Raw genomic sequence first — 288,358 nt, 5'->3', positions numbered from 1 at the left:
TTCAAATGCGAAACAAGACTATATGAAATGAATGGAAGCCAAATGCCTGAAAAAATACTAAAAAAATGTTGCATGGTTCAAGATAAATTCTTAGCTCGCGTAGCGTCTGGGGTTTTTGATTTTTTTTAGTAACCTTGATTAGCAGGGAGTCACTAAAAATTCATTCTGCATTGAAACATCGGGACGGCATCACTGCCACGCCGCTCGAGCTTTTACCAGGCAAAGACACCAACGCGGAACCGAAAGCTCGAGTCACAAGCATCAATGAAACCAACACTATCGCACGGGAAACAAGTTTACGGTGGGTGAGTAGAGCAGCAACAATCCCTCGTGGTGTCTTTCTAGTTCAGTTAAAGCGCACCGACGACGATCACCGATGATGGTTTCAGTCTTCAAATCGCAATCGCCGGGTGCAAACTCAATATGGGAAAAGTGTTTTTCGGTCAGATAATTCATTCCAAGTCGCTGGACAACTTGGAACTGATTACGGATGGGTTCGTCGCAGTTCGAGATGGAAAAGTAACTGAAATTGTAGTTCTACTGATAAAGTTGATAATGCGATTATTGTTCTCTTCCGTTCAGATCGTAGCAATTGGTACGCGGTTGGAGTTTGAAGCTGTGCCGGAGAAAGAAACTTATGAAAAAATTAGCCTATCTGAGTCACAATTTTTGCTGCCTGGATTCATCGATTGCCACATCCATGCGCCTCAGGTGCCCAACATTGGGCTAGGTTTGGACAAGGATCTGCTGGGGTGGCTGAGTGCGTACACGTTCCCACTGGAGGCACAGTACAAGGATGTGGAATTTGCCGAACAGGTTTATCGCACGGTTGTGCGCGATACACTCGCTAGTGGAACGACCTGCGCATGTTATTTTGCCACTATCTACAACGGTAGCAATAAGGTGCTGACTGAGGAGATAATTCGCCAGGGGCAGCGAGCTTTCGTTGGGAAGGTTTCCTCCAACCGTTGTTGTCCGGATTTTTATGTGTAAATGAATGATTTTATTTTTTTTAGAATAAATGTTAAACTCTTTTTGATTTTTTCAGTGAATGTGGTACGGATGACTCAGTGAAGGATAATATTGATTTTATAGAGTATGTTTTGTCAAAAAACATCGACCGAGTTAGACCGATAATCACACCGCGTTTCGCAATTAGTTGCGATATGAAGTTGATGCAAAAATTAGCGGAGCTTGCGGAACGGTATAAGTTGAACATCCAGTCTCATGTTTCGGAGAACCTGGGAGAGCTGGATGCTGTTAGAGAATTTTTCCCCAAAAACAAACATTATTGCGATGTTTATGATGAGGCAAAACTGCTAACCAGTCGATGTGTTATGGCCCACGGAGTGCACCTGGAGGATGACGAGTTGCGTGTGTTGGCTAGCCGGGGGACATCCGTGGCGCACTGTCCGACATCGAACACCAGCCTCGGTTCGGGAATGTGTGACGTAAAACGGCTGCTGGCTGCCCGCGTGACAGTCGGACTTGGAACTGATGTGTCCGGAGGGAATAGAATCGCAATGAACGATGTTATCAGAGCAACACTGGACGTTTCGCATCATCTGAACATGATGAAGAAGCAGAACGTACAGGGAACTGGTAGTGTGGCACCGACTGAGGATAATGCTAAGTACGTGCCGTTAAACTATAAACAAGCGATTTATTTGGCAACGCTGGGAGGAGCAGAAGGTAAGGGTAATTTTTCTCGTCTGTAAACAGCGAATAGATAAGACCTGAGTTACGATGCGATTTTAGGCACTGTCTTTTATGATTGATTACAGGTTATAAGCTGTCTTTTTAGTCTATCAACAATAGCAATTTTTTTAATCAAATTATGATAGCTTATAAAAAATTACATTGAAATATAACCCCGCTTGTTTTTTACACAGCATTAGCCATCGCTGACAAGGTAGGAAACTTTCTCCCCGGAAAGGACTTCGATGCTCTACTGATCGACACTTCCGTGTACCCCATCAATCGCTATCAGCTGCCACCCGCACTAACCGAGAAGAAATCCGCCGAAGAAAAGCTGCTGGAGCTACTTCAAAAGTTTGTCTACGTGGGAGATGACCGCAACATAACCAGCGTATTTGTGGCCGGTCAAAAAGTCAAATAAAACGCCAAATATTATTGTTTTCAATACATTCCAGTTGAACACATAATGGAGATTTTTTTTTTCTTCATCATATCAAATACCTGTTTTTCCATTCCAACAAATCATCCTCTCACGCTATAAGTATTATCTCATCTCAAAGCGTGTAATCATCTTCGCTGTTTGCTTAGCGTTCTAAGCAGCTCTCAGGTCAGCGCGATTAGTGTGCTGTTGCTGTTAGTATCCACTGGCGCATCACTTGATCTAGTCGCAAACTCAAGGCGTTCCTCCCTGCCGCCGCCAATTTCCCAGTACAAGTCGATCTCTAGTCTTTTCCATCGCCCGTGCGTCATGTTACCATCCACAGCTCTGGTGCTCTTTGCCATTTACTTTCACTCCCCGGTGGGTAAGTATCCATCACAGTTTATCACATTAATTTACGGCCTAATTTACCTAGTTGAAACTTGCACTGTTACAGAGCCAGCGACGAAATGTTCCCACAGTGTTGTATTCCAAAAGATCCTTGGGTTACGCCCAACCCTGGAACGCAGAGTCAGCGATGAGAAATCCGTACTTCCGTTGTACGTTGCCAGCAAGTCTAGTGAAGAAGCCGTCAGTGTGAAGTGTGCGCGACTTTGCCGTGAAGATCCAATCTGCAATGGGTACCTGCTGGTATTTAGTCAGAATGTCTGCTACGGGTACACAACCAACCGGACCGCCCTCGGTGGTGGCTTGATTCGGACCCATTATGACTACATTGACGATTGCAACCACCAATTAGTGCCCGATGCTAATGTTGCCTATTTCGTGAAAAGCTGCTTGGACGGTTAGTACCTACTTATCTTAGAAGTGAAGATAATTTTCGCGACATCGTTTTCAAAAAACGGCTCGTGTTTAGTTGAGAGCACGACAACAGCTTGCTGCTCTCTGTTGTGCCGCATGGTTTGCTCAGTCTCAAGGTTAACTCAGTGCTGCTCTAGGGTAGGAGAATTCACATTGTGATAAAGAGCCTAATGAATAGAGCAACTGACGAAAGCTTGGATAAACTTCCGGATGGTGGATATTTTGTGTTTCGTTTATGTGACGCCATCAAGAAAAATTTCATCCAATCGATTACAACAATTCACCTGCCCTAAAGGACCCGCTTCCCATGTTCGAAGCAGTGGTGATATCAGACTGGAATATATTAGCTTCAACAACAATCATACTCACTAATTAGTGAGTGCATTTGTGTTATGCAATCCAGTGTTTCAAATGTCATCTCCTGACAAAAGAATTTCAACTTCAGTATTATTTTGTTGTTAAATAACTTGTTTCGACAGTGTCACTCTCTTAGCTACTACCTGAAGATTCGTCACTAAAACAGTTTTTTTTCACCGTTAAACATTCAATCAATATTCTAGCTTTATACGTTTGAATGTTTTTGTAACGATTACCCCTTTAATGTTTTTCTTAAAACATTGTCTGGGCTAAACCTGTTAAAGACTTTGCTAGTCTCATTCAGTGCTAGATAAGGTTGATGGATCACTTTTTTCTCTAACGTTTTTAATTGTTCTGTCCGCCAGATTTCACCTTAAATTTTATTGAGGAGAATTTTCTAATATAACTTGGTAACAAAGAACTAGACGAATTTAATTTTTTTTATATATAGATCCCGCTAATGGAAACTTTATGGACCGGTGTGATCTTCAGATATCAGACATGTTGTGGGCCCAACTTGAAATGAGAGGACCCAATCTGGAAAAAATTATTTTTTTTGCAGTTTTAGACATGATGTTTCGATAATTTATTTCGGGTCAGTTTCGCTTTCTCTACATATATTTTAAATCTACTTGTATATATATTCAACTCATTTCAAGGCCAAACGGTATTGAATCCAAAAATGACCGATTTCGAGGCACCACTTCGAATTTTTGAAGACACAAGGCTCGAAAACAGGTAATGCTCCACCTGTGAAATGCTATTTTTTATTTGCCGCGGTGAAGCCAACATTAAACAGCGTTTCAACAAAAAAAGGCATTATCTATTTCCGAATCTTGTGCTTCTAAAAATACGAATTGAGGGCTCGAAATTGGCTGTTTGTGGCTTCAATACCGTCTCACCTTAAAATGACTTTGAATCAATTTTTTGTTAAAATTATTTTAATTTGCCTTGATTCCTTTGTAAATAATTATGCTAATAATAGAAGTGCGGAATACAACAAACACAACAAAAGATCAATACTTCTAGTCGCAATGAGTGGTGCATACAGGAATATCTATTTGAATAGTTCGTTGCCTGATTAACTTTGAATTATTTTTACGTTTGAAATTCTCTAGATTTCATTCCTTTTATTGACTGCTTTTGAAAATTTCAACAACAAAATGTTAAAATATGTTTTTTTTCAATTTCCGTTTTCTGTTTATTTCCATCAATGAAAAATTTTTTGTTGAACTAGTTATAATTAATTATAGTAGTTCATTATATTCTGAATTTAAATGTTGAATCCTGAATTTTCCGGGACTGGTCATCTTTTCGATCTAATGCAAGGCCTACGATGCGATATTTTAAAATTTTCGTAGTCGTCATAATATTTTTACAATGAAGCATTTATTTCGAAGTTTCCATAATTAAACAGGCTTCCATTTTCTATTTTATTCTTTGCCCTAGTTTAGACATTATCCGGGAAACTATTCTACTTGAATCTGTGACGATCCTTGAAAGCATTTTTCTGCGATTTAGGGTTTTTTTTTCTAGTACATGTTTTTCTGTCAAAAAGCAGACCCCCGGGCGGTATAACAAAAGATCAATATTCCTGATCGCAGTGAGTGGTCCATACAGAAAAAATATATTTTAATAGTTTTTTGTCTGATTGACTTTGACTTAATATTCCGTTTTAAATCTCTTAGATTTTTTTCTTCACGTATTGGTTGCACTAAACTGTTTAAACAGAGTTTTTTTTTTTTTACTTACGTTTTCTCATACTTACTTTCCAGCTGAACCAACCCTCAGGATTCCACGAGCGTCACAATGCAAAGTGGTCCAAGGGCAGCCAAAACCTCAAAGGTCAAAGTGAACCAATCTGTCAAATCATATTTTTCTAGGCTTCCTTAATCCTTCTGGGACAAGAATCCAAAATTAGAGAGTGCACATATGTCCAAGGCATACTTTTATCGATTTTAGAAACTTCCAATTATCTAGAGATGTGTGTATTGTGCTCAATTGTTGTCTTATAAACATATTTCGGGTTAAAAATGCCTTGAAACTATAGTTGTCCATGATAGCCCAGTTTTATTGGAAAGGTAAATTCATAAGCTTCAAAATGGTGAAGGTTTGATTTAGCGAAAACTAGCGATAAATAGCTCTTTATCCAGTTTAGTTTCCAGGTTCAGACCAATAATTTTCCTTTATTTTACATCAAATCTCACCAATGTTATTTTAATTATGTAATACATCTTAAAATTTAGTAAATTAATATTATACTGTAGAATAAATAGATTTATAGCTTTTTTTTTGAAAATCGTTCAACGTTCAATGCTTGAGATATTTGATAAAAACCTGCTCGAATGCACACCTACAGAATTTCATTTTGAGTAACTGATTAGGTTTATGTTGGAGAACTAGCTCTCCAGGGGAATCCAGGATAAAGAAGGGTCGCATGACGGAATTCGGTTCAGTTAAAAAAACACCGAGGCGTATCTGGTGAGTAACTACCTAGACACATTATGTGGTTACAATTAACCTAACTTTATAAATCCGAATCATTTGAGTGGTCCTATGATGAGTTTTGACCATTTTTGGGTGGTTCTAGGTATGTTATGTAAATATTTTGGAACTGTTTTGGTCAAATTTTCCGGAATAATTAAGTCGGCGTCTTGTACTCACTGGATTCGAGTCGAACACCATTTATGCGGGATTGTTGTCCGGCATTATTTCAATAGGTTCCGTCCATTGTACTGCCCATAAACGTATAAGAGTCACACTGCCAAAAACGTACTGAGTAAAACGCAGTAGACGCAGGTAAACCATAGCATTTTTTCCTTCCTATGGATTCAATCAAAGAAACAAAAATTTAAAATAAGCATTCATCCGGGGTAAATATATTTGTGCAGAATACTTTTATATGCAATAAGGTTATTGTTGTTCCGATCAGTACACTTTATTTGGTCTTTTAATGAAAGTTACCATGATTTTCTGCTAATTGGTTTTAGCTCTGAGCCTGTTATGCGTTTATTCGTAACGTGAGACTGACCAAAATCAATATTTTTTTCATCATTTTATCAACAAACCTAACTTTTGTTGTAAATTTTCGAGAGCACACGTAATGTAAAGAAGTTTCTAAGGTTTATCTCAAAAGTGATGAAAACTCACATGGGACTGTTATGCATTTATGGGCAGTGTACCCTTCATGCTTTGTGTATGGTATGTTCCGGGAAACGGGACGCCAAACACTTTATGGGAAGCCCCAGGTGCCCAGCCGGTAAGCCGCTGCGCGGCGCTCTGTCCTCTCTTCTTCGTTTCGCGCACGCTGCATCCTCCGTCTTGCACGGAGGCACGCACTGCGAAGGTCGGCTATCGCGTCCGTCCACCAGTAAACCGGTGGCTTTCCATTCCTAGGTTGGCGAGTCCTAGGCATGGTGGCGTCGCACGCTCGCGATAGCATAGCAACTAGTTGGTCAGCAGTCGGGCGGAGCCAACTGCCCCCCTCGCGCTCCCTTCTCATTGCCTCTTCGAATACCTCGGCATCAAACTGCGATGTCTTCCACCCGCGAACGGTCGGAGTGTTGGCTCTACCCGTCGCTTGCCGCCTCTCGTTGTTGTCTACACTATAACAGACCGCCTGGTGGTCGCTATTAGTGTAGCCATCGTCTACCCTCCAGTTCTTGATCAGTCCTGGGCTGGAGAACGTCACGTCGATGATCGACTCCGCGCCATTCCTGCTAAATGTACTTTTGTTCCCAATGTTGGCCAGATCTAGGTTGAGCTTTGCCAAAGCCTCCAACAAGATCTGGCCCCTCTGGTTCGTGAAGCGACTTCCCCACTCAACAGCCCAAGCGTTGAAGTCGCCCGCCACCACCAACGGCGTTAGGCCCGTTAGCTCCATGGATAGGAGATCGACCATCAGGGTGAACCTTTCGGTAGACCAACGTGGCGGAGCATAGCAACTGCAGTAGAACACTCCGTTCACCTTAGCAACTACGTACCCTTCTTCTGAGGTTGAGACAACCTCCTGAACCGGGAACTTGCCCGTCGTCCATATGGCCGCCATACTGGACTTATCCGCAACCCAGTTACCGTTTCCGGGAGGGATGCGGTAGGGGTCCGATATGATGGCGATGTCCGACAACGACAACTTTAAAATTTATATCAAAATTCATATAGGAAAACTTACCTTCGTGTATTTTTCATTCTAGAGACCTCAGAATAGGTTTAACCATACGTTTTATAACTTTTGAAGGTGCTTAACAACTTTGCCGAAGGCTCTGAAGAGCTAGGGTGTCCCAAAAAAATGTTATGATTGTTCAAAGTTGAGTATGTCGAATTAAATGAAGAAAATTATTTTTCATGCCAACACTACCAGTGTACCGGCGTCAGTCAGAATAACATCAGAAGTTACCTCTGCAACATGATTCAGCTGAGTGTATGAACTCGATACGACAGGATACTTTGATGGCAATATATTTTAGGGGCATCCTAGCTCTTCAGTGTCTTCGGCAAAGTTGTTTAGCGTCTATATTACACTGCTTTAACGCAATGTAGAGCATTAGTAAAGCATCACTGAGCGCTCTAGAATTTAGGGGAATGCAAAAAAGTAGGTTTTCCCAAACAAATTTTCATACAAATTTGAAATGCATTGCGCCAAGCGCAGATTCTGGGATACTGTTTTTCTCGTCAACAACTCTCTTTTTGTATTTTTCGTTCGAAATTTTTAACTTTTTTTTTTGTAAATTGCGCTTATCTTTCGTCTGTCTAATTTATGTCTCAATTTTCTATTTTAATAGCTCTTTTTCTGAACTTTCTGTTTAAATTGCTTTGTATTTAATTGATTTTTACTATTTTTTGCATTAATATTGGAAGGAATTTTTTTTCAGTTCAAATTTTTTGTTGGTCATATCTAATCTTTTTATTTTAAGATTCTCTTGATGTTTGACAAATATAGCATAAAATTGTTTCAATTCTAATCTGTTTTGTTTCAATTACAGTTTCATTAAAATGCGCCAGCAATAAGCTTTTCCCGATCGTGACGATCACCGGTGCCAGTCTGGTCGGGCAGAACTTCATCCAGCTTCCGAAGCTGATATCGCGGGAAGAATGCATCAACGGGTGCCTTCGGGAGCAGCGTTTCGCATGTCGATCGGCACGATTTGTACACTCCACCCGGAACAATCGACAACGGCTGTCGAAGAAATCCAACCGAATACAGTTGGGGCAGTGTTTCCTCAGCAAGGCCGATAAATTCACCAATCCTGAATCGTTTGGCTACGGTTGGGAAGGTGAAGAGTACCTGGAAAATCAATGCCACGAAATGCGACGGCACGAGGCACGGTGCTCGTTCGAGCAGAATCGTGACAGTGCGTTTGTGTACGCTGATGATTCGATGATCGTTTCGGACGAACGAAGCTGCAGTGAACGATGCTTGCATGAGGATCGTTTCGCTTGCTTAGGCTATACGTATCACAACTCTACGAGAGGATCGCCAATCTGTTCCCTGCACTCGGATGATTTGACATCGCTGGGTCCAAGAGCAGTTAAAGTGATAAACGGCTCCGTCTACGCTAGGAGAGTTCAGTGTTTATCGATCGATGCTCAGTGTCAGAGTGTTTTGATAAAGGTGAACTTCGATCCTCCTCGGGGATTTTACGGAAAGATGTATCTCAATACGCCGCAAGTGGATTGCAGTCAGGACACCAGTAATAGGACAGCGAGAGTTTTGGAAATTGTTACCGGAAATGAAATCGCAGAATCGCGCTGCGGTATTCGAAGGGCATTCATCAAGGAAAACATGTTTAGGTTAGCTAACGTATTGACACTTGTGCTAGGCGTTGATCTAATTTATTCTTTTTATGATTTTTAGTTTCCTGATATTCGCTTACGTCTACATCCAACAAGATACAGCAGTTCGCACACAGTCGGATCGAATTCTCAAAATCGGTTGCATCCATCATTCCGGTTCGCAAAACACCACGACGCTGATGGCCAACATGCCGATGCAGCCGACGGTAGATTTTATCCCGCACAGGCAGTCTTTTAGCTTCGGTTCAACAGAGCTGAACAATGGTACGGCGAAAATCACGAAACACGTCACCGTCAAACTGATCGACGTCGCAACGCAAACCGAAGTGCTCGAGGCAACCGTCGGTCAGCTGATCGAAATGCAAATCATTTCCGTGAACCGCGATTATGATCTGATGCCGTACGATCTGATGGCTCACTCGGGTAGCGAAACCATTCGATTGTTGGATGAAAAGGGTTGCCCCCTGAATAGGCGAATTTTCAGCGGCTTTCGGAGGCAAAAATCGTCCACAGCAGCGGTCACGCTGCGGGCGCGGTTCCACGCGTTCCTGCTTCCCACCTCAACGACGGTAAACTTTCGACTTACGCTGAAATTTTGTTACGAAGCATGTCCCAAAGTGGTGTGTTTTTATCAATAAACATTTATTTATAAAGCTATTTTTGGTGATGAAAGCTTGCTACTGTTTGGTACTGCTTAGTTTGGTATTCTGTCCCTCAGATAGGCCATAATCGATTCGGTTCCTTTCTCCAGTATTTGATGACGCGGCTGTCGGAAACCGTTCCCTATTATATCCAATGTACTAAAAAGAAAACCAGAGACATTACAGCCATAGTCCAATCTTAATGTTCTATCAACTAACGTAATATTCTTCAACAAGCCAAGAATCGGTGGCACCTGTTTGATGTTGTTGTTGGCCAGATCCAGTGTGGACAATCGCGGCAGACCACCGAGACCCTGTCCGGTGGCATCGATTTCCTCAATTTTGTTATCACGAGCGAGCAGAATTTCCAGTCCCTTCAGCTCGTAAACACACGCCGGAATGTGCTTGAGCTGATTGTTGGCCACATTCAGCTCCCGTAGCGTAACCAACAGACCGACCACTTCCGGCAGGTCGGATATCAGATTGTTGGAAAGGTTCAAATAGCTAATACGATCGAACTGCGAGAAGAAGGACGGGACAGTTTTGAGTGCGTTGAAGCTAAGGTTTAATTCCGTCAGAAGGTTCGCGAGATTCGCCAATCTGTGAACGATCAAACAGTTACTAACATGCTTCCCGTAGGACACAATTTAATCCTACCCAGCCGGAACATCCGCTAGCTTATTTTTGCTAATATCGATATTATAGACCGAAGCTTCCATCGCATCGAGAAAAACCTGCTCTGGGATGTCGATCAGATTCTTGTTACTCACAATCATAGATCGGCCCTTCTTCATCTGATACACATCCGGGAAGGTGCTTTCCTCGAACGGTGTCTTCACCTGCTCCTGTCGCTGCTGCCCGGGACCGTCTCGATCCCTCAAGGTTTTCAAAATACGCTGTGTGCCACACTGAATGATGTCCCGGCGAATCGAACGGATCGGATTGCCGTCAACCTGCAAACTCACCAGATGGGCAAGCGTCGACAGGCAAGAAGGCAAACTGCTGATCGAGTTGTTCGACAAATCCAGCCGGGTCAGGCTGGCCAGCATCGATATTTCATCCGGCAGCTTTTCGATCTTGTTATCGCGAAGATCGAGTACCTTCAACTGTGGCAAATTTTCGCAAAAATCGGCCGGAATTGATTTGATGAAATTGTTCGAAATGTGCAATTCTTTCAGCGCATCGCAGCCCGTAAAATCGGGCAACTCTCCGATATCATTGTGCTGCACGTAGAGGCACTCCAACTTGCGCAGTTCGCCCATTACCGGGGGCAAGAGTTTGAGGTCGTTCTTCGTTAATTCCATTTTGTGGAGATCTAGACGGAAGAGAAGTTATCGTGACTTGATTTCGTGCGTACCATTACCCACTAAACTTACTTCTCAAATTGACAATATCGTTGGGTAATTCTACGAGACGATTGTTATTAAGGGTTAGCTGTTGTAAGCGGACTAGGAACCCGATTCCACCCGGTAGCGAGTTAAGACTGTTAAATGAAATGTCCTACCGAATAAAGTAGAAGTAATATTAGACTCAAAACTGACGTTTTAAGTAGATTTTTTACCAGCACTTCTAGCATGATCAGATCACTCACATTGCTGTGAATTTCCGCGAACTCATTATGCGAAAGGTTAAGTTGTTTTAGCTCTTTTAAATTGAAGAAACTTTCCGGGAGTTCCGTTAGCTTGTTACGACTCAGAGTGAGTTTAATTAATTTAGTAAGGCAACCGATTCCTTCCGGCAAAGCTGTTAGAGCATTATCTTGCAGCTGTAAATGATGAATGATTTTGGGACCAACACAAAACAGCACTTAACCCTACCTAACTTACATTCAACACAGTTAAATCCGCCAGATTTCTCACATTCTCACTAATGCTGGTGAGAGCATTCGAACTCAGATCCAAATTGGTTAACGTTTTCTGATTCCACCAGCTTTCCTCGTCGTTCGTTCGATCCAAGTCGTAGCGCACGTCCTTATCGCAATCGTCCGAACCGCTTAGGTTCCACAGTTTCTCCGGCACTACAACGATGCAAAACAAACCAGGAAACAGTTAGCATTCCAAAGCATTGTCCAGAAACTGACCCCGAATTTTCCGATAGCGACGCTTCGGATAGGGAATCCGGGTACGCGATCTCCTCATTGTGCTTGTTGGCTGATCCTCACTCGGACAGTACCACATTTCCGTCTGGTTTTACTCAGTAAGCCAATAAGAAGATCGAACAAGATTTAGAAAGGACACTGACTTTCCGTTCCGAACTTTTCGATTCAGTCGCGCACACAAGCCAATAATGATCCACTCTCGTGATCGGGTGAAGAACGATTGAGGGTTTGGAATCTAAAATTCGCACTAAACCGTGCATCTTGGAAGTTAATAGTACGTGAAATTGGATATTATACTCGGCAGTGTGTCATCGCGCTACACCCATTTACCACCAAAAACAGAATGTACTAAAAATCACCGAAGCGAAGCCGAATTCACCTAAATCAAATACTATCGAGTGCCGTAACATCTCGGATAGGCACTACACACAGTGTTATGAAACATACTGGAAGATATCATGTTTCGAACACTTACCCGTTGCCAGTCCTTGCCCGGATAGATTCAGGGTGCCTGTTTTTAGGGCTTGTTTGATCTTGACCTTGCTGAGCACCTTATCGTCCTCTTCCTTGTTTTGCCAGTGGAACACCGGATTCAATTGCTGCTGTCGAATTCGACTGCGAGCCACGTGGGGTTTCATTGTGAGCACTTTTTTCCCCCTGGCCGCAATTTTGATGCAAGCTGTTGGCCAGCAAACAAACACTGGAAGTTGAGCGAAATAGGTTTTGGCAAATAATCACTTTCCAACAGTCATGTTTTTTTTTTCTAAAACTGTTTTTGTTTTGGTTTTAAGCACTAATCTCTTTAAATGTTCACATTCGAATGCTTCTCTCGGTCAGCTAACTCTCTGTTTCGTCGATTCCTAAAGAATGCAGTGCTGTAGGCTCGTACCGTACGTAACAGCTGACGATGCCGAGTGAAACGCGCGGACCCCTCTGACTCTGCGGGTGAGCTGAGAGTACAAACTATTCCAACAACCATCGAACGGCATAGTGGAGAAAGATGGCAGCAAGAGGATAAACGCAGTGAAAGGTACGCTCAACGGATAGTAGGTAAATGTAAAAAAAAAAAACAGCCCTCCGCTGGAAAACTTGAATACAATGAATGTCTTTCATTCAACTATCTTCGCTTTAGAAAATAAAAGCATACGAGTTATCATTATATTAAATTTAAAGTTAGTACCAGATATTCATAAATATTCGCATAAATAATCATTAATCATTCATCTGTTGCGAGAAAAATGAAGGTAGTTTTTTTAGTATACCTAAAATATACTTCAACATTGATTTTTAAAATTAAAGTTAACGGTTACCCAGATTCCTTTGAATTGATGTTGTTTATGGTCAACTCTACCCGTGGAAGAATTATACAATTCAGAAATCATCGTAACATTTTGTACAATAAGAAAACAATTTCATCGTAAAAAATAATTTGAATAAAATGATTAAGTTGATTTTTCACAATAAATATAATAAATTCAAACTAGCAAATAAAAAAAAAAAAAAAAAGATAGGTTTTTAGCCATTCCTGTGAATTTTGGTGCCCCCAGCCACCAACATTTGTAAGTTTTTAAATGAGTTTTCTCGTGAACATAACGAACCCGGCGAGCAATTACCATGCGACACTCTCACGTAAGTTGACGCATTTCTACACTGGCTAGAGGCACCAAATCTCAGAGGAATGGTTCAAGAGCTATAATCTTTCTAGGGTGAACTTCAGGGCAGCATTTTTTCGGTTTTGTCGATCAATGTTATTGTCGATTATTTTCAAGACTGTAAGTTAACCATTTATCAACTCTCTTGAAATAAATATTGAATCTGTATCAATAAAATCCGTATCTGTATAAAATCAACAGATTCGAAGTTCAGGAATTCATTGCCTATCAACACACTTTCTTCAAAAACAAATATAAACGGACAGTTCATTAGTTCTACGAAAAAGCGACTCTCAGGAGAGATCACCTCTCACATGTTTCACGATCTCCAACAAAATGTTAAAGCCACGATCGCAAGGTTGACGGCAAACTACATAAGGGCCCCAAGAAAAGATTTCCAAATCTCCTCCCACCAACGACCAGTCTGACGAAACCAATTTTGATCTACCTAGGAGAAAATAATAAAAAATTTTAAATTCATTGTCCAGAAAAAAACAATTAATTGTTTCCTATAAAAATCTAATACGTTGATCGGAAATTGCTGTCAAGATGTAACTGTCTGTCGCACCACCCGCTAGTAAAACGGTTTGTTTAAACCAAAAGCAGACTCGGGAGGTTTTCTTTTCGTGTTGTTCAATGAGAACAGTTCGAATCCCAACGCCTAACCCAAACTAACCTAGATTTAATCCTAGCCGACACCGGGAGATTTTCTGAGGTGAAAAATAAAAAAAAATGAGAAACAATGTTATAAGAAACTTCACTTGTTTTACAAGCTGTTCCATTTTCCCAGTATCGCAAGACGCAAACAGATTTTATTCCGTGTTATACGATTGTACGAAAAAATCATCTCATCTCGTATTAGTAACCAGCGGAAACGGACTGATGAAGCTCTCATCCATGCAATAAAATAACACGTATTACGGTTCAGGAAGAAGACAATCAAATGCTTCTCGTGTCAGATGGAAGCAGATAGCAGGAGGTGCCGTACTCACGCGGTCGCGTGTTGCAAATTGCAACTATGCGGCTGGAGAAAAAAAAAACTTTGTTCGTGTTGACAATTAGTAGAATTATGAAAGTTCGAAATAACCGTCTTTGTTAGGGAGTTCCAACCTTTTGTATGAAGTGTTATGAATTTTCTAGAACGAATTCTCCATTTTCGAAAACAAAACACTCGGAAATTTCGATTTGAATTAGATTAGTTTTGTATATACCGTGGTTTATGCACAGTATTATAAAAGAACTGTATATCTGTAGTGGATTTTGACCACAGTTGCAATTCAATAAAAACATCTCACCATATATGGTTAAAAAAGTTATCGGTTGAAGATGTGGGGCATCAATTCCCGTATCACCAACACGCTAAGCGAGTGCTCTACCATCTGAGCTACATTCCTGAACATCACCAGCTCGCCTTCTCTTCTCGGTGTTTTTTTTATACACATGTTGTAAGAGACCCCACCTTTTTTCGAGTTGTCTTAACGAATGTTCATTTATTTGGCATTCCGTCATGACATAGCCTGATAAACAAAGTTTCTCAAATTCACTCGGTTATTGGCTGCTGCTCTCCAATACCTGGGGCACCGTGTATTCTCCGCCAGATCTCGTTCCACCTGGTCTACCCATCTTGCTCGATGCGCCCCTGGTCGTCTTCCTTCTGCCGGACTCGAGACTAACACCATCTTCGCAGGGTAGTTGTCCGGCATTCTTGCAACATGCCCTGCCCAGCGTATCCGTCCAGCTTTGGCCACCTTTTGAATACTGGGTTCACCATAGAGTGGTGCGAGCTCATGGTTCATCCTCCACTTCCATATTACGTTCTCCTGCACGCCGCCAAAGATCGTCCTTAGTACCCGTCGTTCGAAAACTCCGAGCACTCGCAGGTCCTCCTCGAGCATTGTTCACGTTTCATGCCCGTAGAGAACAATCGATCTTATAAGCGTTTTGTACAAGTAGCGCAATGTTGAATAGCAGGCAGGAGAGACTATCATCCTGTCTAGCCCCCCGAAATCCGCACACAGCACTGCGTCCCATCCTCCGTAGCCTTTATCAGTCTAATCAGCTTCCCCGGAAAGTGCGGCTTTGAAGTCGATGAATAGGTGGTGCGTAGGGGTTATGTATTCACGGCACTTCTGAGGGTTTGCCGTATGGTGAAGATTTGGTCCGTCGTAGACCGTTCTTCCACGCCGGCCTGATAACTTCTCACAAACCTGTTGGATAGCGATAAGAGTCGGCGGAAAATGATTTGGGAAAGCACTTTATAGGCGGCATTCAGGTGATCGCACGATAGTTCCCACAGTCCAATTTGTAGATGGGACAGATAACCCCATCCTTCTACTCCTCCGGTAGGTGTTCTGTATACCAAATTCTTGCAATCAGTCGGTGCAAACAACTGACCAGCTTTTTCGGACCCAGCTTTCTAAGCTCCGCTCCGAGGCCATCCTTCCCAGCCGGTTTATTGTTTTTTAGCTGCTTGATGGCATCCTTAACTTCGCCTATCGTTGGGGCTGGCACGTCTTCTACATTTGTCGCACCGGTGGGATCGCTTTCTCGGCCTTAATCTCATTTAATGTTGGTAACCATTGGACCGCTGGGATTTTTACACACGCAACAATGTAATCTGTATTGTGTTGCGGTTTGAAAAGAAGAGCGATTTCTTTTTTTCGTCTCGGCTAGATATAGTTAGTGGAAGAAGCAGCACTCTCAGCCACGCAACAATTTGTTATGCTGTTGCGTGTTGCAATCTGGTGTCTGTGCGACTAGAAGAGAAAATACTGTTCGTATCGGACGGAAGCAGAAAGCAGGGAATTCCACACTCTCAATCTCGCAGCGCTGTTGCGTGTTGTATATTGCTACTAGCTTAGTACCCGATCTTGCTAGGAGTTCACTTAATAGTTGTTGTTGTTGCGGTGGCTTAAAAGCTACTGAGAACTAATTGAACTAAAAAGATAATTGTACAGTGCAGTTATCAATATTCATTTTTTAATCACTACTCGCCAAATTAACGCTTGGTTTTCTCACGCTCTCTATTTCGATTTTATCACTCTCCTTTGAAAAAAATCGGAATCAAGAAAAATAGATTTCCAGTTGTAGAAAGTGCATTGGAAAAAATTTTTTTTATAGCTAGTCTAGTTTACACTAACACAACCAGTACTTGAAAGGAACCTGGAAAATGATATCCATCATTTTTCAAAAACATGATTTCCATACATTCTTTTTGTCAACGGCCAGGCTTACTGTGTAGCGCAATATAATACAATATAATCTAAGATCAGATTTCTCAGGCTATTCTTTACATGAGATTCGACATAATTTTTTTTTTAATGTGTAGTCCTAGCAGTTTTTGCTTATGGTTATACTCGTTCTCCAAAAGGAATATGAATTAGGGAATAAATTTGAGTTCACTACTGAGCATTTGTCTATATCCTAAATTTATTAAGCAAAATTTATGGCCCCCCTGTGACACTTCGCGTACACTAACATGAGTCAACCCGCACTTGTGAACGATTTCATGGAACGAACTCACCATCCAGGATTCCGTGCTTGTCGACGTTCACCCTTGACGGACCCAAACTGCCCTGAAATCGAAACCAAAAATGGTGACTATTCTTTTTGATTTCCAAATTTTTCACTGTTGTCACTGTCAATTTTCCTGTTGCGGCTTTTGTTCCAAAAGAACTCGACTCCGATCCAGAAACACTACCAAATGCTAGTGGGGCTAGTGGGATGTCTCTCCTGCTTTCTAATCCCTTTTTCTTTCTCTTAATTCCATTTTGATTTTTTTCTCTTTTTCCATTTCTCTTTTTTTTCTGAATCTCTTTCTTTCTTGTTCTCTCTCTCCTACTTGGTCGCTCACTTTTTAACTCATTAACTCCACCACCTTTCCTACTATTCTTTATCACACCCCTTTACTCCATCAATTCATTCATTCATTAAAACCAGTTCCAGCCATCAACTTGTGGGTTGTTAAGTCCTCCATTTCCATCAGATTACCCACTCTTCGTAACACTTTCTTACTCACCTGATACACGTATATAGACAGATTTCACCAGCACTTATCTTGTTCGATTGATATTCTTGATCAAATTTTTAACCGGCAATAGTTCAGTTTCAGTAATTTTTCCAAAGTATTTTTTATTTAGAACGCTAAATTGAAATCTCTGTTATCAAATTATGCAGAAAAAGTTTCATGAAACGTGTTCATAAGTCATGCCAGCTAGAAGAAAACGATCGAAAAAAAAGGGGAAAACTGGAAGTCATCATCTCAGACTTTAAAATGGTATCGAGCATTAATTTTCCAGTCTACACAGTTTTGCACAAAGCGAAAATCTCAAATTGAACTTAAAAAACAAGAATTCAATAACATGTCAGCTCTGGGTTGCCAGTTTCTAAGCATAATCCTGGTTCTGAAAATATTACGATTCGGGTGATTTATGAATGTTTTCCACAATTTTATTCCACTTCCCAGAAACTGAAAGTCGCCATCGTAGATTTGAAAATGACGTCGAACATCATGTTCCGGTCTCTGAAATTAAAATCTGGCCTCCAGATATGACCAACAGACCAAAAGTAATCGAAATCACTCAAGAACATACACGAAAAATCTTTATTTTTGATGTCTTTTGATATCTATGACCACCTCCTTTGTTAAAGGAACTTGTATGCAAATTTTGGTGAAAATCGGTTCAGGCGTTCAAGCGTTATACTATTACATACATACATACAAACATTTTCTATTATATAAATAGATTTGATATGATGTTTGTTTGAGCCAAAAGTAGAATGTGGAAAGCAACTCAGCTCTAATTGGTCAAAATGTGCGGTTCAACAAGGCTTGAAAATTTCTAATAGTACAATAGTTCCCATAATCAAATTACATTTTTCTGCATTTGGGCGTAGCTAGTTTTACAATTGATTGCTGCAAGGAGAAGGAAATCCATTTTAAATTCACCGAGTGATATACATTTGAAATCGAACATTTTTCTTCCCCTGTTCCGTTTTTAGATTTTTTAGGCCCCTGTAGTGGAACTTCTTTAAAATAAAAAAAATAATTTTCGTTTCCTTTTTTTTGCAGTTTCCTAGCTTACCTAAGACAATTACCTAACTGTTGGTGTAAGCCGGCTTCAAATCGATCGCAGAATTTAATACACTTTTGAAATTTACTTGACAAATCTTTTTAATTCTCGGTTCCATAAATAAAACTATAAAAACTTTTTTATTTCTTTTCGAGTCAAACACACACATTTGTGCGTAGCCCCAACAGCATTCTGTTGTTTTTCTGCTTTAAAACGATCTCAAATCAGGAAGTCGCTTTTCAAGAACAGACGAACGAGAAACGTCGTTAGTCGACCTGTTAAGAATAAAGCGAGATGTCCGAGTAACCGAATACTTGAAGACTTCGCGTTGATACCTTCCATGAGGTCGTATTTTTTAAAGATAGATTATCAACACGTTATAGATTTCTGTATAAAGAAAGTCACTTCACGAGTAAGTGGATGCAACTTTCATAGTTTTCGTAACATTGTGTAGTCGGCTGAGATAAATCAATGGGAAACAATGGGTGACAACTAAAAATCTGTATTCTTTTTATTACTGATGTCAAAAAAGGTGGACGAATTTGAAGAAAAACTGCTCATGAAGATACATTCATTATGAACTAACAAAAATATTGAACTTCGAGAAAGGTCCGTAACCGGTCTTTAAGTCCGCTTTTCGAATGCATCTCTTGATTCCACCAACCAACCCTTCGCATTTTGTTGATCTCCAGTTACTTTTGCACCAAGGGAACTCGAATCCCGAGAAAAATCTTCGATTGGACGACACTATTTGTTGGGATGTGTATTTGGGGTACAAATGGAGTTAATTAGTTGTTCAGAAACGTTTGTGCTTTTTCGGCGTAATGTGATATTAATTTATCTGGCCGAAACACATACATTTCATCAGTATGGTGTTTTAGAAGAAATGGAAACATAATGTTGTTCAAATATTCATTCTGGTATACATTTTGGTTGATAGCCAAACCACTAGGATTGATCCATGATTTAGACAAATCGGAAAAAGTTCTATCTGTCCACTATTCTGGCCGGTCTTCCACTACCTTTAAGGCGAATTATAGCTGAGGTTTTCAGGAAACCATACACAATAGAAAACGGAAGAGTTGTCAGTGATTCTGAGCATAATTTAGAATAATGTTTGCCCTCTATAGACTTTAAAGCAAAATTTATCTTAATTCACCTTAACTGACCTAACTTCACCCTATTATCACCCCAACTGCCGTAGACGCGGTTTACATAATTTCTAGACTACAATTGGCGAGTTTATTTGCTTATAAGGCTCCAAAACATTATTTCTAACAGATTTTAAATTTAATTTGCAACGTGTTTGTTTTTGAACTTAGAAAAAGTCATTGTCAGTTTTAATTTCTTCTTCGCTAATTGTTGGCATTTGAAAGCGTTTCATTTAAAATAGCTCAAAATCAGTTTATGGAATGCATCGTTTAAATTTTATATGGATCAATTGTTTGTTGTTTTGTACAACTACGTTAGACCTACTGTCCACAACAGAAATTTCAATTCTTACCTAGAATTCAAATTCGAATTCCTGCTGCAAATCGATTTCCATATCAGTTGTAATAATCAGGCGTTGATTCCGGCAATTGTATGTGTAATCTGGGATCATCAACTGATTTGTTATGCTTAGACGTTCTATTTTGTTTAATTTTGCAGGTGTACTTCAGTGTTGTCTGTGTATGGAATTTTTAACGGAATGAGGGATCATTTTCTATTTTGGCCTTTGGAAGCGCGTTTGAACCGAGTTGAGTTCACCTCGACATCATTTCTTTTTTCTTTCCAATTAGCAAATCCAAGCGAAATGTGGCAATTTCAATTTGTTTTTATCGTCATTTTTTATTTGACTGAACCTTGTAGGCTAAAGGCTAAAGGCTAAAGACATAATTTTGCGTTATTTTTTTAAATCACGACTAAATTTTAAAAAGGATTGTGTAAAAATGGCATAGATAATTTAAAATATTTTTAAACCCAGAACGGTTTATTTAGTCAGCACAGATTAATATTCGCACCTATCTTTTGGGTGCCCAAAGCAAACCATCGCGCTAATTTAATCCTACAGAACAATTTCCTGTATACCATGCAAAACAATTGAAACTAATATTCCCACCCTGTGTGCCACCCGGCCAGATTCAACAAGCTAAAGTGATTGATTTCACCAGTCTGGTCGCTCGGACGACAGTGAAACGTAACACCGGTCCCAGTCAGGTGGGGAAAGTGAACGCGATACGTTCCCGTCGCAGTCCCAGGAGGAGAACAGCCTAGTGTACCTACCAACGTGGCTATGGAACGGGACAGCGAGGTAAGATGTCGACCGAATTGTGCAACATTTGCCCGCAAGCACGTGAATCAGCCTTCGTGACACCGATTCGTGCTGCGTAATTTTTGCACCGCCCGAGCTGGGAATCCTCACGAGTGCAACGTGCCGAACCAACGATCTGGACCAATCGGCGGGAACGTCCTTTCATTTCCCTTGCGAGTGCACTCTAACAAGTGAGTAGGAAATATTTGACTCTTAAAAGCAGCGACAGTGGATGAACATTTTTCTGAGTGTCCTTTATTGCTCCAATGACACGGGTAATCTTATGAAAAGTATAAAAGCAAAGTTCTGATGAAACGGAGGCTTAGAATTAATTCGCTGTCAGTGGTTGTCGTTGGAATGGATGTATCAGTGGAACATGTAGATCAGCAGGACTCTGTGGAGTCCGGCTGTCCTAGTCCGGAGATAGTGAAAATTTTGAATATGGATTTTTTAACAATCAACGGTCGTTTCACGCCTAGATCCGGTAGATCGTCAGCATGTTCGACACGAAGTGCCAGCGTGTGTCCCTCGGAGGATATGAATGAGGATGATGGTGATGATGATACAGTTCACCCACTGAATGGACCGCAATTGGAGTTTAGTGATAGTCGGGCTACTCCTGTGTTTACCTGGAATCCGCTGCCTACTGCTAGCAGCATTGTGTACGCGAAGCGTAAAGATAGTGATGTGAAATTCTTACGGGTGAAGCGGAAGTTAAAAAAGTTTTTATTATCTACTTACGGTTGTTTTTTTTTTTTTAACTTTATTATAGTATGACGGTGATTCCTCCGATACCGGAAGTTCAGCGGTGAGTGATGCTGAAGAAGATGACACCAAGAAGAGCGAAGAATTGTACCCGAATTGCGATGTTAACGTTTGGTTGCGTTCCTGTGAGAAGGAAATTGTTGAGCCCATCGAGGGATTGGTAAAAGGTGCTATACCGGAGTGGTTGAACGGGAGTCTTTTGCGCAACGGTCCGGGAAGCTTGAAAGTTGGCGAAATGACGTTCAATCATCTGTTTGATAGTTCCGCATTGCTACACAGGTACGGAATTAGTTTGTTTTACATTTTTAACAATGAAAAAATTCAATCGTTTCAGATTCAACATTGATAATGGGCAAGTATCCTATCAATGTCGCTTCCTGAAATCTGACGCATACAAGCGAAATAAGGCGGCCCAACGCATTGTAGTTACCGAGTTCGGCACCAAAGCGGTGCCTGATCCGTGTCATACCATTTTTCATAGGTAAGTAAAAATTGTAATCATCTCTGAATAACTTTATCTTAACTATAATAATTTTAATTCAGAATCGCCTCACTTTTCCGCAAACCGGGTGAAAACAACTCGGACAACGCAATGATTTCCATCTATCCTTTCGGTGATGAGTACTTTGCCTTCACCGAGAGTCCCATTATTCACAAGATCAATCCGGAAACGCTGAATACCGAATCGAAGTTGAATGTGTCGGACTACGTAGGCATTGTGAACCACACCTCGCACCCGCATGTGATGTCGGACGGAACGGTCTACAATCTTGGCTGTTCGGTGACAAAAACGGGTCCCGCTTATACGATCCTGTGTTTTCCGAATGGGGAGCATATGTTCGAGAGTGCTCATATCGTGGCCTCTGTCCCAGCGCGTTGGAGATTTCATCCCGGTTATATGCATACCTTCGGCATAACGGAGCATTTCTTCATCATCGTCGAGCAGCCGCTCAGTGTTTCCGTTCCAGCCATGTTGATGAATCAGATGATTAACGAACCGATGGCAGCTTCACTGAAATGGTACGATAATGAGCAGACCTATATCTACTTATTGGATCGTGATACCGGAGAGTTGAAGCATACTTATCACGCAGAGCCGTTTTTCTACCTCCACATCATCAACCAGTACGAAAAGGATGATCACGTTGTGCTGGACATTTGCTGCTACAAAGATCCATCAATGCTGAACTGCATGTATATTGATACGATGAAAAATATGCAGCAAAACCCGGATTATGCCAAAATGTTTCGTGGCCGTCCTTTACGATTTGTGCTTCCGTTGAATTACCAGGACACTTTTAAGCAATCGTCATCAACGTTCTCCGTTCCACGATCACTGTCGTTGTTGTTCAAAAAAATAGCAGCTGCCAGCACTGAAAACAACGAAAAATCTGTCCTCGATGATAGCTTGGTACTGAAAAATCTGGTCCAACTAGACGGCACCAGTGCCACTGCTTATGTTATGCCCAACGGAACGGTATTCTGCAAACCGGAGCGTTTGTGTGATCTCGGCTGTGAAACACCCAGAATCTATTACGAGCAACATTTGGGCAGAGAATATCAATATTTTTACGCCATCAGCTCCGATGTGGACGCCAACAACCCGGGAACGCTAATCAAGGTAGATGTGATCAATAAATGCCAGCTGACTTGGTGTGAGGAGAATGTCTATCCCAGCGAGCCAATATTTGTACCCAGCCCGGACCCCCAAACGGAGGATGACGGTGTCGTGCTGGCCGCAATGGTTTGGGGCCGCGAGGAGGAAAACCGGGTCGGACTGCTGGTGTTGGACGCGAAATCGTTTACCGAAATTGCCAGAAGCGAATTTATGACACCGGGACCCGTCCCCAAATGTTTGCACGGCTGGTTCAGGCCAACGATGAAGCGAGAATAATTGAATGATTAGTAGCTTTGTGCCGGCGAAGTTCAATGTGAAAGTAGCCAGTAACGAATCAATCGATTGCTTCTGACAGTCAGTTTGATGTCTGTCAGCAGTAGCCTTAAATATGCATAAAGTGGAGAAAAACATTAGCACCTAGTCATGTGTTATGCTAATAATCAGAACAGTTTCTGACGTAGGCTTTCTCGGTTTCTAGCAATTGCAATACCTTTCACTGTAGTAGAAAAGAAAGCCCAATTTGAATAAATTGTATGAAATCACGGTCACATTGATTAGTTTCGTTTAGATTCTTGATCATAATGCTTCGTGAACTGTCCATTATATTACTGTACATGGTGATTGCCGAGTGCGCCACTATTGGTACGTTGTTCAAGTCTTAAAACTATTTTTTTTCACTCAGAACTAATCTTTCAGAATATAGCCTCAAGCGCCAAGCAATCTTGGAGGCGGAAAAGCGACACGCAACGGGTGGGAATGCGTTTCTCACCGCGAAAGAGGCACTAGCGGATGAGATACTGATCAATTTGAAGCAACAATTGTCCGTTGATGCAACTAACAATCCGGATACGTACGCCCCGGCGATGCACTTTTTCCGCGCCAAACCACTGATCGAAGCGAGTGCGGTGTTCAAAATTTTGAAAGCCATGCCCAAGGGTTCGGTATTGCATCTGCACAATGTGGCGGCCGTCAGCTCGGAGTGGATCGTCAAAAACCTAACGTACCGCCCGGAGGCGAAGCTTTGCGAAATGAACGGGAGCTACGTTTTTACAACCAGGTGAGAAATTGAAAACAAAATTAATAGAGTGCTATAAAAAATTGCGCCTAAGGTTTCAAAATAGAACTGTTTCTCACTGAATGCGGTCAAATTTCGATTATCAAACAAGTTTGAGTCGTGTAAACTAGAAATCATTGATCAGGCTATTCAGTGTCACAGATCGAGAATGTTTTGTAATTAAGTTAAAAGAAATGCTGCCAGAAATAACAAAGACATGAGAATCCTCTCGTATCATATGCAAATAGTAATTCGTAATCACCAGAATGTTGACAGACTTATCGGGTTAACGCCAATGGCACTTCTTAGTGCCCTGAAATCATTTATTTGAAGTTGTAAACAGCAGATAAGGAACTGAATTTTCCTTTGAAGAAGGATGTTGTTTTAGATATTACTCTTTTTTTTTCACTATCGGCAACGATTTGGGAATGGCAGAAAAATTATAACCACTTCAATTGAAATAATTTTGAGGCGCTAAAAAATGCCATTGGTATCTCACTATAGCAATACGCTATAAGTCAAAGCACAACTATAAGCAGTGCCCGAACGGCTGATAGCGAGCACCAGATTCAAATAGAATCACCAACATGTTCAGCAAAACATCTCATCAAGATGCCAGAACTAGTTCATGTTAATTCGTATACTCTACGGACTTCAACAGATTTTTTCCTTTTGATAAAATTTTGAATACAAAGCGCAACATAATTCTATTGCCACTAATAATCACATTTGGCAAAACCACCATAGCATACTAAAAAATCCGTAGATCTCCGGAGGTGTTTCGAAATATCCAGAGATTTTCGAACATATTTTGAAAAATCCTAGCGCCGTGGAAGGTTAACGCCAATCACCAGTTATCTCTGCTCTGCAATCGGATGAATCGGGTGTTGCAGCCAAAACCATACAAACATATTATATTTGGAATCGCCGCCTGCTGCGCTGCGACCTGCCGCAGCTCTGCTTAATTTATGCATGCTAGCTTCTACACGTGACTACTGAAAGTTATACGGTGGGCGTGCCACTGTGCACTCGAGCGAGCAAAACAACAACAAATCTTTTAGAAAGTCGAGTTATTTGTTTACTTTAGTGCCGGTTGTGCTGAAGAAGATAGATATGGTTCTAAATTTTGCAATAGTTCAATTTATAGTGTCATATAATCACGTTTTGCCCCACTTCGGTGGACCCACAGCTAATTGTCCAATCGATTACCGTTACACTCCCGATGTTTTCGGTATTTCAATTTGCGCCCAAACGTTTCCGTAAGACGTATTTCTACGTCAAAAAATATACACCGAATGAAAATTTTAACAAGAAAACATTAAAAATAAACATTAAATCAGGTTTATATAGGAAGGATTGAATAAAAACAATAAATAAAAAAAAGATGTCGATGAATGGATTCTAGGGTCAGAGCTTTCATTGAAAAATAGAGGGAATATTTAAATTGAGATCCTACACGGAAAAAAAACTTGTTTTCAAACAAAAGTGATTAAAAGAATTGGTAATTTTTTTAAAATGTGTTTTTTTTTGGAAATAGATAATTTAGTTACCGAAAATTCTCTCGAATAAGTAAAAGTGGGTACTCTTAAGAATAAAACAGGTTAATCAACAAAAAACTTTTTCATGCTCGACGCGGTCTCACGTTTATTGCCTTTGAGACTATAGCCTTGGTAATGGCAAGAGTTAGAGAAAAGTTGTCAAGGGATAAATTTTGATTGTCTGAATTGCCATTTAAAAAAATTGACATCCTACACTGAAAAAAAAAACAATCAAACAGAAAGTGGTATTGCAAAAATAGGTCGTCTCAGATTTCTTTTGAAATATTTTTTTTAGATACACAGTGGAACTCTTTTGATTAAACCACAGTGGGCACTTTTGAGAAAAAAAGAAAGATTTTCTAACTAAAACTTTTTCAAAAACGACTCCTTCAGGCTTCTGAAAGTGACTGTCTTTTCGTGGTAGTAATTTTCAAACTAATTCTGCCAAATGGGCTGTTATTTTTCAGCTCCTTATGACTGTTGGTTCTTCCAAGTTGTCGCTAATGTCCGCCTTTAGTCCCCGACATCCTTCGGCACGAATCCGAGCGGGATGTCAGGTGATTATGCTTCACGTAAGGCCGATACTATAATGAAAGCGAGACGGTGCGAAATACGTTCTTCCTCACGTGATGGAAACACGCATGAAACGGTTTGCTTCATATTCATTATGACATCGTCTTAATAAAAAGGATAGATGTAGGAGTGTGAGTCCAATATCATGGATGACAGCCGCAGCCGATCAAGTATCGAGATTCCAATTATTTTCCCTTTTCGTTCGCTTGGATCTATACAAAGTGTTTCAATTCATGTTTATTTTCTGAATTTTCGTAGTGGCTCACTAGAATCGTAATGACGTGAGACGATCACGACAGGGTTATCGTCCTGGGTATAGCTGACAAACACATTGCACATGACATTTTTTAGCACAAACGTCCGCTCGGAAACAGACACAGTTATATGCCGCCCAATATGGAAAAAAGACGATTATGGAAACCCCTCTCGGTGACCAAGACTCCGAGGAGGTTGATATAGGGACTTTTTCGCTGAAGCTGACTGGTTGCAGTGAAAACATGATTTCAAAAATGCATATGCTCCGCCAAATATTTACGTTTTAAAAAGTGTCGAACAAATGGGAACCTCTTCTCTAGGGCAAAACATTTTGACGTGGGACTACGTCTTTGATTTCTATACTGAGATGCATTCTGTAAAATAGAAAATGAAATTGGCAATTATTCCGTCAGATTTAAAACGATAAAAACAGCATAACCACATGATGGATAACAATAACCAATATATTGTTGGATAGAACGCGACCAATGAACCAATCATATGCAAGTATTCCTAGCAAAGACGACGTGAATGGACACCAACCATTCCGTGATATTTTCTGTATTAATATGAAAAATTGACAAAGTTTACCCGTCCCGATAGGTCAGTTTATGATTACTCCGATAAACTTGGACTAATTTGATGTCTCGAAGGTAAACCTTTTTCGAAAAGTCCCGCTTTGTCTTGAACAATTTCTAAACCTGCTGTTAGCGCGTAATAAAAATTGATGTCTTGAAAGAAAACATGCTGGTAAAAGCAACAATCTCTCGTCGTCTATGATTGCAGCGGTACACTTCTATTCGTACTGCAGCGGTACTTTTCGTATTCCAGCGGTAAACTTATATTCGTACATTTCTATTAATGTGCAATCGAGGAAAAACTGCAATGCAGCTGCTGATGGTGATTGAAAGTTTATCTAATAAATATGATTACCGTAAATTATTCAACAAGTATTGAATATTTTACGGTTTACGGTTATAAGTAATAAGTTATTTTTATTTCATTTTATCTTCGATATTCGCCAAATAATCGTGACCGGCCTAATATCGAAAGAGTAAATTCCTAAATATACAAATTTATAGAATAGTGAGAGCGAATGTTAGCGAATTTTTGGTCCATTTACTAAGATTTATTCAAAAACTTTTTTTACATTTAAACATTGCTAGATTTTTTTTTTTAATTTTACAAATAATTTACGTAGGGTAGAAGCACCAGTTTTGGCCATGATAGAATAGAATTGATAATTTTGAAAAAGTATCTTAGATTACTCCTAATTCGAAGTCTTCTATTGAACCTGCTGATACTATTCAACAAAACTATTACAAACTTAAGCAAATAAATATGCGTATTTTAGTTTTAATAAAGGAACTAACTATGCTTTCTCCAGTTCACTATACAGCATAACGTTTAGGTAGTTTGCAAGCTTTTTTTCATAGAGCATAACTTTGTTTAAATTTGTCCATTTCTATAACAACTCATGTTACCAGCATCAGGCGTAACTTTCTACAGCACGTGGATAAAAAAGTAGACATTTTGGTGTGATTTTTCGCTGCAATATCAAAATTACATACAGCTTCCAAAAACGTTAATTGATCCTTTCTTGGCCACATATTAATGCAATTCCATGATTCATAATCCTGATATTGGCCATATGTAAACAAAACCATGGTAACGTATTGATGTTTATGCAAAACATGAAATGTATGGAGTTTTTGAGCTGATATTTTAATCGCATGAGATATGTGAAACTACAAAACTGGTTTGGGATTAGAAAGTCTCCGTTTGTTCAGATTATTTACAAATCTGTAACTTCATTTGTATTTACTAAAACGAACGCTCCGGATTTTCAACCTTTACTTGACAATAATAAATGGCACTTGAGTTACCGGAGTTGATGTTAGGAAGGAAAGAGCGGAAGCTTTTTAATGTAGATCAATGACAGACGAAAATTAATATAGGTCAATGATGTGATGTCAGTGTTATCAAACATCCTATTAAGTTTAAACAAATTCTAACTTGGAGTACTTTGCCCTGCTAGCTATGTGTGAATATAATATCATTATTTAGTTTGAATATTATATATACTGGCCCTTTGGTTAATTCAAAAACGAGGATTTTCTGCTGTTAAAATATATCTATATGATAAAGTCAAAATACAAAATAAATTCGTGTGACTTCAACTTTTTCGCGAATTGGCCATAATAGTAGACCCAAGTGGCTAATTTAGAAATGCTATGGCCAAAACAGGAGCCTGGAGAAGCTTTGTGATTGGAAAATATGTAAACAATACAACATAATTTTATAATTTCAACTCATTATTAGTGCAGAATATAGGCGATTTCATCCGATTTCCCAGTTGAAATTATTCAATTACATATTTTTCGAAGGAAGAAGGACAAATATCTCTCATACATAACATACTATGGCCAAAACCGATGCCCTTACCCTATATGAGCTGTCTTCGTATACAGTGAATGTAATTGTTGGCACAAAAACTCTTGATGTTTCTTCAACATCAACGATACGCTTGTGCCTTATCAAATAAATGTTTGTACAAAAAAAACACTACAGGCACAATATCGCCAAGTGTAAACGATATTCTTTCGAATGTTGTAAATGTACAGTCAAACCTGTTTTTGTGCAAGGGATAGGGACTGCACAAAATCGCATAAAAAAATCGTTTTAAACTTCACGTGCAGCTATAAAACAATGTTTCCACAACATTATTGAACATCGTATAAAAAAAATTCTTTCAATTGCGTTTCAATTCAGTTTCACTTGAAACTTAGTCCAGTTTGGTTATAGCTTAATTTCGCTTCATGTTTCAGTTTCAGCTCAAGTTCAGTTTCAGTTCAGTTGTAGTTTGAGTTTCAGTTCAATTTTGGGTCAGATTGAGTTCAGCTCCAATTCAGTTTCAGGTTGACTTTAATTTCAGTTAAGTTCCAGTATCGTTTCAGTTCATTTTTAGCTCAACTTCGGCTCAGTTTCGGTTTGGTTTCTGTTTAGTTTTAATTTCAGTTCAATTTAAGCTTAGTTTCTGTTCAGTTCCAGTAAGGTTTTAGTTTGAATTTCAGTTCAATTTTGGTTCATTTTCAGTTAAGTTGCAAATTAGTTTCAATTCAGTGTCAGTTCAGTTTTAGTCCAGTTTCAGTTCAAATTTATCGCCATTTCAGTAAAATTTTGATTCAGTTTAAATTCATTTTCATGCCAGTCATAATTTAATTTCAGTTCAGTGGCTGTCCAAATTTAGTTCAGTTTCAATTCAGTTTAAATTTTGTTCTAGTTTGGAATCTAGAATCCAAACTAGAATCTAGATTTTCAATTCAGTTTCAGTTTGTTTTCTGTTAAATTTTAGTACAGTTTTATTTTAGTTTCAGCTTAACTTCAGTTCAGTTTCAGTCTAATTTCTGTTCAATTTCAGTTCAGTTTTAGTTTGAGTTTCAGTTTCCATTTTATTTCAATCCGGTTTTAGTTTCAGCACCAGTTCAGATAAGTTTCAATTTCAGTTTAGTGTCAATTTGAGTTTCTGTTCAGTGGCTGTCCAGGTTTAGTTCAGTGTCAATTCAATTTTAATTTTATTTCAGTTAAGATTTAGCCTAGGTGGGTTTTATTTTATTATTTTATTTTTAATTAAGTTCAAGCTTATTTCCAGTTCAATTTTAGTTCAGTTTTATTTTAGATTTAGATCAAATTCAGTTCAGTTTCAGTTCAGCTATAATTCAGTTTCAATTTCCATTTAGTTTCAATTCGGTTTAGTTCAGCTCCTACTACAGTTCAGTTAAGTTTTATTTTGAGTTTAGTGTCAATTTAGTTTCAGCTCAGTTTAGGACCAATTTTAGCTAAGTTTCAGCAAAGTTTCAGTTGAGTTTCAATTTCAGTTCAGTGCTAAATTATTTTTTTCCAATTAGGTTTTAGTTTGAATTTCAGTTCAGTTTTAGTCCAGTTTTTTTTATTCCACCTCAACTTTAGTTCTGTTTCGATTGAAGTTTCTGTTTAATTTCAGTACAGTTTTAATTCAGTTTTGGATCAGATTCAGTTTAGCTATAATTCAGTTTTATTTTGAATTTAGTTTCAGTTAAATTTCAGTTTAGTTCAGTTTCAGTTCAGTTTTAATCTGATCTTCAGTTCAGTTTCAGCTAAATTCTAGCTCAATTTCAGTTAAGTATAAGTTTAGTTTCAATTTTAGTTATGTTTTAGTTTAGTTTCATTTCAGTTTCTGATAGGTTTCAGTTAAATTTTAGTTTAAATTTCAATTAAGTTTCAAATCAGTTTCGGCTCAGTTTCAGTTTAGTTTCATTCTCAATTCAGTTTTAGCTTAGTTACTGTTCAGTTCCAGGGAAGTTTTAGTTTGAACTTTATTTCAATTTTGGTTGTTCAGTTCAATTTCACTTTATTTCCAATTTAGTTCAATAGCAAATTAGTTTCAATCCAGTGTCAGTTCAGTTAGATTTTATGGCCTTCTAGGTAAAATTTTGGTTCAGTTTCAATTCAGTTTCAGGCTAGTTATAATTAGTTTCAGTTTTCGTTTAGTTTCAATTCAGTTTTAGTTCAGTTCCAACTCCAGTTCAGTTTAGTTTCAATTTCAGTTCAATTTCAATTTAGTTTCTGCTTAGTTTCAGCAGAATTTCAGTTTAGTTTAAGTTTAGTTACTGTTCCAATTAAGTTTTAATTTGAATTTCAATTCTGTTTTTTTCTAGTTCAAGCTTAACTTTAATTCATTTTAGTTCAGTTATAGTCAGTTAAGTTGTTTCTACCTAATTTCAGGTGTGTTTGAATTTTGCTTTAGATCGGTTTCAGGTCAGTTTCAGTTTAATTTTTAGTCAGTTTCAGCTAAGTTTCAGTTAGGTTCCACTTAAGTTGAACTTTAGTTCCTGTTAAGTTTCAGATAGGTTTCAGTTTTAGTTGAGTTTCGATTTAGTTTCAGTTCAGTCTAGTTCAGTTTTAGTCAAATGTTAGTTTAGTTTCCGTTCAGTTGCTTCAGTTCAGTTCTGGTTTATTTTAGTTCAATTTCAATTTAGTTCTGATTTCAATTATCAATTCAGTTTCAACTTATTTTCAGTTCTGTTTCAGTTATAATTCAATAACAGTTCAGTGGCAGTTAAGTTTTAAATGGGTTTCAATTCAGTTTAAGTCTAGTCTTGTATTCAATTCCAGCGACGTTTCAAATAAATTTTGGTTTAGTTTTAATACAGTTTCAGTTCAGTTTTAGCATAGTTTTTGTTTAGTTTCAGATGAATTTCATTTCATTTTCTGTTCCGATCGACAGCGTTGTAGTTCAGTTACCTTGAGTTGCAGGGAGACGTGTGTGAGAACAAATGGTTGGGGCTCAACATAATCACGAACAACAATGATCCTAACGGTTTTCTTGAGGTACCTTTTTTGCTGTTTTTTTATGTCTAAAATAAGATTTTCGACCACGTCAAAAATTAAATATTGAAACTACGATTTTTATACATCCAAATTCAGCATTTCAAAGCTCTGTCCGGAAAGTGCGATTCGTGACATCCAGAAAATGCGAGCCCAAAATGGCACAACGGAACAGTTCGATTTGTGGCTGGAATCGATGATAAACCTCAGACTGCGCGGACCAGAGCTGATGACGGCGGATCTGAACCAAATCTGGAACGAGTTCGAGCGAATGTTCACCATGGTAAGGGATTTGATTTCGTACAAACCGATTTTCGAAGCGTTCCATACGCGGCTGCTGGAAGAGTTCTACGAGGATAATGTGTTCTATATCGAGCTGCGAATGTCGCTGTCGAAAATTTATGACGCCAGCAATCGGGTCTACGGTGAGATGGAGGTTGCTAAAATTGTACAGCAGCTGGTGGATACGTTTTGCTCGGCCAATCCGGATTTTATTGGTGTGAAGGTAATATTTTCGAAGCATCGAGGAATAGACACAGGCACAGCACAGGATCTACTGAATTCGTTTGTTAAATTGAAGTAAGTAAGCTAGGTAATGTCAAGTGTTCGATGATTTAATTTGCTGACCGATACTTCACAGCGCGGAGTTGCCAAACCTGGTTATTGGTTTCGATCTGGTGGGACAGGAAGACATTAATCAGCCCTTGACCATTTTTCTGGATGAATTGCGCAAGTTTGAAGCCACCACTCCGTATTTCTTCCATGCTGGAGAAACCAGTTCCGTTATTTTTGGTAGTTTATTTTGAACACAATTTACTACACACGTTGTTACAATTCCAGATGGATACGGAAGCAATGCTGATCTTAACTTGATCGACGCGGTTCTGCTCAACAGCCGTCGCATCGGACATGGTTATTCGTTGTATAAACATCCAGTCCTATGGAAGGCAGTTAAAAGTAAAGGAATCGCTTTGGAAGTGTGCCCACTTTCGAATCAAGTACTACGATTGGTGACCGATCTACGCAACCATCCTGCAGTGTTCTTCGTGTCGGAAAGCATTCCCATCGTCATTGCATCCGACGATCCCGGGTTTTGGGACAGCAAAGCTGTTTCATTTGATTATTATTATGCCTTCATGGCGATGGCTCCTACTTCAGCGGGAATCGGATTTCTTAAACAGATTGTATGGGACTCAGTGAGGTAACTATGAAATTCAAAAACTTTTATGTTTACAATAGCAACTAACTTTTTCGTAGGTATAGTTCTCTAACAGCAAAAGAACGGCAACGATTTTCGGAAATACTGCAAACTAGATGGGATCTTTTTGTGGACGATTTATCTTCCGGAAGACTCACAGTTCCCAACTGTATGTCGTTTAAGCACTCGGCCGCTTCTGCTGAATGAAAATTTTACAGCATATCGCAATCTGAGTGTAGCACCTTCTAAAACCGTGCACTCCACGTTCCTAGTATGAATTAATAAAGTAGTTGAAAAAGCACCAAATAATGTTTGAAACAAATCACTCACGAAATACGGATCGAAAATAATCTTATCCAGCTCCTTCATTCTGTAATTCCCCAGCAACTCGATGCGAGCTCGGCTTTGAGCAGGCGCCAGCTCTTTCAAATCACGCACATTACCCTCATCCATTCCGAATATGTAATCAAACTGGTCGAAATCCTCCGTTCGAATCTGTCTCCCAACGTGACACGAATCCAATCCATTCTCTCGTAACACCGCTAAGCAGCGATCCTCCGGGGAATAACCAACATTCCAATCTGCAATCGCCGCACTATCGACAACCCAGTCGAGACCTTCTCTGGCTACCATATCCTTCAGAACGGCTTCTGCCATCGGCGAACGGCACGAGTTTCCTACAGTGAGATACCATATTAAAGATATCGATTCTGTAGCAGCTGGCAGCCGACATCTGCGCGAGTGTTCGATTACCAATGCACACAAAAAGGACCTTCATTTCGGAGGTGGCGGCACCGCACGAGTACAGACAGCTGTTCGCTGTCGCTGTGAGTGGAAACTGTGGCAATCGGTACAAACGAAAAATTGTTTTGCAGCCCGTGTTTGCTTTTGCGATGTGAGTAATGCTAGCCAGTGGTAGGTACTACCTTATTGACATGCAAGCGATAAGTGGATTACAATTGGAATTGGATGATAAGTTTTTTTTTCGAGGAAATCGATAAAAAATATGATTCATGAATGAGGCTGACGATTCCAATAACAAACAAAGTCTTCGACATATCTTGTTCTACAATTTTATCAAAACCTCTCATTCAAACCCGGTGTGGGGCGGCATTTTGTTCATCGTTTGATGAAATTAACTTTGCATCTTTTTCACTACTTTGCTGTCGTGTTAAAAGCAGTAAATTAAATAAGTGTCGGAATTTTATTGATTTTAATACGCTTTAAATACTTCCTCAAATTGCTTTGATGTAACAGCAAAATACATCTAACGAATTCATTTCGTTTTTTGAAGAATTTATTATTTGAAGTACATGAACATCAGATCATCTTTTAATAAAAAATTTCATGACTTAGTTTATGATTGAGAGAAACGTAAATAAATGTGAGAAAACTTTGACTCAGCTTGAAATAAATTATGATTTAATAACAAAAATGTCCAAATTTATAAATATGTGGATCACTTCTCCGCCCCAATAATAACACAATCAATGAATTCTCATTAGCCTCTCCCACCCCTCTAATTGTATGTAAATTTTTTTTATGTTTATTTTTTGAAACAAAATCATTTTTTTATTCACCAAATTCGTGAAAAATGAAAAACAGAACAAGTCAACTAGTTTAGTTTAAATCCTGATGAGGTAAATAAAAATAATAATCATTCAGCTGAGGTGAATCCGCCACTTGCCCACGATTCAACAGGCAATTAGCTCATGTGGAAAGCGGAGAACCCCATTTGTGACAACAGGGACTAAAATAAATTTTTGATAAAATTAAGTTTCCAGTAAAAATTGTTGCTCACTTCGTATCCATAATTGTTTTGAATATTTTATAAATTTAATAAATAGTAATAAAACGAAAAAGACGCAATGTTCGAAATTTAAGTAGGTAATTATTAATGGTTAACAGAAAGAAATAGCGATTTGACGATTAACAAACCCGTGTGATTGTCTTTATTAATTACGGAGAGGACTACCGCAAAAACCATGCGACGTGGCGTAGGTGGTGGAACGAAGGAGTGTGAAAAAAGGGCGGACTGCGTTACATTTTGTTTGTAGGTATACAGACAAACATTGTGCGTGAAAGTACATTAGTTTTTCGTCAACCAGCATATCGTTGAGATAAAGTAAACATTACCAAAGGTGATAAGAAAAGAAGCCTCATCGCAAGGAGAGCGATGCTAGTGAAGTTCAGATTTCCATGTGTTTACTGTTGCCTGGAGCGCTGGCCAAGCACAGCTGTTACGAAACACACTAGATCCAAGTAAATTGCTTCATTCTTCCTGAAAATTCAAATTATAATCGGCCCTTCTCAGGGCCACAAACAAGTTCTTGATGCAAAGCTGAATTTTCCTTCCTCGTAAATTATGAAATGAGCAGTTCTAATCTAATCGATTAAAAAGTGGCCCTGAAAATCTTTAGAAATGAATATTTCGATTATCTAACTAGTTTGAAAAGCTTAAATTAAAATTTATTTGATGTTGAGTCAGAAAGTAAAATGATCCCAAATTAAGCCCAGATTCGCCGAAAACCCCTTCTTAAGCTCTTAAGCTCAGAATCTCCGAAAACGCCTTCTAAAGGCCAGAAAAGGCCAAAAAAGGAAATGATCCCAAATTATGCTCAGAATCGCCAAAAACGCCTTCTAAAGGCTAGAAAAGGCCAAAAAAGAAAATGATCCCAAATTATGCTTAAAATCGCCAAAAACGCCATAAGAGAAAATGATCCCAAATTGAGCTCAGAATCGCAAAAAACGCCTTCTAAAGGCCAGAAAAGGCCAAAAAGAGAATGATCCCAAACTGAGCTTAGAATCGCCGAGAACGCCCTCTGAAGACCAGAAAAAGCCCAACAAGGAAAATGATCCTAAATTAAGCTCAGAATCTCCGAAAATGCCTTCTAAAGGCCAGAAAAGGCCAAAAAAGGAAATGATCCCAAATTATGCGCAGAATGGCCATAAACGCCAGAAAAGCCCAAAAAGAAAATGATCCCAAATTGAGCTCAGAATCGCAAAAACGCCCTCTAAAAACCAGAAAAGGCCAAAATAGAAAATGATCCCAAATTATGCTTAAAATCGCCAAAAAAAATATGATCCCAAATTAAGCTCAGAATGACCAAAAACGATTTCTAAAGGCCAGAAAAGGCCAAATAAGAGAATGATCCCAAAATAAGCTCAGAATGGCAAAAAACGCCTTCTAAAGGCCAGAAAAGGCCAAAATAGAAAATGATCCAAAATTATGCTCAGAATCGCCAAAAACGCCTTTTAAAGGCCAAAATGAAAATGATCCCAAATTGAGCTCAGAATCGCCGAGAACGCCTTCTGAAGGCCAGAAAAAGCCCAACAAGGAAAATGATCCCAAATTAAGCTCAGAATCTCCGAAAACGCCTTCTAAAGGCCAGAAAAGGCCAAAAAAGAAAATGATCCCAAATTGAGCACAGAATCGCCAAAAACGCCCTCTAAAGGCCAAAATAGAAAATGATCCCAAATTATGCTTGAAATCGCCAAAAACGCCAGAAAAGGCCAAAAAAGAAAATGATCCTAAATTAAGCTCAGAATGGCCAAAAACGCCTTCTAAAGGCCTGAAAAGGCCAAAATAGAAAATGATCCCAAATTATGCTCAGAATCGCCAAAAACGCCTTCTAAAGGTCAGAAAGGCCAAAATAGAAAATGATCCAAAATTATGCTTAAAATCGCCAAAAACGCCAGAAAAGGCCAAACAAGAAAATGATCCCAAATTAAGCTCAGAATGGCCTAAAACGCCTTCTAAAGGCCAGAAAAGGCCAAAAAAGAAAATGATCCCAAAATAAGCTCAGAATGGCCAAAAACGCCTTCTTAAGGCCAGGAAAGGCCAAAAAAGAAAATGATCCCAAATTATGCTCAGAATCGCCAAAAACGCCTCCTTAAGGCCAGAAAAGACCAAATAAGAAAATGATCCCAAATTGAGCTCAGAATCGCAAAAAACGCCTTCTAAAGGCCAAAAAAGGAAATGATCCCAAATTAAGCTCAGAATGGCCAAAAACGCCTTCTTAAGGCCAGGAAAGGCCAAAAAAGAAAATGATCCCAAATTATGCTCAGAATCGCCAAAAACGCCTTCTTAAAGCCAGAAAAGGCCAAAAAAGAGAATGATCCCAAATTGAGCTCAGAAACGCCGAGAACGCCTTCTGAAGGCCAGAAAAAGCCCAACAAGGAAAATGATCCCAAATTAAGCTCAGAATCTCCGAAAACGCCTTCTAAAGGCCAGAAAAGGCCAAAAAAGAAAATGATCCCAAATTATGCTCAGAATCGCCAAATTGCCTTCTAAAGGCCAGAAAAGGCCAAACAAGAAAATGATCCCAAATTATGCTCAGAATCGCCAAAAACGCCTTCTAAAGGTCAGAAAAGGCCAAAATAGAAAATGATCCAAAATTATGCTTAAAATCGCCAAAAACGCCAGAAAAGGCCAAACAAGAAAATGATCCCAAATTAAGCTCAGAATGGCCTAAAACGCCTTCTAAAGGCAAGAAAAGGCCAAAAAAGAAAATGATCCCAAATTAAGCTCAGAATCGCCTAAAACGCCCTCTAAAGGCCAGAAAAGGCCAAAATAGAAAATGATTCAAAATTATGCTTAAAATCGCCAAAAACGCCAGAGAAGGCCAAACAAGAAAATGATCCCCAATTAAGCTCAGAATGAACTAAAACGCCTTCTAAAGGCCAGAAAAGGCCAAAAAAGAGAATGATCCCAAAATAAGCTCAGAATGGCAAAAAACGCCTTCTAAAGGCCAGAAAAGGTCAAAAAAGAAAATGATCCCAAATTATGCTCAGAATCGCCAAAAACGCCTTTTAAAGGCCAAAATGAAAATGATCCCAAATTGAGCTCAGAATCGCCGAGAACGCCTTCTGAAGGCCAGAAAAAGCCCAACAAGGAAAATGATCCCAAATTAAGCTCAGAATCTCCGAAAACGCCTTCTTAAAGCCAGAAAAGGCCAAAAAAGAGAATGATCCCAAATTGAGCTCAGAAACGCCGAGAACGCCTTCTGAAGGCCAGAAAAAGCCCAACAAGGAAAATGATCCCAAATTAAGCTCAGAATCTCCGAAAACGCCTTCTAAAGGCCAGAAAAGGCCAAAAAAGAAAATGATCCCAAATTGAGCTCAGAATCGCCAAAAACGCCCTCTAAAGGCCAAAATTGAAAATGATCCCAAATTATGCTTGAAATCGCCAAAAACGCCAGAAAAGGCCAAAAAAGAAAATGATCCTAAATTAAGCTCAGAATGGCCAAAAACGCCCTCTAAAGGCCAGAAAAGGCCAAAATAGAAAATGATTCAAAATTATGCTTAAAATCGCCAAAAACGCCAGAAAAGGCCAAACAAGAAAATGACCCCAAATTAAGCTCAGAATGAACTGAAACGCCTTCTAAAGGCCAGAAAAGGCCAAAAAAGAAAATGATCCCAAAATAAGCTCAGAATGGCCAAAAACGCCTTCTAAAGGCCAGAAAAGGCCAGAAAAGGCCAAAAAAGAAAATGATCCCAAATTATGCTCAGAATCGCCAAATTGCCTTCTAAAGGCCAGAAAAGGCTAAAAAAGAAAATGATCCCAAATTAAGCTCAGAATCGCCAAAAACGCCCTCTAAAGGCCAGAAAAGGCCAAAATAGAAAATGATCCAAAATTATGCTTAAAATCGCCAAAAACGCAAGAAAAGGCCAAACAAGAAAATGATCCCAAATTAAGCTCAGAATGAACTAAAACGCCTTCTAAAGGCCAGAAAAGGCCAAAAAAGAGAATGATCCCAAAATAAGCTCAGAATGGCAAAAAACGCCTTCTAAAGGCCAGAAAAGGCCAAAAAAGAAAATGATCCCAAATTATGTTCAGAATCGCCAAAAACGCCTTTTAAAGGCCAAAATGAAAATGATCCCAAATTGAGCTCAGAATCGCCGAGAACGCCTTCTGGAGGCCAGAAAAAGCCCAACAAGGAAAATGATCCCAAATTAAGCTCAGAATCTCCGAAAACGCCTTCTAAAGGCCAGAAAAGGCCAAAAAAGAAAATGATCCCAAATTGAGCTCAGAATCGCCAAAAACGCCCTCTAAAGGCCAAAATAAAAAATGATCCCAAATTATGCTTGAAATCGCCAAAAACGCCAGAAAAGGCCAAAAAAGAAAATGATCCCAAAATAAGCTCAGAATCTCCGAAAACGCCTTCTAAAGGCCAGAAAAGGCCAAAAAAGAAAATGATCCCAAATTATGCTCAGAATCGCCAAAAACGCCTTCTTAAAGCCAGAAAAGGCCAAAAAAGAGAATGATCCCAAATTGAGCTCAGAAACGCCGAGAACGCCTTCTGAAGGCCAGAAAAAGCCCAACAAGGAAAATGATCCCAAATTAAGCTCAGAATCTCCGAAAACGCCTTCTAAAGGCCAGAAAAGGCCAAAAAAGAAAATGATCCCAAATTATGCTCAGAATCGCCAAATTGCCTTCTAAAGGCCAGAAAAGGCTAAAAAAAGAAAATGATCCCAAATTGAGCTCAGAATCGCCTAAAACGCCCTCTAAAGGCCAGAAAAGGCCAAAATAGAAAATGATCCAAAATTATGCTTAAAATCGCCAAAAACGCCAGAAAAGGCCAAACAAGAAAATGATCCCAAATTAAGCTCAGAATGAACTAAAACGCCTTCTAAAGGCCAGAAAAGGCCAAAAAAGAAAATGATCCCAAAATAAGCTCAGAATGGCCAAAAACGCCTTCTAAAGGCCAGAAAAGGCCAAAAAAGAAAATGATCCCAAATTAAGCTCAGAATCGCCAAAAACGCCCTCTAAAGGCCAGAAAAGGCCAAAATAGAAAATGATCCAAAATTATGCTTAAAATCGCCAAAAACGCCAGAAAAGGCCAAACAAGAAAATGATCCCAAATTAAGCTCAGAATGAACTAAAACGCCTTCTAAAGGCCAGAAAAGGCCAAAAAAGAAAATGATCCCAAAATAAGCTCAGAATGGCCAAAAACGCCTTCTAAAGGCCAGAAAAGGCTAAAAAAGAAAATGATCCCAAATTAAGCTCAGATTCGCCAAAAACGCCCTCTAAAGGCCAGAAAAGGCCAAAATAGAAAATGATCCAAAATTATGCTAAAATCGCCAAAAACGCAAGAAAAGGCCAAACAAGAAAATGATCCCAAATTAAGCTCAGAATGAACTAAAACGCCTTCTAAAGGCCAGAAAAGGCCAAAAAAGAGAATGATCCCAAAATAAGCTCAGAATGGCAAAAAACGCCTTCTAAAGGCCAGAAAAGGCCAAAAAGAAAATGATCCCAAAATAAGCCCAGAATGACCAAAAACGCCTTCTAAAGGCCATAAAAGGCCAAAATAGAAAATGATCCCAAATTATGCTCAGAATCGCCAAAAACGCCTTCTAAAGGTCAGAAAAGGCAAAATAGAAAATGATCCAAAATTATGCTTAAAATCGCCAAAAACGCCAGAAAAAGCCCAACAAGAAAATGATCCCAAATTAAGCTCAGAATGGCCTAAAATGCCTTCTAAAGGCCAGAAAAGGCCAAAAAAGAAAATGATCCCAAAATAAGCTCAGAATGGCCAAAAACGCCTTCTTAAGGCCAGGAAAGGCCAAAAAAGAAAATGATCCCAAATTATGCTCAGAATCGCCAAAAACGCCTTCTTAAGGCCAGAAAAGACCAAATAAGAAAATGATCCCAAATTGAGCTCAGAATCGCAAAAAACGCCTTCTAAAGGCCAGAAAAGGCCAAAAAAGGAAATGATCCCAAAATAAGCTCAGAATGGCCAAAAACTCCTTCTTAAGGCCAGGAGAGGCCAAAAAAGAAAATGATCCCAAATTATGCTCAGAATCGCCAAAAAACGCCTTCTTAAAGCCAGAAAAGGCCAAAAAAGAGAATGATCCCAAATTATGCTCAGAATCGCCAAAAACGCCCTCTTAAGGCCAGAAAAGGCCAAAATAGAAAATGATCCCAAATTATGCTTAAAATCACCAAAAACGCCAAAAAAGAAAATGATCCCAAATTAAGCTCAGAATGACCAAAAACGCCTTCAGAAAAGGCCAAAAATAGAATTATCCCAAATTGAGCTCAGAGTCGCAAAAAACGCCTTCTAAAGGCCAGAAAAGGCCAAAAAAGAGAATGATCGCAAATTGAGCTCAGAATCGCCGAGAACGCCTTCTGAAGTCCAGAAAAAGCCCAACAAGGAAAATGATCCCAAATTAAGCTCAGAGTCTTAGAAAACGCCTTCTAAAGGCCAAAAAAGAAAATGATCCCAAATAATGCTCAGAATCGCCAAAAACGCCTTCTAAAGGCCAGAAAAGGCCAAAAAAGAAAATGATCCCAAATTGAGCTCAGAATCGCAAAAACGCCTTTTAAAGGCCAGAAAAGGCCAAAAAAGAGAATGATCCCAAATTGAGCTCAGAATCGCCGAGAACGCCTTCTGAAGGCCAGAAAAAGCCCAACAAGGAAAATGATCCCGAATTAAGCTCAGAATCTCCGAAAACGCCTTCTAAAGGCCAGAAAAGGCCAAAAAAGAAAATGATCCCAAATTAAGCTCAGAATAGCCAAAAACGCCTTCTAAAGGCCAGAAAAGGCTAAAAAAGAAAATGATCCAAAATAATGCTCAGAATAGCCAAAAACGCCTTCTTAAGGCCAGGAAAGGCTAAAAAAGAAAATGATCCCAAATTATGCTCAGAATTGCCAAAAACGCCTTCTAAAGGCCAGAAAAGGCCAAAAAAGAAAATGATCCCAAATTATGCTTAGAATCGCCAAAAACGCCTTCTAAAGGCCAGAAAAGGCCAAAAAAGAAAATGATCCCAAATTATGCTTAGAATGGCCGAAAACCCCTTTTAAAGTCAAGAAGAGGCCAAAAAAGCTTAGAGTCGTCAAATACCCTTACTGTAGGTTGAAGAAGAAAATGATTCCAAATTAATATCAGAAAATGACTTCTAAATGCCAAAAAAGAAAATGACCTCAAACTTATCACAGAATGGCCGAAAACCCCTTCTAAAGCCCCGAAAAGGACAAAATATTTCCAGCAATTTTCCAAATTATAAAAAGAAATATTGGCAATCCTACTCACAGCAGATTACAAGCTTTTCAGAAATCCTTTACCTTCTAGACATCAAAATAGTCTAGGCTCATGGAAACAAACATTAGTTAACCTAATGGGATGGAAAGTTTCTGTGTAAATAGTTTTTAGTGGTAATTATAGAGAATATCACAGCAGATGGTTGATGTCAACTCATGGGGCCCGTGCTAGGCACACACGTGACTGATGCATTGTGCACGGAAATTCGACCTTGGAAATTTTCAGCAAATTTCACTGCTGTGCAACGAAGTAATCATGATAACTGACAGATCACAAAATTGTTTATCATTTTATCTTTCCAACGACGTATTGAATATTGCGATGCATCTTGTGGTTAAACAGCTCAACAACGATCAAAATGAAATAGAAAACAAGCAAGTAAAAATAAATCACACACAAAGAAAAGAAGTTGTTTTCAAAACAATTTAGGGCTTAACCAAATATAACAAAAGAAATAGAAAAAATCAACAGTTCTAGAAAATTTCATGATTCGTGCATAAATTACAAATGTTTTTCTAACCGTTCCACAATTAAATTGTGTTCACGATCATATTTCTTCAACAACATACGAAAATGGAAAACAATAAATCTTGAAAATTATGACGGCCTGACGCCGGCCCTGCTCGAATTCTTCCGCCGAGGAACGCGGCTCTTCAGTCACCAGTCAACGCGAACTGAACTTATTTTACAACCCAAGAATGACATCAGACTAAAAATTTGCAACCAGAACCCCGGACTTGATATGTATGGGTGCTAGGTAAACACAGGCCAGGTTGAAAAGAACGTTCATCAAAGGTGTTGCGCTCACCACAGACATAAACGCCCCGCTGCCTGCTGCTGCTGCTGCTAAGCTAAGGGTAGTGTGTGAAAGGTGATCTATTTTTGGTTGATGCTAAAAATACGAACCGGGCTGTGGTGCAATGTCGAGGTTTGTTTATTGTTTTGAGATTTGCCGAGGGTCAATACATCGAATTGCGCTCAGTGAGTGAGTTCACTAGCCTGCTCGGTCGGTAGCGCGGCATTCACGACCGTTTTTGTGCAACGGATAAAAGCCATCAAGCTCCGGCGTGAGATCGCCTTGATCAGAAGGGAACACAGAAAAAGGTGTGCGATCGGTTCGCGTGTGTGTATGCATGCTTCATTCCATCCAACAGGTGGGGAAAACCTGTACGCGAATCATGCTTCTTCGAGCAAAGTCGGTGAATCAGTGGTGAGCAGGCAGATAGCTCTAGAGTGGTGACAGTGACCTACGGGTGGGTCACGTACTTGCGCATTAAGTTGGAAAAATCTGGCGAAAAATAACCCGAGAGTGTTTGAAACACAACACAGAAGGTGAAGTGAAACCGGTGGTGTCGAATTTGGGTGAGTTTAGTGGGGGGAATTAGTGGAAATTATCGATTTGAAAATTTGTCATAGTCACAGTTATGAGATTAACGCCATTTCACCAATTACCAACACAAGTTTGTGAAGTTGACTCGGTGGCCAAGCAGAAGTGAAAGAGATGTGGTGGACGGCAGAAACGGACGCAAGGCACGGCTGAGATCTCACTTAAGTAATGCGATTAAGCTCAACTCTCCACCGCCAACCGCGCGCACACACAGAGTAAACACACAGGCGATCGGAATGACTGACTGACTGTTGTTAAGCCACCAAAACCGGAGTAGGAAAGAAGTAAGGGTCGGTTGATGACTGAGCCGAGTTTCGCTGTGCCTGCTGATCGTTGAGAGTTGAGCTTCTCAGAAGGAGAAGGAAACTCGTTTGGGAACCGACCGAAGCATAGATAGTTTAGTTTGCGCGCTCGGCTGTATCAGATGTGAAAACGTGTTGAGCTCCGTTCGTTCGGTCGTGTCCAGCTTTATGAGCCTGCTGCTGCCTGAGGCTCCGGGAGTGCCTGTTAATGTAGGGGAGTGTTATGCTGCCATATATGAAACGAAAGAAGAAGAAGAAGGTAGAAATAAAGCCCACAAGAAGAAATAAAAATATACAGGCGAGGGTTCGAATGCCGGCATAGTGAGGAGATGAATCAACGCCAACAAGCGACTGCTGACGGGATTCGGTGCGTATACGGTTACTCTACGGTTTCTTTTCACCCCTCTTGTGCACTGTTTGCTGCTGCTGCTGCTTCTGCTACCTTCCCAAGCCCAATCATCCAAAGCTATAACGACGGCGACGACGACGACGACGACGACAACCGACTTGAACTGTGTGTGATGTGGTATGGTATTACCTGTTAGCTAGTGGCAAGTGACACGTTTTAAAAAATTTTCCTATTAGCGTATTAGATTTAAATCACAGAAACGGATACAAATCGATTGGATTTACGAAGTGCAGTGTAGAAGTGCCATTACTGCACAAAGCAGAGCTTCCATCGAGGGCCGATATTTGCGCAAAAGCCCAAAACTGTGCTATTCAAATTAAATTTACCACAGTCGAATGTGAAAGCCAAACCCGTAACGCGCTCAAAATGAGACAAAGGATACTAAGCAGGTTGCAACTCTTGGTGCCTTTTTAGGGAGCTTTTCACGGGAAATGTTTGAAAAATTGAAACTACGGTGCATGGCTTGAGCCTGCGAAGAAGAAGCAGAAGCAGAAGAAAAAGTTAACGTGAAAGATATTAAATAGGCCAGTGACTTTGTTAAACACTAACGTAACATGTACAGTCACATCGATACCAGTTTGAAAGGAATACTTCAGCCTTACACAGAGTGAAGAAAAAAGGTACGTTTTAGTATTCATATGTGTTCACAACAGCCACCAGAAGAGTCAAGAGAGTGAAATAATTATATTCGGTGTGTATATCTTATAAGGGGAAAAAAAGAAAACCAACACCACAACACGCGATGTGGTGGCCAAGATGAGAGTTGTTATTTTTCCGTCTTTTTCACTCGCGAGGCTTTGACTAGCGAGGCAGCAGAACGTAGCCGATCCTAACCTGGCAAAACGAAAAAAAATGAACGGGCTTTACTACGCGAGAGATCCATGACCCCGGCCCGTAGAGTTAAACGATAGCAAAAACCTTCTTACCCTCTACGACAAGGTCGCGGAATTAATCAGCGCTTATCAAAGCGTGAAGTGCGAAGCCATCCACACAATCTGGTTCATCACTGATTTTTCACGGTCACGATCGGTTGCTATTGTTGTTACTTGGGGGTGGAATGGTTTTTTTCAGGCGTCATCGCCTTCGTTACTTGGAGACACGTATATGTATAACCAGAAAAAAATTGTTGACCGGCTAATAAATGAGCCACCATCATTTCGTATATTCAACTTCAAACGTAACCGTCATCTAAAATACAATAAACGAAATTGAATAAGAGGGAAATGGACTGCAGTAGCACAGCGCACATCAAACAAAAATGTGTTACTGTTGCTCTTTTTTCACTCTCTTTCGGCGCGGTCCGATTATTGTTATTGTTATTATGTATCATGTTTGTATCTCCCCATGCACAAATCCACGCACGCGGGCTTGCGCGGTGTGCAATTAGGTGATTATTTTTGGAAAATTAGCTAAAATCGCCGCAAACATCATCGGTTTTGGCCGAGGAGGGGGGAGGGGTGGTTCCTAATTAAGTGAGTTTGATTTGAGGCAATAAACAGCCGAAGGCGCGGTGTGGTGTTAATTTTACACTTTACGCCCAATTGTGTTTAGTTGGTAGTGTCGTTCCGGGAGTAGAGAGCGACTCTTGTGCAGCACTTGCAGGGATTGATCGATCGATTGGAGGATAATGTGGTTAATTGGAGGATTTGATTTGAAGATCAATCCGGCCGATTAGTTATTGGCAAATGCGATAATGGTAATTTGATTGTTGCACGATAATTGTCAAGTGCCAGCGTGCTGCTTGTTCGTCGGTCGATGCTCTGCTGTTGGATAAGTGTGCGTTTAAAGTTGCCAAGTTTCCCCAGGAAGGTTCATTTCCGATAGTTTCGTTGTTTAGCGAATCCATGAAAAATTGTAAATTCGTTTAGAGTGTAAATAAATTCGGTAATGATAATCAGAATTCTAACAAAAACACAGCTTTTGTGAGTTACCACAAACATTTGTTCTTAACGGTAACGAAAATAATACACGTTTACAGTGTCCACTGGGATTAAACTTCAATAGAATCATAGACTATTCAATGCCAAGTGCCTTACGCATGGGTTTGTTCTCAGGCTCGATTCACGCCCTGATGAGGCAAGCTATTATAAGCATGGGTGCGGGTTTGAGTTATGCGCCCAGGTATATTTTAACATGGTGTAGCACTGCAAAGCACTGATTTTCGGTCACATGCATTTTACGGTCTGCAAAGGCTAATTAAAAATGATTTAAATTGTGTGTATTCGAATCAGAAACTGATTCAAAATAACCTAAAAAGTAATTCTGCGTTTGAAAAAGACAGAAAAGTCGTCTGAAATGCATTTCAATGCTAGAAAAAATCAGAAAAAAAATCTAAAACGCTTCAAAACTATGAAAGCATTTCATAGGGATCTAATTATATTCACAGATTTTCAGAGGAAAAAAGCTAAACTCTAAAAAAATAGAGCTGAGCATTTTGAAACATGCGGAAAATTCAAACAAATATTTAAAATTAGAAAATCCTCCTAAATTTATCATCAAAATCAGGATATTTCAAGAGCATTTACAAGCATTGAATCATTTTTAATCAATGCCCTACAGTTAATTGCACCGTAGTTTATTACAAATGTTGTATTCATACGTTGTTCTGCTAACGATTCTCTAAGGGACCATACTTAAATGACGTAGCATTTATGGGGGGAGGGGGGATATCATCATTTTGTGACAAGCTGTGACAAGGGGGGAGGGGGAGTTGTAGTAAATTCGACGTAGCATTTTTTTTAGAGACTGATTTGTTGCAGAAAAAAAAATGTATTCTAAAAATACATTAAAACATTGCTCGCAGTATTGCAGCGAGATCTGTCGAGATGTTTTTATCTGTGGCAGTCTGAAATCTTCTAAAAGCTCTGCTACATAAACAATCACTTGGATTCCCAAACACACAATCTGTTTTGAATACAAAAATCGTTGCTTTTTTGTGGCTTTTAATAGTGAGAATTACAAGATACTCGTTCCATTTCCGGAATAGTTTCTGTGTTTTCTGCAGACATGGATCATACTAACACCTTTACTCTTTGTACCAAAACACAAGCCCTTCGAAGCAGAAGATGCAGTCACGAGTCTATAAGTTGTAAATAAATTGAATTAGACACGGTTTTTTTTCAAGTATTTTTTGTATGTATGTTACTACAGTCAGGTTTTTATTACGTACCTCGTAAAAAAACCGCGTTTTTCGAAAATCCACGTGAAAAAACGCGCTAATTCAAAAATCCGCGTGAAAAACCGCGTTATTCAAAAATCCGTGTGAAGTGAACCAGCAAGAAGGGCTTAGAAAAAAAACCCGAGACGCTCTAGAACAGCGTTTCTCAACCTGGGGTACGCGTACCCCTAGAGAGCTTTCAAAGGGTACGCGAAAGGAAAATCAGTAATGGCAACCAAAGCAATTTTTTCAAATTACTTTATTTGTTGTTCTAACTTGCTCTTAAAACATGCCTGTAGCAATCAAACAAATCACAGTTCAATTCGAAACCTGAACTAGACTACCACTACTCTCTCCCACTCTGCGAGAACATTCCAAGCCCGGGGGGTACAATTGATTTGGAAAATATCGCCAAGGGGTACACGAACAAAAAAAGGTTGAGAATCGCTGCTCTAGAACCAGTATTTAAAATTGTCCTCTTTGACGGTCATTCCGGATCTTTCGGGGGGCGGTGGGTATTTTTTGGGCTAAGTCTTCTACTAGATAAACACTTAAACGTTTCTGGTTCCAAACCCACGTTAATTCGAAAATTCGCGAAGTTTTTGAATTAGCGCGGTATCGCGTAAAAAACCGCGTTAATTCAAAAATCCGCGTAAAAAACCGCCGTAAAAATCAGAAAAGTCCTAACAGTGATTACAGATTGAGCTTAAAATCACCAAAAAAGCGTTCCAAGATTAAATAAAGAAAAAAATCACCGAAAGTAAATCGCCTGAAAACGCTTCTCAATACCAGAAGAGACCAGTAAAACTGTTTGTTACGTGGACAGAAAAATCATCATTTTAGATCTTCTCCGTTCCCCTTCTTCTTTCTGTTAACGTGGACATTTTTTACAAAAAAAAAAAAAATGAAAAAGTTTGGTTCTGTGATTTTTTAGTGATTAAGTATGAAAAATTTCAGCAAAAAATAACAATAATTATTTCAGATTCACTCCAAAACCACCTAGCCCAGAAAAGCCCTGAATTAAAAGAATCCCATCAAAACTCCTTAAGCCTTAAAGGGTTAAGGAAGGGTTAAGAAGAAATAATAACGCAGCAATAGAATTTACCTATCATTCACAAATGGAAGCCGATAGACATTTTCAAAATTTTCATGCATATTATTAGAAGCATCCCAAAGTTCACCTTTAGAAACCAGAATAACTCCAGATTACGCTGGAGCATTCACCAAAAATGTTTGGGCATGATCTCAAGTTTTACTGAAAATGACTAAAGGCGTCCAATCGAACAAAAGAACAGAACAATTTTAATTGAACCAAAGCGCTACTAAAAGCTGGAAAACCTAGGAGTAATGTATCCTCAATTGACTGGAAGCACTTTGAAAGCTTACAAAAAAAACAGCTTAAAGGCCACAACAGATATTAGGTCCTAATTGAAGAAAAAAAAACAAAAACAAAAAACATTCGAAGCAGCAGAGAAACACTCTCAAACAAAAAAAATATCATTTTGAAAATTGATCTCAAATTAGTATTTAATAACTTAAAAAAGCAACTAAGCAACCGAAAAAATACCAAACTCAAGAAAATACTATATCAGATTTAATCCAAAATGAATAAAAATGAATAAAAAGCCTAAAGCATTTGTACTCCGAAAGACAGTCAAAATATAATATGATCAAAACTTAGACAAAAAGGGCCGACTCATTCAGGTACCTACAAAAGAAACAGAAGAAATTAAAAATTTGTCTTGAAATATAAAAAAATTCTCTGAAAAAACGTATGAAGCAAACAAGGTATTCCGAAGTAATTAAAAACCTAAGAATGCTCCTGAAATCGAATCAAAATATAAAGAAAATGATCTCAAATTTGGTTCAAGTTATTTAATCAATTCTAACGAGAGGAAGAAGCCAAAAAGAAAATAAATCAAATTCAGCCAAAAGAGCAAAGCAAAATTTATTCCAAATTTGCCAGAAGTGGAATGGAAATTTAGCTCACAGCCTCGTTGAAAGTGCACTTAAAGAGTTACAACAAAGTTAATGATAAATGATTTCAAATCAATCTGAAAAACCTAACAGTACCTCTTCTAACAAGAGAAAACAAAAGAAAAAGGAATATGCTCTATTTTACCTGAAATTCTTAAGACCTTTTAAAAATGTCTGAAGAATTTTTCCAAAAAAAACGAAGAGGTCACGAATGAAATAATTCCAAGTTTATTTAGAATACAGCTGACAACGACTCTAAAATCAGAATATCTGTAAAATTTTTATGAGTCAATGTTTTTTTTTTTTTGACAGACTTCCATCTAAAACTGAATTGATCATTTTTCCTCATAAGGTTGGAACTTCTTCTCTCCAACCACACAGGGAGGACTTTGAGCACTCTACTTCTTCTTTGAATTTATGATAAAAAGCACTCGTAGAGCTTGGGATTTTTCGTTCTCTACTGATTGTTATTAAGTAAGTTAATTGTGGTATTATCTCCCTTTTCTTGGCAAGTATGTCCAAATTCCAAATATATATCTCCATCTCCACAGGAAGCTCTTTTTGAAATTGACCACACAAAATAACGAATTGATTGCGTTGCACTATAGTCCAGAAACCAAATGTATGGGGAAGTTCGGAATAACAGTTCGAGAGTAATATTTTAGAAACATTCCTTTACAACTTATTTTCATGTTATCGATAATTGGAATGTCCACAATTTTCGAAGAAATTAGAAGTCTAACTTTTTTCATCTTTGTAGATAGAGACAAAAAAATGTCCTGCAAAGTTATAGCCCCATCATGTTTTTAGATCGATGTTTTTTCTATCTTCGAAAATACCATTTTCATTTATATTGGAAAACACCTTTTTACTTCATTTCCATTTCACATTGAAAATAGGGCAACTTCTAGAGCTTTTGACGACAAACAATATGCATTGCTATAATCGATTATATCTCAATCGTGTTTAAAGTTATAAATATTCATAAAAAAGTTATAAATATTCATAAAAAAATTTCATAAAAAATACTCTCTTTTCATGTATGTGTCGTTTTTTTTGGGGTGAACATAAAAAATATCTCTTGGCTTTATTTTGAAGAGCATATTTGACTCTTTATATGAAAAAAAATTGAAATAAAATTTATTTTGCATATGACACATTCTCTGCGAAGGTACACCAACAAACCAATTTTTGAGATGCATATTTCAGCAATGTATATATTTTTTCTAGATTCTATAGTGTTTGAACCTTCCAAAAACGTAAATGTCAAATTTATAGTAACTGTGTCCAAAGAAACTGTAGAAAACTAAATGCAAAGTTCAGGTAAAATTAACAAAAAACAAGCGTTTTCGGTTACATATTTTTTAAATGGTTACAAATGATCAGGAGTATGTATTTATAATACATTTTTTATGTTATATGACTGTGAAATAAGTGCTTTATTCGATGCCTAAATGGTTTTGAAGTGAAATTTCAATGGGAATGGAAACTCCTTACATTTAATCAAAGTAATATTTTGTTTTCTCTTTATACTCAAAAATACCTTTAATTTGATACTAAAAGATCGCAGCTAGGTTGAATACAACTTGAGTTACAACCGGGTTTAGTTTGCGTTGTAACGTCACGAAATTTTTTTTCTCCCATTATATAATATTCGTCTATTTTTAAAAACATACTTGATGCGTCTAAATTAGTTCACGTTACATCTGTCATGTAACAGAGAGTGAATTTTGTAAAATGGATTAATGTTTTTAATTATTAAACTGTGGGTCATCCATGAGTAACGTTAAATTCTAAAAAACTCTAATATAATTCTATTATATTATATTACAATGCATTGCGTGAGGGGGGATTGAAAATTGTCAACTTCCGCGTTACGTAACATGTAAATGTTCCCTAAGAAAAAAACTATTGAAGCAAGGTAACCGTATTAATGAAATGAATACTTCGTCCGCATCGCTCAAGCCAATCTTCCGAATGTGATGGTTATCGCAATTACGGGACGTGACATCACCACATTTAACGATGAGAAGAACATTTTTAAACGACCAACGACATATCGTGGAATAAGTCAGCTATTTATTTTTGGGGCAAGTCTAGATGAAAAAACCTTCAGAAGCAAAAATGCACTCGAATTTTCTCGAATAAGTAGTGTGAGTTGTAAAAAATCAAGGAAATATTACGGGAGCGAAAAAAGCTAAAAAGCGGCATTTTTGTGTTATTACTATAATTTTTGAAAGGTTTCTTGTATTTATTGGAACTAAGGACACATTTATAAACTTGTTTTTGATATAAATGCTGAATAAACTGCTAACGTACTCAGACATTGTGAAAAAACTACATTAAAAATAAATTTAATATGTTTTACACATAATGTCATATAAGACACTTTTGAGAATATTTATGATATATATGTCACTTATGAAAAGAATTGATATGATCATAACTCACATTCCTTCACTGAAAAAATCTCCAAGTTTAAGTTAGGTTCTGCATTCCCAATTAAACGACAAAGTAAATTTGTTACGTAGTTTATGGATAACCCCACAAACCAAGTGCATAAAGTAGAAGTAGAAATAAATAAAATCAGATATTGAACTATTTCATATTAAAATGTCTAAGAAATATGTGATAAATAATGATTATCGACTGATTCATATTTTCGTGACGTCACAACGGAGGGAGAATACCCCTTGCTAAAAAATGAGCGTTGTAACGTCACGAAATATAAAAGCTTCTCAAACATAGATGTTACCAGTTAAAGGCACTCTAAACATGGCAAAATGTTCGATTATTATTTGTTATCAAATCGTGGAAGAAGAAATTGTTATAAAAGGCCAAAGAATCAAATATGCGTATTTTTCAAGGTAAAAATGATTATAATACTTTCGAAACAAATCATAGAAATCCTATACTGAATCCTGAGTACGCCTTCATTGAACTTAGTCTTGAGCTGTTTTTCTCGAGTCGGTTCTTACACCCGCTGCTCGGGCTCCATTTTATTGTTTGCCACCGAGCATTGATCGCAGGATTCTACACTCAAAGACCCCTAGCACTCGTCGATCTGCTTCCTTTAATGCCCACGATTAATGTTCGTAGATCCCCATCGAAAGGATCAGCATCCAGTAGAGCACAAATTTCGTGCGTATTTGTAGGCTGCGAGACCTAAGTTAGCTACACAAGCCGTAATAAGTACTGTTCGTTACCGCAAACCGTCTCTTCCCCTCGCGGTTTGTTTCGTTATCCCACGTTACGAGATCATAGACAAATTCATTAACCACGCCGTGTTCTTTCTGAGTGCCGTAAAGGCCTCCTTCACATGGAGTCGTTAAATTCGTTGCGAAGCCTAGAAACATGTGAGACTTCTTGATGATGGTGACGCTTTTCTGCAGGTGATCTTTGTGTAGCATCTTCATCACCACCACGACGTTTTTAATTTCCTTAAACGTATTGAGATATTTTTCTTGAAATAAGAATTACGCACGTTGTGTGCGGAGATCTTGGAAATTGCTTATATCATTGATCTTGTAATAATATTTCTCAACCGAAAGAGGATTAGGTAGACAAAAATAAAACAAAATAAAATCATAAAGCGAATGACAATGTGCATCTCTTCGATGCGTGAATGTCAATTGATCATCTGTTTTTTGTACGAGAGCCGACGGTCGTTCTTCATTTACGAGCGAAAGCCTACTGCGACACACACTAACGTGCTTGAGGAGAGCAGTGGAGCTTCTGAGAGATAGTAAATTGAAGTGAGCTTTCTCACACACAATGAGTGTCTCGAGCATATATCAAGATAGGGGAACATTTGGGTAGGGAAGTAGATTGCGTTTGCTTTGGATCTCGAAACTGAAAAAACCTGGCGCTACTCCGCATTACATTCTTCTACGAGAAAACTCAAGTTGTCTCTGTGGTATTATCTCAGCAGTGCGCACTGCGGTGTGTATTCTCACTAGAGTGATTAACCACTCTAGTTTCTTCGCTCGGCTGTGGTGTAAGCAACAAGTGAGTTAATTTTTTCTGCAAGCGACAGAAGAACAGAACAGAGCGGAAGAAAAAATGTGTGGTGAAAAAAAATGCTACATGCAGCTCGCATACCGGAGTGTGCGGTGAATTTTACTTCCGCTATTTTCTTATACTGAGAAGAATATCAAGCCTGCACGTTACAAGAGTACCAATATAGACAAATTCAGCAGTTGCGTACTCCAGAATACTACGCACTAAGAAGCAATATGGGGTTTTGAGAGCTTAAATATCAGTAAAATTGGAGAGATGGCGGCGGAAAAATCCCAACACAGAAAATGCTTTTGCAGTGATGATTCCAATATGTTCATTGAATTCCATCTTTGGAATCAATGGTAATTCCCAAGTTGCATTGCTTGTTTAGTAGTTAACACGCATGTCGTTATTGCACCAAATCGTCAAAATATTCATATCTTTTTGCAACGTCTCACAGTCTGCCAAGGATTTTAAATTATCAGCGAGGGATAATTTGCTCGACGAGATCAGTGCCTACAGATCATTAACGAATTTGTTGAATATTAGGGGTCCAAGCACACTGCCTTGGGCTCTTGTGAGCTCGTTCCTGTTAAACCTGTCAGTAAATGTGTTCAACAGCACTTGCAGACGGTGGTACTCAGTAGAATAGTGATGTCGTTGAAGTACAAGGCAATCAGCAAAAGGCCCAGACTTCTGCCTTGAGGGACTCCGAAATTGTTGCTAAATGCACGTAAAACTTCCAAATCCAGCTTCATACGCAAAGTGCGGCCGGAGAGATACGAACTATGCTATGAAATAAGTGTCACAGACCCACCGAGTATAATGAGCTTATGCAAGAGCATTCTATGATCTACTGTGTCAAAAGTCTTCGTCTTTGTGCAGAGAAATGAAAAAAAATCTATCTACTTGCAAAGGTGGAAAAATTCAATTGATCGTTTTTCTTCATAAACCTAGAGCTTTCTCTCTCAAGTCAACCAGTTATTTCATAATCATTTGAAAACTCATATTTATTTCAACAAAAGGTAACAAAACGCTTTCAAAGCCAGAAAAGGTCAAAATAAAAAAACGCAATGAATTCAATAGCCCACTGTTCAAAATCGATGAAAACGCAATATGAAAGCTGAAAAATACACAAGTCTCATCTAGACCTGAGGAATGTGATTTAAGATAAAGAAAGATAGAAATATTGTCAAAACGTTCGCAATATCAGGAGAACTCAACAGAAAAATGATTCCTCTTTGAACTTAGAAGATCTGAAAATTGTTTCAAAACACTTTAAGCAGCCAAACAATGAAATATTAGGAAACTGAATTTCTATAAAACGCATAAACGTTTTGAAATTAAGTTTAGAAAGATCTAAAGCGCTTCATTGTTAAATAATGAGTAACAATTGATCTCAGACGACATTTTTAAATTTAGAATTTCACAAAAAATAATTAATGATAACATCCAGGGCAATACATTGTAAATACATAGTTCTGCTAAATAAAAATCAATTCTGCCCAACCATTTTTTTCTGATTAGGTATAAAATGCTGCAAAGGCTTCAGCTCATGATGGACAATTTCGTATTTTGTCGCATAATGTCAATAACGTGCCGAAACGAGTCTGCACTAAACTCAATTGCAGTTCCGTGTATGTTTATTCAACTAGAATAATATATTCGAAGCTTGTTCAAATATTGTATTTTCAAAGCGTGATGGAATAATTCTCGCTCATCACATGCAAAAATATTTGACAACCAACGAAAGAAACCTTTTCTCTTTGGGTAGTGAACTTTGAAGCGCTCGAGCTTCCCTGATCTATTTTTTTTTTCGTTTTGCCTATTGATACGAACACTGCGTGGACTTTGTACCTTCACTACGTGCGGAACAAAACAAAAATTGACCGCTTTGTATGCTTCGGACAACTTCCACGCTGATTGAGCAATTGTTTCGGGCAAAATTAGCGCACAATATGATCAGAATCGGTGGCACTGTTTTGTCATCAAAGTGTAAAATCAATTTCACAGCTTAGAGCTATTGGAATCTTTCGACTGACATTACCTTGCAACCGTAGAGTAAAGGCTATTTTTTCCCATTCGTAACGGTGCTTCGATCGCCATTAATGACCAAGTAGAAAAGCTGGTTTCATGCATAAATAAATCTTTTATTTAGCTCACCGCAGCAGCAACAGGGGCCAGCACCGGTTTCGTGGCGCGCGGGGCCGTCGCCCAGCAAAGAAAAACAAATCGACCTATCTGAAACTCGGTCTGCCAACGGCAGCATTAAGTCGTACCACCCTCAATATCGTCATACATACGAGCCGTAAACTTATGCGCAAAATGAAAACATTCTATGCTGACTCTCCCCTTTTCCGCTCGACTCGACTCGACGGGTACAAAAATTCCGGCTGCTTCTGGCCGCCACCACCATGAGCCACCCCCCCCCCCTCACTCGTCGTTGCATTTCCAGCATCAAACAGGTTCCCTTCCACCCATGCATTGAGTAAAAAAACAGCGAGAGATGTGTGTAGTTTTGTACGTACAAAATGTTTGTAGTACTTCTCGACGCTTGCAATCAAGCGACATATTAACTCTCCGCGCCCCTTCCGGTTCATTTATTTACGCGCTACACTGAGCAGCATAGGGGAGGGACGCATTTTCGAACATGTGCTGTATAACTAGCGGCTAGTGGTGCTCAAAACCGGATGGGCAGATCTGTGTGTTTAGTCTTTTTCCGACTGCAATTTAGATCGCGTTGCTGGTTAATGGAATTAGTTTTTTTCTTCCTTCTACGCGAACTGGTTATGTTGTAATTTTAACTTTTTGCCGTGTCGTGTCGCTCGTTTTTTTTTCTTCTCGCTCGCATACTCAAGCGGTGTATAGTGTGTCGTAAGTTGCGCGTGGATATAATTTTTGTTATGACAGACATCAACTTTCTTCGGTATTTAATGAGTAATTCGAGTGTTTTGATGGGAGTACGGTGAAATCTCGTTAACCCATTCCCACAGGTGAAATCATTGAACAATTGAAATTTGACCACACTTTTGAAGTAAATTAGTACTTGCACAAACATTGAATCATCTGAATTTCAAATCCAGTAATATAAAATTTTTGAACTCTAGGATTCTTACCTATCCCTAAGATTCATAAAGTTCAGATCAACTGTCTCAAATTTAAAAGCCGTTGAAAGGTCGAAAATCCCAAAATTCTTCATCCAAATTTAATGCGGCTCGGTTTAATATATCAATTTCCAATGTTTTTCGTTATAAAAATCCTTAAATATATTCTATTTTGTCTAAAATTTAACATTTCTCGGATTTAAAAATTCAAAACCCATATTGCTACATTTCAGATTCAATGTAGCTTAGATCAGATTGTCTGAAATCAGGGTGGCGAAAACCTTGAAAAACCTGGAAAATTGAGGAATGCCAGGTAATTCATTTTTCGTTCAGGGAATGTCAGGGAAAATAAAAAAAAACAATCAGGAAAAACTGTGCGAGACGATTTTTCCAGCATTAAGAACCAATGCGGGACTTCTTCTGTTTGATTTCATATCCAATCGTTTTTTTTTATTCAGCGAGATTTCAGAGTTGCGTTTACTTACATTGCACAATTTCGACAGTTTTGAGTTTCTGAGTCATTGAAAGGCTCAAAATCTGTTTTTGGAAATATTGAATGGTACTTCAATCCACATCCAGCTTACTCCAATCCAAAAAAAAAAATCAACTAAAAATGCTTGAATCCTGATCATTCAAAATTTATTTCCAAATTCAATTGCCAGAAAAAAATTTTTAAATTCGTGAATCAATGATTCGAAACTTTTTTAAACGTAAATTTTCAAATGACTGAATCTCGAAATTTTTGCATGCCCATAATTTAGATATACTTGAATATTTATTTTCCCACAGAACTCTCGAAATTTCGAAAATTAAACATTCAGGAATTCCTAGATTCCTGAAATCCTGAAATTATTGAATCTCACAATCCTTAAATCTTAATGTCAAAAATAGGTGAAATCTTAATCTTCTGAAATCCTGAAGTCAGCATTATTTTTTTGTTTAGTTAAAAAAATCGGTAATCAATAAAGATTGAAAAATCTCAGCCCGGAAATCCTGAAATATGAATCTCTTAAAACCGTGAAATTTATTATCGAAATCTTACAGTATTCAAATGCAAACCTGAAACTCAATGTGGACTTATGGAAATCTAGAATCTGAAGTTAAAATAAGAAGATTGAAAAATCTCAAGTTCCGAATTGGAAAAATTAACAACCTTTAAATTTGGAATTTCCAAATAGCAAAAACTCTAAAAATCCGAAATCTCAAAATTGTTTAATTCTATAAACTAAGCAATTTTTCTCGTAATTTTCTAGTATTTTCTGCATTTTGCAATCGATTTGTTACATTTCAAAGGTTTCAAATTTCTGACAATGTGCGACTACTAAAACTTTGAAATTTTGATGCAGAATTACGTCTTACGGCAACATTATAGGGGTGAAAATTGACAAAACGGAAAACCTCTCGATGGTTTCATAAAAATTGTCCGTTTTCAAATGGTCAAAACTCAGTGCGGAAATATTTGAACTTATGTTTTTACCAGTCAGAGCTGCAAACAAGGCCAAAAAATAGACGCAACTCACAGGTTAAGTATAAATAAAGTTAAATCAAGTTAAACACGCAGCCGAGGCTTAAATATATAAACGATTTGACTACTCGTAAACGTATTTGTCATAAAACATCTCCTCCATTGGGAGTTTCCTTCTAAAGACTAGAAAAAAAGGTAGCAAACAAAAATTCCACATACATTACGAAAATTAAACACTATTTGACTATTTGACACACCAATGGTACTTTTAAGCGCCCCAAAATCATTCAACTGAAGGAGTTTTCATTTCTCTGCCACTCGTCAAAACGTGATGTGAACGAAATGTGTGAACTTACATACAGGACTTCAGCTAATCTAGCTTAATTTGAATTTGCTTAGTGAAAAATAATTCCAGAATATATTCGCCGTTTTCTTTGAAAGGGAAATATGTTAAACGCACTGTTAATCATGCAACCTGAAATCTTTGATGGAATATTTGGTTACTGTAAACTCAATTTGGTTCAAAATATGGCGTCGAAAGCATTGCGCAAGGACATTGTACAGTTCTATGTACTGCACGAAAACCCGGGCTCAAAGTTCACGGTAAATCATTTTGATAGTGAAAATGTTCCGGCTTCAACTACGTAGATTCCCGGGTCGATTATTGACTCAAATGAATACCAAAGTGCATCTGCTTTAAGCACTGGGATGCTTGTAACCAGGACAGAAATTCACTAATAATAATAGGACTAGGGATGATGCAGATACCTTGGTCAAACAAATTTTCACTGAAAATAAAGTTAAATCGACTCCTTTGAACCCTTGCTAACTTGAAAGCTGGTAGGGACGGAATTTATCCTGTAGGGTAAAGCAGTGCTAATACACATTCTAACACAACTCTTTTATTCAAGTTTAACTCTGAGTTATATTCCGGAAGCGTGGCGCCAAGTACGGGTTATCTTTATTCCTAAGGCCGATAAGAGGAACATGTACCTGTATGTTTTAAAGTCCTGTAATCAAAACTCGCGGAAATGGAGTCGAAAGAACAGCTCGTGCGTGATAAAATCTTGCGCATTTATCACGAGAACAAGGATCTCTCGCATCGTTCCATCGCTAAAACGTTGGGAATCGCGAATTCCACGGTGTCGCGAGTGATTAAGCGGTTCGTGGAACGATTGGCCACCGATCGGAAGCCCAGAAGTGAAGGAAAAAGTATTCCGTACAACACCAAAACTCACAACCGCGTAGTTGGGGCCTTCAACCGAAACCCGAACGCCTCCGTTCGGAATGTGGCTAAGAAGCTTGGGCTTCGAACGTCCAAGGTACAAAAGGCCCCTAATCGCGACGAGAAGCAGAACAAGTCCGCCAAAACTCGTTTTGTACCTCAACATGCTGACGAAAGTTGAATGCTGCATCATGGACGACGAAACATATGTGAAGGCTGACTTCAAACAGATCCCCGGCAACCTGTTTTTCACGGCCAAGGATAAGTTCAGCGTTCCGGAGCATGTCTGCACTCAGAAGATGTCCAAATTTGCGAAGAAATTCCTGGTTTAGCAAGCCATCTGCACATGCGGGAAGCGGGTGCACCTTTCGTGACCCAGGACACGATGAACGGACAGGTATACACGAAAGAGTGCCTCCAGAAGCGGCTGCTTCCTCTCCTGAAGGCCGACACCGTCCCAACAATCTTCTGGCCGGATTTGGCCTCATGCCACTACTCCAAGGACGTGCTGAAGTGGTATACGGATAATAAGGTCAATTTCGTGCCGAAAATGTTCAACCCTCTCAACACTCCGGAACTCCGCCCCATCGAAAAGTACTGGGCGATTATGAAGTAGCACCTTTTTGAACAACCTAAGGTAGTGAAGACAGTCGAGGAACTGAAGAAAGTATGGGTTTACATGCAAAAAACGGTTGATTCACAGGTTGAGCACAATCTTATGGCCTGATTAATTGATACAAATAGAAGCAGGAAAGAGTGTTTTACGGATCATCTTCATGTCATGCTAAATATCGATGCCCTAGTCATTGTTGACTACCAAGCTGAAGTACAATACAAAGAGAAGTGGTCCTAGATTACTCCCTTGGGGAACATCGAAGGTGCTTGTAAACCTTCAGAATCTGTAGGGTCCAACTTTCATGCTCAGAATTCTGTCACAAAGGTATGATTGGAGCCGTGTATCCAAACGGTCAGAGACAACCATTTTCAAGAGTTTTTTTTTATTCTCGCTTGTTTTCCGTCGGTCTAGTTCCGCCACTGTTGTTGTACCAATCACCGACGCCCAAGGAGGCGACTCCACCCAGGACCCTAACTCACGACCCGTTGATTAACGCACCGGCGCCCACGGCTTTACTTCCTCATGCGATGGAAGGCGTGATCCCCGAGATTTTTCGCCTCAGAAAATCTCCCGGTATCGGCTAGGATTGAATCTAGAACAGTTTGGTTGGTTGTGGGTGAATCACACCACCTCACATCCATCGACACCTATGTCGGCGGTGGGATTCGAACCCAGGCGTCGAGTGTGGTTGGCGGAGATGTTACCAACCACGCTAGGCCCCCGCATTTGCAAGAGTTTGCCTAGTAGAGTTCTTCGGTCAATTTTTTCGAATGCAGCTTATAAATTCATATATACAGCATCAACCTGTTTTCCATTTTCGATGTCAGAGACAAACCTGAGGATCGATTCAACCAATTTAAACATGATAGCTGGTAACATCTTGTCTATTTCCTTTTTTTATATCGAAGCAATATGCGAGCTTTTTCAAAGTAAATTGATGGGAACTAGCATAATTGTTATAAGGATAGGTTAAATGTTTTTGCTAGTAGTTTTGCGAGCTCATTTATGCATTTTTGAAGAAGATAGCAGGTATACCATCAGGGCCAGGAGCATTAGATCGCAGTGGTCCAAATCTTACAAAAAAGATCTAAATTTCCGACAACGGATGACAACTAAAATTTTGGAATTTTTTTGATGGTCTCATACTCAACAACAAACATGCTCAGAGAAAAATGGGAGTAGGTTTATTTTCTTTATGACAGTATTTTTTGTTATATTTTCGCATGCTCAGTTCTGTTCAAAATGGTGTCGAAACAAGAAGCATTGTGCAAAAGTTTACATTAACCATTCTGAATTTGAAAGTTTTCCCGTTGATCATCACTTGCGTACCTAATCCCTCCTGAGCCAATAAAATTAAAATTATTTTACCTGCCATTTCACAAGAGCTCAACCGATCCAACCTTTTTCAAAAGATCACAAATTTATCAAAGTTTTCAGGACAGTACGGTATCATGACTAACCATGACCGCAGAAACGCCAGTGTTATGCTGCAAATCTCAACAATAATTCGCAAAGAAAGTAGTAAAATGCTACTGGAGTAATGGATGAAAAAGGATTTCGTTCTCTTTATCATAACTTCAAGAGCAAGGATTCGATAAGACAACGGGCTGCAGAAATGTTCAGGACTACGCAGTTGAAACCAAAACGTTTTGAAATGATTTACCGTGAACTTTTAGCCGATATTTTTGTACAGTACATAGAACTGTACAACGTGCTTTTGTGAGTTTTCTATGGAATGTTCCTTAAAATCAGGTTGATCAGGTTGGAACTGTTCAGTGCACTTGAGGTCACGACACTGAAAACAAAGCTGGTCTTCCACTTTCTTCTTTGAGAATTGTTGGTGAGGTTCACAGAATCATATAAGCAGTCTGATCTTTTGGTCGAGATTTTTGTGCACTGCATAGAAATGTACAAAGTCATTGCGCAATACTTCTTGTTTCGACGCCATTATGAACCGAACTAAGCTTACGAAAAATACTGCTATAAACAGGAAGATACGTTTTCTAATTTCTCTCTGAGCGTTTGTTATTGAGTATGAGATCATCGAAAAAAATTCCAAAATTACATGACATTCGTTATCAGAAATTTGAGACAGAGCCTTAAATTGTGAAGTTATAACGACAAGATGTAAAGATTTCAGTCCGGATATGATTTTAAGTTTTAATTAAAGTATAGTTCAATACTAAGAAAAAGGCGCAATTCGAAAATTTTAAAATTGTTGTTCACTTTTCTAGTGATAATAAAACAACCATGGCCACTATTGAAGAAGCTGTACTCACCGCTTACTAAGCGGCAAACCGGAAGAAGATATCTGATGCTTCTGGGCCTGATCTTCAGAAGATGCATGAATGGCCCGTAAAAGCACTGGCAAAAATATTTAACTTGTCTTCATAGCAATGCGAATCCCCCGGTTTTTCAAAAAAACTAGCATATTTCCCTGGAATTTAAAAAGATAATAAACAAGATGTTATGAACTATCGCGCCTTTTCGAAATTGTTTAAATCGATCCTGTTGTTTCACACAAAAAAATCAACATGGTTTTTTTCCTGGTTGTTCTGTGACAACTATCTTGCTTTGCTTCGTCTCAGATTGTGTCGCTCATATCGAAAATGGAAATAAATGCTGTGTATACGAAGTTGAAAGTTGCCTTCGACAAAATTGACCAACGAAATTCACTCGGCAAACTCTCACGAATGGGTATCTTCAGGAGCCTGGTTAGATGATTGTACCTTTGTGACAAAAGTCTGAGTGTAAAACTGGCATCTTACCCAATCCGGTGGATTACAAGCACACCCGGTATTCCCCAGGGAAGTAACTTTGGACCACCTTTTTTGTATTGTATTTTATTGAAGTCGAAGCTCGTCTTGGAATTGGTTGAACATTGGTTGAAAGCTATTTTATGTTGTTAAAGTTCCTGTGGTAGTTTTTCGACTGTCAAAGAATTGTTAAATATATTCGAAAGTTGGTGTCAAAAAACTCCAATGATCATCAGCATCCATAAATGTGCCGTTATTTCGTGTCATCGTGGTGGCTACTTACACAATAGGTCAATTGGGATTTCTAATGAAAGTATCGAAAAATTTCACTGATGTGCATTGTTTAATATCATTGTACTTTGCATTAGTAAGACCCATTGTTGAGTCATCAGCTGTAGTGTGGGTACCATATAAAAATACTTGGATTGAAGACTGAGGAAGCGTTCTGTTCGATTCGCTTCCCAACTTCCTTGGGCAGACAGGCTGAGTCTGTGAAAAATTGCTTCCATTGAAAAAAAAAAAAAACAGAAGGATTCAACAGGCAATGGTTGCACCTAAAGTGATTCTTAAAGAAATTGACTGTCCGACTTTTTTGAGCAAATTTTTATTGAATGGTCCTGGAAGAGTTCAACGCAGATCACTGGACGAAATGTTTCAGTTACTGGAATTATCCGCACCTTCAACATAACTGGGCAATTGTTTGAAGTACATCTCCTTTATACAAGCGGGGATATTGCTCGTAGCTAGACTGTTTTTATTAATTTACATCTGTTAGGTTGAGACAGTTTTTAAATTCCATTTATAGGGACGGTAATTATCGGATCCAACTTGGTTTGTCCGCAAGCTTTAAAACATGTTATTTATTGTTAATAAATAAACAAATAAATTAAAAAAAAATCACGTTTACCGTGTGTTTTAAAGCTTGAGGACAATCCGAGCTGGATTTAATTAGGAATATAGAACCTTGGGATTTGCATAATTTTCCAGAATGATGGATAAATTTCTACATAACAGAATATGAGGATATAAACATTTCAAGATTCTATAATATTATTTTTTTTTGTATAGTACGTACATTGTTACAATTTTCAATGAGAAAACAAAATATGGATTATAGGATTTTTTTATGACATTTTTCATGAAAAAATTTCCGTGAAATCGTAAAAAAAAATGTTAAAAAAAATTAACACCATTTTATTTGCAACAAATTTTGTTGATCAGAATTATGTACGAATTAAGATAGCAAGTTTAAAAAATACATGTTAGATAAATTCCTTTTTTTCAGCTTTCTTGAAGAAATAGAAATTTTGTTAAAATTCCGCACGTAGAAGACATGTCATCGTTGTAGAATCAGTTCCACTCTGCGATGGAGTTGAAAATTTTAGAAAAAATTGATGAAGAACAACTGTGAAAAAGAAAAAAATAATTATTCTGAAATTTCAATTGCAAAACATGAATCAATAAATAATAATTTGTGAACCTGTTTTTAAAGTCAGATAAATGTTGTCACGAATAAGACCTGTCTCTGACAAGAACTTTTAGTCATCCCTACCCCAAGGGGAAGCATTTCGAAACAGTAAAAAAACGAGAATATTGTCACTCAGTGTATTCTCAGTGTAATCACGAGAGAGCGTGTTGTGCGAGAGTCGCACAGCGACACATTTGCGCGAGAGCGCGAGGGAGAACGATTTACAACGTACATATCACACGCAATAATGCCTCCTCTGGCTCTGTAGCAGAGCATCACGTTTCAGTCAGCAGATCGCAAATCACCGTCGCGACCGCTAGGCAGAAGTCGAGCGAAAAAATGTGTACACAGAAGCGCGTAGTTTAGTTTAGTCCGTAGCTTAAGCAAAAATCCAATCGAGCTGTGAGATATATCTTTCATCAAAGGCCATCACACATCAGCCAAAACCGGGTCCCCTCGAAATAGTTGATATTTTTGGCACTTCACTGGCAGTGGTTCGGGAATGTTATAGTTCAGCTTGAAAAACCGAAGGAATTGCGAAAACTGCTGGTGCGAGCCGTCTTAGGCATTTTCCTGGTCGGGCATCCTACCTACGTACATTCGGGCGCTGTTTGCCTTCGCCAACACAATATCGATTTATGCTCTGTTGGAAAATTTCTACTCAAGTGATGCTCTATGCGTAGTAAGGGCCAGAGCGCACCAACATGGACCGAACTTTAAGTGCTAGGGGTTAGGATGTTACTGCGAAAAAGATGAAAAAATGCAGATTTTAGTTGCGGCATTAAACAGATTACTAGCTGTTATGGAACGGCCGTCGGATAGTGGAAATTAGTGAGCATGAATTGGGTCACCGGACGGGCGTTGACTCATAATTGGATAGAAGTTGGAAATTAATATTTGAAGTTGTTCGATTGCAGTAAATTATGCATTGGAAAATGCGAATAAAAGTGGGCAATGTGTCGTTTTCTTTTCCTTTTTTTGTGGTGAATGATTTCGAAAAAATTACACATTCCAGTGCTCTGACGCAAATGTTTTTTTTTTAAAGGGAAGGATGTGATGGAATTTCAATAAGACATTTTCACCAGCACCATTCGTGGTCAATTTCAGTTAGTGTAGGATGAATATTAATGTTTGATTAGTAACCGTTTTGAAAAGTGTCGTGCTCAAAAAAGCCATAAAATGTTTAGGTGTCTTTGGACGTTTTGGGGATGGTAAGCCAGTGCGAACAGTAGCATACTCAATCCGTTTGTTTGGTGTTGAATACTAATTAGGTAACTTTCCCTTGTGTACGATTTTTTTCAGCAGGTTCGATCCACCCGCGTTTACCACAATGGAGAGCAAAAAGCTTCAACAGATGCAGCAGGCCAACTCTCATCTGGCACCACAAACGAAACCTCCAACTTTTCAGCAGCAGCAGCAGGGTACCGATTTCCGGTCGAATCAGTCCCCAGTATTCCAAAACCAACCGCAGTATCAAAGTTTCGCGTCGAACTTCGCCCAAATCAACTATTCACACCAAATACGACCTCAACAACCGCAGCAGCTGCAGTCACAACAGCAACAACAGCACCAACAGCATCATCAGCAACAGCAGCAACATCTCAGCGCTCATAGTAGCCCCAAATCGAATAGCAACAGTTTGTACCTTAGCGAATACTCTAGTTCGAGTCATGTCGGACAGCCCCAGCATCATCACACGATCGGTAGTCACTATCATTTCGACCAAATTTATCAAACCAGTTCGCCATCCAGTGGCAGTGGCGAACGGGACCGTTTGTATCAGACCGCTCCGAGACCAACCCAGCATACTCATGCAAGTCCACAGCCTCAACTCTCGAAGCTGGAACTTCAATTCCAGCAACTGCAGCGGGAAAAAATCCAAGCACAGATCAAAACCGCAACCGAGGCCCTAGCGCATCAGCAACAAACGTTCGCATTACGGCAGCAACTGAATCCGCCGGTTCCCAATTACCATCTGAAGCAGAATTTGCTCCAAAACCTTTCCCAGCAGCATCACCAGCAAATTCAGCATCAACAGCAGCAACTGCAGATGCACCAAAATCGCAACGCACCGCCTTCCAGCCTTAACCTAACTAGCCACTTTCAGCCGGCCCAAGGTCCAATGAAGATGATGAACCAGAACATGCACGATTACGGTGCCACAGCCACCAATCAGCATCCGATAAATGAAACGCTCTATCAGGCCGCAGCCCAGCAAAAGCAACATTTTCATCCAAAAACTCCAAACAATCTGCAATCCCCGGCTCCCAACCAAATCATCATCCAGCAGAACATCCCCGGCCATGTAGTGAATCAAGCTTGCCAGACGCAGATAAGCGGAGTAAAGAATCAATCGCAGAACCAAAAGTCACCCAACTCGGATTCACTTTCTTCACCCTCGCACGATGGATTGGAGAGGCGAAAAAGTGGCCCCATTCATACGTTGAAATCCCCCGTTACGAAACGACCCGTTAATGCACCGATTTCCATGTCCGGATGGTTGTACAAACAGGGCTCCGATGGGTTGAAGGTTTGGCGAAGACGGTGGTTTGTCCTGTCGGAATACATCCTGTACTATTACAAAAGTCAAGAAGAGGAAAAACTTCTGGGAACGGTGCTGCTGCCGTCCTACAAAATATCCGCATGTTTCCCCGAAGATAAGGTGTACCGGAAGTTTGCGTTCAAATGCGAGCACACCAACATGCGAACGTTTGTTTTCGCGGCCGAAACGGCCGAATCAATGACCGCCTGGGTAAGGTCACTAACGTTGGCAACGATGATGCAGGGTAGCAGCGAATCCGAAACTAGCTCTCCCTCGAATAACGCCCGTAGTGGAGACAATAGTGATTCCGGAATACAAACCTACCAGTCACAACTGGCCGGTAAAAGTGGAGTTGTGCAAGCCCCGGTGACACCCGTATCCGACAATGGTGGCGGAGGATCACAACCACTGTATGCAAATGCTCCACCAAAACCTAGGAGAGCCAACGACGGAGGATATTCTTCGCCTAGTCCAGAACACATACCAGACGCAAGGTATGACCAAGAACTGCAACCCATCTACGGAAGTCGTGACATGAATCAACCCAAACCTTCCGACGCGATGAACAATTCCAACCTCCTGCAAACACAATCACCGCTAATCAAACGAGGTTTCAACGACCAAATGGCGTACGATCCGAATTACAACGATGCAATTTATGGCAATGCAAAGCGAATCGAACGAGATATGTACATCCAGAAGTTAATACAGCAACAGCAGCAACAACAACAGCAACTCCATCAGCTGCAACAGCAGCAACAGCAGAAGCAACAACAGCAGCAACTGGCAATGCAACAAGTTTCACCGCAGCAGCAACAACAACAACAACAACAACAGCAACTACAACGACAATACACCAACCCTTTCATGCATCCGAACGCGGACAGGCGAACACCGGACACGTACGGACCTCCGCGTGCCGCGATGGACAAACACATGTCCGATTACGAAGACATCTACAATCTAACGGTGCTCTCGAAGTCCTTGCCACCCCCCAACATGGCCGATGAGACAACGGCTGCCAGCGGCGGCTACCGGAGGCCGATGAGTCCGCTTCGATACGAAGCACAGAATGCGGCAATGCCCCAGCGGTATACTCCCAACTATTTAGAGGTAAGAATTACAGTTAAACATCGCTTTTAATTACGATCAAAATCATTTCAAATCGCCTGGAAATACGCGAAAATTCAATCGACCATTTTTGATTTGAATGAAACTTTGTGTTCCTAAGATTATAAAACTCGAAAACAAATATTTGATTCTTATATATATTTATATCACTTAGAACATTTAACTCTTTTCTTGAGAACCGTTCGCCCAATCGTTTTGTTGTCAAAAAATGAATTGTATATTTTTGATGAAGCATTCCAATGAACGTATGGTTTTTGCTGGAGAACTGGACAAATTAAGAGAAACGTGTATTTTCCTAAATAATTATGATTTTTCGAGCTTAAATTAGAAATAACTCGAAAACCAATGCTTTTAGAATGATTACTACCAAAAGCTTTTTGATTCAAAATGACTCTCTGCATCTTTTAAGATCATCAGAATACAAATATTTTGAAAAATGTTTAAATTAGAATTTTTATAAGAAAATTAATCTACCATAAAATAACTATTTTTCATTTCTCCATCCTGGACATTTTTTTAAAAGTTGCGTATTAACTTCCAGTTTCTTTAAAAAAAAAAATTAACTCTTTTTTTTTTAAATTGAAATTTAATGTTTATTTATATTTTTTTGATCAAAAAAAAATTTTTTTGTACAGTGTATATTTTTTTTATGGTGCATTTTTAATTCTCACAACTCATTCTCAGACAGTTTTTCTATACAACCAACGGTTTCTGGGCTACAATGCTTCGAATAAAACCTATGCCAAAAGGCATACGCCCTTTTAGAATGTAACTCATGGGTGTGATAAATCTCTCCACCTGTGAAAAATGCTCAGTTTGCTAAGCCAAATACGTGTGCAAAGTTTCATTCAAATCAGAAATGGTCGATATTCGACCATCGGTGATTTGGCGCGATCTTGCTCTTACGTGTTTTTGTCCATTCGAATGAAATGTAACCCCTTTTTTCATAAGATTGATTAGAGCAGGGTTATTCTAGCTGAAACCAAACCACTAGTGGCACAAGGACTTTTGGTGGAGCCAAATTGGATCGCCAAAGAATCAACTATTATTCCTTAAGTTAAAATTTGAGCCCCTCAACTCAAAATTTTGCTCTTAATTCCTTCAAAAACTGCACATTGATATGCAGGATATGCAGGAAACAGCATTCATAGGCATTCATAAAACTGTTCAAAATTTTGGCCGCCACCTTGAAAGTAATCATTAAAACGGGTTTTTACACAAGTTGGTATCCACCGATTTTAATTTTGAAACCGGCATTCGAAAGCCGAGAAAAAATCCCACAACAGACCACTTCCTTTAGTGGTTTCCCTATCAGATTAACTCAATGCGAAAACTCGAGGGGTTTTTAGAAAACTTCTATTGGAAAACATCTGATCCGGCCAGGGTAAATAAACTGGAAGTGGACCACCCGCCTGATCAACTCAAGATATGTGAAAACTCGAGGAATTCACAGAAAACTTACGTCGGGAAACATCTTATTCGGCCAATCTGCATCAGAATCACGAGAAACATTTATGAATCCCGATTTATGTTAAGAGAAATTAAGTGATTCCGACGAGTGGTCCACTAATGGAAAGTGGTCCACTAAAGATTATTTACTCTAATCTGCATCAGAATTACGAAAAACATTTACAAAAATATGATCGAAATCGAAAAAATTAATAAATTCGCGTCAGAATGGTCCCTTGAAGGAAGTGGTCCATCCAAGGTAGATCTACTCTAATTTCCGAATGATATCAAGAGAAAATTGAGTTGATTCGACGGGTGAGCCGCTAAAGGAATTTATCCAGTTGTTCATGTTCTGAACATTGAATGGACCAATCCCTCTAGTGGACCATCCGTTAGATTAACTCACAATTTATGCCAGAATCAGGAAGATTTTCAGAAAACTTCCATCGGAAAACATCTTATCCAACTAATCTGCATCAGAATCACGAGAAACATTTGTAAATTCCAATTTCATAAAGAGAATAAAATTTTTTTCGTCAGGGTGGATTTTTAGGCCCGATAAACCTGCAATCACGGCACAGAAGATTTCTTATTGAAAACTTGGCATCAGCTGGATCAACGCTCCTGAAATACGGTTGAACTGCCTTGGATGGAACACTTCGGTGCTCGATATAAGATTCGGAAGAGCCAACATCGATCGACTAGGGTAAAACTGTTTGAATGGACGATTTCCTTTAGTAAACCACCAAATCAAAATAACCGCAAATTATTTTAATTTTCTCTTTATAAAGGTAAATCGGTATTTTGAAATGTTTCTCGCGATTCGATACAGAATAATTGGATGGGATGTTTCCTGATGAAAGTTTTTGGAAATATCTCGAACCCCTTCTAAAGGCCAGAAAAAGCCAAAAAAGCAAATGATCCCAAATTTAGTTAGAATAACCAAAACCACTTCTAAAGGCTAGTAAAGCTAAAAAAATCCCAAATTAAGCTAAGAATCAACAAGAAACCCTTCTAAAAGCCCGAAAAATGCCAAAAAAGAAAATCATCCAAAATTAACTCAGAATCACAAAAAACCCCTTCTAAAGGCCAAAAATTAAAATGATCCCAAATTAAGCTCAGAATCGCAGAATCGCAGAAGAACCCCTTCTAAGGGCCAGAAAAGGCCAAAAAAGAAAATAGTCCTAAATTAAGCTCAGAATCGCCAAAAAACCCTTCTAAAGGCCAACAAAGAAAATGATCCCAAATTAAACCCAGAATCGCCAAAAACCCCTTCTAAAAGCAGAAAAGGTCAAAAAGGAAAATGATCCCAAATTAAGCTCAGAAAAACCCCTTCTAAGGCCAGAAAAGGCCAAAAAAGAAAATAGCCCCAAATTAAGCTCAGAATCGCAAAAAAACTCTTTTTAAAAGCCAGAAAATTTCACAAACTTATTATTAAGAATGGGTAACGGGCTTTCAGCCTATATTCAAATTCAAATACAAATACAAATACAAAGAAAATGATCCCAAATTTAGCTTAGAATCTTGAAAAAATCTTTCTAAAGGCCAGAAAAGGTCAAAAAAGAAAATGATTCCAAATTAAGCTTAGAAAAGGCCAAATAAGAAAATGATCCTAAATTAAACTCAGAATCGCCAAAAACTCCTTCTAAAGGCCAAAATGGAAAATGTTCCTAAATTAAGCTCAGAATCGCCAAAAAACCTCATCCAAAGGCAGAAAAGGACAAAAAATAATCCCAAATTAAGCTCAGAATCGCCGAAAACTCCTTCTAAAGGCAGAAAAGGTCAAAAAAGAAAATGATCCAAAATTTAGCTCAGAATCACCAGAAAAAAACCCTTCTAAAGGCCAAAAAAGAAAATGATCCTAAATTAAACTCAGAATCACCAAAAACCTCTTTTAAAGGCAAAAAAGGTAAAATAAGAAAATGATCCCAAATTAAGCTCAGAATCGCCAAAAAACCCTATCCAAAGACAGAAAAGAACAAAAAATGATCCCAAATTAAGCTCAGAAGCGCCAAAAATCCCTTCTAAAGGCAGAAAAGGTAGAAAAAGAAAATGATCCCAAATTAAGCTCAGAATCGCCAAAAAACCCTTCTAAAGCCAACAAAGAAAATGATCCCAAATTAAACTCAGAATCACCAAAAACCCCTTCTAAAGGCAGAAAAGGCCAAAAAAGAAAATGATCCCAAATTGGGCTCAGAATCGCCAAAAACCCCTTTTAAAGGCCAGAAAAGGCTCACAAAGAAAATGATCCCAAATTTAGCTCAGAATCGCCAAAACCCCCTTCTAAAGGCAGAAAATGTCTAAAAAGAAAATGATCCCAAATTAAGCTCAGAATCGCCAAAAAACCTTATCCAAAGACAGAAACGGACAAAAAATGATCCCAATCTAAGCTCAGAAGCGCCAAAAACCCCTTCTAAAGGCAGAAAAGGTAAAAAAAATGATCCCAAATTTAGCTCAGAATCACCAAAAAAAAACTTTCTAAAGGCCAACAAAGAAAATGTTCCCAAATTAAACTCAGAATCGCCAAAAACCTCTTCTAAATGCAGAAAAGGTAAAAAAAAGAAAATGATCCCAAATTTAGCTCAGAATCGCCAAAAAACCCTTCTAAAACCAACGAAGAAAATGATCCCAAATTAAACTCAGAATCACCAAAAACCCCTTCTAAAGGCAGAAAAGGCCGAAAAAAATTATCCCAAATTTAGCTTAGAATCGTCAAAAACCGCTTCTAAAGGCCATCGCATAACTTGAGTTATTCTTAGGGGCGGTCCACTAAAGAAAGTGGTCCATCAAATTTCTACCCCAAATCGGAGTTAATGAATGTTTCTCGTGATTCTGATATAGATTTATATCAGATATATATCAGTATGGTTTGATAGACCTTGCCTTCAGTGGACCACTCTGTCGAAAAACTGTTTATTTTCTTGATGTAAATTGGAATTACCCTTTCCTATGGTGGATAACCAGCCGGATTGACTCAATTCATGCGAAAACTTTAGGGATGTTAGTTTATGTTAAGAGAAATTGAGTTAATTCGAATAGTGGTCCACTATAGGCAAGTGGTCCACTACAGGTGAATTTAACCTGCAAATGTTTTTCGTGATTCTGATGTAAATTACCAGGATAAGATGTCTTCTGATGGATTTTTTTCTAAAAATTCCTCGTGTATTCGCATAAACTGAGTTAATCTGATTGGTGTTCCACTAAAGGGAAATGGTCCGTGTAGACAGTTCTACCCTACATATTTGAACAGGTATTTACGAACAACTTGTTTGAACAGGGTAGATTTTCCTTCAATGAACCATGCTTCAACTCTAGTGGACCACTCGTCAGATTAACTCAATTTATGCGAAAATTCGAGGGATTTCCAAGAAACATCCATTGAGAAACATCTTATCCAACTAATTGGCATCACAAACAATTATAAATTCCAATTTATGTTGAGAGAAGTTGAGTTAATCTGACGGTGTGTCCACTAAAGAAAAAGGTCCATCCAACACCGATCTGTTCTAAATCAAAATCAATAAATGTTTCTCATGATTCTGATGTAGATTATGGTCCACTAAAGGAAATCGTCCAGCTTGGATTGACCTTTTTCTTCAGTCACCTTGTCACCCTTTTCACCCTGTCGAAAAACTGGTCTTTGTAATTTATAGTGAACCCCTTTCCTATAGTGGATCACTCGCCAGATTAACTCAATGTATGCGATAATTCAAGGGATTTACTGAAAACTTCCATTGAGAAGCATTTTATCCAACCAATCTGCACCAAAATCACGAGAAACATTTGTAAATTCCAATTTATCTCAAGAGAATAAACAACTTTTCTTCAGGGTGGTCCACTGAAGGAAGTGGTTCATCTAATGGTCTGGATTCCAAGGCCCGACAAACCTGCAATCACGGTATAGAAGATTTCTTATTGATAGTTTGGCATGAGCTGGGTGGTGTTTCTTTCAAAACTTCGATCGACGATGCTGCTTTAAATGAGGTTGAACTGCTTTGGATGGTTCACTACCTTTAGTGGGCCACCCTTCAAATTAACTCAATTTTCTTTTGACTAAGGTAAATCGAAATTTAAAACGTTTCTCGTGAATCTTTCCTGATGATGGTTTTTTTTTTGAAAATTCCTCAAATTTTCGTATAAATTGAGTTATTCTGACGGGTGGTCCACTAAAGGAAGTGGTCCATCCAAGGCAGTTCAGCCTATTCAAAGCAGCACTAAAGAAAGTGGCTCATCCAAGGCAATTCAACCCTAAATCGGAATTAATAAATGTTTCTCATGATTCTAATGCAGATTTAGTAGGAGAAATTAACTTATAGTATTTGTTTTTTTTTTACCTATAGTGGATTACCCGTCAGTATGACTCAATTTCTCCTAAAGTAAATCGGAATTTATTCAGATTGTGATGCGGATTGGATTTGGCGACCGGCTTGATTACTTCACCGTCGCGGTTTTCCCATATCATTTGAAGATCCTTTTTTGTTCGTAACACAACAAATTTGCACTCAGTCTTTTAAACTTCCATCCAAAATAAACGTCAAAATCAGTGTAAAGTAAGTTTTTTTTTACGCGGAGGGTACATACCTCGTCAAAAAAACCGCGTTGATTGGGAAAAACAAAACGCGTTAGTGTAAATTAACTGGATTACTTTTCTAAAATGGACCGCCAGGTTAACTCAATTAATATAAGGGGCCATCCACATTCCACGTGGACAGATTTTTGACGATTTTGGCCCCCCATTCCCCTCCGTGGACAACTGCCCAAATAAATTATAAAAATTTTGTAGGGACCGTGGACATTATACAACCCCTCTTCCCCCCCCCCATCCAGAGCTGTCCACGTGAAATGTGGGTGGCCCCTAAGAAATTCAAGAGATATTCAGAAAACTGCCATCGGAAAACATTTTACCCAGCCAATCTGCATTACAAACATTTATAAAATCCGAAGATCCGGTTTGCTATAGGTTGATAAAGCAAAGGGGTCCACTATAGGTTGATTTGTTCTAATTCGAAAATCCGTGTAAAAAACCTGAGCAAAAAATCTACGTAAAGTAAACCACCAAGAAAGGGTTTAGTAGAACCCGAGATGCTTTACGACTAGTATTTAAAATTGTTCTCTTTGACGGTCATTCCGGATCTTTTGGAGGGCGGAAGGGTTTTTTTTTCTGACTTAGACTTTTACTCAATGAACACTTAGACGTTTTTTAATTTGTACCTAACCTAGTGCTGTAAGAAAACATCCACTCAAAGCTCTCACACACATATCAGCTACATAGCCAAGGGGTACACTAACTGGAACTAATTGTAGTGCAATTATTATTTTTACTGTGCCCAATCAAACTCCCACAAACAAATCAATTTCCTAAGACCTCGTCTTACTTGTGGCCTGTGATATAACCGAGAATTACCCAACACAATTTATAACCAATCAATTAAGGTTTGAAAAAAAAAACGTGTAATTATAAAACAAATGCTTGAATATCAAAATTGATTATAAATTATCTGAAAATACGCAAAAATTAAACGACCGTTTTTTATTTGAATGGAGCTTTGGCCATTTGGCTTAGCAAACTGAGTATTTTGCACGGGTGGATAATTTTTTACAGACTCAAGACTATTCTCTAAAAGGGCGCTAGCTTTTCGGCAGAGGAAAAATTCAAAGCATTGTAGCTCAAAAACCTTTGGTTGTAGGTACAGAAAAACTCTCTGAGAATGAATTGTCCGAAATCAATAATCTTTTAAAATCATCAGAATACAAATATTTTAAAAAACGTGGGAATTGATTTTTTTTTTGGAAAATTAACTTTCACTAAAAAATTTATCCTTCATTTCTCCATCCTCAACTTTTCACCAAAACTGTTGTTATAACTTTGATTTTGTTTCGGCTAAAAACAGTTTTGATCTCTATAAGGTCATCGCCAACGTTTCGATCCGGTTGATTAGGAACTTCATCAGGGTCTATTTTAAAATTTATTTCGTTACATGAAAACATAGAAAATCGATATAAATTACATTTAGCTAACAAGAAAACAGAAACTCGCTCGACACTAATCAGCTTGTACAGCTACAGATAAAATCCCATTTGTGAAAGTCAGGTTGAAAATGGGAAAATTGTGCTGCGTCTGATACACTAGAAGAACATTAAATATTGAAAAAACGGTTATGTTTACTGTGTTTCTCTACTGCAAAATTTCCAACTCTATTCTTACTCTTCATTTAATTTTTCGATTTTTCTAACTAGCGGCTACTATTTGGGTTCAACTGTTTTCCCGAAAATGATTGTGTACGATGTGGGGTTTGGGTTTGTGTTGTGGGGATGATATTTGGAGTTGTGTGTTCGGTCATACTGTTTATTGACGAATCATTTCTAGAGTATGATCAAACTTACAACAGAGTTACAGAGTCCGCTTCGATAAGCGGGTGGTCGTGGGTTCGAATCTTAGTAGACTCTGGTCATTCAGTTATCAAGGGACCTTCCTTCAAGCTGAATTCTACTGACTTTTATCCTAACAAAAATAGCGTCTGAGTAACGTATAATATTTCTCTTCAGGGAATTGTAATTATGGCGCGGTCTTGGCTGGAGGACCGAGTTTTCGATAAAACTCCTTCCTCTTGACGAAATGCAAGTCCTACTTATAATAAAACTGACCAGAAGTAAAGCATTGAGTGCCTCTTCAGGTAATTGTGTTTCTGACGTGGTGTTGGTAGGAGGAACGAGGTTTCGATAAGACTCCTTTCTGTTGACATAAAAAGTCTCTCTTAGAATTAGCCAGAGAGGAACGTAGGTACAGTCTTACTCCAGGGAGTTGCAATTTGGCATTATTAGTAGGATAGAAAGAGGTTCGATATAGTAAAGAAGAACGAAATGGTAAAGCACGTATAAAAATGAATTTACCTCAATAGTACAGAAAACACCTGGCCAATATCACAAAAGATCAAAATGTTTCTGGTCGCAGTGATGAGTCCACACAGAGAAAAAAAAATGTAATTTATGTCGATTTTCTATGTTTCTATGTAACGAAATAAATTTTAAAATAGGCCTTGATGAAGGTCCCAACCGGATCGAAACGTTGGCGATGACCCCATAAAGATCAGTGCTGTTTTTATCGAGACTGCTGAGCCGAAACAAGATCAACTTTAGTGTCACAGTCGGATCCCCGTATTTTGTTATAACTTCAGGTAGTTAAAAGATATCAACTCTTTGTTTGTAAATAAATATTTATTCATAATTTATTTATTGTGTAATTTTATTTTATTGTTTTCTTGTTACTATTCATTTCCTACAATTCATTCCCAGAGAGTTCTACTGTACAACCAAAGGTTTTTGAGCTACAGAACTCTCAATAAAACCAATGCCGAAATGTCGTATTTTAAGAAAATTACTCTCGTGTCTGAAAAATTTGTCCACCCGTGATCCACCCAAATACTCAGTTTGCTAAGCCAAATACGTGTGCAAAGTTTCATTTAAATAAAAAATGGTCGATTTTTGACGATAGGTCATCTAAAATTTGTACTATTCATTCGGTAACGTTTCATTCGAGTCGAAACCAGTCGCGTTAAACTGTTTCGCTACTAGGCTTGAAAGTTGCTCGCTAACGCACTGCTCATACATCCGACTAACAAAACGCATTCATCCCATCACTTACCAGAACTCGCCCGCACAGCAGCAACATATCCAGATGCGCGCCCGCCCAGTGCAGTCCACCATCCCGCGGCCACATTCGGCGGATTTCCTCGACTACGAGGCACGCAATCCGGTCAAGGCTAAGCTCAAGGAGGAACCGGCTCGGGCCCCTCGGCCCAAATCTAGTCTCGACATCAACCGAACGCCCGATAATTACTACTATTCGGAGGCAAGCTACGCGGAGAAGATGCGCATGCAAAGCGTTTCCTACCTGCAGCGAACCAACCTGACCGGACTGTCCAGTAAGTTACGAAGTGACGAACCACACGGTAATAACGGAGGGATGAAACAATTTCAACAATAATTGGATCTTTTGTTTCCTCATCTAGGTGTCAACAATGCTGGAACAGTCCCGCGTGACGGATACTATGCCATACGGTCCGAGTACGGTGACGAACTTCAACAGGGTTCGGCTAGCGTTCCTCGGACCCAGCGAATGACAATGAATAATCTGAAAAAGTATCCTTCGCAGCAGGAACAGTTCCTACGATCGGCCAGCGCTCGGCTGCCACGCAAGGAAGAGGACCCTAGCGCACGAGATGGCGAACGAAAGCGCGAAGAATCGATGAAGCGTCTGCTGGAGTGGAAGCAGCGCATGCTGCAGTCACCTCTAACGAGAAAGATTTCCCAACAACAACAGCATCAACTATCCGGATCACCCAGCTCGACCGGGAATCCTTTCCTGACGAAACCGGTGAATGTCACTCTGGATGCGGAAGCCTACCTAGGTCAGAATCAATCCCCCCAACAGGCAGGATTGGACAACAAGACCAACCTAGAGTACAATAGTTACTCATCCGATGACGAAGGTAAGTCGATCAGCTCAATCTTCCTGTCTGTTGTAGTAGAACCCCTTCTAAGTCAACCATTAACCGAAGCATAGCTGAATCTTTCATTCTAGTGTAAAGTTTTATTAACCAATTTTAATCCATTTGAGTTTACAGTTTAAAAAAAAAGCTCCCTGGACAACAAACAAACAAAAACTTGATTTGAAAGCTTCGAATTAGTTTTCTCACTGAGTAACACCACTGCCCTATTGCAGCTTTTCTTTTCCGTAGCTAATAAACCTACCTGGACAATTCTGGATTTGCTTTGAAAAGCTGGTTGTTCGTAAATTTGTTCGCTACCTTAGTTTGTTCCTTATTCACTTAGCTCTGTTGTCAATTTCTAGTACCTGTACCGAAATGGACTGGCGAATGGATTAACAAACAAAAATGACCTTCCTGCCGCGTACAAAACCAAAGTTGTTTCAGCATGTCACAAAACAGACGTAAAACACCGATGCATCACATCACGATAATGGTACACGGAAGCACACTTAACATATGAGACAATAGCTCCAAAAAGCAAATCCTGAATCCCTGAATTCTCTAATCCAACCGAATGAGCCTCTTCAAAATTTTATCTAATTTCGGCTGTCTTATAACCGTAGATCTGAATTTTGTTGGTTTTGGGGGTATATCTGTATCTGTCTATAAAGCAACAACCAAAAAAAATAATAACGTTGAAAGCAAACAAACACACAAACCAAAACACACACGTATGTAGTCGCCAAACAAACTTCCAGTTTCTTCCAGCAAGATCAAAACCTTTTCTCAACACCACCAATCTTCGCACAACCAATATCTTATACCTTTGTATTATCTGTATTATATTACCAACCCTAGATGGAACAGAAAATACGCCGGCAGGAAGGTCATCGCCAAATGTTTCCGCTTCCGCAAGTGCAGTGCTAGAGACTAGCGAAATTGTACCGGAAGCTGAAGTGCCTGTCCAAAACCCTAAAGAACTCCTTGGCGGCGATATGGTTGACAATTCGCAGACCTTTTCCCCCTCCCTGGTTGACGATGGGTCCAATATTTACGAAAACAATTCGATTGCGGCGGCCTCCGGTACGACCAAGCCAAGCAAGCTCGTGGCAAGTGCTAGTTTCAAAGAGCGTTTACTGCCGTTGGAGCCGGAATCGAAATATGTACCGGTTTATGACCATAGTGCAATTATAAAATCTCCGATTGTGCAAAGTCTCAAAAACACTGATGAAGCATCGACGGACAAGACAGACACGACGACAGCTTCGGACATCCCTGCCATGCTGGACGATGAGACTGACGAACAATCTTTCGAATACACCGACCAAGATTTAGAGGAAGCGCTCCAGGCAGAAATCGGCGAAGACCCACCCAACAACGACGACAACAGTGATGACTTACATCTGGTGGATATCAGCAGTGAGAATCAATCTTTCTACATGCCGATGGCACCGAAAAAAACCGTACTAAATGTTAACACATCGGAACTAAAACTGAGCGCTATGGACATCCTGAACTCGATACAAAAATGCACCAACGACAAAAACATCCAAGATGAAAACACCTACATCGAGATGACCAACGGGATGGGTGGCAAGTGTGTGTTTGGGGATGACCTCAAATCAACCTACGAGATGATTGTAGTCCAGAACAGTGGTTCTTCGAAGGCGGACCAGGAGCCACTGTATATGGAACTGTCGCAGTTGAGCAGCAACAGTCTGGAGAAGAGAAACAAAGCGGAAAAACTGGCAACAGAATCGGCATCCAGCACCCTGAAGAAGAAACAATCCGACCGTGGAACTCTCACTCGCAAGCACAGTAAATCCAAACGAAACGACCTGCCGGACATCCTCAAATCGAACAACAGTTACTTGAAAAGCGATGACAGTTCGGATGCTGACGACGAATCACCCTCGAAGGATTCGTCGGAACAAAGCCGAATAAAGGCGGCTCGTTCTAGATTTAGCCTCTCGGATACATTTCGTCCTGCGTCTTACTATTTGGGTGCAAGCACCAGTACGCCACTCGGGGAATGCGTCGATAGCTCGGACAGTGAAATCGTTTCTCCTCCACCGATTCCAACGGCGGCTCTACCACTTGATGAGCACAACAGTGACGAGATTTTCCTGTCGGAGAATTTCGACACCGTCAAGCGACGCGATAAAGATTCTAAGTCGAATTCACGTAGCTCTCTGCTGAACACATCCGACCATCGACAGCCCAGCCAAACGAGTCTGTCTGGTTCGATCGATAGTAAGTCACTTTCGGGGAAGCACCCTTACGGCTCGAATAGGTCCAGCTTGCAGAGTAATCTGTACCTGGGTTCATGCTATAATGCGGAGCGATTCGATAATGGTTCGAATACGTCATCCGAGTATGATCTCTATCGGAGATTGAAACCAGATCCTGGGAATGACGCGAGTCGAAGAACGTCCACTTCATTGTCGGAAACTGAATCTGTTGAACTAAGACGAAGCAGCTCGAAAATGGATGTTCACACTCGTAACAAACGAAGACCCATTTCGGAGGATTCCCTCAATGAAATCCAGATGCTTGGAAGTTACGGCATCGATGAGACTTCGCTATCGAATGCGAACTTTGATCAGTACTTGGGTAATTTGGAGAATGTTTATGTTAACTCCGAAGAAAGTACACCACACAGGATGGTTTGGATGGACAGCAGTCTAACGAACCTTTCCATCGGGGAATCGTACAAAAATGGACACGACAATAGCATTTACTACGAGAACGTGGAGATCCAACCGCGTACCACACCGAACACCAGTAACCGGACGGATGACGATGCGAAAGCCTTTTACGACTCCCTGGAGGACGTAGCGCTACACGAAAAAGTCACACTATCTCCTCTGAAGGAGAAAAATCTCTCAATTCATGACGCCCGATGCGAATCCGAAGATTTGATGGCTGCGGGACGCAGCAACCTCAACATCGAGATAGTGGATTCCGTCACAACCATGTCCTCAATGGACTTGGATCAGCGAAGCTCCTGTACGGTGTTCGACCTAACGCAAACGACCACTCCAGCGCACAGCCGAGGCAACAGTAACCTTTCCGATTCAGCTCCTTATTACTATTCCGATCTGCAGAGTAGAGATTCGTCAGTTTCCGACATCACCAAGCTGTCCGACTTAAGTCGAATAAAATTCCCACCCAAATTGAACAATCAGCGGGACATTGGGGTCAAGAAAACGGGCATCTCCCACATCCAAAACCCGATAAATCACGTCAAGGCGGCTAACATTCTCACTGTTGCCGAAAAGGATCACGAAATCGACCAACGAAACATTTACGAGTCGGATCGAATGGTCGATAAAAATGTGAACAAGGTTATCGAAGTGTCCCTGTCGAGCAGCAGCAAAAATTATTACAGTAACAAAATGATGAATAATAAGCCCGTCCAGTTGGAAGATCAGCGACTGAGTGGCGAAATGATGCCTTCCACCTCGATGCTAGCATCGATTTTGAAATCTAGTAACAGTGCAAGTAGTAGCCAGGTTTTAGCGGCCATCAGCAATCAAAACGTCTCTTCAAAAAGTAGTCTGAATATTTCAACCGATATGTCCGCGAGTGGCGATCAACTGTGGGAGGAGGACAGTTTGTGGCGAGATAATCTTCGTAGGGCATCACATATGCATGCCAAGTCGATGGAAAGCCTTGACCACTTGGGTGCAGCTTCGGCAGTACAATCCAAACTGTCGACATTGAATCGAAAACATGCACGACAAGCTGGTAAAGCTATAACGCGTGACGTAACGTACGTCAACGATGACCTGTTGACCAAAACTCAGCTGCTCAAGAAGCAGCACAAATCACAAAGTTCCAGTGACGACAATGACGTTTACGTTCAGCTAGCCAACAACATGAACCGGACAGATTCTGCCTCCTCCGATACCCCGTCGGATGTGTACGAGGTGCTTCGGGATGAATCGACAAAGTACGACATTGACAGGGAAAATATTCGACAGTGGGATTTGATGTCCAGTGGACTAGTTAATAGTACTAACAAAACGCTAGAAGCAGACGATAGGGAATCGCACCGTGCCAACAAGGAGAAAAGTAGTAGCCGGGAAAGCACCTTGAAGCGACAGAAGGGGAGTTCTTTAGGGTTGGATGGGTCACTTCAGAAAGGTGCGAAAGGTACACCTAAGACAGGCACCGGTAGTAGTCTGGACCCGGCCGGTCCTGCTGCCACGGTCGATAGCAATGACTATACGCCAAGTCCTGGGTCCAGCCATGTCTTTGCAACGTCGTCGGATGCACATGTTCACAAAAAGCACAGTAACACCACAACACACTAACGCAAAAATAAACGGAAAAACGCACAGTTTTATTACTTCTACTTCTTCCGAGCAAATAGATTTCTAAGCCAAGCGTGTTAAAGCATTCCATTAATCCGGTAAGGTAACGAAAATTAAGATGTAACTATAGACATATAAATATTGTAAATTTTTTTTCACTGGATGGCCAAAATAGCAGGAGGAAAAAAAAAACAATGAGCAGTACGAAAATAATAAACATGTTTTTGTATGGATAAAGTTAAGCCGAGGTTCAATGAACAATAAATATCGATAGTAACGAGTGGATTTGTTATGTACATTTCTTTTTTCTGTTTGTAAATACAACAATATATACAACAGATACGGAACATCTTGTTCGTGTTGCCGAATCAGGACACTGACCAAACACTTCACCAAACGCATTCGACGACAGCCCCCCCTGTTTTTAAAGTTAGACTCTTTTTAATACTTTCAGCTTCCATTTCAGTGCGCAACGTGAAAAACAACATCAACAAGATGCAACAACTCACGGTAAAACCCGATCCATCCGACTACCACCGGGTGGACCCGAAGATGCACGGATATTACGATCCTTCGCAGACCGAGTACTATTACCAGGAGCAGGAACGCTACATCCGTCCGGACATCAGCTTCGAATCGACGCACGATCTGTACACTCAGGCACAGCTGCAGCGAGCTCAGGAGATGAATCTACAGCAGCACTACCAACTGCAGGACATCGATCGGAGCCTAGCGGCAATGAGCCATGATTCTCCGGAAGAAAAATGGCCAGCAACGAATCAGCATCTATTTGGCGGTCGGATGCCACAAACTCCCAACCAGGACAAGCAGGAACTGCGAGTAAGTAGCCTTAGCGCTCATTGCCTATTTAACAGAGCACAATAGTCGAACGTCCACACGTGAATGATACCGATTTTTTTTCTAAACACACTGAAACATGTTTTCCGCAGACCTTGGAAATGTCCGCCGGAGATTTACTGAATCGTACTCACGAAGAGCTAGTGTTGCTGTTGATACAATTACGACGCCAGAACAGCAACACGGCACGCTCAATCGAGCAGTGTTGCACAAATGTACACGATATTCAGGTTAATTCGAAGTTTTGTTTTACTCTCGAGCAAGCTTTGTGCGGTTACAGGCTTTTTTGTTTGGTGGGACTTTAACAGTAGATAAGCAATTTTGTACACAGTCAAAATTCTACTAACCCTTCACACTTGTACAAAGAACAGTTTGGTGCAGGCGATAACCCGTTATATTTTTCGGCCATAAAAACTCATAAGCAAAATATGCAAGCAAGAAAGGTACAGCGAAGTCAGGGTTTTAAGTAAAAGTTTGTACTAATATTTGCAGAACTCGATACGTATGTCTGACGGACCCACGAGGGCGGAGAATCTTGCCCGGCTGGAGGCACTCAAGAAGCAATTGACGGAACTGGAGAAGCAATACGAGAAGGAGAAACCTTTGATCAATCTGGTGGATAATATGGTGAAGTTGGGAACACTGTACCGTGGTGCCCCTGGGAAGAAGAAGGCACATGCGTCGGAATCGGCTACCCTAGATCGGCTAGAGTTCAACCAGCGGGTCCAGGAGAGGCGGCTGCTGCAGGAGGAACAGCGACAGTGGGATCGGCTTAGTCCGAATCACGTTGAACTACAGGTAGGGTAAATTTTTGTTCTTTTTTTAAGTTGAAGTGAAATTCGTATGTTTCGTGGACAAGATATATTGATCTATCCACGAATGATAAAACTTCAAAAATCTTAAAAATATCAGGATTATAACAAATCTTGATATTGTGTCACAAACTTTTTGTATCAACTTGTGTTCTAAGCTTGGTCTTGTTAATAGTTAAAATATCAAAATTTTTATCAAAATTATTTACTGATTATTACGAATTATAGCTAGTTTTGTAAGGTTTATGGCAGAAAACGATCAGAATTAGTTAGAATGTTATAAATTTTGTTATAAGAACAAAGCAAAGCCTTGGTGCTACATTCCGATTCGGAACTTGACCTTCTGTTTACTATACACAGACTTCGCAGCCAACCGTTAAGTGTACAGGACAATTGCGGGGCTAGCGCTACGATCCTACTGACACTAACAGTCTCTCCCGAGTCAAGACTCGAGCCTACGATGACTGGCTTGTTAGGCCAGCATCGTACCTCGAGACCAGCTGGGGAGGCTCAAATTTTGTTATAAACATGCTTAAAAAACACACTTTTAAATATTCAAGTATATGATAACAGAATTTTATATAATTCTATACTATTTATCATTCTGGCATATCAAGAATATTACAGGCTTTGTTATTTCTATCAAGTTCAGATATATATGTGTTACCCGTTTGTTATAATCATTTAATCGGGTACCAGTGTAAAAATCTCAGTCGCAAAGTTTCTTGTAATAACGTCGCGTACGTCTACGAACCCGCTCATCAATGAGCAACGTTGAACAACGTGCAGGATAGTACATCTCCTTGTTTCAACCCTCTGCGTGCATCTAAGGGATTCAAGAGTGTAGCACCACATCACTCGGTCCAGGGTAGCTTTGATAAATCGCGTCAGTGTATCCGGAAAACCGTAATCATGCATTATTTACCATAGCTGGTCGCGGTCGACTGTCTCATACGCTGTCTTGAAGTCCACGAAGGATCTGCCGAAGAGTGAAAATTTGACCCGCAGTAGTGTGTGCTTGCGTGAAGCCCGCTTAGTACTGCCCTACGTAGGGTCTTGTGGTTAGTTACCGGGATTATCGGACAAAACCAGAAATTCTAACATTTTGTATGTTCAAAGTTTAAAATTGCCGTGCCCATGCACCCACGATGGCAAGCGAGCAACAGTTTCCAACGTTAGACCTTACATTTCTTTCACATGCAGTATTAAATAAAACATTTGTTATTAGTCGCTCACTTTCATCAGTTCACTTTCAGCTCTTATAAAATGTGTTGGGATTCCATTGAAAGAAACAAGAAAAAGGTTCATTAAAACAACGTAGAGTATCGCATAAGACTGCTGCAGGAAACCTGTTGAAGACGTTCGATACTTTATTTAGAGTTTATTTATTCTAATTTAAACATTATCAATACAGAAAAGTTCATAAATTTAATAATAATTCCAATTACAAAATTTTGTTCAAGTAATTGCGAACCCCCGCGCGATCGGTTCTTCGGTTTACGATCTTCCAAAAATTCTTGGGTTGGCGTACACGATAAAGTGCGTCTCTCCCGAATATATTGAGTTAGTTTCAAGTTAGGTTTTTAGACAGAAAATTTAGCTGCCTAGAACTCTCCTGAATATTTAAAAATGTGCAGGAAAAATAGTTTTTCTAACTTAAATCTCTTCCGTGACATTTTCAGCGTGTTGGCCACAAAAAAGTTTCTTCTAACAAAAATATTTTTCCTACCCATTTTGAATTGTTTAGAATAGTTCAAGGCAGCTAAATTTGCTTTCTAAAAATTAAGGATTTTGAAATGACGATTTATTTTCAGATCACTTTTTATGTTTAAAACTTTTAAAGGTAACATTTCCTAATAAAAATTGAAAACTAACACCTAAAAAATAGAATTCCGAATAATCGTGTCTAAAACTCCGGATAATCGAGTCCGACCTATACTATACATCGCATGCTGAGATGCCAGACTTTTTCGAGAGAAAATCCCTAGACCTGGCGATCTGGCATCTCTGATCGCGAGTGAGGCATGTACATTCAGGGTTGATATTTGTTGACACTCTTGAGTGAAAGTGAAAAAAAGCATTCATAAACGTTATTTTTTTACAATCCTTTCAGAGTTCTCCCTTCCCGCTTTTTGCATGGAAGTGAACTGTCAAAACACCTCATTATATTTCATGCGATGAAAGCAAGACAACAAAATCAGTTTATCAGTTAACAAAGATTGTCAAGGCATCGGTCAGTGTCAGTGAAAAAGTGTTTCGGTAAGGTTAATTTCGGTTAAGTGGACTGTTTGTTTTTCTTTTTCGCTTTGAAGTGAAGATCATTTGGTTGGATTTGTCGTCAAATTTTATTCCGTAACCGTGAACGATGAGCGCGATCTATTTCATCTGAGTATAATAGCACGTTACTAGGACGAAAATCTAGTGTATCTGAAAGAGTGCTGCGATCATTGGAAGTGAAAATTGAAAATGATTGGCTGTAATTTTCGAAGAATTTTGCTTGGGAAAATGACTTTTATCAGCAATGTGTACATTAGAGTGCCAATGAGATGTATGAAAAAAATTTACCTTCGAATATCATTTAGCGGTAGGGCTCAAAAGTTTCGTCTTCTCGAAAAAAAGTCCCCATGCAAAATTTCAGCTCGATCGAACATCGGGAACACGTGCCTCAAAGCGGTCAAAGTTTCAACTTTCTGACCGATGAAAATAATGCACAGCGTTAAGCAGCGTTTTACTTCTTCTATCCCCCTTTATCCACTCAGGGTAAATGTGACGCCAGTCCTAGTCCTACGAATCCTTTTGCTAAGGGAGATAGACGACGGAGTAGATTCTGGGAGGGAACATTGTAGCAGATCGCCCTTAGTTATAGATGGGGCATACAACTCCGGTAGTCTCTCTTCCTCCCAAATCCAGAAAATTACTCAAAGGAGTGCCGTTTCTAGTCCGCTTTACGTTGTCATCCAATCTCTTATTGTTTTAACATCGGAGTGTAGTGTGAATTTCTTAAGGATTATTAAATACAGGGTAGCATGAGGGGCTTCCAAAGCAGCTGATGGTGCACTTTTCATTGTCCCAGTTATTGATATACAGGCAAGCCTCTGCAATCATAGTTCCCGTGTTTCTCCCACGGCTTTACTACACACCCATAGGGCATTAGCAGAGCCGAATTCAAGGAGCTGTTATGCTTCCGAGTGGTTATTGCATGCCTGGCATTGCATGGCCTTCTCAACATCACTCGATTGGTTATCGTGTCACCAAACATCCCTATCTTATAGCCTAGCTCTGCTAACCTTTTAAGGAGTTCGTCTACAACTAAAGTCCACAGTAAGCGCGAAAGTACTCCTGCTTAAGGGGATCCCTTTATCGATCTCATATTTCATTCATTTAATAATACAGCTATCCGAGCTCCTTGTCTGCATTGCGGAACGCATTATCGAGTGCTCCTTCAGTATCAAGAAAGACAACCAGAGCTATTTCTTTGACTTGAAACGTTTTCTCAATTTTACTGACTAGCTCGCAGCTGTTGAAGCGTTATTGGTCTCTTCACGAACCCGTCTCTAGTCCTGTCTTTAGGCATGTCTTCATTTTCCGTTATATCCAGTTATTTTTTTTATATTGGTCCCAATCTGAAGTGACTATTACTCTATTTAGTTATTGTCTAGATTTTAGCTCCAATTCTGCCAGTTTCTCCTTCCACCAGGAAATACCTCTGCTGGATGATCTATGTTGAACAGGCAATTAGCTTGATATGATGAACTTATTTTATAAATGTTATTTCAGCCTATTTCTATCTACTTCGTTCTATTTATGTTGGGAAATATAATTGCAAGATCAATGATATAAATAATTTCCGGAATTTCCGTACCCAACGTGCATAATTTTCAATTCTAGAAAAAATGTCAAAACACGTTCGAAGAAAAAAACGTCGTGGTGGCGGTGCTCGTTTGACAGATTCGTTCAAGAATGTAGTGAGTCCTGGAAGCGTCGGAGGAAGAAGAAGTGACCATTTCGAAGCCTGAATGTATTTCAAATTTTATTGTCGTTCTTCAGAGAGAAACGACACTGATCTCTATTTTGCTTCCTTAGTTTTCTGTAATTTTCTGTGATAAATGATTCGGTTTTATAATTAAACCTGATGAGCAGGTGATGATTCTTCATCAGACACGTACTAGATCACAATCTTTCGTTACAAAACGTCACTGCAGATCGAGAGATCAAAGACCTCTTTTTGAGGGGTTTTCGACCATCCTGAGTTTGATTTGGGATCATTTAGAAGGAAGTTTTGGCGATTCGTAACTCAATTTGGGATTATTTTTTTTTTTGACTTTTCTGACCCCCATGTGAAGGGTTTTTGGTGATTCCGAGCTTAGTTTGGGATAAGCCATTCTGAGCTTAATTTAGGATCTTTTTCTTTTTTGGCCTTTTCTGGCCTTTAGAAGGGAGTTTCAGCGATTTTAGGCTTAATTTGGGATCATTTTCTTTTTTAGCTTTTTCTGGGCTTTAGAAGGGGTTTACGATCATTCTGAGGCAAATTTGAGATTATTTTCTTTTTTGGTCTTTTCTGGCCTTTAGAAAGAGTTTTCGGCGAGCTTAATTTGGGATAATTTTCCGGCCTTCAGAAAATCATTTTCTGTTCTGGCTTTTCCTGGACTTTGAAGGTTTTTTGGTTATTGTGAGCTTAATTTGCATTTTCCTCTTTGGCAGCCCAAAAATGTTTAATTATTAACTCAGGGCTTTTGAATTAATAAATTTAACAACACTCATATTAAGTTTTGTTTTGTTTACTCATTAATTCTATTTTACTAATGTTAACGCTTCATTTGAACAACTCTCAATCTTTTTGGGCAACTTTCATCAAGAGGGATTATTGAGCTAACTATTTAAGCCGATTCGTTGACATTTCAATTTCAAGATATTTTTGGGCAAAATCTCTACCCCTTCCCTAATAGCAATGTCACTGTATGTGGATACTGGGAAGGTTTCACGTCCTAGGCTGTTGTGATTGTGATAACTGTTTGAATAACTTGACGGGTTTACAGTCAGCATAAGAATGAAATCTCTATTTAATGAGGTGAGAACCTTCGATAGAAAGAGACGAGAAGAACCTGGAAACGCTCAAGGTTAAACTTTTACGACGGTCGGCAACCCGTCGTAAACCGTCTTGTAAACTGAATTCTGGTAATTTGTGAACTGTCGTGTCCGTGCCTGGGAAGTCGCATCGTTAAGGCGGTTCAAACATCGGCAGGGTTATTGCCTACGTAACGAGGCTTAGACGAAGCAGTTTCATAGTTGCTGTTTTCAATTACCAGCACTTGGACTTCACGCACCACATCTCCCCTTTTTAAGAAAAAATGATGATCGTAGAGAAATTATTCTGGAAAATCATTGCTTGTGTTCCCAAGCACCTCTGATACTGATCTTAATTAAAGTTATAGTTATTATTGTGCACTATTTTCTGTTCAAGTGTGATACAAATTTGTATAATTACTTTCAGGTGGTTAATTGAAATGTTTTCGTATGGTCCATTGTAAACCATATCCAGTTTTATGTTAACTTTTGATTTAAGTAATATTCTATCTGCTAATAAGATGTCTATGGGGTTTACACATTTGAACGGGGAGGATGCACAGGGTTGTGAGATCCACTGACACTCCGAATATCTATTGCTTTCGAGTTGTTAACAGTCACACATCATTTTGGAGACTGGCTTTCCTTCGCTATTTATAGAACGGTCGTAACCAGCATTTCTCTACCTCATTAAGGTACTGACTAAAGAAAGTTTAGCCTGCTCTTCAAGACGAAACGGCTTTGCTAAACCAACATCCATCGCATCTTCTGATTGATCAGTTTAGGCTGTTTTTCAGAACCCGGGAGTCGCCATTTTAGATTTCAAATTGTTTTCAAGGCATCTGGAGTCGATTTTCGGTCTCTCGACATCATTTCCAGAAAAATTCATGTTCAATTATATTTGGTCATTTGGTCAACTTTAATTTAGGTTTCTGAGCATCTTCTCGGTGCCGGAAAACTCAAAAAAAAAGTAAAGCAGCTAACAGCACTACATAGGGAATTAAACGAAGCAAATATTTGCTTAAAATGGGTCGTGGCCGTGATTTCACAAATCATCTTTGCAGGTTCATTACGTAAGCATTCAAATGCTATGAAACTGGTTGATTTCGAGTCGTATTGAACTGATTACTTAGCATCGTTCCTTCCGGTTTGTCTTGTTTTTTTCACAGAAGCCCACTGGCCAAAGGTTTCAGTTGATCAATCAACATTTTTAAACGAAACCCTACTCCCTGATCAATTGTGATATTTTTCTGCCAATGGAAACTAGATTTATTACGCAGTTTATTTTTTGAAAACAGTTCGCATCGAGTAATGGCATAGTTAATATATTTGATAAGGGAAGAGGCTTTGCAGAATTTTGAGCAAATATTTGCCATAGTGTAATAGTATAGCATATATATTAGCCCGAAGAAATATTTTGGCCAAAAAGTGCGTACCATACAGCGAATATTTAACTCGTCTAATACCTGCCAAACACTCAGCTTTCTCTTCAACAAACTTACAGTATTGGACACTCCAGTTTCTAATGAAATGGAGCTAGTGATTTGAAAGTATTCTAGAAATCATACACCAGCGGTGATTCAGCGTACTTGAGTAAAGTTTTACAGATGGAAAATTATTTGAGCTTAACGGAAAACTGCCAGCCGATCTGAAGCGATTGTTTAACGACATTAAAACACTGAAACCTCCTTTTCTACAAATATCTGCAAAAAAAATCGATCGCGAATTTTTTATTTGAACTTGAAAATGTTTTGCTTTGTTTTTTAATTCCTTTTTATGCGCACTGATAATTAAACGATTTTTTGTTATTTTCTATTAACAAACTTTAATTGAAATCTTATTTAGCCAAGAACTTGTTCCATTCCCGGGAAATGAGATTTTTCATTCCCGTTTCCCGGGAATATTGCAAACCCTAGTATTTCGCCGTTCTACTGTCAAATGCACCTCAGTAGCTTTTTCAATAAATTAACGGGATATAAGAACAAAAAAAAAATGCAACTCTGCAAGCAGCGATTATACACCGATTTGTTCAAGATTCCACTAAAATCACAGTCTCCGTGCATCTGACTCAGTTGAATATTTTATTTATTCATTATTTATTTTAGACCCTTTAACAATTGTCATTCGGGTCTTGGTTGAATATTTGACCAGTGTCTTTTTTTTTATTTTACTAACACGACAAAAACCAATCCCGATAAAAAATTTTAAAAATGTGCGACCATAAATGAAAAGGCCTATTGTACTAAAGCTGCTGTTAAGATTTTCTGTGTTGAGTAACGAAAGTCACCGAAGGCCACAAGCTCTTCTATTCTTCAGATAAACATTGTACCATTATTTTTTTACACGATTTGGGATGGGATTTGCGATTTGAGAAAATGCTTTGGGAAAATGCTTTCACCGAAAGCACTATAGATTAGCTTCCTATCATGGAATCATCGAGCCAAAATTGGAAGTTCACAGGAGATTACAAATGCATGAAATACACTGATTATGTTACTCTCAAAATACATCCAATAAAACAAAAAAACTTTAAAATATTCTGTTGAAATAGCAGCTCATCTAATCACAAATCCGATCTTTCAGTCTAAGGTACAACAACTGTACCAGATCGACCGTTTGCTCCAGGAAGAATCCGGAACACTGCAGAACCTGCAGCGAGACAAGGAAGATCTGGAGCGTGCACTGGGAGGCCTGAAGGCACGAATAATGAGCGCGGATGCTCCTGCAGTGGCAGTGGAAGCCGCCAGACAGCAGCAGCATACTTTGGAGCGAGAACTTTCCCGAGTGCACTCCATGCTGGCGGAGAACTCGAAGGTTGTCTCGAGCTAGAGATCTGCTTAATTCTTACTAATTTAGCTTTTGTTTCAGAAATTGGAGAAGACCGTTGCTGATAATGCCCGACTCGAGCAGGAACTGCTCGTACTGCGCCAAAAGCTGCAAGCATCCCGTGACACCCGAGGATCGCAGGGTACACTGACAACCGGGCAGGATGGGCAATACGTTGGAACCGCAACTGCGGTTCTGGAATCCGAGCTGCGCCGCGTTCAACTATTGGTCGGCGATATGCAACGTCAGCGACAGGAGTTAAGTCAGGCGGTTCGTCAGCTAACGGATAATTCCGACAGCTTGTACAGTCAGATCAACAAGAATGGTGACAACCGATCGCACATAAAGAAACGGTCACACAGCACTTCGTGGGTTGAAACTGATTTGGACTCATTGGTGAGCAAAGACCAAAGCAGAAATGAGAGCAACTCGTCGTTGAATCTGTCGGATAAACCTAGCATGATTGGTGGTAATAGAAATCAGCACGAGCACTGGGAAAGTTTTGAACCGTACAGTGTGGACAGTGACGATCTGTTGGATGACTCGGTTGGTGGTCCGTTCGGGTTTCAGGATAAGCAGGAAATAAAGACCGTTAGAATTGTGAAGCGGGAGTCGGAGCGTAGACATCGGGATCGAGAGAAGGATCGGGGTAACGTTTCAACGCACAGTCTAGATCAAGTGCTCGAGGAGGAAGCTCAGATATTCGAAGATTATACCAACTACCATCGATCGAAATCTTTGCCCAGAGGATACGAAACGCATGAAGCGTTCGTCCAGAATCAGGATGTTCAAACGTATGCTAACGATTTGAAAGATTATTACAGCATGACCGCAAACAGCAACAACAGTTACCCAGTGTCGATGATCGACCGTAAAGCTGACCTGTATTCCGGGTGTGATCGTCAGGTGAAATCATCCGCGATCAAAGCCGTGAACTTCCCAAGTAGTAACTCAGTAGAACAGAATCAGCCGATGCCCGGTTTGCGGAACAAAACGGAATCCGTTCAAAGTTTGAACATTTCAGAGCAGAGTCCGGTTTTCCAGAGCGAAGCAGCGAAACAGATCATACACGAAATGGGTGGTAATGGAACAGAAAAATCAACGCAGTCCAATGGTGAAAGACCGAAGCAAAAGGCGGAACATTTAGCCCAGCAGAACAAACATCGCCGCTCAGTGCCGAAGGAGAAACGTCGCCATCACACGGCACCGCACCATGTGACGGCGAAGCAGATCGAGATTATGCAGAGTGAGAATGATATGAACAAGAATGTGAGTCAGTCTCTTTCGAAGTAGGTAGAAAAAAGGGTAAACTTTGCAATCATTACAGAACATCAACTGGCGCGCACGAGATGACGTAGATCTGGAGGTGACTTTACGGCCAAGGTCCAATGCACCGGATGTGGTACGATCGGCTATCGGTCCGAGGGAAAAAATTTCCGAGCACACCATCGATAAGCTGCTGGCGGCACCTAGTAAAATCCTAATCCCGGAGCGGTACGTTCCCGAGCAGGCACCGGAACTGTCCCCGGAGGAGAAACGCCGTCGCCAGGAGAAGGTGGAAGCGATCAAGAAGATGCTCTCCGAAACACCGATTGCGGGAAATGTTATTATTTGCGCACAATGCTTCGAAATTGATGGTATTGCTTTGACGTAACTTTTTTTTTGTGCTTTTAGGATACTTCACCAAATCAACCAGCGAACGCAGAGAAAAGACAACGAGAACACTTGCTGCAGCTGAATCAAATTCTAGCTCAACAGGTTATGCAGATGAGCAAAATTGTGGCCGGTAAGTGCATCGATCCGTGAAGGTTTCGACCCTTATAGTTTAGCTTAGTGTTTTTTTATTATGTCGCATACAATTATATTTCGTTGTTTTGTTGTTTTTGATGATGATGATTTTGTATTGTTATCATTTCCGTCTTTTTGTTTCGTTTTTCATCCATTAGGTAACCCGTACCATGCCACTAATATACAAAAGTAGTGCCCTCATGTACCAGCCGCACTGTTGATTTTTTTATTGTTATCATTTCTCGAATGCGTCTGTTTTAAGTTCGCGAGCTGCTTCTAGTTTTTTCTGTGTGTGTATGAGGAATGCCAAAATATGTGTTGATTTACTGTTCCATACCATACCTATATACTATTGCCATCTAAATGTGTATCACTCATAACAATCAAACAAATCAAATATTTTCAACGCTTGCCAATTCAACACTGAAACTTTGTACCAACCACCAAACAACATCAGACGATACCTCTACGGATCAGAACACAGGTTTGTATTGTCAGCAAGAAAAAAAAACTTAACTGAGATCATGGATTCCAAATTTGTTTGCTCTAACAGAGGTACACTCCAACAGAATTCGTCACTCGAATCTCATACATGCAATTTATTTGAATCGTAAATTACATTTTATTTGCATGTTGTTTTTACGTTCGAAACTTTTGCATTTAAAAAAAAACCACAACAGAATAGTTTCCAGTACTAACTGTTTTTTTCTACCAACACGTTCCTCGTGTAGAAAATTCCATGGCAGTGCTGCCATCCAGCATCAGTAAGCTGAAGAAAGCTCGTGGATTCCTGAGGGGTGGCAATCGCAGAAACGGTGACGATGCAAACGAACACGAAGACGAGGAGGCAAATTATCGCAGCGAATTGGAGGATGACGATGACACCGAATCACCGCCAGAACCGCTACCTCTGTACCAGCAGCGCGAGAACTATTTCACCTAAAGAAAAAAATAAGGATTTCAACACTTTCCGATACGTACAAGTAATCTCATCATTTTAAAACGCAGAGTTATATAGTTCTTGTTAAGCATGCTTTCTGAAACATATAGCTCACGGCAAAAAAGAGCGGAACAGTTGAATTGATTTATCCGTCCATCATCGGTTGGTAATACACTGCGAATACTCGAATTATCCAAACAAAACGAAAAAAGCGGCAACTGCCAGAATTAGTGAACAAAAAAAAAAACTCCAGGGAAGCATTTGATTACCGGTAATACAAACCCATACTCACGCATATCAGTCGAAACCAAGAGAAATACAGTAGAACAGATGTTTAGTTGCCTTACACATTAGGATTCTCGTAACACTCGAATGTTGTTTTTATTTTTTTTTAACTTTGTTCGCTAGACAGCAATGTAGAGCAGTACTTTGCGAGAAGTACAAGCTGTATTTATTTTAAGTTAACCAAGAACCAGTGCAAAATCGAAACCTATACTTTAAACTAACAGAAAAGGAAACAATTAGAGCGCGGTAGTTGACAATAAGAGAGCGTCAATTATTGCACTCGTCAGAAATGAAATAAACCAATACGAAACATATTAGAATGAAATTACGTACTAAGCATAGCTAATCTGTCACGAACATATACAGTAGAGAGAGGGAGAGAGGGTAACGATATGTTACGACAATGATACCAGTAAATGATATAATCAATTACTACAGTTAGTGGATTTATCATTACGTATTAAGAAGTTAGGCGTGCGATAAGCTTTAAATAAGAAACTACCAACGTCATCCGCCAACACCTGTATTTGGAAACGCACGTCAAGCCAGAAAATTTTTTGTCAATTTGAAGCAATTAAAATCGCTAAAATGTACAATTTGCTCAATTACCTACACACAGTATAAACAAAAATAATTAATAACCTAACCGCATTTATCAATGAGAACAGACAAAAAAAACAAAATTGTTCGAGTACCCAGACAGTATTGAGTTTGACATCCTTACCAATCCCAGCGTGTGATTAGCTTTATACATAGAAGATTGAAAACATCTGTTCCAAAACATCACCGCTCACGGTTGTAGGATTTAGCGTAAAGTATTGTCTTAATGTTAGATAATGATAAAAGAAGAAAAAAAAACTAAAACAGGGCCTAAACTGTGTCGCATCCGAGCGCAATTTGCTTTTTCTAACGATTCGGTGGTATCACGAGTTCGCATTTACAGGGTTCTATGTTTTTCTTTTTCTAAGAACTTTTGATAACCAACTATATATTAGTAGGAGATCATTATCATCACCAGAAACAGAGACTAACTGGCTTCAAACGCTGCTACAGACACGTTTTATCAAGACAATGATTGAAATCCATGCATATCATACAATCGCAAAATTATCTTCCCGCAGGATCGATTAGAATGATTCGCTTTAGGTCCACCAACTGGAAAGCTTTTTGATTTGTTACTTCATTTCAGTAAAAGCCATACGCGCGGCGTGAAAAACGACAAACGCCGATTTTTTTTCCGGGAAAGGTAGACACGTCCTAGACACACCATTTCCGTGGGAACGGCTGGAAAAGTAGTACAACAGGGAACGTTTATCGTGACCGCGTAATTTTTCTTCTCCGAAATTTGGAAGAAAAACAGAGAAAACGATTTGCCATACTACATACTATGATCTACTGTAACAAAAATCAGTTGTACGAGAGAACACTATTTTTAGCTATTGTTTTAGGTGCTATAATTTCTTATTTTTTTATTCGTTTTTTAATTATAACCAGTCGAGATGCACAAGACGAAACAGAGAAAATAAATCTAAAAAAAAATCATTCCCAGATTCGTTATGCGGAAGTTGTCGTTGAATAATATTAATGAAACCTATAAACTTAGTATTAACCCTAAAATATATTGTTAAAGGAAAGTAAGCATTATCCAAATAAATTGTTGCATAAATTACAAGCGAGCAGCAGCAGAGGAAATCGGAAACCTCGTTTTAGTTTAAATTATACCTTCAACCAAATAAGCAAAAAAAATAATGATCAGCTTACGATGTTCTAATTAATGGGCTTAATCACGAAACATGAGAAAGGAAAGATTAGACACAAAGGAAACACAAAACAGCAAAAGCACAAAACGCATTTAAAGCGGAGCATTTTGAAAGAGCATAAACCAAGTTCATATGCATACATACATTTACATACATACAACCTTAATAGTAAAAGCTGACTGGCCGCGTGCGTGCGCGTGTGTCTCCAAGCACGAACAGTTTCAATGCGTACAATCTTTCATGATAATAAACAACACATAATTGAAGAAATAAACTATTACTTCTGGCATCGTTCTCAACGGTGTTTTGGCTTGGTGGTGCCGCAACAACCGCGTCGCGGTGAGAAAAATTCCCTCGGTGTAAGTTATTTGACTTTATGCTTCGTTCGATTTTCTGTTTCACCCTTCTTCGAAAGAAGTGTGTTTTCGTGAGAAAATTTGGTAATAAAAGTGGGGGAAACATGGTAAAAATCTAAAACATTAAAGAATTTCAGGAACCTCATTTGATCGCAGGAAATCTGGGAAAATTTAACAAACAATTATGGGAAAAAATTCCGCGCTAAAACGGATTTATTTAAGCATAAGAAGCTACTACAAGGAATCTACTATTGGGTTTCATATCCGAACAAATACTCTTCTAACATTATTTTTAATAATTATTTACATTATTTTTATAATTTCAAATTTTCACCTTTTTGGACATTTTCGATACTTTTTTAAAGCAAAAAAGGTAAGTAAAAACCGATTCATTTCGAATTCTAATATAAGTAATAAAGGCTTTCAAACAAATTTAATATAATCTTGAAACTGAATCAAATGGAATTCGATTAATTTTTAATAGTAAAATATCTATATCTACAAATGTGAATGCCCGCCTGTCTGTTACCTATAGACTCCAAAACAACTGAAACAATCACCGCGAAAATTTGTACACAGGAATTTTTGAGTACAGGGAGTGTCAAGAATATATTAATTTTGCTCCATCTCATCAGCGTGGGGCTCAATTTGTTCTTTTTTTGTGATGTTACGTGTCATTCAAGACATCTTCGTGGAGTTGCAATGATGAGAGAAGGCGGGATGAATATTCCTGTAATATTGATTTCACTGTATATCAGTAGCGCAATCGAATTTCTGTAACACCTTTGTCAAAATGCACACCTTTTGCCCTATAACGTTCGTCAGACCCATATAGCCGTCTTAGGATTTTGTCAGATAATGGAATGCCGTGCACGCTGACTTTCTAGTATAGTTTGGTGGTAAATATATTTCAGGTTTCATACATCACCAAGAACATTTCAGTAACACCTTTGTCAAAATGCACACCTTATGCCCTATAACTTCCGTCAGACCTATAAACCCACCTTAGGATTTTGTCAGATAGTGGAATGCCATGCACGTTGACTTTCTAGTATAGTTTGGTGATCAATATATTTCATGTTCCATATATCACCAAGAACATTTTCGTAACACCTTTGTCAAAATGCACACCTTTTGCCCTATAACTTCCGTCGAACCCATATAGCCGCCTTAGGATTTTGTCAGATAGAGGAATGCCATGCACGCTGACTCTCTAGTATGGTTTGGTGATCAATATATTTCAGGTTTCATACATCACCAAGAACATTTCCGTAACACCTTTGTCAAAATGCACACCTTTTGCCCTATAACGTTCGTCAGACCCATATAGCCACCTTAGGATTTTGTCAGATAGTGGAATGCCTACACGCTGACTTTCTAGTATAGTTTGATGATCAATATGTTTCATGTTTCATACATCACCAAGAACATTTCCGTAACACCTTTGTCAAAATTCACACCTTTTGCCCTATAACGTTCGTCAGACTCATATAGCCACCTTAGGATTTTGTCATATAGTGGAATGCCATGCACGCTGACATTCTAGTATAGTTTGATGATCAATATATTTCATGTTTCATACATCACCAAGAACACTTCCGTAACACCTTTGTCAAAATGAACACCTTTTGCCCTATAACTTCCGTCAGACCTATAAACCCACCTTAGAACTTTGTCAGATAGCGGAATGCCATGCACGCTGACATTCTAGTATAGTTTGGTGATAAATATATTTCATGTTTCATACATTACCAAGAACATTTCCGTAACACCTTTGTTAAAATGCACACCTTTTGCCCTATAACTTCCGTCAGAACCATATAGTCACCTTAGGATTTTGACAGATAGTGGAATACCATGCACGCTGACTTCCTAGTATAGTTTGGTGATAAATATATTTCATGTTTCATACATTACCAAGAACATTTCCGTAACAGCTTTGTCAAAATGCACACCTTGTGCCCTATAACTTCCGTCAGACCCATATAGTCACGTTAGGATTTTGTCAGATAGTGGAATGCCAAGCACACTGACTTTCTAGTATAGTTTGGTGATCAATATATCTCATGTTTCATACATCACCAAGAACATTTCCGTAACACCTTTGTCAAAATGCACACCTTTTACCCTATAACTTCCGTCAGACCCATTTAGCTACCTTAGGATTTTGTCAGATAGTGGAATGCCATGCACGCTGACTTTCTAGTATAGCTTGGTGATAAACATATTTCATGTTTCATACTTCACCAAGAACACTTCCGTAATACCTTGGTCAAAATGCACACCTTTTGCCCTATAACTTCCGTCAGACCCAAATAGTCACCTCAGGATTTTGTCAGATAGTGGAATGCCATGCACGTTGACTTTCTAGTATAGTTTGGTGGTAAACACATTTCATGTTTCATACATCACCAAGAACATTTCCGTAACACCTGTGTCAAAATGCACACCTTTTGCCCTATAACTTCCGTCAGACCCAAATAGTCACCTCAGGATTTTGTCAGATAGTGGAATGCCATGCACGTTGACTTTCTAGTATAGTTTGGTGGTAAACACATTTCATGTTTCATACATCACCAAGAACATTTCCGTAACACCTGTGTCAAAATGCACACCTTTTGCCCTATAACTTCCGTCAGACCCATATAGTCACGTTAGGATTTTGTCAGATAGTGAAAAAGTGACTTTCTAGTTGACAAACCGAAAAAAAGTGTACTCCAAAATTCAAACCGGAAAAAAGAAATATTATAGCTATTAAACCATTCTTGTGAGTTTTGGTGTCCAAAGTTGCTCAAAGACCGGAAATCAAATCCAGACAATATTATGAAATCCAAAATAACGACTTCTGATTTCCGAAAATCAGCCTAAAATGTGAAAACAGCTTTGCGCTGTGTTATCAGAAGGGTGCCTTATTCTCACTGTTGGGTAAATCACAGAGATGCAATTAGCGTCATTTCCGATACTAATTAAAACAAAAACGTGTACTTTTAGGACAAATTTAATACTCAATTGAAGAGTTAAGCGTTTCTCGACCATTCATTACACTTCGTTTAGAATGTTAGAACGCTTTAACAAAGATGGTTGTAAATTCGACTTCATCTCCATGTCTCAGCACGAACTAAAATTTCTTTTCCTTCAGCAGTATACAACACACAACAGTAGCGTAATAAAATGTTGCGTAACTGAGTGCGGTATTTTCTGTTATCTGCTCTTATACGACAATAAAACGCACAATCAAGCCTTAACTATGCAAATACTGTAGTCTTTTTGAAACGCAGATTTCGATTGATCTGATCGGTCGATTAATGCTATTATACTTGGTTAAGCGGTAAAGTACTCTTTGGATTATATAAAAACCTGCTTCTGCTCAAACCAATCAGTTTACTAATGGATGGCCAGTGTGGACCGTCCACACTAAGTAGCAGCGGGTAGCAGCAGTAGCAGCAGCGGATGGCAGGGCTTCAGTAGGCGGCGATTTCGAATATCTCGCTGCCTTCCATAGCGGACGTACCAACAAAGTAAACAGCAAACGTTTGAACGTTTGTACGCCTTTCTTAGCACTCTGTCGTGGTTGCACTCCATGTCAAACTACTCGTGATATACGCTGCCAAATAACGCAAGATAATTACCAGCGGAAATTCATATTTAATAAACTTTTCGGTGGAGTCTGGTGCAATATTTTTGGTTATGAATGGGTCAATGATAGAACTTTTCTATCGAACACTTGCTTTAGGTCTATCGAAACCACAATCGTGTGAGAATACTTCTCAACACGAATATTTGGTCAGCTGCGCTTCCTGGCAGCTTCAAAACATCAATCAAATATTCTACATTCCATATATATTATAAAATATTAAAATATTCTATTCTTAGTTATTAAAGTGTCTCATTGCTGGAACTCAGTCTTACTCCACTTAATAGCGGAGGAGAGATTGACTGCATCTTTTGCTTGGTAAAGGATATAATCACTGTTTTAGTGGGGTTAATGCTCAGCCTTCCTTCTAGGCACCACTGGGAGATGGTATTACGAGCCGTTTGCACGCGGCTAGATAGAGATCCAATTATAGAGCATCGCATTTTCTAAAAAAATATGAGATCGTTTATCACTAGTGACCATAACAGTGGAGAGAGAACTCCTCCCTGAGGACACCCTTTCACTGCCTGTACTGTAACAGATGTATCTCCCAATGCGCTGCTCGAAAGCATGGCTTGGATCCGGCTCATTTTAGTATTATAGACTTCTTTATTTTGTAGAGCCGTGTGAATTGACGCAAAGGACGTGTTATCGAAAGCTCCCTCAATATCAAGAAAAGCGCAGACCACTGTCTCTTTATATTTCAGTGACTTCTCGATCTTTGTCACTGGGCAATGCAAAGCGGTGTCAGTAGATTTCTGTTGATAAGCATGTTTATGCTTATGCAAGGGTAAGTCTTTCAGGAACTCGCAGTGGATGTTGTTATCCGTAATTTTCTCCGTCAACTTGGGAAGAGAAGACGTCGTCATATATAGATCTAAAAGCTTTAGGTTTTTTCTTTGCCCGGCTGATGAGTTCGGACATGATGACTCCGTCCGATTTTTGCAAAAGGATTAGTAGAATGCCATCCGATCCTACTGACTTCATAGGCTCAAAAGAGTTTAGTGCCCAGTTGATAGAAGTCTCCGTGAACAATAGACGAGCGAGCACTACGGAGTTGCGTGCCTTCATGCATTACGATCCGAGGCTCTGTGGCTTTTCAACGTTCGACCCAAAGCCGGCGGTCAAGCCAGGAAAGTGAATGTTCATAAGAACATCAAGTGTTTCATTGGTAGTGACAGTCATCTTCCTTTTTCAATAACCCAAAACCATTTGTATGATATTTGAACATCGCTTTTCGCAATCGTGTTGCCCCAGGCAGAGTCTGAATGTCCTCACAGAATCGACCTCTGGATCTCCTTTTGGCTTTGCGTTTTGTGAGGTGAGAGATGCTCTTCAACTGGCCCCGATGAGTTTTTTGACCGATTTCTTTTTTTGCCGTTTATCCTGGAAATGGCCACTCTGCAGCAAGTTGGTTTTGTAATTACCGATCAGACCTGCTGCGTTTTTCTCGTTTTCCTTATCAATGTTCGCCCTTTTCGGCGGAAACAGCAGCAATATTTTATGCGTCCACCATACCAGCTGACAATTCCGCTAGTGCCCTACTTTTAAACTACTATCAATAGAAATATTTAATAAAAAAAATTGATACTTTGATAGTTTGATTGTTTTGTCCTATTATACGAAGTTGAGTGTAAATGACTAATTAATTTTGAACTTTAAGATTATATTTTAAAACTTCCGAAGAAATATTACACAATTTCAAAACTAATTCGAATGGAAATCATAAAATTTGCGATAGCAAAGAATATTCTCAAAATGACATACAGCAGTAAGTAAAATTCATGATAAAAATCAGACCCCAAGAACATGCTTCTAATTTGTTTCATTGGAATCTAACCACACATGCCCAACTAGATTGCTAAACTTCAAATCTAGAGCAGAAAAAAACCTAACTGATCGTGGGAAGTTGTGACACCTTAACCTTTATGCGCTTTCTTGCTGCGTGAGATCTTTCGATCCATTGTCTGACGAGTGGCGTTAAACAACAGCAACAGCTAATGAGAAAGAACTTATTTTTATTTCTTTCATTTCCACATCGCCAGGCCCTTCCACTGGTCCACGCAATAACGATTGCAGCTCAAAATGCCACCGTACCGGACGGAAATGGTTTAGTTTTCCGTAGACCTTTGCCCTGTGCTAACCCGGAAGTAGTGAAAAAAAAAAATGAATTTCACGCGATTAGTGTTCTGTTTGATGTTTCTACTGTTGCTGTCCAGTGGGCTCCAGGGGGCACCATTCGGGCGCAAGATTCGACGTCAAACGATTGTGAGGCTCATCTTTTTGTGGTAGCGTTAAAACTCACTAATCAGATTTTTATTTTGGTTTCAGAAATTCGGCCGAATTTTCAGTAAGACTTTCAGCAACGCTCTGTCGGTCTTTTTCGGGAGGTGATTCTCTGATTGATGGCACTACCTAAATATACTTTGATTAAAACGAATTTATTTGATAAATGTTTCAGTGATATTTGAATAATAAAAACATAATGTTAAAATTCAAACATAAATCTGCTCCTGTGTTGGATGTTGAGTGTACTTCTCAGATGTCCGAAATGGATTCAACACTTTTGTTTTTGCTGTTTTATGGGCTATTCATGCTCTAATTATTCACTTGCAGTGGAAATGCATTGTATTTTTTTTTTGTTAATTTGTTTAATTAAATCGTCCACCAAAAAGGTTTACCTAATCGCTGTCAATGCAGTCGATCTTTGTGTTATTGCCAATCTTGATTTCATGTTTTACTAGCCCTTCAGCGGTCGCGTCAACTTTAACCGTTACGTGGGTAGGTGTATCATTGGCTGTTACGGATGAGAGCAGCTGTCTGGTACTGGAACTGGAGGAATAGCTATCACCGGAGCTACGTGTTGACGTGTGTGAGTTACCACTGATGGGACTATCGGGAAGAGAGCCTTGCGAGGCTTCCTTCAGTACGGTAAGTGGCGTGGAAAGTTTCTTCGATCCGTCAACTTTCTCTTCATCCTTCAAAGGGCTAAGAATTGTGGTGTGAGGATCCTCGGGGGTGTAGTAGTCCGAGTCCTCGGCGGAAGCTAGGGTTACGAACGACTTTTGGTTTCGAGAATTTTCTACTTCCTCCATCCGTAAGATGCTTGGCATTTTCTCGTATGTATCACAGTTCTGCTCGACACAATCGTTCTCGACCTCCTTCTGCAGCAGTGGGGATAATTTTTCCGCCTCGCTATCATCGTCCATCTCGATTACATTGGGCAGTTGAGATTTTTCATTGACAAGCAGAACCGTCTCCCGGTCCAGCGTGGGGTTATCTTTGACGGTTAGCTGGCTTGTAGTGTTCCGTAGGCTTCCCTTCTCGCGGGGATTTTTATCTTTGCTGACCGGAGCGCGCTGCATCAGCGGCGAGTGCTTAGTTAGCAGTTCCTTCGTAACGCAGGCAACCGATCCGTCCTCTTTGGACAGCAGAAGTGACATACGGAAGTCCACGGCGTTTTGATTTAGTTTTTCACGCGATCCAGTGGTATCGGCTTCTTTTGCTGTGGCTTTTTCCGAGTCCGGTTTTCCCAATGTCTTGTGGGGCAGAAAAATTAGAACAGAAAATGAAATGATTATAGCTCAACCAGATCTAGCGAACAAATTTTACCTGATTAGTTGGGGTACTTTCGGTGTTACCATCGGTCGTGTTGTTTCCATTTTCGGTAGTTATCTGCGATTTAGAACAACTGATTGGTCCATTAAGCGCTTCTATCAAGGACACTGGGATATAACCAGATGGAATGTTATCCGTACTCTGCAAAAGTTGTCAATGATCAATCGTTTTTGTCGAATACCTCCAACCATACTTACATCCTGAGGACTTTGAGCGGTGACCACATTCGATAGCGTGGCGCTTTTCTGGACAGCACGAATCTGCAGCAGTGCACGGAATGGCGCACGGCAAATGGGACAATTATTTGCCTGATATCGCAGCGAATCAGCACACGAATTGCACAAACACAAATGCCTACACGGAAGAATCAGGGTGTCTCTAGTGTCACACATACAGATTACACACTCACTCCCGTTGTCGTCGGTATCTTCATCACCGATAGATTTATTAACAAGCTTATTCTCGATTCCGTAAATCTCCTGCAGTAAGTAACAAAGGCCATCGACAAAAATCTTCTGTTTCAGGGCTCGCAAAGCATAGGTTCCGTCCGTGTGATGATCTACAACACAGATAGTCGTGTGGCTTTGACGGCAATCTTCGTTGCCTTCTTCCACGGCACAGTGTATGACAACCGGGAATGTGTCCTTCTCGGAGTTGTACGAAAGATCATCCTCGGAAAATAAAGCAGGATTGAAGACATGTGACGGGGCTGTAAAAACCTGGTTCACTCCCCGCTTGAAGTGGAATGTTTCCGACGACAGTGACGAATCACGTGGAATATAGTTCACGCCAGCGCTTCCGATATCTTCGATGCAAAAATAGTAAACCGTAATAGCGCATCTCGCGTCCGCATCAAACACAAATTCAATATTGTACGCACTAGTTTTAGTACCGTCTCCGTGGATTTTCGCAGCGCAATCGGATGCCTTCACAAACCGCACCGATTCCTTGCGTATGTTGATAAGACTTTTCAACGTTTTGGTTGGCTCTGTTGCTTGCGGTGGTGGATAAGGAAACTAAAATGAAGATGCTCAATTGGCCATCACTCGTCAAACGGATTACATTACTGCTCAAACTTACCGGAGTTGGTTTGCAACCGAGGAAGTTTAGATCTGCATTCTCACCGAACAGATAAGCTTCTGGCTGAGGAGTGTCAAACCGTTCGCCACCCATTATGAAGTGTGTACCGAAATAGTTACCTGCAGTTGAGAAAACATATGGATGGACGGGGACAATCTTCCGAGAAGGAATCCCATCATAGACGTACCTGACCGAGGAGGATACTTGTACTGATGGTTCGCACTCATTTCAGCCTCTTCCACGGCTGCATTCTGTCTGCTGGCTAGTGCACCCATATTTACTCCGCTGCCACTGCACTCGAATTTCCGTACCCTTGAACAAGCCTTTTCCAGTGTATTTTCAACCCAACTAGCAGCGAAGAAAGTGGTTTCGCGATTACTACAATCCTGAAATCTTTGTTTCTACCCTTTTCTACTGCACTCTAGGCTTGAACGAAAATTTTTCACTCCGACATTATGAATAGGAAAAAGTTTCCCATTTGACACAATTAGAGAAAGAAAATATCACACACTGGTTCACCCATAAACCTCTACCTGCTTCTCCGCATTGCCTCTCTGCTGCTGACAGCTTATTCCTTGCGTACTAGTCAGCCTATACACCAGAGAGACGCCAAGATACTCACCGTTAAGGCAACTGTCAACATCAAAACGGATAACGGCAATGCAAAATTATACAACTCGCCCGTTTTGATGTTGACAGTTGCCTTAACGGTGAGTGTCACGGCGTCTCTCTGGTGTATAGGCTGACTATTGCGTACGGACAAGCGTTTCAAGTCAAGAGGTAAGCATTCATCGATTGGTTCGTGGTAGTGGTGCACTTTGTTTCGCTTTTTGGTAGAGTTTTGATCAACTAATAAAGCACTTTGGTGTTTAAAAGCTATGGTGAACTGAACAAAAGCCGATTGGCAAAAGCTGAGTCTACATTTGATGACTACAGCAAGAAAAAAATAGTGCGGTCAGTAAAGGCAATGTCATACCTTGGTAGACGTTAAGACATTGAAACTTCATACACACAATATGCCATTTGGTTGAGATTCTGGGGTGGTATGCGCACGATCGAGGTTGATATGCAGCCCAAAAAGGTGGGACGACTGAGCGATGGTTTGGAACTTTACTCTTGATAGGAGATATTGGGCTAACGTGTGTTTTATTCAGTAAAGTTGAATCGTAGTTTCAATCATTTTCAACAGAATAGAAATCGTTTAAAATATTGTTGAGAGTCAAATTATGCAAGTCATTACCATTCGATTTCCACTGCAGTGCTTGACTTGGACTAAAGAAGGCTTCAAGTGGCAGCCAGAACACCTAGCACCGTTTATAGTTGCAGAAAGTGACAAAATTAAATATGAAGTAATAAGGAGTTTAAATTGAGTAGAGAAGTAGATTTTTCACGTTGATCGTGCATCGATAACAATCAGTATGCTTGTCACTTCTTTTAAATATCCCCGGAAAAAACTACGATGCCCAGAAACAAAATGTAAAAAATCAATAAATATATTATCGATGATGAATGACTGTAAATCTAAAATTGTTATGAAAGTAATGATTATTTTAATTAAAGTACGGTTGGTAAAGCTAAACTAAGAACCACAGAAATCGCAAACACAGTAATGAATGCAGAGTATATGAAAATCATATGTAAACAAAAGTGAAACATTAAAAGAGGTTGACAAATCTTGAAATTTTAAATATTAGGTAACATTTGAAATTGTACTAAATAAAATTGATATCAGTCCGACAACAGATGTACAATGAAAGCATCATTGAACAAAGCTGCTATTAAATTGTTTATTCAAATTACCAAATAACCAAATTTCAACATTGGAATTAAAGTTAATAGTAGGATTGAATGAAATTAATATTTTCTTCTAGATTAAAAAACCATAAAAATGTCGAGAATAACAAACAGTTAACAGTGTCAAAACTGTTCAATATACAGAAAATACCCAAATTTCAACATTGGAATTAAAGTTAATAGTAGGATTGAATGAAATTAATATTTTCTTCTAGATTAAAAAACCATAAAAATGTCGAAAATAACAAACAGTTAACAGTGTCAAAACTGTTCAATATACAGAAAATGTAAAATATGTTAGAAATTTTTCTCACTTTTATCTCTTTTTTTCATTTCTCACACTTTTGTCGTGTTTTTCAATTCTATCATTTATGTCATGTTTGTCATTTTTATCATATTTGAGATTTTATCATTTTTGTTACTTCTGTCAATTTTGTCATGTAGTTTTTACTAAGAATTATCTTTTTTCGTAATTCATGTCATTTTCGTAATTTTGGTCATTTTTTTTATTTTGTGTCATTTTTTTAAAACTATTATCATTTTTCAACATTAATGTCATTTTCTGTCCCTTTGGACCTTTAAAACATGTTTTTGTCATTTTTATAAATTTTATTAACTTCTTGTCGTTTTCGATAATAACTTTAGAGAACAACAAAAAACCAAAAAGAAACCGAAAAGAGACCACTACAAAAATTTATAGGGAAGAAATTAAGAACAGGAAGCGAGAAAAATAATTGATTTGTAAAGCTTGCGGGTCAATTTAGCGACGCAATTTTGAATAGGTAGCGCAAAAAATTAGTGATTTGTAAAAAAAGCTTGCGACTTTTGAGTGTAAAAGAAACTTTTTAGAGATTAGTTTTAAAATAAAGACTAAATCTCTAAAAAGAGACTTGCTACTAGCCCGGTAACTTCTGCAATTTTTGTCATGTTCTTCATTTATGTCATTTTTTTATTTCTGCAATTTTATGTAATTATTGTTATTTTGATCACTTCAGTCATTTTTCATTTTTGTTTTTCGTTTAGTTTTGTCATTTTTATAATTTTTGACTGTTTATCATTTGTGCCATATTTGTCACTTGTGTCTTTTTTGTCACTTTTTTTGTTTTTTTTTTCATTGTTGGCTTTTTCCTTCATATTGTTGTCATTTTCTTTTTTTTTGTGTCCTCTATTTTAACGTTTTTCATTTTTGTCATTTCTGTCATTTTTCGGAAAGCTGCGTTATTTTTGAGAATTGATAGTGCAGTTCCATGAAAAACGGGCAACCATTTTATTTGACTGAAACTTTTCTCGGATTTTTTCATGAGCGAAAAATGTCATTTTGTGTTTTTGTTTATTCTTTTTCAATTACAACTCAGTATTGTAGATATAGGGGGTAGATAAAACGATTGAGACCGGCAAGATTTGGTCAATTTTTAAATGGCCAGAACTTCACGAAAAATGAATTAATTTTGACGAAACAGGTTTTATTCTACTGGAAAACTGGAAAACTATCATAGTTTTTTAGTATTACTTGAGAATTTGACGTGACCAACGGACACCGGAAATATTCCGGATTTTAGAAGTGCGAGACAAAACGTACATTTTTGCAACGCGTAGAACTATGTCGGATTTTATTTGGGGGTTATATGTTGCCAATAAATTAGAATTCATTTCGAGTCTATTGGTACCCATCGAGATATGAATAAATTAAGTATGAGTGTTGTAGTTTTCCCTCGTATAACACTGGAGGGATCAAAATCGTGCGTGCGGATAGCTGGCGAGACATCAGCCGCGTTCGTAACGTTGGATGGACTGAAGCAGGCCGTGGAGGAGGCCTTCGTACCTTTTAAGAGAGAAGCAGCGAGATTGGGATTAACTCTGCCAAAACGAAGTACATGGTATCTGGCAGAGAGCGTGGGAGTCCCCGTGGTGTTGGTGCTGAGGTGGAGATAGATGGGGAACGATTTGAAGTGGTTGACGAATTCGTTTATCTTGGTACGCTTGTGACATGTGACAACGATATGAGCGGTGAAGTGAAACGACGAGTTGCAGCTGCGAACAGGGCTTTCTACGGTCTGCGTAACCAGCTAAGGTCCCGTAGTTTGCAAACTCGCACAAAACTAGCGCTGCTATACAGCTGACGCTGATACTCCCGGTGGCCCTTTACGGACATGAAGCATGGACGCTGAAGGAAGCTGATCGACGAGTGCTCGGAGTTTTTGAGCGTAAATTTCTGCGATCGAAACTTGGCGATAAATTGGAAGGTGGAGTGTGGCGCAGACGCATGAATCACGAGTTGTACCAGGTATACAAACATGCTGATATAGTGAAGGTAATACAGCGGGGTAGGCTCCAGTGGGCTGGACACGTAGCCAGGATGCCTGACGAGAGAGCCGCCAAAACTATCTTCAGTAGAGAACCAGGAAGAGGCCGTCGACTCCGTGGTAGGCCTCGCACGCGGTGGATGTGCGCGGTGGAAGAAGATGCACGATCTGCTGGTGTACGGGGAGACTGGAGAACGGCTGCCCAAGACAGAAGAAGCTGGACATCTCTAATTCGTTCGGCCCTAAACCGGTGAACGGTCCGTTAGCCAACAAAGTAAAGTAAAGTAAAGTAAGTAAGTTGTAGTTTTGGTCTTTTTATATTTTTGTGTTGTTTTTGTCTTTTTTTTTAAATTTGGATAATTTTTCAATATTCACGTCATGTTTGTCATTTTGTATTCCTTTAGTCATTCTTACTGTTTGTCATTTTTGTTGTGTTTTTTAGACATTTTATACATGTTATTGTTGCATTGTTGTCATTTTTGTAAGTTTTATTATTCTTGTCGTTTCTGACATTTTTTTGTAATTTCAGAGCTGGTAGCGACTGAGTGAGTTGGAAATAACAACTTTAGAGACCAAATACCTGAAAAAGGAACCGAAAAGAGACCACGAAGAAAATTCATAGAGAAGAAACTTAGATTTAGGAACGAAAAAAAATTATTGATTCATAAAAATGCCAATTTCAGCATATTTAAAGATTTTACTAAACATAAAATAAAAAGGCAAAAAAACAACACCAAAGAATTGTCACTTTATACACCGATAACAATCTACTACTAAGCTCAAAACAAAAATTTGAACAAAAAATAGAAAAAACGACTTTTGGACGAAAAGAAAGCATTTTAGAGACTAGCTTTCTGTAATTTATGTAATTTCTTCTTGTATAATCTTCTTGTAATTTCTGTAATTTTTGACATGCTTTACATGTTTGCCATTTCTATCATTTTTGTCATTTATATAACTTTCGCAATTCTAAGTAATCCTTGTTATTTTGATCACTTTCATACATTTTTCAATTTTGTCATTAAGGCCATTTTTCCTTTTTTTTTTCATTTTAGTCATTTTTGTTATTTTTGTCGCTTGTCGCATTTCCGTTATTTTTGTGTTTGAGATTACATTGTTTTGTTGTTTTGTAATTTTTGATCGATGGGACGTCAGTCCATAATTTTTGGTCGGTGTGACGTCTCCGGTGAGGTTGTAGATAGTAATTTTACGTTTGTGAAACAATATACACTATGGTCGCTTTTTACGCGCTTTTTTTTACGCGGATTGCGGAAATTACGAGGCTTTTTTATACACGGATTCCAGAGTTTACGCGGTTTTTGTACGTGGATTCAAGAACTCAAGCGGTTTCCTTTTACGCGACACGTATCCCCCACGTAAAAAGCGACTCTAGTGTACACCGGAAAAAAATACATTTTCAAGAAAAAATGTAAAAATAAAAAATAAAAATAATTATCTAGAATGCTCATTTTTCAAAAATCTCTGAAAACTGCAAAAGGTTAACTGAACATTGATGGTTGTCTAATCATGGAGAAATTGAAAAGAAATAAAAATTGCGAGGCCACAACGGTTTGTTTGAATGGTATGATGTCTTCGGCAAAGTTACAGACAGTAGTTTTTATTCCTTCCAGAAAAAATATACACCGTAAGGCAAAAAAAACGATTTTAAAACTTAATTCAACAACTTTCCCACATTTAACGTTTAGTTTGGGAAGCTGTTCATAGGAAATTACTATGTAACAATTCCAACTTTAGCGCCGATCGCACCACCTTTTTTTTCAAATCATTTTCTTTTTTGGCCTTTTCTGGCCTTTAGAAGACGATTTCGGACATTCTGAGCTCGATTTGGGATCATTTTCTTTTTTGGCCTTTTCTGGCCTCTAGAAGGCGATTTCGACCATTCTGAGCTTGATTTGGGATCATTTTCTTTTTTGGCCTTTAGAAGGCGATTTCGGCCATTCTGAGCTCGATTTGGGATCATTTTCTTTTTTGGCCTTTTCTGGCCTTAAGAAGGCGATTTCGGCCATTCTGAGCTTTATTTGGGATCATCTTCTTTTTTGATCTTTTCTGGCCTTCAGAAGACGATTTCGGCCGTTCTGAGCTCGATTTGGGATCATTTTCTTTTTTTGCCTTTTCTGGCCTTTAGAAGACGATATCGGCCATTCTGAGCTCAATTTGGGATCATTTTCTTTTTTGGCCTTTTCTTGCTATGAATACATAATGTTTAGATAAAAACTGAAACATTATTTCTAAAGCTTTGATTTCAAAATTAATAATTTTATAGTGTTTCTGAGAAAATGTCACATAAAAAACGCTTACCACTCCGAGGTATTATGAGCAAAACTCTAGTTAAAGTTTTTTTAAAGGCAAATTGTCTTTACTATCTTCTTATATCTCCGGATATTTCGTATTAATGGCTGTGAGCAGCAAAGATGATGAATCATGAATAATTGTGATAATCAGCAACTTCTCTCAGAGGTATTATGAACAAAACTCAAGTTACCGCATTTTCAAGAAATAAAGTCAAATTTACTATGTTTTACTTACAATTTCTATTCCTATTTTGTCTATATTTCTGGAATTGTTCTGATTATGGACACTATGGATGATGCAATTTGACGGAAATTAGGCAAAGGATAATATATAAATTTTGACTGGAAATTCCGCTAATTGCTAGTTGATATTCGTGAAAAAACTTATTTTTCCATTAATTTGGTATTTTAAGTTCTAACCTGATCATCACGAAAAAAAAATTTTATATTTTTTTCCAAACTTCAATTTTCTACTACACTGTACGATAACAAAAATTGCCTGAAATCTCAAACTTAAAAAAAATTTAAATTAATAGCTGTTTCCTGTAAACTTAGGTGCGCCTAGCAAAGATATAAGTTAAAAAATGACTTCGTTTTTTTTAAAAATACTGTAAAAACTAAGCAATGCATCCACGAAAATGCGGGAAATTGTGATTATGTGACGCTAACAATTGTTCTATTGAAATATATATAACGCTTTATTAAACGCATATTTCGACCAAACAGAGTTGAAAACAGAGTCAAATATCAGGCAAAACTCTCAGTGTCATTATAATTTTAGCCAGTTCGCGAAGACCGCAGCTAGGTCTTGTTTCTCCGATCGGACTGAAACTTCCAGGGTTTGTTTATCTATATAATAGAACAATGTTTTGCATAATGTCAGATTTTTTCAAAAGGTAAGTGTAAGTGGGGTAAAAAAGCACGTCAAAAATTGATGTCCAAAAATTGCTAAAAACTTAAAATTGATATAACTTTGTGAAAACTGAATCGATTTTCATGAAAATTGACATGTTTATTCTACTTTTTAAAGGGAACAAAATGAAAGTCATTGGAAGTTGCTATCGAGAATACATGATGAGATATTCGCATTTTTCTAAAAAAATAAGGTGATTTTCACAGCAGTTTTTCTCTTGCCAACAGATCTAGGATTGAAATCCAAATAATATGTTTTGTAGTGCAACTCAAGAGCTTCCATTAGATATATTCGAAAAATACGCCGTTATAAAGATGCCTGAGAAAATCCAATTTTTCTATAACATGTCATTGACCATCATTTCTAACCCATTGTGCGAGAAGCAAAATTCTGTTTTGCGTCATTGTTCTTCCATTGAGCTATAGTTTTCAGGTTATGTTTGTTTATGGACTAATGCAATAGTTTGAAGAATTTGAGGTTTTTGGAAAAGGGGTTAGTGGGGTAAACAGGCTCTTCAAAATCTTATATTCAGAAACTGCTCAAATCGTAAATAATTATTAGGGTGGGGAATCGTTATATGAAGAAAAACGAAACTTGATAGCAGAATGCCAGAACCAAGTTTTTTTGTTCTATTTGGGGCCCCTAACAATCTTGAATTTTTTGGAAGTCGATTGGTTTTGTCTCCGTTTGGCGCATTGCATTTTAAATTTATATGGAGATTTGTATGGAAAAACCAACTTATTTGCATTTTCCATTCTAAAGAGCAGAAAATGGCTCAAACCCTAGGTTTTTTGATTTCGAATGGTAGGTTTTTTGATGTCTAACAACTTTTCCGAAGACACTAAAGAGCTAGGGTGTGTCAAAAAAATACTAGAGCTGTTCAAAGTTGAGTATGTCGAAATTTATGTTGCAAATCATTTTTTCTGCCAACACTGCTAACAACATTACCAATTTTTTTTTATTCTCGCTTATTTCCGTCGGTCTAGTTCCGCCACTGTTGTGGCCAATCACCGACGTCCAGGGAGGCGACTCCACCCAGGACCCTAACTCACGACCCGTTGATTAGCGGACCGGCGCCAACGGCTTTACTTCCTCATGCGATGGAAGGCGTGATCCCAGAGATTTTTCGCCTCAGAAAATCTCCCGGTGTCGGCTAGGATTGAATCTAGACCAGTTGGGTTGGTTGTGAGTGGATCACGCCACCTCACAACCATCGACACCTATGTCGGCGGTGGGATTCGAACCCAGGCGTCGAGCGTGGTTGGCGGAGACGTTACCAACCACACTAGGCCCCCGCTCGAACATTACCAATGTACAGGCGTCAGTCAGATTTCCATCAGAAGTAACCTCTGAAACACGTTGTAGATTCTACCTACGTCTAGAATATCGACCTAAATTTGTTTGCTTGATCCAGCTGAGTGTATAAACTCGTTACGACAAGTTATTTCTGATGGGAATCCACTGACGCCGGTACATTGGTAATGTTGTCAGGAAACAAGATTTTCTGCATTTAAATCGACATACTCAACTTTGAACAGCTATAGCTCTTCTTAGGGACATTCTAGCTCTTCAGTGTCTTCTGCAAAGTTGTTAGGCATCTAAAATACTATACTTTAACATAGTGTAGTGCATTATTCGAGCATTATTGAGCTCTCTAGAAAGGTAAATGCAAAAAAGTAGGTTTTCCCATATGAATTTTCATACAAATTTGAAATGCAATGCGCCAAGCGGAGACCAAACCAATCGACTTCCAGTAAGTTCAGGGTTGTTTGGGACCCCAAAAGAAACCAAAAAAACTTGGTTCTGGAAAATCGATCATTTTTCCCCACCCTAATAATTACGCACTAATGCAATAGTTTGCGGAAATTGAGGTTTTTGGAAAAGGGGTTAGTGGGGTAAACAGGCTCTTCAAAATCTTGTTCTGAATACACTGCTCAATCCGCAAAATCGGCTTATTCCTGAAGTTACACGATGAAATGAGAGGTTAGCTCTAATTATTTGTTCTAGCGATAAATACATTTCCGGTTTGAATTGCCTTATTCCTGCAGAAGGGTGTACTTTTGACCTCATTCCTTTATGAGCATCTTCCGGTGAAGCTTTTTTCCTTATGGTATCGCGTGGCTTTGTTGACATTCGTTCATTCTCTTGTTGGCTTCAAAATAACCTCTCATCCCATCGTGTAACTTCAAATATAAGCCGAGAGTAATTATTTTACGATTTGAGCAGTTTCTGAATATAAGATTTTGAAGAGCTCGTTTACCCCACTAACCCCCTTTCCAAAAACCTCAAATTCTTCAAACTATTGCATTAGTCCATAAACAAACATAACCTGAAAACTATAGCTCAATGGAAGAACAATGACGTAAAACGGAATTTCGCTTCTCGCACAATGGGTTAGAAATGATGGTCAATGACATGTTATAGAAAAATTGGATTTTCTCAGGCATCTTTATAATGGCGCATTTTTCGAATATACCAAATGAAAGCTCTTGAGTTGCACTACAAAACGTATTATTTGGATTTTAATCCTAGATCTGTTGGCAAGAGAAAAACTGCTGTGAAAATCACCTTATTTTTTTAAGAAAAATACGAATATCTCATCATGTATTCTCGATAGCAACTTCCAATGACTTTCATTTTGTTCCCTTTAAAAAGTAGAATAAACATGTCAATTTTCATGAAAATCGATTCAGTTTTCACAAAGTTATATCAATTTCAAGTTTTTAGCAATTTTTGGACATCAATTTTTGACGTGCTTTTTTACCCCACTTACCCCTTTTGAAAAAATCTGACATTATGCAAAACATTGTTCTATTATATGCATAAACAAACCCTGAAAGTTTCAGTCCGATCGGAGAACCTCGATACAACCTCCCTTGTAAAGGGGGTTGCGGTTCTCGCGAACTGCCTCTTAAATTCAACAACCAATCACTGCACAACTTCACAAGCACGGCGCACACCTAACTATACAAACGATTTGACTTGATATCGTTTATGTTATTGTTGTCTTGCTCGCTCGAGTGCACAAAGGCGCGCCCACCGGAAGTATAACTCTCAGTAGTCATTATAGAAACTAGCATGCAGAAATTTAGTGTTCACTGTATAGGCGATCACTACAGCAAGAGGATGATTTACTGAAAACTGGATCGACTAGCGATTTCAAATTTTTCGCAGCCTTCCATAAAACCGCGCACTGGTGATTGTAGATCGCCTTCCACAGCGCTATATTTTGGATCTCCCGTCTGTATGGGAAGCACCGTCATACAGACATGTCCTTTGTGAAAACTATAACCAACTGTTCTTTTGAGAACGACCGCAAATTCTCAACTCAAGTAGTGAAATTAATTTTCCACATATGATTACAATAGTAATCATGAAATCGTGAGTTTACTGTCAAGAAACGGATGCTTTTTACTGCTAGGAACCGTTAGCGTCATAGTGAAAAAAAATACAGCCCCCGTGATTGGTTTGCAGTAACTTTACAAAACGAATAACGAACAAACTGTCACAGAATTAGCATATCGTCGTTTTAGTTCAAAACTTGCACAATTCTTAATTGATAGTTTCGAGAAAACGGGTTTGGGAATTTGAAACTCCCAATATCGTTGAACTCATTGGGGTTAAGACATGTAAAATCATGAATTGTGCAACAAGTAGATTCGAATCAAATTTTAATACATGCGAGGAAATTCTCGTTCTGTTGTTATCTCGGCAGCACTTATTCAAAACTTGAATAGCTACTTAGTATTCCATAATAGCTAGTAGAACAATATTTGTTGCACTGCATACGATGAACTCGGCCACCTGGGAATCCGAGCCCGGCACGAGAGCAACGTGATTTTGCTTCTCCCTTCTTTGCCGCGATCAGACCTTACTGTTCGTATTGCGCTGTCTTAGGAATAGAAATGATGTTAAAATTTCTCTTTGCTCCTGTACCACGCTGTAGAGAGAAACACTTGGAGAAGGAGAGGCTACGTAAACGACAGAATGAGAAACATAGAATGAACGATTGAAAATTATGAAATATGAAATATGAAAATTATGTAGCAGAAAACTACTAACTACTACACAATCAAATGATTTGGGAGCGCTTAGAAGCTCCATTGATTGTCGCAATTTTTAATCAGTCGTTTTCTATCGAAACTGCGTTTTTACCGCGACCCTTCACCAGTAAGCAAAAAGCAAAATTTTGAAGCCAACTAATGAAATATTAGTGCTTTTACTCACAGAAATCAATATTTTTCAATACGCGATAGGGTAAAATTCAGATAACTTTATAAGCAATGCTGACACCTATTTTTTTCCACCACTGTGAGTTCAAACGTATTATAGCTAGGCTAAGTAGTATCAGTCTAATACTTTAGTATTAGTAGTATTGTATTATGAAAAGACTTAATTCATAATTTGTAAATTTTTAATCAAATAGCGAAGAATACCTCAAATGGAATTTTGGGAATTTTGCTTTATACTTGTAATTTTTGCCATTTAAGTTATTTTGGTCATTTTTGTCATTTTTTATCATTTTTGTTGGTGTTTATCATGTTTATCACTTTTGATATTTTTTTACATTTTGGCATTCCGGTCTTTCATATTATTGTTTCATTTTCTACATTTTTATCATGTGTATAATTTGTACTATTTTTGTCATTCATCATTCACATCTTTTTTTTAGATATTTGTCATTTGTTATCATAATAACAAACAACCATGACCAACCATTACCATGACAAACTTAAAAATTGACAAGAATGTCATTTTCAAAGTTTGTCATGGTAATCATTTTAGTAATTTTTTTTGCATAATTTTCCATCTTGGTATTTTGGTCTTTTTTATTATGATTTCATTTTCCACAAATCTTTTTTTTAGTTATGTTTTTTTGGCATTAGTGGCATTTCAGTCATTCTTGTAATGTTTAATACTTTATCTTTTTGGCACTGTTGTCATTTTCGTATTTTTGTTATTATTATTTCATTTCCATTAGCATTTTGTCATTTCTGTTAGTTTTGTAATTCTCATAATTTAGTTTTTTTTTGCATTTTCGCTTTTTCTGTTATTTACGTGCTTTTGTTATTTCTGAGATTTGATAGTTCTGATCTTTTTTTCAATTCTGTTTGATGCGGTGCATTCTAAAATTTCCAAGTTTCAGAACGCATCAAAATTTAACGAATGGTTTTAAACTTTATATCGAAAAAGCGCTCCAGTAACGAATCGTACATTCCATCTGTCTAAATATAAAATTACATTCCGAAGGTGGAATTGATAACGGAATTGAACTTGAACTTGTTTCGCGAAAAAACGGCTTGTTACATTGCCAGCCCACGATTATTGCTACTTTATGACTTTCCCCGGATAATTGCGGCGTAAATATCAACCACTTCGTCAGAAATGACAATCTTGTCGACAACCCAACTAAAATCTAATACCTTTGATAACCTCCGCAGTTTTTTCAGTCGCTATAGGTACCGCTGGACCCACACCGAAAAGCAATTAAAACTTTCCTTCATTGGAATCCTCCAGACAACGAGTGACACGTTCGCAAATGTAAATGCGCCAAAGCATAAGCACCGTATCAATCATAAAGTATCAGATCTCCCCGTCACAATCGAAGCCCTAAGCGACCGCCACGCTTTCTTCAAATTTAAGAAGCATTTGTTGTGGTCCCACACTCGCACGCACCCCCTCCAATCGACAAACCGCCTCCTGTATGGGGACTAGCTTCCCGCGCTCAACCGCGAAACAGCATGACATGCTCTCTCCCAGATATTTTCGCACACAAGCGCGGGTTTCAACGCACAACACACGCACATGCTCTCCAAACTGTGGGAGGACAACATTGAACTTGTTCCGCTCCCGCATGTGGCTTCTTGGTATTGGTTGGCAAGACTGTCAACGCACGCTATGCTTTCCCCCACGGGCAGTGACTGTGGGTGTGTGCGTTGGCCACACGCTTCTCGTTATCGCTAGGGGGTGGCGAAAGTGGGTGGTTAGGGACGAAGTAGAATGGAAATACTTCAAACCGGGAAACACCGCGTCCTGCTCCACACAGAGACAGACTGAGGTAGCTTTGGCATTAAATATTCAACTGGTTACTACCGACCGAGATAGCAGCCCAATTGTTGCTCCAAGCTCTCCCGCTTGTCTTATTATTATTGTCCACGAGTCCTTTGAGCCTTGTTGCTGTGTGTATAGGAGTACGAGAGCGAATGACGTTCGGGTTCCGGACGGAGTGGCAGCAGCATAGTAAAAACTTCGTACCAAGATCTGATCTTATTCAGTGCCTGGATATCCTCCGAGTCGTTTGAAGGCGTTTTTCTTTGCGTAACGAACGCCATGTGTTAATTGTTCTGTTCAAGTTATCAAAAACTTTGTGCAAGACAATTTGATTTTCTTCTGTGTATCCGGTTTGGTTTTTGGTACGCGTTTTTCACTTTGAAGAATCAGTTACTTGCTTTCAACGGGAAATTATCCAGCGAAATAGAGAACAGATTGTTTTTTTTTGAGGAAAATATAATCGCTTCGTGCAGTTTAGGGTGTTTTACAATACACAAAAGTGAATAAAGAAACCCTACGGTTTAACGTGATACGAATTTTCCTGGAAAAGAAAAAACCGAACTTTTGTTTCGTGGAAAAATAAAATGTTACTAGAAGCTTGGGGGGAGAAAAAGTGAAGCTATAAAAATTACTACGTAGAGAAAGTGTTAGAGAGATCCAATTCTTCGCACATATCTTAGAGTACGCATAAGCAACAAGTAGGAAAAGTTATAATTAATTGTTGAATTAGCTTGGTGTCTCCGTGGGAAAGCTGTGAGTAGAAAATAAACGCGGTTTCAGACAGTATTAATTTTGTGCAAAAAAAAGTGGCACGGATCGAAATGATTTAGATCGCGTGTTTAGAAGTTATGCTGCTTGTACCCAATAAGGATATGGCTGACGAAGAAAACGAAAATCTGTGCGTGAGAGTGTAAAGGCAAAGGTATTACCCATCACAAGAAATTGTAAAACATATACGTACAGCTTATCGTCTCTCTGCGGGGAGGCCCGAGTACTGGGGGAGCGGCATAAGCCACCAATTGAGTTGTTAGGTGGCCGAGAGTGAGGAGTGAGGTTTAGTTCAAAATACCTTTCGAAAATAGAAGCAAAAGAAACGACTGCGATTTGACCGTCACCAACAAAACCGCTCATAATTGCTTTGTGGTGCTGAAAATCTGAACCGTGCCTGCGGATTCCGAACGAGGGCAGGAGCGAAGGTGATGTATATTTATCGATTAAAATATCATTAATCGGTAGATGAGCCTGCGAAACAGTAGTAAAAAGTTTCACTAGAGACTAGCGCAGAGCAGACGAGAGAAATTACACACATTTATACTAATGGCCAGCGCAAGTCTCAGACTAAATCCATACACAGTAGCTGTTACTTCATCATCGCTGATGCTGTGCATACGCTTCACAAAGCCTTCGGAACAGCCCTAAAATAGCCAAAGGTTAAGGTTAGCAAAGTTAGAAATTAAATTGGGGCCCTCCTAGGCAATGCGACTGACTAGCCCACGGTTGTCAGCGTGTGAGTGGAGCAGCAAAGTTCTAATCAAGAGGGGCTTGTTAGTGAAGATAGACTTAATTTTACGGTAGAAATCCAATAATAGACTATTTTTAGCCAGACTCTGGCTCTGCAGCTCTTATCGAAAGCTCGTTACAGGCGGAACGCAGGTGTATGGGTAACGCACCTGTTATGGATTGATGTTCCGACGGCTGCTCCCGGTTTGCATCGTGTGTGGAAATTTTTATCTAGCACAATGTAGATTTTACGAACAGACATACGAGGACAAAAGCCGGTAAAATAACGAAAACAGATTTTCCGCTTAGTATGAAATATTTTCGACTTGGATACAATCTTTTTTTTGTGCTTAGAATACTGACTAGCTGGGATTTTTGTCAACAGATTCTGTTTGTTTAGGCACGGTCGACTGGTAAATTTATTTGAATCAGTAACTGAGACTTTTCTCTTCAACAATATCAGCTAATGATTGCTGGGTAAATTTTATTTTTAAGTTATGTTATGAATGCCACTGTAATGTAAGTTTCATTTGGATATGCTACCCCGGATAAATTTCATTTTCGGATTTCATTCGTAATCTTTTTCACTTAAAACTAGCCTTGCGTTTCAGACTTTTTTGCCTTGCCAAAAAGCGTGATGTTTTCGTCACAAAGCCCTTTTTTCCTCCCGTTCTTCTCTAGCTTTTTCATTTTTGACTTTGTCCCTATCACCTATAGTTTTTTGTGGTTGCCCAATAATTTCGTTGCCATACGGCCGTCGTTGTTTTTCTAATGGGAAACAAGGTGTCTAGTAGCAGCACTCTATTCCAGCGAGTAAATGTTGGGAATATATACTTTTTTAAACTGTGCAACAGAAAGTTGCATCGAATGTCTGACTGTCGTCTATGGGTATGGAATTTTGTGTCTATACCTGGTTTTGGGAAAGAGTCTGTGAGAACTGGAATTTTGCATAGGGACTTTTTTCGAGGAGACGAAACGTTTGCGACCTACCGTCGTAGCCACGAGGTTACAAAATCTGCTTTGATAAGCTATGTTATGTTATGGTCGTGGTTCAGTTGTCGAAAAAACTTAACATTTATTGTAAGGCTCCTCATTATATACCCTGCTTTCACACCGAATTGTACAGTACCCTCGACGCTTTTTCTTCTGAACAAAAAATTCATTGTATCTTTTATCTATAAAACTAACAAAAAAAGGTACAATATATCTCTCCAAGGAATTGTAATTGGCGATATTAGCGGAAAGAACGAGGTTTCCACATGACCTTTTTCCTCTTGACAAAATAACTCCCTCCGGGTACTACTCTCATAAAACTAGTATCCGTGTGGAACTGTACGATTATTATGATTTATCACTCCGGAGATGATAGAGAGGCCAGAGAGTTGAGCTTCAATACCGGCCATCACCAACAGAATATCTACAGGTGCGGAAGAAGTGGAATAACGCGTGGCTTTGGATTGTGACGTAGATCTCCATAAACAAGCGAATACTATTTGATACCTGCAATCTGCATGTCTTTCGAATTTATCGCAAGGCAGTATTTTGGGACTACTGCTCTTTGTGTTGGACAATTGCCGTATGCTTTTTGCGGACGACGTTAGCCCATTCAAAATACGAAATATTACAGACTGTGCTGAACTCCAGCGACTAGTCTACATTTTCCACGAGTGTTGTTCTAACAACTTAATGACAATTAGTATCCAGAAATGTGGTATAATTTCATTCAATAGATACTGTACATCTACAGCATGTTTGGTCAAATATTGATCAGAAACATGTCAAAACTTGCAGAAAAAAAATCTTGAAAAAACCTGAGGAATGTTATTAATTTACCATGCTGCTGCAGCATTGTTTTCGAAGTTCTACGACATCAATGTCTACAAACAAAGCGATTTCAATCATCTCCGTATCTGTATAGAGCCAATTGGACCACCATCGCCAAAGCTGGTATCAATGGTATAAGCGTAATTAAATTTTGAGTGTAAATGCGTCTCTTCCACCGCCAGGTGTCATTACTCAAAATAAAGATAAATGGTTCCGTTTTTGATAACATATATGCTACTCTCAATAGTGATATTGCAAATAATATGAAGCGCAGAGTGCAGCAAACACCTGAGTCTTTGTGGTCGCAGTGAAGAGTCTATATAGGAAAAAAAAGTCTTTTCCTTTATTTCTTCATCTATCTTCTGTTTTCATTTCTCTCTCAAAACTCTCTTTTTCTGTACTAAGTTATTCATATCATGTCTTAGTTCAAGGCCGATTCCAATCCCACGCCCCCTGTTACCTCCCACCAGGATTGTCGTTTCTCCTCGGAGAATCACTAGCGTGTAGAAGAATAGCTTTCAGTGTGAAACCAACTGCTCTCACACTGGTGGGCAAAACGACGCACTTACTTGAAAAGAGCAGCGAATAGTGTGTGTCTGAGAAGCATGCAAAAAACATCGCCATGGAATCTGAAATATCTCTGCTGAGAGATAGTAACTTGAGATGAGCTTTCTCACATGAAAGAGCGTTACGCTCAATAACTACACAACAAAGTTCACTGCAGTGCTTTTACTATGTGTCTCTTAAGCATATAACAAATTAGTAGAGCATCTAAGCAGGGAAGAAAATTGCGTTGTTTTCTTGCATCCAGCTTCGAGATGAAAAAAAAAATCCAGCCACCCCATTTTGCATGTTTGCTCTTCGAATGCTATAGAATTTATCTCAGCACTGCCCGCTACATGAAAAAAGTTGCTACACACAACACTCATACTGAGCAAGAAATGAGATATGGGAATTAATGAGAATTTTGCCGCATTCAAATATCCCTGTGTGTGAATTTTCACAGCAATCGTTTTAGAAGTTTTTAAGTCTATGGATACTCCTATACAGGCTTTGTTTTGCTCATCTTCATAATCAAGAAAAAAACTTTTCTTTCCTCTTAACAACTGTGAGCTTACATTTAATGTGCATCACACCATCTGCTGTAGAGAGAGCGCAGAGTAATAGTTTTTCTGACGAAAAAACGCTCCTAATTTGACGGAGCAAAAACCCAGTGAAACTCTTGTAAATTGCTCATCCGCGCACGCAAGAAAAGTGAAATAAATTTCTCGGCGAACAACTGAGCATTGCGTTACCGTTCTCACCGCGTTACCGTTCGCTCTGGGCCGCGGCAAAAACAGTATAAAATCGAACTTTCTACAGAATACGCACCCATGGTGAGTTGTGAACCTTTCTACAATATTAAATTCGAAGACGGTTAGGATGTAACTTCAATGTGAACCTAAATGTTTTGACATTTGGCCAACTTCTCTTCTAGTACAGGAGAAGCTAACGAAAACTACTCCCTCTTAAACTGAGAGAGCAAATATATGTTTACTCCTAACACGCGATGATTAAGAATGAAAAGAAACTCTGCGACTGAAATACTCTACGCCTAAATGTGGATGATTACTCACTCTGTGTGAGAGGAAGTTTAGTTCTCCAAAGGGTTTGGCAGGTAGAGAAGGAAATTCGAGCAAAAATCAAGAGAACGGAAGAAGCCTGCTTCTCTACAGAGAGACAGACATTCACTAATCGGAGCTCGTGTGGTAACTGTGAATTGATTTACATGTGTTTCGGTCGTTTTGTGTACTTGCTTTGAAAGGTACCCTACATATAAGCAATTCTCGCTGAAACCGTCCCACTGGTGACATGAGGTCTTTAAAAAAGGATATTTTTGTGTCTAAATGGTTGAATGCAGGGAAAAAATGAGAAAACCAATTAGGTTAGTTAATATTAATGGATCCCTCGAGCATAAATCAGTTAAACGGTTTTCACAAAAATTGATTTTTGAGCAATTTTTGAACTTTTTATTGACCTATTTCTCTTGCATTTGTCATTGTAACCCCATGTCATTGTAACCCCCTGTGACCAACACATCGTTTCAAAGAGGAATGATAAAGCTTTCATTTGAAGTAGAAAAATGTCGGCCGACGTCTTAGATCTCGCCGCCATCTTGGATTTCATCAGAAAAGTGTTTTTGAGCAAGTTTGCAACCACCGATTTTAAATTAGACATCACCATTGGAAAGCTGAGAAACTACTTGTAATGAAAGCTCTAGCATTCCCCTTTGATCTAGTCTCCGTGGTCGCAGTGATGAGTCCATACAAAGAAAAATAAAGGAATTTCCTCTATTTCTTTCTCTATCTTCCTATATTCTTTTGTCTGTCTCCATTCCTCTTCCTCTCAGTTTTTCTCAACACCACTTTCTTTGTTTCTCTCTCTCCTTGTTTCTATCTCTCTCTCTTTTTCTCAATCTCTCTCTTTGTTTCTATCTCTCTCTCCCTCTCTCTCTCTCTCTTTCTCTCTCTCTCCCTCTCTCTCTCTCTCTCTTTCTCTCTCTCTCTCCCTCTCTCTCTCTCTTTCTCTCTCTCTCTTTTATCTTTCTCTTTAATCTCTTGCTTTTATCTCCCTCTCTCTCTCTCTTTTTCTCTCTCTATTTTTCTCTCTTTCTCTATCTTCCTCTCTTTGTCTCTCTTTCTCTATCTTTCTCTCTTTGTCTCTCTTTTTCTATCTTTCTCTCTTTGTCTCTCTTTCTCTTTTTGTCTCTCTTCCTCTCTCTCTCTTTGTCTCTCTTTCTTTCTCTTTTTCTCTCTCTTTCTCTTTCTCTTTCTCTCTTTCCCTCTCTTTCTTTCTCTTTCTATCTCTTTTTCTCTCTTCCTCTCGTTCTTCACCAATTCTAGTCTTAGTTCTAGGTCAATTTCAAGTCCACTCAATTAACAACCTGAGCCAATCCTTACCCTATAATCTTAATTTATTGAAAATCAAATTCACAGCTGAATAAAAATTCTAGTCTTATCTAGAACCTCGATAAATTAATTTGCTTGGCTATTGGGTTGAAGGGTTGCACGGTGATATAAGTGGTGTTGAAGAGTTAAAACAAATTTGCTGTTGCTGCGACCTCCCCCCCCCCCCCTCACCATCAGTGCTAATGAGATCGATAATATCCACTACTATACTGCCCCTGTTTACATAGTTGACGTAAGAGCCAAAATGACCAAAGTGCACTCTTTCGTTGATTCGCCTTCCTTTCCCCGAGATACATACATTACAAACAAAAAGAAAACTATTTTGTTTTGAAACTTTTGAGAAATATTGGAAAAACATTTTGGCACACAACAACATTTGGTTGCAAAACTGGCGTCACTCCATACAAGGTGCAATTGTCTATATTAAGTCGTTTTATTTGACTGTCTAACTACTGTCTGTTTGTCTGAGTTAAGTCAGTTAATTCGACAAATATTCCATGGAAAGGGGAAAGGGGGATTGAATTCTTGTATTGCATATTAATATTTTTGCAAACACTCAGCCTCAGGAAGGTCTTAAGTCGCCTACCCTTTCCTCCTACTAGTGGATATTTGCATCAGATGAAAAAATTAAAACGTGTTAATTACGGTGGGTAAACTTAATCGATTTGCCAGAACGTTTTTATGGTTCTATTTGGGACCCCAAACAATCCTGAGACTACACTATCGATCAATCGATAGCTTTCTAGGAAGAAACTTGTGAAAATGTTTTCCTATATTATTTTCGTACAAATTTATGTACACGCGTATGTAATGCACCAATCAGAGGCACGAGTAATCCATATTCGGCAGGTTTAGCATTGTCTGGGGGCCTAAATTGAACAAAAAAAAAGTTTGTCCTGGCTCTGTGCTGTCAAGTTTGCATTGAACCACGTAACGATTACCCACCTTAGCGTGAATGTAAGTCTTTGTGCATATGTTTGTGTGTATGTGTGTTTGTATGTTTGTATGTGTGTTTGTGCGTGTTTGTCTAATTGAACTTGCCGATGGACAATAACTCATGTTCGACCGAAACACGATTGATAAAACTGATTCAACTGCGAGGCAGAGTAGGAAGTAGTCGAGTTTTACGCCAAGCTATGCGAACAATCTGCGAGAAAAATGCATGTTTATTCGCATAAACTGGCGTAGCGGTTTCTTCTGGATCAATTACCACGGGCAAACTAGTATAATCCTAGGGGCCTCTATGCAAACATCAATCTTCATAAAATTGACAGACTATTTTGTTGAAATTGTATCTCAATATAACGATTTGAGTTAAAATAACAATAACGCGTTTTTCTCGCAATGATGGTGTTGGTTGTTACGTCAACTATGTAAACAGGGGCAGTATAGTACCTCCACGCACCGAATTAAACGGTAATCGGTTAGGCGGTTTTCAAATAATTAAAGATTGACATAACTCATCGGGAGGTGGATTACTACGTCCCTGAGATATAACGAAGCCTCAGATGATACAGTAACATTTCTAACACCGTTCTATACTTTTGTAAATAAATCCTCACGGCTATCGTGGAAGGCGTTTTTGTACCTTTTATCCTCGCTCCTTGCCCACGCTTATGTGATAAATCATGATGGATCCAAAACCCTCGCAGATAAATCTACATGATTATCGAAAATGAAGATTACACAATAGAGGAAATCCGGCCCTCCCATCCCCCTGACCAACGCTAACAAAATCAAGCCACCTTGATATTTTAGAAACATGTCCGATACTAGAAAACGCCTATATATAAATTTTTATGATGAACTTGTCTATAGTTTACAAATGGTGAAGTCTGATATAAGTCCCTCCTGACTACGCTTATATAATACAAACATACTTGAAAACCCACGTACACAACTTGGCATTTCTTGGGTATTTAAATTAGATGTTTAGGAGTATAACAAATTGAGATACAAGAAAGTCTCTAATGAGACAGTAACATCACAAAACTTCGCCTCACACTAGAAAACCTCTATATTTATAGCTGTACTGTTATCGTGGAAGACGTTTTGGAATTTACAGAGTACAAATTGACTCCCCTTGAAGATGAAAAAAAACCTCAAAATGTAATTGACAAGCTAATCCTACTGAGAATTTCGCATTATTCCGCAGCGCTAGTCACGATTTAAGTTCATTTTTATAACAGGATCATTGGAATTAGAAATAATACAACCCTACAAAATGAGATTAAATTAGTGTTAGTTTTTGATCCTGAACATAATGATAACACTACTAGAAGTGGTTGAAAGTGGAAATAGTTAGCGACGTGGTTATGGCATCTGTATTTTTGAATGCAATTCTTTTTAGGGATTTTTTTAAAAAAAATGACCAACTGTGAAAGTATTTTGGGGATCAAATCAGTTCCTTAGTCTAACTATAGCTTTAAAGATTTAAATCTCCCACAAAGAGGGTGCAAAGAACGAAGAGCGTAGAAATGAACGTGTGGTGGTCGAAATTTCGTCGACCAATAAAGTTTATAGAAGTAACAGGTTAAGAAATAAACCAAGCAAACAGAATATATTCTCGATATTTCACTAGCAGCTGGTAACCAATTAACATCACTAAAAATAAAATACTTCCTTCCACGTCTACGTAAGGTTCAACCTGTCCATCATCAGTAGACAATCATTAATTGCTGGACACATAATGATAATTTTTTCATCAAATAAGTTCCGAACTTTTTTTGCATGATAAAAAAAAAGATTCACTAATTGTTATAAATAATAGTTTCATGTACAACTCTCTAGTGCTCGCTATTTCAACTGTTTGAAATTTTCCCGCTATCTACGGATGGTTTGTGGTTACCCTGTGTCTCGCCAGCACTCGGCACCACGAGGAGAAAACAGTCAGCTAAATAGCAACCACTCAAGTCCAGTCATCTCAGGTCGGATGCTTGACTCAACCTTGGAGATAATCGTTCACTCGAGGTTCTATTGCTTATTAACGATGCATAATACGGCAAGAGTTAATAGGAATGTTTTTACAGTGATGGCATTATTTCTATGATTGAAATTCAGTTTTGTTGCTGTCGATTCTTGTTTGAAACTACGCTAAAAATTGCCACATACCTTAACTATCGCCCTTCCTGCATATCGCATTGCAAATGGATCTCCATGAATAACTTTTCGGAACTATTTTTTTGTTTCACCAATCGAGTAATTAAGTATCACTCCACTGCAAACTCAATTAACTCTGTGGAAAAGTTTTTTTTTCTCTAGTACTTTCTGTTCCTTTCCTGCCGGGGCTGTCCGATACAATTAGAGTGGAATTCGCTGCTGGAAGCAAAGAAAAAATGCATTAATCAATAAGCGTAGTGCGCTACACAACGGTTCGGACGAAAAAGGACATGGTTAGACACTCGGACACTATCAGCGTGCAAACCATCATTTCCTTTACAAGTCAGGGCCGGTGATGGGGGATGAAGATCAAAAGAAGCAGAAGGCAACCCCCCTTACATTAAGATGGAGTCACTCAACTGGCTCGGTATTGTTTGAGAAAAGTGCTAGGGAAATTGCTGATTTCCGTGTTTGCGGAAAAGTGTACGTCTTCATCTCGTTCTTGATTGATACAACCTTAGCTTCACATCCTTCACTCTTCGATTAATAATTGTATTTATTTCTTTCCAGGTATTTCCAGCTGTCGAACGATATGGCAAGCGGTCGAGCACGCCTGCCTCCGACTCCACAAGCCAACAATAGCGGTAATGGTAGTGCAAGTAGCTCTCGACAGCTAGCTGAAATGCATACAAACAACAATACCTATGCACTCGGTGACGAAAGGTCCGTGCAGGACGTGGACCCTTCGCAGATGCTGGAAAATCTAACCGATCACGAACGTCAGATTATTCTGAACGTTCTCAATCGGGACGAAAACGTACGCCAAGCAGACGCGGCACGGATCATGTAAGATGTTTGCATGCTTGCAATTGTTCTGATGGGTGTTTTAGAATGGTAGAGATTCATACACCGTTACAGTGTTCAACAAGAGAGTTCGCTCGTGCTGTACTGCTAATCTAAATTGTTGACCAGAAACAAAAAAAAAAATAAAATTAAACAATGACCAATTTTTATCAAAAACGTTGCTCAAGTCGGGCCCCTAATGTTAATACTTGCGTAGGAGTTGAAAAACATTTCGAGAATCATAAATGCGTAATTATATTACTGATATTACACATTACCACCGAGTAAATTAACGTAGAAAAAAATCCTTGTGCCATCCATTAGCGAACGTCAGACCGTTTCTTCTCGTTAATCCTGGAGCCAAATGCTGACGCGTCCGCCCACCTCTTGGCGGCGAAAAAAAAACTGTGGAGATAAACAACAAAATGAACGGGAAAATCTGGCTGCTGGTTCAAATAAATCTTCTTATTTTCGTTTCGAGTGCTTAAAAAAATACATCCCAAACAGGAAAGTTAAAAATAGATTGATAAACATAGATCTTGATAGCAGAGCGGGGCGCAGACGGATTCGAAGTAAACAAATCATCAAAAGATTTCCTGCGTTTATTCCGCCTGCAGGTTCCCAGGATCTAGTTTAGCCGGTATTACAAAACACCCCCCTTCGCAAAGGTTTGGAGGTGTTTTGAAGGATATCTGTCATATTATTCATAAATTTGTAAGTCAGAAAGGGTTGTGATTGGCACTTTTGTTTTGATATGTGAAAGCCAAAACTGATAGGAACGGGAGATTGATCTGTGAATATCTGAGTGACATTGAATAAAAAAAATTCCAACAAGATGTTTTTCAATGATTTCAATGAAATTTAAACATTTAATTTTGTGACAAATTTTATCTAATAGGATCCATTTTTTTATAGTTGTAGAAGTTTACAATAGAAGTAAACAGATTTTTTTCAAGGTTGTTTTCTTAAGTCCAGAAAATATTCTACAACGCGTTTCAATTAAATCGTAAAGACGAGCTCTAACGTTTTGTCATTCTGCTGTTTCCTGTGAAACTGCACAATGTCTGTTATTGTCTGATATTTTTTGGTTGTTCATGAAAAAAAAAACACATAAAGAGGAGCAAAATTACGTTGAGCAGTGGCGTAAGCCAAGGAAAGTTCAGCTGCAGGACTTAAAAATTTCGTCTTTTTGGAAAAAAATTCTCATACAAAATTTCCGCTCGATACGAAACTACGGAATGTGAAGCCTCAAAGAAGTCGAAATTATACTTTTCAACCGACAAAAAATGCATAGAAAGTAGTTCATGGAAGTGTCGAAATCGAATTTTGTTTAGAGACAACCCCAGATCTTGAAGATTTATGCCCTTCTAAAACAAATGGTTTGAAACTATATAAAATGCTATCCTCCATCTTCCAAAATAGTGAAACTTTAGCTGCTTGGAGGGACGACTGGCGGATGTCCAATTGCAGAGGTTAAGTTAAACTTTTAGACCTTTACCAGGGACTTGTAATACTTAAGACCCCGTACGTACGGAGATAATAAAGACCGGCTGTAATCATTCTATTGCTAGATTAATTTCTTCAAACAAATCCTACTTAAATCTAACTTAGTGAAACCCCGGAGAGAAACAGTTCTCTTTTCCGATTTTTCTCACAGTTCTTTTTTTTAATTCTGTTTCCGTCACCTAAAGTTACCAACAAAGGAAAACATTATCGCAACTTTTTTTGTTGCCTACTTATTTCGCTGCTATGCGGTCGTTGATGTTACTATCACAGGAAACAAGGTGTCTTGATAAGCACTTTATTCCGGCGAAGGAATATCGGGAAAATACACTATTTCAACCTTTGCTACGGGAGGAATGGAAATGAAATACCTATACCTGGTTCTGGGAAAGAGGCAGCCCTTTTTTGATTGAGTGGAAATTTGCATTGGGTCTTTTTTCGAAAAGACGAAATTTTTGAGATTTGTTTGAAAATTCGATTTCCATTGCCAGGGTGCGGCTTGACTGTATATATCATGCGAGAAACAACAAGTTTTCGAATTGACCATTAACTGAACTACGCAACGGTTTATTCAAACAGCACGTGCGTTGCACGGTAAGTGATATCACGCTAATGGTAGCAGGAAAACAATTCATCTTTTACGTTGTAATTTCCTATTTTCTTTTGCAATTTCTTCCATTCGATGCGATCCGTATTGAGGGTAAGTGACGTGAGCGAGCCAAATTACAGTTTTTCTAATCCCGTTTTCTTAAATTCTTCAAAATTCCTAAAAAAATATATTTTTTATCAAAAGTTCGATCTTAGTTAGAGTTTCAATAAATTTAGACCAACGAACGATAAAAACAAGAAATGAACAGAATAAAACTGAACTGGATTCTGAACTATGACTCTTTCTTCAAAATTCCTAAAAAATTATATTTTTTATCAAAAGTTCGATCTTAGTTAGATCTTAGTTAGAGTTTCAATAAATTTAGACCAACAAACGATAAAAACAAGAAATGAACAGAATAAAACTGAACTGGATTCTGAACTATGACTTTAGTCAGTAATGAATTCACTCAAATTATAGTTAGGATAGATTTGGAAGGCAAACATAGAAGACAATCTTTAATAAGATCTCTCAAAAACTTGAAAGTTTCCGGAAGGAAAGCAATTGTTCTGAGCGTTTGAAAAAGACTCGATAAGATTTTGATACAAATTTATAGTATCAAGTCTTATGAAGAATCGTCGGAAACACTTTATTAGTAAACGAAACACTTTTTAAATGGAAAAAATGTACAAAAGGAGTAATCTGAAAGAGGACAAATTTGCTAAGCGCCAAAAATTCGTTTTTATACGCTTTATTTGAGCATGGGATGTTTTACAGACGAGTTAGCAATTTAATATTTTTAATACTAAATCACATCACGCTTTTCTCTTTTTTCTCACTCTTGCTGCCTGGTGTGCCCATCATATTCTTATTTATAATCCAACACTAGTTATGGTTAATAATTTTAAAAGCATTTATACATCCTCATTCGAATCTGATTACGTTCGTCTCAAAGTTAACTTCTCGTGGAAAAACAGTTGGGCAGCTGAAATTATTTGAAGAATAGTTAGTTCCGCGTACATATTTCTGTTCAATTTGGTAGTCTTATATAAATGAGCAGTAGGTATTCAAAATGTGGCGCTCTAATCGTCTTACTCACTACATTAGTTTCTTAGAATTCAACCACTCGCTCGTGTTCTTTTGCTCTGTTCTTATGATCGCATATGCTCCACTAGTACAACTATGAAGATAACTGTGTCATCTACAAACATGTTCAGGTACTGTGTTTTCTTCATATCGTTAATGTGAATAATAAGGAGTAAAGGTCACAGAACACTGCCTTGGGGTACCCCTAGCTCAAGATTCCTTTTATCTAATTCTGGTCGTTTGACGCCTGTTTGATAAGTAGTACAGTAGTACTTTTGAGTATAGTACCGTCTATTCCTAATTTATGAGAGTTATCATCTACTCTCTATCTATTAATTCAAAAAGCACATTTAGGACCGAGAAAACTGCCAGATTCACTTATTTTTTCTCAATTGATTGTTTTCATTTATGCAGCAAATAGTTCACTGAAGTACTTCACGAGTGGGTTTTTGAAAAGCCGGGCTGTTCTTGAGAGGAGAATATGGTTTTTGTCTATAAAACTTAGAAACGCATTTTCAACGATAGTTTCTAATATTTTTTCATAAATTGGCAATTGGGTCTTTTATCTGATGGCTTCTTTAATTTCAGAACCTTGGGTAATGGAACAACCGGTTATGCGGAAATTCTCCTCTGGATGAGGACTTGTTTATCAGCTCTAGTAATTCTGTGTTGATAGAGTCATAAGCTTCCCACATAACTCTTGTTGAAACATCATTCAAACTTCCACATTTCTTCTTCTGATTTCTTACATTTGCAGTGCCACAAAGTGCTGCGACCCGAGCAGCTGTTTTAAACTGGCTGTCGACTTTCAGCGATATAAACAGTAGTAAGGTCAGGTCAGGTAGGAAACAGGCTTAGTAAGCAGTTGACGCCAGTGTCGTATGGATTTTTCTGTTTTATTAAAGGCAGTCGTTAGTTAACACTTGTATAGAGCAGATGTTTTCATTTATAGATTGATTGTTCCATTGAGTTAATCCTCTCTGTATCGGTCGCTGATCTTCATTTTCAAGGCGGACCTTTGTTTTGAATGAAAGCAGCTCCAAGTGAATGTAGAGGTACATATGGTGACAGCGGCGGGATTTCGAAAAATGCATTCCTACAAAGACCACAGATGGAAGATTTTATTAGTGGGTGGATTTTTGATCAGGATTCACTTTGATGAGTGATTTGACCGTGATTCATTTGGATTAATATAACAATAAAGATATGCAATGTGGGATAAATGAAGATGAATTATAAAATACAAAGGACATGTAGAAAAGTTTTCGGTTGACTTCCTTAAATAGCTAAAATTTTCAAATTGTTTAGAGTAAAGCATGCGAAAAAATAATAAGAAAAGATTCGAAAAACATATGGAAAGTATGCGTTATATTGTGCTGAAATAAATTAGATGAATTTTTATGAGACTAATTCACGACAGTTCAAAAGTGGTTGCTCTGCTGCTTTCTGCGGCTGAACATGAACATGAATTAAAATAAGTTATTTAAATTAGTTTGCAGCGCTTGCTCGGATGTGTCGCTCCCTTCTACAACCATTCACCGCATAGAGTCATCCGAACAGACACTTTCACATGTCTACTCCCCTACCGAGCAGAATAAAATAGCATCATAATATAATAACCAGATAATGGAATCGTCGTCCTGAACGAGCAAAATACATTTAAAAAATATAACTTTAAAAGTGACCGTTCAACCATGTGGTGACATTTATTGAAATATTATTACACCAACAATTTTTTTTGCGTTAAGAGTAAATCAATAGTATTTTACCTGAAATGTATGTCGAAAAGGCCGTTTAAAATTTGATTTTTTAATTTGAAATTTGAATAATGGTCTACGGTCATTACAGAAGGCAGAATCACAAAAAGGAAAAAGCACGGAAGGCAGAATCATGAAAGGCAGAACTCTATGACCATACACACAAGGCAGAATATTTTAAAAGGTGGAAATAAGAAACGGCAGATTTTCGAAGGGCACGAAAGGCAGAATCACTGGAAGCAAAACCTGACTCACGATAGCCAAGTGCGTGATGGCAAATTGGTGCGAAGCCTGGTCATGGTACCAAAGTTGCTACTCTACATTTATTATTTATTATTATTTGGTAACCAGAATTAAAAACTGGTCGCAAGCAAAAACCAGTTTTAGTGGAAGGTGCAAATCAAGCCTAATTATTATTTCCAAAACGCGCAAACTGGTTTGGCTGTGGTCCTTGAGACTCTCACGGCCTCGCGGAGAGTAATTTTTCGATGTAAAATATAACTTACACTACTTTCAACGGCTTCCCAATCAGAAAGAACAAACAAAAATGAAACAGAAGCCGTAGTTTGTTACGGGAAAACCTTACAGGCTGTGTTTTTAATTTCATTATAACAAAAATGATTCTACTAGTAACAAACACATATCAAAATTTGTTACTAAAGTATCAGCTTTCTAACAAAATAAGATAGTATATAGAACAGTATAATAACAAACAGGTTTTGATAAAAACGAAAAATTAGTTAGCCTTGTTTCAGAACTACTTCATTTCAGGTTTTGTTATTATAAATCATTCAGATTCAATTTTGTTATCAAAATTATATGGAAAAACACAAATCTCGCGTGGATAGAATTTTGTAATTTTTAGTTATACTCTTCTGATCGGGTTGTTGGGTATAATTTCCATAAAACAATTCATGCGACGAAGACGCATAATCGAGTGCAAGGAACTGAGACGGCACAAAGCCGCCGTGGTTTCCGCAGTCTAAGCCGGCCGCAGACCTGCCGTCGGAAGCGGCAGCCTCTCGCATATAAACGACTGATCTACTGGTTTTCTAGGATTATCTAAACAGACAGTCCGAACGAGCGGTAGCGAGTAAGGACAGCATATACATGGACAATAGAGTAAGCCAAAGGCCGCGCGTGTGCTAGTAGAGTACATAATCAAAAATGCAATGTTTGTAAAGTACAAAACCAAAATCGTATCAGCCATTGTGTGATTCTGCCTTCTGAAAAAAAACCTGCTTTTCGTGATTCCGCCTTTCGATTTTCCACCTTTCGTAGGAGACTCACAAAATTAACAGGTTCCAGGTATACATTAACAATAGCTGAAAGTAATTTGAAACATGCTATTTTGTTAATAAATAAAATTTTTGTTAATTTTTTTTTAATCATCCATAACTATAGACAAAGGTGAATCGCGATTTCGCCGAAATTCAGCATCGGCCGCTAAATTTACAAAAACTCATGAAATGCCACGAAAGTAATGAAAAATAACAACATTTGAAACTTGTGAAATTCATGAAAAACAGCAGCACGGACAAAGCTCAAAATTAATGGGACCCTCTATGACAACGGGACATCTTTTCCTACGCGAACCAATAAGATGAAATAGTACAGTTGAACAACAGCTTATTAACAGTAACAGTTGAATTTATTCCGGACAGTTCGGGTACTAGATCTTCTTCGAGCAAAGATTCTGGCGTTTGGTGACCTGTATGATAGAATTCCAGAGTGTGAAGCCATAAAATCGAAGTTGCAAAAAGACATAAAAACAAATAAATACTCGACAATGAGATTGGTTTTATAATTTTACAGGTATTCGGATCGCAGACGTTTTCTTGAACTTCTACGGTTCTACGAGCCTGCCGACACCAAAATATGACTAAAGACAATATGACACAGTATGTACTATTAGTCAGTAATGCAAAAAAACATGAATCGTACGGTAAAATTACCGTATATTAAAAAATTGTGCCAATTTTAAAATATTTAGTTGACATTTAATGAGTCCTTACCTTTAGTGATTTTTGACGTGGCACTACGGCTATCAGGAGCTTCTTTCAATAATTTTCTTCGTTCTTGTAGCAATCGACTGGAAAATCATCTACGCATCCGTTCAAATACAGAAAATTGATTATCCGAACTATTGTACTATTAAAAATTTATAAGCCTTGTTAAAATGCAGATTCCGATCTCTTTTTTTTTTTTTTTTTTTTTTTTTAAGGGGGGATTTGTTAGTAGCTTAAGTATTTATGATAAATATTAGTAAATAATGAGTAAATAATGAGAAATTTGTAATTTTAATTGTTAGGATTTTTTTGCTTTCGCAATTAGGACTTATCATTCGTAGGGATTTAAACCTACTTGTCAGAAAAGGGGAAGTAAACTTACAACTAACTTAATTGCTAACTTATTGGCTATAAAGAGAGCTTATCGTAGCAATTGAGGATTGCAACGATTTTTGTCGAAAATTGTTAATAATTTTATTTGACATAGCTTTTAATGGTTCAACACCAGTAAGTCTATGTAATTCGAGTGTACCAAATCAAGGAGGACGCTTCAAAATCATTTTCAGAATTTTATTCTGAATCCTTTGGAGCGTTTTCTTCCTTGTTGAACAGCAACTTGACCAGATCGGTACAGCATAAAGCATTGCTGGTCTAAAAATTTGTTTGTAAATCAAAAGTTTGTTCTTTAAACAAAGTTAGAATTCCTGTTAATGATAGGATATAAACATCTCGTAAATTCGATGCACTTGCCTTGTATACTCTCAATGTGCTCTTTGAAAATAAGTTTTTTATCATAAATTAGTCCCAAGTACTTAACCTTGTCGGACCAACTTAAAATAACCCCATTCATCTTGACAACGTGATTATTGTTTGGCTTGAGGAAAGAAGTCCTAGGCTTATGCGGAAAAATTATCATTTGAGTTTTAGAAGCATTGGGAGAGATTTTCCACTTTTGCAAGTAGGAAGAAAAAATATCTAAACTTTTCTGCAATCGACTGCATATGACACGAAGACTTTTTCCTTTTACGGAAATGCTTGTGTCATCGCAGAACAATGACTTTGTGCATCCTGGAGCCAAATCAGGAAGATCTGAAGTGAATATGTTGTACAGGACTGGACCCAAGACTTAACCTTGAGGTACACCTGCTCTGACAGGAAATCTATCAGATTTTGAATTCTGATAGACAACCTGCAGAGTTCGATCAGTAAGATAATTTTTTAAAATTTTGATTAGGAAAATTGGAAAATTAAAAGTTTGCAATTTCGCAATCAAACCTTTATGCCAAACACTGTCGAATGCTTTTTTTATGTCTAAAAGAGCAGCTCCAGTGGAATAACCTTCAGATTTGTTAGCTCGTATCATATTAGTAACTCTGAGCAATTGATGAGTTGTGGAATGCCCATGGCGAAATTCAAACTGTTCATTTGCAAAAATTGAATTTTCGTTGATGTGTGACATCATTCTGTTAAGAATAATTCTCTCAAACAGTTTACTTATTGAAGAAAGCAAACTGATTGGTCGATAACTTGAAACTTCAGCTGGGTTCTTATCCGGTTTTAAAATGGGAGTAATTTTTGCATTTTTCCATAATTTGGGAAAATATGCAATTTTGAAGCAGCAATTGAAAGTTTTCACTAAAAATTCCATTGTGCTCTCAGGGAGATGTTTGATTAGTATATTAAAGATTCCATCGTCACCAGGTGCTTTCATATTTTTGAAATTTTTAATAATTGATTTAATCTCAATCAAGTTAGTTTCAATTATTTCTGCAGGTAAAAAATTATGGGAAGAAATTAAATCAAATTGACGTGTGACTTCATTTTCAATTGGACTCACAAAATTCAAATTTGAGTTATGAACACTCTCAAACTGCTGAGCAAGTCTTTGAGCCTTTTGTTCATTGGATACAAGAAAACGTTCACCATCTTTTAAAACTGGAATAGGCTTTGAAGGTTTCTTGAGAATCTTCGACAGCTTCCAAAATGGTTTTGAATATGGTTTCAATTTTTCAACTTTAGTCTCAAAATTTTGATTTCTCAGAAGAGTAAATCTATGTTTAATCTCTTTCTGTAAATCTTTATAAATAGTTTTAAAAACAGGGTCACGAGAACGTTGATATCGACGTCTGCGGACATTTTTCAAACGAATTATAAGTTGAAGATTTTCGTCAATTATTGATGAATCAAATTTCACTTGAGCCTTTGGAACAGAATAATTCCTGGCATCAACAATTGCACATTTCAATGCTTCCAAAGCGGAATCAATATTCACTTCGTTTTGCAAATCAAGCTCATTATTGAAATTTCTCTCAATATGAGTTTTGTATCTTTCCCAATTAGCCTTGTTATAATTAAAAAGAGAGCTCATAGGGTTTAAAACTGATTCATGTGATAAAGAAAAAGTTATTGGAAGATGGTCAGAATCAAAGTCAGCATGTGTGATCAAATCACTACACACATGACTTTGATCTGTTAGCACCAAATCAATTGTTGAAGGGTTTCTTACAGAAGAAAAGCATGTAGGACTATTCGGAGACAAAATAGAATAGTATCCTGAAGAACAATCATTGAATAAAATTTTGCCATTGGAATTACTTTGAGAATTATTCCATGAACGATGTTTAGCGTTAAAATCGCCGATTATGAATAATTTCGAACGATTTCTGGTGAGTTTTTGTAAATCACCTTTAAAATAATTTTTGAGCTCGCGTGTGCATTGAAATGGTAAATATGCTGCGGCAATAAATAAAATCCCAAGTTCAGTTTGAACTTCAATTCCCAAAGTTTCAATAACTTTCGTCTCAAGATGGGGAAGAGCACGATGTTTAATTCGACGATGAATAACAATTGCAACTCCACCGCCGGAACCCTGAATCCTATCATATCTATGAACCACGTAATTGGGATCATATTTTAATTTTATGTTAGGTTTCAAAAATGTTTCAGTAATAATTGCAATATGCACATTATTTACTGTTAAAAAGTTAAAAAGCTCATTCTCATTGGCCTTCAATGAGCGAGCATTCCAATTTAATATTTTAATTGTTTTATTTAAAATCATTGCTAAATTTTAAATTAGAAACAATTTTAATAGTAAAATTTTTGCCTATTTGAATGGCTTCAAACATTGATTTTGCCTGCAACATGGCGTTCATAAGAAGATTCCGATCTCTGATTGCTTACTTTCACCGGGGAGACACTCTCTGTGCTATATAAGAGCCAGCTTATGTTTAAATCAATCATTTTACTAGCGAATGGTGGGAAGGGCGGTCCTGACTTAGTAGCAGCTGGGAGCATCACCGGGTAGCAACAGCGATAGCGGTAACGATAGTGACAGCGGAAACCAGCAGTGTAGCGGTGCCGAGTCTTCCTTCGGCTCACACAAATCAATAAATCAGCAGATGGTAGGGAAAATCTGCCGGCCGTCTAATTTTCAGTGTGAAAACAGCTCCACTCTGTGTTGTTAGAGTGCCTTTATCCCCACTGTCAGGGTGGCACCGAGATGCGATCAACTGAACAACAACTGTCCTTTCAAGGGCAAAACAAATAAATGATCGAAGGCATAATATTTTCTCGTTTTGCGGTATAGTCAAACGTGAAATGTCATTTTAATCTGCAAGCACTCTGACAGTTAAAACTTGTTTGCGCCCGCATTGATTGTTTCATGCCTATTCAGTGATGCCGAATAGGTATGTGCAAATTAAAATTTAGAAGCACTTCAATTCCTTTTGCATAACATTTGAGAAATGATCAGCACCCTTCACTGAAAATGTCAAACGGAGAAGAATTACTATACCTATACTGCCAATGGACGATCAAGGTTTTTTCGCCAAAAAATTCTTCCAGTTTAAAACAGGTTTGTCTGAGTACCATAATTTGTTCAAAAATAACAGTAGGGTCGTGTGAAAAAGCCACGACCGCAAGTTGACGTAAAACTACATAAGGCTGCTAAATATGGATACTTTCGGAACCGGGAGGATGTTCAGAAGTTGGAAATCGAAAATACCAAAACATTCTATTTAAGAAAGCGTTTCTAATGATCCAATTACGGAAACGTACCTAAAATAACTTTCAGTAATTGCAAAAATTGGTCACTCTTTAGTAAAACGAGTTCAAATTAGTCCAAAGAAGGGTGAAAACAAGTCTGAATTTGAAGTTAAGCCGGAAGTCGTTTAGAAACAGATAAAAAAGAAGCAATAATTCAGAACCGTTTAAAACAATGGAGCTAAAATGCCCAAAGTTAATGACACTTCCTAAGTTTCGATGCAAACAATAGTTATTAATGAGGGAGAACGCCGAGTTGTGACAAGGTAGGAAAAAAAATCGGTAGTAAAAAATTAAATATTTACTTTGTCAACACCAGCAAAGCCACAAGTTGGGTAAACCGCGGTAAAGTGTTTTTTATGCTGAGTCGCAGAACTACAAACAACATACCTTGGGGCAAAACGCGCTATTCAAGCTTGAATGGTCAGGATTTTCCACACAAGTGCGTTGAACGCAACCCTTTTCCGAATTCGGGGGGACCCCTTCCTGGTACAGACAGACGGTTGAATGATGGAAATTTCGACTGAACAAACAGCGATAAACACGCCAGTTGGTTCAAATACGTACAGTAGCAACCAAAAACGAACCCTTTAGTTACTGAACAAAGTTTGCAAAATAAATCACACTGATTAAACAGTGATGGGGGCGTACGGAGATGATTTTGGCACCTCATTCCAGTCGGGTCAGCTTGATCAAACACAAACTATCGAGATGAAAGCAAAACAGAATTAGCAACAGGCTTGAAACATTGGCTCTGGCTGGCCAGCAGCATGCTGCAGTTGCGGCTTCACAGACACAGCGGCACATCCAGCGAAACGGGCAACGTGCCGTTTTGCTCTCACTCTCCGCTCGATGATTAGCAGTAAGCACAGGCACAGAGATGCCAGAACTATTTCATGAAAATCCGTAGATTCTACGGATTTCCCGTGTCTTCTTCTTCTTTTCTACGGATTTCCCATATATTCGTAAATCCGTAGAAGTGAACAAATCCGTAGATCTACGGATAAATCCGTAGATCTGGCAAGCCTGGTAAGCAGGCAGTCATCGCAGGGTTAGTTGGGACCAGTTTACGAGAGCATGTGTTATCGGCGGAGGTTCTGGTGTTACCTTTGCCTGTTATTATTTTTTTTTCATTTCTTTTTTTGAGACCACACAGACAAATTGAGCTTTTACGGTATCGGAAGCGAACAAACGGGTATGAGTGTGTACACAGAGAAAGAAAAGCTCTCGCGAGTTGCTTAAAATCTCGCCCCCCCCCCCCCCTCTCACCCGTGCTGCTGCTACCATCAAAAGTATCCAAAACGATCCACCGAAGCTGTGCCGATTCAGCTCGAGCTGGTGGTTGGTAACCAATATCCACATTTGGGCCATATCATCAACAGCTATGCCCTGCTGGATTCGTTCGATTGGGGCTTGTATCGGTGTAGGTGTAGGTGTATGCGAGCGGAGACAGACAACCAGTGCCAGTGTATTCAACAGGCAGTGGCTCTCGCCGGAAAGGTCGCGTAGTTGGCCGTAGAACGTAAGCAACAGTTGAGCTGAACCGCTTCATTAGAGTAGTAGGAATACAGAAAAGTTCTCGTTGGGAAGCGTTTTTCTTTTGTGTGTAACATTCACTGGCTAGTCTTGAATTATTTCGTCCTCATTTTCAATTTATGTGGAATTCAGTGCAATATTCGGTGTTAAATTTTTCGTGTTTCACTATTTTCGGTTGAACTTTGCCATTTGTGTTGGATTAAAATTCGCAAAGTTATCATCGGTGTAATATAGAAGGAGGCAGACCAACCGGAGGAAAACGTTAGTCTCAATAAGCTTTCGCTGTCGGTTACTAGCAGAGGACAGATCTGGTGTGTTTGCATTTAGACGAAAATATTAGCTGCATCTAGCACAATTTTCTCCACAAGCCGGACGGTATAGGACGACATCAGACGGAGGAAGCGGAGAGAGAGAGTGTACGTTTTCTGGTTTTTCGGTGCACACCTGTACAAATGCAGTGCAAACAAAGAGGTGAAAATATGCTCAATTTGAATAAAACATGTCCTGCATTCCGCGTCCAAACAGGGACCCCATGTGTGTGTATGTGTGTTTGTGTGTGGCTTGTGTGCGTACGTAAATAAGGAAAGCAAACATAAAGCTTACGGTGGTTAATTTACCCTTAATGTACATGCACATGGACACATTTATAGTGGAGCCGATTCCTGTCAGCGCCAGGTTCGAGAGACAGACCAGGTCTTTGGACTCAATCTATACGTCACATTCACATACTGGCTCGCTGTAGAGCCAGTAAATCTTAACATAAAATATTACCAATTAAAAACAACTAAGAATTTGCACCAGTAATTGATCTTGCTGCTGGTAATAAAAAACCACGAAAGAGCACAAAGCGGATAGTCAGTCAGTTGTTGGAGTGTATCATTCATTTGATACACCTTCTTACATGTATGTAACATGAGAATGCTTCATCGACGGATGACCACGGCAGAAAAAAAAACGTGAGGATTAATAAGAAGAAATTCACAAAACCATACGTCAGCGGTTGAATCGAAAGTAAAAAAAAAACTTTATATATGCGTGCATACCTGCTTAGTAAGCAGTGCTTACTTCCGAAGTTACTTCGCCTGTTGGCAATCGGACTTTGGCTGGTTTTCCGTTATATGCATATCAAAAAAAAAGTTTTCGATTTGGAGTATGCGAACCAAAATCGCGTTTGCTAAATTTTAATATCGCATGAGTTCAAAGCGAAAAAGATTTTGCTGCGGATTTCCTTGTGGTGCGATCATCCGATGCGAGGCGCCGCCGTCACGGGGCAGAGCAGGCAGATAAATTTCCCTTTTTTACTAGGCTTGCCTTCGCTTTATTATAATCTTACTCGTTTCATCTCGTAACCCCCGTGCGGAGATTAATCACACAACTGGGTATAGTTAAGTCACTGCCGCTGCTGCTGTTGCTGCTGCTGCTGCTGCACAAGGGAGGAGGAGTTTAAAAAGCCAGCACGACAGCGGCTATGAGTCGCGTTTCTGGCGATGGAAGTAATTGCGTTTATTTGCATTATGATAATTTAGCCCAGTATATGAGGTATAAAATGTAGAAACCAGATTTCTTTCGCTATCAGCGCGTCACATGGGCGGCCGCAGCATGGAAATGCAAATTAGATAAAGACACAGCAGAAATCAGTTCGGCTGACTGTCGTCGTCGGTATCGTACTACTAGATAGTGCGTAGCAACTTGAAAAAAAAAAACTTTAGAAGCAGCACAAAAACAGAATTCCTAGCTTTCGGTTTCTTTTACTACAGGTGTTCTCTAGCATAGGGTACAGGAATAAGATTATAAAGGAATAAATCTGCAGGAGAAAAACAAACCGATCTCGTTTGATAATGTGAGAAGTTATTTTGACCGGTCTCGGTTTAGAGATTTCTGTGAGACGCAAAATCGTGTATTTCTACTTTGCTATTATTTCCTATGTAAATAGTTTTGATCTCATCAACGATTTAATCGTTGGAAAGGTCTTTCAAAACAACCTTGAACGGCTTGGCGTTTTTGGTGTCGTATGTAAAAAATTGTACATCCTGTCAGTTAAATATTGAATAACACGATTATGAGCCTTAATTGACTCGGCTTATGAGCGGCATTTGCTTCTACGGCCAATTTGATAGGTAACTTCAACGTCAGAAACAAGCGTTGAAAGTTCCTTTTATGAAAACTTTAAATTCAGAAGAAAGGGTTACTACAATAGGTAGAACTTATTCTTTTAAAAAGAATTTACGTTTTGAATAGATCAATAAGCAAACCATCAAATGCATTTTCGCTGCAAACACCCGAATTTCCCGAGGAAGAATGCTCTCTCTTTCTTCTCGTAGTGTTGCACGGTTTCTTTTTTCGCCCTGTCTTTTCAGGTGACACGAAATACAGGTCGGACTCGATTATTCGGAATACTAAAAAAAATCCGTTCCGGATAATCGAGAATCGAATAAAGGCAAAATTTCGGAATAAAACGAACTCCGAAAAAATGAAATTCCGGATAATCGAGTCTGAAATTCCGGATAATCGAATTCCGGATATTCGAGTTTCCGGATAATCGAGTCTCCGGATAATCGAGTCCGACCTATAATAGGTAGTCTGAGAAAGACTGATGTGAACTAACCTTCAGGTAGTCTTGCACTAACCCTAACTAAACTGCACTAACAAAACACAAACTTTGGTATTAGTATAGGCAGTCAGAGACCAGTTCACAGGTAATCGAAAACACGTCTGAACTGTCGGGCAGCTCAAGACGCACTGCGAAATATTTTATTGACGTACATTTACGTCTTAAGGCAACTTTAGTGTAATTGGAAATTTTTTTTTTTCAAAAAAACTTTTTTTCCTGTGTGGCATTTATAATTTATAATTATAATTTCACACGATTCTTGCGGCGCTGCGTTTTAATGCTGACGCGCGCACTAAGCAATGTTCGATTATGCACCAATATTTTTCAGCTATCATTGCGATCATTTTTCGTGGTCCGCTTTGATGACTTTCTTTCAATCATCGTGGATGCACTTGTCGCACCGATGACGCTAGCTATCTCGATCATGCAAGCGCGCTATAGCGGGCAATGCATTGATCGATGTTTTGATTGGTTACGGTATGCGTAGTCTTACGGGCTGCGTATGCTTGCTTTTAATGTATGCATGTTCAGGCTCCTCCCTGAATTGTATTATAGACTTAAGCAGGGCCTAGGCTTAAGTCAAGACGAGAAATAAAGAACACTCTTATCATGACTACAGAAGTGACATGTTCTTATTTAATGTTTTCACGTTCTTTTATATAATGTTTCACCTGAATTTTGTATGGTCCAATCATAAAAAAATCAGGAAAAATTCATTGTTATACTCATTGTTTAGATAATCTTTTGTAGTTTTTATAAAAAAAATCAAATTTTTAAAATATGAGCTTTTTTAAAAAAATAATTTTTATCTTTTACTTTATTTATTTTTCTTCAATAAGGCTGATACAAATTTCGAATTCTTTTTATGTCCAAGGTTATCAAAGTAAGCGAGGGGGGGGGGGGGGGTGGCAAAAAATAAATAGCACCGAGACGAAAAAACAGAAATATCTTTGATCAAAGTTTGTGTTGTTTGTGCAATCACTCTGCGACATTTTTAACCAAACTAAGGGCACTATAATCCACAAAAATGGCTAAAAAGCTGTAATCTTTTCCTGGACAACTTGTTTGAGCTTTAGGACAAATATATCCCAGATCTTTTTCAGCACTCGGCACAAAAAAGTGCAACGTAGATGAACGCAACTCTGAAATCCCAGTAAAAAAAACGTATTCGATCATATATGAAACCGAACAATAGCGGTCCAATTCGAGCTTTTTCTGCTGAAAAATCAGTTTTTGTGCTAAAGAGCCATTTGAAAAAGAATCTCATATCGGTTGAAAAATGTTCCCTGATTATTTTTCAGGTTTCCCTGATATTCCCTGATTTCCCTGATCGAAAAACGAATTCCCTGACATTTCCTGATCTTTCAGGTTTTCGACACCCTGTGCTGATCAATTTCACCCCAAACACACTACACAGTGTTTTTATTTTGCTGATTTCGTGCTTGGAGTTATTTGCGTCCTCATATTTGTATTCAGTGATAGACTTCTTTAGTAAAAGTTTCGCTTCATTTAAATTGAACGACTAGGTTAGGGGAATAGACAGCCAGCATCTCCAAAAAAGTTGTGGAAGATGCTTTTTCAACAACTTTATCGAAGATTTCAAGATTCTATCTCTTATATGTGAATAGATATAAATAGTTGTTATATGACCAATACATATTGTTGCTGAACATTTCAACTCATTCTTATTTAAACATTTTAATTCAAAATTTAAGGTTTCAAGGCTTAATTCAACGTTACGTTCAATTACTCAATAATTGGCGAAAAATCTCAGATAACTATTTGATATTCTGAAAGACATCTATTCGGCTTCCAAAAGATTATAAAAGCATTTGGTCGTAAGACATTTTTTCGATTATTTTAATGAAAAAAACATTTTGTTTGAAAATTCGTCTTAAATATAAGAGATAGAAATTTGACATCTTCTTCAAAGTTGTTGGCAAAAGCATCTGCTACAACTTTCTTGAAGACACAGGCTGTCTATCTCACAGTTTTGGAAAAAAAATCATAGGTGGATTTTGGGTAGATTAATCACTAAATCGTCGATTTGAAAGAAGCATAATAATACTTTATACTTTATCAAAAAAGTAGGTTATTAATAAAATCAAACATTAGGATAACAAGATGAAAAAAACGGGCATTGGTTAATTTCTCCCCATTTCACGGTAACTGTGATATAAGGCTGCGAAACTTACGGCTATTCCCGGAGTATGTGAAACAAAAAACATACACAAAAATACCTAAAAAATTTACCACAGGAAATAATATTTCGACTCCTATTCGAATTTCTCAGTAAAGTAATGTTCAGTTCTCAGTAAAGACTTTGTGTTGATTTTTCTCAGTTTCTTGTGAATTGATAACATATTTTACAGTCAATTTTCATTCTAATTTTCATAGGTTTTTTTTTGCAATTCTCCGCCAAACAAATTTTGATCGCAATTACATCATGGAGATAGTTTTTATTATTTTAAACTCTGTCTCTCCATAAAAAATAGTGGAAAATGTGTCAGAGATTTATTGTTATTGATATGATAATATCAATTTTAAAAGCCGGTAATTTCTAAGAAAATCGAGAAAATTGATTTATATATTATTTCAGAAAACCACCTGGCAACCCACATTTTTTACATTTTATTCCTATTAGCTTCTTTAGTGCAGTACTGAAAACCTTACAGCGTAAACCTATAAATGGCTACAAAAAATGTCCAGCAGCGTTCATGGGGATTATGGAATTCCGGTCACGATGTGCCCCAATGGATTTATAAGTAATGGATTATAAGTTCCCTTTAAATTGAGTTATCGGTTTTCATCATTACCGTTCTGTAACATTTCAGCAGGGTGCTGGTGTGAAAAAAAAAACAAGAATGAACGACAGAAAAAATTGCGCGCTAACAGTAAATTTTAACTCCATTAGAGACCTCTGATGCTAAACAATATAGGAAGTTGATAATAATTCGACGTTTGAATAACTTCTTGAGCGTTCAAGTTCAGGCAATACTGGACGGCAAAGAACTAATCGCCCAACAATTTGCAGGCCAGCGATGATCAGGGGACAATAATGTAAAATATTGAATCAGAAATTTACTAGTGATTATCAATAGATTTCGATTGACGATAGAATTCTTCTTTAACAAACATTCAGCGTTGCAAGAAAAAAATTGCAACGATTAGAATCGGGAAATACAATTTTATGGAAGCTGATTCGGTTAATTTTTATATCTCTTCACAAATGTGCTTGTGACAAGCTGAAAAGGGTAAATGGAACAGTGTTGTCATCAGTGCCACTTGAGAACCCGGAGGGCACAACTTTTTCAGTCGATTGTTGTACTTTTGAAAGGGGAAAATCTTTATAATTCGTTCAAAAGGCGGAAACAGCTTGAACTTGTCTTGTATAAATATGGATTTTCGGTTCAAAGAGAAACCGGCTTGATGGTACAAAAAACTAAATGACAGAGATGGGACTGTATGTCAACTAAAATTAATCATAATACTATTAGATATTTTGATATAAATGATTAGCAGTTTTACTTAGTTCATCAGCCCCACATATCGAATGATGGAAGGTAAACGACCCGATTGAGGCTTGATTCATTTGTACGAATTTGAAAACAAGTATTGATTATTACAGAACAGGATAAAAGTCGCAACTGCACCTCTAGTTTTGCCAGAATGCTCCATTTGAGGCGCTAACCAAAATTCAGGTGATAATTTTGCGGCGAGCGGAAATTAAAATGTCACGATTACATTAGTTCGTTTAAATGATCCAATTTTCGAAACGGTGCGCCAAGCGTCGAATTAATGTAAGTTGAAATAATCACCACTGCTGGGATTATGTTCAATCGTCATTTAATCGGGAAGATCATTGTTAGTTACGAGCAATTAAAGCACATGAGCTGGACTAGACCACTGCACTGCTAGTCGAAATAGCTTCTGTTCCACGACGGTGGTGACGGTTATGACGCGCACATACGTTCGAGGCTGACTCATAAAGTAGAATCCCCGTTAGGCGAACAATCGCTGCTTACCACGTCTTAATGGGTACTGCCAAAAGTGTGGACAACCCTCCCCCAGGGGAGGAAGCTAGGAGGCTACAAATTGAACACAACCGCACGGAAAGATTCCGCTAACTCGTTTTGCAGTTCATCGTATAACACACTATATCGTACAGACGAAGAAAATTGCTACTGGGAACGGTTCCGCGATATTGCGTACTTCAAAAGTTTGCCAGTTCATGCTCTTCACCTTACGATTGACACCGTCAATCGACTGTCTGTCCGGTCCAGGAGAATGCTCTCGTCCGGTTGCACAAAAAAAAGGCAAAAGGCAAATATTTTTCTCTGATTTGCTTGCTTTCTACGTGCATTAAAGAGGCCTATTACTTCCCCTCGATAGTCCACTTAAGCTTATTCTTTCGAACCGATCGAACGTTCGTTCCTGGGGGCTTTATAGGAAAGAAAAAAACACACCGAGGATGGTGCAATTATTCCGTTTATCGTTTCCCTGAAAGGCCGCCTGAAATGATGTAATTTTACTATACCTACTCGTTATTTCACGCCACGCGAACTTCAAACAGCGTAATAAAGCAAAAATAGGTGCCGCTTTGTTGGGGTTAGATATTCGGCACAGAGTAAACAACAAACTCCTCGTAGTACAATTTTCATTGAATCCCACGCCGTTTTCGAAGAAGCTTGCTTCTTTCCCCAGACACTCCTACGCAAAACGCCCTAGCCAATACTCACGCACCAAACAGCGACGGTTCATCCCTGGGAAGCCGAACCGAATGACGTCATTCGGTGGTGGAAAGCACATGCTTTCATGCAAGTTCAATGGAATCCTGGGGGAAAATTTAGTGCAACCGAACGAAATTCCATCAATGAAGACAAGGAATGTCGAAAGAAGTGCAAGCAAGCCAGCTGTGACAACTGTGGTGTAAGAAGAGCGTATGATTGTGTGGGAACTAGCCGATGCGTTTGATCCTAGCTGGGAGGCACCGAGTGGACAGGTATTAGAAATCCGAGAAAATTGTTGATGAAAATTTAATTATTTGCCGTTGAGAGGACCAATTACGTTTTTAATTATTCATGAGCAGACTCCAAGTTGGTTTCGATGTGCCCGCCCTGTGCCGGTATGACTTCGCGTTCAGTTAGCGACATTGCCGTGGGCAGGATTAAGGTTACGGGTAAAGATAAAGTGTTCGCACATATCGAATAACCTGATAATTGCGTTAAAATGGTTACGCATTTACTAATATCTTTTTGCTGTTGATTTTTTTGCTTGATAGCCGAGGCTATTCTGAGATACTTCACAAACATTTCCAAGATGTTTTGAGATGTTTTTAAAATATTTTCCAGAATAAGTATATTTTAAAATACAATTGAAAACAATTCCTAGAACCTTCAAGAGAAATGATAGCAACATGAGATCATGCATGCTGACTGAGGAGTAGCAGCAGTTCAGTGAGAGTAGGAGGATACACACTCTCATTTATTTTCTTCTTTTGACAAAAAACAACACGATCACTGATCACAGTGACAGTCAAATGTTTCTGGTCACAGTGATGAGTCCATACAAAGCCGCTTAGTAGGTGGATTGGATAGTTATTGAAGGATAGGAATACATTAATTCCACTTTATTGTTGTATTCTGAATTCCAATCAGAAAATTTTATGGAAATCTCCTTTGTGAGGTTTAACTTCTAGGGTGGTTAATATTGATATTTACCACCGACCATAACGTGTGTCTATTACAAGACGGATAATAGACAGATTCGATTTAATACAATTTTAAACTCGATTATATCCAGCAGAAATAAAAATATTTCCAATTTCAAATATCACTGGTGAAGCATTGCAACCCATGCTGAAAATTTTGAAGATCTATACGAAAGAAAAGGGGGTTGAATATATTCACGCTACGTAATTAACGAACGTTCCCTAATTGATTCATGAAATAAGAAAAAAGGAAAAAATAAACATGAAAGTTAACATGAAATAAATTAAAAAAAATCACAGACTACAAAGTCAAACGAAATAAAAAATATGAAACATGAAAAAATGTAACAAAAAAATAAGAATAAATAATGAAACAGAAACATATAAAAACATTAAAAAGATATACAAAAATTTGAAAAAAAAATCTAACAAATCAAACAAAGTACATATAAATAAATAAGTCAAACAAACATAAAAAATCAAACGATAAGGTTTTTGATAATGAAACGATAGGGATTAAAACTTTCTTTTCGCATAGATATTGTTATTTTAAGTACAGTTTGATGTTTTGCCTCGAAATACCCATTAAAAATAAGGCTCAAAAGTACAAATTGAAAAAAAAATAAAATTTTTGAAAAGAGTTTAAATTTATTCAACCCTAAGAGACAAACAAAAACAAAACGGCTCTAGAATTTTCCAATAAGGAACAACAATAGTGATTTTGTGTATGATGGAAAACCCGGATAGGACTTTTTTGCATGCAATTACTAATAAGTATTGACAAACATGGCGAAAATGATAAGGCTGATACAAATTGCGAATTCTTTTTATGTCCAAGGTTATCAAAGTTAGCAAAGGGGGTGGCAAAAAATGAATAACTCCGAGACGAAAAAAAAGAAACATCTTTGATCAAAGTTTGTGTGCAAGTTATGACGTTTGTAACACTCAAATAAATGTTGAAAAATAACACTTTATTATTATTATTTATTTCGCTTGCCTTTCGACGACATTCTCGCTGTCACCTGACTTGTTTGTGACCGAAAACCAATGAAATGAACAAAACGGTTTGAGCTCTTTTTTTTCTTCCCCTTCCAATATTCAAGATTTTTTAAGGGGGGGGGTGACATAAAATGAAAATAAAATTTGTAACGGCCTAACAAAAAATTAGATAAACATCAGACAACAAAAAGACAAAAAATAAGATAAAATGAAACGAAAATTAAACATATACTACAAAATAAAATAAAAAAGGTGACAAAGTCAAGCCGAAAGGAATATAAAATGAGCAAAAACTGAGGAAATATATTAACAATGGCAAACAAGTTTATTTTTTGAGACAGAAATGATATGAAATCGCGAGAAAAATGAGACAAAAATAGAATAATGCAGAATAGAAATGAAACGAAAACATAACAAGAATAAGATAGAAATATAATAAAAATGAAAATAAGACGAAAATTGATCTAAAGTGGAACCAAACTGCGTCATAAGTTACACAAGAATGGAGCTTATATAAAACAAAACAGAAACAAAAAACAGAATTAAAAAAATGACACAGAAACGAAACAAGGTTTATACAAATACATATAGGATAAAAATAAAATAATTTTATCAAAAATGTCAAGGATTCTCAATAGGTCAAAAATTTGAAAACAAGCCAGAAATGAAGAAGTTGAAGAGGTTGTGTATGAGACACGACCGCAAGGTTAAAGTACTATAATGATCTTTGATGAGGAGAAAGTTTCTAAGGTTACTGAAACATAATTGTTGCTAGAATACCTCTTCACAGTAAAAAAAAAAAACATGGGTGGAATTGAATGCTGCGGTGATGCTAGATTCGTAATAAGCTCCTAAATAACCTACCTCGAAAATATTCATATTTAGGTTTAGCTATTTTAAGCTGTTTTCCAGTACCCGGAAGCCAGCATCTTGAATTTTTAATTGGCAGCTGAGGTCGATTTTTGACTTCTACGCATAATCAGGAAATACCCATATTGTGTGATATTCGGCCATTTTTGGCTGTTTTTCGAAAACCTGAAGTCACCATCCTGGAATTCAAAATGATATCTGGGGTCGATTCTCTGCCTCTGGTTGTCATCCCGTACCAAACAAGGCTCTACATTTTTTACTAGTACAATAGTTAGCATCATAAAATCACAATTGAATTTTGGCATTACTTATTTTTTAATCGATTACTGCAAGAATGAAGGGAGTCCGGAATTGACTGAGTTACATAAGTCACAATTTCATCACGCTTTATATATTTTCGGTATATCAAACGTCTTTAAGGATTTTTCGTCAAAAAAATATTTCGCTGCGTTAAATAAATTTTTGTTTAATTTTTAAGAACTTTGCTTTCAGAACACAGTTCTTTTGTCAAATTAACGAAGTACCGAGGAGGAATAAGTATTTGTCTGCGAGTGAAAAAATTGTTTATTGAAAATTTATAGCCCTCAGAACCGGATGCAACAAATTCTATATTCATAAAATATTTGAAAAAAGAAATTTTAAGATATTATCAAGACTTATAGTGTTTTATTATAGTGTTTTGCTCACTTTCCAAAAAAACACTCTCTTCAACCCGCACGCACGGCTCTGTATAAACCAGCAAACATTCTTGAAGTGTTAGTGCTCGAACTATGGAATCAGGAACTGTCCGGTGGAAAGCTGAATCAAACGTAATTGATTCATTATTCGTATTGATTCCTTGTGACAGCTGATATGGACAATTGAAGCAACATTAGCGGTATTAAGCAGCAGCAACAACAGAACGTGTCTGAAGTTAAAAATAGTGACACGTTTACTACCTTGTGGTTAGTAGATCGTTAGTCACACCTGGGAAACCACGGCATCAACCTTAGCGGATGCGAACTACAAGTGCATCTCACTGTAAGAATCTTCAACTTTGATAGCGAGAAAATAAACCGATTAATTCACGATTGTTCAAATGTTCTCTTGAGGGTGCTTTTAGTATAATGAAAGCACATTTTGTTTTATTTTTATCCTCAGCCTCCTACTTATTCATGCTTTGGAAAGCGTAAACATTGCTCACTACAATAGACTAATAAAAGAGCTGGAAGGAAAATCAATCTACGCTTTCCCATGAATTCTGCGGCTGAGACTGGGGAAGATTTATTTTTTGCCCGCAAAATCGCAGGGCCTAGATGTCGTTTAGCGTACAGTCACATAGGTTAGAGCTAAACTTTGATTGACGCGTAACGGTGTGGTGGAACTCTCTGATAGCTCTAGTGAATGGCAGTAGGTCGCACACGTATATCTAAATAGTAATGTGTTAGCGAATCGTACTCTCCTGTTGCTTTTTTATTTCTAACTCTCCACATATCTAAGCCATACGTTCACTTTTGTTCATAGCAGACAACACAAAGCGGAATATAGCATAGTACCTATAAATAGTAAAATTAAAGCAACAACAACAGCAACAATTTCAGTTAACCAACCATGTTCTAAAGAAAGTGCCTTTTTTTTCTTTTCTCTTTTTTCTCTCCTATTGCTCTCTGTTCACCAACAAAATAATATCTGTCGAATCAATCACACATGAAACGATAAATTAAACACGCACCATTGCACCATATGAAAAAAACACCCCTTGCATAAGCCGTCCACTAACTACCAACACCACCACTCCCACTACCACCACCTACATCACCTGTGGCCACTTGCTGGGATAAAATAAAGGCTCCTGCGGGCCGAACTATTCCATTTGCGGAAGAAAGGTAACGTGAAGGCCCTGGTCGGGGGTTCCCTCGATCGGCCGAACTATATCGAATCGACCCGTTCCTGCTCGCGCTGTGCCGCCGAGCTGGGAAGGATCATCAACCGAGGAGCACCGTGTCGTTCCTGCCGGCTGCGGGTGTGCAAGGGGTGTCGGGAATTCTCCACTCGCACCACTGACTGGGTATGCGTAGTGTGTCACAAGCAAATGTGAGTGCACTGCTGGACCCGCGAGGGTACGGCACAAAGGAATATGAGCCTTTTTTCATTAATACCTTGATCCCCCTCCAGTGCGCAGTGTTGTGCAGGATAAAGCCCAAACAATAAAAATCAACAACAAAGTGTCCTTTGCTACTCTCGTACTACAAAGCTATCATCTGTGTGTTTCTCTAGCGAATTTTGTTGCAATTGTATCTATTTGTTTTAATTTCACTGCAGCGAAGTCACGCTGGAACCTACTTTCTGTGTTGTTGCTTGCTCGATGTGTATATCTCCCATCTTGGAATTCTATCCCATTTCCGCAGCACGACGCTCGACGGTGTTTTAGTGTCACACAAGAATGATATTTACTGCCACAACCTCCCACCCCGCCCCCGAATTCCTAGTACGTATACGAATGACTATGGTATTAGAGGATATGTACGGTGCGGTGTAACGGAAAACCCGCCTGCAGTAGATTCCCTCCTCCCTCCTACGCGTTTGAATTGTTAGCTGTAGAGCTTTTATTTTCTCGTCTTTCCAACTGTATGGCCTTTCCTCTATTTGTCTGTCGAACTCAATACGCATCAGGCGCGTTCGATTGTACGACTGTATAGTGTTTGATTTTAACGACAAACCATTCTGTAATGCTTGTGCCCTGGGGCTCGGGTGGATGAATGGTATCATGTTGACTTTGTAGGGTTGTAACGAGATGGGAAAAAAACGAGCGAGGTAAAACAATGAAATCTATACATATTTTTTAGGCTAAAAATATCTGAAAATATAATTTTCATCAGTTTTTGCCAAACAGTCCACTCCTAGCCAATTCCTATGTCATTAGTGCTGGCAATAAAAAGACCATCTCGGATCAGGTATAGAGCAACAGTGCGGATCTTGTTATTCGATAGCTACCCCTCCGTTGAACCGCTCAGTGACAGCTGGTACCAAATGTACACCCTTTCAAAATTCTGATTAACAGAGAAAAGTAGCTGTTACGTACAATCATACATACATTTGACGCAACATAATAATACCCTTGTAAACTTGCATGCTCAGTGTGTATGTTAATATACGGTATCAATCGGATGTTGGTGGTGAATGAGCGATCAGCAGCGCGCCTATTAATGATAAAAAACATTTTTAGCTGCTATACGATTTGTGTGATCGGAAAGTTGTAGATTTGCCCTAGAGCTCAAACTGAAAAACAAGAAAGATTTTTAACCATTCCTGTGATTTTTGGTGCCAGTTCTCCCGTAAACCAACATATTGTTATATTGATTTGAGGATATTGATTATAATTATATTTCTGTGTTTTGTTTTCTTAAAAAAATCGTTTTGTCTCACAGTCTATTATTTCCTGGAAGAATTAAGTTAGTGTCTACAACTTTACTGAAGACGTAATTCCAATCAAACTAAGCGAATGTATATTTTTTAGAGAGACAAAACAACTTTGCCGAAGTCGTCTTACCGATCATACAAACCGTATTGGCTCTAAAAATATTTGTAATCACCAATACCTTCTCAACATAGCATGTCAAAATGAGTTCTACATCGCTTTTCAAAAGAGTCGTGGTAACCAAAGATAACCAATAGCACAAAATGTCATTTTCGCCCATAGAACCATCCATGCAAAATTTAATCAAATCAAAAATGATCGATTAAAATGGTTGCCCATTTTTTGTGTAATTGCTCTGTAGCAAACAACAATGTAGAATATTGAATAAAAAACTGAATATAAAACTCCACAAAAGTTTAAAATTTAAATAGGCAGTTGTTTATTGTAAAATGTGCCACAACTTTGCTGAACAAAGTTGATTGTTGAGAAAAGAAATATTCGTCTCTCACTTTTAGGTGAATCGCCCAAAAATTGTGTCTTCCATATAATGGAGAATAATGATTGAAACAACTTTGCTGAAGACTGCGGCTAAACGTCAATTTTATTGGCTGAAAATAGTATTACGGTTTGGCAGCTTTAGAAACAGTGTGTAGCGATTCAATCGGAAATGGCCTTACTTGTTTTACTTTTTTGGTTCACCGGTCTAGGGCCTAACGAATTAGAGATGTTCAGCTTCTACTGTCATGGGCAGCAGATCGAGCATCTTCTTCCACCGCGTGCGAGGCCTATCACGAAGTCAACGGCCTCTTCCTGGTTCTCTACTGAAAATAGTTTTGGCGGCTCCCTTGTCAGGCATTCTGGCTACATTTCCAGCTCACATGTCTGCGCCACACTCCATCTTCCAGTTTACCGCCAAGTATCGATCGCAGAACTTTACGCTCAAAAGCTCCGAACATTCGTCGATCAGCTTTCTTCAGCGTTCATGCTTCATGTCCGTAAAGGGTCACCGGGAGTATCAGCGTCCTATACAGGGCTAGTTTTGTGCGAGTTTGCAAACTACGGAACCTTAGCTGGCCAAATTCCGGAGAAAGGGAATTCCGTGCAGTAGACCCTATTGCAGAAATGACCTAAATGTGAAAAAACGCCCCAAGCTTGCTAGAAAATTCTTGAACCTGCATTTTTTTTGTTTGACTCTTAGGGTGACGCTTTCCGAAATAGAGTGGTCAGAATAATCAATTTTTTTCGAAATTTTCAGTTTTTAAAAGTTTGTAACTTTGCAGCCGTTTATTGAATTTTAAATTTTTCAGTGCCAAATTGAAGCTTATTGATAGGAATTTGAGTAGCAAACACCAAACTGTACTTTAAATAGCAACAACTATACTTAAATCATGACAGAACCCATTTGTTGCCGTCTTGAGGAGCTCAAGACACAGCATACCCTATTGTATAACATACGTTTTTGGATTCCTCAAGAAATTTTATCTAGAGATTAAAAAATTCTATCTCCAAACTAATATCATAATGGCATTAAATGAGCATTTCCATAAAATATGTCCCAATTTTGATATATATGTTTGTCAATTGTCTTTATTAATTCTGCTGAAAGTGAGTATAGGAACAACTCCTATGGGCTAAAGTTGGCAGTTTGTGCTATTAGTAGTTTTGTTAATCACGATTGATTTTTGTGAAAAGTTTATTTTAAAATTGTGCAGGTTGGACGAATTTTTGTTTTTCACTATGTACATATAATTCGTTTTTGAATTAATAAAAAAGATTTTTGAGTTTTTAAATAAATAAGGAAGATTTTTGACAAACACACTTGAAGTCAGTAAGCATGTTTCTTATGAGAAAGAAAAATAAACAATTATTTCTTGTAATTATTCTTTATGTAAATGCAAACGAAAAAAAATACTAGCGTATCAGTCTTTTTTTAATTTGTTTTTTGTTTTTGATTTGTTATAATTATTTTTAATTTCCTTATCTCTGTAAATATTTTTTTTTATATATCTTTCAATCATTTTTCGATTCTTTTTGTTATTTTTTCTTTAATTTTGTTTCATTTTTTTAAACATATTCATATTGCATTTATTTTAACCCTTTTACTTATAATTTTTTTATTTTTTTTTATTTTTCATTTATTTTTATTTTGGTTTTTAAGTTTTTAATTTTCTATCTTTTTCTATTTTTCCTATTGAACAAAATAAAAGGTTTTAACTTGTTATATTTTCCATGCATGTTGGTTGTACATTCGGCTGAGCAGTCACAAAAGAAAGTAGAACGACCTATTTTAAACTGTCAGACGTTTTGAGTGACATCAAAGCAAATCATTTCCCCTGAAGATGTCACTGAACAGTGACGAAACGTCGGATAGTATAAAAAAGGTCGTTCTACTTGCTTTTGTAAGGCGTCGTACACAAAGTACGAAACGCATGAAGGGGGAGGGAGGGGGTTAAGTCTGCGTTACTTATTGTTACATAGGGGGAAGGGGGAGAAGTTGAGACAATTACGTAACTGTGATATTTGCTCAAAATTGTAAATTCAGAGGTGGTCAGGTTGTTCAGCGTTACGTCATATTAGTGGGGGGAGTCATACCGAACGTTATATATTGTTACAGAGGGGAGAGGGGGATTTCAATTTTTAGCGTTACGTAATTTGTGTACGACGCCTAACTGCTTAACCTACGTACACAACATTTGAACAGTCGAAAACACACCAACATATATTTTACGTTAAGGCAGGCAATGTGTGCAGCAGAGGAAGCGAAAAATAAGCGATTTGAAAATATGATACAGATTTGGATGCGGTATATTTTTCCAAATCTGTATCATATTTTCAGTTCGCTTATTTTTCGTTCCCCTGCGCCACACATATTGTCTGCCTTAATAAAAAGAATGTTAACGGGTAAAAGCCGTTGTTGAAAATAAAAATTAGTTCGAAAAATCATATATTTGTCATTTATTATCTTTATTTCATTTTTCATGCTTTTCTGGGTTTCTTAATTAATTAGGGAACGTCCAATAATTATGCAGCGCCAAAAAAAAAAACTGTTTTTGACACCCTTTTTTTGTAAAGATTCTCAAAATTTTTCACACGGGTTGCTACGCTTTGTCAGATCACCTCCCACGCCATTCCCCTCAGAAGCGATAGGTATTTTATGGGCGTTACCTGACGACATTTGAGGTTTGGATAAGGGGTTGTCCACATTCCACGTGAACAGATTTCTAACGTAACGCAAAAAAAAACAGTTTTTGGACCCCCACCCCCAAATGTAACGAAAAGTAACGCCACCACCTACCTCCCCATAAAAATTACGTAACGCTGTAGAAGAATTTGCTTAATAAAAATGCTCGGTTTTGGAGAGTCTCTCTAGAGTTTCTGTGTTACGTAACGCTGATCTTACCTCCTCCTCTCCCCTATGTAACAATTCGTAACGCTCAAGGATACCCCCTTCCCCTCTATACGTAATTTATGGATGTTGCGTTATTTGAAACTGAAGTTACGTAAGAAAACGTCCATAAAATACGTAACGCTTGATGGAAAAGGGGCGCTTGATGGAAAAGGGGCGGGTATCAACGTGGTTGGTAACGTCTCCGCCAACCATGCTCGACGACTGGGTTCGAATTCCACCGCCGACATAGGTGTCGATGGTTGTGAGGTGGCGTGATTCACTCACTACCAACCCAACTGGTCTAGATTCATTCCTAGCCGACACCGGGAGATTTTCTGAGGCGAAAAATCTCTGGGATAACGCCTTCCATCGCATGAGGAAGTAAAGCCGTTGGCGCCGGTCCGCTAATCAACGGGTCGTGAGTTAGGGTCCTGGGTGGAGTCGCCTCCCCGGGCGTAGGTGATTGGCACAATAACAGTGGCGGAACTAGACCGACGGTAAATAAGCGAGAATAAAAAAAAACAAAAAAACTAAAACTAAAAAATATTTAGAAAAATTTAAGAAATAAACAGAGGATTAACTGTGAACAAAGCAATATACACTGATTGAATTTTTTCTTTTCGCTAGATTGCGAATAAAATTAAAACTAACTACAAAATATAATTTATTATTTTTTTATTTTCTCGAACACATCGCGAAAAAAATAAGAAAAAATTAAGCAAAGCAAATTTTTTTTCCACTTTCTAAATTTATTTCTTCTTCTCTCATTCCTCCACGATCAGATAACCATGAATGTTTAGCTAGTCTTTCGTAGTTGTTATACAAAAAATGAAATGGACTATCGATACAGGTCGGACTCGATTATCCGGAGACTCGATTTTCCGGAATTCGATTATCCGGAATTTTCTTTTTTTGGTGTCCGTTTTCAATTTTTATTTCGAAATTTCATCTTTACCATCTCTTCTGGCATATTTGTTTCCATTTAAGTCACTTCCGGCATGTTTGGGACATTTGCTTCTCAAGATTTTACCCCTTTTTGCCTCAGAAATAACTTCTGGTTACGCCACTGCATCGTACAAATAAATAATGAAAAGAAATATTCATTTTATGTTCGTTAATCGCAAAATTTCAGTATTTTTTTGTGTGATTCGATTATCCGGAAAACTCGATTATCCGGAACGAAAAAAAATTTGATGTTCCGGATAATCGAGTCCGACCTGTATAATTAGTTTCAAATTTATTTTCTAGTTGTTGTTTTGTTGAAAATAAGTTTTTTCCCGGTGTATTTTTGAAAAGACAAAATTATTATCTACAACACTGCCCAAGACGTCGCACCGATCAAAAATTTAATTATAAATATTTGTGACCATCAATGCCTTTTTTTCAAAAACTCTTTTCACAAAAAATAGTCGTGATTAAAAAAAAATAACAATAGCACAAAATGGCATCTTCCATAAAAGCTTCTGTGCAAAGGTTCAGGAATCAAAAATGACATGGAAATATATTAAAATTGGGACATTTTTTATGAAATTGCTCATTTGTTGAAAAGAAACATTAAGAAACATTGCCAGAATGCTTGCCGAGTCAAATAAATTTTTGCGTCCATAAAAAAGTCAAAATGTTAGCCATACTGGAAGTATAGGTTCAAAAAACAGAAAATTTCGAGAGCGTTATTAGCATAAATTTAGTAAAAACAGCCAAAATGCCGAAATTTTCAAGTTAAACTCAGCAAAGCAGACAGTGTATGTTTTAGAAAGAAAAAAAAAATAACACAAAAACAACATATGAAAAGATGATAACAGCCCAAACTACTGAAAATGATAAAAGCATTTCAGAAAAAAAACTAAAAAAATGCTCAAAATTTTCAGAAACGTTTAAAATATGGGCTTTAAAGCTAATATGAAATACCCGTTCAGTGACTGTGATAAAAGCTCCATTCAAAAGGAAAACCTCGTTTTCTTTTCAACATTAGATCTTGTTCGTATAGCTCAAAGAAAGAAAAACAGGCATTCATAAAATTACATGTCCTTCATTGTGACATGGCTCACATTGGACATATCCACTTCAAAGAACATTTCCCAGTAGCAGCAACAGTACAGAAACAGAACTGAAAACAGCAATTTTCTCATCATTTTCCTACCCAATCAAAACTGAGCCGATGTGCTGTTTTAAAGACCATTATCTAACCACTAAACAAGTCTGCATCTTTTGGCTTTCGGGAGGCTGCCCTGAGTGTGTAGAAATCTATAAACAGCATCTTCTTTTCTCAACACAGATCATGGCAATAGCCTTGCGTGTAAGCTTATACCTAAATTACCCCTACGAGGGACGGAAGATCCGATCGATAAAAAGGGGTTTTATCGGTGCTTCATTCGATTGAACTGAATTCTGTGATGTCATTAATCAACTAGAAAAACAGTTTTGGTGAAAGAGATCTGACAGCTTATGTTTAGTAAATTCTAAGCTTGAATATTGTGGAGTAACGAGAAAATTTTAAAATACTAATGTTATTATTGCTTATCAACCAAGAGCTTATCTATCGAATCGTTTTTTTTATTTACTCACCTCAGTCAGTCTACCTGCTGCGGGCCAAAATATGTTATCGTCCGGTTTGACATCATACTCGTGTCTTCTTCATGTTGCAAAATAAGCATTTAGTGATACAACACACCTGTTCAGTTGGTGTTGGTTAAAATCAATCACAGGCCTTCACAGGCTTTGCTCGTTCGGTGCCACGGAAAGAGAAACACCCTTAAAAACTTCCTCTACGACATATGTCACGATGTAATTAATCACTTCTGTACGAGTATAAGTACAGCAAACGTAATGATATCAATTAGGATATTCAAATGAAGCACACTTTAGTAAATGTCTTCGTCACCACCGTTAATTCGTTTGCTGCTAGCTACTCTATCAAACGCGGCTGCGTGTGCACAACTTTTCTCCCATGATGTCAGTCATGCGATAGTTTCGATGCTGATGATAATAATGGTGGCGATTATGATACACACTCGCATTGCGAGAAATGCATTTCTGAGTAACCGAGCTGTGGAATCAAACATTGAACAAAACCGAAAAATTTTCCCAGCGGTGTGTTTTCGAATTTTCTATTTGTTTGTGAACTGGCCAGCACCATTCATCAGAACCAGCGGGCGAAATTCTCCTGGATGTGGTTGCCTTGCCTCCCCGAATGTAGGCCGATCGGTTAAACTCAGGCACCCAATTGCTGTTTCAGCTAAACCATCGCATCAGCTTCTGCACACGTTTTACAACTTGATGTAGAGGCGACAGCCATTGAAATTCAACGGACACTCGAGAGGAGAACCCTCGAAACGATCATTTATAAAGCTCCCTTTTCACGCTTTGACGCCACACTGGATAAACGATGCTATTTTCTATATTTTGCGCTCAATTATTGTCGGGATCCCGCATGCGGTACCAGCAGCAAAGGACGGTTGTTAGTAGTGAAGTCGAGAAAGTCTTGATTGTTATAAAATTAATGATTCTTTCTAATGCGATTTTTTATGTTAGTTGGTGGCCAAGATTGGGGAAAAGTTTTTCCCACTTTGGCGTCGGATTGTCTTTTTACGCTGAGTTTCGAACATCTACTGCGAGCTTAATTAATCAAAGGCTCGGGTAAATCTGTTTGATTGATGATAGTCGTCTGTTGAGAATGTCTGGTCGCGATATGACTGTTCTGAATAAATGAGTACCTACTATAAAACAGTTACTAAGATAGGCTTACAAAACACTACCAAGATCTACCAAACTTGTAAACTTTTTTATTCTTCGGCTGAATCTTTTATTCTCTACCCTTACTTGCTGTGTTATGCTGCTTAGCGATGTTTGTGGCACTAAACGGCCCAATTAAATTTTATTGTTTCTATAGCTACTTTTGGTAACACTCTGCCAATTGCCTGAGAAGTCCCATGTCAGGGAGCGTTGTTGTGATGCAACCTCAATTAGTCCCCTGAATGCTCTGTGAATGTCTTTCACTTCATCCTCCCAAAATAACAACAGTTCAAAACTTCCCACATCAACGGAACGCACTAACCACAATACCCAGCTTGGTTATCTTAATGTTTCACAATAGGTTCATTTCGTTTTCCTATCATTATTTTTCACCCGTCAAAACCGAAATTAAACCGATTTAATCAATTTACTTTATTTTTCGCCCCTTCATTGTCCACGCGCTGTGTGATGCTGCTGCTGCTGCGGTAATCCTAATGGATGTTCGAACACAGAGAGCTGCAAGCCGCAAGCGAAGACTGGATGAGTGATTACGCTGACGGTGACATCCGCAGAACCTCGGTCATCGCAACCAAGGACTACCTGCCGGCGTCGGATTTGATCAAAAAGAGTATTCGACGCTCCTGGACCATATCAAGTGAGTTTTCGGTGTACACAATCAATGAACGCCCACGCTGTTTTGCTGCTGTTGATGATGACTGTGAACTCATCGCCCATTGTGTTGACTGATGGGCATAAAGCCCCGGGGTTTGCCGTTGCCGAATGTTACTATACTGTTTGAAAAGGAATCGATTGACCCAGAAAGCGATTCCCTTCTACCAATATGACACATCGTCAATAATAACAGAGCCGAACGGTGCGGGAGCAAAATAATTACAAACTTGTGGGAAGATAAAACCAAATGCCACACACAGTCTCAACACTGCACAGCTGCACTATCTGCTCTGTTGCTCTTTTTGGAGTCTGAAATGTCGCACAGTGAAGCCTGAGCCGGATAAAAAATGGCTTTTCCTTCTTGAAATACACTTCAAAGACAAGATTATTAAAATGGTTCGTCTACAATATTACCTCACATCAGTTGATAATTCTGTCCAAAGTGTTTGCTGATTCCATAGCCATATATTTTTGGCATTTTATGGTATTTTTGCCATTGGAACTGTTTTTCATCTTTTTTAGTAATTCTGTAATTTTTGTTACCTTTGCCAATTTGGTATTTTTTATTATTTTTGGTATCTTTTGCCATCTGTCATTGACTCATTTTTGTCACACATTTGTTTGTATTTTTTGATTTTTTTATCAGTTTTCTCATTTTCTCATTTTAATAATTTGTAATTTTTTTCGATCGTTTTATCTCATTTTTGTCAGTTTTGCTGTTTGCTCATTTTCATCGTCTGATCATTTTTTTTTTTTAATCTTTTTCGTCTAGTCATTTTTGTAACGATTATTTCTGATTTTTGTTTCCTTTTTCATCATCATTTATCATTTTTACAACTTTTCTCCTTTGTTCGTTGTTAGTTATTTTTATAATTTTGATAATTTATATTATTTTGACATTTTTGTCAGTTTCGTTTTTAATTATTTTTGCCATAAATAGTTTTTTCGTTTATGACAATTTTGGTTTTTCTTGCGATTTTTGTTATTTCTACCATTTTTAGCGTTTTTTGTCAATTAGTTATATTTTGTTATTTTTATCATGTTACTTGTCTTTTCTATCATTTTGTGTTTGTTTTTTTTTTTAGTTTCGTTTATCTCGCTTATTCTCGGTCATTTCTGCAATTAATTATTGAGTCATTTTTGCAGTTATTATAATTTTATGGTGTTTGTAGTTTTTCGTCGTCCGTGCAATTTTTTTTTCGTTTTAATTGTTCATAGGTTTATTTTGTCAAATTGAATTTTTTTTATCTTTGTTTGGTATTTTTTCCAATCTCGCATTTGGTCATTTTCGTCACTTCTATATTTTATGAATTTTCTAATTGACATTTTTGAAATTTTTACTACATATCATTGACAGATAGTGATCTTTTTTTGTTGTTTTTGCCTTTTTTTTCGTTAGATTATCATTTTCATTTTTGTCTATACTGTCATTTTTGTAATTTTCATCATTTTTACTATTCTACTATTTTTGAAAATTTAGTCCTTTGTATCATTTTTATAACAATACTAGTTGAACATTCCCGGCGATGCTCGGGATCAAAGGTTTCAAAGATAGATTTTTTTTTTATTTCATTGCTGCATTAGCTCAACTCACTTAAAAAATAAAATTTACATCTTATACTTAATCATCACTTTAAGTAGGGTGTCGAACGTCTTCGTCAGTGGTTTTCTTCGGACCTTTTTTGCATAAGATTGCGCCAGTAAAACTACCGAATAAAACCACTGACGAAGACGTTCGATACCCTACTTCAATATTCTGAGAACGCGCAGAACGGAAATACCCATATTGGATTGTTTTTTGTGATTTTGGGCTGATTTACAGAAACTGGAAGTCACCATTTTGGATTTCAAAATGACGTATGGAGTTCCACTTTCGAAAGTATTGAAATTGTTGGCCAAATATCACTTTAGAAGTCATAAATTTGCATGTTTCATGTAGTTTTGTGAATAATATATCAAATTTAGTAATCAGATACTTGTTATTTTTCTTCAAATGTCTTTTCTGAAGGTTAACAAACATTTTAATGAAAAAAAAATTGTGTCATCGCTATAAAATGACGTATGGAGGTCCACTTTCGGAAGTATTGAAATTGTTGGCCATATATCACTTTAGGTTATTTTCCTAAAACCGGAAGTCGCCATTTTTTAATCCACAAAACTTTGTAGAAAATAAGAAAATAAAAGATTTTTAATGCTTAAGCTGCCTCTTAATCGATAGTCAAACAAATAAATCGTAACCTTTCCTGCAGCTAAATGTGAGTTCTAGTTTGGATTAACGCAAAAAAAGTAAAACAGTAAGATTAAGAGCTGAATGACCTTCTGGTTAAAAGCTCTCTAATAAAAATCAAATTCAAATTCAAAAGTACAAAAGTAAATCGAATGCCGTAAAATGTAACTATTCACAAATCTACGAAAACATCAGAAATATAAAATGTTCATGCTCGAGACATGGGTTATTCTGCAAAAAAAAAATTGTAGATAAAAGAACAACGAACATTTTATAGCAAAAAAAAAACAAATCATTGAATTTTGATTCAGAGGCGAATTGCGCATAAAAAGTCAAAGTTTCGCATGGAATCGTATAAAAACGTATAAATTAAAAAAAATATTTTCGGTGATTTTCTGTATTCTGTATGCTGTATGTGGTCCTCGTGGCTCTGTGGTTAGCGATGTCGATTGGCTCCCACACGGTTGTGATATCGGGCTCGATCCCCGATCAGGTCGAGAATCTTTTCGAACTGCAATTTTTCTCGACTCAGCTCTGGGGCACGGTGTATCGTTGTTCTTATCCTACAACATGCTAAATGTGCTAAAACAATATCGATAACGAATTTTCTCAACTAATCTGGTTGATCGAGAGCGCTATTAGAAGGCTGCAATATTGTTGTGCTGTATACAGAAAATCATCTTCAAACATACATTTTATATTTTAACATAAACAAACATTTTAATGAAAAAAGAATCACATGTCATCTCTTTAAATTTTGATTTAGAGGCAAATCCAGCATAAAAAGTCATAATTTTGCATGTTTCACGCAGTTTTGTGAATAATATCTCAAGTTTTATTAATCATATACATTTTATTTTTCCTCAAATGTCTTTCCTGAACGTTAACAAACATTTTAGTGAAAAAAATCATATGTCAACGCTTTGAATTTTGATTTAGAGGCTAATTTAGCACAGAAAGCCGTTGCGTGTTTTCGGTAGTTTCGTGCATAATATCTCAAGTTTTAGTAATCAGATGCTTGCTACTTTTCTTCAAATGTCTTTCCTGAACGTTAACAAACATTTAATGAAAAAAGAATCACATGTCAACGCTTTGAAATTAGATTTAGAGGCGAATTCAGCATAAAAAGTCATAATTTTGCAAGTTTTATGTAGTTTTGTGAATAAAATCTCAAGTTTTAGTAAACAGACTTACTTTCCTTCAAATGTCTTTCCTAAACGTTAACAAACATTTTAATGTAAAAAGAATCACATATCATCGCTTTAAATTTTGATTTAGAGGCAAATTCAGCATAAAAAGTCATAAAGTTGCATGTTTCACGTAGCTTTGTGAATAATATCTCAAGTTTTAGTAATCATATACTATTTATTTTCCTCAAATGTCTTTCCTGAACATTAACAAACGTTTTAATGAAAAAAGAATCACATGTCATGGCTTTAAATTTTGTTTTAGAGGCAAATTCAGCATAAAAAGTCATAATTTTGCAAGTTTTACGTAGTTTTGTGAATAAAATCTCAAGTTTTAGTAAACAGATACTTGTTACTTTCCTTCAAATGTCTTTCCTAAACGTTTACAAACATTTTAATGTAAAAAAAATCACATGTCATCGCTTGAAATTTTGATTTAGAGGCAAATTCAGCATATTTTTGCTTGTTTCACGTAGTTTTGTGAATAAAATCTCAAGTTTTAGTAATCAGATACCAATTATTTTTTTTCACATGTCTTTCCTGAACATTAACAAACATTTTAGTGTAAAAAATCATATGTCAACGCTTTGAATTTTGATTTAGAGGCAAATTTAGCACAGAAAGTCATAATTTTGCGTGTTTTACGTAGTTTCGTGAATAATATCTCAAGTTTTAGTAATTAGATACCTATTATTTTTTCTCAAATATCTTTCTTAAACATCAACGAACATTGCAATGAAAAAAGAATCACTTGTCATCGCTTTGAATTTTGATTTGGAGACGAATTAAGTATAAAAAGACATAATTTTGCATGTTTTACGTAGTTTTGTGAATAATATCTCAAGTTTTAGTAATCAGATACTAATTATTTTTCCTCGAATGTCTTCCCTGAACATCAACAAACATTTTAGTGAAAAAAGAATCATATGTCATCGCTTTGAATTTTGATTTAGAGGCAAATTTAGCACAGAAAGTCATAATTTTGCATGTTTTACGTAGTTTTGTGAATAATATCTCAAGTTTTAGTAATTAGATAACTATTTTTTTATAACTAATGTCTTTCCTGAACATCAGCGAACATTTTCATGTTAAAAAACCTACATGTCACCGCTTATTATTTTTGATTTAGAACGATTCAAAATGATGATGATTACTGTACACCACAGAGACTAAGGGAATAATATCAATAAGATCAAGCGTTACGGAATTCCATTTTTATATAGTAGATTTCTGTTTGTGTCATACTATAGCATTTTTATTAATTTTGCATTTTTCTGTTATTTTTATCAGTTTATTGAGATTTTTTGATATTTTTTATCATCGTTTGTAGCGTCATTCAGTCATTGTTGTAATTATGTTTTGCCTATTATAAATTTTTTGTCTTTCTTGCCGGTATGAATCATCACCTTTTGTTATTTTTGCCACTTTCACACTATTTTGTCAATTTTGATAGTTTCGCTATATGACGAGTCTTGCAGTTTTGTTATTTGTGATCATTTTTGCCATCTCTAGTTCAGTAATTTATGTCATTCATGCTTTTTTTTTCTTATTTTTTTGTTTCTGGTATTTTTATCGTTTCTGGCTTTTGACGATTTTTATTTCTTCGTCATATTTATTATTTTTATTTTTTTTTTGTCCATTGGGTTAGGTTTGTTATTGTTTGTTCATTGTGATCTTTCATTCTATGTAATTTTTGTTATTTTTTTGTCATGTTGTGTTATTTGTCATGTCCATCATTATTTTCGTTTTCTTGTCATTTTTGCCATTGCTATCACCTTTATCACTAATATATTTTTGTCGTTCCTGTAAGTTTTGTAACATTACTGAAAATACCAGTATTTTTTGTCAATTGTTTTTTATTTAATTTTTGTATTTGTTTCTAATTTTTGACTCTTGAACCATATCTATCATTCTTGTCATTATTTTTTCATCAATTCAAACTGTTTGTCATTTTTTTGCCGGGTTTTTATTTAAAGTTTTCAGTATTTATCCTTCGTTCGTTTTCTTATTTTTGTCATTTTTATAATTTGTGTAAAAATGACATAGTTCATCACAATTTTTCATCAACTGATTATAATGTTGTCACTTTTTCTATTTTTGTCATATCCATCGTTTTTTTTTATTACATTTCAATTTTACGAATTTTGTCTGTTCGGCTTTATACACTTTATTATATTTTAATCTTCTTTGATATTTTTATCATTGCCTTTTTTCCTATTTCTACCATTTTTGTCGGTTTGATATTATCTTTTTTGTCGTGTTTTGATAATAATTTTTTATTTTGTTTTTTTTTTTTTTGTTATTTCACAGCTTATATGAATTTCTTTTATGTCAGTTTTGTTATATATTCACCGGCTTTTTTTGTGATTTTTTGTTTCGTTTTTTGTTGTCACTAGTTTTTAATTTTTGTGCCAGTTTTTTTAAATTTTTATCTCGTTTGTCATTTATGTCATTTTTGGCAGTCTTGCTCATTTATCGTCATCTTTATTCAGTTTTTTTTTTAATTTTTATCCTTTTGTAATTTTTGCTATTTTTTTCCTGCTTCTCATCATAATTTCTTTTCTGTCATTCAAATAATTGCTGTTGTATTTCGTGTTTTTAGTTCATTTTTGTCAATTGTGTACGCTTGTCATTTTGAACTTTGTTAGTCTTGATCATTTTCGGTCAGCCATAAGTCACTTAGGGGCCATCCACTTACCACGTGGACAGATTTTTAGCGATTTTGACCCCCCCCTCCCCCTCCGTGGACAATGGACCGTGGACATAACCCAACCCCCCCCCCCCCAAAGCTGTCCACGTGGTATGTGGATGGCCCCTTAGTCATTTTTTTAAATTTTATCATCTTGTAATTTTGCAAAGGTATCGAACGTCTTCGTCAGTGGTTTTCTTCGGCCCACTTTTGCATAAATTGCTGCAGAAAAACTGCCGAAGAAAACCACTGACGAAGACGTTCGATGCCCTATTTCTATTTCATATTATTTTTAAAATCTTCGTCATTATGATTATTTTCATTTTTTTTTGTCATTTTCGCCATGTCTTTAATTTGATCACCTTTGATGTTTTTGTCACTTCCATTATTTGTAGTTTTTATCATGATTGTGATTTGTTTTTACTCTTCGTAATTTTCGAAATAAAATTTCTTCGCAATTTCTGTCATTTTTATCATTTTACTTCATTTTGGTCATAGACCATCAATTTTTTCATATTTGTTAATAGGCTTTTTTTCAATTTTGTCTGTTTGTCCTTTTCAATGTTTTTTGTCAGGTTTGTCAATTTCGCCGTTTTTTTTTTTGAATTTTTTCGTCATATTTGATTATATTTGTCTATAGTCAGTTTTATCTGTTTGTCAGTTTTAACTTTTTTATGTCATTTTTGTCACTTTGTGTAAACATTGTTGTAATTTCTACCGTTAATATTTCGGTTTTGACGTTTTTATCATGTGTGTCGATGTTGGCTTTTTTTTTTCATCTTTATTATTTTCGTAATTTTTCGACATCTTTTTTCGTTTTCGATGTCTAAAAAAATTTTATAAGCGGTTCGAGATTCGAATATCGATCAATACGTTAGTATTCGTCATATTTAGTTTCGTTTTTTTTTTAAATTTAGCCACCCTTCTGCTCATTTTGTTGTGTTTAGTCATTTCTATTATTTTTCTTTTCTTCATAATTTTGTGTCAGTTTATAATTTTTGTTGTTTTTAGCCTTTTTGTCAGTTATTTTATTTTTGTCTTTATTGTAAACTTGTCGTTCATTTATTTTTGTTATTATTGTAACTTTGTCGTTGGTAATTTCTGGTCATTACAAACATTTGAGTTATTCCTGTATTCTTGGAAATTTATAACTTTAGCAGTTAGATGTGGCAAAATGTGATTATTTCGGTCACTTTTTCCTCAATTTTTAACTAAATTAAATTGTTAAGCAATTCTATTATTTTGTATTATTTTGCCCCTTGGTATCAAGTAGAGTTATGGTCACCGTTTCTTGCATTTGTCTCACTATGCCACTTACAGTCACCCCAACGGGAAAGGGGAGTGTTCAGCATATGTTTTACATTACAGCTGCAGTAGCGTCATGTTAGAAATCGTGTTAGAAATAGAAGGAACAAACGTGTATCTGAATGTTGTTTTATTTTTTCTTCAATTTATGACAGACGCGGAAGATGATAGCCGACAAACTGGAGAAAACGCAGACCCACAGCAATATACACATTTACCTCGCAAGCAATCGCAGAGCAGTTATCCGTCGCTGGTAAGGTTCCCGTACACAAAACCCGGTACCATGGCAGAGTATGCACAGGAGGACGAGTTCGATAACGAGTTGCATCCTCCGATGGGACGTCGAATGCCACGACAATCAACCCTTCCGAATCCGGACGCCGGAATGTACTACGGCAGCAACAACAACCTGATGCCACCGGTTGTTTCACCGAAACAGCTCAGTCCCAGTCCCCAGTACAGTCCCTATCACACCGACAATGAGAACGACGATGCCGATGTCCCACAGCCGCAGGGCTCACCAGTGGCGGCGCGGTATAAAATTCGGAGACAATCAACACTACCTTGTAGGCCAAATGAGAACCATGAGATTGGACTTAAATTGTTATCCACTTCGCCAAACAGTAGAACGAACCTGTATAGCCGATCGCCGGATAAACCCGACGGCGATCCTTCCCCGAGATATCCACCGTTTGTACGTCAGTCAACATTTCCATCCAACTCCAGTGATCCATTTTTCCTGCAAATTCAGGCTCATTCACAGCAACAACCGCAACAGCCACCACCACCACCATCACAAACTGGCCAACAGCGCCAACTGCCCACCTCACCCAATCGGATGTTATTTAACAAGTCCCCCGACAGTGGTGCCGAATCGGCTGGCGACGGTGGAAGCTCCGGCAACTCGTCGATACCCCGCCGTTTTCAGATGACCAGGCAAGCCACACTACCTAATCCTGAACAGCACGTGAAATTGCTTCCTACATCCCCTCCCAAAAAACAGCTCTCTCCGCACAGTATCAAACGCTCACCAGAGTTTGCACGTCAAAGCACACTTCCGGCACCAGACAGTATGAACTCGCTCTCGGTTCATCAGCACGGACCAAAATTCATGCCTATCTCACCAAGACAAAAGCAATCTTTTTTATTTCCACAACCAGCACCAGCACCACGTCCTTTTCTTTCACAACAGCATTTCCCAACGATGGCCGATGAGTCATCAACGACACCCCAGCAAAACCCAAGCACTCCGAGCGGTGGTGTTGGCGGCACCGTCGGAACTGTTGGTCCACACCATTCTTCCAAAATGATCAAAGTTCGTAGCCATAGTAATGAAGAGTACAGTCTCAATAGAGGGCCCCACGCGCCTGTGATCGGAGCTGGGGTTCCAAGTGAAGGACGAAGGTTGCTACCAGAAATTCCGAGCATTCGCTCGCCAAGACTGGTACGTCAAGAACACGTTAGAGAAGACTCAGTAAACTCAGAAAAACGATCTCCCAAACAGAAAACATTTGCTGAAGCGAAACAAGCGATGATGGACGAATACGACCTAACGAACGACTCGACGATGCAGCTTAATTTCGACGAGGACGAGGAAGCGAGCTACTATAACAACGAGGAATCATACGATACCTATAACGTGGATCGAAGGCTACGCAGCGGTATGACGCCGGCCAGTACGATCAAAAGTGCCGAAAGCTTCCTGAACGATTCGAGCCCGGAGTACTTCTATCCGGATGATTACCTAAAGCAGGGGAGCAACAACAAGAAGGAGGGGCGATTACGTCGCCGGAAATCGAGGGATCTTCCGAACGAGCCGGAAACGGTTGCATCATCCAACGATGACGAACCAGTCCGACGCAAGCCGGAAACGATGCGTTCAATCTCCGAGGAATCGCCGGGAAATAAATCCGTCAAACCCACACCGCGACGCTCGCTGTCGCACCCGGAAAAGGACACACAGGTATGGTATCATAGATTTTATTGTTTCAACAGTTTCGACTGAAGCTAAAATTATTTACAGCAAATGCAGAGCGCAAAAAAAACGGAAATCACCAAGATCCCGTCACCTCGCCCACTGGCGGAAATCCTCGAGAGAGCGCAGAAATCCTTCAAACTACCATCGCCTCGCCGCAAGGCATTCAAATCACTGGATCAGGCATGCGAATCGGATTTAATCAATGGATTCCAACCGAAAGCTAATCAGTTAGCAGCAACAGCACCGCAACTAACCGCAGCGCCACCGACAACCACGGGAAGCACCGGTAGTGTTGGCACAGTTGGCGCTCGACCCGGTCCTCGGAAAATATCCGCTTTCCAACAGATTCTTCAAAATCAACGACTGCAGAAGCGCGACTCCAAGAGTTTAGACATCGTGGCGTCAAAGCTGATGGAGGAAAAATATGGCGGCTACCCGGAGACGGATGAAGATAAATCTAAATCGCTGGACGATGGCATCTTTTGCGGTGATAAAAACAGCGACGACAACAGCAGTGATGAACAGATTAATCTGATTGATAAGAAGGTAATCCACCCACACCGCATGGTGATGATTGATGCCGCGGTGCGGTTGAAGGTTAAAAGGTAACTATCCTTTCCGTTTTTTTTCTGTCACATAGCAACACAAGACCCATCTGGGAGAGCAGGAAATTCAAAGTGCCGTGGAAGCCGCGGCTGTCCTTTTCAAGAAGGTGGTACTCCAGAGGCGAGAGGAGAAACGCACTAAAGACGAGGGTGAGTTTTTTGGATTTTTTTTTCCGGTGTAGGGTAGACACATGCGTAGATTAATGCACGGGCATATGGTATTGCTAACAATTATGTTTCGAACACGTGGGGGCGTAATAAAAGCAGTAGTAATCAAGCTTTTCGCCACTATGTCACACCTCTCAGCGGTGAAGCATACTTCAAAGTCAATTATCGTGCTCTTGTTCGGTGTGGTGTTGCTGCTGCTGCTGGACACCCACTGAACTGCACCGCCGCTCGAGTGGATTTTATTTGGAGTTGGGAAGGTTTATGTTAAACTAGAATAAATATAGGCATAGGTCCTACGTTGTTTTTAGTGGGCGTATCAAAGTACTTGAACGAGGCGTTTGCAGCGAATGGGAAACAGTGACGAATTTAACGGGGGGTAATGACGCGTTGAGTGATTCGGTTGGATGTGTCTGTTTCAGATATCAGATATGAATAAAACATTAGTGATGCAACATTTTTTGTTCTCAATTTTCAAAGTCCTTTCAATCAAACTCCTGATACTTATGTATTATTACTTTTATTTATATTTTAACACATGTCTCTGTGAATGTATATACCAAATATAGATTCCTTGTAATAATTCTAATAAAGTTTAGTCAGCTTGGTTTGAAGAAAATCGGAATGAAGTATTTTCTAGAAAATTCACAAATTCCATATTTTGTTATATTTGACAATAAGCCCTTTTGTAATTTTTTTTTTAGATTTTTTTTGTTAATTATACTACGTTAATTATGGCACTGGAACACATTCAAATAATGTTTGATATTGCCTTCCTAAAATCCAAATTTGTCGGATATTTTCGTTTGACATTATTCAAAATAATTGTTTTTGTAATATTAAAGTGACTTGTGACACAAGCACCAAATAACAAATATTTTCAATTTTTGTTACTGCCTTCTGGCACCATATGTGACGATAAACCTGAATGCATTGCTTCCGACTGAAAATATTCAACATGACAACTTGACAAATATAATTGAATGAAAACTCGCAACAAGCAAAAAGAGATCTAGAGTGAGCTGGACAAAGTGCCCATAAGCTGCGATGAATTTAGATGTCAAAACATTTTCAAGAAATGAGTATGACTTAAATTTAAGAAAGGGAACATACCGAGGAGTAAAAAGATAACCAGTTAAACGAATAAAGTTAATGAAATAATAGATAACGAATAACCAGTTTATAATAACAGAGAAAAAATTGATGAAAATTAACGAACTAGTTAGAACTGAACCAAATTACCAAATACTACTGGCAACTTCAGGTTTCTGGAAACTGTATATAACGTTCGAAAACTTCCCAATATTGGTATTTCTGGAATCAGGTCGACGCTTGAAAGCCGGAAATCGATGTCCGACAACATTTCGAAATTGAAGATGGCAATTTCCGGATCTGAAAAACAAAATGAAATAGACGAAAGTGTTCCAATACCCCAAAATATTGATATTTCCGGCGTCGTTTTGAATCCCAGATGGCACCAGAAAGAAGATTCCCAACAAAATCGGGTACTCAGCTAAAAAACGAGTTTAACATTAAAAACAGTCAAAACGTTCAATTACAATAGATTTTATATACTAAATGCTAATAAACGAATAATAAATATTATCGAATACAAAAATTATCGTTCAAAATATAATTAATAATAAAAATAAGTTACCACAATAGAGATTGTCGCAGAATTCTCCGAAATCAATTACAGATCGGACCAGACATTCCAAAAGTACAGCCTTTTTTACTGTCTTCTCAGAATACTTTTTCTGTTGCTTTGTTTTCGCGATAGCTACGCGCGCTAGCAGTCGGGTTACCACAACATTCAGTATTATTTGGAGAATGTAACTAGCGGGCCGGTAGAGCCAGCAATGCTGAGACTCCCTTCTACACCGCCTCAGGGTCGGCTCTCGTGTGTTGGTCAAATTAAACACTTGAACTTCGTCTCAAACAACTCTTTTATTTCGTCTGTCACTCCCACTTTCTTAGTCTCTTATTCCTACCTCGTCTCTTCTCTTTCTTAGCATTAGGGGCCCCCTTTCCGACGTCTGCTTACTTCTCCTTCCTAGTTCGCCACTGCCTGAAGTCCGTTGCCACTCGCCTTTCCGGTGTCCTAGTTTTTCGTGGTGCTCCGAGGAACTGGCTAACTCCAGTACGGATAACTATCCAGGTTAAACAGCTGGATCCTAGCAGCCTTAATGGCATGAACATGAGGTCCTGAGGGCATAATAAGGAGTGGGGGGGAAATTACAAAATGGTGTTTGGGCGTCGGTTGGAGGCTGGTTTTCTTCAAGAAGTTACGCACCTGATTGACCAGTTTTTTGTTTGACGATGCCTTCACCTCACTTCTCAATTTCTCTTTATCTATTTTATCTTTCACTATACTTTATCTTTCAGCAAACAATAGTCGCAGAGTCGCTATAATTTTAATTCGAATTCGTTTACGTTAGTACAACCTTTCACCTCGAGATTAGTGAAATCCAAATGATGGTTGGCGGTTGATTATTGGCGCTCTCCACCGGTTCACCCATTAATTCCGCCCCCATTTCCAGAGGTTTTTTCGTCTCCGCCCCCGTGGTCGTTTCACGTAGTGTGTCTCCTGGTGGCGACTAGGTGCATCTCGTCGATATCTGACTTCTGAGAGTACCGCTTTCAACTCATTCAAGGTTTACTTGACTCTTCTCTCATCATTGTAATATTGATTCGCGTAAATCGCGGCACTCTTGGCTTATCGGCATTTTCACCTGTTACAAGGATGTCTTCGGAATAGCGAATGCAGAAGCTGTTTTTTATATAAACGTTCGTGTCAGCACTACACGAACAGCGCGTTCCGGTAACAGCTTCTTTGACGAATATCGTGTGACGGCTATTACAAAAGACTGTAGGAATAATAAGCGTAAGGAGTAAACTGCTCGGCACCTTACCGACAGCCTTCGTGCAATGAAAACCAAACTCGACAATAGAGCGGATGTGTACTGAAGGATATGTGTATCGCATACCGAATGTTATATACAATCATACATGCCATCGTCGACATGGAAACAAAGTTAACGGCAAATTATATATAAAACTGATCTGATTCGATTAAATATAATTTTAGACGTGAAAGTTGTAATAATTTTGTTTTTTTTAACAAAATATGCACCGCAAAAAACTTTTTTTTTTCACCAAAACCATTTGAAAAATAATTTAAAATTGATTATCAAAAAAGTTTTAGAACAAAATAATTCATGGTGTCTAACCACGAAAAAATAAAAAGAAAAATGTTGAAATTTTCAAATAGAAAAAAACTTCAAAGTCAGAATGGTTTATTTTATTGGTATGACGTCTTCGTTGTAAACAGTAATTATGTCCTTCCAGAGAAAATATATACCGTGAACCAAAAAAAAAAGGTTAGAGGTGTGAGCCAGAGTTAGGGACGTTGCAATACCTCCGATACTTGCTTAGAATCGATTCTTTTCTTTTCAATACCCGATGTTTGGTATCGATACTTAACTGGCGATCCTTCACCAATGCACAATGGTCCAGAAACCGAATTTAGGGGACAATTTGGGTCTAGAGCTCTATAGCAACATTTTAGAAAAAAACTTTCTTCTACCAAGTTGTTACATATGATAAAGCGCTCATTGAAAAATTATCAAAAAATTAGGGTGACCAACATTTTCGATGCAATCAAGTATCTAACTTTTTTATCTTTGTAGATAGAAGAAAAATTTGTTCTACAATGTTATAGCTCCATTAATTTTAAGTAACTTTGTAAAATAAAGTTTTTCTCTATCTTTGTACACAACCGGTTTATATTGAAAAAACATATTTTACGCTCTAACTTTTTTATTTCAAGTTTCATCTCAAAACTGTCTTTGAATGACTTTTAGAGCTTTTTAAGAGAAACAATTTGCAATGCTGACATCGTAAATATCGCAATTTTACTCGAAGTTATTAATATTTTTCATCAAAAAATATGCGTTTTTCATTTGTATGTCATTCATTTTGGGGCAAACATAAAAAATATTATTTGGTCTTATTTTGAAGGGCATACTTGACTCTATAAATGGAGGAACTTTTAGAGATATGTTATTTTTTGAATTTGAGTAAATTCAATTTAAAAACAAGACGAAAATTTCAATAATTTTATAGATTATGCATATAAAAGCACCCAGATTTATTTTTTGGTATTTTTTCTTATAACTAGACGTAATTACCTTTAATTTGACCCAAAAAGATCGAAAATCGATTAACTGGTTCAAAAGTTATGAATTTTTTTAATAAAAATACATCGAATATAGCCGTTTTTTATGGTCACCCTATTTCGGAGTAAAAACAGCCATATATGTTCTACTTTAAATGAGCTGATATCGAACAGCGATACCTCGCAGTATCGATACTTTTTTCATGATTATATCGGAGTATCAGCGCCTGATTTTGATACCAGTATCGATTTTAAGTATCGATGCTAAATGATATCGCAACGTCCCTAGCCAGAGTGCACAAAAGTAGAATCATTTCGTCTACCTTATTGATGTCTGTGTTAGAAAAATTAGCCAAGCGTATGGAAAATGTATGTGGATATTTGACCTTAAAACTTGTCGTTATCCACTCAGTGTTAGAATAGCACTTTCATTGTTTTTGATTGGGAACCTTCGAGGTGAATCAAAAACAAGCATATGCAATTTACATGTCCTGAAATACTTAAACCACGATTGGTGGGATGTTCACCATAGATACAAATTTATTACGTGGTATCTTGGTTTGCAATATTAATATTTTACCTGGTTAAATTATTCGACAGGGTAAAAACGAGTTTTTTTTTGTTATGAACATAACTCATCAGCAGAAAGTCGTGTACTTTCATATGCTGACTACTGAATCGGCATCTATTTGCCCCTAAGAAAGATACAGATATTTCAAATATGGCAAAAAAAAATTAAAAAATAGTCCATAACTCATAGTTTTTTAAACAATACAAATATATTATCTTCCAGACACTTGTGTATATTGATGCTGCCAACAACTTTGCAGAACATAGTGAAGGCCTAGATAATAGAAAAAAATATGTTTTATTGAAAAATGTGTTTTGACAGGTCTATTTTCAATAAAAAACACTGTAAGTCAATTTGAGTAAGAGATACGAATTTTGTGTCTTCGGCAAAGTTGGTCGTTTTGGTTTTAACTTTACCAAAGACATCAACTCGGTATCCCGATGAAACAAAAAAATAGATTTTACATCTCCTTTTTAGGGAGATTATTCACAAATCTCATAGCACCAAAAGATGCAGGCCCAACAAACAAATCGGTTCATACAACTCGCGCTCAACTCTGTTAAGTGACCCCTTTTTTGGTGAAAAATGACCATATAAGATGCCTGAAATGCGCCTATGTGTACAAATTTGGAGGCCATATACGTACATTGTAAGAAAAAATTGGTTACGATTTTTTCTAACTTCGCTTGCTCTCTTAAATGGCCTCATTCGAAACTTTAAATTGCATTCTATACGACTTAGAGGATTGACGCATTTCACAATTAGTATTATTTTCCTTTCAAAAATACCGAAAAAATCTAAAAAAAAAATTTTAAGTTCAGTTAGCACGAATAATAAATTGGTTAACTTACAGTGTGTACTTTCATTGAAAAAATCAGATTCTTAAAAGGTTTTTTGATACATTTTTTAAATTTTTTTTTCCAAAAGTTTTTTGGTCTCATATATTTGATCTGGAGGGACAAAGTTACTGTCTATAACTTTGTCGAAGACGTCATACCAATCAAACAAACCATTCTGTCTTTAAACATTTTTTTTTCTAAAAATATGAAATTTTGAAAGATTGGCCTTTTGACAAAATATTAAATATAAATTTTGAATATTTTTTTTTAATTTTTGTCTAAAAAAATAGTTTCTTGCAGTGTATATTTGATGTGATCTCCGTGGTTCTGTGGTTAGCGATGTCGGTCGGATAGCTCTTCCACACACGGTTGATCGAGATACCGATAACACAAAATGACATCTTAGGCTCATAACCTGTGGGACATTTCTTATGGTATTGCTCCAGTGCATTATACACATTGAAATGGCAAATAAACCCAAAAACGGCAAAAGATAGAGAAATTTGATTGAATTTTTTTTAAATTTGATAAAAAAAAGGAAAATTTACAAAAGTTGTGCCAAAACCGACGTAGAATTGAATAGACATAACATTACTAATTTTACAACAAGTTGACGGATGGACCGAGAAAGTTTTACCAGGTGATGGTGGTAAATTCAGACTCCGAAATCGAATCCAACGATTCGGACATTTCCAGCAGTACATCCTCCAATTGTCCCACCAATCAGGAAGACAAAAGTTGTGCCAAAACCGACGTAGAATTGAATAGACATAACATTACTAATTTTACATCAAGTTGACGGATACATTGAAATTTACTTCAAATAAATATGTATTATAATTTAGAATTTCGCTCATTCTAAGAAAGCTACTTCTGAGAAGGAAACCGCTGGTTTTAGCTTCGCCGATTTTCATTCAAATTAGAAACGGTCTAGACAATAGTGACACTTTTCTGTGCGAGAATTGCTCTATAAATATCTCCTGGGTCACGGTGCTATCGCTATTATTGGACAATTTTCAACAGACAGTATTGATCGGTGTCAATTATAGGCTAGCGAGCGGGAATCATATTTCACTTGTTTCGTGAATTTTATATTCTGTAGATGAATTGTGTGTGCTTTATTTTTTCCCTCCCAACTAACCAAAGAACTAAACTACAACCCTTGTACACTATTCGCTCGTATAATGCTATGCCAACTAACTCTAATCCAGATTGGGCGGGGGCGGCAAAGATTTATTCAGCAATTTCTCTGTCTCTAGAACAGCCTCAAACAAGTTTGATCGCATCTAACTCATTTAGTTAGTAGGTACATTGTGAGCTGTAGCGTTGCGCGCGTGTTACTAAAACCGATTGCTTGAAAGGTATGGCCACTACTAACAACTAACAAAGCTAACCGGATGAACTAGAGAGACCAATTTAATCGCTAATCGCTACAATATTGTCCAGGTGACTACTGCTTCAACCCACGTCATCACAAACTGCCACTGCTGTATCAGAGCAGTCCCGGAGCCACCAGAAGGCAGCTGCTGTACGACGACCCAACGGCAGGCTCATCGTCTTCCGAACCCGACAGCAATCTGGCCAAGCTACCGTTCACGGACTGTGATGACTACCGGTTGGTGTTCATCAGTTCCGATTCGTCCAGCAAGGAGGAGGAATGTGACAGCAGCTCCACCACGTCTTCCGCTTATACACGGCACAGCATCGCACTAGACGACTGTGATTGGGATTATTTCGAGCCGGGAATAAGCACAACGAAAACGCTTTTGTACGATATTACGACAACGAACCAGCAGCCCCACAGGAACACACCCCGGAAGAGATCCCTGGTGCAGTCGTCCCCACTTACCTCCCCAATGCTGTACCGGAGACAGCGCAGCGGTTCCTTCTACTCGACCAATCCTGCCTATGACACTGGGACGGATGATGAATTTTTAACGCACACCGAGTCCTCCTCTTCGCCCACTAGGAGTGAAGGTTTTTTGGAAAATTTTGAAGAGTATCGAAATCTGCAAAAATTCAAGGGCGAAGTGTACAAGTGCGAATGTGGCTTCAAAACCCATTTCGTCCCGATACCGGTCCCAGTGCCCATTCCGGTGCCAATATCAACATTTCACAGTTGGTCACAGAAGGAACAATTGAAAACCATCCTGAAAGAGCAAAGCCAGAACGAGCTGATCAAACAGCTCTGGAAAAACTGTACCGGCAGTGAGGGTGCACTGTTCGAATTTAAGCCTAATAACGGGACCTGCATGCATTCATCTATGTGCTGCCATCATCATCAAAAGGGAATGAAGAAACCTAAAATTACCACCGATAGTCAGGAAATGGACCGAAAGAGTTCTGGCCAGCAGCACATCGAAACGAAAGATTCATCGGTAAATCAATCTGTGCAGCAGCAGCAAAAGCAGCGGCGAGCTCGCGAAAGCGAAGATGTTGATGAACAGGTACGCGGTAATGGAAATAGTAATAACACTGCCAGTGGTGCGAGTGGTTGTGCAGTGAGTGGTGTGGCAGCTTCTCTTAACGAAAAGTTGTTTCGCAACCGCGATTTCCCTAGCAGCAGCAGCAATAGTGCGAGTAAAAGTAAAATTGATCCACTGGCTAGTGCCGAACTGACCGCTGCTGTCAGCACTAGTTTGGACCGGGTAGCTCCCTCTCTTTCGTCGTCGTCGTCGTCGTCGGTTGGCAATGATCTGCCCGTACAAGGAAGAACAGATAAAGAATTAAAACCCACGGCAGCCACCACGGCTACAGTGATTAACCTCCACGAAAATGTCAGCGGCAATGAAAATTCGCTGACCTCGGGCGAAGTACAAGAGCAGAACTTTAATAGCAGCAGTAGTAGTGGCGACGAGAAATTATGTGAAAAGCCTAAAATTAACAAAAGAAACCCTATAGTGCACCACCGTCGTAGTCACGAAGCCATTAAAAATGAACAACCACTTGTGAGCGTGCAAGTGCAAAAACCTGTAACGAGACAGTGTAGTGTGAGTGAATCGGTCATAACTGTAGTACGGCGTGAAAAAGAAAAACAACAACCACAACAGCCGCAAATCCACGAAGAGCCAGTGAACCAGTTTGACGACAGTGGTAATGCAACAACAGTACTGCCGTGTAATACGTACGATGACATTGCTGCTGCTGGTAGCGCACTTTCCTGCGGCAGGGCAATTTCAGTGTCCGAGTTGAGTGGTGTAGGAAAACGGAGAAATTATGCTGAAACCTCGAGTGGTGAAATAGCACGCGAGCAAACTGCCACTCCTAGCCAGGTGACGTGTGATGATAGTACTTATCGGTTGCTTGATAACGACAGTATGATAACAGTGGGGCCGCTGGAAGATGCGGATAAACCTGTAGCAGTAGTAGTGGAAGAAGACAACGAATTGACGGGTTACCTGTTGTCAGAAAGTCGTTTTAGTTCGTCGCAATCATCCTTGGCCAGCAGCGAGAACGAGGATATGACCGATAATCATCTGTCCCGATCCGTGCAGCGCAACTATGATGTTACAGGTGAGCCAGTGCTGCTGAAAGTGAAAGGTCTTCCCGGTAGCGGTGAAGACACTGATTCTACGACATCCTACAGCTCCTGTTCCGATGACACGGACAGTGATGATACGGGAACAATCGCCGACCGAAGACCGGCTGGATCGAGAAAGTTTTATCAGGTGATGGTGGTAAATTCAGACTCCGAAATCGAATCCAACGATTCGGACATTTCCAGCAGTACATCCTCCAATTGTCCCACCAATCAGGAAGTCAATACCACCGTAAAGCTCGTCGAACCAATCGAAGAGGACGACGGAATTGTCCTGAAACACGTTAGACGGGTTGATTCCGAGGATGAGAAGCAAAGTGAAAGTGAAGATTTCAAGCCAGAGATTTCAAAAGAGGTTCGAAGCGATCAAACGCAAAGTTTACCGGAAAATTGTCCGGAACCAAAAGTGCAGCTGCAGCTGAATGATGATGTTCCGATGATGTTCGCAGAATTTTGCGAAAGCACTACCGCCAGTGAGGAAAAAGCTTCCACGCCAGCAAATAGCGACGAAAGCTCGCTGCACGGTGTGAGTGAGCCAAACATAGAACAGGCGGACAGTGGAGAAAACATCGAATCACCCCAACAACAAGTGGTGCCAAACGATCAACACCAACACGAGCAGGTAGAAGAACTGAACACCAACATCACAAACAGCGAACAATGTAATGCAAACCAAAACAAACAGAACGTGCTCTCCGCAGGTGAGCAGCAGCAGCAGCAATCGCATAGAAGCATAGAAGAAACAGAAACGATTTCACTACTATTACCACCACCTCTGCCAGCCTCAGCGCACGATCATTCAGCAAACACAAAGCCAACCTCAGTAGTAAGCGAACGATCGTCCAACACGGATGTAAATAATAGTCACGCAGCAGCAACCTATGCTGCTAACAATCGCTATAAGAGTTTAGTTTTGATTGGCCCCGACAACGGTACAATTTCGATGGCAACCGAGTCATCAGTACCGTCGTCATTGCAGCAGCAGCAGCAGCGGGCTGCCGTCGTGAGTGATCATCATTCTCACGTGAGTATCGTCACGAGTCACACCACTCGTATCGTGAGCAGCAGTGACGAAGACGACCCGATCACGGTAAAGCACACCAATTGGATTTCGAAAGCGATGGGGGCAGCAGAGGACGACGAGGAGGACGAATATGGCGACGACATGTTGCCAGCCGCAGACGACGAACCCGATCGCCGTTCTTCACACGACCGTGGGCTGGCGGGTTATTTTAACTTTTCTTTGGAGCAGGCATCACCCCAAACGAACAGGCGACCCGTGAAAATCACAACGAACGAAAGTGCAATAACAAATAGTGTAGTATCCGATGTGAGTGTCAGTGTAGAGCAGAGCATTAGTGATGTTGATGAAGGGTCAAACGAAGGCAATAGTATCTTAGATACCGCCCCGATCAGTGAAAGTGATGCAATGAGCAAAGGTAGTGCAATGGCGGCCGATGGTGGTAGTGGTAGATCTAGCCGTAACAGTAACAGTAGTGGTAGCCTTAATAACAGTAGTAAGAATGAAGATGTAACGGTCGTGACAGGTGCGAATACACTCTCGGCCGTGATTTGTCTGGAGGATGGTCTAGCAGACGACGATTCGTGGGTGGAAGAAGCAAGTCATGATGAGGAAGAATTTGCGACTACAACCGCAACCGAGTCGGATATCGACGATTCTGGGGAAGAAATTTCGTTGGGCGTTGATCGTGAGGAAGAACTGCGTGGTTACAATCGGGCGGCGATCGATTTCACTCTGCATACCATTGTGGAGGAAAGCTGCGAAGATAGTGAGGCCGAATCGAATCGAACTTCAGAATCGAAACGAAAAAATCGCATCTCAGCCTCGGAGCTTGAGAAATATTTCTTCTACGGGCTTGGGGATGGTGCATCCGGATCGTTACCGCAAAATTTCAGGGATGATAGCATTTCCGAAAGCAGTTCCGTTTGCAGTGAGGGTTTGGATTCACTGGGTGGCCCGGAAGAATCGCTCGGAACTTCGGGCGAATCGGCTGATCTTGCATCATCACGGTTGGAAAAATATTTCCTCACTGGGTTCATGGGATTCACGGCAGAACGAAACGAATCGGACGGCAGTGGCAGTGTTGGGAGTGACAGCGAAGGACACCCAAGTCCCGAGCAGCGCCGGAAGCGATTAGTCCGGGCCAGAGGAGCTGGTCGCTCACAAAGTTCGTCTCTTGATAACTTACTGGCGAAAGATTCCGAAATCGAGCAGCAAGGAGGCGATGGACACGAGTGTCCTGATTCATCGGAAACGGACACCTGCGATGAATCGATCAGTCAAATGGACAAAAACGAAAGTTTATACGATACCGCCAAGCGGAAGAAAAAGTTCTCCAAAAAGACCGACAGCGATGATTTGAAAAAGCTCACGGAAATGCAACAAATCGCCCTCCCACATAAGTCGGACAAGGATGGTTCCGAAGATGAGAGCCGAAAGACGCCGCAACCGGATCTTCCCCTAATGGGTTCACTTTCGGAAAGCAAGAAGCAAAACAGTCGCGATAGTGGCTTCATCGGCAGTAACGATGATCTGCTAAAAGATGGCGAAACGGTGAGATCACCCGAACTAAAGCTCGAGCTGGAGGAGATCCAAGAGGAGAACAAAACTGATCTCAAAGAAGAAAATAGTTCCTTAAAAGCCCTCGCGAGCGATCCTCCTCCGGTGAATCTGGTTCGAAAGGACAGTTTCAACAATTGGAGCTCGGACGAGGAAACAAATCTGATGATGTCTAAAATGAGACAGTTTTTCAAAACGCTGGTTGCTGCTTCTGCTAACAGTAAAGCGGCCTCCCGCAATTCAACGCCAACAGTTAGTGAGCCGAACACTCCGAAACATGGCACTCCAGTAGCGAAAATACGCTGCAGAAGCAAGCCACCGCAGTTGGTGTACTTTGAGAATGAATTAACGCGACTGATGAAAACGGTTCCCGGCATAAGGGATGATCAAGTGCGGGAAATAGTCGAATATCTCAGCAGTGAAGATACCTGGTCGGATTCGTATGATTCGTCGGACTATACGAGCTCCGATTTGGAAGGAGCGGTTCAACAAAAATCTGTTCTACAGCAGCAGATTTCCGCCAGCTGTCAGCAGATCATCAACAAGTTCGATATGCTGGAGAAAGACGAAGAAGGCGACATGGGTGACGGTGGACTAATTGAGGAACCACATGCGTTGAACAAGGAAACCGCCTTCGTCTACCAGCGGCTGGTGGCGTCACTGTCGAAAATGACGAAAGATGAGGAAAAACCAACCAATGTAACCAGTTCGCCGCCCCTGATTGCCAAAGTGATGCACCACATCGGAAGCCGATTGGTGGCACTGATGCATGAAGTAAGCAGTGGTGAATCCCATGCAAGTGCATCCCCCAAGTCCGCCAATATACGATACCATCAACGAAAAGTGCAACCAAACATTTCGGCCACAACGACAGAGGATGATGACAGTACGTCCGAAAGTAACATGGAGAAGAATGAAGATCTGGGATATTTGCTACCACGAAGTAAAAGTCACGATCTGCTGCTAGGGGACGCGAGGCCACACCATCATCAGTCTTCCAACAGTACGGAAATGGCTGGAGAAGAAAAGGAGGCTAGTGATTACGAGCGGTTCTCGTGGCGGGGAAGTTTCGAATCGGCCTTACTGGCCAATGGAGACTCACGATCGAAACTGTCGATGTTGGATAATTCGACATCATCGATTTCGGTATTGGCTGCCAAAAGACGGTCAGCGGGAGATTTGTTATTCAACAATCAAAATCTCAGCCGTGAACAGCTGGACAGGGTACGAAGTTGTGGCAGTATAGGCGGTGAACGAGAGGACTTCGAATCCTCCAAACTGTGGGGATCAACCCAAAGTCAAACGACTGGCCGAAGACGCTCCAGCGTTGCCGATAGTGACTCGGACGATTCAACCTGCAACGACAATCGGCTGGCATCCCGTTCAACGCTACCTCGCAGTCTCCAGAACACCAACACTGCCGTCAACACGAACTCCCTTCCTCGGCTTCCGACCTCGAACATCCAAACCATCATGCAATCGGCTCCGACCAGTTCGGCGTCCACTTCCTCGATGGTACCGAAAGGTGTCTACCATTTCCTGCAGAACAACGTCAAGAGTGCCCGCTATCGTGCTCCCGGTTTCAGCTATCGGCCGCCCCCACCACCGAGCACACCGAAGCGAGCCGTCTCGGCACCGGGACTGCAGCAGCCGGTGTACCCGAGACGCGAACGACGACGGGTGCAGAGCAATCTGAGCGGTGAGTGTTGTTGTCGTATCTTATAGAAGCTAGTTACGAGGCAAAAGACGAAAGGGTCTTTCGTTATTCGCGGGGTTTTTACAATATATATTTAAAAAATGCTGGAAATCATTAGTGGCAAATTGACATTTTGTTCATTTAGCAGGGGTTCATTTAGATAGGGGTTTTTGAAAAGGTTTCTACGTTAACAATACCCTTAGAGATGCGCTAGCTTCTATTAAACCTATCGTAATTTTTGGTTTTGTTTTCTATATTGATGTACATGCTATAAAAATTGAAAATAAAACTGGTAAATGTTCCATTAGATTTCAAACGATAATAACAGCCTAACGTGAAGGGTAAACAATAACCAATATGATGTTGGAAAGATAAAATGTTGGACAATTCTGTAATACGTTATTATTATTATTTCATTGCTAAGCGGTAAAAATTGATAAAAAGTTTCAAGGGCAAATTTTCTCGAACAGTGAATCAATCACATGCCTAGCACAGAGGACATGAATAGACACCAACCATTTACTGTAACATTCTCTATATCAGTATCAAAAAAAAAAATGACAGAGTATCCTCTTCTCAACAGGCCAATTAATGGTTGCTTCCTTGAACTTGGACTACTTTGATGTCTCGAAGAAAAAGGCTTTTCGCAAAGTTTGAAACAGCCCTCTTTCTTGAACAATTGATTGATTGTTTATTTTCTTTTTAAAGGGACTTTAACCCCAAACAGTTATTCGTCCCTGATCTTGAACAGTTTGTTAACCTGCTGTTAGAAACATAAACAACTGATATCTTGAAAGAAAACATGCTGGTAAGGGAAACAGTACCGTACAGCACAGGTGGAGCCTTGCGCCGCTGGTCTGTCCTTACAGCGTTACACGATTTCTATTCGTGTGCAATTAGGGAAAAACTGCAATGCTGCTGCTGATGGCGATTGACAGTTTATCTCCTGTGTATGGTTACCATAGAAACCATAAATTACTCATCAAGAATTGAACAAAAAGTCTTTAGTTCTACGTCACCATTTCATACAATTCTTAAGGCTGTATATCTTGGAGTATTTCGAAGAGAACATTTTTGTATTACTTAACAAATCAAAGTAAAGACTTCAGCAAAGTTTTAGATAACCTTCTGTAGAAAAATTTTGCTGAAAACACTTTGGTTCAATCTCTTGAAAATCGACCATATATAGCTAGTTATTACACAAAAAGTAGTAACCTCCGTACTAGTCTTTGCTAGATAGATTCACCAGTCTCTTTCAGTCTCTGTAGTATCGCTGTTGGCAAACAATTTTCATTTTTTTAATATGTACAGAATCAAAAGGGTCAATGATTTTGGCATTTTGGAATCTGCATAGACTATATTCAGCAAAAACCTGCTTTTTTCTGTCTGCATATTTTTCAAATAATGTCTGCGTATTAAAATAATGCACGAAAAAATATTTTTTAATGAAAAATCATTGTACATAGGGTGGCAATGACTGACAATGTGGAAATAATTTCATCATCAAATTACAAAAACAGACCATGTAGATTTTTTTCATTGGCCCGAAAAAAAGATCGGTGCAAAATTTCGGCTCAATCGGATTTGATTTAGGGGTGCCTCGAAGCGCTCAAAGTTGTGATTTTTCGAACCTTGAAAATCTACCAAGAGGGGAGGTACATGAAATTGGAAAATCGATTTTTTTTTCGATGCCATATGTCTTTAAAATGAATAAAACGTCGAGATCTGGTGTTATCTCGGAAAGAAATTTTGACCGAAAATCGACCTTCTGGGACTTTTTTCGGGCAACCGAAGGCTTAATATGGAATACTTTAGCTCTGGCTACTAAAATGACTAAGAACTCGTCCCAAACCAGATATAAATTATTTCAATGATCATTAGGTATCTCAAACTTGATTTTCATTAGGGTGGTTCATTTTTTTTTTTTACTAGAGTGGTTAACTAGAGTCAACGCATCATCTGCCACATTGAACATTGCTCGACTTAAAATGGAGTTCTGTTACAGTGACAACACTTTCATGAGCGCCAAGAGATGCCGCTTAACAGAGGAAATCACATCAAGTAAGTTTGGTTTTGCATGTGGACGCTCGAGCTATTCAAAGTTGTATAAAATAAAATATTCACGGGAAACTCTGGACTGATTCGGGTTAACATGGGTTTGTTCTCAGGCTCCATGTCCTCACTACATACCCTACCTCCTTGGATTTTTGAGGATCGAAAAATCACAACTTTGAGCACTTTGAGGCACCTCTAAAATCATCCGATTGAGCTGAAATTTGGCACAGCTCATTTTTCTGGGTCAGTTAACAAAATGTACATGGTCGATTTTGGAAATTTAACATATCCCTTTTCGCTGCCACCCAAGAAGAAATAAACAAAAAAAATACGCTTGAAAATGAAAAAAAATGGAAACTATTTACAAAACATCCTAGTGCCCAACAAACCGCAAAAAACTAGTGAAACTACGTGAAAAAGCTAGTACTAACCTTCATCTCATCGTGGAAAGCTAGTACTAACCTTCATCTTTCGAATGTCGACTGTTGTTTCTGAAACTATTTGCAACTTTGCAAGATATTTTAGTTTGAAAAAGTGCCATTTTCGATCAAAAACATCGTAAACCCAATATAAAAGTTGGAAATAATTCCTAAAGTATGTTCGGCAGAATCATGGATTTTTTAAATATCAAAAAATGTCAAGATAGAACACAAATGACTTCAGCAAAGTTTGTCTACATAAGATTACCTACAACCAGTGTTGCTGATTATCACTTCATTACACTCAAATACGTTGTCTGCAACCAGAAGTACTCAGTTCAGTGGCAACAAAGCATGCACTCATAAATGAAACGAACGCGTTGATTGTCCCGTGCCATGGTGAGTGACTCACATATGAGAAGTTTTTTTTCTCTTCGCACCATCTCCGCTTCGGACCCGATCAGATCAATAGGAAGACAGAGGTTTTTTTTTCCGTGGTAATCTCATCACTCAGAATATTCAGATGATTCGCATCATTCACTTCATTTGCATCGTTCGTACGATTTGCATCAGTCATATTCTTCGGGTCTTTTTTTTGGGTGAACCGAAGCGATTTGCTTTCTCCAGCCAACAGTGCTGCGTAGATGCGTAGTGATGAACTGCCGCGCGTTAAAAACAAAGAAGGAAAAGGCTGCTGCCAAAGGGGCAATAGAATATAGGTGTCTTATCGATGCCTTTAGTTTCGTTAAATTCATTTTAAAATTCAGAAACCTATAGGAATCAGTTGACTTCAAGAAACATAAAAATAAAAGCATACATTGAAAGAATGTAATTTTTCCTTTTAAACAATACGTGCCTACATCTAAACTAATTCCTTAAACTATATTCCGCAAAATTTATTCTGTCAAGAATACATCCCTTCTCAGATGTATCGAACACCCTATTCGATAAACAGAGAATTCGATTGCCCACCCTAGGCGGCGACGTTTGTTTGGGCCTTGTACGAAACTATTCTTACCAAAACCAACGGTGTTGTTTTCCTTCGTAAACGTCATTGGTCTTTCCCGACACTTCGCTTCGTTAGATTCGTTCGCTTCAGCTGTAAGTCGAATTGATGGTGAGTAACTTTTTTTCGGGTGGCCGAATGTGGTAACTCAGTGAGATACAATAGCAGGAAAAGAAGTAAAGGATAGAATACACCTAAACAGTTCATTAAGCACGGTTATTCGCACTTGATGATGCGATAGGCTGCAGCTCTAGTACCAAGTCACTAGTGAGCAGCGACGATGATGAATCATGAATGATTGTAATAATCAGCAACTTTGCCTACAACTTTTCTGAAGACACCACTTTAAATTGGCAGCAATCATTTTAGGTGGATTATTCAAAAACTATTTCCATCATGAGTTGCCAGTGCAGGTGGTCCCCGTGGCTCTGTGGTTAGCGATGTCGGTCGGCTAGCTCTCCCACACGGTTGTGATATCAGGTTCGATTCCCGACCGAGACGAGGATCTTTTGGAGCTGGAATTTTTCCCGACTCAGCACTGGGGCACGGTGTATCGTTGTACCTATCCTACACATGCAAAATGTGCCAAAAACAATATCGATAACGAATTTTCTCAACTAATATTCTAGTTGATCGAGACCGCTATTAGCCCCCAGACTAAGCGTGCGATATTGTTATGAGTTGCCCCTTGAAATATACGAAAACTTTGTCGAATATACTATAGCGTTTAAATGACATTTTCAGACTCAAAACGCTGACGATCACGTTTTCACAATTTCAACCACTGTGCTTTTAGTTGTCAAAGGACTTTAACCCGAATCAACGCATCATTTGCCACATTGAATATTTCTAGACTTGAAAAGAAGTTCAGTGACATTTTCATCGTTTGGCAATACGGAGAAGGATGCGAAAAATGAACACGGGCTGAGTATGTGATTTAGACTTGGAAAAAAATCCTTCGTTCATACGGGACTTTTCGCATCCTCGAAAAAATCACATACATTGCCTACTTTTTACAACTTTAAATGGTATCCTACCTCCACGCTGAATTCTTCAATAGCCCTTTTTTTCCTCTGTGTGGACTCATTACTGCGACCAGAGACATTTTGATGTATTGTGATATTGCCCAGGTGTTTTCTGTATTCCGCACTTCATATTATTGGCAGTATCATTATTGAAGTGAATGATACGCTTTTCTTTTTTATTTTATATCCGTGCTTGTGTGTGAGAGTTTACCCTTTCATTTCAAGCTTACTGCTCTACTATACCGAGCATCTTTTCTATCCTACCAATATCGCCAAATTACATTTGCATGAACTGAGGCTACACCTAACGTTCCTCTCTGGCCAAGTTAATTCTAAGAGGGACTCATTATGTCAAGAGGAAAGAGTCTTATCGAAACCTCGTTCCTCGTGCCAATATCGCCAATTACAATTCCCTGTAGAGGGTAAATATTTCTGAAATCAGTTCAGAAGGAGTCTTATCGAACTTCGTTCCTCCTACCAACACCGCGTCACAATCACAATTTCCTGAAGAGGCGCTCAATGCTTCACCTCTGGTCAGTTTTATTATAAGTAGGACTTATATTTTGTCAAGAGGAAGGAGTCTTATCGAAACCTCGTTCCTCCAGCCAAGACCGCGCCATAATTACAATTCCCTGAAGAGAACTATTATACGTTACTCAGAACAGTTTTATTATAAGAGGGACTTTTTTGTTAGGATGAAAGTCAGCAAAGGTACTATAGAATTCAGCTTGAAGGAAGGGTATGTAGTAGAGAGCCTGAGAATGAACCCATGTTAAAGTCCTTCGACAACCAAATGGCCTGATTCTACTAAGATTCGAACCCACGACCACTCGCTTATCAAAGCGGACTCTGTAACCTTGCGGATCGAAGCTCTCTCAATAGCCCTATTAAGCTTCCTTTTGACAAAATAAGTCCTACATATAATAAAACGGATCAGAAAAACATTTTCTTCAGTAAATTGTAATTGTTACGCGATATTGGCAGAAGGAACGAGGTTTCGGCATGACTCCTTCCTCTAGACAAAGTAAGTCCTTCTCATTATAAAATTGCCCAAAGAATTATGAGTTCTCTTCGCGGAATATGTAACTGTGGCGCGATATTGGCAGGAGGAACGAGGCTTCGAAAATATTCTCAAAATAAATTCCATGATGTTTTTCTAAAGAGTATAATCGGTACTCCACATATTTCAGTGGAAAATGTATTCAATAAGACATGGAACCAAATAGTGGAGTCCTTCAATTAGTTTTATACGCTGAAATGAATTCGATGAATTTTCGATGAATTCAAGTGTCTAACTTTTTTATCCTTGAAGACAGAAGAAAGAAGTTGTTCTACAACGTTACAGCTCCGGTAATTTTAGGTATTTTTGTGAAAAAGCTGTTTTTTTATCTTTGAAAATACCCGATTTATATGAAAAACATATTTTTCTAACTTTTTTATTCCAATTTGCACCTTAGAACTGTCTTTGAATGACTTTTAGGGCTTTTTAAAATGCTGACAATCGTGAGCAATTTGCAATGCTGTCATCGTGAATATCTCAATTCTACTCAAAATTATTACTGTTTTCACAAAAATATGCGTTTTTCATTTTACTTTCCTTTTGGGCTAAACATAAAAAATATCTCTTGGTCTCAATTTGAAGGGCACATTTGACTCATTGTATGGGGAAATTTTAAAACACATGTTATATTTCATATTTGAGTAAATTTAGTTCAAAAACATGACAGAAATTTAAATATTTCTTTATATTATGCATGTAAAAGCACGTAGATTCATTTTTTTTTGTATTTTTTACTAGAACGAGAAGTAATTACTTTTAACCCATTCCACGCGGGTGATGCCATGTGGCATCAGCTGACATATAAATTTTGATAATAGTTTAACAACTATACTTGACATTTCTAACGATGAAAATACTCTAAGCAGTTAGAGAACAAATTGATCTTCAATATGCAATATAGTTTGTGCCAATTATGCATGAGGTTGCTGAGTAACAAGAGTTTGAATGTCATTTTTCGATGTAAAAACTGATTTCTCTTCGCGGGGATAGGGTTAATTTGATCCAAAAAAAAAAAATGGAAAATCGATCAACTGGTTCAAAAGTTATGAATTTTTAAAAATAAAATACATTCCCTTCTCTGATACGGGTCTTCTCAGAAACATGAGGGATAAATTAAACAAATAAAAATGGGTTTCCTCATACACATTACGGATAAATTCCTTCAATAAGAAAGTGGAAATATTCAACGAAAAAACGATTTTCTGGTATTTTGAACAAGTCATTTAAAGCAGCTCCAGATGTCCAAACTCAATAAAGAAAAGGAAAACACTTCCCGGGCTAAAAATACTCCATTGTGAAAATTTATTAATCCTTTGTGAATTTGTAAACTTTAACAAAAAAAAAAAAACACAATTTGTTGCAACTGATGATGTGGAAATTGTTCCCATTGTTATCGAAAGGGTCGGGATAGTGCAAATTATGTATATTTCCTTGTCCCAAAACTTGTCACGACGCTCAAGGGATACGTCAATCTTATTTTATTCAACACACAATTTGTACTGATTGGAGTAGCGAGAAGTCTACAGCATATTTTTTATACCCCGGTTGTCCTTTGTTTTCAATCCCCATATACATGGTGACAAAATAGTCCGGTCACACTTTTTTGGGGTCGCCTGTAGCCTACACGTTGCATCTCTCTGGTGCCATCTATATGTCAAATGAAACTTTGCTGTCCAAAGTGGCAGAGTTTCGTTTCTGTGCAGTTTGTTTACATTGAGTTGTGAGCCATGGCAGAGTTAAGAGCAGCTGTTATCGCTGAAAATGTGAAAGGGTACAAACCCGGACACATATTCAATCACCTAAAACCGCCCGGAAACAACCGGAAATTCGTGTACCGGACCATAAAACACCAGCACCGAGGACAAAGCATGATATGGACGACCAAAGTCTGTGAGAACTCCAAGGCTGAAAAAGATTATACGAGACCGGATTCGCCGGAATCCCGCCCAATCTGCATGGAAGCTGGCCAGGAACCTTAAAATGAACCGAGAATCAATCCGCCTGCTTCTGCGCAAGGATTCAAAACTTACACCGTACAAAAAACAGGTGGTTCATGGGGTTACCAAGGCTACAAAGGACAAGAGTTACCAACGGTCGCGGGAGTTGCTCGGTTGGCGCGCAGATGACAAGATTATTTTTTCGGACGAGAAGCTGTTCGTTTTGGAGCAAACAGTCAATCGCCAAAATGATCGAGTTTGGAGTGTGAGCCTCCAGCAAGCTCCTGCGGACAAGCTGAACGTTTCCCGGTTCCAAAATAAGACGTCAGTGATGGTTTGGGGAGCCATTTGCAAGTGTGGTAAACTGCCTCTTATTTTTATCGATAAAGGGATCAAAATCAACGCATCGTACTACCTGGACACAGTTTTGAATAAAAATGTTCTGCCTCAAGCTGAACTATTGTTTGAAGACGATTACTACTGCTCCCAGCAAGATGGCGCCCCATCCCACACCGCAAAGGTTGTACAGGCGTGGTGTGAGGAAAACTTGACCGATTTCATTCCGAAGAATGAATGGCATCCGTCGTCTCCGGATCTGAATCCACTGAATTATTTCGTGTGGGGATACATGATGTCGAAGCTGAACGACTATAAAATAACAAATTTGGAGCAATTCAAGCGAGTTAACACGAAAATCTGGGACGAGATGCTGATGGAGCACGTGCGCGCCGCTCGCGACGACTTTCCGAGACCTCTGAAGCAGGTTCGATCAGAGAAAGGTTGTGTAATTCCGAGATATCGTCTGAGAAGTATCTTTATGAGTTACTGAATAAAGCTATGAAAGCCAGATTAAGATTTTCTTCTTATTCTTTGAAATATTGAGATTCTCCTGTGTGACCGGACTATTTTGTCACCCTGTAAGCGTGAGAAAGTGCCAGTACCTCTCGCATAAAGATGCTACGAAATAACCACTTCGATTCGAGTGCAGTACAGCCACCAACATTTATGAAACGTTTTTCATAACCGTCGGAAGCACCATCAATCATCGCAAAATAATTGGTTCAATTTTCGGGGTTAGCGTAGCGTAAGACGATAAATTACAGACAGGGGAAAAGCTGTTTATGACAGAATGCAAGATATTGACATTGTGTGATGAAAATTTATGCATTAACTCTAAATATCGTTCACATTTGAACGATTCGGATCTCATACCGCTTCACGGCACAAATCGTGTTTTAAACCACACAATCAAATTGTTTTATGTGATAGCGTAACTGATAAAAACGATAATTGAACAGTGCTGTAAGTAACCCGGCAGCAATGTAGAAAAAATAATTTTCCAACAAACATGAATTCGAACATACATTGCGTCATCCATAATCGAACATGAATAATGTCCACCAGCAGCGATTTTTTCGACGATCGTGCCCGTGTCCCTCGACAAAGTAACAAGCGAAGCAAAAGCTGAGCTGATTACATCGCAAGCAAAAAAATCCTCAAACTGGTGTTAGAAAAATACTGAACGATAACCAACGACGAGTGTTGAACTCGCCGCCGTCTGTTGATGTTTGTTCAATCAATCTCGCGGATGATGTCACCGCTTCGAATCGGCTAATTCGCGCCTCAGACGAACGCAGTCTCTTATATACGTTGCACATTTGCATAACGAAGCGGACCAATGCCAAAATTAAGCGATTCGGAGCAATTAAGGCAGTTTACCAAAATATTGACAAATTAGAAATATTTTAGGGGAAACATTTCCAACCATGGTTTATGGCTCACCTTAGGTGTAATGTCATTGAAAAAAAAAAAGAAAACTGTTTAGTAATGCTCGGATGGAGTAGAAGGGGAGCCAACAACAGTGTGTCCCACTTCCAACTTCTCCACAAACATTTTAATTCCAAGTTTGCCTGCGCTCGGCCAGCCGACAAGAGGCCAGCAGCTGGCAAGGCTCACTGAGAGTAACAAATAATGTAATTGCACATTTTGCCCATACCGTGCGAGTCCAACCGCGCCGCTGCTGGTGAAGATAGAAAAACAGCGAAAAAGGAAAAGCCAAAAATTCAACCACCGACAAACAGTGAAACCCGCAACTCTTACCCTACTTTTCAAACCGCGCCGTGGCACGCGCGGACGTCTCTTGACACGTTCTGCTCTGAAATTCATCAATCTCTCTGTACCGTGAAAAGTTTTCGCTGGATCTCACTCTTGCTTGTTTGTTTCTTGCCTAACGCCTTCCCGCTTCTTCCTCCATCCAACAAGTGTTCCTCCGCAGAAACTATTCCAAAATCGTTCCACATTTTTACCACTTTCCTTAATTAATCTCCCTCTCTCATTACTAATTACCGGCTGACCGACCGATGGCCAGACACCAGCAAAGACCGCATGCCACAGGCGCAGACTGCACTGGAATATCTGTGTGTATGTGTCCGAATAACGTGTTGATTACATTTGTACATTTCATTTATATCAGTCTTCCTATTAGTGTCGGGCCAGTTGACATGACATGACACGTGCCTCTAAAAAGGCGACATTGGATCTACTTTTCCGCCGAAAAGTGACTCTTTCCGTGTTGAAATGTGGCCTTATGGTTTTCTCCCCCAGACTGACTGACTGACCAAATCAAACCAATCCGTTTCCGATTTCACTGACCGTCAGGCAGCGGACAAGCTCAGTAGCGTATTCCGCGAAGCAATGGAAATTGGACAACTCTTGGAAAGTTTTTTTTTGTATAGATTCAATTAAAAACTTTTTTTTCCTTATATTGACTCCTGCTGATGCGATGCTATCTCTATTTGTCGGTGGCTTTTTGCACGTGCGCCGAACAGTTGGAAGTGTTTACTGATTGTTAATCACTTGAAATTGTGTTTCTCGATGAGGCTCATCGAGTGGGCAACTTTATGGTTTTGGTCCCTGGGTTTAATTTCTTTCGCTTGTTAGTGCTTGCGTAAGTTTTATTGTCAATGAGTTGATTTGGTACTTTCCATTTCACGTTTTTAGGAATGACAATGTTGTTTTTTTCCCTCACAAAATATATCTAGAATTCTATTTATTAAAAAAAAAACAATATAGAAAATTGAACAAAATTTCAGACTCATACTGTTAAAAATATTAGAATTGACGAAACCAACAAAAGTGTCTATAAGATCAAAAAAAGTCATTAACATGAAACATGTAACAAAAACACAACAACTAAAAATGAGACGTTAAAAAAGTATAAAAAATGTCACACTTTCGAAAAAGGACAAAAATGAACATGACTCAAAAGTCGAATTTTAAATTTGTATCAAACTTTAAGTCATACATAAGACACTATTTCTCTAGAAGGGTGCATCCCAGAATACACGCACTTCATTCAAGGCATTGTAGTTCAGAATCCTTCGGCTGTATAGGAAAAACATTCTAACGAACCAGTTGTAGAAAACTGATAAAGGTTTGAGAAAATAATACACCGAGAGGAAAAACACTTTTTTGAGTGAAAAAAACATATAAAAAGAATCTTAAATTTGGAACTACAAAAAAAGTTGGTTTTATATTTCTTTTTGTTTTTCATGAAAACTTGAACTGACAATAAACCATTTAGTAAGAAGTCTAGGAAATGATATACAAGTTATTTCTTGAAGGTTGAGCTTCACATCATTTTCTCAATTCAAACATTTTAGGAGTGAACGTTTTTAAATGATTTTGAACAATTTTAGAAGACTTTTCCTGTCCAGTGCATCCGTTTTTGAGTAAGTATGCATTCAAGTTTAGAAAACACGAATTATTTACGAATATAAGTGAATTTCACAAAAAAGGGTAACCACTTTGATTGACCATTTTTGACCTGACTGAAACTGAGTTACTATGGGCTTGAAATGTCATTTTGTGTTATTAGTATTTTTTTATTTAATCACGACCAATTTCTGAAAAAGGTATATGTAAAATTTATGTTAACACCGCAAAACAAAAGAAATTAAGAAAACACAAATATTTTATAACCAGGCTTGTCATTTCTCCTCAGAGAGAATCACTAGCAGAGCGCAGCGAATCATGTGTATCACACGAAAGGATATTACGCACAATAACTATACAACAGAGCTCACTGCAGTGCTTTGACAGTGATAAAATAAGGGGAGCATCTGGGTAGGAAAGTAGATTACGTTTGCTTTGCATCTCGAAACTGATAATAAATAAATCCAGGCGCCACTTCGCATCACATTTTTCTACGAGAAAACTCAAGTTGTCTTTGTTGTATTATCTCAACAAAGCACACTGCGATGTACTTCTGTGTATTCTCACTTGAGTGATTAGCCATCGTGTTCGCTCGGCTGTGGTGTAAGCCACAAGTGAGTTAATTTTTTCTGCGAGCGGCAGAAGTACAGCACAAAACAACAGAAAGAAGTATGGTGCAAAAAATTGGTACATGCAGCGCTCAAAAAAACGAAACCCTTCCAGTTCGTCTTTAGGTACGATGCACACTACACAATTTACACTGTTTGTGAAGCTGCAAAAACGTGATCGATATTATTTTTACCCAAAATATTTGATTTGAGAGCTGTCGTGTCTTCAGCGAAATTGTTGTATTAATTATTCTTTATTTAATAGGAGTTGCAGTTTTGTAATTATTCACCCTAAAAGTGAGAAACGAATTTTACTGGTCTCATTTTTGCACACAACTTTGTTTAACTTTGTTCCGTGTGTCCCAGTGAATAAGACACAACTTTGTCTAAGACACCATAGTTCTATTTGCCTAACTGAATGGCTTCTTTGGAGTTTTCTATAGAATGCTTCTTGGAAACAAATTTTTCCAATATAACTTTTTATGTGATTTTCTATAAGTTTTGAATATTCCACAATGTTGTTTGCAATAACAAAACACACACCAAAGAAAGTTTATTGAAGTTTTCTAATAAAATAATGAACTCATTTACTAACAGATATCTACAAAATTTTGGATTGAATCTATTGAAAGATCTTTGATTCATACTTCAATATCAAAATGGTTTTGTCTGTAGATATTTGCAGATTTCCATAAGATATCTATTAGTAAACCTGTGCGTTATTTTAAAAAAAATCTTCAATAACTGAAGAAATATTGGAAATAGAAATAAACTTTCTTCGGTGAAATTTCCTGTTTTGTGATATCAAATAACATTGCAGAACATTGAAAAATTGTAAAAAATCACTGTAATATTATATATTGTGAAAAATTGATTTTGAGGGGCATTCTATAAAAAACTTCACCAAAATTGCATTTAAACAGGTAAATAGAGGTATGATGTCTTCGGCAAAGTTGTTTCTCATTATTTCTGCTGAACGAAGAGGATTTTTAAAAGCAAAACTCTTGTCTCACTTTGAGGTGTATTACTCACGAAATTGCATCTTTTATAGAATGAAAAATAAAAACACTGGTCAACAAAAGCGAAAAAATATCCTAAAGTTCGAAGTAGTTCCCCTAAACTATAATCTTTAATTTTTCCTAGTTAAAGCTCTAGGGTGAAACCTGTGTTTACCAGTGTGATGAAACAACTTTACTGAAAACACTACAGCTCTAAAGTAAATTTTTTCGGATCAAAATAATTTATATATACGACAGTTTGTTTGAATTGCCCGACGTTTCGGCCGTTTTTGACGGCCTTTTTCAAGGCGAATAGTACAATACAATGTCATGAAAGAGTCACTCACTTTAGTTATGTCGTATTTGTCTGAATGATTGTTTACCAACGGTAGGAAGTCCTGTAATGCTGTCGTGTAGTCTAATGTTCTTCATTTGAAAACTGCTAACAGTGAATCTCTGTTTTTTAATGTGCGTGAGATTTTAACATAAGCGGTATTGATTCCATCAATGTCCGTCAGGTAATTTAAACAGATTGTCGAATAATATCTTCAGAAAAACTGAGAGGGCCAGATTAATCCCATTAGAATTTTGATCACCTGTCTGCAGCTTTAGAAACAGTGTGCAGCGGGAATAGTTAACTAGAGGATTTTTTTATGTGTTCTATAGTGTATATTTTTTTGGCAGAACAAAATCATTATCTACAACTTTACTGAAGACACTCTACCAATCAAACAAATCGTTTTATGAAAAAAAATTTCACAGTGAACATAATTTTGGAAAAACGAAATCATTATCTACAACTTCGCCCAACTCTGGCTCTGGATCTACAAATATTTGTAATCTTATCATGAAACCCTTTTCAAAAATTAATCGTGATTAAAAAAAAACTAATACATGCCGGACTTGATTATATATAGTCTCCGATTTTTTTTTTCACTATAGATAATCGAATTTTATATATAATCGAATCAGCGAAAAAAAATGTTTTATATTTATTTTTCATAAATGATTTGTTGTTTTCAAATAAATAGGAAGAATTTTATTTTCGATTCATCCCCCTAAAAGTCAGAAAACACATTTCTTACAAGAAAAATACATATCTTGTAGTTATTCCTGATATAATTGCAGTCTAATGTAGAGAAAAAATATTTTAAAAAATTATGAAAGTATATGAAGATTTGTCAACTTGTTTTTAATCAATTTCTCAAATTTTTAAAAATATTTTTTTTTAATTTTTGAAATTATTTTTATTCAGTAATTTTTATTGAGGTATTTTTAGTTTTTTATTTTTGAATTTTTTTAAACAATTTTCAAAATTTAATTTTTTTAAAATTTTTTTCTGTTTTTTTCCTTTTTATTAAGTGTTACATATTTTGTAAATATTTTCTCACGATATATTAGCTCATATTTGGAATTCAAGAAAAAAAATTTTTTTGCTTCTATATATAATCGAGTCTGAAATTATATATAATCGAATCACATATAATCGAGTCAATATATAATGTAGTTTCTATATAATCGAGTCCGATCTGTACATTCATACCTCGATATAAGGCAACTTTATTTTTATTTTCGTTACGTTATATCGAGTTTTTTTATTCATGTTTTTATGTTTTTTTTTTTATTTATGCAAGAATGTTAATGTTAATGGTTTCAAAACTTACTACAAACATTTTTTGGAGCAATGTTTCCCCAAAAGCAGTTGCTGTATCATTTATTTTTAATTTCAATACATCTTAAAAAGTTACGTTATATCGAGGAAAAAGTTACGTTATATCGAGTTACGTTATATCGAGGTTGCCTTAAACCGAGGTATGTCAAAGGAACGCCATTTGTAAGGTATTCACAATTGATTATCCGGGAAAAACCGTAAAATTCTGGAAATGTGGGATCAATATTACACAACTTACTTGTTGAGAGCAAGAAGATTGGAAGAATGATTCCCCCAGTAAAAAGGAAAATATGGTCCTATGCACTTTTATAAGCGACCAATATTTGCCACCACCCGCTTTCTACTGCTCCAGTAAGAACCGTCCGCTTTGCCTTTCGAACACAGAATGGGTGAATTAAAATAACGGACATTCTTACATAGCTGCTGGCAGCAAAGTACCACCAGTTTATATATGGAACCAACACTTTGAGTCGTTTCATCTATCTTTTTGATATCTGAGTTAGGGAAATGCGCCAAATCGTAGGGCATGCGTAAGGGAAAATTCGACTTTGAAACTCTTTGAATTATCATTTAATAAAAGTCTTGTATGTTTTAGCTATCCAACGACATATTTATTATTGGATTCGGTACAGTTGTGTGTGAGCTATTCGCATTTGAAATCTTTCCTTCCGCCAATACAAAACGTTACATGCTCATTTCTGTTTTCACAGAATGTATCTCAGTATAGTGATATAATCCCACGTCAAAAATGATCATGTTGTGTTGGCATATGCAATGCTACCGGTGGTGATCATCAGTGTTTTGCAGCACGTATTTGTAGTTTCAAGCCGCCACCGTAAGGTTGGTGTATTTGATAAATTTAACCATTCGGATTACAAGCTGTGATACTAGCGTAGTAGAGGAAACGTTTTCCTTGAACTTATCACTTGCGATCCTTTTGGAGTGCAACAATACAAGTAAAGAAACAAACAGCCTTATGTGATGTGATTATGTGTGAACAGCCTACGGGAAACTTGCACTCAACTCTAGTAATTTTTAAAGAAAATTGAAAAAGAATCATTGAAATTTTCCGCTTCAGACTATCAAGTTAATTAACCCCAATCGAGTGTATTTACTAACCTATTGCAAAAAATATATTGACATGAGATAGGCTGTCGTAATTCGACGTTAACTTGTGATCGTGTCTCATACACAACCACTTCAACTTTTTTATGAAACTTGCAGTTTTCGCAAAACTTTTGGTAAAAAGTCTAGCATGGAGAAATGAGAGACATTTTTTCTCAAAGGTTAAATTCGAGAGCATTTTCTTAATCCTAGTAGTAATTCCAAATCAAAATACTCTGAGTGATTAACTTTGTTTAACTATAAGTTCTCTCATTTTACTAGCAATCTTTCATAAACATAACAAAACAGACAACAACGAAGTTATCCACTGTTGATGTTTTCTTACGGAGCCATCGTACGCTGCTTCTTATTACTGAAAACAGAGGGAATCATTATCATTTCCCAAACAAAGGAAGCAGTTTTGTTTCAAACCTAGCGTGAGGAAGTCAAGAAGATAAATTAAACATCAACAAATAGATACAGTGTGCACTTGCAAATGTAAACAATCTGAATCAGTTTTGCTTTTTACTGCTCGCCAGCCGTGGAAAAAATAACTCGCGCAGGTTTTGTTTACTTCGAGTCTATTTGCTCATAAAGAAGCATTAAACAAACTGTTTTTATGAAACTTCACAGCTATGGATCAGAGTGAATAATTTTCAAATTGAATTTACATTCCAATTCCCTTTGCTGTTCGCATCGAAAACGAATTTTTTCCAGTTTATGATTGTTCCATTCCCTGGAAAAATATTGACGAAATTAACCAAGTATCTGCTTAGAACAACTCAAACTCAAACAACAGCAGCTGAAGGTAACGAATGAAAAAAACCAACAGCAGCAGGAAGCCACAAGTCGTCGCACGCGATTTGCATCACCGTTTGGGCAACTTGAGCAACCTGGAAACGTCGCGGGCGTGAAAAGTCAATAGCACCATCGTCATCGTGGATTTTACGAAAGCACGTCAAATCGAGCGATTTGAATGCGCGGAACATTCGGCAATCATTCGCCCGGTACGATTTTCAACACTTTTCCCCCCAAAAAAAAAAACGCTAAACCGTGTTTGATTGCATTCGCTTCTGACTGACTGGTGTACACGCGAAATTGAAGTCGAATTAAGAACGATAAGCAACAGTAATAAATAATAGCAATTACCGTTTCGCTGCTAGCCGTGGTTACTATCGTGAGAGACTTGAATGTACATTTAAATAACATAATTTGCTGTGTCTGAGACGTATGTACGATCCCTGGAGTTTCTCGCTATTTCACGGACGCGAGTTGCTTGAGTGATGGCCTAAATTTCGCGAATCAAAAAGAGTTAAACAGGTTCGGATGGTTTCAGGTGCGCTTCTAACCTTTTACGAACGAAAAAAAAAACCGGAGCAATTATAGCACCGCGTAACATTTCGTCCAGTTAGAATTGAAACGAATCGCGCGGCTTCCATATTCAAAAGCTTCTCCTGCTGAAGAGGTGGAAATTGTGGAAAAATTATACCGCATTTAGTTCGGATCAAAAGTCACACTAAACGACGTCATTGTGAGATGATGGATCATGTAGCATAGCACACACGGAAAAAAAGATAAACCGAAAGACTAAAGCACTGTAGTAGTGGGAGGAGGCTCGAGTGTTGAAGTGGGTGGTGATGAGAAGGGTAGTTACCTTTTTCATTCTAGTGGAATGTGTGGCGTCATCATGCAGGCTAGTTTAAGTGGAACCCTTTCTACAACTTTTCACTGAGTTTCTTTTCAACATGCTACATTTTCCCCTCCCCTCCCGGTCCCTTTCTGCGTACCCTGGGAGTCGGTTGATAGTGTTTTATTTTTTTACACATCGTTGTACCTCTCCCTTATAGGCACACAGTCAATTGAACGCACACAAGCGAAACTCATTAGCACAGAACCCGTTTGGACTGTGTGTACCGAGCTTTGGCAGTAAACGCACAACAAGGTTGGTTTCACAGCTTTGTGTTTGTCGGTAACTCTTTTTTCCAAACAGTGACGCTTGTTTGGTTTAAATCTTACTTGATTATGTTATGTCAGTGTAGAGTCACTTTGTGGTAACATATGGCATTTATCGCCGAATAAAATTGGACGGCTTTTGGGTTGTGTTGTTGATGACTGTTTAAAGGTGTGCAATATCGATAGATGCGCCGCCATGAAGGCCAAATTCAATAACATAATTCACAACACTCATTACTTTGTCATGGTTTGAATGAAAAAATTGTTTGGGTTTAGAAAGCGTTTAAAATATTTTCGTTTGCAATTTTTGACACATGCTTAACGAGAGAGAGAGAGAAATAGAGATGGTAAAAGGAACGTGGCGAAGCATGGGGCTAAAATAAAACAGCGAGAAAAATTTTGCATTAGCTGTATGAACCGTTGGATATTTATGCTTGAATGACCCGAATCATGCAGCAAGCAATTATTTAACGGTAGCCACATTCCAGGTGGATTCTTACACTAACGACGGGTTCCAAGACCGCAGTTACGCAAGTCTACCTTTTACTTTCGGGCTTCTACAGAGTCACCACGGCAGGATCATCATCAGCAGCTAGATTGTTGGTTTTTCGCCGAAGCACTACTTAACTTCGAGTGTTTTCTTTTCTATCGTCTTTCTCCATAACACACCCCCCTCGCCGTTGATTGATCGAAAATACATACCGCCAAGGCTTTTCCACCAAGAGACAAAGTGCGATAGTTTCCCCGCCGGTTTCGCAAAGCAAAAGCATTGTTCACATCAATTCATCAGCAAAAGACGCCCCCTTTTTCCTCAATGAAGTTCGATTCAATGTCAATTCGAATCGGGCAGATCAGAGCGTTCGAAGCAAGCCTTCACGTGTAAGTTCAAATTAACCGAATTCCGAGTCAGAATCCGATATACATTGTGAAGCAATGTGACTGACTTGTGGGTAGGCATCTCAAACCACTCGCAATTAGATTCAATTGACCTACGGAGTCATCAATTGAATTTGCGACCATCCAACCGGCCGGTGCAATGAGAGTACCATGACCGCAATAGCGAGGAATCGACGTCAACTTGGGCGCAACGGCAATCGACCGACCGACCGACCGAACCGACGCGGAGAAAAATGCCACTTTGTACCGGGCCAACAACGAGTGACCGCAGCCACCACATCGCGCGCGCCTGCTCGCGGTACGGTGGTTAGTCACGAAACCAGATACGGCGCTCGGTATCGGCCACATCTCGCACACGTGTCAAGTGCGACAGCATTTCGCCTTTGTGAAAATTTGAAGGCGGATATCTGATAACGCCGGCCTCAGTGGGCCACGTGGAAGTTGGACACGGCGATAAAAAATTTTGCAGTGATAAATTTTCGTGAATTAGCACGTAAACTTTATGGCTAAGTGAATAAATTTGTGTAAACTTTTTTTCGGGATGCAAATTACGCCTATTCGTTGAAAGTTTTGCAGGGCGATTTTTTTTTTGAGTGCAAAATACACGATACATCAACTCTGCTGACGTTTATTTCTTTTGAACTCGTTTGGGTGTAGGCACGAAAAACTAACACAGAAGGGAAATCCCTAGATTGGCGTGATGACGAGTTTGAATTTGAAGCAGTTTTAATAATATGGATTGGTTACCAGAATAACATTTTTTTGCATTTTTAATTTTTTGATGCGATAAACCTGCTTTTAATGTATTCGTGTAGGGTAAACAGGTTCATCATTGTTAGAATGCAGAAAAGATTTTGACAAAACTGATAGTTTCCTCATTTTGTTTTTTCTTGAACATTCTGGAACGAAAATATTTTACGCGGGTATTTTTTAATACCGTCAGTATAATTCGAACACGCTTTTCAAGTATATTCTTCCTTATTAGGTTCTACCGAAGATGTCGGTGTAACGTTGATTATAGCTATACCTCTGGTAATTAATTCAATGCTATGCCCTCTAGAACATTCTACCTCAGAGGCATAGCCGAGGGAGAGGAGGGGGGGGTTCTTTCAAACCTAACCTAGCGAAACCCCTGGAATAATAAATAATTCTTTTTTCGATTTTTCCTCCGCCTTTTTATAGCTTTTTAATACTAATTTTTCCCCTGTAGGTACCAATAAACAAAAACTTCGTTGTTGTTTCTCCCACGGGAAACAAGGTGTCTAATATCAGTACTTTATTCCGGTGAAGGAATTTCGGGAAAATACACCATGTTGTGACTGGGGAAACAACTGCTATATGATTGAGCAGAAATTTTGCGGCGTTTTTAGAGAAGACGAAACTTTTGAGACCCACCGCTAAATTAAATTCGAAAAGTAGATTTCCACTGTTTATTTCATGCGATAAACAACAATCCGATTTTTTTTATTTTCGAATTAACCATTGACTGAACAACGCCAAGGTTTGTGCATTGCACGCTAAGCGGTATCGCTAATGATAGAAGGAAAACACTTCATCTTTATTCATGTTGTATTCTAATATCTCATATTCCCACTAAAACGCAATCCGTATTGAGGGTTAGTTAGTGACGTGAACGTGCCAAACCTGTTTATCTTATCCCTTCCTGCTACACGAAAGTCATTTTTCTCTCAAAATTCACATCTTTTCATCAAAACCCCCCAGAAATCAATCCTGGTGACGCAACTGTTCTCACTGAATACTTCTCCGTTCTGTATACTGAATACATATACTAATGTAAGATATACTTCGTAGTGCAGATATTTCTAATATGAAGTTTTTAAATCAGTTTCAATACTATTTAAAAAAAAATTCGTTATGGCTCATTATCACCTTGTCTCCACTTTTCGAATTTAGTCAGTTTTTCTTTGAGAAAGTTTTTTTCTGTCCCGATTGAATCCATTTTAAACTCTTTAATTTTATTTATTTATGCCCTGAATGGAATCATAATGCTCGCGCCGAGAGATTCGAGAAAAACTTTCTGCTACCTTTTTGAGGCAACCATATGACTATCGGAACAACAACTAGATACCGCACATATAGATATATTTACTAGGATTAAAATAAGAGCTAGAAAAAAAGAATAATGAACTTAAAAAAATGTTCAGTATGTGATTGCACGAAAATTAGATGCTTTGGACGAAAGTCTGTTAAAAAAGCAAAATTCCCCGATTGTTCCTAAATTTCCCTGACTTGTCCATTTTTTCCCAGATGGAATCAAATTCCCTGATAATTCCAGGTATTTCAATTTTTTAGACACTTTACACACCCTGCTTCTTAAACCTAACCTACTAAAACTCCGAAGCAAAATAATTCTCTTTTCCAATTTTTCACGCTGTCCTTCTCTAGCTTATCATTTTTTGGCTTTGCTCCCGTCGCCTGTAGTTATAAAGGAAAACTTAATCGCTACTCTTTCTTTGTGGTCTGACCGTTGTTGTTTGTTGTGTCCAGTATGAGTACTTCCTCCTGGTGAAGGAATATTCGAAAAATACACTATTTCAGACTATGCAACGGAAGGCTGCGTCGAATGTCTGTCTGTCTGTGGAAACGGAATTTTGTGATTATACCTGGTTCTCGAGAAGAGGCTAGGCTACTACTCGATTAGTTTCTTAAAACTGAAATAGTAATGAATATTAACTCTACAGAGTTTGCTGCAGGCCACATAGGAAATATGTGAATGTTTTCTGATTTATATAATCACAAACAACAGTGTGAGCACAGTTCCTGATAGTTGGTTTAAGAGTCCTACTTGTGGAATACATGTTAAAAGTTTGCGGGAAACTTGCGTTTTTTGTAGAAAGAGAGGATGGAATATTTTTTTTTTTTTTGCAAGTTTTGTATTTTTGGGTGATTTAGTCCGAAACACATTGAGAAAACATAAGTTAAGATTATAGATCTTCGTAGCCGCAAAGTTACAGAGTCCACTTCGACAAATGGACGGTGATTGGTTCGAATCTTAGTGGAACCAAGCCATTCGTTAATAAAAGGACTTTTAAGTATGGGTTTATTCTCAGGGTCTTCCGCACAAAACTTTCCTCGCGACTTAACAATCGATTGTCTGAAGCTTCGATAGTATTATAGACTATAGCGCGTTATACGCTTACATGAGGATATGATAAGGTCGATAAGGAAGGAAGTAGGTTACTAAGTCTGAAGGTGAAGACAAAAAGCACTATAACAAGTAATTTACTGCTCAATAAGTAACACTGCAAAAAGGTAAAAAACTGAAATGTGCAAACAGCAGAAACATTCGGAATTCGGACAATTTAACAAAAGATCAAAGAACTACTGGTCGCAGTGGGGTCCATACAAAAAAACTATTCGTTTGTAAAAATATACACTAAGAAGTTGTTTTTTTTTTGGAAAAAATATAATGGGTTATAGACTGTTCCGATAATTATAAATACACTTACGATCAACCGTCATTTCAAATAACGTGCAGTATTCAACCAAACGTTGGCTGCGTCCTGTTGTTTACATCCAAAAGAAACAGATGCTGTCATTTTTTCTAACATTTAGTGCGAAATTTTGAAAATGCGTGGCCTTTCTCCCGAGCAAAATAAGCGAATTGTGCACAAATGGGGCACCGTGAGTGGTCTTTCTATAAGAAAATTAGCCAGAGGAGAAGGTATAAGTGTCGGAGCAGTTCAAACCGCATTGCGGAAGTATTGTGCCCCAAGACGTGGTAGAAAACCCGGGCCTGTTGATCCCACAATGGACAAAAAGGTTAAGGAATACTACAAGCGGCATCCTTCAGTATCAGTACTAGATGTGGCGAGAAAGCTTGGAACCTCGGCAAGTAACGTTATGCGTGCCAAGGGTAGAATGGGTCTGCAGACCCGTCGGAAGCAGAAGCAGCCAAAACGAAATCCAAAACAAGCTGAATCTGTGAAACCGAGAGCTCGGAAGCTTTATGACAAACTTCTGACCAAAAAATGGGGTGTGTTATCATGGATGACGAAACCTACATAAAACTGGACTATAAGACTCTACCAGGACCGCAATTTTATACATCACCGAAGGGAAAGGATGTCCCTGGACCAGTGAAAGCCATTTACACCGAAAAATTCGGCAAGAAGGTAATGGTTTGGCAGGCCATTTGTGAATGTGGGAAAATATCTCGTCCATTCATTACGAATGACACAATGAGTGGTAAAATATACGTGAAAGAGTGTTTGCAGAAAAGGTTGTTACCCATGGTCAAGCAGCATAACAATCCTCCAATCTTTTGGCCCGATCTTGCTTCCTGCCATTACTCTAAGGATGCACTAGGGTGGTATAAAATAAATAATGTCACATGTGTCCCAAAGGAGGTAAATCCTCCAAACTGCCCTGAAATTCGCCCTATTGAAACTTTTTGGGCTTTGACCAAGGCAAAGCTGAGGAAATATGTCAAACCAGCGGACAATGTTGAAAAATTTAAAAAAGATTGGCTGAAAGTGGTAAAAATGGTCGGAGAACACACTGTGCAAAAGCTTATGAGTAGTGTTAGGAGAAAAGTTAAAGAGCTCGCGTATCCTACGAAAAATAATCCCAACTTGAATTGAAACTGGAAAGAAAACACTTATTATCTATATTTCAGAATAAAATGACCCGAAAAATCCTGTATTTTTTATTTTATTCAAGAAAGAAGATGTATTTATAATTTTCGGAACAGTCTATATGGTAGTGGGTCACTATTCTCCTGTGACAAAATTATCTACAGCACAACACCAACAATTTGACACAAAAAAATAATTTTGGCCACAAATCTTAATCTTCCGATTATTGTACATTGACTGAACTACGCAAAAGTTTATTTTAACAGCCAGTGCGTTGCACGGTAAGCGGTATCGCTAATGATAGCAGGGAAACACTTAATCTTTTACATTGTTTTTCCTACTCTCTCTCGCACTTATATCCCTACTAAAACACAACCCCTATTGGAAGTTTGTGACGTGAGCCCGTCAAACCACTGTGTTTATTCCTGTTTTGCTACATAACAGTTATTGATCTAGACTACACTTGTCAACATAGGTGCACTCCAAAAGCTCAAACCGAAAAAAAATGAAAGATTATAGCTATTCAACCGTTCCTGTGAATTTTAATGTCCCTAGCCGACCAGGTGAGCAATTTTGTATACGAAACTCTCACGTAAGTTGACGCGTTTTGGTGATGGCTAGGGGCACCAAATTTCATAAGAATGGTAGAATAGTTATAATCTTCCTTTTTCAGGTTTGAGCTTTTGGAATGCCCTTTTTTTCATATTGTCGACCAGTGTAATTCTTTCCCAATCTGCCGCTCTCTTCAATATTCTCAAAATTCATATTTTATTAGACACAAGTCCTGCCTACACAACTGTTCTCACTAAAATACTTTTCTCTGGGAGAATATGATGATGAATTTTATGTAGTAGATGGCATCTCCTCCATTCCGTATACTGATGTAAGGGGTTAGGACTTTGTGGTGCAGATGTTTCTAATGAGATTGTGTGGATGGTCATCGACATTAAACTCATTTTCCGTGCCTTTCACTTTGTTACAATGTAATCGACATGAATCACAAATTGTTAAAGAAGTTTCTTAATTTTTCAATACAGGGTGGCGATCAATTTTCAAAAATAAATTCACTGATATTTCAAAAAATTTTCCCTGACTATTAAAATTTGTTTTAAACTGATTTATGTAAAAACTAAAAAGGATCAGACTTGAACTGGTTCCTGTTAAAACTCACAGAAACTCAACTAGTTTGATAAAATTGAAAATAATGATTACACTAGTCGACAGAAGTAAAAAAAAAGTTGCCCTCAAACTTGAAAAGGTTACCCTAAAAATATTACTGCTTTTTAACCATTCCTCTGAAATTTGGTGCCCCTAGTTAATGCAAAAGTGCGTCAAAGGCCGCCCAGCATTTCCAGCACAGACCGGTGAAAAAGCTATAGGTAGTCTCTTATTTTTATCAGTTTAAGCTCTGGGGCATTTTCCTCCCTTTTGTCGATCAGTGTTATCAATTAACTATTTTGAGACACACCTGCTCTGACAGAAAATCAAATACAAGTACGGAATCTACCACGGAGTCGTTGACCTTCGTCGGAATATGATCCTCTCTGTTCGCTCCTCTGGCATTCGTGTCACGTGGCCAGCCCACTATAGCCTGTTGTAAACCAGGTTTCATGGGCATACGCCATTCTCCATACTCCAGTGCACCGCCTAGTGCTCGCCGGTCTACCTCCTTCTACCAACAATCATGGCCTTGCAGTACTACCGGGAAAATCAGTGTCCTGTAGAGCGCACATCTTGTGTACACATACATGGTGCGAGATCTCAGCTAGCTGCGTAAACCGTAAAAGCTTCTGTTTGCGGCTGCTATCCTTATTTTCATTTCCCGGCTAACGTCGTCGTCACACGTTAGGAGAGTATCGACATAAACAAATTTGTCGACTACCCCATAGATACCCCCACCTATCACAATTTGACAAAGACTGAACGAACTTTCACACTACTAGCCAAGCCACCATGTACTTTGTTTTTGGTTGAGTAAGTTCAATTCTCGCTGCCTAAGCGGGAGGCACAAAGCACAAATGCCTCTTCCACTGCTCTGCGGTTAATACCGACAATATCAATATCATTCGCAAAGCAAAGAGTCATATGCTCCTCTTTAGACTTTAGACTTAGAGACTTAGACTTAGAGATAATGATACTGCTTCTTTCCACCCCAATTTTTCGTACTGCACCCTCCAAGTCGTTGTTAAACAACAGATTCGAAAACCCTTCACTTTGCTTTAAACCGTCCAACATCTCGAATGGGTTCGAAATTACGCCCCCCATCCTGACGCATGATGAAAAATCGTCAATAATGGTGGCACGAATCAGCTTAATCAATTTTGCTGAAAACCCGTGCTCAAGCATAATCTGCCATAACTCGTTACGCTTAGTTGAATCGTACACCGCTTTAAAATCTAAAAACAGGTCATGACTCCGCAAGTTTACATCTCTGAACTTGGCAAGGATTTGATACAAGGTGGACCAGTGATGCCACATTCTCATCTGCCTTTTGAGGCTCAGGAATCTTTCCACCTTGGAAAAATTTCAAAATATCTGCATAAAAATCTGCATATGTACTGATCATATCCTTCTTGAAAAAAAAAGGCGAAATAGCTTGTTTCACATAATTCCGGTGAGTCATTCATATTAAAATCTTATTGTTTTTCAACAGTATCAAGAAGTATTTGATCTATTGTAGATAGGCCTACTTCTGATTTTTCTTCTGTCAGCTTTCCAGATTTTTTGCTGAGTCGAAAATATTTTTAAACCAAAATATTCAACAGCTCCTATATTTTTGAACCAATGAGAAAAACGACCTAAATTTTCTCATTGATTAAAAAAGCAGGTGTTTTACTGAATATTTTGGCTTGAAAAAATACTCCGCCCAACAAAAAACCTGAGATCAATAAAGTATATTAATACAGAGAAATTAGAAATGCATTAATATTTTTTTTTTTTTTAATTTTTTCACTATCCTGGGAATTTTTTTCGTCTTATCTCTCATGTTTTTCCACACCGAAAATTTTTACTTGGAAGCTGGAGTCAATCATCAATTTTTTGTCAGTGATAATAATAATAGATAACTTCACGAACTTCAGCAAGGCTTTTGAAAGCATCGCCATGCCGATACTACTGTTTAAACGGCAAATTTTGAAAACATCGTGTGAGCGTCTCAGTAGAATAATATCAAGCATCGAAAGAATGAAAAATTTCTATTTAGTTGAATCGAAAAAAAGGTGAACATATTTTTAACGAGGAACATCCATTGACTTCGATTAACATTCACTTGCTCCGCCCCGTTAATAATCCATGGAAATTGAATGTAGCTGAAAGTTTAGAAATTTACAAACAGTATTTCATCCACGCTTTCATGGCTAGCCGGCTATTCAAGCTCCAACCCGAAACATGGTATAGTACACAAACAACCGCATAATTTACTACCTAACCTTAATTAGAAGAGTTTTTTTTTCATATTTTTTCGCTTCAAATTGTCTATTCTACCTACCTACTTACTCAGCAAATAAAAATAGGTTTCCCGCTATGCTGGTAAAGAGCATATGCACATATGCACTGATAAAGACTACAAGTCGTAGTTTGAAGTACGTATCTGCGGACGAGTAAATTTAATATTTACTCTTGAAGTTGATAGTAGAATTTCTAAGATTTTTTTCATTCTTTCGAATTATAAAATCTGGTTCCCGACAATTACATTGAGAAAACGAATTGTAGAAAACTATAACAAAGTTAGATATCGAACTTCCTTTGACCATTTTTACATCAATACCTTAGCTGATTTTCATCAAATCTTGAATACGGTTTCTTTATACAAAGAAGGCAGAGAGGCGACATGTGAAGGAGAGGGGCTTTCTATTGTTAGTATGGGAACCTTGTTTGAGTATGGGCATTTTAATGCCCTCGGTTATGTCTAGAGGCCTTAAATTGGTGCTCAAAAACAAGAACATATTTTATTTATATCCACGGTTGACATGACTTGCGGTTTCCGGAAAGGTTTTCGATATTTCCGAAACCAAAGTAATGATTGGAATCCAAGCTTTCCTCATTTTTCTCGAGCAAAAAGGTATGAAACCCTCTGAAATCAATCTTGATATTATTAAGCAAACAAACAGTCCCTTTAGACTGGGATCACTACAAAAAGCCCTGACTGCATGCAACAGAGAATTGAGGCGTGCCAAAAGACAGGACTGGAGACGGGTCTGCGAAGAGATCAATAACGCTCCAACAGCTGCGAGGCTGCAAAAAATTCTTTCAAAAGATCATTCAAATGGTCTTGGCAATATTAAAAAAAAGGACGGCAGTTTTACAGTTGATTCCGCTGAAACTCTGGAAGTAATGATGAGAACTCATTTTCCCAGGTCAACAATAAAAAAGATCAACAATTAAAAACCTTCGGGTACTAACGGGTCTGTTGACCGGTCACTGCCCGAGTAGGTATCACCTAAATAAAATTGGAAAAACTCAATCTACAGAATGTCGGATCTGCTAACTTGAAACCAAAACTGCTTAACATATACTCTGCAACTGTAGAGCCTTGCTCAATCAAAGGATGTCAATATTTTGGAAAGGGCTACTAGAGCATCATGAAATTTGGCATTCTAATCCTGGTAAGGTATTAGACTTCATAAAACGAGTCGACCCTAACTGGGATCGGGTATTATGTCAACCAATGTCCATCATACCTTAATTGTGATAGGATAATCGACTATTACCAAATCAAACATGAGTCATACAACAATAGTTCTTACTATTGGACGCAGTTGTGTTTCGGCCCTACAGGGAGAAAAAAGCGAACTTCAATTTTTAACGCAGATTTCGGAATTTACGCAGATTTTTACTCGAATTTCGAAATTCACGCAGTCTTGTTCTGGGAAAATTTCAGAATCCACGCGATTTTTTAAGCTGATTTTCCAGAAAAGTATGATTTTACGCGATATGTTATTAATGGTTTGCCGTTTTCTAATTCATTTACTCAGAAGTTCGGTAGAGTCTCTAAAATCCAAATCCCGAATATTCACTAATTCTACCCGGCCTAACGTAGATTTTAGCATTAATGCGTTTTTACATGGTTTTTGGAATGTGATCGAATTTACGTACTACATAAACCCCCCCCCCCCCTGTCCTAAAAGAAAAGCGACTTCAGTGTATTTCCTATTCAAGATTGAACAAAAAAAACTTTGTAACGAACACCTATAGACTGAATTCTGTTTTACGCGACTTTTTTTTACGTGATTTTATTTTACACGATTTTTTACGCGATTTTTTTTACGCGATTTTCTTGAAATTACGCGATATGTGACATGGAAAGTATTGTTTATGAGCCAAGATGTAACACATACACAAACATACACACACATACACCTGCATACGCATACATACACACATACACACACACACTCCACATAGCGAAAGATTTTGTAACGACGAAATCGTTTTTTACGCGATTTGCTCCAAATTACGCGATTTTTTTTTCACGCGATTTTTTTTTTGCGTGCACGCATCAATCGCAGAGAACCCAGTGTAGTTCCAAATATTGATCGAATATATTATGCTTCTGAATTTTACTGAGCATGCAAAGTGATCCAAAGGACTAGAATCCGGTACTGAGGGAGGCCATTCTTGTTATGATGAAAAATGGGGAACATTCTGGCAAATTACCCACTCCTGTGTTGCTTTCGATTGATGCACAGAGACAGCTGGAATCGATGTCGAAGCATGGATGCAGCAACAAGTGGCTCTTCAAAGCATGCTAGATGTAGTAATTAGTAGTGATTTTTACTCCTGACTTGCTCAAAAGTAGTGGGAGCTTGACATTTTGTGAAACTCTGCTGCACTGCAAATTCATTTTTGGGAACGTTAGCAAGATTCGCTTCATTCATATTATTCTGTTGACTGTGAGTATCCTGCAACGGAAACATTTTTATTTTGACCTCCTCAATCTGATAGCAGCATTTGTAATGCCCAAGCATGGAAAAGTTCACTCACTAGCAATATTTCATGCAAATGTGTTCTTTGATTTATCAGTTATCGTTCAACTGTTTCCACTCGCGTACAAGTTCTCCATAGAAACGCTGCTGATTGTTTTTCGCTTCTAAGAGTTCCGAATACCATAGAAGGAGACTGAATGATTCAACCACGATAGTATTTATTGTATCCAAGTTCACTTGCATTCAACATTATCGCGAGAAGCTTTGAGATATTATCGCCAGTGATAGAAAATTATGAATCCAAATGAACGTTAGATTGCGTTCAATTGTTTGCTTGCCGGAGCAAATAGGTATCATCAATGCTTACGGAAATTGTAGCATGGTGCATTAGCATCTGATACTTGAAATCACCAAGAATCATCGTGGTATATCACGGTGAAAGCACGACGTGGAGTAGTCGAATTACGCCTACAAGTAACCAACATTTGAAAGAATCATTGCGATCGCTTGAGTGCAATCGTTTACGATTCTTTCGTGAAACACTCGCTATATGTTGCTCGCTCCGCCTAAAGCAGGCAATACTGAAACAAAATCATCAGAGAAAGCTACCACATATTTCTTTGCTCTAAGTTGTCTCTTGCAAGCTTGAGAATGTGTAACTTTTAATAGCGATGGTTTGCTAGGATTGAAAGCTTATAAATAGCACGTTCAGAAATGATACCCGAATGATTGTCATGCGATACGAGTTTTTCCATCCTTGGTAATGCCCCAAGTTTTTTTACTTCCATATTTTGCACTAAAATATCTGGTTGAAGCCAGTTTTGAGCAACTCGACAACTTCGACTGCATGGTAATTGCTTTTTAACTGATGATCCATTCAGTGTTTCACGAAAAACGAAACCGTATAATAATTCCAATTTTAGACAACAAACTAGAAACAGTTTTCACCCAAACTTTCGACCAATCAGGCAGATTTTTTTTGCCTTTTTACATCCCCAGTAACGAACTCAATGGAAACCACTTACCATTCCCTCGGGGTAGTGTATCAGAAAAAAAAACTTTCGATTAACAATTCGGTGCGATACGATTTCTTCTTCCTTTCCTTCCTAAGGCATCAATTCATCTACCGGCCAGAGCGGTACCCAGGACAAGCGTCCGGGCCGGGTAACAACCGCGTGGTGAATATTCACAATTGATTCAATTAAACCGTCAGTTGACTTCTGACCGCGTAGCGAGACGACGATCGCTCTGATGTGGCCACTGGACACCGCGCTTCGGGAGGATCTTAAATGCTGCCAAACAGAAGCAGATTCGATCAGTTCGGGCCGTGATTTACCCGGGGAACAACGTTTAGCCGTCGACTAGAAGCAAATCTCCAACTTTTGAGCAGCACGTGGGTGGATGGATTGTTCACAGTAAAAGTGCGCTTAACCGGTGGTGCAAATGGCAAGGAGTGATTTAATTGAAACTGACTACCGTTGGTGCGGTGGCGCTATTCTCGAGGACAATCGTTTTATTTTCGAAACCAGTATAGTAGTGCACTACTCATGTGCTGTTTATAATTCCCACGTGGCTGTCGATGATGGATAGAAGTGCTACTTGTGAACAAAAGCAGAAGAGAGTGGGAAACTAGAGCAGTCCGTCCATTATTGTCTGTCAACACGATGCACTGGTTGAAAATAGACTGGTTGCCATTTAATAAATGGACATCAGCTTCAGGTTGTTTATGAAGAGTTTCGAAATTAGTTACGAGGTAGAAATCCTCAAAGAGTGTCAACTGAATGTGATCCAGTTTAGTGTTGATGTTGGATAAATGAATTTCAAACGGCTGAAGCGAAGTGTCAGTTCCAAGCAGAGCAGAAAAACTAAAAAAACTGTTCATGAAAATCGATACACCAGCTTCAGGAACAGTGATGAAAACTCATTCGAATCTTCCTCGTCCGCCTCACGTTCTGCACAGAGGGTGGTACATCAGCAGTCCAGTAATCATCAACTGAGAAAAGCAGAAATGGTTAGTATTAACGCTGTACAGCAGCAAAAGCAGCAGCAGCAGCAGCATAAAAGCAACGGTTCCAAACAAATGCAGCATGTCGCCAAAAAGAAAGAGACGAAGGTTGAATTGAAGATGAGCAAACAAAAGTATACGAAGACTGTAATTCATGAACAGACTCAAACTGCCAGCAGTGGCAAAAGCAACAAGCGACATCGGTTACGTAGAGCCTTCGCGTGGAGCTGGAAGAGGGTGCGGAATGCTTCCCTGGTTGTCTTTTGCTGCCAATCGTCACCACCGACGTCATGTGGAAAGAAATGTTTTGCTTACATAAGGAAACATACCTGCAGCACCGGCACCGAGGAAGATGATATTGATGCCGCATTTGAACGATACAAGCAGCAACTGGTGACGGTCAAAGACGGAAACGCTTCTGACGCTGCAGCTGCTGGTATCGAGGTAACGTACGATGAGCTAACGCCATCTCAGAAGAGTACCATCAAAAGGCTCAACAAGAACAAATTTTGGAACTGGAACGACAGCGTTAAGTCCACTTCGGACAAATTTCTCGAGTGCCTAGAGATGGACGATATAAGCTGCGGAGAGGGAAGTTTGCGAAAGAAATTTACGACCCTGGCCAGGAGAAAGCAAATTACAGCGTTTTGTGAGGATCGAGCGATTCTAGGGGAGATTGAAATAGGTTTGCGCTACTAAAACCGCTGCTGGTAGCACTGCATGGTTGGCCTTAAGAAGCACTGCAACTAGCACTGGAGAATAATGAAGGCACAGTATGCATGGTGTGAACGCTGTATGTATATACCTTTATAGTTTTTTTTTGCTGAACATTGTTCACTCTAATCTGAAACATGTTAGAAAGTAATTTGTTACGCCTGTGAAAGCGTGGCCTTCACCGTATTCATCTGCGAGCCACTGGTGAAAAAATGATACCATAAGAACGAGCTTTATAAGCTGTCGGATTATTTCCCGACAGCGGGTGAGACTAAATTAAATAGCCAACTTCATTCCCTATCTCGTGCATCATCGCTTCTTTCTCTTTCCTTCCTATTTGCTACCATCCTTTGAAAAGGCTGGAAGGATAATTTGAGCGAAACTGGTTGACCGTTCAAGTGGGACTATACTAAAAGACCGATTTCATTCCGTAATGGGAAACGGGGAAAATGAGCCGCGCTGCTCATCTTTAAGGAGCAAAAGACTGTCAGAGTATTTATCCAGGGGAAAAACTTTTAAGCTTGTTGACTTGGGCGAACTTTCTCACTGCTGCTGCTGCTGCTCCAGCGCTGAAGGCTCGTGAATCCTGGCATGATGAATTAATTTAGGAAGTTCGCAAAAATCCACACTGACCGTATTGAATTACACCGATCTTTTTTGATTAATAATGGACGTTACACTCACATCACTTTTTTTTGTTGTTCGTTTTAATTGTCCGCCACAAACCCCCAGAAAACTCCCACTGAGATAAAAGCCACTTAGGGACCGCGGATTGGAAAAGTTGGACCAGCGAGTAAAAAAAGAAGCAATTTGGGGATGGAGTAAAACGTAAAACGTAAAACGGAATGACGAGTTTTTATTCCATTTCTACCAGTGGCTGGAGAATTTAATATTCATCTATTTTTTTCTGTGTCAAATGAGATAATAGTAAAATGGTATACCGAGCAGTTGAGCTATTCTGTAAAACTTGAACTTTCGATTTATTGCCATGACCGTAAGCCGAACCGAAAGCAGTTCGCTATAATTAACAGTTTCTAGGAAGCAAAGTATTAGATTTTTCCTCCGGTACCAGATGACCAGATGAGATTTAATGCCAGACGTGCTTTATCAGGAAATCCCAGGGCAGTGGGTTGAATCGAGATAGATTTCCGACCATTTGGAATCATCTTTTATCTCTGTGCATAATTTGGTAAGTGCAGCAATTTCTCTAGTTGTGTCCTGGAGCAATCGTCAAATTCAATCCCACGTAAACTCTTCTTGCGATTTGTTTTTCTCAATTTTTCGCGACATTGCGCAAATGGAGTAACCTCAAGTTGGACTAGGAATAATTCATTTAATCGTCACAATTTTTAACAGAATTAATCTTTACTTTTCTTGCCTGGTTGGCAGATAATTTTATAAACGTTCGATCAGGCATGATTTCTAATACCTGCATAAAAGCGTCGATCGATATTATTTTTAACCAATATTCAAATACTGATTCAAAAATGGTATTGTTTATTTATATTTATTGGCTTTGTTTATTTCTTTTTAAAATTTTACCGAGCTGATTTATGGAATTTGTTATGTAGTACACAATTGAGTGCTTTACTCCAAGGAAAATCATGTTTCGTTGCCGTTATTTTTTCACATGAACGTTTCCCAGCAACATTACGATTTGAGGGAAAAACTCTATCAACGAAAAAAAACGCCATTCATTTTTCTACCAAAAAATTCTAGAACATTTTCATTCATTTTATTTTCTCTTCCAAAATCTTTGTTTGTGAATCCAAGAAGTTTAGAAAAACACACATGAGATTGTGTTTTTAGTCGTTATTTGAAAACTATTCCTCAAATTAATTTCAGCGGTTCAATAATTAAACTTTCCCACAGTGCCCGAACTAATTTTATCAAAAAAATTAAATTGGACCGCCAATAATTCGTGGCGCATGGGAGTGAAAAACACATTTCTAGACTTTTTGTTAGAATACTTTTTTATATTATAAATTTTGAGTTTGATTCAAATGGATAAATTCATGAAAGTGATAAAAAATTACTGGGTAAAAATAACTTTTTTTCTCAGTGTGGACGCAGTGACCAGGTGTTTTCTGTACTCCGCACTTCATATTATTGGCAGTATCATTATTGAAGTAAATAATACGCTTTTCATTTATATCCGTGCTTGTGTGTGAGAGTTTACCCTTTCAATTCAAGCTCACTGCTCTACTATACTAAGCCTCTTTCTATCCTACCAATATTGCCAAATTATAATCCCCTGGACTGAGGCTACACTTAACTACACTCCTCTCTGGCCGGGTTAATACTAAGATTGACTTATTATGTATGTCAACAGGAAGGAGTCTTGTCGATACCTCGTTCCCCGTGCCAATAACGCCAATTACAATTCCCTGTAGAGGATATATATTCCTCAGATCAGACCTGTTTTATTATAAGGGGACTTATTCTTGTTTAGATGAAAGTCATGTGAAAGTCTTTTGACAACCAAATGGCCTGATTCTACTAAGATTTGAACCCACGACCACTCGCCTATCAAAGCGGACTCTGTAACCTTGCAGCTTCGAAGCTCTCCTAACTACCCGAGTTATAGTCCGAGATACTAATATGTATTGCATTACACCAAAAAAATAAAATAAAAATAAAAAAAATACCAAAAAATATAACCCCCAAACACTTTATTTCTATTTATTTGATACTAACCTTAGGTATAAAAACTCTGAGCTTCGGATAGTAACATGGTAAGGGAGATGAAGGGAAGCAATTTTTGACGTAGAGTTACGTCTAGCTTTAGAAGGGTGGCAATCCAAAAAAATGAGAAATATTTCGAATGCTTGACTTTGTTGAACGGATTTTTGATATTGATATCTTGTTGGTTAGAGAACTTTATTATCTCAATTACTCTTTTTATTCATAGCCAGTTTGATTATAATTCAACCAATCGCATGCCCGCAATGATCAATTCCAAGCACTTCCCCAGCTACTCCGAAATTGATCCGAATCAGTGAAATTGCATAGTGAAACGGGCTGGAAGTGACCGACCATTCTCATTGTACAAGTTTCAGTGATTCGAAACTTTTAATGATTAATGACGTCGCTGGGCACGTCCTTGCACAATCATATGCAAAGAAAGAAAGAGATGTGTTAGCGTGACCTTTGCTGCATCTCCACGAAGATCACAAGAAGGAGATTTTTAGTTAATAGAGAAGGGTACATTGGATCAGGACTCAGATAAGTGATGCGATCATAAAAATGATGAGTATATTCTATATCGCGATTCTATCGATGTGAGAGCGACGTGCAAATATACAAATGTACATGAAGTTGATTAATGATGAGCGAGAACGACGCGCGACGAATTTTTACCCACCGTAGAGACATACAAATGTTCTATAGCATATCGTGAGAAAGCAAACGGACTACGGCACAGTGGTCCAATAAGGCAAAAAGTGGAACTTAATTCCATAGCGCCTTTCACCTTCATCCTAGCTTAATAGTGTCTTCGGAGCAATTGTTTGTATGAATGACCTGCATAATCGCAAATTATCAAAAAATATGAAAAATTTACTATACTAAAAAAAACTTAACTTTTTTGTGTTAAGAGATAGAAGAATAGTTTATTCAGAAAAGTTGTGTCAAATTCAAAAATATGAAACTTTGTTGAACAAATGAAAATCCTATCTTTTTTCGGTACAAAGTTATAAAGTATATTACATGGAACTTATTCAAAAGTTAGTTTTTTGTACTTAACTTTTGTTAGTTGCATTTTACACGAAAGTGTATTTCAGAGGAATTGTTGAGGCACATAAAACACACGTTTTTGCCAAAGATCATATATCTCCAGGACTTTTCCTTTAAAAGTTATATCATATTTTAGCTCATTTCCGATAACTTCAAGCACGTATAGGTTAAAAAGGGGCAAGTGGAATCATGATGTCAATACTTTTTCTTGAAGTTAAGCTGAAGTACTATAAACTCCTTTAGGTTCCATTTGTCCCAATCGACCCATATTAGAGTACACCGAGCATATATTACAGCAGGTTTTCATATCCCAAAAATGCTAACTTTTTTGTGTTAAGAGATAGAGGAATGATTTATTCGGCAAAGTTTTAGAGCGTGCAAAAATATGAAACTTTGCTGAACAAACAAAATTCCTATCTTCATTAGGAACAGAGTTACAGAGTATATTATATAAAAGTTACTTAAAAGTTAGTTTTTTGTACTTAACTTTTGTTAGTTACATTTTACAAGAAAACGTTGTTTTAAAGAAACGTTTGGACATACAAAATACACGTTTTTGTTGAAGACCACACATATCCAGGACTTTTTCTTACAAAGCTATAGCACATTTCAGCATATTTTTCCGATAGTCTTTGACAAAAATGTGTGTTTTGTGTGCCCAAACAATTCTTCCGAAATACACTTTCGTGTAAAATGCAACTAACAAAATTTAAGCACAGAAAACTAACTTTTAAATAAGTTCCATGTAATATACTTTATAACTTTGTACCGAAAAAAGATAGGATTTTCATTTGTTCAACAAAGTTTCATATTTTTAAATTCTCTACAACTTTGCCGAATAAACTATTCTTCTATCTCTTAAAACAAAAAAGTTAATTTTTTTTATTTTTAGTAAAGTAAACTTTTCATATTTTCTGATAATTTGCGATTATGCGGGTCATTCATGCAAACAATTGCTCCGAAGACACTATTAAGCTAGGATGAAGGTGAAAGGCGCTATGGAATTAAGTTCCACTTTATGCCTTATTGGACCAGGTGCGGTGGTGGTGATACGGAGTCTAAGAGTAAACCCATGCTAAAATTCTTTATTCACTCAAATGGCCCGCTCTAAACTAAGATTTAAAATCACAACCATCTGCTCATCAAAACGGACTTTGTATCCTTGCGGCTATACGCTCCCCTGTTTTCCCCTGAGCAGCCGACCAGTGATGCCAGATGTTTTTGTAAAATTTTTGCAACTGCTCGAAAAACCATGAATCGATAGAATTTCGCTCGCGTAGGCAAAAATTTACAAAAATCTGCACCCGAATTGAGAAAGTCTGCGTAAATATAAAGAGACTCTGACAAAGATCTGCGGAAACTACTAAAAATCTGCAATTATATGCAAATCAATAATATTTTGCACACGCGCTCTGAAAATCTGCGTTTTGCAGACAAATCTGCATCCCTGCGATTTGACTTTGCAAACCATTTGTTGCTGTTGTTTTGTTCGCTCGAGTGCACAATGACTCGCCCATCGGAAATTTAACTCTCAGTAGTCACGTAAAAGCTGGCATGCAGAAATTTAGTCTTTATTATATAATGGAACTAGCACGACACAGCATTGTTGAACATGTCCGGATCTGGCGCGTTCGGTCAGCCGTTTTTCCACTACTAACAGTTGTGCGTGTGCTAGGGATCGTTTGAGTGTAAAGCAATTATGAAAGAACTAGAATTATCCCGTGTAATCGGGAAATGTTAATTCGAAACGACGATAAATTGAATAAAATTTGCCGGAGTTATTATTGTGAAACAACAATGGCACTTTTAAGCACTACAAAATCATAAAATTGAAGAAGTTATTTTTTTCTACCACTCGCTGAAACATTGCTGTGAAAAAAAACTGTAGTTCAAAATAACTCACCGCCTCAAATTTTTTTTTCAGTTTTAGAGAATTTTTGAAAGTGAGTTACTAGTTTTTTTTTTTTAACGATACAAGGGTGAAATAGCTTAGTTTTTTACTGAAAAGTTTCCCCTTTTTAATTATCAAATTTAAAATAACTACATAATGTTGTTCTATTAGTACGTAAAGTATATAAATCCTGAGTTTAGGGTCTGTTGAAGGCGTTTGTGATGTTTGAGAATATTACTCTAAAAAGATTATAAAGATTATTTCGCCCTAAAAAGATTATAGCTTTTCAATTATTCTGTAAAATTTGGAGCCTCTAGTGTATGCAGAAGTGCGTCAGAGTGTCGCATAGAAATAGTTCGACGGGTTCGTCGCTTCAACGTTATGTTCACGAGAGAACTCATTTCAGTCTCTGAAAAAGTTATCTGTTCTAGGGGCAACAAAATTCACAGAAATGGTTAAAAAGTTATAATCTTTTCTTTTTTTTCCAGTATGAGCTCTAGGGCCAAACCTGCGTTTTCCAGCGTAATTTAGATGGAATTCGATTTAATCTATCATGTATCAGAAATCACTCAAAAAGTGAAAAAAAAATATTGGACACAATCCAAATACTTATTGGTTTTATTTATGTTTTATGATAGTTCTATCAAGGCATTACTGAATCCATCCTGTTTTATCATGGGTTTTCGGATGTACTTGTGGTTTTTATTGATCAACATTTGTAGTGGTTGTAGAACACTTGAAGAATGTTCAATTAACCTTACGAGCGGTTTTTGAACGCACACACATCTCTTCGAAAACAACTCTAAGAAACTTTTTTTCAACTGGATAAGAGATTTTTGGCTGGGCCTAAAGAAGAAGTATCTAAAGTAAACAAATATTCCTTACAATGGCCACCCATATGTGTAATGTTAAAAAAGTGGATCATTTGGGCGAAATTTTATCAAAAGCCTATCCAATATTTGATACGCAAAAAAAAACAAATATTTTTGAGACATTTTTATGTTTTCAATGAATGAAATATGTTTGTTTCAAAAAACACAATAATCTTCTTCTAAAATGCAGTAAGTAAATGTAATGTCATCACAATACTACAAAAATCTTGCTAGTCTTGCATTACAAATTTTAGTTTTGAAAGCGGATTTGTATAAAACCGTCGACAAATAAGACGAACTGATTGTGATTGACTCCGACAAAATGATAGTCGTTCGTTCATAAACGCTAATAAAAACCATGATTTTCAATGCGACTAATTATTCCATCAGTTGAGTAGTAAATGTTAACCATGCTAAACACAGAGTCTAGTAAATTTAACTACAGAAACTTGATAGAAACTTGAATATTAAAACACATTTATGTAATTATAGTTTTGAGTAATTCAACGACAAGTCCCCAAAATGATCATTTCATGTCACACAAAATGTTTTGATTGTCCCTCTAGTAAAATTGATTAATTTCTGGGTAATCATGATACCTGATTTTTTACATTTCATTATTTGATTGTAAACATGTTTTTTCACCTCAGGCAGACGTAAGTTAACAAATCAAATATTTCGTTTTATTAAATTTTCAACATCAAATAACTGTTAGAATAATTTACACGACCATCACTGTCGACGCTCCATGCGAATTAAATTATTACTCAATATGTGACAGAACATCGACTAGGCAGGCAGCCACTATTAGTCACAGTGACTGATATTCGAAAAACAAAATAAAGCACGGCTAAGTTTCCATTACTTCCACTACATTAAGATACTAATCGGTCGGTGTATCTCGATGTTGGATTAATAAACCAAAGTAAGAGAGCCATGCTCAAAGCACATGCCATTCACACGAACACAAACTTAGCACCGCAACCGTATGAAGTTGTTGGCTATCATCGAGCTTAATCTCAGATCTTTTATGAATCTTTGATGTATAGAAAGTACTAGTTTGTCTGGGGCAGCAAAGCTCTGACACGCGATAAATGGTTTCCAGAGTTTGGCTTTTAATTTCTCAACTATATCAGTTAGGGGTACGATTTAAATTTGGCCAAACAAAAACCTCGTGAATTATTCGTTCGGATCTGGACGGGAAGGCCATCAAATCAATGAATAATCATGTCCCACGGCTGCTTTCACCCGAAAAGAAAAAACCACCCTGTCAATCAGGAACACTGAAATGATCGCGAAAATTTGGCCCACTAAAATTGCATGAGATTTGATTACGCATTCATGCTCCTCTGTATGCTCAAGGCAGACAACGCGACATCCGATTTTAATACAATTATTTCACGATAGCAAAATGTTGTCCATTCGCTTGCAGCTTCAAGTGGGGAGAACAAAATTAACACCGCGATTACGGCTTGTATTGTGGGTGTTTGTGTTTGTGCGTGTGTGTACATTACGTACCGTACATTATGGTGGTGAATCATCACCCAAATTGGGATTAGCGCAAAAGTCCCGATAAGTAGCCGGGAAATACGAATGAAATTGTGGCGCAGTGTTTCGATTATTTTTTTTTGTACCTGGGGCTTCAGAGAGATTAGTGATTTACGACTTTGCTATTACGACATATTAAAATTAGAAATAGCAAAAAAAAATTTAATCGAAACAAATCAATTGCTTATTGATATTTAAGATGACGACAGATACAAAGTGAACATGTCGTATTCAGCCTGGTCAACTTCTTTTTCTAGTAAGCGAATGCTATACAGCGCTTCTATCGAGTTTTTTAATTAAAAAATCACAGGAGGGTAGTGTGCAAAGCCTCGACCGCAAGGTTGAAGTAGAATACTTTTACAAGAAAAATAACACGGCTGCTTGCGTGTCAATCGTTTTTACTAGTAAATAAACGTTGACTAATCAGATTAATCGAATTTTGCGCTAAGTTGCTTGTCATGGTTGGGGCTTGAAAATTTTTAAATTTTGAGATAATGAAATTTTTTCGGATGTCTTGCTTATGACTGAAGGAAAAGATAATTCAGCACGCTCTGAGCCACGGAGATAAAGTAAAATTTATAACTTTTACAAATTTAAAATTGTAAATGAACTCAAGAGAAAACATTAACTCTTCAATCATCAGGTTTTTATTTCATCCTGAGTGAAAAGCTTATTTAACATTCAAAACTAGACGGCTCATGTGTTGTCAAAATGAGTCAACTTTTCATTGAATGCATTTACTAGTGCCCTCTATCGCACAGAGACTGCATTTCACTAAAGTGCCTCACTGCATCAGCTGCTATCGATGCTGATACCTGCTGCAACTGCTACGCTTTCCGTAGCCGTGCCACAGTTGTAACCGCTATACGCTGCCATTGGTATCAGCTGGCCCAGCTGCTATCGATGCTAAATCCGCTGCAACCAGTGCGCTATCCATTGCTATGCCACAGTTTTGGCCGCTATCCGCTATCGCTGGTATCCACTGCACTGCTACTGCTGCTGTTAAGGGAGGACGACTGCTGTTGTCGCTGTCTAGAACTATTATGAGTAGCTTCGGCTGAAACAGGCTCTTATATAGGCCAAATAGCATGTTTTAAATTGCAAGGTATATGATTCTGACGACCGTGCTTAGGAAGCAATCATATAACGACCAATCAGAGGTCGAATTTTCCGTTTTGACAAGGCTCGACTATTTTAAATAGTGCAATAGTTTGAATGATAAAATTACAATTATCTTCATTTGGGAAGAATCTTAGAAGATTTTCCAATCTATTGCTGCAAGATCGAAGGAAATCCATCGAAAACTAACCGATTTATTAGCATTTGAAATTGGACATATTTTTCACTTTTTCGGTTTTAGATTTTCATTTCACATCCCTTTGTAGCCGAACTTCCTGAGAGAAGTATTCTACTTCAAAAATAGTAAAATATTTGATATAGAGCAAATGAATTTTTACTTCGATTTTATATTTATTGTTGCTTATTTTATTTTTTTAGATTTCTAAGCAAAAATATCATATCATAGATCAAAATAATAATCAATATGAAAACTCTAACATATTTTGCAATTAATATTAACCCTTAAATGCGCAATGTTGTTTTAAAACAACTCTACTAAAAACGTTTTAAACTATACGTATTTTAGTATTTTTTAGAAATAAAATTCATTAGAACAACTCTCTAGACTCTAACGAAGAAAACTTAACAGCTGGAAGTGTTGTATTTGAATGTTTTGTTGTTCTAGACCTAGACTGCTAGAAACTTAAAAACGCAGGCTATTCTATTGACATTGTTTCCTTTGTTTCTTAGGTGTATTGTTGTAGAATGATCATACATATTATCAAAACGGGTAATGATGCGGAGAGGCCGGATTTAGACTACAGATTCCATTTCAAACTCCAAGATGGCGTTTCCCGGTTACAGGAGAACATCCTAAAACCAAAGACCACCCAATATAAGCATTTTCAGGACTAACTTGGAACGACTTGTGTATGCTTTTAATGCATCGAGAGCTTCTTGATTATCCGAGGAAATGAAGATATTGGCACCAGGTCAAACAAATCAAACAAATACTTGTGTATGTTGAAATAGTATTTATTTCGGCTTGGAAAACTGTGAACTACTGCCACAGTGGAATTAATACAGGAATTGATTCCTGATCCAGTAAACCCAGCGCCTGTGGATTCACTTATTTTAGAGCCATCTGTGTAAAATAAAAATGACTCTGGACGAGTTTTAGGATCTCCTTCTCCCCATACCCTACGATTGGATTCAGCGTCGCCAGAATTATTTCGTTAAAATCCGTAGATTCTACGGATTCAATCGCTCTGAATGTAATATTCAAATTAGTCTTAGAGTCCATTCAGTCATAATTGCTACGTCTCTACACGGGAGTTGTTACCGGACAATGTCCTGCTCTTAACCACCTGAAGAACATCGGTATTGTCGGATGTGGTAACTGTCGCTTTTGCAATCTTGCAGTTGAAACGTCCGCTCACTCCGTTTTACCATTGATAAGCCCTGGCATCTGCAAGGTACTACTTCTACGGACGTTACCTTTTAACTCCTTATCAACTATGGATTTCTAATCCCAAAATGGGCGTTAGTCTATTTGACTATGCAATACAAAATTGAGACACAGTATTACTACCAACCAACCCTACTCCATCAATGAGTACGGGCACCTCGTAATCTGTGTACAGCGATCAGGGCCTGCCACAAAAGATAATCATTATGATGGCCGCCCTGGCTTTTAGTCTTAATGCCCTTCAGGTATACAAAAAAAATTAGAACACAAGTTGATGCAAAAAGTTCGTGAAGAATATCAAGATTTGTTATAATCCTGATATTTTTGACTGATCGGGTTATGATCAAGCATAACATCTAAATACTTAGTTCGGTTGGATAGCTCCAACTGTGTTTTTCTCAACTTAAGAGTTGCAATATTACAATTTTTGTTTCTAGCAAATGAAATTATAACAATTTTAAAATGATTTACGTGTTTTTTTTTTGTTCACACAACATTTATTTGACACGGCACAATACAATTGATTTACGTGTTGTCCTTCTCGGCTACATCATTTGAATGTGTATTCCAAAGCGATTTACATTCTATTAGGAATGGTACTCACATTTACCTCTAACTGAAATAGTAGTGTCATCAGCGAATATGATGACTTCGTATCCTAGGCTTCATCATCGACTACTAGAGACCACAATAAAACTCCCCATTGCGGATATCTCTTGCTGGTTTTGTCGTAAAAGTTGGTCTTCCTAATTTGGCTGTGATAAACAGCGTTTTTTCATGGCTTCATAGATTCGTGGGAAGCATTATCAAATGCGCCCTCAATATCAGGAAATGTGGTAGTGAGATTTCTGCAGCATCAACATACTATTTCAGTTGATCTATCAGATTGATAGGCAAACTGAAATTTGTTTATTGGTCTACTGCTCAATATGATAATTGTACATGCAGATTATGATTTTTTCAACCTTTAAAAAATGTCGGATGCTAGACTGATTGATCTGTAAGGTTTGTTTCGTTTAGAATTTGACCACATGCACACAAATTATTTGTCTGCTGTTCTGCTGAATTCTCGAACTTTTCGTCGAATAACAACAATATCGTACGCTAGCCTGGGGGCTAATGCGGTCTCGATCAACTAGATTAGTTGAGAGATTTCGTTATCGATATTGTTTTTGGCACATTATGCATGTTGTAGGATAAGTACAACGATACACCGTGCCTCAGTGCTGAGTCGAGAAAATTTTCAGCTCGAAAACATCCTTAACCTGATCGGGAATTGAACTCGATATCACAACCGTGTGGGAGAGCTAGCCGGCCGACATCGCTAACCACAGAACCACGGGGACCACACACTTTTCGTCAAACACCTCCCATAAATTTCTGCGCAGTGGCAACATCAACTGTATCAAAACAATTTTTCAACACTCCGCCATATCAGACGACGTTTTGATTGGTTTGCCACACTTCTTCAATCTACGCTTGACTATTGCCCAATATCTTTCGATGGAACAAAACATCAATACTATTCTGTCTGTACCATTCCAATCCATCCCGGGCGTAGCAGCTGCTAGATCGTGCCAAAGCTTCACGAGGCCTTCGTGTGACTGGATGAACGGCAAATCTCCTGAAGACACTTCTCCTTGTAAACTTGTCCTTGTTGCTCCAGTGATGGAAACTTTTATGTTCTTTCCACATCTACAGATGGCTTGCCAAATCATCAACTTGAGGGCGAATTTATCCACGAAAACGAATTTGAACCTACCTGGAGCGTTCCCGGTTAGGTTGTTTGGTTTGTTAACGCGCGATCCTCCGTCAAAGTGTCCCGGTAACGTTTAAGCACGGTATTCACAGACGATTACGGTAGTTTGAGAGCCTTGGCGATCATTCCTCCTGACCATGTTGGGTTTTCAACATAGGTGTGCATATTTTTTTCTCTTGCGTTCCATCTTGGATAACTTTTCAAAGCGTGTACCAATATACACTAAGGTCGCTTTTTACGCGGTTTTTTTCACGCGGCATTTTTACGCGGATTCCGGAATTTACGCGGTTTTTTTTACGCGGATTCCGGAATTTACGCGGTTTTTTTACGCGGATTCCGGAGTTTACGCGGTTTTTTTACGCGGATTCCGGAATTTATGCGGTTTTTTTTGCCCGGATTTTGGTTCCTCTTCACTCGGAATGCAAAATTAACAATGGTTTTTTCACGCGGATTCCGGAATTTACGCGGTTTTTTTTACGCGGATTCCGGAATTTACGCGGTTTTTTTTACGCGGATTCCGGAATATACGCGGTTTTTTTTACGCGGCACGTATCCCCCGCGTAAAAAGCGACTTTAGTGTACTGAAATTTTCAACACTAAGTAAACAAAACGCTGTCATTAGTTTCTCGATACGACAACTAGAGGAACTGCAGTGGAACGAATTTTATGCTTTGGAACTCGTCCTGTCACCTCTCCCGGCCTTAGAAATATATAACGCGGACTTCTCGCCGTTAATTGGGAATGTAGCTTACTATCACGCTAGCCCAGAACATCTCCGTCAGAAAGGGGACCATAATATCCTTGCTTCTTTGTAAAAGCACTGGATAAATGCCATCTCGTCCTTGCGATTCGAAGAAACTTTTAGGAATCTACTGCCCACTGAACACTCAATTTCGTAAAATTAGCACTATCTATTTCTTGAGCTCTAATCTAGTCATGTATTCAGCTAGGTTGAGTTATATAGAAGTCCTGTGCATTTGCAAAAGTCAATTGAGTCGAGCATGGGAAGTGTTTCCTGAGAATCAGTTGTGAACTGACCAATTTCTTTCTTTAAACGGCCAAGTACTTCAGTGTGATCTTTAGGGAGGGCTTTATGGAGTCTAACTACAACAGGCTTGTTTTCAACTAACTTACAAGTAAGCTTTCAATCCCTTCTCTTTGATTTGCGAATCTCTCAATTGTATTTTGTTAGGTAGCTTTTATACTCTGTACAATTGCCGGTAGTTTAAAGAAAATTTATGTTTAAGAGTGTGGAACGTATATCCCTGAATTTTTCAATCATGAGTTCTCCTGAAGAATGATAATGAGTTGCTTGTTTTTTAGTTTGCAGTGTTGAACAAGTGCAGCAACTTCTTTGGGAGAAATCTCAACGCTATCTTCTGGGAAATAAGCAGAAGCAACGATGACCTTCGTTATCGTTGGCATTCTTGAACTCTATTGTAGTCAGACCAAGCCTCTAGGATTAGAGCTTCGTCCATGTTTTCATGAGTGAATCAGCTATATAGGAGGCTGCTTGCTTATGTCCCGTGGTGAAGATTCACCTTAATAAATTTTCATTTCATTTGGCATTGTTGTTTTGAGTTCAATTCTTTAGGAGCATGAAATTATCCCTCTGATTGAAATGGTTTTCAAATGTATGAGTACTTGTTCGTGTCGTATTCCCACCCGGGACTTCAAAGCTTTTCAAACGTTTGCGTTTGCGGGTTTTCCAGAGACTGACGAGGGGCGTTAGTTACTCCTCTGGGAAGAACTGAGACCAATATTGTTTGACTCTGAGTTCTGTTTACCATGATCACCATTAGTACCCTTAGTATTACCTTCTAAGATTGTCGAATTGGTGTAAACAAACTGCCCAAAGTTGCGATTCCTCCCTTCGTTGGAGACTGCAGTTCTGGATTTATCTTAGGTTCATGGCTACTATAAGTTTGGATTTGTCCAAACTTATAGTAGCCATGAAAATCGAAAGAATGTAAATCTGGTAGCAAAGAAATTTTTCAGCTGTTTATAATTTAAGATAAGACCATTTCATAATTTTTTATCGTGGAAATAGAAAATTGATTAAATATGTAATATAAAATAATATGGTCAACCAGTGAACAAAATCGAACACTGCAATTCGACAACACGAACTCGAATCTAGATGCTATTTTGAGTTTGTCGACGGCGACTTACCTTTTCTGGAAAATATCCTAAAATCAAATACAGTCTAATAGGTATGGGAATTCCAGGAACCGATATGAAGGCCCCTGGTCCAAAGTCGATCCCAAACGTCATTTTACATATGCATTTTAGCACACACTTGTTTCCCCAGAGGTGAACCAGCCCAGTGGCTGAAAACCTTTTCAATAAAGACTATAATGCAAAAGCACAGACTTTATTTAAGGTGAAACTCCGTGCGCGAATTTTGCTCAAATTTTGTGAGATAATTTCCTCGAAAATCATTGAAATTATGAGTGTAAAACTTTGATCGGTTGTTTGCACTGTCGACGCTTACATACAGTAGCAATTCGAGCCCTATTTGTTCAACGGAAGCTGAGATTTTCACGCTCAAAATCGTCAAGTGAAAAGAAACCTAACCTCGGAATTGTATGGAAAAAATCTCCGTCCCGTTTCACCTTAAAGCGTTCGTTTGAAAATATTCCAGGCTTGAAACTTTGTTCACGCGTTCTACGAGCATGATCTACACCAATTCCTCTAGCAAATACACTCACAAAAATTTTTACTCATGTCATCTTTTTTTTCCTCTTCTCCAGAAGAAGCCAATGCAGCGGAACCGGGTAGTTCGCCACTGTTTGGAGCATCGGCCAACCGAAATGGGGCCACTGGTGGAAGCAATCAGGAACTCGCCAGCGCTAGCGCGGCCACTGCCGGACCGCCCGGGGCACACCGCAGCATCGCAACAAGCCCGATCGGATCCACAACCTCGGAGCACTGGCCCTCGCAGTCAGACGAGGATATCGACCGGCTGGTGGCGATGCACCAGAACCGGGCCTCGCTCAGTTCCCTCGGACTGCGCTCCGACTCGATGGCTTCGGTTTATTCGGGTGCCGGCGAGGGACGTTACGGTACTGTTACGGTTCGAGGTCAAATCGAATTCGGTATGCAGTACAACTACAAGCAGGGCGCCCTGGAGATACACGTGAAGCAGTGCAAGGATCTGGCCGCGGTCGATACCAAACGGAATCGAAGCGATCCGTATGTCAAGGTAGGAACATCGTCCGCGATGTCGGAGGCATTCTCATATGTGTTGACCTTTACAGGTTTACCTCTTACCGGATAAATCGAAGAGTGGCAAGCGGAAGACCAAGGTGAAGAAACACACGCTGAATCCGATTTTCGATGAAGTGCTGCGATTCCATATGTCTTTGAATGGGCTGCAAACCAGAACGCTCTGGATAACGGTTTGGCACTCGGACATGTTCGGTCGAAACGATTTTCTCGGTGAAGTTATGATGGGCTTACAGGATAAGGTATTCGATAATCCAGCGCCACAGTGTTACCAGCTGCAGGAGAGGGTAAGTGAAAAGTCGTGACAAGTGCAGTTTTCTATTTTGCTGATCGAATTTTATTGTAGAGTGAACCCTTCGATGATCTATCTTCGTACAAGGGTGACATCATTGTTGGTTTGAAGTATATTCCGCCAGATTCGGACGGCGGAACTCCGCAGCATCATCACCACAATGGGGGTAGTGGAAGTGGTAGTGTAGGCGGTGGCAGCGCTGGTGGTGGAACATTGAATCTTCGCAAGTTCAGTACAAAGTCTATAACCTCGACCTCGTCGAACTCCTCCGGTCACAGTAAGGGAGCACTGCACGTACTCGTGAAAGAAGCGAAAAATCTGCAGCCGGTCAAGGCTAACGGAACCTGTGATGCATTTTGTAAGAGGTAAGTTTGGAAGTTTTGTGTAGAAGAGCAAATTGTAACCTCGTTCCGGTTGCAGTTACCTTCTTCCGGATAAGAATCGTAGCTCGAAGCAGAAGACCCCAGTGATGAAACGATCCAATTCACCCGTTTGGAATTATACGTTCATCTACGAAGATGTCTCTTTGGCTGAACTGTCCGAGCGAGCGTTGGAACTGACAATCTGGGATCACGATAGGCTAGCCAGCAATGAATTTCTCGGAGGAGTCAGGTTCTCGCTGGGAACAGGTAAGTGTTCACTACCTTGACTAATCGATCGTTCCGATGTTTGAGCAAACCCTCTTTCGTGCACATTCGACAGGCAAGCATGGTAGCAAATCGGTAGATTGGATGGATTCCACGGGCAAAGAATTGTCCCTTTGGCAGAACATGATTAATCGACCAAACTTTTGGGTGGAAGGGGCTCTTGTACTTCGGCCCTCGTTAGATAACGCGAGATTCGCGTCATAATTTTACGAAATCCCTGTAGAACACGTTTTGCGGGAATCGTGTAGTAGTCGATTTCCCGACACACTCCTATCCTTGTAGCTCTCTGTATTAGGAAGTAATTGACACAAACACATACATACACAGAGAGAGAGAGAAAGCAAAAACAAAAAAAAACATTCCAACTTTATGATGTTACTTTACACAGCAACCCAATCCTAGATTGTAATCCAATATTTTAAGATAGGACGCACGAGGAAAACGAAGCATTTTTCGAACCTAACCTTATGAACGACAATGATGCTTAGTGATGATCGGTGTTCAGCTAAAAACTAAAAAGTGAACTTGTTACGATTGAGTATCTTTTATCTTCTTAATTTTTTCGACATTCTTTGTGTGTGTAACCATGCATAACTATACACATATGAGAAATGAGTATTATTTATTCTAATAAATATATACGAGAAATGTTGATTTCCCTCCAATTATTCTAATAAATGTTTGTATACTGCAATTTCTAAAGTGATTACTATCTCTAATACAAAAAAAAAAAATAACAGTCAAAGTTGTGAACTATACTGAGCATGTACGTATTTATAGACCTACACAATCTTTCAAGAAGAGTTTTTCAAAGCTGTGAATCTTTACTAATTCATGTTGGAAACGAAAACAAAAAAAAAACAAACAACTTTTTGAGCTGCGTTCAATGCAGATGACCCTTACTAGCGTCTATCGGAGGCAAACTTTTTGTTACGAATGATGACCGTGAAATTAGACACTGTCAGACAGTGAGTTTTGTTGCAATATCAATATAGAGAAGAAGTATAAAAATGCTATACACGTAATAAAATAGCCGACTTGTTATCATGAACAAAAAAAAAATAGGAGAAATCAACCACAAGCAAAGAAATAGAATGTGTAGCTTAATAGGTAAACAAGTCGAGGAATCTGACTGATCGAGAAGCATCTAAAGAGCTCACCTGCTAATTATTATTGAAACTGGAAAGAGAGAAAAAAAACCTAGATGAGGTAAAACCGTAAACAAATTATTACTATTGTGAACTCATACAAATATGATAAGGAAACTGATCACGTAAACACAACTCTTATGAACAAAACTAAGTGAAAAAAAAGTAAAACATTAAATATATATAGCAAACGTTTAATCACTTCGAAGGTAAGACATTTTCTTCGGTTTATCAATAGACATTTTCAACAATTTTCGATGAATATAGTTGACCGAACCATTGTATACATACTGTGACACAACAAACAAATAGAAGAAAAAAAAACAAGAAACCTAGAATTAGTATTGGAACCGTGTGGAACTAATCATAGTGCTGATCGAGATATACGTAGATCATTTCAAGCCATACCACGTCTTGTCTGCAACCGAGTGGCACTGTGCTTGTGGTGGTGAATCTTTTGCAAACTTGTAATGAAACTATAGTTATACTTGTAGTAGTGGATTTGTATATAACAAAACAAAAATTTCGGTTCATGTTTGATTTCCTTGCTATTTGGGCCGAACAGTCGCGGCAACGACTTTGATAATATCAAAGCAAATTTGTGCCAGGCTGAACGGTGATGCTTTAGATCTCGAAACTGTTTCCTTACAACGTTTCTTTTCATCTATTTTGATGTTCGTATCCATTTATCATAAGCGATTTTCTCCATGATGACATATAATACCTGCAAACTATACTTCATACTTACAATCTGTTGAGTATTCAATTATCAACTTAAAATATTGAAATTACAATTAGTGATGAAACATTAAAACCAACACTAGGGCCAAAATTTAGCTCACCTAATGAAACTTAAAAAAAAAACAAGATCTTCTCCAAGCTATGACACGATGCTCAATTAGATAATTTCTAGCGAATGGCTACAATAAACGCATGCAACTCTAATATCCTCAACAACAAATTCATTACATACTAACTTTTATCAACCACACACACACACACATAAACGCTGTGCAATCACTTTCGAAGAAATTGTCAAAAAAAAAACAATGTTCTCGATCTAGCCGGAGTCGTGAAGCATGCCGCCGTGCGAAATAAAACTCATCAATCATTAATCTTAAGAAAGTATAATTATTCATTTCGACCAAACGACACGAACTCGGCGCAATTCAAATTGCCGATTATTGAAAAAGAAGTACGAAACAAACAAAACAAAAAACAGAACACGATTGGAAACAATAAACATATTTATCACAAAAAAAAAAACAAACATTTTTTCCTTCAGCCAAAATCGCTCGAACTTTCCACAGAGGAAAAGTGAGCCAAAAACTGGCTTGAGAATTGTGCGTCATTGGATTCGGTTTCGATTTTCTGATGATTGGCGGTTCCAAATTTTGCTTAGTCTATTTTCCTGTTAGAATATTCAGCACACAATAGAGCCATTTGATGAAGGAATTAATTAACCATAGTAGTGCGTTCCGAGTTACTTCCGTTAATAACAGAGTTAACCTAAACCAGCAAAAAATTTGTTTCTCGCCAAGCGTACAAGAAAAGTGCGTAGAAAATTAATTTGTCGCGGTAACATGTTGAGCATTAGCATGTGATAGTGTCCGAATTGTAGTACTGGGGAACCAGCGCATATGCTGCTGGGAAAATGGAACGTTATTAGTAGAACCAAACTATTATACCTAGTTCGATTATAGTGAGAAAAAGAAGCCAACTAAAAAAAAAGAATGAACAATTATACACATATTCACTTTGCAATATACATGAGAACTAAACCTGAACGAATCGCTTTCGCTACTCCTGTGCAAGCACCCTATCTTTTTTTTAACTTTCACCTTGCATGTTTTCGTATTGAGGTAAGCATAAAAAGACAAGTCGATATGTTCAACTTATTTAAACTAATAATTATTTGTATGCTTTTGAGTCTAATTCCAGATCCATATCCGTCAACGATCAATCAAGCTCACAGTCTTCCTTCGTCGCTTATTTTAATGTTAATTTTCTCTTTGAATTAAAACCAACCCAAACTAATACGAGTTCGATGCTTCGCAGACTCCCTACATAGAAATTGAGTTCCGCGACGCACCCAAGAAGCGCATCAAGCGGAATCTGTCGCTGGACTGCGACGAAAATGATAACGAAACGCGCTGCTGCCGATACCCGCTAACGGTGGACTTTGACAAGTTCGGCTGGGAATGGATCATCGCCCCGAAGCGCTACGAGGCGTCCTACTGTGCCGGCGAGTGTATGCTGAGCTTTCTGCCCAAGTACGAGCATACGCACGTGATGCAACTGAGCACATCGGCCATTCCCTGCTGTTCACCAAAGAAGATGAGTCCCATCAAGTTGCTCTATTTCGATTTGAGCTACCGTGTGATCTACAGTACCATACCGAACATGATTGTGGAGAAGTGCAGCTGTTCCTAGAGCCCCTGCCTAATTCTTCTCGGGGCAGTAGCAGTAAATACGTAAAATTTAAGAATAACATATTATGAGTCTGATTCGGGATCTTCTATTGGAATTTAAAAAAAATTAAGCGCAATCGTATATCGAAGCTAAGAAAACGTATTCTCTCTAACGGCGGGTGATAAACGAAATTTACCAACCAGTGGCATTTAGGCTTACTCGACTTAAAACTAAATATCTGAATCACGCGTTTGTATGACTTGTGTGGCAGTACTAACATTTGACAGTGAACGTTGTGATAGCCGACAAGCTAAAATTCTTTGTGTGAACACTTTTTTTTAACTATAGAGGAAATGCTTTGGGTTTCCGCGATCCAAAGCTTAGCTGAAAAGGGAGCACAAAAAATACAAAACAATTATACCTAACTCTATTGAAACCCACTTTCATCGTTAGTGCACATTTTGGAGAAGAGAAAACCTTTGGAATTTTGTGTGTTCGAAATTGTACATAACGAGCAGGGAGGAGAAATAAAAACAGAAGCACCATTAATATACCATGCAATCACAAATTTACTAGCCCGTAAGCGTAGCTGTCGTTCATAATAAAGTTCAAAAGAAAAATTTATTGCTTGGTTCATTTACTTTAAGAACCTTAAGGTCACTTCTCAACCCGTAACTGATCAGCTATTCTGTCTAGAAGTTTTTTAAAAGATTTCCTAAAAATAAGAGCAAAAGTTCTTACACTAAAATTCTTGAAGATTTGGGTGGGGGGCCAAGTAACACACGTTGTTATAGAGCAGTTGAGATAACTTTTCTAATACAACCTTCAGTTATATATTTCAATTGAATTTACCTTTTCCATGACATCTCTATCACCAGAAAAGCGCAAAAATCGAGGGCTACTAGAACAAGTACTGGTGCTATATGAAGTATTATATAACTTCAGGAAAGCAAGTCAACTTGCTAGACTGAAGCTGCAAAATACATGTCGAGTACCAATGCGGTAAAAAACATGGAATCTTGTTATTCTCAAATTGTAATTGCTAACTAATGAAAACATAGTTGACGCAAGCATAAAACTTCAAAATAAACATATTGTAGAACAACGCTGCTTTATATTAGGAACTACAAAGGAAAAAAATAGTGATTATGGCGTATCGAATATTCACCAAAAATAAACAATAATAGGGGTCTTCACATCGAGCTCCTATACGAATACCCAGCCGTAAACTGTGTATCTTCCATTACTCGTCAATTGAGGTGAGTATTAGGGATGGGCGATACTAGCATCGATACCTGCGGTATCGATACTAGGGGTCGCGGCATCGAGTATTTGGCATCGCTACTCACCGCGAGAAATGAGTACCGGTATCGATACTTTCTAAACGACGCTTTTTGAAAAAAAAATTGCAGGTCTGATACCGATACTATCGAAGCATCGATAATCGATACTCCTTCAACCGATAATCCTGATTGAAGTATCGCGATACCAAAGTATCGATACTTTTGTCAGTATCGCCCATCCCTAGTGAGTATTTTTACGGCTGGGTATTTATTTACGAGCTCGACATGAATACCCATAATATTAGACCAACTATGTGATGCTTGTAATACAAAGTTCTACGTGCGCGTCAAATTTCATGGTGAAACATTGCATTTTACTTCTGAAAAAATTATGCGCCATTCATTCGATACGATTTTCTGTTTGTAAATCAGTGGGAAATAGATTATTCATTACAGAATGGTTGCTGATTCATTTAATTGCGAAGAGTCTCAACTTAGCCCAACACCGCATGAGCTTAGTTCGTAAACATCTGGCATCTCTTTCTTACTAGCCTAGTAAATCGCAATGTCGTTTCTTTTTTCCTATGTTGATCTGCACTGACCTAGTGGAATAAAAAACTCGCGCATTGTGGGTCAGAGTTCGCCACACCAGCGCGTATGCGCAAATGTGTTGCTATGACAACATTTAACCAGCGCAAGCACAAATGTATTGTTACGCGCAGTGCAGCTAGATCGAAAATTGTGTTCGTCAGCGGCACTTTTAATTAATTATGAATCGATGATAAAAACAATGTTCAACCTTTCAAAATGAACTGTTTCTGTCGCTTGAATATTAAAATTGTTTTCGCATAGTTTTAACGTTATCTAGACATAAAATATAAAAAAAAAAAACTAGAAAACGTTGTTAGATAAACGGTAACAAAAATTGGCGTGACATTGGTTGCACTGCAAGCGATTTGTTTACATTTTCATGGCGCATTTTGACCCAACTCAAATAGTTTAATGGAAATCGTTTAAATAATTTTAATAACAATATGATCAAGTAATTGGCTGCTGAATACTAAGACCAACCAAAGAAAAGCCCCTTACAGGTACGTAAATTATTATTGGGCGTGTAATATAGAACTGGCGCGGCTGCCTCGACTGCAGAGGGGATTCACTGCTGTCAAATATCATATATGTGTGCGTTATCGCAGATCAACGCTGGTCCATGACGTTTGTTGGTCCATGATGTTTGTAACTAGGAACAATAATGGGGGAAAAAATCACTACACAACACATTCATGAAAGTATTCCGCGGTTTCCCGAGTTTGGATAAAACAACGTTCCAGTTCTATAATATTTCACATCGATCAATTTCATGACCAGAAATAACAAAAAGCAAAACAAAGGTCATGTTGCCGAATATGTTGGTTACACGATGTCGACAGATAGATCCCCCCTGCTCGGCTGCCTCGGTTGGACATTTTTACACAGTTGTTATAATAGGGAAAACATCTGGAAGACATCTTGAAGACAAGTGCCATTTATGTCATAGTTTTTGTTTGCTGAACTTCATGTTATTGAAAAACATCTCCAAAACCAGAAAAACAAGCTTGTTTTCGAAGTGTGGTTGAATTACTGATGAAGAACAACTTCGCACAAATGTTTTATTTTAAGTTTTTTTCTGTACTGTTTTGATAACATCATGAACACAACTTAAAGACAAGCAAAGCAGTTTATATTTATTAATCTATGAAATACACTTAAGGTGCCGCCACACGGACGCTAATTCCCTTAGTTTCTAGGTCTTAGTTGATTGTAAAAAGCATTTTTTCATCACTGAATAGCAGGTTATGAACTATTCGGGCATGACGGAGTAGTTCAGGGTCTCTAGGTTATAGCGTTTGACAGTACAATCCCGCGTTACGATGAAAAAAATGCTTTTTACAATCAACTATGACTTAGAAACTAAGGAAATTAGCGTCCGTGTGGCGGCACCTTTATGATTTAAAATAATATCTCCAGAGCAAGAAAATAACACAAGTTTTCGAATGCGCTTATAGTACTCTTATATGACTACTGTCATTGAGAATTATTTTCTAACATGTTTTGTGTGTTACTTGGGGGGGTGTGGAAGGTTCTGTGTTCTGTACACGGTTCCGAGAGTACCACCTAAAAGTGTAGAGCCAAAACTGATCATTCATAGATACCACCAGGTACGCTGCGGTCTCCGGAACCGTCCGAACCCGACTGCCACTTCCATCAAGTGCACCACAGGTCATCAACACCCTGCGTACGCTGTATGGCAGACCGGAACTCCTAATACGATCACTCATTGTGAAAGTTAGTTGAAGCTCCAGCGTCAAAGCACGACAGACTCCAGACGGTGGTGGAATTCGGATTGACCGTTCAAAACCTCGTGGATCATCTAAAGGCGGAAAATCAGGTCCTGCATCTGACCAACCTGTTACCGATGCAGGAGCTGGGAGAATAATTTCCCGGGCCGCTCAAAATGGAGTGGGCGATGTACAAGAGTAAACAACCGGACGCAATATTAGCGACGTTTGATGAATTTTTGGGAGGACTAGTAACGGCAGCCAGCCAGATGACGTTCGATCTTCCGTGTTCCAGCCGCAATTTCAAAGGTGATCAAACAAGGTCTAAAAAAAAGGTATTGTACAAACGTATTCGTCTGCTGCTCAGTGCAAACCAGATAGCTAATAAGAAGCCAGGTAAGCTTTGTACCATGTGTGCCAATGCGACAAGTTCAGATCCTACAACGTTGACGAACGGTGGAAAGCAGTCCATCAAAAAGCTCTTTCTGAACTTGTCACGGTAAGTTGCCTTGCAAAACTTGGAAGGGCTGCGGCATTGAGGGTTGTGTCCAGAAACATAACACCCATCTTCACTCCCCTTCGTTGTGCAAGCCATTCCACAGAATGTCTGCAAACCATTTCACTCATAGAAACGGTCTCGTCTCTATGTTCTGCAGGAAAACTTTTCGTAGTTATTTTCGCCTAAATCGATGAGGGGTCCTCAATCACCCTCTTGGATAAAACAATTACAGTACGTTCGGGCGTAACCGGGCCACCAGAACCACTGACTCTGCAGTGAACGGGTGAGGTGATCGCAACGAGTACAGCTTGATGTATCGCGGCGACTTAATGGCAACCGTCGCAAGCTGTCGCATGTTCGAACGGTCAGCAGTTTGATCCTCCCTTCACGAACCTTAAAATATCGGGAACTTTTTCAACGATATCCACATCTGCGAGGCCTTCCCGTAGAATACTGCGATCTGGTTCAACTAAAACTATTGATCGGGTTAGACCACCTTCGTCTCGGAGTTCCGCTGAAGCTCCGTGAGAGCGGAGCAAAGAAACCCAATCGCAACAAAATATCGCCTTGGGTGGAGTATTTATGGATGTGTAGCTGGATCATATTCGCAGAAAGCAGTGGTCCACTTCAAACTCGCTGGACCCACCTATCCAGATCATCCAGGATTAGGAACAATTGATTTGGGAGGCGGCGGCAGTGGCAAACGTAGTCTTTCTCAACTCGAAACTTTCCAAGGGTCGGATTTGCTGTCACCGTTGCTGAGCAGATTCCGTAAATTTCCGGTGGCAGTCTGTGGAAACATCAGGAAGATGTTCCATCAGCTGCTAATCCGTGTCCAAGAACGGTTGGCACAATGCTTCCTGTGGAGAGATAGTCCTTCCGATTCGATTCAGCTCTACGTTATGTACGTAGCCACCTTTGGCGCCACTTGTTCGCCAGCTTTTTTACAATACGTCAAAAATTTTAACGCGCAGCAGTTCGCCGAACTGTACCCACGGGCAACAACAGCCACGATGAAAAACCACTAAGTGAATGATTATTTGGATAGTTTTCTGACCGCCGAAAAGACTGTCGGGGTCGTCAAGGAGGTGATACTGGTTCACGCGAAAGGAGGATTCGAGATCTGCAAATTTCGCTCCAATTCTACTCAACTTCTGGGAGAAATCGGCTAAATCTCGGTGGACAAGCCGAAAAACCTGTGCTTGGAATGAAGTGAGTTTCTGAAGAAGACTGCACCACCTATACGGTTATTTTACGGGAAGATTTTCAAGCCATCGTCGAGGCAGCACACGTACCGACAAAGCGAGAGGTGTTAACGTTCGTCATGAGTCTCTTTGATCCCTTAGGGCTCATCTCACATTTCCTTGTCCACGGAAAAGTGCTAACACAAGGAACCTGAGTATCAGGTATGAGATGGTATGAAGCGATTAACGAAGATCTTCATCGGAAATAACGGGAATGGATTGAATCCTTCGCGAAGCTGGACCGGTTGATGATTCCACGCTGCTACTTCTCCCCGTTTCCGGATACTCTGGATGGTCTGCGAGTTCATACATTTGTGGACGCTAGTGAAAGTGCGTACTCGTGCACTATCTATTTTCGCTCAGTCCAAAACGGTAGAGCACAATTGGTCAAAAAGCTGAAGCAAAAAGCTCTTTGGAAGACTATTTCCATTCAAAGACTCTAGCTTAGGCAAAGAATAGACATCCAACTTCGAACAAATCTCTGCTGTAAATCCTAGCCCACGCTTTCGCATTTGTTTTTCGCTGTTCTATCCTACATTGTTTTTACAGTGCATCGTTTGAACAGTCCGCTCCAATGGTTTGAACATGGAACAAAATTTATTCTTTTTTTTTTGCTTCAATGACTAGACAAAACGGTGATCTCAAATCTATCAAAATCAAGTTAAGACAGGATCGCATTCAAGAGATTTTTTAAGCAAAAATTCAGTAATCATAATCAACGTGAATAGAAAAAATTAAACTTAAATTAAATTAATAATTTTCGTTAGAGATAGACACCGAATTTCTCGACTTACGACAATATTTTTTTTTCTCGTACCGTTTATGATACCAAACATGGCGAGTATTGCATATCAGACGCGCTAACACAGCACTGCTTGCGATATTACATACAATGTAAAAAAACGACACACCCAACCACTCCCTACTGGAAAGTTTCACGGGCGACAAATTCCAACCAGCAGCAGACGTCAGTGGTTATGCAGCTCTACGTAGCAGCCCAGTACATCACCGGGATGTTCTTGAAGAGCTAGAGAATCGTCGAAACGTAACCGACAACTTAGAATACTGCGCTTCAGTGTAGAATCTTTACTACCTGAATGGAGTAAACAGAATCGAGTCCGTACAACGAAGATTTGTTCGTTTCGCTCTCAGAAGACTTCCGTGAAACAACCCTTTCTACTACCTAGCTACGAACAGCAATGCAGACTCATCGACTTAGATACACTGCAAATCCGTCGGGACATATCCAGGGCAATATTCGCCTCCGGCGTGTTGACCTCACGAGTAGATTGTCCGAAATTTTGTCGAGCAACTCAATATTTATGTTCGATCACGCATGTTGCGAAATAGCGTCTTTCTTCATGTTGAGAATAGGCGAACAAACTACAGCAGCTTCAGCACGATAACCGGTCTCCAGCGCCATTCCAATAGTTACTCTACAAGCTTCGATTTCGACACCAGCCGCGAGATGCTGAAGACCCGCTTCTTGACTTTGGCACGTAATTTTTAGTATAGGAAAATCATTTGGACCACAAGGCCTGTTGATGTGACATGGGGATGTTTGTGGTCACTAAATAAAGCTTACGTAGAAAGTGAATCTAGGTTACTTGTGTGCTCTTATTCCTAGGCTGAAATTGATTTTTGGAATTTTTTACCAACCGAGGCATACAAACAATTATTCATTGCTGTGATGAATTTGCCCGATTATGAAGAGTGTGATTTTTTGCAATGAGTTCCTGAAACTTGTCACATGATGATCGAGATTTTAACTAACAATTATCATGGTCTCAACTTTCAAGTCATGTCTTTCCAGTTGTGCGGTACTGTCAAAAAGGCACAAAACGTACCCAGAATATAAAAAAAATCCTGTCTGCTTGGAAATTTATTTTCCATTTAGGAAAATTTCAATGCAAGACTTTATTTAAGATTTTTTCAAAGAGTATCCGAAAACGGTACAAAATGGCAAAAAGACGGGGCTGTGAAAAATGGTCGAAAAAACGGTACTGTCCCGTTCAAAACGGTACGTCTAGTCAGTCTACGTATTCCAGAACTTGCAATGAATCTGATGTACGCAAGTGTGGCACTCATCATGAAACCAGCGTGCCATACAACCCGCAACAGAATGGTTCAGCTATTCGACGCTGGTTTAGATAAAATGTTTTGGGCTGAAGCAGTTGGAACGGTGAAATATCTGATCGCCCGATAACCGACCGCCACTAGCAGTTTCACCAAAAGAAAAGTTTCCCGGGAAGAGACCAGATCTACCGGAGTTGCATATGCTCGGGACAAAAGTCATGGTCCATGTACCGGATGTGCGAAGGAAAAATGGAAATCCAAGTGAGAGGCTAGATCACGGTAACCCCTGTGCCAGGTAAGTGGTAAGTGTGAGAGGCTAGAGTATTCATTAAATATGCAGCAGGAACTAAGGGATACTGTGCACAACCCTGAGTGAGCGGCAAAGCGGACAAAAGAGTCTAGAATCGATTAAGCAGAAAGTGATAGAGTCTCCAGTTGCAGAATATGACGTTGCTGACATGTTGCATTCCGATCCAGCGAGAGACGATATGACTGAGGGTGCAGTAATTCGTGCCGAGCCAGAGGAACACCGGAGAACAACATATGCGAACCCAAAACAGCATTATCATCATTCGCGCTTTCTCCACAACTAAAATACCAGCTTGAAGCGGTAAGGCGCAGTATACGGGAGCGCCAGATTTTAATCAGGTATCTTGATTTTTAAATGAGTTCCAGTACCACTTCTCAAAAGACTTCCGTGTGTCAGGTAAAAACGAAAAGCGAACCCACCATGTACCGCGTGGCAATGCGGCGCGATGACGCCTTGCTGACGGAAATCAAATCGTTAGATGACAACGGAACATGTGAACTCACGGACCTGCCTCCAAGAAGAAAAGTGCTCTACAAGATGAAATAAAGGCAGACGGATTGCTGGAAAAATAAAAAACCCGTGATTGAGGGTAAGGTATGCAACGGTCCGTTATCTGATGGCAATTGAGGCCAAGCTAGATTTGAAGGTGTACCACCTGAGGGCAGTTACAGCGTTTCTTCAAGGTGATCTAGCTGATAAAGAAATTTATATGGGGAGGGACACCCGAAGAGTTTGCTGCAGATGCAGACGACGGAAAAGTATGCCGGCTAGAGAAGCAAAGCCGTAGCTACCAGGACTATGCTATCGCTGTCAAATCTCATATATTTGCAGTGTACCGAACATCTCAATGGTCCGCTGACACTAGCGGTACCCCGAAAATGGGCAGTTTACTCTAAAGGGAAGAATTTTCGGGCAACTGCTCCATATGTTGGCCCTATCTATTGATGACAAAATAAAACTAAAAGCGATCAAATTTATCAATTATGTAATGTAATGTGTATGGAACGGTATTTAATAAGTGAACTGTTATTTATACTGTTTTTTTAATTCAAAGGCTGTAGTATAAGCACAAATAATGTGTAATAAGTTTTGTTCTACATACATCCGTTTCAGCTGTATTCTTCCCAATAACAGAAGTGAATTCTCTAGTATTTTAGATAAAATGTAAGAACGATGAAACTGTATACAAATGCCGCCATATTGCTAACGATGTTCGATACATGATTTCCAGTAGATGTCATCCTCCTGGTCCGCTACTCCGTTTTGCGTGGTGGGGCACAGAAATTTTACTGACGTTTTTTTTTTTGTTAAAGAAGTAATTTGAAAGTAATACATTTAGCTTAAATATACAAAAGCTAATCTAGAATATGTGAATAGGTAAAGTATTCGCTTTATTTATTTAATGCAAACACGTGGGTGGGCTAAGCCCCCCTAGCCCATATGGTAGCTACGGACCTGTCGAGAAAGACGAGATTGAATATATTTTCTAAAGGACGACGAGAATATCATCATAGTTGCGGTTTACGTCGACGATCTAAGAATAATTTCGAAAGACGATTGGTCGCAAAGGTGAAGGAACAGCTGATACAGGTCAATCAGGATCTGCTGAAACGGATTTGTAGGTTTCATTTTAAAGCTTCACTTGTTGACTACCAACGCTACATAGAATATTTTTGAATGCAAAGAATATTCTTTTATAGGGCTTTATATAAAGAAAAACAAGATCGCAATAACATACCTGATAAAAAAAAACCTTCAACTTGACCACAATCAGCGTATATATCTTCATGCAACTAGATTTATTAGAACAAATGCAACACCCCCTTCACCATTAGCAGTACCCAACACTTAATTAATCAACCACTTTCACTTCACACATTTTACCCGAACGAACCCAACCGGCCAAAAAATGATTTGAAAACTAATAATTGAACAAGTCTATGTAGGTAGGTATATATAGTATATATAGTATAACACTTTAACAGCACGACATAATTACACTTTCTCGTTAATAAGTTTTTTCTACCATCCACATTGACCTACCGGTTTCAAAGCAGTTTTTCTTCTTCGGAATTTCGAAAAAGAACGGTAAAAACTCACAGGACAAAATTTAATATTACGCAATACTGATCGTGCACAAATAGACTATACTTTTGCTTGCCTTCCGACGACTTGAAGCTGTCAGATGTATCGATTCAATTTTTTGGAGGTGTTTGTGTTATTACTGTTGAGGGGTAAGCCAAGAGTCTTGTAGGTTTCTAGTGTAATTTTTCATTGGTAAGCCTTAAGGTTCTCCAAAAGGATATAAAAATTTTAAAACAATTTTTCACTGTATTCGTTGAGATTGTTTGCCACAAATCACAATTTTTACGCGGGGGGTGCTTTCCAAATTTATAAGAGCCCGCATAAAAAAAGACTATTTTGCATTGAAAATGTAACTTAAAATGTTTGAATTTTGTTTGAATATGATAGTGGTCAATCTAGAGATCAAAATGCAATATTTTAAATTTCCAGTATTTATTTCTTTGAAAACGGATATTACTACTTTTGGTCTAAAACGAAAAACATTTTTGAAATGAAATCGATTTCTTGTACCCTTTCTAAGTAATGGAAAAAACAAACCCGCGTAATTCATTACCTTATTGTATGTATATGTAAATGTTTCGGCAGATTTCAAGCCAGCATTCAAATCAATTTAGTAATGTTTTTGAACCAGAGTATGAGCTTTCGATAGATGTTTGCAGAGACTTTGTAAAAGCTTGTATCACTCTAAAATTCTTAAGACACTTTTCGAAGGACTTACATAGGTATTTCGAAAAAAAATTGATCAGTGGATTAATTGCTTCTATATATTCTCTAAATCAAATGTGTATATAACGACAAACAACAATGGCATAGAAAAAAACTTCTCCAACCCAATAGTTTTGCGAGCAGACAATAAACATTTTAAAACATAATACAATAATAACGATTACTAATATCAAACTATAAAACAGATCACTTCCTTGAACCACCCTCAGCGGCCAATTTCGCTTCGCACAGCCTCTTGACGTGCACTTGGTTCAAAACTTCCGCCTGGCGCAGAATTTTCCGAATGTCACCCATTCGGCCGGTCTTATTTGCCAACAGGTAGGCCGTTTTGAGCTGTCCCGTCACGATGTAGCAATGAATCTTCAGTCCAACATCACTAACTCGCTTGATGAGCGCCTCCAGGGCTGTCTTCACTTGGGAACTATTCCCGTGAGTAGCGATCGCTGATTCCACTGAAACCTTAATCAGTTCATCGCAAAAACCGTTGGTATCGACATTGGTCGAGCTGTTGCTGACGATAGCCTGCAGCAACTTTTCCACATCTTCAACCTGCGTCTGGCTTATGAAATACTTCGCTGCTAGCCCGTACACCCGAAGGTTGTTTAGATTGAAGTCTTGTATAACCCTGCAAGCGAAATTCTACAGTCTAGCTTAATGATGACACCGCATAGATACCTACCTGTACGACAATCCAAAACCTTCCTCGATATTTTGTCCGCAAATGAGAATCAACACGGCCAGTTGCAATTTTTCGTGAACCGTTCCAAATAGGGTTGGAATTTTAGATGATTCAATAAACAACTGCAAAAAAGGAACTTATTTTAAACGTCAACTAACAGACAATAGCTTACCTTTGGTAGCAGTCCGACAACTTCTCGTCCCTTAGCTTCGCAATTCGACAAAAACTTCGTTACCTCGAGCTGTCGGAGAATGGTGTTGATGTGGTTGTTCAGCTCCTTGGGTTCCATTTTCATGAGCAAGCTTTTGTGCGTTTCACTTCGATCGCTAAGGCTCTCAACGCTGATTTCTTCCCAATTACACAACTCTAACTCGGCCTGCAGATGGGCCGCACTGTTCTTCAGATGGAATGTGTTGGCCTCCAGCTCGGTGAAGGATTTCGCATCCATCGAGTAGAAGCGCACACAAGTCATGCTGGCACGTATTGGATCCCGTAACAGCAGCTGAAGGTTGTACAAACAGTTCAGCATGCGGTTCATCTCCAGATAGCGGCAGGTGTGGATCACGTAGTTCTTCCAGACCAGTAAAGTTTCGTCCATGCTACTCATCACTTGAATCACCGTTTCGAGCTTACCGGATTTTAGGTAGGGTAGAAGAATTACTTGTAGAAATATTTCAGGTTCGACCTGTTGGAGTAGAGTGTATTTCATAGCTGGTAGAATCTGTCGGTGTTTGACCAGAAAGCTGACAATGTCCTGGTGAGCTCCGTAGTTAAGTAAGTAGTACATGGATTCCTCGAAAAATCTGGTACTCATGATGCAGTCCAGCGCATGTAGATAATCCGTAGATGTGTTACTGCTTGATGCTACCGGATCTCGATTTCGGAGCGCTCGTTTTTCCGGCAGAAAATCAGTGAAATTGCCTTTAGTTATGTGTTTCAAGTTTGAGAGGGTGTTTAGGATGTTCAGGGCTGGTTCATGCAGGGGAATGTTGCCCTTAGACTTCTTTCGGATAGTAGAAGACAGAGAAGTGTTGGAGCTTTTTATGACACTTGCTCGAGCGATCACTTCTGGTGGTTGAGCCTGAGCTGTAGATTCCAGTATGCTTATAATTTCCAGAAGCAGTGGTGGACTTCTGGGGGGTCGTTTTATCAGGAATGTCTCCTTATAGTTGCAGTTGTTCGTTTCTGGTGATTCGATGAAATGTAGAACCGAACTATAGTCGGTGTCTGTAGACAGTTTCTGCAGACAGTAGGAAAACTTTTCCCTGGCTGTTTCGTAACAACCAGCACGAAGGCATGTTGTTCCCCAAGCAGCCATAACCCCACTTGTTGCGAAGCCACACTTTAGGGACAGTTCCAATGCAAGCTTCCATTTTTCTGCTATCACGAGCGCATCGCGAAGTTTGCGCAGATTCGCACTGCTCATAGATTCTTGTAATAATAGCGATTCGCAGTCGTTGTTCACGATAGACAAAACGATTTCAGCGTGTTCTTTTATTTTATCGGCCTCCGAAAACTGTAAGCCACGTACTCTGGCGGCCAGTGTGAGATTCAGTAGCATTCGAGAAACCAAAGCATAATCGATTTCCGGATTCGGATATCCGGGCATAATTGGACGCAAAAGTTTTTCCAATTTGGCACAGTGATACAGTAAAAAGCTTGATAGTTCTTCATTCTGACTGTGGAGATTGCAAATTGCCAAACACTGACTCGTCGATGGTGCGTACTCGTAACTGTATTCGTCGCGCATTATATTGTCATTACGCACGTTCCCTGTTAGCTGCCATTGATCATACTCACTGCTAGTGGCAGGTTTTACCAAACTTTCAACCGGAACGCTGGGCTTTTTCTGCGACTGTTTCACGCAGTCATCGCAGGCTCTAACGGGAATCTCCTCGTACAGTTCTGGGATCTCTAGTTTCTTCTTGGAGCATGCGTGACAAACAACTCTGCCACAGCGGCGGCAATGGTGACGTCTGTTCAGCATTGAGAATACACTCCTTCTACAGCACATACAAAGCGAGGCATCTTCATCCTTCACCCAACTCTCCCGAGTGGGAACTCCCTTAGGCACAATGAATGCTCCGCACAGTGAATCTAAGCTGCCTGATTCTATGCTCTGATCATGCATCGATTCACCCGAAGTTCCACTGTCTCCGAATACTCTATAGTCCAACGCCTTGCCAGCGTAGATTCGCAGCAGACAGTCGATGCATTCGTTCGTTAGAAACTGATCATCATGACTGGAATCCAAATTAATCGAACCGCTGAGACGACCAGCCAAACGAAGATCTCGAATATATTCACGCTGTTCGTAGCAGATCTGGCATACGTTATCCTTTAGCAGAGGACGAATTGACGTTATCACCGCCGTCAGTAACTCCAACTTGGAGTTCATCAAATATTGCTCGATCACCAGCAAGGGTCGGCTTATTAAATGCCACAATTTCTCCGACTCGTTCAGCGGTAAATGCTTGAAGATCTCCAAAGAGATGCGATATTTTTGATATACCTTTGTATTGTCTCCATTCTTTTCCAGATATTGCACGGCATGATGTATAACATCTCTATCCTTAACGCCGAGTAGAATTGTCTCAAAGAACCGAACAACCCGATCGACAGGCATTTGTTCGATTAGTGCTAGAAGGGCGGTGCAACTACCACCCTCTTTTGATGCCTTTATAACGGCTAAGGTGAAAATGTCCAGCAGAACGGTGTCCCCATCATTTGCGATTGGGTGCATTTGAATCCATCGAGAGCATAAATCGTACTTATTTTTCTGCACACACTGATGCAGAACTAACTCTTTATTACTCTCGGAAAAGTTCCGGACGGTCCGCCAATCTTCGATCTCTAGTACTTCTGCGACTTGATCGTAAACTTCCAAATGTTGTAGATTTTTTTCAAGACTATGTCTTATATCGGCCGGTAATTCGGATGCCGTTTTTTCGAGCGAAATACTTCTGATCAATTGCATATTTCTTTTGGCACTCGAAAATCGATCGATACATTTGAGTAGATATTGCGCTTTGAGATTCACATCCTTAGTAGCAAAGATGATCCGTTCTAGCGCACCATCCTCTTGAGGGGATTCAGAATTAAGCAGACAAGTTACGATTCGATGACGAAGCTGTCGAATTTGCTGGTAATCATTCCAGCGACCAGTCATTGAATCCAGTACCTGAATGCATTGCATATCACCAGCGAGATTCTCCAAGGAAACTTCGTCTAATTTTAGTTGATCGTAATCCAAAGTAGCTAACATCTTACTACCGTACAAAGGCCCCAAAGTATCGAAACATGGCAGATCTTTAAAACGTTTCAATAAATTATCACCGATTTCAACGCCAGCTAGTTCTTTCAGAACCAAACCTAGCAGCTCGTTTTTCTCCGCAATATAGTTCAATATGTTGGGATAATCCGCTGCACGGAAGTCAGGCTGCTGTCCAATTCCGGCGACAAACCTCTGAACAATCACGTGGATCATATTCGAGTTCGCAGCTGTCGCGAGCGATTCCAGCGTATGCAGGGGAAGTTTACTCTCGAATGCGGCTCTACATATAAGGTTCGAGGTGTCAGTTTCCATGGCGTCTTTCGATTGGAATGTTTTAACTTCAGGCTCGAAAACTTTTACAAGTTGTTTTGTGGCATCCTGAAACTTTTCAATTTTTGTGAAAATTTTCCATCGACCTCTTTTGTCCTGCTGACGCAAATCTTCCACTGTCGTGGAGGTCAGTAAACAACAGCGAGCTTGCAATACCGGCATCAGTTGGCCAGGATCCAAGGGGCACACATCCGAGGCCAAAAGTCCATGTAAAGTGACTGATTGCGTTCCGCAATCTAAGTTTCTAAACTGCTTTAAATCATCAATCAAACGCTTTAGGAAGGCCACATAACTGAAGCTTGTTCCATCCTCTTGCAGGTCGCTTTTATCCGAACTTTTCGAAATAAGATTATATAGATTGAGATTCAAATCGTAACCCATGGGAAGGCTCAGCAGTAAATCCATCGTATGAATGTTACGCAGGAGATCTTCGCGGAACACTTTCAAGAACGGATACTGAGAGCTAAACTTTTTCAGCAAATTGATGTCCTCCTCACTTAGCGGTACTTTGTTCCCGGCCGAGAAGGTTTCAATGGAACCGATAATCTTGGAAGCTTCGAATCCGATTGCTGTTCTGGCCCGGATGTCTTCTAGCATTGATTCATTTTCGTCGGGTTTTTTATGCTGCATGCGGTTGTAATTGGCTATCAGATTCGAAAGTCGTTCCTGTATTTGATTGAAACTTTCCAGGAAATTCATATCCTGCCCAACGGGACTGCTGGTAAGCTGGTTGTTTTTGATTATCATTCTAGCAGCATCGAAATTACGATTGACCATACAAAGAGTAGCGAGTTTTTCCGGTGTTCCCAACATCTTGGAGAAAATGCTTTTCGGTTTGCTTATCATCGCGGTGATTGCCGAATCCACGCTTGTTTCAATTTTGTTTGGAAGGGGAAGCGACTGCTGCATGGTTCTGCTCTCAGTAGATCCGCTTGACGAGAGCTGAGAACGCGGACGACGTTTGGAATGTTTCCTCCTCGGAAGTGTTGCATGTTTCTGCGAATAATCCGGCAGCGATTCAGCACTGTTGAAAACATGGTCTTCCTGTCCGGGAAGCGAATCTTGCCGCTTAACGGCAATGCAGCCGTAGTCGATGTCTACCAATTGGGGTGAGGAAGGCTTTTCTTTGATAATAGCAGCAAAAAGAGACAATCTCCAGAGTGCATCGTTTATAATATCCAGGCAATTATCGATGCGAACTTTTAAGGCATCATTTTCTTTCGCGTAATTCGCCGCATGTCGTTTTGGTAAAGTAACTGTTTTTAAGCAATTCAAAACCGTTTCCAAAACTGTGTACGAACAGATAAAACCAATCGATCCGTGTGTTTTATGCGGAAGATGTTCGTAACGCACAAATAGTAGCACAATGACACTTTCCAACAGATCAACAAACGTCTCTAAACTATCGATCGATTTGAAAATGCATTTGATGCTACTTACCCTACTTTTGAGAACATCTTCGAAAGACTTCATATACGGTGGAAGTTTCATCACTTTTAGTGTAAACTGACAAATCATTAGCATATGCAGACATTTCAAATCTTCCGAATCGGCCTTGCCACTTGTATTCGGACATAATAACTCGCTTATCTCGGCGTTTAGTTTATCATTTTCAGCGATACAGGTAGCAAGTTGTTCATAGTCGGAGGGAGCTATCTTCATCTTTATCTTTAAATAAATTCCTATCACAGATTTTTCTTTGGCATACTCCTCAATTCCTGACACATTATCCGCCTCATGCATCAAATCTCGCAGAAGCAACGAGCGCTTCATTTCAAGACCGTACATCAGTAAAGCTTTATTCTTCGATATCTCTGTAGTAAACCAAACAAGCAAGTTCGTCCCGCCAGTATTAAATTGTTTGATCAACTGAAAAAACTCAATGTAGGATCGAATTGTCGGATCATGAAACGGTATTTCCGCTGCATCCATAACATCAACCAAAAAATGGCGCTTTTCGACGATGACGCCTAGCAAGTACTTTAGTTCCGGTGCGACCGGCATTTGTTTGAGAAATTGTTTAAGCATTTTTTGTGACTTTCTTGACACTAGAGCTAGCAGAAGCAGCTCCCGATCTACTTTTTTCTCTTCCAGCAGTGACAAAACCATTGGAACCAATCTGTTGATGGCCTCAGTGGAAAGGAGATTGTTTGAAATCAAATTGTAAAATTTGTCCACATCTTGCTCAGTGTAGTTCTCTAAAAACTCAAAGCTACCGGTATCGCAAATCTCACGAATCACATTGTTTTTGTAGGGTATCTTAGACGTTGCCAAAAGCCGTAACAGCTGACAGGTAGGATACGGATTCACTAGCAAATTCTGCAAAAGGAAACTGCAACTTCGTTCCGATAAGGATGCTCCGTCCTCGTTTTCGTGCAATGTCTTGTAATACGTTATCAGTTCCTAGTAATCATTAGCACACATACAAGGGTAACTATTAGTAATGTTAATAGAAAAAAAAAACCTTGATCGAGAATGTTACCTTTCCAATTGGGACACTTTTGTCCGAAAGCAGCTCCCAATATTCGTTGAATCTATCCATGGCGTTGAGTTTTGCGCGATTCAATCACATAAGTTTGATCTTAAATCTTTATGGCGACGCAAAATGTAGAAACAAAATCCTTCAACTGAAACCGATAAGAGCTAACCGTCCAGAGCAACGGATTCCTCTATCCACTCACTATATTTGTTTACGTCTCTGCGGTCTCTGCTGATCATTGACTGACTGAAGGGCGGAAATTCAGGGATGCCAGTAGGTAACAGAAAATATCGGGTAAAAAAGGGCAAAAAGTAAATTTCGCATGCGGCGAATCTGGCCAGGGAAGTGATAGCAAATTTTCTGAACAGGGTATTTTAGAGGTATACACTTATTTCCGTCTTAATTGTTCGATAATTTTTATTACGGTAGCGTTCAGTAAACTTGAAATTTTCCTGATCATTCTACAATTTCCTGAAAAACTACTGATGACGGTTAATTTTTTTGCCGAAATACTGGTCAATTAAATTCACTTGACGAGTTCAGCCAAAAACATTACTGAACCCTTCAGCAAACGCATGCATGCGCTTTTTTAAAGTTCAGTAAATATTCAACGAGCTATCAGCACTTATCAAGATGTTGCTGAAAAACCTTCAATTCTTTTACTGAACTTTTGTTATTTTTACTATACTGTTCGGTAATTTTTCTGCATCTGTCAAAACAGAATCGCACATCAGAAGTCCGCCATTTTGAGATTTACAGAAAAGTTTCGTGGCTGTGTTATTTAAAGTGTTCTACAAGCCATTTGGACAAAAAAAAAACGAAAAATGGTATCGTGCTTTCAAATTTCCCACCACAGTGGTTTAATTTACTCAAAGCCTTTAATAAAAAGTTTATATTTGCCATGATGTAAAACGTATCTTGTTTTAGTCGAATGTGCATAAAAAATCAGTATAATGGTCTAGGCAATCAAAAATACCTGCATACAATTAATCATCGGTTGCAATAGTTGCTATAGGAATAGTTACATTCATATTTATCTATATTATTATAACCGGGAAAAGGTTAAGTTGCATTTGTCGGAACGCTTGTGAATTTGTGACGAATCATCAGTTTCGTAAATGCCGACTCATGCAGCAACTTTTGATGAACGCTTTGTAAATTTTTGCTGAGCTATCTTCTTTGTTTGACGTTTCAGCAGCAATGAAAAGATACCGAACGCTCGTCAGGCAAATGAATTACCTAACAGATTACTAATGGCTCAGCTGTCGAAAACTCAGTGAAAAGTTTGCTGAGTTCGGTAAAAGGAACTAAGTGGTTAATACGGTTGGCTCGCGTAAAAGGTATTAATTGAACGTTCAACGCTAAAAACCAGCGATGCCAGATTGGAAGACATGTCTTCAAATGGAAGACATTTACCCTGCGGTGAAGACATCTTTGTTTGTGAAGACAAAAGGAAGACATTAGAAAATATGTGATATGACCCGCATTTTGGTGGTGACCCTTTTTTATTTTTTGCTTGACAGTTTTTGATTTGCCGGTAACTTTTTCAGTCTTTGGTCGGTCCTAACGGGCCATCTCGGATTGGAAGACATGTGAAGACATTTTTCATTTGAACGTGGACATTTGGAAAAATGACCTGGCATCCCTGCTAAAAACTCATGTTAACACATTTTTTTCATCTTTCTCAGACCGTTACTCCTGAACTGCAATCAATGCAATTGGAACGATACGTTGTGACCAGTGTTACCACATTTTCATCTGTACTAAAAGCTGCAAAAATCTTTTTCATCTGTACTATTTTCGGAATAAATCTGTACCAAAATCTGTACCATTGGACCATGGTTTCTATTTTAAAGTTTTTGAAGAAACAACTTTAACAATTTTTGTTTATTTTTCATGAACCTGTGACGACGTGGCATTGACTGTGTTAATATTAGTTTTGAACTTCTACTTCGACTGTTGATACAGTTTTGACGACAGCTGCCATTTTTTCTACCGACCACTCAGTGTTACCCTTCTCGACAATAAATTCCGGAGTTTGGGCAGTATATTCTAAGTGTATGGGCTGCAACAACGTATTCATTGCATCATCGTGGAATCTGTAACAATGTTTTGTTTGATTTTTTGTAACCAATTTAAAAAATCTGTACTTATCTGTACTTTTTACAAAAATCTGTAATCTTTACGGTACAGAATCAGTACCGAAAAAATCTGTACGTTTCCAGATAAATCTGTACAGTTGGCAACAGTGGTTGTGACCGGTTGGAGAACGACTGAAAAAAAAATTCAATCGCAGGTACATACTTCTGAAGCCGGTACTTTCTTGGGTTAGTAACGATGCCTGCGTATAGAAAATGGCTCAATATCATATCTATGTGCAATAAGGCAATCCACGAGACAGTTGCGATCAGCTGATTTCAGTCTGTTTTCAACTTATGACAGCTTTATGTATGTTCGATCGGTCTCAACTTGGAAGCAATCCGGATCCAGAAGCGTGAAAGACAAATGTTATCCGATCGGTAGCTCTAGTATCGCGAGTGCCAATCCCAAATACAACAATAAAAAATCACGTTTGATCTTATTTCCGACATTAAAAGATTTCGGTTTTGGTCGTGTTTTGGTTTTGCAGCTAGAAAAACAGCAACAATAACAAACGTACAAGCAAAGTAACGTCACACGTGGATTGCCTTATTGAGCGATAAGCAAATGAGCGGCGGTGGCGAGTCGCTAGTGAGCCCTTGTGCGGGAGATTCAGGTGAATCACTTGGGTTCTATACCAAGTATAATGAAGTCTCTCGGCTCGTACAATTCGGAATCGTATCCAGCGGAGCGGATACCTGTGGACAATTTCCCATCCCAGAAATCTTCTGTCGGGTGGGCTGCTATATGGACTGGATTGAACTGCCTTGAAACACGTTCGAATAGTGAATCTATATTATTTCAGTGTAATATTGTTCGCTGAGTAGTATGCTGGCCGCACTGCTGTCACACGGCGGAGCTAGCTGTCAGAAAGAATGCAATCCAGGCTGCGTGAACATCCTGCGCATTTCACCCATGTTCTGCCTTTAACATTTCGGCTTTCGGGCAACAAAACGTGGTTTTGGAGCAACAAAATATTTATTTTGCTCATTTCGCAAAACTTTGCTATCGTACGGCGTTAAACTGTAGTGCGTTCGGTTCTGTACCGGTACGGGAATCGTGGTGCGGTAAAGTTTTCCGAAATTGATCGTTTACGGTCAAGCCAGGAACAATTTAAGTTTTGCTACTCGGGATTCGTTTCGATCGGCTGAATCGAATCGTCTGGCCGAGCAGAAAAGCAGTGCGGGTTTTCTTGTTCTTCACGTTAATATATTATCGCGTTTTCTCAGTGCTTCAACTATAGCTAAGTAGCCAGGAACGGCTGTGCTGTGAGAAAGAAGAACAAACTGATAGTAGGAAGGAGTTCTCTTCGGAATAATTATCCGTAGGGAATTGTGAAAACTCGTGAGGTTTTTCCAGTAGTGGTGCTTGAAAAAGCATCGTTCTTCTGTCCTCGTTGAGCGATATCGTGTAAATTGTTTCGTAAGGAGAAAAAAAATTCGATCGTGTGTTTGAGAGATTTGTTCCGTTTCGTTTTGCTGGTTGAAAACGTGATTGTGCGAAATTCTGCCAACTTCGGTGGAGTTTCCTGTGGTTTGAAAGGTGTCTCGGACTGCAAGCAAGATTATGTCATCAGGCTTTTATTGACAGTGAGAGAGAAATATCGAGTGCGTACAAACATACAATTCCCTGCGGTGCTTCGGCGGGTGTGGATCTTCTGTGCTTTCAAGTGTCCGGCCGGTCAATTTCATAACATAGATACTGCAATGGCCAGTTCCGGAACGGCTGCAGAAGGCCTCCTCCTCTTCTGAGCTGTACGCACGAAGAGCGAGTGAGATAGCAAGCCGCAATACAGGCCAACATGGAGCGTAAAGTTCGATAAAGAAGTCGCCCATCAAGCGCGAAAGAGTACGCACTAGTTCGTAAACCGTCATCCGTCTCGCTGTATACATTTTCATTTTTTCCACGCACCGGCTTTGACAGTGCACTGCGTAGGAGCAAACGGGACAGCATTGTCGTTATTCTTTCTCTTTTTGTTTTGTTTTTAAATTTCCCACACAGGCTGCCAGGTGAGTGTTCCGTGAAATTGTAACTATACCAATTAATTCTAGTTTATTGCTGAATATGCGGAATTGGAACAATCGAAATAAAGAACATGCGTAAGAAACATTAATATTTAACAATTTCAAATTTACATATTTTAATAGTATACAGCTAAAAATAAAATAAATTACTACTTGCTATGCGACAATATATTGTCAAAGACAATTCCATTTAACAGAAATATGATACGATTAGTCTAATTTTTGATATTAACAGTATATTTTTCACATACTTTCGAAGTATCCTTGTAAAATTGGCCTGTGATAATAGTATATTTCGCGGTATTTTGAAGGAAGCGATTTTTTTTTAAATTTTTATCAGCTTGATAAATTTTAGCGAAATAAATTTGCTAAGAATTGTGTTGATTGGGGTAACTTTTTGATTGATTCAGGCATGGGTCGATATTTGAGAAATCCGATATATCGTAAATATGAAAACAATATTTTTGTCAAGTAATTGTTAGTTAACTGAGTGGCGAGCACTTTCCAGTTATTCAAATCAGCTTGCTAATTGGGATATCATATCTCGACTACTTTGTGATAAGGTCGTATGTCTAAACGTAAACAAACGAGTGAGAGTTATATCCCTTGTACTTCACAATCACAAAGCATCTCTCAGGCTATTGACATAATGAGGCGTCAAATGAAGCGAAGCAAGAAGCGTCGCAAAAGCGTCCGAGCTACTTCTTCGAACGTCTATATGAAACGCTCAAACCGGTCATACTCAAGCGGCAACGACGCGTCGGTAGAGGCGGCGAAACAGAACGAGTAGTGTTTTGACGCGGGTATACTCACGCGGTAATACCTTGTTCAGACAAAATCTTTCATCGCAAGGTGCTTTACATTTGCTTTGTTTTGGTTTGGTAATTCAAAAAAGCAAATAGAATACATTTTCGGTTTACAAAATGTTAAAATGTTTAAAAAATGTTAGTGCAGTACAGGGGCGACTCGCGGCTGTTGAACCTACCTGTTCAACTAGATATTCTGAAAATCAGAGTTTAGGGAAGTAATTAAAATTTTATCCAAGTAATTCCCTTTGTTACTATTTAAAAATAAAACTAAAAAATAAGTAAATAAAAGCATGAATTTGGATTTTAGATTCATTTTTTGCCTGACGTCCTCATGTGCATTGCACAGGTTGCACATATGGACGAGTCGCCCCTGGTGCAGTAATACCATGTTCAGACTAAATCTGATATCGCCAGGTGTTTTTTATTTGCTTTATTTTGGTCTTGAATATAGAAAATATCGGGAAAAATTTTCATGTCGTCAGGAAAATAACACTGGTATTTTTGATTGATATTGCATGCCTAACATACTGAACATATATCAAACTAGTTGAACGTTACTCGGGGTCAGCGGGTTTAAAATTTAGAATAATTTCTTATAATTTTTACTACATCTGTAGCGCAACTGACTTCAGAAATATTATTTTTCTTCATAAAAAAAATCTCTATGTTTACTAAAAACGTGATTTACTGTGCTTGAAGAAGCAACAAATCTTCATTGGACGAATTCATATTTCCTTTAAACGAAACAGCTGCTGGAATCTAGGAATATGACAACACAACGCATTTCCGACGCTCGCTCCAGTATGTCATAGGAAGCTTCACCCAACGCTTCAGTTTATTCCGCTTCTAATACGCTCAACGCTTCGCTTCATTTGACGCCTCAGTATGTCAGTAGTCTCACTCGTTTTGTTTACGTTTAGACATACGACGTTATCACAAAGCAAAACCTCTTAAAAATAATAATAATAAAAAAAAAATATCACAAAGTACTCCAGATATCAATACCGAGGGATTTTCGTTTTCAAGTTGATCACCAGACAGGGAAGCCATTCGTACAAATCTATCTCTTAAAAAAAAAGATCTTTAACTTGGTTGAAGTACATTTATGAGGTAAATCATTTTTCTGTGTTTCAAATATCTTCGATTAGAAAAACTTTAATTGTTAAATTTTTGTTTCCGATCCACATGTTCCCGTTCATTGTGATATTTGACGTTTGTTTTTTTTTTTTAGCTGGGAATTCTGGTGAACGAGCGCTTAGTTTAAGCGAGCCCAGCTAGCGAACAGTTACTGTAGCTATGTTTTTACAGGGTGACGAAACCCTAGAAAAACCTGGAAAGTCCGGAAATCCATTTTCGACCAGGGAATATGAGGGAAACTGAAAATTATTCGGGGAAAATGTTTCATCCGAGACGCGATTCGTTTTTTGAACGATTCTAGCGCAAAAACTGAATTTTGTAGCATAAAAGGCTATTTCGGCTCGGTTTCATATCCGATTGAATATTTTTTTCACTGGGATTTCAGATTTGCGTTCGTCTACGTTGAACTTTTTTGTGCTGAATACTGAATAAATATTAGGGAAATTGATGTTATATTTCAGGGATTTTGACTTTGAAAACTTTTTTACAACCTGAGACCTCATGTTTCATCCACATCCAGTACGAATATCACTGACGTGACCTTTTCTTCGTTATCTAATCAAGTATTTCTCCCCAGATTTCGTTCTCTCAAGTTGTGTGTCGTCTTCTTGTTACGGATTGCGATCAGTTATTTTTTCAACGTTATTTTGAAACGGGGGATACCAAATGTGCTGATTTGTCTGCAAAAGTAGTTAGTGTCTGTGTGCAGATTTTTATTAATTCGCAGATATTTGCAGTTTTTCCATATTTTCTGTAGATTTTTGTCAGAGTCTCCTCACATTTGCGAAGACTTTCTTAAAATGTGTGCAGATTTTGGCAGGCTTTTGACTGCGCGAGCAAGTAGATAGATTTTTTTTTCAGATTTCGAGTAAATTGTCTCGGTTCTTCGAGCATTCTGCATTTTTCAAAAATATCTGACATCTCTGGCTTGAAGACCTTTACTGTAGTATTTTACTAGTTTGGCGGAGTGAAAAACAGTGAAACTAGCAACCGGATACCAATGGGAAATGTCTTAGCTAGCACGTAACTCTTCATTCGTGAATACGGTGAATACCAACATTTTCGAAAGCAAAAGATGAAATGCATTTATTTAACGTGTATCAGCAATTGAGCGATAAAAAGTAAATGCGAATGTTTTTTCGTTTCGCAACAATGCAGAAGTGAAAATTCTGAATTTCGTTATCTTACATGGTGACTAAGATTTTGGAAAGTTATCTAGTCTTCGACTAGACCAAAAAAATGGTCTAAGGCTTATATATTCTAACATGTCATTCAACCAATGAGAAAATCACAATATATTTGTTTGTTCGGCCTGTAAAAATCTGCGTAAAATCGATCGCCAATCTGCTCGTAATTTGGAAAAATTGTCAATAACAGCATTTCAATCGGAGTGGTGAAAACAGCAAATCACGAAATGTCAAGGAATCTGGGATCTGGGAAACACGAACTCCAAGAGGCTGTCATGCTGTCTGTAACTCGAAATATTGCAACCGTATGGTGTAGACTACACGAGTAGAAACTGAATGTTAAGCGTGTTCAACAGAGCGACAGTGAAACTCGGTTTACTTTATTTCGAGTGATTTTATTCATAAAATCTGGTAACAGGTCTCTTTTTAAAAACTTGGTCTCTGTTTTGAAACTAGTCTCAAGAAAGACTCTTTTCAAAGAAAGGTCTCTTAGTTTTTCTTTCACTCAAAATGGATAGTTCTTCGTTGGTTTCTAGGAGAGAAAAAAGAAGACATCTAACAGTATAAAGCAGGTATTAGACGAAGCAAATATTTGCTATTTTTGGTACGATTTTTATATGCACAAAATTAAATCTGTATTGAAAAATAGCAAATATTTGCTTCGTCTAATACCTGCTTAAGTAGCGAGAAATAGGCATAAAACACGTGCTTTTGAGTTGTGATGCAGTTTTCCCTCAACGATCGAATGCCATGTGAAAGTGGTTGAACTCACAAGATAAATTTCGTTCAAAATATTGAAACTTCAAAGCACACAAGCGCCACGTATCTGCTGAATTCCATACCAAACTATACAACCCAGTAGCCCTTGTCCTTTTGAACAACTTTGCTGAATTCCACAACTTTTTAGGTTGTAGGATTTACGATAAAGTTACTGATCATCACAATTTATTATGTCTCATCGTCGCTGCTGTGGGCAATCGTGACAATAGTGGGCAATAGGTGTTTGTTCGCTTTGAGTAACGTTATGTCTTAGATGGTATCACCACGAAGGCGCCTTTTGCTATCGATAATCACGATTTCTATTTGACTAAAAGTCGCTCTACTGTGACCTGCGTTGACGGTATAGATAGAAGCGAAACAACTATGCGAAACAATCGTGGCGGACGGAGATGTTTTATGGAACTTGGTACATTTTCACTACACTCCTCAACTAAATTTAATCGATGTGCAACGTCTTTATGACATGAAATCAGATGCCTCTTAAAATTAACCAGATTGAAATTATTTTGCTCGTTGGTGCACTTGTCAACATCGGCAAGGCACCGATATTTTATTGACCCGATTCATCACTGTTAGTCTCTTTTTATTTAAAAAAACTACCGCTACACAGCACTGTTGGCTGAATTAGGCTAATCGCTTCGGTTCATCAAGAAAAAAAGGACGCGAAAAAAATGAATGATGCAGGGCTGATAGCAGGTCTCTTTTTACAGACTTGGTCTCTATTTTCAAGCTAGTATCTAAAAAGTCTCTTTTTTCAACGAAAGGTCTCTAAAGTCTCTTTTTTCTTCTAAAATGGTTCCTTTTCACCTAAAAGTTAATTAAAAAGGTAAACCTAAAAATTAACAAAACTTCAAAATAATCATTTTTCAGGACGAAGTAATCGTCATCGAGTGGCTCGTCTGTTTGTCTGTGCCAAAACTGAAGCCTAAAATTCATATCGGGGAGCCCCAGTTTTTGCAAAAAAAGACATGTGAGAGTCTATTTTACTCAGTGCCACAAAATCTCAGTGAGTGTCCGGGTATTTATTGTCTCCTGCTTCTTTTGAACGTGTAGAAATCGTTTTTCTAACAAAAATTCGGACCATTGTGAATTCTACATGACAATAATCAATTCTAATGTAGAAACACATTAAAGTCGCCGCGTCCGGAGTCCGCGTAAAAAACCCGAAATTCGGAATACAAAAACAAATACTGCGTAAATTCCGGAATTCGCGTAAAAAAACTGCTTAAATCCCGGAGTCCGCGTGAAAAAACGCGTAAATTCCGGAATCCGCGTAAAAGAAGCCGCGTAAAAAAACGTGCGTGAAAAGCGACCTTAGTGTACCTGATTAAAATTTTCGTTTCAACTTGCCTCAGTGGCGAAAATGTAAGGGGCAACAACAACAATATCGCACGCTTAGCCTAGGGGCTATTGTGGTCTCGATCAACTAGATTAGTTGAGAGAATTCGTTTTTTTTTATTCTCGCTTATTTTCCGTCGGTTTAGTTTCGCCACTGTTGTGGCCAATCATCGACGCCCAGGGAGGCGACTCCACACCCAGGATCCTAACTCACGACCCGTTTATTAACGGACCGGCGCCAACGGTGATCCCAGAGATTTTTCGCCTCAGAAAATCTCCCGGTGTCGGCTAGGATTGAATCTAGACCAGTTGGGTTGGTTGTGAGTGGATCACGCCACCTCACAACCATCGACACCTATGTCGGCGGTGGGATTCGAACCCAGGCGTCGAGCGTGGTTGACGGAGACGTTACCAACCACACTAGGCCCCCGCTCTTAGAGAGAATTCGTTATCGATATTGTTTTTGGCACATTTTGTATGTGTAGGATAAGTACAACGATACACCGTGCCCCAGTGCTGAGTCGAGAGAACTTTCAGCTCGAAAAGATCCTCGACTCGATCGGGAATCGAACCCATAACCGTGTGGGAGAGCTAGCCGACCGACATCGCTAACCACAGAGCCACGGGGACCACAATGTAAGGGGCAAACTGATATGATAAAAAATCTTGCCGAAACAGAGACTTACTGTGTCTTATTTCGAATTATTACTCCTAATTAACACAAAATGTTCAATAACCAATTTTGCGATGAAAATTTATGAAACAAAACTTTCTCCAAAACATTCATTCTTATTGTGAAAATATTTACTTTGAATTGAAGAAGAGCGGAAAGGAGACAAACGCACAGCTTGCGTATAGTAACTCCAATGGCTTGGTTTTGATTTTGACAGTTGAAAGATGCGCTGAAAAGAACATTCTCTAGCGTAAATGGTATGTGGATTGACAAAAAAGTCGCGATTGCAAGTTGATACCATAGCAGCCATGATAATTGTAGGCAAAATTTCGATCTTTAATGTGACAAATTATACACTCTATGCCAAAAATCACACTCTTTTATGCGGAATTTCATCAAACGCTAAATATTGTAATATGAGGCAGGTTAATGAAGACCATGAATAATTGCTTGTGTCCTTTGGTTAAATCATTATAAAGTGTATGCTTCGGTTAATGAGTTTTTTTTTTCAAAAATCAACCTTTGTGTCCCGTTTTTGAATCAATTTGTTCCGTTTTCTCCTATTGGTTAACCTATTGGAAGAAGAGGATTATTTTTTCCCAGCATTGCGTAGACCGACTAAAAATTAAGGATGGAAGATGAAAACTTTTAAACAGAACTATTTTTTGAAATAGAACAACTAATAAACTGCAAGAATATATATACGTGTTACATTTCACTGAACTATTAACATTTTATCTGCTCTTCCCTTACAGATATCACCTTCCTGCAGCTGAAATTCGCCAGTGAAGAAAAAACGCACAACGGAAAATCATTGTCCTATTGTCCAGCAACCGGCATTACCGTCGTGTTCTAGATCGACCACTGGTCCATCGACTTTGGGTGTTCTAGACAGGACTCTGCCACCAAAATCGGTATACCTGTCTAAAGATGGCCACGAACGTTTCGGAAGAAACGGGGACCAGCAACAACAACAACAACAATGTCGCTCCAAGTTCGGGTTCCTCTTACGCGAATGTCCTGCTGAACATCAAGGAGCAAACCCAAAAACAGCTCCAACAGAATGACAATAACAAGGAAAATATTCGCAGGGATAAAACCGTAAGTCTCCCGCCTACAGCAACCGGAAGTTCATCATCGGATATTCCTGGTAAAGATGGTGGAGGAACGGCAGCGCCCGTTGCAACGTCTGCCATTGGTGGAGGGGAAGATCCGGAAGACGACGCCAGTTTTGTACCGGTGGTTTCCCACAGCAAGCGTGACCGTCGTTCAAGACAAAGAGCTGCAGCAGCAGCTGCCTACAAAACTGGGGAGCAGGCCGATAAAATGCAGGCTTCAAAGGTTTCCCGGCGTGCGGGAAAAACGGGAGCCGTTGGTAAAGATTCCACTGAAGGTAATGGTAACAACGGTGGTGGTTCCACCAGCAAAGAGGATAAACGAAGATCTAAGGATCGGAAAAGAGGTCGTGGTGGACGTGGAGAGTTGGATAAGGAGGAGCGGAATTCCGAAAAGGATCAGGGTGATACGAGTGCTTCTACTAAGGTTAGCAGTGAGGACGGTTCGGACAGGGAAGTACCGAAAAAGTTCATCGAAGCACCGCTACCGAAAGTCAATGCCTGGAAGGTAAGTTCTATCGGATGTGAACGAACGAAGTGCATTTAAACTGATGCTAGTGTGTGTGTGTGTGTAGGTTACAGTATACATTCTCCTTCGTTTCTTTCGTACGGTTATTTTTGTTGTTACTTCGCGTTTTTGGAAGTGTAAACACATTGGGGCCGGTTCGGTTCGTAGAGAAACGCGAGTGTGTGGTGACGATTATTTCGGCCGTCACTGAAGAAGCAGCGGGAGGATAAGTGGGAGTGTATGCTGCGACGCTGGTAGACTGCTCTGATGATATGGAAACGTAAACGTTGCAGAAAATAGCCGATTTTTTACCCACGTGGTTTTGGTTTGGCAAATTTTTGCATGGTGATTATTATTTCAAGGTGAACGGGGCGCCCGTTATATACGCTCTGACTTTTGATTCTGTCTTTAGTTTCATTTTTACTTGTAAGAATCATTCAATTTGTTTCGTGTGTGTGTTTGTTCTTAGAATAAGTGACGTTTGCGTTTATTTAAGCAAGTTTTATTTGCACAAGTGATGCAGCATATGTCAGACTGCGATTCGGATACGGAATTATTATACTTTTGCTTTGCCAGTTTATTTTCCGTTGATTGCACAGATGAATACCGTAGCTAATCAGCCTGTTTTTTTTTTATCAGAATAGCTTATGGCGTCAGCAGCTAAATGGAAAATAAGTTAGTTTAAGAATAATACTACGAAAGTGACACGTTGTTTTTCTTCTAATACTTGAGAAGATTTAAAATGATTCTAGAGAATGCATCAACAAATGTGGATATGGATTAATGTGAGTTTCATTAATTTTTTAGGTTACTCCAACCGTAGAGCCGATGCCAATACCATCGGGCGATACTCGCCCTTCGAAATCTGCCGCCGAACCTTGCCCAACAGCGGCAGCAGTGTTGGGCTCGGCATCAGCTACAGTCGCTCAAAAGCTGTCCGCTGTACAGTCACTGCCCGAAAAGCGTGTCCTACAGCCGAAGCAGCAACAAACAAAGGCTCAAACTCAGCGTAAGTTTTACCTTGAATTTCATTCTGTTACAACCAAACGACAATTTCGACTATTCTTCCTCAGCCAAAACAGCAGCAGCAGCAGCAGCATCAGCAGCAGTTCCGCCGAAACCCCCTGTCGAAGCCACAAAAACAGCGCCTCTGCCTAAAGAAAAGAAGCGACCTAGTCAAAAGGTATAGCACTCACTTTCCAAGCTGACATGATGGGTTGGCTAATAAATTTCATTTAATTTTCAGTCCAACAATCTCGCGAGCAGTTCCGATTGGCCTACGCTGGACGGTGGTCAGACAAAGTCGCATGAAACAAAGAAACAACAAACGACTGGAGGGCAGGTTGTTGAGCCAACATCCTCTGCAACGGTGATAGCTACAGCGACAGCAGCTGCTCCGACGTCGGCACGAGTTCTGGATCAACCTTCTGTAAAGTCAGAAACCGCCTCTATGTCGAAACCCAGTGATTCCGTGCCCTCTCAGCTACCAGTGCCGGCCGATGTACCGTCTAGCGATGAAAACTCTGCCAAGCCTTCCGTGCCGTCTGCAGCTGTCCCGGAGATAAACGCAACAACGGCATCAACATCTCAACCGCACGTTCCTGCCAAGCAACAATCCGCTGAGGATGATTCTAATCGTCCGAAAAGCGCAGATTCCGGTGATAATGCTAATACGGTCAGCAATCGAAGCAAAGGTCCTCGTCTGAAATGGGTTCCACTGCCAATCGATCTGCCAAAGCAGCGGGCTCGACGTGAACGGACTCCGAGACGTCACCGGTATGACGACTACGATGAAAGTGGTTGGCACCAGGAGCGACCGCATGCTCCTCGTTCAAGTCGTATTCGTACGGGGCGCGGCGGTGGTCCACCACCATCCTATCGAGGTGGCCGTGGTGGAAGACTTTCCCGTGGCGGTATTATCCGCAGGGGAGCAATGTCGACACGAGGCTCAGGAGGTCCCAGACATGGAGACAGAGATAGTCATGGTCAGCCACTAGCCAACGGAGCCGATTTCGCAAAGGATTTCAACGGGGTCGGACGGGCCATCGGGAAGGAGCAGACGGCATTCATGATGCCTTACCTCAGCACGTTCTACTATAACGGAGCACCCCTGATTGGCATGGATCAGATGAGCATCAAAGAGTGTATCAAGAAACAAATGTAAGTTCGAAATTATTATTTTTTTGTTTGTTAGGCTTAATTCTTGCTGCTTTACAGTGAATACTACTTCAGTGAGGAAAATCTGAATCGTGACTTTTATCTACGTCGCAAAATGGACTCGGAGGGTTACTTACCGGTAACGCTGATCGCGTCATTTCACCGTGTGCAGGCACTTACTTTGGATTTGAACATTATCATTACCGCAATTCAGGAGTCTGATAAATTGGATCTAGTCGATGACTACAAGGTTCGCACTAAAATTGATCCTACAAAATGGCCGATAGATCCAGCGGACATGGGAACTAATCACTACGTGTCCAATGGACCAACCATGGATGCAGCTATTAAAGCTCAGACTGAAAACGTACGACCCGTGGTACCCCTGGCATCGAAGATTCTTTCAAGTATTCCACCTCCGCCAATGCCACGGAACATACGAATCCCAGCTGCACCACAATCCGCCATTAATAAGGTTCCTTCGACAGTCGCTGTGGCAAATAATAACGCAACACCTGCACCGTTATCCAAAACACCAACAACATCGGAGTCGGAAAATTTAAACCCCAATGTGCCAGAGTTCATTCCTACCATGGCACTGCGTAAGCAATCCGCAGGCAATGTTCCACCGATTGTTCCATCGAGCCAGCAGCCGTCGGATGAAAAAGAAAACATTTCTCAGGACGCACAGATTCCAAAAAACGAGCTGGGGAAATCTAACTCTAGTGACAACGGTAAACTTCCCGCCGCGGCGGAAGCACCCGTTGTTACCGACGAAGCCGAATTGTGGAAGGAGGTGAAACGCCGATCTCGCTCGGCTCAACCGCACCAGGCTAAACGTCAGCAGCAGCAGCAGCAACAACAACAAAAGCAGCAGCAAACGCAGCAACGTCGTGAAGATCAAAAACGAGATCTTCCGCAAAAAGCTGAACAGCCTCAAGCCACTCTTCCGCAAAATTCGGCCGTAAAAGCAGCAACAACCGCTGCCACACGACCATCCCATCCAGATGAAGAACGGGAGGAGTTAGATTTCCAATTTGACGAAGAACTAGACATCCCACGAGGGGTTGGTCGTGTGAATCACTTTACGGACAACTGGTCCGACGATGACGATGAGTCCGACTACGAGCTGTCGGATCACGAAATTAATAAACTGCTCATTGTGACACAGGTAGACTGCACTCTCAGCTGTTATTCCATTTTTCCAGTTTTAAATTGCTGTTCTCCCCCTCTCACAGGTTGACAATCGAGCACCAAAGCACGATGGTTACGACAGGACGGGTGATTTTACTACGCGTACTAAAATCACTCAGGATCTGGAACAGATCATCAACGATGGACTGCACAACTACGAGGAGGACTTGCTGACAATCAACTGCCGCCGTGGAGGAAGCAACTACAGAACCATCAACCTGATCTCCCAGGAAGAATTTGACAAGATTATTCCAAAGCCACCGAGGGTGTCTCAGGAAGTGCCACCGCCACCGCCGCCGACATTCGTCGAAACGGAGGATATGCTCAACGCAAGCACGGCCAGTGCGGCCCATCGACACAAGGCACGATTCTTTGCCGTTAACAAGGATGAATTCGTCGATCCGATTACTCCGCGCAAACGTAAGACGAGACATTTGACTAATCCACCGGTCGAGAGTCACGTCGGCTGGGTGATGGATGCGGTGGAACATCGGCCTCGCACCACTAGCATGGGCAGCTCAACAGGAACTTCGCCGACGGCTTCCAGCTATGGTTCCCTACCGCAGAGCTTGCCAACGTTCCAGCATCCATCACATTCGCTGTTGAAAGAGAACGGATTCACGCAGCAGGTCTACCACAAGTATCACAGCCGTTGTCTGAAGGAACGCAAACGGATGGGATCCGGCCAATCGCAGGAGATGAACACCTTATTCCGGTTCTGGTCTTTCTTCCTGCGGGAGAATTTCAACAAAACGATGTACTCCGAATTCCGCCAGGTTGCCCTCGAAGATGCGACTGAAGGGTTCCGCTACGGTTTGGAGTGCTTGTTTCGCTTCTACTCGTATGGTTTAGAGAAAAAGTTTAGACCGCAGCTGTACGATGATTTCCAGCAGGAAACTATTCGTGACTATGAAAATGGTAAATATACTCGAGTTTTATACCATGAATCAATTTCTGACGCTAGTGCAATTTCAGGCCAATTGTATGGATTGGAAAAATTCTGGGCTTTCCTTAAATACTACAAAAACGCGTCGAAATTAAGCGTCGATCCGAAGTTGAAGGAATACCTAGACAAGTTCAAATCCATCGAAGACTTCCGCGTGTTGGAACCACAGATCAACGAAATGCTCGAAGGTGTTGGTAATCTAAAATCGTCACCCTCAAAACGACGACCGCGCAGCGTGTCGGAAAGCGAAGGTGTCACTGTGGTAGCCGGTCCCAGCAACGTCAAGCGGGCCTACCATGCGGGGGCTGGTGGTGCGAATTCCGGGTCCGGTTCTGGATATTCCGGAGGTTACAACCAGGCACAGTACCATCGAAAAAGGTTGGTTTCTGCATCAAAAAAAAAAACCTTCCGGTGTTCATTTTCGTTTATCTCTTGCATTAGGTGCGATTCGGCTGGCAATCGTCTGGTGGATGTAACGAACCGTCCAGGTCCGTCGGGAACTTTGAACTCGCGCAACCGAACTGGTTCGTTTGGAGATGGTGCAGCTAAGCATCACTCCGCTGGGGGACGTCCTCGGAGCGGTTCAACCGGTAACAAAGTAGTGCGTGTTCCGAACGAGCGCTTTTCCTTCAATCGAGCGACCGCGAGCGGAGGTGGACCATCTGGACCTTCATCGAGCAAACAGCAATCCCAGCAAAAGGGACAACACAGTAGCGGTAGCTCGAAAGCCACCGAAAGTGGTGCAAGTGCTGCGGTAACAAGCACTCCATCAGTGGTGCCAAAAACAGCGACTGGGGCGTCCCTGCCGAGTGGTGCAAAACCTTCGTAAGTGGCTCTTCCGGCGAGGGACAATCCTGCGACAGAAGGGATAGAAATCAAATCTGTGAACTAACGCTGTGTTGCTTTTGTACACACAAACACACTTGTCCTTACACAAAAAAAAAAAAAAATTTTCGGCATATCGCGCATTTTCGGTCTTATATTTTTGATGATACGGAATTCGTTTTTTACTGTGTAGAAAATTTTAATATCTTGTTCTGATAGCAGGGTGTAACAAAATATCAATATTTTCTGATTGTGAAAATAGAACGTGAATGTTTTCACCGCTGATATTACCTTTCTCGGCTGAAGGGATAGACTTCTCGGATCACAAAGATGCTTGAAGCAGTTGTACACAATACACACAAACACACACAAACACATGCACGGAAATACACGAACGCTTCGTGATCGAAAAATTGTGGAATAGGAAATGCTTACTGCCATCTGAAATGTTCTCTAGTTAGATTTTAGAGAACGGCGCCGACTAGAATGCAATCGAAATTGTGCAGGGCAAAGAAAGAAAAAAAGATGAAATGTCGCATCATTTAATAAGACTCTTCTGCTCTTCGTTTGAATGTGCTTTTCTATTTGCTTCGAGTTTCAGTTTTAATCGTACATTCTATCATAAATTAACAATTGCAAGTTAATTAGTGAAATAAAATCTACTTCCTATGCACAAACACGTATACACATACACACATACACACAGCCACGCCTATATATTCTAATCGACATCGGCAGGAGGGGAAAGTAGACAGTTAAAAGGAGTAACGAATGGATTGAGCTTTAGAGTGATATCAAAATACACAAGAATGAAAAAAAAAAATAGTGAACTCAAACATATTTATGCTAAACTAATAAAATTTTTACTGACAGGCAATCGCATACCAAAAACGAGAAAAAAAAGTTAGCCAGGTTAGCTTGATCCACGGGTCCGCTTTCGGGATTGATATTCTGATCATTTTTCCTTCCTCTGATGGATGGTGTAATCGCCTTAAGTTGCAGAGAGTTGTTTGTTGATTACAATAAATAATAATATTTAGGTGAGAAGAGAGTTTATCGGATAAAGAAAGCTGAATTTATGTACTAAGCACTAGCGAGTTTCTTTTTATTATTTTCCGTTTGCGCCAACTAAATGGTTTTTTCGATCAGAACAAATAGAACGGTATCTTCCACCGAGCTGTTTGTTCTCATCATCCGTAAGTTAACTAATTTTACAATGATTTGTTTTTTTTTTCTTCGACTGGGTCTACTATAGAAATGCATGAAAAAATAAAAGCGACGGCGGCAGCAAGATTAAGTCGTGCTACCGAGTATCGCAGTAAACCTACTGAAACGAATCGAAAAAAGGGGAAAACCTGTGAAAAAAAATATAAGTATAATTGATTTGAAAAAAAGCGAAAAAAAGTTAAAAAACATTCAAAAGGCACATAAAAATCTATAGTCATACTGTAATAAAATTGTGAATTAAAGGAAACTTATAAAATGTAAATAATAAAATTACCTATATATTCAGTAATGTTTAAAATAATTTAATAAATTAAGGATAAAAGCAAAAAAAGGTTTTTTTGTGTTTCTGATAAATTCTATCTACTATCTACTGAGGCCCTGGGCTTGGTGGTTGAGCTCCTATCTCGGGTTCTTATAGCTTTACTGAATCCTAAGATACTATAACTATTGTATGAGAGTTTTGACAGCCCAAGGGCGCGTGCTCCCGGGCGGCGGATGGGAGCTAAGGGAGATGATGAGAGTCAGATACCTATGTTGTAGTCTTTCCTTCTCTGATCTCGGCAATCTCCTATGTGAGAAAGTTTCTTAACAATATCAATTAACACTAAAGAATTTTTCTCACACGTGGACCAGACCACTTAGTGCAAGCTCTTTTCCTGTCTATATTCATGAATGCATTACAGTCCCACATGATACTTCGTTACTTATTAAATAAAATGAATTAATTCTTTTACTTTTTTCTGGCAGTGTGACCAGGGTTGCCACATTTAAATCCGTGTTTTCCCTTGAAAAAATCTGAGCATCTGTATCTGGAACAAAAATATCTGCAAAAAAATCTGTATTGTTTAAACATAAAGAACTTTGTATTTTTTAAGTTTTTATGGTACATAAACGAAATTTTTAGCTTAAAATGTGTTAGGAGTTGAAAATATTTCCAATTTGCTTAATATTTAATGAAATAAAATTTGGATTGTTTTTAAAAATTAATGTCAATTTCGAAAAATCTGTAAATCTGTACTTTTCGACGAAAATCTGTATATCTGTATACACAGATTCTGTACCGTTACTTCGGCCAAAAATCTGTAAAATACAGATTAATCTGTACATCTGGCATCCCTGAGTGTGACTCTTATGCATTCATGGATGGACTGTAGTAAGGCGTGAAATTAAATTCTTCACCTTTTATTGTTAGTTTCATGTGCAAAGTTGTATTGTTGTATGTAGTATTATTTAGTAAACGTGTACGTGGTTTTTTTATCGACTACATCGTTCATATGTACATTCTGTTTCATTTTCCCTTTTTGTTTTTTTTAGATATTTTATTCCGAGTTTCATAATAAAATTTCGAGTTTAGATGTCTAGATATGTATTGAATTCACCAACACAACGTAATTTGATCAAGGAACCACAGTTCTTCGTTTTCAAAGCTAAGTATTATTTTATCATGTCTGTTTTTGTTTATTGATTAGCATATGCTGTTATTATTGTTTTGTTTTTTTTTTTTATTATTGTTATTATTATAATTGTTACGATTATTATTGTTATTATCATTATTTTTATTATCATCATCATTGTTTTTCAGCATAGTAAACTCAACAAACAAACCGATTCACATACATTTACACACACACACACACGCACTCACACTTACACATACTTATTAACCTTCAGAGATCCTTGCCTTTCCTTATCCTTCGGCAGTTAATTGACTAGTTATAACTCAGGGGTCTTGCCAAGATGCTACCCTAACGGGACAGTATTTTTGCAACTTGCCCAGGGTTATTCTAGTTATTTACACAGAATTTAATTGACCAGCTGGTTACTGAGGCTGTGATGCCAATCCTCTTATCACTAGTATAGCATGAATGGTGCCCCATAACACCAGTGACCAGGCCCTTGGCCCCCTTCTATACCTCACAAATACAAATACAAATACAAATACAAATACTATCTACTGAGGAGATTTCTTGCGTGTCTGAAGTCTTCGAGACACATTGGAATCTGTCTTCAGAAGATGCGAGCGCATGGTAATTTATCCATTTTGCAGTAGGTGGCGCACCCATCTTTGTAGCGCGTTTAATTGACATTTTGGAAAAATCTGATTTTATGCATGGCTTTTTGCGATAGACTGGTGATGATGAGCTCAAAAATGAATTAGCCTAGCAGGGTTAGCAGATTGTTCAACTATCAACTTTGGATCTGGGACGGCGTCTTAGCGAAGGCTCACCTGTTAGTAAACCACTAATAGGAGGTACCAGGCAATGTTTCGGCTAAGATACTGACCGTTCCAGAGCCCGCCGAGCTATTCTGGTTATATCTTGCTCACATTTACCTCAGGGACAAAGCGGAATCAATTGAAAAATTGGTTTATAATAGTGTGAAATGCCATGACCCTGTTGGAGTAGTATTGCTGGTGGAAAAAGGAACAGATAAGCAGAACGAGCTCCATCTCTTACAAAATTGGAATATACCCAATCTTCGAAGATATCGCGCTTCGCTCTACCTGACCAAAAGGGATATTTTTCCGTGAATCCGAGCACAATTTAAAAAACGCTTGGTTACCTCGTATAGAAACACCTTCTTTCAATGGTGCTTATTACGGGAGTCACTTCACGGTAAAATCAGAGTGAAGTGAATGAGGCCCTATTACGGGACTTACCTAAGTGAGAAAAATGTCGCAAAGTGACATCTGCCGTGAAATCTGGGTTATTATGGGTGTCATATCACTGAAGTGAGAACGGAATAAGGGACGTTTCGCGTAGAATCATTTCACGACCGTTTTGAACGGTCGGTTCACGAAGATGAAAGAGGTTTGATGAAAACTGATTGATTTGTGATCTAATGATAAATATTGGTTTTATTTTTCAGTAACGAAAATAATCAGAATTTGATCTGTGCCTCTAAGCGGTCAAAGTTCAACTTTTTGACCGATGAAAAAAAAAATACACAGTAGTTCATAAAATTTTCGATACCGGATTTTTTTTTTCGATGCCAAATCTCTTAGAAATGCAGAAAACGTCAAGATCTGCTGTTATCTAACAAACGGAAAAAAATCGACTTTCTGGGATATAGAAATTTTTAAGCTGGGAAACATTCTCTTTTCACTTGTCCTATTCTCAGTATCACTTCACGGAGGTAATTTTTGTCACTTCACTTGAGGTGGAATCGGGAATAGGCCTAAAAAAGTGAAGTGAGCGTGAGAGTGAAAATTTCACCGTGAAGTGACTCCTGTAATAAGCACCCATGTGTCACCTGTTCCGACTGTCCTGTGCTGTGAGGTGCTGTTATAAGTCTCGCATGCTGAATCCTTCTGAGGGATCAACATTTGAACATCTGTGGGTAACCCCAATATATCTAACTAATGATAGCAGTGGTCTCTAGCTTCTACAAGAAAAAAATGTGGGTGGTGATTACTAGCCAGGACTAAATACTCACCGACTTCAGCAACGCCTCAAATCCAACCCAAAAACTTCTGGTACCCTGTAAACGAGTAAAGGAAGCAGTCTGGATTGCCGTCGTTCCATCACTAGCGCAATGGTGACCTGGCTGCGGGCCTACCTCATTGGCCGACAGGTAAAGATTGGTGATATTATTTTATCGCCATTTTTTGTCCTATCTGGAGTCCCACAAGGGAGCCAACTCGACCCTATCCGTTTCCTACTGTACATGAACGATGCACTCTCAAATGCTTTAAGCAATCGTACGAGGACGATCCAAACCTATATTTTGTCATAAAGGATCTCGCTGCCGCGCAGCAACTCGAGGTGTTTGAAGCTTTGGTGCTGCATCAACCGGAAGTTACAACTGCTCGCTTTTCGGTACTGAGTTGAAGTGCTGAAAGTGCTAATGTTTTGGGAGAATTTTTATACCACTTTTATACCTTCGGTTTTGCCAGTGATTACAATACTTTTCTAGGAGAAAGGTAAAAAAATGTGAATTTTACGAATATTTAAGAAAGAGGCAGGTTGAAAGAGACCTAACTTAGATCATACAAACAAAACGGGATTACAAAGACAATGGTTTTACTCACTCGCAATACGGGTTGCATTGTAGTAGAGATATGAGTGTGGAAGAATAGGAGAGAGAATAGGATAGAACAACGTAAACGATGAAGTGTTTTCCTGCTATCATTATCTATACCGCTTACCGCGCAACACACGTACTGTTTAAATCAACTGTTGCGTTGTTTAGTCAATGGTAATTCGAGAACAACCTTCGAATAGTTATTCATGCCCATGGATTTTGATTTTTCGGTAGGTCACAGAATTTTTGTCTTGTCGAAAAAAGTCCCCATGCAAAATTCCACCTCAATCGTGTAGCAGTCTCTTTCCCAGAACCAGATAAAGTTATAAATTTCCTTTCCCACAGACAGACAGACATTCGGTACACCCTTATGTTGCATAGTCTGAATTTGTATTTTCTCCCGACATTCCTTCGTCGGACAAAAGTTTCGATACTAGACACCATGTTTTCCATGGGCGAAAAAACGACCATGCATAGCAGCAAAACGAGTAGGCAACAAAAAAAAATTTTTTTGAAGCCAAGGCTAGAAAGGGACATGGAGAAAAATCGGAAGAGATAATTGATTCTCTCTGGAGTTTCAGTACCAAGTTTAGGTTTCAGTAGGATTTGCTTAATAAAATCAATCTAGCAACATACTTGAAACCGGGTCGTTTTTTCTTCTGGTACCTACGAGGAATTATGAATATCAAGTCTCTGACAAAGATTTAAAAGTTTACGTTAGCCTCGGATGTTTGCGGTTTCGAGTCCCGGCTGATTGAGGTACAGTGCTGATTCGATTTTATCACGGTCAAAAAACACCCTTTCGTGAATCCAACGAAACTGTGGACTTGGTGAAAAAACGAAAAAATTTATTATTTATTAGATTTCAATGTCATTCAACAAAAATACCAATCTGCATCATTTCACCAAATCCACAGTCGCCGTTAACAATGAGGTATATAAAGGTAAGGAAGAAGAAGACGGTTTGTCTTAATTAGTAGCGAAAAATGAACAAAAAACACGTGAGCAATTCTCGCTGAAACCGTCCCACTGGTGACATGAGGGCTTTCAAAAAGGATATTTTTAGGTCTAAATGATTGAAAGTAGCGAAAAAATGAGAAAACCACTTTGGTAAGTTCATGTTGATGGACCTCTCGGGCACAAATCGGTTAACCGGTTTTTACAAAAATTTATTTTTGAGCAATTCTTGATCTTTTTATTGATTTATTTCTCTTAAATTTGTCATTGAACCCCCTACAACCAACGCATCGATTTCAAGAGGAATGATAGAGCTTTCATTTGAAGTAGAAAAAAATTGGCCGCCATCTTGGATCTCGCCGCCATCTTGGATTTCATCAGAAAAAACGTGTTTTTGAGCAAGTTCGCACCACCGATTTTAAATTTGACATCACCATTGGAAAGCTGAGAAAAAATGCTTTAAGATACATTCAAAACATTAGGTGAGCATTGAGGTTATCTTGTCATTCTGATCACTTTTCAAAATCGACCTTCTAACAGTACAACGCATGACGCGCGTCCAATATCAAATCAACGCAATATACTGAGCCTATGGTGTGCGTATGATGTGGACAGTCAGTATTCTTAGTTCACAGGTAGTAAGTGAACCCACCGTAATTTTTGAATAGCCTTTAATCAATTGGCTGAATTTCGTTAAGGTAGCAAACGTTTCCTTTTCGGAGTTAAGAATTTGCTAGGGATCAAAACAGTAAAGATTCTACTCTTACTTTATTAATGCTGGCATCTTCTCCAGGTTAATGCATGAAAACTAACAGTATATTTTTTGGTTTAAATTAGTTTATTTGACACGGCACGATACATTTTCTGTTTTACTGAGCCAAGTACAATTCGTATTAATTCTACGTTAGCAGGAAAAAGAGGGAGGCCTTTTTTTTTATTCTCGCGGCCGACTACGAGCTAGTGGGGATTTAAGGTGAGAGGAGGGGAGATACAATTTTGACTTAAAACTATTTTGAAACTTTGTTTTTCAACTGGTAGAGCAATTGTATTCTTGTTTGTTGTGGGTTCAAAATATTTGTGTAAGCATAGATGCGGGCTCTTCGTTTCCGTGTCTTCGGCATAGCATATTTGTATCCTTAATCTGACAAATAGACAAAGAAAATTCTAAATTATAATGTCAGCGTTTTTCAGAAAGCAGTATAGCTGTGTCATGTACTGGAGATCACCGCTTCCCAGAATGTCTCTCACGGGTACGTTCGGTTGTTTTCCTCGGGCCCGAAGGGAATCTATAAGCTCGGACCTAACACCACAGTATTCGGTACACGACCAAACAACATGCTCGATGTCATGGTAGCCATCGCCACAAACGCAGTGATTACTGTCTACAAGCCCTATACGAAAGAGATGCGTGTTTAACGTATAGTGATTGGATATTAGTCTGGACATCACGCGAATGAAGTCCCGACCTACGTCCAACCCCTTGAACCATGCTTTCGTCGATACCTTAGGAAAAATGGAATGTAGCCACCGTCCCAGTTCATCTGAGTTCCATGATGATTGCCAACTGTAGAGTGTTCTCTGACGCAGAATGCTATAAAATTCATCATAAGCAATTGGTCTTTCATAAATATCGCCATCAATAGCACCCACCTTAGCTAAAGAGTCAGCCTTTTCATTACCCGGAATCGAGCAATGAGAAGGGACCCACGCTAAGGTAACCCGGTAATTTTTATCTGTTAAAGCACTTAAAAACCGTCGTATTTTCCTCAGGAAATACGGAGTGTGCGTCACAGGCTTCATCGATCGCAGAGCCTCAATGGCACTGAGACTGTCTGTGAAGATGAAGTAGTGGTCTATGGGCAGGGTTTCGATGATCCCAAGAGAGTACTGAATGGCAGCAAGTTCTGCGACGTACACGGAAGCAGGAGCATCGAGTTTGTAGGAGGCGGTAAAATTTTCGTGGAAAACACCGAAGCCAGTGGACTCATCTTGATTAGATCCGTCAGTGTAAAACCTTTTATCATAACTAACATGTTTAAACTTAGTGGAAATTTTTTTAGGGATCTCTTGGGGTCGCAATTGATCCGGGATACCAGAAATGTCTTGTTTCATGCTGGTGTCGAAGAATATAGCATTATTAGAAGTATCTAAAAGTGCGACATTGGAGGAATCGTATAAAGAAGGATTAATATCTTGAGCCATATAGTCAAAATATAAAGTCATAAATCTGGATTCAGATTGAAGGTCGACCAACCTCTCGAAATTTTCAATTCCGAGAGGTTGGTCGACCTTCAATCTCAATCCTCAATTTGTCTCTCGGGTGGGCACCCCACCAGGTTCTAGTAATCGTACGAAGAAAATTAATCCTCTGTTCCAGACCCCGAGATATTTAGCGACTAAAACCTGAGAGATCGTTTTACCCGTTAGTAGGAGCTGCAGCTGAGCTGGGTAATGCTTCCTAGAAAAAACGACCAACTCAGTTTTCTCCGGAGAGAACTCGATACCCAGCTTAAGAGCCCATTCAGACAAATTGTCTAAGGTATCTTGCAATGGTCCTTGCAGATCGCTAGCCTCGCTACCAGTAATGGATACAACGCTATCGTCTGCAAGTTGCCTTAGCGTGCATGAATTTGCAAGACATTCATCGATGTCATTGACGTAAAAATTATATAAGAGAGGACTTAAACATGAGCCCTGGGGAAGGCCCATGTAACTAATTCGGGAAGTTGTCGAATCACCATGTGAGAAATACATATGCTTTTCTGACAACAAATTGAGCAAAAAGTTATTCAAATTTGGTGAAAGTCCCTGCGAATGAAGTTTCGCGCTTAAAACGTCTACAGAGACAGAGTCAAAAGCCCCCTTAATATCCATGAACGCAGAAGCCATTTGCTCTTTTCGAGCAAAGGCTAGTTGAATTTCAGTAGAAAGCAACGCTAGGCAATCGTTCGTCCCTTTGCCCCGGCGAAAGCCAAATTGAGTATCTGAAAGTAACCCATTTGTTTCGACCCATTTGTCTAACCGTAAGAGGATCATTTTCTCCATTAATTTCCGGAGGCAAGAGAGCATAGCAATCGGCCTATATGAATTGTGATCAGAGGCAGGTTTCCCGGGTTTCCGAATAGCAATGACTTTTACCTCCCTCCAGTCATGCGGAACAATATTTAGCTCAAGAAACTTGTTGAACAAATTCAACAAGCGTCTTTTTGCAGAGTCGGGTAGATTCTTCAACAGGTTGAATTTTATTCTATCTAACCCTGGAGCCTAATTGTTGCACGACAGGAGAGCCATCGAAAATTCCAACATCGAAAATGGAGGCTCTTCCGTAGTTACTAAAAACGCGTCGCGAAAGGTTTTCTGTTCCGGTACAGAGTCCGGACAGACCTTTTTGGCAAAATCGAGTATCCAGTGATCTGAATACTCCTCACTCTCATTCGAAACGTCACGGTTCCGCATGCGCCTGGCGGTATCCCAAAAAGTGCTCATCGCTGTTTCCCTCGACAACGCGTTTACGAACCGCCGCTAGTACCCGCGTTTTTTCGCCTTTACTAAGTTCTTCATCTGCCTGCCCAGTGCCTCGTACTTTCGAAGCAGGTTGATAGTGCCGTACTCCCGGTAGTCCTTATACGCCGCGGACCTTCGCACGTACAGCTCAGAGCACTCTTTGTCCCACCATTTGTTGGGAGAGCGCTGTCTAATCGTTACCCCGGGTATCGGTTTCGTCTGAGCTTGAGTCGCGGCGTCGATTATCAAGCCAGCTAAGAACGCGTATTCTTCCTCCGGAGGAAGTTCCTCGTGAGTCTCGATAGATTCCGCTATAATAGACTCATAACGCTTCCAATCAATATTACGTGTAAGGTCGTAGGAAATATTGATTGGGTTCGGGGGAGTTGAACCATTAGCAGTTGATATAACGATTGGAAGATGATCACTACCGTGGGGATCGTTGATTTCTTTCCACTGGCAATCTAACGCTAGTGATGTCGAGCAGAGGGATAGGTCAAGCACGCTTTCACGTGCTGGAGGATTAGGTACACGTGTCGCTTCCCCAGTATTCAAAAGTGTCATATTGAAGTCGTCATCAAGTTACAAATTAAAGAAGATCGGTTGTCGTCGTACAGCGACCCCCATAGCGAACAGAAGGGGTTCGCTATGGGGGTCGCTGTAGGGAAAAGGGTTTCACTGTAGGGAGAAGGGTTTCACTGTAGGGAAAAGGGCAAGAAGAATGTTTTGAAGGGGATCTGGTATGTTTAATGTTTTAAATATCCAGTCCACAATATCAGAGAATATTATTAACCCTGTTTCTTTTATGTCTTCTGATCGAGAAATGGGTGCACGAGGGGTTTTTGGTACCCCAGGAAGCGGTGGGTACTCCTGGTTTGATTTGAAATTAAAACCGGGGGGTACTTGCTTCGGATTTTCTTCACCGCTTCCTTTTTGTGTTGTCTTATTGGTCATTCCGCTAGGGGTTATCTTACGACCTTTGCGAGAAAGATTAGGAGAGTTGAGCATTCTCCTCTTCCTAGATCCCTCTGGCATGGTATAAGAACACCCTTCGACGGGATCGTCAGATGTACCCTCATCGGTTGGCAAAAAGAAAAAGATGTTTCCTGTCGAGGGTGGCTCAGCCCTCTTAAGCATTTCTGCAAAAGAGCTCTTTGATCGTTCCTTAAGGGAACGCTTAATTTTTTCCTCGCGCTGTTTGTACGCGGGACACGCCGAAAGGTCATGCCGAGTTCCCTCGCAGTAAAGACACTTTTCAGTATCCTCACTGCAAGCGGTCTCAGCATGATTGCCTCCGCACTTGCTGCAGCGTGCCTTGTTGCAGCAGTAGGTGGCTGTATGGCCTAACTGCTTGCAATTTTGGCAATGCATGACCCGCGGTACAAACAGGCGTACAGGCAGACGAACCCTGTCCAAAGAGATGTAGTTCGGCAGTGCGAATCCAGCGATTGTTACACGGAAGGAATCCGAAGGGAGGAATTTCTTCTTCCCTTCTTCGATGGATACTGAATGCAATTGCTTGACATCCAGTATCTTTACATTTTGAATCAGGGGGTTCTTGAAACAGGCAACCCCGTGACGAAAAATGTCATTGACCGTGAGGCTTCCTTCGGTAACCACACCGTCGATCTCCACGTCCTTGGCAGGGATGTACACGCGGTACTCCCTTGTTAAGAGCTCGTAGCTAGCAATTTCGTTTGCTTGCTTCAAGCTACTCACGACAACTCGCAGTTTGTTCGGCCTCACCTTCGTAATCTCGTTCACGGCCGGAAACTGTTTTGCCAGGTCTTTGCCTATTTGAATTATATTCAAAGGTTTTTTATGGGCCGGAAGTAAACAACGTAGGGACCGCTAGCGGCATCTGGGTAAGCTTTTACCCGTATTTCCGGTACCCTTGGTACTAGTAGGATCAATCTGGAAGTGTGTCTCCGCAGAACAAACAATAACGATCCAGCTTCGTGTTGTAACACAGTGGCCGTGGTCTTGTAGATGCCACTTGTTGTTGATTTCCACTCGCTCGATCGTATGATGGTCCGTGCTGCTAGCGGGGTTACAGCGCACAGTGGCGGGTCTCCGAACAAAAGTCGGACAAAACCCAAAATGTTCATTTAAAAGCAGAAAAATCCATATAAGGTTGATTTTTTTATGAAAAATTCAATTTTGGTATCAAAAATTCAAAAAGTTGGAAAAATATCTCCCTAAAGGGCAATTAAAATTTTCTTATGGCTAAAATTACGTCGTAGTGTTTAAATGCATATCATTACTCATTCATATCCACATTTTTTGTTATGTTTGAGGATTCAGTAGTCATCAGCGAAACTGAGAATAGTATATAAAATATATTTTTTTTTTAATAATAATGAATTATTTCAAAATTATAATTTAAAATTTTAATTATAAATATAATTTAAATAAGTACGGTGTCAGTACAGTTAGTTTCTGGCGAAGCGAATATAGGAAACCAGCATAAACTGTCAAAATGTGAACTATCCGATTGTGTGCCAAATTTCGCAGTTGGAAAACTGGGATCATGTAGTATTGAAATAGATATCATTTTTGGCTCAATTAATACATCGCATCAATTTAGGAAACAAAATGTTAAATACGTTAAACTTAAATAAGTGAGTAGAAAACAAAGAAATATTCATTCATATAAAATCAATGTTGTGTGTAATTAGCTGTCTTAAAAAAAATTAAATAATTAATTGTTCTGTCTTTTTTTCACGCTATACTATTTTAGAGAAATGTGCATTCTAAACATACTATACAGAATATTATATGTTGAAATATGCAAAATGGTTATTTTAATAGAGTCTAAGTAAAAATTTGTCGTTTAACATGGTCAAAAGGGGATATGCCCGTTTTATGAGTTTTCATACTAGTAAAAATACAGTGTCTATATACGTTAGTGCATAATTTGTGACGTGTCACCATCGTATTATAGTAATCAGGGATACCAGATATGCAAATTTATCTGAAAATGAAGATTTTTATAGTCCGCGTGCAGACTTTTATTGATTTGTCGATATTTGCAGTTTTTTTTAGAGAGCAGATTTCATATTGAATTTAAATTTAATATTGAACATTGAACTTAAATTTCATAATAAATTTTCGGAGTAGAATTAAATGGAAATATTACCTATTCTCAATATTTGAAAACAGGTAACATCGATCAGCTCAACAGCATCAAACAGCGAATTCAAAGAGAATTTTTTGCCAAACTTGGTCTACATGTCGACGAACCGCACGCTGGCTTCGGAAATAGCAATAACAGTGTTACAGCAATACGTTTTTTCCAATGCAGAATTTTCTTTGGAGATAGCAGGAGTCGATTTAACCCTCTAGTGCCCAAACATTTATAAACATTTTTTAAGTTCTTATTGAAGCTTTTTAGAAGTTCAACTGAAGACCGTCTAGAGGCGACACTGGGCACTAGAGAGTTAAATTTAATCCAGCGATTTCAGACGCTGCTAGCAACGATTTCGAGTGGCGAAAGAATTGATGCATCAAAATTTAAGTCCAACGCTACCGTTCATTATTACGTAAAATTGTATGGATGTTCAACAACAGTGCACAAATTACTAATTCAAGGAGGTGAAATAATCGTGTAATCTTCGAGCCCCATTGGCAAACTTTCGGAAGGAGCCCAAGAAAGCATGAATAAAGCAAACCGGAAAACACGAGAAAATAAATGCCTGGAAAGGATCACGTGAGAGAACTATCGGTGACATGTTTCGTGAGCTGCTAATTGCGTCAGATCCGGTAGTTCCGAATTTTAGACACAACAACAAATCGAAAAGCACTTTCACATAAGAGGTGGAAGGTTCATTAATTTTCAGTCATGATGATACTGACGATGACAAGAAATGTTAAAACCTAATGCATTGCTTTAAAAATGAATATTCATGTAAATTTAATATAATTATATGTGTTATTTTACCTTGTTTTCACATCGGAACGTAAGCTGATGATGTTCTTCTAGAACAATTGAATGAAACTACTAGCTACTTCTGTAAAACAACGTAACTTTCACAAATCACCATGCGCCTTCATTCAAACTATTTTATTTTCAATTTAAATTTTTGTTCAGCGGGGCAGAAAAGGGCAAAATGGGACCTTAATATTCGAAAAGTAGAGAAAATTTCCTATGAAATGCATATTATGCGACCTGTGGAAACCGATGGCTCAGATCGTACAGCATACATTTGCGCAAAAAAAAAAGTTTTTTTTTAGACCACTCAATTGGTATTTCAAACATTTTACAAAAGTTATGATGAATTATATAATAACATTCAACACGAAATACAAATCTGATTATTTATCTTCAAAATGCAACCTATCGCATTGAATTCGAATAAGAATTAGGTGAGTATTTACTAGTTAAAGTAAACCCCAATATGTGCTCTCTGAGCGAAAAAAATCATTTAAATGACATGACTTAACAGCGTTTAAAGTGCTCTCAAAAATTTAAATTTAATCCAATTGTCTTATTATTTGGAAAACACGTTTTTCAATACAGTAGAACTTTAAAAAAAATATAAAACATCAATAATTAGAACTTGAGTTTTGTCCGGCTTCCGGCCACTGTGCAGCGGTGCGGGGGAATTATTCTTGCTGATATACCAGCTGCGTATCGGATCACTGGCGGTGTAGCCTGCCCCTACCAGTGTGCAGAAGATGTTTCTGCCGATATACTGCAGCCTATTGTTATCGCACTGCATATGAACTAACCGACAAAAAAACACCCTATTGTTATTTTGCGAATTAGGCAGAGCTGATAAATTTGCGTCTAATCGAGACGAAAGCAAAACAACGAACGACAGTATATAACAGTAGCAAAGCAACATTTAACATTAATTTGTTAAATAACTAAACACGCGAAAACTGTCCTCCATACAGGGAACCAAACTTTGTTCTGGGAAAAATATCGTAGAGAAGCTTAATCACAAATTACGTCACACTCAAGGAGGAGCGAGGGAGTGAAGAAATAAACAATGTGAATGCAGTGAAAAGGGATCAAAGATACGATTTTGCTTAGCGTAATTTGTGAACAGACCCAAAGTCACACAGGCTTTGGATCATCCACATTCCACGTGGACAACTTTTGGGAGGGGGGTCTGTGTGATGTCCACGGTCCACACAAAATTTTGAGAATTTATATGAGAAGTTGTTGGGGAGGGGAAGGGGGGGGGGTAGCAAAATCTTTAAAAATCAGTCTACGTGGAACATGGATGGTCCCTAATATACACTACACACAGACACTTACCACAGGCTCAGCACGATTTGATATTGACCGCACGTCATGCGTTGTACTGTTAGAAGGTCGATTTTGAAAAGTGACCAGAATGACAAAATAACCTCAATGCTCACCTAATGTTTCGAATGCATCTTAAAGCATTTTTTCTCACCTTTCTAATGGTGATGTCAAATTCAAAATCGGTGGTTGCGAACTTGCTCAAAAACACATTTTCCTGATGAAATCCAAGATGGCGGCCAATTTTTTTCTACTTCAAATGAAAGCTCTATCAACCCTCTTGAAAACGATGTGTTGGTTGAAGGGGGTTCAATGACAAATTCAAGAGAAATAAATCAATAAAAAGGTCAAGAATTGCTCAAAAATAAGTTTTTGTAAAAACCGTTTAACCGACTTGTGCCCGAGGGGTCCATCAATATGAACTAACCAAAGTGGTTTACTCATTTTTTTGCTACTTTCAATCATTTAGACATAAAAATATCCTTTTTGAAAGACCTCATGTCACCAGTGGGACGGTTTCAGCGAGAATTGCTCACGTGCTTCTGAGTTGTGACGTAGATATCTAAAAACAAGATTATGCCGTTTGGAATTGTATTCCGCATTGTTCATTGGCACAGGAAGGCTTTTTCAGTCCTAATTTGTCTTGGCTTGTGAAAATTTTTTGAAACAATGTTCAAATCATTGATTTTTGAACATTGTTTTTGAACTTCTACGTAATCAATGTTGACAAAAAAGGGCCCTTTTAACCTGAGACGCAAACCCTCTCCGTACTTTTCTAAATTTCATTTTCGTCGTCCAACCACATCGGATTTTATTAGGTAGCAGTAATTCCAGCTGCGGACAATGCTCTCTCATGTTCAACCGAAGTTTGACAAACTATTTAAAGAGCACCGAACAAAAAAAAAAAAATGCAAATAAATGTTCTACTTAGAAAATGAAAGTTTTGCTTTATTGAAAAGACAATTTTTTTGACATAACATCGATACACACAAAAATAAGGGAAAGAAGAAATTGAAAATGTCAAAGTTACCTTACCTTACCAAACAGTCCCGAGCCGTGATGTAGCCACTGCTATACGTAAGAGTCGTCTCCATTCCATTCGGTCCATGGCTGCAGTTCGCCAGCTCTGCAGTCTGCGTAGGGTCCGCAGGTCGTCTTCCACCTGATCGATCCACCTTGCCCGCTGTGCACCTCTCCGTCTCGTCCCTGATGGATTGGTTTCAAGAACCATCTTTACCGGGCTGTCGTCCGACATCCTTACAACATGTCCAACCCACCGCAACCTCCCTACCTTAGCGGTGTGGACGAGAGATGGCTCCCCGAGCAGCTCCTGCAGTTCGTGGTTCATTCGCCTTCTCCACACTCCGTTTTCTATCTGCAGTCCACCGAA

At 38.9% G+C, this 288,358-nt stretch overlaps 12 protein-coding genes across 43 annotated transcripts; 8 read left to right on the top strand and 4 right to left on the bottom strand.

Annotated features, from left to right (window-relative positions):
- Positions 1 to 293: 293 nt before the first annotated feature.
- On the top strand, positions 294 to 2,165 carry LOC129718342 (guanine deaminase). Its single transcript, XM_055669039.1, has 4 exons — positions 294 to 519; positions 583 to 989; positions 1,049 to 1,692; positions 1,893 to 2,165. Exons 1-4 carry the CDS (start codon positions 424 to 426, stop codon positions 2,117 to 2,119), a joined length of 1,374 nt encoding a protein of 457 aa, XP_055525014.1. The 5' UTR covers positions 294 to 423; the 3' UTR covers positions 2,120 to 2,165.
- Positions 2,166 to 2,261: 96 nt separating this feature from the next.
- Positions 2,262 to 9,923, top strand: LOC129718343 (uncharacterized). Its single transcript, XM_055669040.1, has 4 exons — positions 2,262 to 2,501; positions 2,574 to 2,921; positions 8,278 to 9,085; positions 9,150 to 9,923. Exons 1-4 carry the CDS (start codon positions 2,447 to 2,449, stop codon positions 9,724 to 9,726), a joined length of 1,788 nt encoding a protein of 595 aa, XP_055525015.1. The 5' UTR covers positions 2,262 to 2,446; the 3' UTR covers positions 9,727 to 9,923.
- Positions 9,710 to 12,787, bottom strand: LOC129718340 (leucine-rich repeat-containing protein 40). Of its 3 annotated transcripts, none has more exons than XM_055669024.1 (7): positions 12,303 to 12,787; positions 11,556 to 11,746; positions 11,291 to 11,494; positions 11,106 to 11,229; positions 10,387 to 11,044; positions 9,949 to 10,329; positions 9,710 to 9,888 (listed from the first exon to the last, which is right to left on the bottom strand). In XM_055669024.1, exons 1-7 carry the CDS (start codon positions 12,463 to 12,465, stop codon positions 9,783 to 9,785), a joined length of 1,827 nt encoding a protein of 608 aa, XP_055524999.1. In that variant the 5' UTR covers positions 12,466 to 12,787; the 3' UTR covers positions 9,710 to 9,782. The 3 variants fall into 3 exon arrangements, with proteins under 3 accessions (XP_055524999.1, XP_055525001.1, XP_055525000.1); XM_055669026.1 differs by lacking the exon at positions 12,303 to 12,787 and adding an exon at positions 11,971 to 12,256; XM_055669025.1 differs by lacking the exon at positions 12,303 to 12,787 and adding an exon at positions 11,810 to 11,964.
- A 7,902-nt stretch (positions 12,788 to 20,689) lies between these two features.
- On the top strand, positions 20,690 to 23,775 carry LOC129729500 (carotenoid isomerooxygenase). Of its 2 annotated transcripts, none has more exons than XM_055688120.1 (4): positions 20,690 to 20,844; positions 21,617 to 21,888; positions 21,944 to 22,090; positions 22,153 to 23,775. In XM_055688120.1, the coding sequence occupies exons 1-4, from the start codon at positions 20,827 to 20,829 to the stop codon at positions 23,501 to 23,503; spliced, it is 1,788 nt and encodes a 595-aa protein (XP_055544095.1). In that variant the 5' UTR covers positions 20,690 to 20,826; the 3' UTR covers positions 23,504 to 23,775. The 2 variants fall into 2 exon arrangements, with proteins under 2 accessions (XP_055544095.1, XP_055544088.1); XM_055688113.1 differs by lacking the exon at positions 20,690 to 20,844 and adding an exon at positions 21,056 to 21,546.
- Positions 23,735 to 33,521, top strand: LOC129729509 (adenosine deaminase 2). 2 transcript variants are annotated; one of them, XM_055688143.1, is made up of 6 exons: positions 23,735 to 23,869; positions 23,924 to 24,284; positions 32,114 to 32,593; positions 32,655 to 32,791; positions 32,855 to 33,215; positions 33,278 to 33,521. In XM_055688143.1, the coding sequence occupies exons 1-6, from the start codon at positions 23,809 to 23,811 to the stop codon at positions 33,417 to 33,419; spliced, it is 1,542 nt and encodes a 513-aa protein (XP_055544118.1). In that variant the 5' UTR covers positions 23,735 to 23,808; the 3' UTR covers positions 33,420 to 33,521. The 2 variants fall into 2 exon arrangements, with proteins under 2 accessions (XP_055544118.1, XP_055544109.1); XM_055688134.1 differs by having other exon boundaries at positions 33,272 to 33,521.
- On the bottom strand, positions 32,315 to 34,118 carry LOC129729520 (low molecular weight phosphotyrosine protein phosphatase 1-like). 2 transcript variants are annotated; one of them, XR_008728689.1, is made up of 4 exons: positions 33,966 to 34,118; positions 33,543 to 33,889; positions 33,262 to 33,480; positions 32,315 to 33,186 (listed from the first exon to the last, which is right to left on the bottom strand). XR_008728689.1 is itself a non-coding variant. In XM_055688154.1 (3 exons), exons 1-3 carry the CDS (start codon positions 33,988 to 33,990, stop codon positions 33,391 to 33,393), a joined length of 462 nt encoding a protein of 153 aa, XP_055544129.1. In that variant the 5' UTR covers positions 33,991 to 34,118; the 3' UTR covers positions 33,249 to 33,390. The 2 variants fall into 2 exon arrangements, 1 of the variants encoding a protein (XP_055544129.1); XM_055688154.1 differs by lacking the exon at positions 32,315 to 33,186 and having other exon boundaries at positions 33,249 to 33,480.
- A 9,187-nt stretch (positions 34,119 to 43,305) lies between these two features.
- On the top strand, positions 43,306 to 96,678 carry LOC129719072 (uncharacterized). Of its 19 annotated transcripts, none has more exons than XR_008727121.1 (13): positions 43,631 to 44,312; positions 65,424 to 67,776; positions 76,889 to 77,192; positions 77,253 to 77,732; positions 82,506 to 82,891; positions 83,002 to 83,139; positions 83,402 to 83,707; positions 91,369 to 91,599; positions 91,654 to 92,880; positions 92,939 to 93,214; positions 93,286 to 93,397; positions 93,558 to 93,883; positions 94,131 to 94,252. XR_008727121.1 is itself a non-coding variant. In XM_055670454.1 (13 exons), exons 1-13 carry the CDS (start codon positions 44,275 to 44,277, stop codon positions 94,340 to 94,342), a joined length of 6,090 nt encoding a protein of 2,029 aa, XP_055526429.1. In that variant the 5' UTR covers positions 43,631 to 44,274; the 3' UTR covers positions 94,343 to 96,678. The 19 variants fall into 19 exon arrangements, 18 of the variants coding, with proteins under 18 accessions (XP_055526428.1, XP_055526427.1, XP_055526415.1 ...); XM_055670454.1 differs by having other exon boundaries at positions 93,857 to 93,883; positions 94,131 to 96,678; XM_055670455.1 differs by having other exon boundaries at positions 43,632 to 44,312; positions 82,518 to 82,891; positions 93,857 to 93,883; positions 94,131 to 96,678.
- A 6,116-nt stretch (positions 96,679 to 102,794) lies between these two features.
- LOC129717581 (probable E3 ubiquitin-protein ligase MGRN1) lies at positions 102,795 to 105,645 on the bottom strand. The gene is made up of 5 exons (XM_055667595.1): positions 105,260 to 105,645; positions 105,073 to 105,191; positions 104,190 to 105,008; positions 103,987 to 104,133; positions 102,795 to 103,913 (listed from the first exon to the last, which is right to left on the bottom strand). Exons 1-5 carry the CDS (start codon positions 105,345 to 105,347, stop codon positions 103,056 to 103,058), a joined length of 2,031 nt encoding a protein of 676 aa, XP_055523570.1. The 5' UTR covers positions 105,348 to 105,645; the 3' UTR covers positions 102,795 to 103,055.
- Positions 105,646 to 118,575: 12,930 nt separating this feature from the next.
- On the top strand, positions 118,576 to 237,243 carry LOC129717939 (serine-rich adhesin for platelets-like). Of its 8 annotated transcripts, none has more exons than XM_055668234.1 (14): positions 118,576 to 119,641; positions 128,387 to 128,662; positions 153,201 to 153,446; positions 162,403 to 162,545; positions 170,126 to 170,664; positions 170,734 to 171,933; positions 171,994 to 172,494; positions 172,589 to 172,703; positions 179,752 to 186,123; positions 232,895 to 233,346; positions 233,402 to 233,656; positions 233,716 to 234,026; positions 234,082 to 234,290; positions 234,364 to 237,243. In XM_055668234.1, the coding sequence occupies exons 2-14, from the start codon at positions 128,409 to 128,411 to the stop codon at positions 234,510 to 234,512; spliced, it is 10,746 nt and encodes a 3,581-aa protein (XP_055524209.1). In that variant the 5' UTR covers positions 118,576 to 119,641; positions 128,387 to 128,408; the 3' UTR covers positions 234,513 to 237,243. The 8 variants fall into 8 exon arrangements, with proteins under 8 accessions (XP_055524209.1, XP_055524207.1, XP_055524208.1 ...); XM_055668232.1 differs by having other exon boundaries at positions 170,722 to 171,933; XM_055668233.1 differs by having other exon boundaries at positions 170,126 to 171,414; positions 171,475 to 171,933.
- Positions 235,248 to 238,492, top strand: LOC129717430 (growth/differentiation factor 8-like). Its single transcript, XM_055667316.1, has 3 exons — positions 235,248 to 235,276; positions 237,398 to 237,455; positions 237,500 to 238,492. The coding sequence occupies exons 1-3, from the start codon at positions 235,248 to 235,250 to the stop codon at positions 237,887 to 237,889; spliced, it is 477 nt and encodes a 158-aa protein (XP_055523291.1). The 3' UTR covers positions 237,890 to 238,492.
- Positions 238,493 to 248,433: 9,941 nt separating this feature from the next.
- LOC129717940 (zinc finger FYVE domain-containing protein 26 homolog) lies at positions 248,434 to 255,410 on the bottom strand. The gene is made up of 4 exons (XM_055668238.1): positions 255,175 to 255,410; positions 249,261 to 255,095; positions 249,089 to 249,210; positions 248,434 to 249,034 (listed from the first exon to the last, which is right to left on the bottom strand). The coding sequence occupies exons 1-4, from the start codon at positions 255,232 to 255,234 to the stop codon at positions 248,596 to 248,598; spliced, it is 6,456 nt and encodes a 2,151-aa protein (XP_055524213.1). The 5' UTR covers positions 255,235 to 255,410; the 3' UTR covers positions 248,434 to 248,595.
- A 2,817-nt stretch (positions 255,411 to 258,227) lies between these two features.
- On the top strand, positions 258,228 to 272,831 carry LOC129727802 (la-related protein 1). Of its 2 annotated transcripts, XM_055686002.1 has the most exons (9): positions 258,228 to 259,319; positions 266,014 to 266,881; positions 267,689 to 267,890; positions 267,955 to 268,064; positions 268,128 to 269,041; positions 269,099 to 270,209; positions 270,277 to 271,150; positions 271,208 to 271,556; positions 271,620 to 272,831. In XM_055686002.1, the coding sequence occupies exons 2-9, from the start codon at positions 266,189 to 266,191 to the stop codon at positions 272,005 to 272,007; spliced, it is 4,641 nt and encodes a 1,546-aa protein (XP_055541977.1). In that variant the 5' UTR covers positions 258,228 to 259,319; positions 266,014 to 266,188; the 3' UTR covers positions 272,008 to 272,831. The 2 variants fall into 2 exon arrangements, with proteins under 2 accessions (XP_055541977.1, XP_055541986.1); XM_055686011.1 differs by lacking the exons at positions 258,228 to 259,319; positions 266,014 to 266,881 and adding an exon at positions 267,380 to 267,556.
- Positions 272,832 to 288,358: the final 15,527 nt, after the last annotated feature.

Source organism: Wyeomyia smithii, chromosome 1, assembly GCF_029784165.1.
Source record: "Wyeomyia smithii strain HCP4-BCI-WySm-NY-G18 chromosome 1, ASM2978416v1, whole genome shotgun sequence".
NCBI classification, from domain to species: Eukaryota; Metazoa; Arthropoda; class Insecta; order Diptera; family Culicidae; genus Wyeomyia; species Wyeomyia smithii.
Note: the sequence above shows the minus strand (reverse complement) of the source record. Positions and strands in the feature narration are given on the sequence as shown.

What these genes read in the sequence shown, in the direction of transcription:
- LOC129718342 (XM_055669039.1), top strand. Translation starts at nt 424, where the DNA reads ATGGGAAAAGTGTTTTTCGGTCAGATAATTCATTCCAAGTCGCTGGAC. An exon ending in TCGCAGTTCGAGATGGAAAA is followed by an intron (nt 520 to 582) that starts GTAACTGAAATT and finishes TCTTCCGTTCAG; the next exon opens with ATCGTAGCAATTGGTACGCG. An exon ending in AACGCTGGGAGGAGCAGAAG is followed by an intron (nt 1,693 to 1,892) that starts GTAAGGGTAATT and finishes TTTTTTACACAG; the next exon opens with CATTAGCCATCGCTGACAAG.
- LOC129718343 (XM_055669040.1), top strand. Translation starts at nt 2,447, where the DNA reads ATGTTACCATCCACAGCTCTGGTGCTCTTTGCCATTTACTTTCACTCC. An exon ending in TTACTTTCACTCCCCGGTGG is followed by an intron (nt 2,502 to 2,573) that starts GTAAGTATCCAT and finishes GCACTGTTACAG; the next exon opens with AGCCAGCGACGAAATGTTCC. An exon ending in ATCAAGGAAAACATGTTTAG is followed by an intron (nt 9,086 to 9,149) that starts GTTAGCTAACGT and finishes TATGATTTTTAG; the next exon opens with TTTCCTGATATTCGCTTACG.
- LOC129718340 (XM_055669024.1), bottom strand. Translation starts at nt 12,465, where the DNA reads ATGAAACCCCACGTGGCTCGCAGTCGAATTCGACAGCAGCAATTGAAT. An exon ending in CGGGCAAGGACTGGCAACGG is followed by an intron (nt 11,747 to 12,302) that starts GTAAGTGTTCGA and finishes GCATCGTTGTAG; the next exon opens with TGCCGGAGAAACTGTGGAAC. An exon ending in GGCTTGTTGAAGAATATTAC is followed by an intron (nt 9,889 to 9,948) that starts GTTAGTTGATAG and finishes TTTTCTTTTTAG; the next exon opens with TACATTGGATATAATAGGGA.
- LOC129729500 (XM_055688113.1), top strand. Translation starts at nt 21,154, where the DNA reads ATGAAACGGAGGCTTAGAATTAATTCGCTGTCAGTGGTTGTCGTTGGA. An exon ending in AGTTCCGCATTGCTACACAG is followed by an intron (nt 21,889 to 21,943) that starts GTACGGAATTAG and finishes CAATCGTTTCAG; the next exon opens with ATTCAACATTGATAATGGGC. An exon ending in TGTCATACCATTTTTCATAG is followed by an intron (nt 22,091 to 22,152) that starts GTAAGTAAAAAT and finishes ATTTTAATTCAG; the next exon opens with AATCGCCTCACTTTTCCGCA.
- LOC129729509 (XM_055688134.1), top strand. Translation starts at nt 23,809, where the DNA reads ATGCTTCGTGAACTGTCCATTATATTACTGTACATGGTGATTGCCGAG. An exon ending in TGCCGAGTGCGCCACTATTG is followed by an intron (nt 23,870 to 23,923) that starts GTACGTTGTTCA and finishes CTAATCTTTCAG; the next exon opens with AATATAGCCTCAAGCGCCAA. An exon ending in AGCTACGTTTTTACAACCAG is followed by an intron (nt 24,285 to 32,113) that starts GTGAGAAATTGA and finishes ATCCAAATTCAG; the next exon opens with CATTTCAAAGCTCTGTCCGG.
- LOC129729520 (XM_055688154.1), bottom strand. Translation starts at nt 33,990, where the DNA reads ATGAAGGTCCTTTTTGTGTGCATTG. An exon ending in GGTCCTTTTTGTGTGCATTG is followed by an intron (nt 33,890 to 33,965) that starts GTAATCGAACAC and finishes ATCTCACTGTAG; the next exon opens with GAAACTCGTGCCGTTCGCCG. An exon ending in TTATTTTCGATCCGTATTTC is followed by an intron (nt 33,481 to 33,542) that starts GTGAGTGATTTG and finishes AATTCATACTAG; the next exon opens with GAACGTGGAGTGCACGGTTT.
- LOC129719072 (XM_055670439.1), top strand. Translation starts at nt 44,275, where the DNA reads ATGAATCAACGCCAACAAGCGACTGCTGACGGGATTCG. An exon ending in GCGACTGCTGACGGGATTCG is followed by an intron (nt 44,313 to 65,423) that starts GTGCGTATACGG and finishes GATTTTTTTCAG; the next exon opens with CAGGTTCGATCCACCCGCGT. An exon ending in TTACTCATCCGATGACGAAG is followed by an intron (nt 77,733 to 78,590) that starts GTAAGTCGATCA and finishes TACCAACCCTAG; the next exon opens with ATGGAACAGAAAATACGCCG.
- LOC129717581 (XM_055667595.1), bottom strand. Translation starts at nt 105,347, where the DNA reads ATGGGTGCACTAGCCAGCAGACAGAATGCAGCCGTGGAAGAGGCTGAA. An exon ending in TCGGTTGCAAACCAACTCCG is followed by an intron (nt 105,009 to 105,072) that starts GTAAGTTTGAGC and finishes TCTTCATTTTAG; the next exon opens with TTTCCTTATCCACCACCGCA. An exon ending in AAAGTACCCCAACTAATCAG is followed by an intron (nt 103,914 to 103,986) that starts GTAAAATTTGTT and finishes CTGCCCCACAAG; the next exon opens with ACATTGGGAAAACCGGACTC.
- LOC129717939 (XM_055668231.1), top strand. Translation starts at nt 128,409, where the DNA reads ATGGCAAGCGGTCGAGCACGCCTGCCTCCGACTCCACAAGCCAACAAT. An exon ending in GCAGACGCGGCACGGATCAT is followed by an intron (nt 128,663 to 153,200) that starts GTAAGATGTTTG and finishes GATAAAATAAAG; the next exon opens with GCTCCTGCGGGCCGAACTAT. An exon ending in GAAGCGATCCGTATGTCAAG is followed by an intron (nt 233,347 to 233,401) that starts GTAGGAACATCG and finishes TGACCTTTACAG; the next exon opens with GTTTACCTCTTACCGGATAA.
- LOC129717430 (XM_055667316.1), top strand. Translation starts at nt 235,248, where the DNA reads ATGACCGTGAAATTAGACACTGTCAGACA. An exon ending in AAATTAGACACTGTCAGACA is followed by an intron (nt 235,277 to 237,397) that starts GTGAGTTTTGTT and finishes GTCTAATTCCAG; the next exon opens with ATCCATATCCGTCAACGATC. An exon ending in CCTTCGTCGCTTATTTTAAT is followed by an intron (nt 237,456 to 237,499) that starts GTTAATTTTCTC and finishes AACTAATACGAG; the next exon opens with TTCGATGCTTCGCAGACTCC.
- LOC129717940 (XM_055668238.1), bottom strand. Translation starts at nt 255,234, where the DNA reads ATGGATAGATTCAACGAATATTGGGAGCTGCTTTCGGACAAAAGTGTC. An exon ending in TTGTCGGACTGCTACCAAAG is followed by an intron (nt 249,211 to 249,260) that starts GTAAGCTATTGT and finishes CCTTTTTTGCAG; the next exon opens with TTGTTTATTGAATCATCTAA. An exon ending in GGTTTTGGATTGTCGTACAG is followed by an intron (nt 249,035 to 249,088) that starts GTAGGTATCTAT and finishes TTTCGCTTGCAG; the next exon opens with GGTTATACAAGACTTCAATC.
- LOC129727802 (XM_055686002.1), top strand. Translation starts at nt 266,189, where the DNA reads ATGGCCACGAACGTTTCGGAAGAAACGGGGACCAGCAACAACAACAAC. An exon ending in AACAAAGGCTCAAACTCAGC is followed by an intron (nt 267,891 to 267,954) that starts GTAAGTTTTACC and finishes ATTCTTCCTCAG; the next exon opens with CCAAAACAGCAGCAGCAGCA. An exon ending in AGAAGCGACCTAGTCAAAAG is followed by an intron (nt 268,065 to 268,127) that starts GTATAGCACTCA and finishes TTTAATTTTCAG; the next exon opens with TCCAACAATCTCGCGAGCAG.